Raw genomic sequence first — 202,059 nt, forward strand, 5'->3', positions numbered from 1 at the left:
TTATGCTTTTTATGTAATATTTATGCTTGTAATAAAGTGATCTGGATCTTTTTCTTACATTTATCTGAAATTGCTTATATTTATCTGATAAAATATGAATTGCTTACAACAATATGCCTCCCCTGTCAATATATACTTCTTTAGAGCGAGGGTAAACCAAAAGTAGAAAGAAACTCGAGGAAAGTGCTCCTTGAAAATTTGATAACAAAACTTTTGAGTCCTTATCATATAATTTGCTACATAATTAACCAACGATCACCAGCGACGAAAAAAAAATTAAAACCCATATGAACAGGAAGTGCTTGGCCGAACTTCCAAACTTTATGTTTCTGTTTGGTCGATCGGAACCCAAATCGTTCTTTGTTTGAAAATTAAAAAAATTAAAAAATTAAAAATAAATAAAAAATAAAAAAGGACAAAAAAAAGACAAAAAGTTGGTCTTTATCACATTAATTTGGGCATTGCTAGTGCTGCAGAGAATACAGATGCAGATCCTTGGGAGATTATGAAAATGATATATTGAGCCTCATGAATCATCATTTGCATACATTAATCTCATAACGATTTGATTGGTACCTTTTAAATTTATATTCCATACTATTATAATAAGAAGATTATGCTAAATATGGTGCACATGAATGGAAGAGGCACATGAATGGAAGAGGATCCTCTTCGGATTCACTTTGTGAGGAACTTAGGGATCCACATATCCTAGCCGTTCATCTTATATTGTGCGGTCAGTTTTCATCAGATACTATTTGTGTTTAATTTTAAATAAAAAAAATCAAATGATTTATGATCGCACAATATACGATGAATGGCTAAGATGTGTGGATTCCTAGGATCCCCACAAAGTAGATCCAAATGGGATCCAATTCCCACCTGAATTATCTAATCCATCCGTTTAAATTTTTTAATGTTTAATCTAAACTGTTTAAAACCGTAAAACGATGCATATTATATCATTTATACATGACATACTGGCTTGCAGATTAATACATGATAAAAAAATAAAAACTAAAAAATAAAAAATAAAAAGCGCGTTATTGGCGTAGGTTACGAGTCATGCATGACAATGTCTAAAATAAATCAAGATAAAGTTCCAAATCCAAGGAACGTGGTATATATCTTGTTTGTTTCAATTAATATATTCCAAATGATTTCTACTTGTACCGAAAATATATATAAAATTCCATCTGTCATATGTTGTATTTTGTATAGATTGAGCTGGATTTTGGTGTTTTGTTTGGTGAATTCTGAATTTGTGATGTTACTTTATCTAAAGGTTGGAGGTGAGGACTTTTGAAGAATTCATGTTTTAGGCTTTTAGCGAGTCAATCGTTTCTTTTATTCAAAGTTTAACAAAATGCAACGTAATCAAGCGCACACGCATTCAACTAGAATAGCTTTCCGGGTCCTGGGTAGGAGCAAATCATCGATATGACAACCTTACTGTTTACTAAAGAAGCTCTCACATTGAATCCACATTTGCGTGAATCGGATGAGATCAAAATATAGAAGATTTCATTTTTTTTTAGGGTAGGTTTGAGCAAGAAGCTTTCTCCATCAGTTGTGCCGGGGATCTTGTTAGCTTGGACCCATCCCGCCCTATATGCTACAGACATCATATTGAAAACCAACGATTCAAAGATTTGCATATAGGTGTTGATCTCTTATTGTATTTAATTAATTCATAAAAATAATTAATATTAATTTAGGCAGATAATAATTGATCTGAGATTTGTAATATCTTTATTAATTAATGAAACTCTCTTTGTTAACCAAAAGATAGTGAAAAGACTACTTAGTCTTCTATCACACAAAAAAACGATGGGCAAAAATGTAATTTCACAGGTCCAAATTTTATTGTTCTTTATTGAAGCCTCACCTACAGGTGATGCTAAAATACCTCAAATATTAATAAAAAAAATTAAAAAATAAACCAAAAACTAAAACCTCCCACTCCCCCCACCTTCTCTCTCTCTCTCCCCCTCTCTCGTACTCATTTTCTAAAAAAATATCTTCATACACATAAAGTATGTAGGCAAATGCTAGTGATAAAATAATAGAACCGGCCGGTGGAGCCAAAATAAGGGACGGTGAGGGGTACTGTTCTCAACTTTATGATGACGATGAAACCGCAACCACTCGAGATGAGACATTACAAATTTTGGATATGGAGGTTAGACCCCCACATCTTTTTCTTTTTTTTTATTTTTATTTTTTATAATTCAACCATGAAATCATAACGCAGATATTCCCTCTGAATTTCTAAATATTTTTAGGTAACTTTTCAAGTTAAACTTCACAAAAACTCTTCTTTTTTTTTTTTTTTAATACAACTACCGATTTACACTTAGGAGTAGAGAATTTTCGCTAAGCACATGATAAATTAGCTATAATAATTTGGTGTCGAACTCATTATCAATGAAAGTCGAATCTAGGACTTCCAACTTATAAATAGAGTAGCACTAAACTTTGGTGCTAAGTGTCAAACTTTGATGATAACAAGATGAACACTAAGTAAAATGTTACAGATAATACTTTATGCGATATTTTGTAGATCATAAGATGTAACGGTTGATAATTGAATATCATATTTAATAATTTAAACAAGAAATTTAATCATCAAGTCATGTGTTCTATGATCTTACTAATTGACTTAGCCCGCGGACTGTGTAAAAAACCCGAGTTTTGAGTCAACCCACTTCTAGGAGGAACCCTAATGTTTTACCGCAGGCGATTATATGGAGTCCAACAAACCCACAAGTGGACGATTCAAAAAGATTTCGAAGCTTTCGTAGGGTTATCGATCCAATTGCCCCACGTACCCAATTGTTATCTCTATAAATCTTGTGAAATGACATGTGGGTCTCCGGGTCCTCAGTCCTGGCATTCACCCTTCCAACAATATGCAGAGTGCATTCCTACTGTATGATGAAAAATCAATTAACATAAAATGAACGTGACAATAAATTTATTTTATGTTAATTTTTCTTTCACTCACAAATAAATCTTGTTAATCATCAATTGCTCAAAAGAATAAAAATATTATAACGTTCCGAAGTATTATATACTCAATAATTTTCAAAGTTAGCAGTTCTTTATATTTGACAAAGGATTTTGACAATTAGATATACCAAAATATAAAGGGAATTGTTATTAGCACTCCAAAAATCTCATTCTAGACTCTAAACTTTCTATATTAGGAAAGAAAAATACAATTATGGGAGTATAGAATGAAATTTTTAGAATACCAATAATACTTTCCAATATAAAATGCCCTGAAATACAACCTGAAGCAGGCAATGGTTTCTCTTTAACAACAAATGGTCTATTTATTATTTTATATTATAAATTTTGGTTGAAACGATGGGCTTGCTTGAGGCTCAAGTAGTTTTTATATCAATTAAAAAGATTTAGGTATCAATCTCTCTCTCCCTCCCTCTCAAAAGCCTTGGCCTCTGGATGATTAAGTAATTGAGGAAGTAGTATTAAATTTGAGTAACAATATTATCCCCCAAAATAAAATAAGAGTGATTTTATTGAGGATAACAGTGTGATTGTTGCGTTTGGTATGGGAGGACATAACACCTCCACGTCAAAGGTTTTTGATATGGACCATGATTTGTTTGGACCACATGTTTAACCTCTAGGCTTAACCAATAGCTATGCCTTCCAAATCAAAACTAATTGTATTCATCGACTGAAAAAAGTTTTAAATCTGTCAAATTTAGGGTACGCGGCTGCTACTTAAAGCATCTCCAATAGATGCGGTAAAATAACCAAAATTTTATTCTAATTAGAAAAAAAAAATACATCTCTAACAAACTCGGTAAAAGAGTTTCTATGACATTAAAATGAATAGTCACTTGTTAAATTTACAAGGCAACTGTTCATAAATTAAATATTAAAGAACAATAAAACTCAAGTGGACTCCTGAGTAAGGAGAAAATAAAGAGTATAAAAACTGTTTTAGAGAATGAATGAATTGAGTTTGAATTGTTAATAATAAAATATTCAAAGCTTGTTAGAATAGAAAGTGTTGTCGGATATGAAAAGTTAAATTGAGTAAATAAAATAGTTTTTTTAACTCTGTTTACTTACTAGTTTAACAAAAATTTAGAGCTTCTTTTAAAGATGCTCTTCTAAGTTACTACTATTATTTTTGGGAAAATTAAGTCATTTCAAATAAACATATTTGGTTTATTATTGTAAAAAGTAGAAGAAACGACAAAGAAAATAAGGTAAAAGGAGATGAACTTTCATATGCGTATGCTCTATAAGTTTGGTAAAGCATACATTGTTCAAACTTAATTTGACAAGTGAACCACACTCGTCTATTTTCAACGAGTGAATTTTTTATCACCACCATTTAGTGTGGTGTATGCTCACCACCCTATTTATCACCGTTAGATGAGTTTCAATTTTGAAATTTGTGCTTATCCACTACACGAATCTCGAAATGCAAACTCATCTAACGGTGATAAATAGGATGGTGAGCATACACCACACTAAATGGTGGTGAGTAAAAATGCTCCCATTTTCAACACATTTTGATATATGATTATTGGTTTTAATTTTAATTAAATAAGGTTCATGAAGATGATAGCAATACTTCATCACTCTAATCTAATCATTGTGTATCATTTACCCACGTAATGCATATCTATGCGTATAATTATGACGATTTAACTCTAGAAAAAAATTGTAGTCTGTGAGTTTTTTTTTAAGTGTAGTATGTGAGTTAATTACTGCATGAGAGTATGGAGAAATGAGGAGATAAAAAATTAGGGTGTGGGATAGAGGAAGTTGGTAAATCAAAATTGCTATCCCACCCTTAGTTTTCAAGTTATATTTTATCCTCCTTGTCAAATAGTTATTCTATCTTACTTGGAAAAAAAAAAAAAAAAAGTTGGTGGCTTCGTTACTAGTCTATTCTTTTAGAAGCTGAAAAGACTCACATAGAATCGAACCCAAGACGTTCTATATAGAATACGGGTTTGAAATTCGTCTTCACCTGCTAGACTACCAGTAGTGATTAGTTATTTTATCCTCTTTGATTAACAAAGAGTTACCTTGATATATATAGACTAATGTCGAAAAAAACTTGTTCTCTATAAACAAATATAGAATTAATTTCTTTAATTAACTTATAGTCATGCCTTTGTTTATTGAGCTTCATATTTTGCATGACAAACTTCATAATTTGTTAAATATATCAGAGAAAAAGCCACAAAGAAGAGAATAAACGAATCAATACTTAACCGTACCGTAGATGGATTTTATTTTATGTTATACGTACGTGTTAATGTTATCTCAATTATTGGTATGAATAGGTGATGTTACAACTCAAGCAACATAGTTATTAAGTAGAGCCATGAATGTTGCGTATTGGGGAATTGGATAACTCATTGCAACAGTCGTACATTATATATGTACATATATGTCTTCACCATCATGCATCCATATGCCATCAATCAACATCGTTAATTAAAAACACATATTGAAAAAGATAGGGTTTGGGATTCTACCAAACTTGAAAATAAAATGACGAAAATCCTTCACAACCACATGAAGGGCCACATGACGTGTCTTCAAAATATATAAGATTTTTAGCTAAAATAGTTCATGAAATTAGTATAACTTTTGCTTTGATTTTTGATATTGAAAAGTGATAGAAATGGTTCTTAAATTTGTCTACTGTCGATCATTTTAGTCTTTTCATGAAAAATCTTTGTTAAATGGAATGCAAGTGGAGGGGTTGATTAGATAAAAATACTCTCAATTTAACAGAGATTTTTCACAGAATGACCTAAATGATTGGCGATGAACAAATTTAGTAACCACTTCTATTGATTTTTAATCTCAATGATCAAAGTGAGAAGTTATGCCAATTTCAAACACTATTTTGAACTAGAAACCGTGTATATATATATATATATAGACATAAAGGGGTGGCATTCACATAGTACCATGCTACTATTCATCAATTAAGTTACTCCACATCCGACCCTTGCAATAATGTACATGATGCATTCCGTATCCAAATGACATAAATATAAAGAACAAAGGGAAGATATATTACTTGCTTGTATAAACCCATCCATCTCATTGTAATTAACATATTTTTATTGGCTAATGTCATAATCAAAATTATTTAATTTGTGAATAACTATTTCAAGTTCATGTGCCAAAAATCAACTGAACTAAAAAGTTTTTGGTCATTTATATGTACTAATAAGGATTGAAGTATCAAAACTGTCAAATTGTTCCATACATAAGGATGTTTAAATGATATTGTTATAGGAAAACTAACGAAAAGTTCAAAACAACTTCCCTTTTAATGAAAAGTCATTTTTAAAGGTACAGTGAATAGTACCAGGGAAATGTATAAATGTGGTTTTTTGTTAAAAGTGAACAATACCGAGAATGTTTTGTTAAACCACCCTATTTTTATTGGTTTTTTGCAAAAGATCATTTTTAAATGAACGCTTTTGGTTATAATATGTATAATATTATACTAATAACAATATAATATTTACAAATGAGTGGACAATGAGGTGCACTCAATAAGTAGACATGAGTTTTGTCTTCATTTATAGATACAAACAACATTAAGAGAAAAATTCTAACGAATGCAAGAATGAATACTCTTCAATACAAAACCATCGTTCTTTTTATGTAGACGGATGCGGTGCTAGTTGCCCCATTTTCTCCTAGCTTTGCTTAAATATGAGACTCCAGTACTATATTGGAGCCATTTTTTAAGTGTTCGAAACATAAGACGGTAAACCATATATTATTACACAAGAGGAGAAAAAATTTCCTCATGATTTAAGACGTTCCGGGCACATACTTGAAAGGTTGACGGCGACTTTTCTATCTTTTCTCTATTCTCCCCCCTTCCTTTCTTCTCCATTTGATTCCTTTTTTCTAATTCATTCCACCTCCCTCCCTCTCTCCATATATTGCAACTGTGCATGACGAGACTAAGCTTTGCAGCCCCCCTTCATAAAGTTCTAAAAGCAACGCGTCCTTTCCAACACTCACTCACCAAAACCCTAATTTTCTCTTCTCTCTCCCCTCCTCCTTCTAATTCATGCTCAATTCTCACGGACGATTCCAATCCACCACTCCACGGCGGATCGTCCTGATCGATTCTCATGGACGACAACAACGAAAAACGCGATCCACTAACCACGACCGAGTTCACGACTCAGTCCACCTGGCCTCCGGGCTCCGACAGCGTCTACTTCTTCAGTACCACCCACGACAGAGACAGCAACATACTCAGCAACTTCGGCTGGAACTTCAACCCGGACGCCTCCAAACCCGATGAAGTCTTCCCCTGCCTCGACCCCATCGCCGCCGCCGACGACATGTCCGATTTGGCGGGAAATACTAGCAGTAGTCCTCTTGTTTTGGAGAACAGCAGCAGCAGTAGCAGCCCCGCCTTTCGGAGCTCCGACCTGGCCCCGGTTCTCGGATCCGCTTCGACCAATCAGTCCGCGTCTACGAGCTCCAGCGAGGATCCTCCCGAGAGGTCTGCAGGCTCCGGCGGCAAACCACCGCCCGAAATACAGTGAGTTGGGTTTCCATGATTGAGTATTATTGATTAATAATGGCTTATTGCGTAATTAACTTGCTTTTCGTGGGCTACAACTGAGGCAGGGATCTTTTTACAAAATAAATAATTAAATGGATAAAAATGAAAAATATCAGAACGGGTTTGCAAAATCTGCAATTGGGGTCTCCGTCCGTACGCTTTAGAAAGTGAGAAACTATTAGAGCTGTACCCACACACACAGAGTTCATGCAAGTTGGGGTGGCATTTTCGTAATTCCACAGAGAATTAGGGCGTGGCAAAGCAAATTTAACGGCAGGAAATGGCGTGCCAAAATTCACACTTTTTGGTAAAGAGTGAGAACATGGTGGAAATAAGGCGAGTTTTATTATATATGCTTGTTTTTAAATGATTTAGGTTTAATTAGGAACAATAATGTAATTATATGCTAGCTCTTGCTATAGGGAATTTTTTTTTTTTTTTTTTACAAACAATAACAAGATTTTATCTTGTTAAGTGAGGTCAGCTGTATGAATTATCGAACGCTACTGCGAATATTGCAATAGCATTTGTGTGAGTAAGTGATGGATGATGCATGTGACATATTTGTCTCTAAGTAGCATTTGCATTACCATAATAAAGAGAGAGTTGGGCGATGATGATATTCCTGCCATGGGATTCTTCTTTAATTTGTGGTCCATATTTTTGGATTTCTTCCTAATAATGGTGGCTTATAATTACATGCACCACCTCACTTTTAGTTGCCGACTACCGACTATGTTGAACCCTTTGCTATTGTTTGGAATTGAGAGTTAATTTAGTTTGATACGAATTACAGGTTTATTCCCTAACAGTTTAAGTTTAAGGTAAAACATAATGCATGATATACCACATTAGTGTTGACATATGTCAATATCTTCTGAGCGATCATGTGGACTGATGTCAATAATTATATGCATTACGTTTTAGTCGGATCACATTAGAAACTAACCATGCATGAATATATATGTGGTACTTTTATATGGCATTTCCGTTTAATTTGCAATATATGACATAGAATTCACTTATCTTTTGGGTTTTTTTTCTCTTTGGATTTTTCAAGATATTGTTTTTGTTGTGATAATTGTAGGTAAAATATTTTGTAGGAGTAAGGTTAAAAAGAAGGGGCCGAAGAGAATCCGGCAGCAACGATTCGCATTCGTGACAAAGAGTGAAGTTGATCATCTGGAGGATGGCTACCGTTGGCGGAAATATGGTCAGAAGGCTGTTAAAAATAGTCCATTTCCAAGGTCTGCAACTATTTAATTACCATCTCCACTAAAATGTTGGTACTTGCTATATATTTTCATTTTGAGACTGTTATCCTTGTCATCTAAATATGGAAATATTTTTCTTAATTTCTTATAACTGATAGCTTTAATTTTTTTCTTACCCTAAATTTCCAAGCCTCGGAAATAGACCTAGAGATTGTACAGATTGCGAGTGTGCCACTATCTAGCTACACTAAAAAAACTAACTTTTAATCTAAAGATTGTGAACTGAGTAGAGGGACAGAGTTTACAAATTTGGGATTAAACAACTTCAAAGTGGTTATGAATTATTGGAACAAAAGAATATTCTAACAGTTAAATGTATATGCATCATCTTACACAATCTGACACTGAATTTTTAACTGTTTATTTTGCAAACCAACAATCATTAGTTTATTAGATATGCATGCAGATATTAATCACCAGAATACATGCATTATAATTTTTATATGCAGAATCTCACACTCAATCTTTTGTTGTTTAATTTGCAGGAGCTATTATCGCTGCACAAATACCAAATGCACTGTGAAGAAACGAGTTGAGCGTTCCTCTGAAGATCCCACAACTGTAATTACCACATATGAAGGCCAACACTGTCATCATACCGTTGCATTCCCTCGTGGGGGAGTCATTGGTCATGAATCTAGCTTTGCAGGCCACCAGTTGGCTCAGCTGTCTCCAGCCTCACAGTTTATGTATTATCCAACAATTCGACCCAGAGAAATAACTAGTCCTATTAATTTGACCCCAACGGCGTCGCACCAAGCAGTAGTCCCGCGTCATGACGATGATCAAGCTGCAGGAGGATCATCCCACTTCATTGATCCTCAGCCAACCCCACCTCTTCCTACCGATGAAGGGCTTCTTGGAGACATTGTACCTCTTGGAATGCGAAATCGATGACGACTGGAGTAAAAGGGTAATAATACACCAATATTTCACTTGAATTATTTAACTATTTAATGTATATAATGAAGATGGTACTTTCTAGTTATAGGATAATGTTATTCACACACTCATTTTTACCTCACACACACCCTTATTAATCTTTTGTCATTGATCTGCTTCAATTCATTCAATTCACTAGCCGGAAATTGAGAGTGGTGTGTAAGAAGTAAAAATAGATATGTGAATAGTACTATCCAATTTATAATGCCTAGGAGAATAACTTTCATAATATAAGACGTTATAATGGTAGTGTACTCGTGGAGGTTGCTCTCTTATTATAAAGGTTCATAACCTGACGTTTGTACTTACTTCTTAACAATCATCTAGCTAGCTTATTAGGTTGAACACACGCAGATATATATTAATCACCAGAATGTAGGCAATAGTACTGTTGGTTTGAAAACCCTAGAAGTTGAAAGGATGGTGAAGACTAAGAATTATAGCAACTTAATTATATAATAATTTCGATTTCTGGAGAAGTTACTTTAGGCGCATGATTGGAAGAATGTAGCTTTTTAATTCCGAAATCTTCTGAAATCTGTGGAATTAATTAAAGTAGAGGTGTTTTCCTTTTTAATTAAAAAACACAAGCGTGAAGTATAATTGAGTGGTTCTTATTCTATATGACTAGTATATACATATAATTTTGTGTATCTAATTGTTTCCTTGTGGCTTTTTATGCACCACTATCAACATCATGTACTTCTCATTGGCTACGAACTTATCTGCTACGCTTGGGATCTTTTGCTAGGTTGCTAGGTTGTTGACTATATTTTATCTTTTGATTATTGCATGCCAACTTTAATTTCTCTTTCAGCCAAAGCAAGTTAAAGGAAGCTCTAAGACGTGATAATTCATTTTACTTTTTTTTCCTTGTGGGGATTTGGATTGATTTCATCATCTGCATATTTGCAATCCATATCTGCTCATGCGAAAGTTATAACTGTTATTCTTGGAAACCTCTGACGTTATTACGATCTCTGACAGCAAAAATTCATTTCTCAAAACATTTTTTTAGAAAAAAATATTAAAGTGGATGTCAAATCATCAAGCATGTGAGTTGAAAAATTAACGAGACGTTTTTTACATTAATTTTGTTTTCAAGTTCAGTTTTCAAAACTTGACTTGATTTTGTGTGTTTAGTTATGTTTTCAATTTTTTTAAACGAAAAACTTGTTTAGTAATTATTTTTCAATTCAGAAAATTGAGGGAGGGGGAGCAGTGGGAATCGAACCAGCACTAGGGTGCGCACATGATTGTTTTCCGCCACTATGGTAAAGTCGCCATCTACATAAAAAGCTACTTCTTTCAGCTTTCAAAACTTAGCTTCATTTTGGTTTTTAGTTTTCAATTGGTTTAAAAACTAAAAAGAGTTTTCAATTGATCTAAAAACTAAAAAGAGTTAATTACCAAACGGTTTCCAGTATTTTGTTTTCACAAAAATATAAAAGTTAAAAACTGAAATGATTATCAAATAGTACAAGAGGTGGTATGCAATCTAAGATTAATTTATGCATTCATGATATATGCCTCAAGTAAAAATAAGGGGTAGAAACTGTGTATTTATATATTTTATATAGATCAAAATATGCGTCAACTGAGAATTTGGGATTGATCAAAATATTTTAGAAAGGAAAAGGGGAAAAAGCTTACAAAAGAAGAACGGCGTATAATTCTCATTCATAATGGCTGCAGTACAAACACGCAAAAGCCTGTATTGTCCATGAGATATGCAAATTGTATTTTCGTTGATTCTAATCATGGTTTAATTAGTAGATAGTACCTACTTAATTAACGCAAATCTTTGTTGTGTAGGTGGGATATATATGTAGCATTAATATTGTTAAAGCTTGGTTAACGTATCTGCAGGCCACGCATGCATGCGGATATATTGCAGGCTTGACTAGCAGGTGCACGTAGTATCTTCAGCTTCTTAACTAGTATATATTAAGCTCTGTATGTAATTAACAGAATGTACCTCTTGACTTAGACTTTTTCCTTTTGTACATCTAATTGAACATCCTAAGGAAATTCATTCACAACGTTAATTGCGATATTTGATTAAATAATTGCTGAGATCTGATAATATATTTTCATATTAACTTTCTGATAATGATATATATATATATATATATATGTGTGTGTGTGTGGGGCGTGAGACAAGCTTCGTAGGACCATCAAGTGGGGCAGGTCAATTCCCCAAGTAGAGATGATAGAAAACAGGAGAAACTCACTGAAGAAACAATATGCAGATGGAGTCGAGAGACCCAAGCGCATGCATTGGATCACCATTGCGCAGACGGAAACCATGGCTCCAGGAGAGAAACCTAAACAGAAATCCCTCAATCAAAAGCTTCTATATCTGTGTGTGTGTGTGTGTGTGTGTGTGATATCTGTACGTGTCTACCATGCATCGATCGTTTTGAATTTGTTTCGTAATCCTTTTCGATAGGTTTATAAATGAATTAGGAAATGTAGTTAGTCGATTTGAACCTTGAAACCTATTGGTTTTTTCAGGGACTTGTGAATTGCCCTAGTTGTATAGTTGTCCGCTGAGTTTGCGTACGTATTGCTTTAGCCGACATTGCTTTTTTCACTCTGCCACTTCACCTTTGTTTATCTTTCTTTCGTCTTTTTCGGGCAATTACGTAAAGCTTTCTTACCGGCCGACTGGCGTAAAGTGCCAATTACCTGTGCGACATGATTAACTTATGTTTGCCTACCTAGCTAGTATTTCCATGCATAAGCATCATATAAATTCGTTTTGAGATTCAGAGAGGAACGTACTAACTAGTTAATTAACTGCTAATCAAGTAACGCAGTGACCAGTGACCCTCTCTTTTCGTTGGTTGATGGGCCATGGCAGTTGCTTTCTGTTTGAACTTTGACATAAATGTCCCTTTAAAGCAAAAAAAAATAAATAATAAGGAAAAGAACTTAAAAACTTTAAGTTTAATGATAAGGACAAAATAAATAGTAAAGTAAATAGTACCATGATTAACTTTTTAGTGTAAAAATATAATTTTTCGTTAAAATAAACAGTACTGTAGGCTTTTCGTTAAAACTTCAAAAAAAAAAAAAAAAAAACCTAGAAAGCACCGGTGAATAAAGTTACCCTAACTTAAGAAGATCCCTAAATATTATATTACAAATATATTAACCACTCTATTGTTGATGCCGCCGATATTGAAAAGGTACAATGGTCAAAATAGTGTTGATATATCATATTATGGTGTCTACAAATAAGGTTAACTGCAACTTAATATGAGTAAAACATAAAATTCAATCGATCTCGAATTAGCTGATAGTAAGTTTCAGCCCACGTTTTAGAAATTAAATTATACATATGGGACGAATTTGTTGCACCACTATTTTATACATTTTTTGAAATTAAATTATACATAATTTTTTGTAGAACCGTATTCTTTTATTGTCTTCACTACAAATGATTGTTTTAATTTGTTTTGGATTTATTTAATTTTTGCAAAGATGATTTATAAAGATATTCTAAAAAATAGACGGTTCAGATTGTTAAAATATATTATGAAGTGAGCCTCACAAAAACTTGTATAAATAATTGTCACGAATCCTCCCCGTGTATATATGGTTTAATTTTCATAAGTTCACTTTGTGCATCAGTGCATGCATACATTACCGGTTCCATTCCAAAAGAGCGTGTGGAGTTGCATGATTTTTTATTTTTTATTTTTATTTTTTTATCAAGAAGAGAACTTCTATTATATTAAAAATTAGTACAAGGCTTAAAAAAAGTCAGGTAAACAACAACTGATAAAGTAAAAGTTTCAAGCAAAATTAGAGCCGCTACCCAAGATACAATGGGAGGTGCACATAAAATTAGGCCCGAATGCTGAAAAAACAAACAACAAAAAAACCCTAATCTCGAGCAGCATTAACCAGATTACTGTCGCCGCCACTTCCTCGGAGAAAGCCAAACTCCAAACCTAAAAAGTAGACGCCAAATCAAATCTCCTTCACGAATCCTTGCAAAAATATACAAATAAAGTATCTTATGGGTAGAAAAATGAGGCTAAAGAGTATGTAAAATATCGTTACTGTGGCAAAAGTCATAAAACAGTTGACCTCAATGAAAATGATTGGAGGAGGAGAAGTGAGGCAGGGAGTTTCATGATTAAAATGAAGGCTTTCACCATGCATGCATGAACAAGCTTAAGTGGCATGGTGTCATGTAGTCGGAGTCTTCAATGTCAATGTCAGAACAGCAGAGGAGAGAGAGAGAGAGGACGCATGCCGTATATATTGAGCAGCTCTCTTAGTCCCAGTCATGAGTATCAGCATAGAAATTAAGAAGGTGGTCCACGACATGTGCTAAAAGCGGCGTTTCACCTGCCGCTATGTGCGCGAGGAGATATGATCACGCGCCATGGAACTTCCAGTCTCCTTTCTTGTCGATCGTCGGTGGCATAGAATATCGATAACAACGATACAATGGTACATCTGTATATCTACTGTCTATAAAATAACCATGCAACTAATTATACATGAATTAATTAACATCACATGACGATACAATTGTTATATGAAAAAACTTTTTGTCCTTATTGTACGCATTAGCGTCCCATCGTATCTAGTAGTAGATTCAGAATTCGAATCTTGGGTGGTCCCACTATTAAATGTTCAGGTTTTATAGATAGAAATAAGGGAAGCGTGAACCGCACAAAATAAATTTCAGTTTATGCACTAAGGCATTTCATTGAGCACTTCATGAGTGATATCGAGAGAATTTGTTGATATTGTCCATGTAACCTGTCGAGATATGCCTAGCAGGTATTGTATCAAACACTTATTAGGTACAAAGGGACTACAAAACATTCGAAGGGTCATCTGAAGACCTTCACATGTATATTTATGAACTCCGGATGGTCTTGGAACCACCTAAATCCCAATATGCGTCCACCCTTGATCACATCCTCATTCTAACCCTAGCAGTTGTTTACAGTTAGAGTGGTGGAAGTCTCGAACTTGTGGCCTTTGAAAATGGAGAACTTGCCTACACTGGTCTGTACGCCTAAGCCTTCATGGCATCCTAAATCAATAACACAATTTCACGTATTTTAAAATTTTTATGCCCGACTAATAATTGATTGAAATATCATCATGGCATTCCAATTTCGTTTAAGTCATCCCGAAACTGGATAACAAGTGGCAGATCATATGTCCATATTGTTACTGAGATTTCAGTAGTATGTAACGTCCCTATCAATCGACAAATATCTCGTTAGCTAATCTCCGTTAAAAGAACTGATTGAGAGTGACACAACAAATCAATTCTTCTTCAATTATTTGAGCCACGGCGGCCTTTTTTGTGGATGGGCCTAGTCGGTTTGTATCCTACAATATTGACTGTGAACACAATTATGCAAGACCCAATCCTTACAGTCTACAGGCCCAAAGTGAGGCTCCGCCAGTTTTTTACTTCTCTCTTTTTCTTTTCTTTTTTTCACAAAGCAGTGTTCGAATCTAACATAAAGAAGATAATTCAAACTCGAGTGCAAAAATATTCGGTAAATTTAGAACATTGTTAAGATTGATGTGGTTCAACTTATAAATAAAATTACTACACTATAGGATCAAAAAAGGCATGATAAAGATGTCCACCCGAAAACAAATAAAAATCAGAAACCCTAAAAGAAACCCTAGCTACCCTCGATTGTTAATGTTAGGTAATACATTTCCAACTTCTATGCAGAGATAAAAATGGAAAAAATAGCATTGACCAACCCCACTCCTAATTCTTCCATTTCATATTAACATTTCTCCATCTGAATAAATGAGTCAGCTCCTCTATCGCAACAAACAATTTAGCTTATGGTATATTCTTACTCTGATTTACGGAGAGAGGATTCAAATTTGAGTGACAGTCTGGTAGATAGGCACACTATCATGACTATTTGACTTAATTCACGTCTGCATCACACACCCATTGTAGATTTTATAAAAATTATAAATTACTCAATTTGTATTGGCAGAAGATAAAATGAGTACCAAAATCGCTACTCAAAAGTGATAGAGGTTTGTGATATGATTAAGTGAGAAGCAAATCCAAGTTGCCTAAAGAGTTAGAGAGTGCAATAATGCATGTTTGGTTTTGAAAGATTTTGGTGTTTCCTTAAGTGGTGGTTGAATATATTTGAGGCACAGACCATATGAGTTCATAATTCTATTTAGGGGCTTTTGGATCTAGGTCCAAAAACATAGGTAGTTTTTGGGACTGAGTCTAGTTATTCAATTACATATTTTTATATCAATTTTGCCCCTTCAGATAAAAATATTTAAATTCTTTAATTTTTTTTATCATTTATTCAGTTTTTAAATTTTGAATATTTAAATACTCAAACTAAAATATTATCTAATAACTACCTACTATTTATGAAGAAAACAAAACCGATATAATTTAGTAACTACCTACCTATTGTATAGTAAGAAAAATGTTTATACCTACAAAGCAGATATAATCTACCTGCAAAACAAAATAAACTACCTATTGTATTGGAAGAAAAATGCTGGGAACCTACATGGCGGAACATTGAAATATAAATATGATATAATATACCTCCATTAAAGGAACGAATTTGGAGGGAAGAATACAAAAATATCACCCATGAAAAGAAAAGACAAAAAAGAGGAGGATTGATAGAGGGAATTGTTTGGAAGAAGGAAAAAAGGAGGGATGAAACGGACTGGGGGTTAAGGTGATTATATGGCTATAACTAATCCTACAATTAAGGGATTAGTTAAACGACAAATAATCCCATAATTAAGAAATTTTGTGTATTTACAACAATTCGTAAGCCTGAGGGGTAAATATGGTACAAACCACAAATAAGCATACGTGGAATTTCAATTATTGGACCTATTTACATAATGCAATTGATACTCCTCTCAAGTGCTTCTTGATTCGAGTTGATGCAATGCAAAGCTGACTCGAGCTTTTATTGCCCTAAAAAAAAGGTGGTCCTGAGGGCTGAGGTCGTCCACAGAACACACACTACACTCGGATGATGGAAATCATGGAATGAATATATTTAGTTGGAAAAAATGCACAATTTGTGACGAATAAAGGTAAATGAGTAGTACTGTGATTCTATCGAGTGGTATAACCAATTCATTTATATATTAGGCAGAAATAGCGATATGCAAATTTATAAAAATATCGATGAATATACTGATATTGGTTACCTTCAACATAAATTATGGAAATTTACAATGGGGTAGTTATATAATTCATTCAGATTTAGTCGAAATTATAAAAAAATTTCGCAAAAGAAAAATTCGAAAGTTAGAAATCTGTAATGAGTTCTGACAAATTTTCTATAGTGAATAAGTAAATATCATTGGTACTAATTGATTTTCCTATGTTTCGCTGATATAGGGTGGAGTTTCTATTTCACCCGTCTTTCCATATCGATCATTGATTTTTCGAATATTTTGATGGTAATACCGACAATTTCATGAATAGTTTAAACACTAATAACACGTGAATTGAGTACTAATACAATATTCAAAAGCATAAATCAATTGTTTGTTTATGTTAAAAAGGAAAATTAAATGTACCACATAATTGTATTTCAATACCAAACAATATTTTTTCCAAAATTTAGATTATTAATATACGTTTTCACATGTCACTAATTTAGATGATTTAAAACAAACTCAAATGCTTAGTGGTAGGTGCTATGTAACCACCTTGAACCAAAGTTTCTTCCCCATTGATGAAAAGTGCACAGTGGACTTTGATTCCTCATGATTCCACAAACTAATTATATTTCCTTAATCCAATATTTCAACCTTGATGTTTAAGATTTATCCTTATCTCCAACAACCCCAAATGCTCAATTCTATCTGCAGAAGCTTTTTCAATTTTCGGGATCCCCTAATGTACAAATCGTAATGGGAAACAATCATTCAAGGTCATTGTAGCATAGTAGTAAGTATTCTCGCCTATCACATGGGTGATCTAGATTTGATCCTTGGCAACATCAATAAAGCAGTGGCGTTTTAAAATTCATACAGCCGACTCCACTTAATATGATAAAGCTTAATGATTGTTTGTTGTATTAGATTGAAAAAAGACTAATTGTAAAGCAACCACAAGCAAGAGTGGCTAGGAGCTTTGTTATATGTAATCATAATTTTAGAGAGATGCAATTGCAAATGCAGATGTGAATGTGAATACACAGTGAGAGTGATTTAGGGTTGTAAATGATGGAGGAAACTTCTCTCCCAACATTTTAAGTGGCACCACTTTCTAATATTTCCCCATAAAGCAGGTGGTCCTTGCAACTTTTGGGATAAATCCATTTTCAACACTGATTCGGTGCTTAATTGGCAATCAGTCTGAAGTTCTGAACGGTCACAATTACAAGTGGAGCTAGTTATGTAAGGTGTGACGCAATTAGTCCTTGTTTCATTTTTTTAAGATTTACATCGAGAGAGACTTATATGCATTTTTTCGAAACTCTTATTATAGTGTCCTAAATCAATCCTAAAATATTTAAGTCGGAAAGTAAAAAGTCATATCATTATTTTGTTGACTGCAATGTTACTGTAGAGTCTGAAGAGGTAGATGTAAGTTCTTTCCGTTCAGTTAAACACAAAACTAAACCAGATAAATACTTACTACGGCTTATGAGTGTCCGAGAGAGTCTCGGACGATACCAAAAAAGATATAGCCCATGATAGCACGCCGCACCAAAAACTTAACCTAATAAGCTAAGACATGGGGTCCTACTCCTAGGTGATGGAAAGTGACACTTGATCAAATGTGGCCTTCATAAATGAGGTAATTTTCAAGAGCAAACCTTTCTCCCTTCTCTTTTACTTGTAACTTTAAATGGACAAGTTTAAAGAATTGAGATTCTCTCTGAATCTCAAAGTCTAGAGTCGATACATTAAGAAATCTGGACTGTACAAGAGAGAGATTCAAACCTTTAGTTTGTATAAGATGAGTCAGTAAGGTAGGACTAATGAGTGGTCTAGATCTCCAAGTCCGTCTCAAAACCTCTCCAACTTTTGGTTTTTATATCATCATACTCCTCTTAATTTTATAGTTGAAAATTTGTTGATAAACAATATTATAAGACATTCCAAAACAGTGTAGGAGAACATATAATAATTTAAAATTGTCAGAGAGAGAGAGAAACAATAAGTTCCTAATAACTATTTGTTTTGGGAAACAACAGATCAAAGTGCCCTACAAATGAGAAAGATGATGAAATAAATTATTTAGAAGAAAAGAAAAACTAAAAGAAGATGGAAAATTGCAAGAACAACTCAATTCTTCCACTCCCTTAAACTAAAAGTTGCAACCATTACCTCTGCAAGGCATCCTTTGAACTGATGGGACCCAAAGAGACAAAAAATTAACCACATTGCCTGTACTTTGCCTTCATTTGCATCATTACAGTTGCAGATAATGAGACCCACCAAAAAAGTTTCATGCTATTGTTGCTTCTTCTTGCACGAAAATTCTAAAATGGACCAATTGAATGAACGGTTGGATGTACAATTAAGAATTTAACGTCGAAAGATGCATACTATGTTTCGGTTCATGTTAAAAAACCCCATCTTCCGACCTACCATGCCATGTATTCAAAATGGTCATTTGCTTCATCCTCCATTGGAGCTGGAAGATTGAGATCAAATGGTGCTGTGATTTCAGCCTCATGAGGAGGGGATTGATCAGGTTCTTGCTGCCCAAGTACCACAGTTTTGACTTCACATCCCCCAACAAAATGTGACCTTTTGTGACCGCCCAAAGCCTGGCCTGACCTGAAAACCTTGAAGCAGAAGGGACACTCATGCCCCTTGCTTTTCTTGGACCCTGAACATCTCCTTGCACTGCCACTGAAGTCCTGATCATACATTGGTTTCTTCCCACTGCAATGCTGCTCAGCAAGCTTGCTGCTTTCGGGTGTCGGAATTGGAGAGGGATCGGTGTCCATGCTGTTTTCCCCACTCTCATAGATGGACTCAGAGTAAGCAGTGGTCTTGGTGTGACTTGCTCTGTGCGTCCCAAGAGCCCTGTGAGAATGGAACGTTTTGTTACATGTCAAGCACTTGTATTTTCCGCTCTTCCGTGTAATTCTGCAGGGTTTGACATTGGAAGAATCATCAGCAATTGGTCTGTGAAAAGTTCCATTCTTGGTTGTATTTCTCAATGCATACTTCAAAGTCCTTCTATCTCCATGCACTTGATCAGGATTACGATCTTCTGCATTTGACACATCCTTGCCCAATTCAGATTCGACACAAAAACCCTTCCTTAATTTCACATCATAGGACTCATATCCCTCGATTCTGGATCCAAATTCTGCTCTACCCTTGTGAAATTCACCATTCCTAAAAAACCCATCTTCTGAAACTTCCGAATCAACTTTCTTAGGTCGTTCATGTCTAAAATACCCGGAATCAGAATTGTCAGAAACATCCATCTCTTCACAGTAGAACTTTTTCTCTCTTGCTCTCTTCATCCCTATAACATCACTCACTTTATAGGCACGGTTCATACCTTTCTTAGTACTAATCCTCACATCGATAGACGATGATTTCGCCTCCAAAACCACAGAGTTGTTGTCTGAAGACTCAGCAAACGAATTCAAACCCCCTTTACTACCCGAATCGCGTGACAGCATCATCAAACAAATAGCAACTTCTTGCTGCTCTTGCTCGATTCCGGAACCACCAGATGACGAACCACCATTTGCCACAGAAGAGTAAACATCCAGATTCTGCTGCTTCAATCTTTTGGAAATCCTTCTCTGCCTCGGAGGAGCCGATGCCTCAGTATCCGACTGACTGTTCATTACATCAAGCAGCTTCTGCTTCTCATCGAACTCTGAGATTTCTTCAAGCTTGTTCATCAGCTTCTCCTTCTCCGAGTGACAAGCCATGTGACCACACAGAGCTTTCAGTGACTGAAACCCTTTGCCGCATACTTTACACGCCTCCTCCTGCTGCAACTGGAAACTGGGGCTCGCATCCGAAAACCTCCATGTTTTCTTGGGGTTTTCTCTGAGAGAATACCCAGAATGCCCACCATCTAAAGGTGAAAATTTTACAATCCTAGAAGCAGCGTTGGCTATAATTTCATCATCTTCTTCCTCTTCTTCTTTTTGAATAGCTGGTTTTTTGTTCAGAATCTTCAGATGGGTTCTTATGTGACCACCCAATGACTTCCCACAGGGGAACCTTTTGCTGCAAAACTTGCACACAAATTTCTTTTTCTGGTTCTGATTGTTCTGATCTTCTTTCTCCACGGTTGGATTTCTCTCCATCACTCAATAGTCAAAACCAAAAGATGGGGCAGCAGTAACAAAGTAAAATTAGCAAGACTCACCTCAAACGAAGTAGCTAGAATGCAGCATTATTCGGTTCCCTGGTTGCAGTAAAAAATACCCAAATGGCAGAGAGAAACAGAGCACAATCTCTCTCAGATCGAGCTAGCAGCTGGAGAAACAGATCACAAAGTTTGAAGCTTTATTACAGGTGATGAACAGATGGGAGAATTGAAGTGTTGAGATGTGACGGTTTTGTGAAGTACGAGATCCGACCCAACAAAACGGACCCTTTAAATTCCATATCAAAGTATAACCCACAATCCCTTTTTTCAATGTTGAAAACAAAATTTGGGATTAAATCGAAAAGATCAAATTTTGGGGCAATGGGTTTCTTCTCGCCAGTGATGGCGATGAAGAGGCCTGTAAACACAATCAAGGCTTAAGCCATGACTGATTCAGAGATTCTTCTCTCTCACTTTCTCTCTCTAGCTTGTGTTATAGTCGGAGGAGAATTCCATGCATGGAATGGAAGCAAAAGATAAAAAGTAAATAAAAGATTGGCAGCACGTGTTGTCAAGTGAGACGTCTTCGCTGCTCAACTGGACGGCCAGGATTGCTGGGTGTGTATTGAGGATCCCAAGGTTTGAGGAGTTACACGTCTAGCAAGTAAAATATATATGGTAACATTCTTCACGTACTTTGTTTTTACTTCCTACACATTCTTATTAATTTTATGTCATTGTTGTTTTTTAATTCATTCGTTCCTATGGTCGAAGACTGAAATGATTGTGTGAGAAATAAAAATAGCCGTGTGGATAGTACTAACCAATAAAATAGTGTAAAACTGAAACATCATCATCCAAACTATGCCTTAAACTTGTCTTTGCTTGTAATTGTAGAGAAGCACAATCCAAAGGTCAGGTCGTTATTGTCCTATAAGCTTCCTATGGTCATATAGTTCAAGGATTGCTGGGGACAGTCTTCAACACGTCCATAGGTGACTCTTAGCTGTTGATGCAATTGCGAGCTTTTATGCGTCAATAAGAGTAATTGCGTCTAGCAAAGTCCGAAAAGGAAATGTATTTGCATAAATGATAGGTATATGTCAACATATTAATGAGTTTTCTTTACTTTCTAATCCCTTTCCCACTACATTAGTATACGACTGGTCTTTTGTAAAACAATGTTTATATATGATTCAAGGGCTGAGATTGAAATCATCAAACTAATCTTGAAGTTAGATGCTGACTAAGATGACACATGTTGTTCCCAATTCATCAAAGACCAAAACAAAATGTGTAAGTTTCAATTCATAGAAAGTCACATTTGCTTAGTAATTACCAGTTTCTTTGATCAAGTCAACCGCCCATATTGTAGTCATCTTCTTGTCATATATCCATTGCAGATGTTTAATTATTAAAATTCCATGCTTACCATTTTCCAGATCATATTTTTTGTTTAAAACTCATATGAAAATTGGGTAAGGGAAAATTCTCCGCTCGGTTGTGTCTTCTAATCTTTATTATTTGTATCTATTAAAAAAAAATTAAAATATCAATAGACATGCACACTATTCTAACCAATAGATCAAACGTAACTTTTTTGGGCTAAGCTTAATGAGTTCTAAAGTTCATAGAGCTGTTTGACATCTTGTAATTGGAAATGGATCATCTTCAGATCCCTTCCACCTGAGCCTACTGAGCATAAAATTCGGACCATTGAAATTTGATTAAACGACTAAAGTTATTATAACGTTAATAAGATCTCTTATTTTTAGTCGTTAGATCAAATTTCAAGGACCCAAATTTTATGCTCAATTGGCTCAGGTGGAAAGGGGTCCTTGTAATTGACCAAAATTTTGCCAAATCAGCTGAAGAATTCCACGTGGCCAACACAAAAGAATTAAAGAATTCAACCACCCATTTTCGACAAAAACAAAAAAAAAACACCCATTTTTTAAAGCATTGACTTTCAAGATAAGAGAATCGCAATTGCAGCATGCATGTCAGTCCTTCCGCATTATAAAGTAACCGATTCCCTCCGAACCCAAAGAGTTGAGTTGAAGGATTAAATGATCCAGATCATTAAAATTTGATTCAACAATTACAATTATTATAACTTTTAGAAGGACTCTCTATTTGTAGCCGTTTGATCAAATTTCAATGATCGAGATCATTTGATCCTTAGGCTCAGTTTATTTGGATTCGAAAGGGATCCTATTCCCATTATAAATTATGAGCAGAGTACTTAAAGACCCAACAGGATACTCTCTAGATCCTTTTGGTGAAAATTCTGAGAATTCGTAAATTATGTTCGTTTATCGTATAATCAGTTTTTTTTTCAAGCACGGTTTGTGTTTAATTTTAAATATAAATATTTAAAATGATTTATGAGTACGATCAACGGACACGATTCACGAATCCTCGAGATTCTTATAAAGAGGATCCGGATTCCTTAAAGACGGCTGCAACCATACAAAGTGTGGCTGCCTGCTATGGGACAGTAAATAAAGAGGTAATGAAGCTGCACACAAAATTACAAATGACAGGAATATTCCAATGAGAAAACTTGACATATACAAGAATAATTGATTCCATGGGTTTTTGTACAAAAAGAAACACCGGATATCAAATCACCTGTGCTTCGGGCAAAAAATATTAATAAACAGAAGAAAAAAAATGGAGAAAAGCTCCCTTGCATAGAAACTTAGCTTCCAATCTCAAAACTTAGCCCCCACATGAGCTTTACAGTATTTACAGTAACGATTATTTGGGTTAAAAGAATTATTTCCTAAGCCACCGGCGACTAGCCACCAGTTGGAGCCTTGCGCTCATCCGTCATCCTGTAATCCTCCATGCCTTGATCGAATATGTCTTCAATCATACTCCACGTCGGCAGTAGATCATCGCCTTTCATGGTGTCCACCGTGAATCTGGCGTCCCAAACTTTAGCGTTGCAAGGCTCCAATAAATATGCATGACCAGCTACATCACCGGATGCATCCGGTTGGCTATCCAAGCATTTGCTGTGAGAGTCATGCGTATAGGACTGAAATTCGAAAGATACGCACGAGTCATCTTGGAAATCAAATTCCTCTCCAGTACACGCTGAATTCTTTTCCCAATCCCCAACTGTATCAAACTTTCCTTCGTTAACTGAGTTCAGCATGTATGATTGTGCTACATGATCTATCCCGCCATCTTCTTCGCTAGAATCTCCTCCAACATGCCCCACATCACCATCACCGTCACCGCCATCATCATCGCTACTATCTTCTTCTGAGTAATCCTCTTCATGGTCCAAATGATCATCTTGATAATAAGGAGACTCAATAACAGAGTCTTCATCATCTTCAGCAATTCTCCCGTCATTGGAACCCCCATCGTTTACATGCCACTCATCATCATCACTATCTATGTCTAGTATACTGGACCTGTTCTGAGCACCCCGCGTGCGAAGCATGAACACATTAAAATAATAGCTGATCAGTTCCCTTTTACTTCGAGAAGGGAACACTGCAGACAACTGCTTCCAAAACTTCCTCCCCAATGATGCAGGATTGGAGTAAACAACCTCAAGAAAGGTCTGCTCTTCTTCTTCACTCCATCGTTGTGCCACTTCCTCCCCCATGTCACAAAACCCCAACTTCACAAACTTTTCATTTCCAAGGGTTCTTCTAAGTTCTTCCCGTGCTTCCATGACATGCTGTCGCACACACCTGACTGAACCTGCGTCCAGGCAGCTACAATCTGTTCGACCAAGTCCAACCTTATCACACTCAAGTGCTGATAGGTCTGACACAGGCATTGGAATGACACATGTTCCTAAAAGCTTTTCCTCACTGTCATTATTAATCTCAACTTTCTGATCCGACAAATTCATGTGTCCACTCCAAGTGGGGATAATGGCCTGATGATCTGGTCCAACAGGAACTTGTTTTCTTGGAGAGCAGTCAAACAAAGAAGAATAAGCATCCTTGAAAGGAACAAATGTTCTCCTTGGGAAGTCAAATTTGAAATCCTCAGTAGGAGTTGAACAAGCATCTGGTCCAGACCGCACATCTTCTTCACCACAACTCCTAGTTACCAATGAGAAGGAAGCACAACCCTTGTTGACAGATGTTGAAACTTCAGCAACACTATATTTTTCAAGAACGTCACGCCACTGAGATTTGCAATCACCATTCCGATTCTCCCCTGAATTATGGAAAACAAGATTAGACTTCACCATGAATCTATCAAAGCAACCATGTTCAGTAATTAAAATAGCAGGCTTTATTAGCTACAAAAAGAAAACGAAGGTAATGTAATCCCAAAATAACATTTACCTGAAACACAAGTTTTTCGGGGAGCACCATTACAAGAAACAGCATCAGAAAATGGTGAGCGTCTATCACCGAATTCATGCTGTCTTGAGTGCTTATAAGGAAGCTCCTGGAACTCGACATCATCAAAGGGTCTTTTGAATCCCATATTAACCTGAAGCCCAAATAATTTTCTATGAAAATTTTGAAAATATGCATGACAACACCAACAACAATAATACTTAGGCGTTTAGCAGAAAAAAAAAACTACATTTTTCATAGAAAATTTTCCAAAGCCAAGACTGCAGCCATGTAACGTTGCTAATCCAAACCCGCCAAAACCCGCATAACTTGCTTTCAATTGCTCACCCACTTAATCAAAACACCAACATATCTTCACTTGAACACAGGCCACTTAAGCCTTTTTTATCATTTCACCAGACCACATATTCCAACTTAAGCTAACCATTAACTAACAAAATATTTTCAATAATATCAATATTCAATCTCAATACTGTTTCCATTTATCAGATTTATTTGTCAGCATAAGAATAATAATGATAACTGATAGGGCAAAAAACTCACAATAATTACAACAAAACCCATCACAAAATTAAAGTGACAACAACAAAATTGTACCTCTACTAATTCTTCGGAGGAACAGTAGACGGCTTAAGTAATACAATTGAACGCTGAATTATGAACAGAAACAGATTTATCGGCCTTAGGAACCGTAACCCTAATCCAATTTTACCAAATAAAGAAGGTGATTTTTTTTAGAAACCCTAACCCTAGAAATTGCAATTGACAAGTGAAATCGTGAAATTATTGACAAAAATATGCACGAAATAGCGACAGATAGGTGAGGCGAACAAAACCCCTAACAGAAATTACACAAAGAACAAACCCTAATGAGACGAACTCTACGAAACCCTAGAAATTCGACGCGGCCGAAAAAATATACAAAATTAGGAGCAAATTCGAGAGGGCAAAGCAAGAAGACAGAAAATAGATCCAATAAACAAGAGGGATTGGAATATTACGAGGCGAAAGGGGCCGATTCAGAGTCGAAACCCTAGAATTGTGCGAGGCCAACGGATTGGGTTGAATTTGGGATTAATCGATAGCGGAGGTTCGAATTCAAACAAACGGACAACCGATTCAACGATTATGATAAGAAATTTGGGGAAATCTGGAAACAAATTTAGGTCAACCTGCTTGGGATCGAATCGGAAGGGGATGACGATGAAAGATAAAGGGGCTACGGTTCGTGGATTTTATGTAAAAGAAGCGGTCCAGGTGGTAAAAAAACCGGTTTAATCTTGATACCGAGAGAGAGTATTGGTGTGGGCTGGAGCATATATAAGCCGAAAGGGCTGAAGCCGTCTTTTGTGGAATTGAATTTACGATAAGGTCCCTACTGTCTAATGTTATCGTTTGAAAAAAATAGAGAAAAATAAAGAGAGTTTAATAGGAGAAAGCTCCTCACAAACTCTTTTTTTATAAAAAAAATTCCTAGCCATTTGTTTTTACCTTTTTTTTTTTACCCAATTTGTTTTTACTTCTTTTTTGGTAAAATAAAAAAAATAAAACCAAATTAATTTTCTTTCTACTCAACTCTGATATCATATGAAGTGACGTCTTACTTTTAGTCATCGAGTCCAAAGATAAGGACAATCTTCCCAAATAATACATTCGTAAGTTCAAACTCGGATTGAAAAAAACAAAAAACTGTTAAACACTTATAATATTGAATAATATGTAGCATTTGATGCTAGTGATAGCGTGACAAATGATGAAATTTCCAATTCACCGAATCTTTATAAGAAAAGTCATATTGCGCTTGGGGATAGATCTAAAGGGGGACCCGAGTGGTTAGGGACCACCTGAAAGCCGGTAAATGATCCTTTGAAGGACCTTCGAGGACCTCTCGATTCTCTTGGAAGGTGGTGGTGGAAAGGTGGTCGGGACCTCTTCGGTTCCATAGATATGCGGCAGTTGATCGGCAGAGAAGCTGCAATGTTGGTGGTGACGCTTTGCAACTATGGTTGTTTGTTGGAAGAAAATTTGGTTGCCCACCTCTTCGGTTTTTAGTTCTATTTCCGTCTCAAAAATTCTTGGATTGTACATGCTAAGACCACTTAAAATTAGGTATTTGATTACGAATTTTAAAATGAAATTTGGTTGCTATATTATAGTGTAAGTTGCTCGGTGTTACAGTGTATATGCATTCATTTTATATTTTGTTTTGACTAGACAGAGATTTGCCAGACCAGCAACGGGATGCCGTGGTAATGGTGTAGGAAAAAAAAAAAGAAAAAAAAAAAAGGAAGATCAACAGAATTATAATTTCCTGGTTTCTGATTTTATTACATTAAACTAAGAAAATAACAAATTGAGATATATTCCACTAAGCCGAGGACAAAGCTCACGAACTGTATTAAGGATACTATTACAAGTAACATAAGACGCAACATAAACCCCCCAAGTTTAATGAATAGTGAAATAACAAAATCATACAAGAAGGTAAAAATTAAGGACAAATTATGCATCCACTATCAGTAACAAACTTCGGAACTAACAGAACTTTTGCCCACAAGCGGATCGATCTTCAAATTACTGTGCTTCTTCGCTCCTCCTCATCAAGTCTTTACGCCACGGCGGGCATGTCCTTGAGCCACTCGTCCAGGGGCTTTCCGATGGAGTAAACAATGAACCCAATTTGCCTCAGCTTCTCAGCATCCACCACGTTCCTTCCATCGAATACAAATGCAGGCTTCTGCATCTGATCATAAATCTTCTGGTAATCAAGACTCTTGAACTCGTCCCACTCGGTCAGGATGCAGATTCCATGAGCATCCTTTGTTGCCGCATACGCATCCCAGACTACACCAACTTGCTTCACAGTAGTCGGGCTCTGAGGTTGAAGATGAATCGGATGGTCCCAATCAAACTTCTTCATAGAAAGATCCCTCTGGATCTGATCCTCACTCACCTGAGGGTCGTATATGCTCAGCCGGGCCTTGTCACCCAACAGCCCTTTGCACACGTCAATGGCAGGTGTCTCCCTAGTGTCACCAGTGTCCTTCTTGAAGGCAAATCCCAGGATTGCTATCTTCTTACCCGAGACTGTGTTGAACATTGAGGAAACCACACGGTTCACAAACCGAGACTTCTGGTAGTCATTGATCTTAATGACTTGTTTCCAGTAATTTGCAACCTCAGGAAGGCCATTACACTCGCAGATATATACCAAGTTCAAAATATCCTTCTGGAAGCAAGACCCACCAAAACCAACGCTGGCATTTAAAAACTTAGGCCCAATTCTTGTGTCCTTGCCAACGGCATGTGCCACTTCTTGGACATTTGCACCAGTTGCCTCACAGAGTGCAGATATGGCATTAACAGAAGATATCCTCTGTGCCAAGAAGGCATTGGCAGCAAGCTTTGAAAGCTCAGCAGACCACAGATTAGAGCAGATGATTCTTTCTTCAGGGACCCAATGGGCATAAACTGACTTGAGTGCTTGAATTGCCTTTTGGCCTGCTGGGGTTTCCCGACCTCCAATGAGGACACGATCTGGGCTAAAAAGGTCCTCGATTGCAGTTCCCTCAGCAAGGAACTCAGGATTTGAAAGAATTTGGAAGTTGATGCCTTTGCTGTTGTGGGTCAGAATCTTTTCAATGGCCTCAGCTGTTTTGACTGGGACAGTTGACTTCTCAACCACAATTTTGTCAGACTTTGATACATCTGCAATCATACGAGCAGCACTCTCCCAGTAGGTAAGATCAGCAGCTTTGCCAGCTCCAAGACCCTGGGTTTTGGTGGGCGTGTTTACAGAAACAAAGACAATGTCTGCCTCCATAACGTGTTTTTCAACATCGGTGCTGAAGAAGAGGTTCTTTCCTCTGCGCTGCTTCACCACATCATCAAGGCCTGGCTCATATATGGGGAGCGTATCACTGTTCCAGGCATTGATCCTAGACACAGAAATGTCAACAACAGCTACTTCAATATCTGGGCACTTAAGGGCAATCACAGCCATAGTAGGCCCACCAACATATCCAGCTCCAATGCAGCAGATCTTCACCATCTTGTTCTGCTATTGACGGCCTAAAGACGAGCAGATCAAAACAATGAGATAAGCTACAGTCCAAGCACTGAAATACTAGATCTTTATGTTATTATAGAATTATCATAGCTTTAAAAGACTAATTGCTCCTGACCGACCTTTTACTTTTATTAAGAACAAAAGGACAAATAAACCAATATCCCTATAAAAAAAAACTAATAAAAATAGTTTGAAAACTTTGAGTTTTAAAAATAAAGGATAAAGTGAATAGTACAGTATTGACTTTTTAGTAGAAAAATGTGATTTTTCGTTAAAATAAACAGTATTGGAAGCTTTTCGTCAAAATTCTCTATATAAAATGATGACAAACAAGCTATATTGGTAATCGAGTGTCATATATTCCATTCAGAATGCAGTATAATATCCAAATCTAGGAGACAAATTGGTGATCCATGGTGAAGGAAAAACATAAATGAACGCAAAAGATTAACCACGGAAACAAGGGCCTAGCCATCAGTGTGTCTCCTACCGACAACCATATCGAAGAATAGGCTCAAAAGTCAAAACCTTTTCGATTTTAAAGTATAATACTGATTCGTGAAACTAAAACAGAGAATTGTAGCTAAGTGTGAGATAGGTGAACGCAAGATCTATAAGTTTAATCGACGAAAAACTCATTACAATTTTTGCAGATCCACAGTTTTTAAAGCAAATGAAAGATGGTTTCTTCAAAATTCAGCTAAACAATCCCATTTCTACAACCCAAAGAATGCAAATCTCAAATTATAAGATCCAAATTCGCAATTAGAAACCGATTCCAATCAGATCTACAGCAAACAGTGAGAAACTACAAAGATCTACACATTCCAGCACACCCAAACAGCATCACAAGTTCACACAAGTTCATAACACAAGTAAATGAGCAATCTTTCCGAATCAAACACCTCAACACACAGAACCCAAATCGAATTATGCAAAAACAATATCGAAAAATACCCATACACAAAAAATCGAAAACAACCCAATTGAGCAAAACCACGGAGCTCGACGAAATACCAAATGAGCAGAGCAGATGAATATTACCTCAGTCAATGTGAGGCGGGAGGTTGACGGCGGAGAGAGCGAGAGAGATCTTATGCGGAAGAAGAGCGAGAGAGAGAAGAGAGAGGACAGGAGGGAGCTCTGTTCTTCTTCTGATGGCAGTTAACGTAGGAGATCTGAGGGGTATATATACGCTCACAGCGCAGTGAGGAGTTCATAAGATCCAACAACCGAGATCTGTGTGACCCGGAAACAGTACCAGCCCGATCCACGTTGGTTCAACACGTTTTTGTTTCACTTTTCACGCATCGTCATCATTTCCTAACCCAAACGAATCAAAAAATTATTAATTGTGACGGAAATATAGATGGTATATTATAAGTTTTTATGTAAGTGATGAAATTTTTTAATGTTTAAGTTATTAATCTTTTAACACACATAATTCATCATTTATATAAAAACACATAATGTACCATTCGTATAACAGTCATACTAAAAAATCTCTCAAACGAAACAAATATCATGCAGTGAAAAGTGCATTGTAATTTATTTAATTTTTATTTAAAAAATTAGATATATTTTTTTAATAAATCATTTATGCTTTGGGGCTGGTAACTAGAAGCTTCCCACCGTTCAAAGTCAACATGCGGTTTTTCCCTTGTTTGTTTTCATGGAGGGATGTATTAGATATTTAAGCAGTATTTTTATTATAATAGAAAAAACAATATATTTTTTCGTGTTTATAGAGCTTTCATTCGCTTCCCTCCTCGCTAGAGCTTTCATTCGAGCAGTTTCGCTTCCATCTCCTTACTCACTTAGGGAATACTTGTACCGTGAGTTGTAGAACAAATGGCAAATAGCACCATAGTAGAAGTAGAATCATTACCTGGGATTAGATCTTTCTTCTTCGTTTCCTCCTTTGAGTTGCTGTAGAAATGGTTTCATTGGAGTCAGCCGATGGCGATGGTATTGTTGAACGCTTCGCTAAAGGTATACCTAAGAGACAAACAAGAGAAGAGAAAGACGTCTAAGGCAGCAGGTAATCGGCAGGCCACAAGCCTTTCTCCGCTACGACGCCCAAAGTAAAGTGTGACGAAGAAAGCAGTCAAGCGCGGAAGAGCTAACTTAATCGGAGATTCGTATCAAGATAAATAAGGGTTCCCATTCTGTTGATAGAAAGAAAGCGAAGCTGGAGTTATGCATCTATATCTATAATGACATAGTTTTATTTTTAGAAGGAGTGGTTTCCCTCTCTTCGGGAAGTGAGACAGACGACTATTTTCATAGAGAGAGAGCACATATTTGGAAATAAATTTAGTTTTTATTGTGCATTCCAAATTTTTTGTATTAACAAATGAAAGTAAATTTATAAGAAGTGCATAACGTGATTATTGGAGCGTCAATAATAATATTACTTTGGTAATATCTTATTTATTTCGTCAAAGAATTATTTAGATGATAAAATTAACATATTTGTCGATTCACTTTGTAATTTTTTTGTGATTTGAACTAAATCGTACTATGTATTAGTAACTAGTAATAATAAGTAAACATAACTCGTCATTTATGAAAACAAAATTAAAATAATCTCGTTATGATTTCAAATAAAGTAAGGCACATGTAATTTTATTTACTGCTACTTATAATTAGAATGTTATTTTTTACTACTAGTAATTTCATGCTAGTTTTGCATCATGCACACACAACACATTACAATATTGGGGTCCAAATAAAGACTTGTAACCTTAAAAAGAAGGGATTTTTAACGAAACACTTTCAGTACTGTTCACTTTTAACGAAAATGACATTTTTACTCTAAAAAAGTTACTCCTGATACTATTTACTTACAACACATTATTTTTCCTTTTGATTAAACTCAAAATTTTCAAACCATTTTCACCCACTCTTTTATTTTTCTTCCCCAATAGAACGTAGGGCCATAATATATATTGTATAAAAGAGTATGAAAAAAAATTGTATATATATATATATATATATCATGCCCAAAAATGTCCCATAACCAAATTAAAGTGTCAATTTTCATTAATTATTAAATCCACAAAAATAAATATAAAAACCAGAAAGTGAGGTTTTTTTTTTTTTTTTTTAGTACAGCGATATATTTTACGTTAACGGGAGGAATGGGTTCGATTAAGTTACACAATGAGCACCTAATTTGGTATTGAATTCACCATTTACGAGATTCGAACCTAAAATACCTCACTCATAAGTGAAGAGGAATATCACCAGACCATAATACTGAGTGACAGAAAGTGAAACTTCTATATATGATTAAATAAATAATTAGAACTTTTGGTAGGACCAAAAGAAGAAAATCATAGAGTACGATGCAAGGCATACATAATGGAAACATATGGGATGTAATATTGTTGTAACATGGCCTCACCCTCACCCTCACCCTCACTGGTAGGTACAGATCCGAACAGGAAGGAAAATTATGCGGTGAATAATTATCTATATAAAATGTGTGCTGTTGGACCAATATTAAAAAGGGTGGTGTTATTCATGCGGTCCAGAACTTATGCAGCGTTTTGGAGACTCAGGTCAAATCATTGAAGATTTTCGATGGTTTGCTTTCATTTTTCCATGTACAAGCATATTTAAAAAAAAAAAAAAAAAAAAAAAAATTCCTAACAGTTGTTATAGCAAATGTGGACTTTTTCATTCGAAATAAGTATATTTGGGGTAGGTTTCTTCACACATTCATTTTTATACTTTATACAGCTATCTAAATTTTTGATCGTCCAATTGATTGAATTGAACATGCTTCAATGATAGACAATAACAGAAGAAATGTAAAAAATAAATGAAATTTTAACAAAAAACTCACAATACTGTTCACTTTAACGAAAAATCATATTTTTACTCTTAAAAATCAATCCTGATTCTATTTACTAACAACATCTTTTTGTCATTTTTGTTAAAATTCAAAAATTTCAAATTATTTTCATTAGTTTTCATAAAAATAAAAAATTGTGTGAGCAACACCGCTTTATTATCAAATATTTATTTCACAAAAATATAAACTATCAAATATTTATATCAGAGGAGAATGACACACTGAATTGTGAGCGTCACAAATAAAGAGGAGGAATTGTTGTGTAAAATAATAGGGTCCACTCCTTTTGGTGTTGGTTTGGCCATATGACTGATTCCAAATAATCTGTGTTTTTTGTTTTGTTTGTTGAGATTTTGGAGTAATTACTACGACAACAAGTCATCGATTTATTTATTTTTTAAATTGAATTAGGCAACTAATCATTTTCTTCAGGCCTAACAATACCATCGCAGGCAAAACGCGTCAAGGACGTTTATACGGCCCAATTGTTAATATCGATGTTTACCAATGCGGTATGCTAGAAAATGAACATATTACTTGTTCAATTGCTTAATTCATAATTTTTGTAGTTGTGTTTTGTAATGCAAGACAGCGTTATTTTTTTTTTATTAGTAAATTACAATTTAACATGCACATGAATGAAATATTAAATTGTGATTAGTTGGATGAATGACAATAGTCCTAGTTTTTATTTTTTAAATGGAGAAAGATGAGGCAATATTAGCTCTCCGGCAAAGTAGTGAGGATAATTATACCCTAAATTTTTTGGTCGTCTCTCCTCCACCAAATTTATTAATAATAATAAAAGTAAACGAAAAAAATACCATAGTCATAGTCAATTCACCTAAGTTAGGATTGAATCATGTATTGCCGCCCTTGTTCATGGTTAGGCCAATTGGCATATTCAAGAGCTTAGATTTTGGCTCCGATATCCTTATCATGGAGGAGGATGTGAGTTCCATGAACAAGTAGTGAACTAATTAAACTTCTTCCTGGTCAACATAAAGAGTATGGGAAACATAATTGATCCATGTCTAAACTTCGGTAGGACTGCTTAATTATGATAACTCTCATATTGACTGGATCTAACATAAAGTTGGGCAGGATTAAAATACAAGTAATTTTATGTTTTTTTAGAGATGTCTTACGAATGACGTGGTCAGAGACTCTGAAAAGTTTTTCTCCGTCTTAGGACATAAGGTACTAGCTTACTGGTAATTGGGGTCAAATGTTTGAGAGCAAACAGTTTTTTATAGCTTGAACATTACAGCGGATCTATTCAACCACTCCATTATCTAGCTCCTGATCTTTGCTGCATCAAAACTATTCCCAAATCCCAAGTGCTGAAATTTGTATGCAGATCAGTGCCATCTGTTTCGCAACGTAAATTGTCTGCTCTAAACAAACCTTTGATTTTTCCAAGTGTTAACAATATTGATTGCAAACATAAACCAAAAGCTTGTGATTTCAAATCATGTTTCTCTTTTGATAGAATCATAATGTTATTAACTGCAGCAACCCTCGTGTACTCGATGAGTTCGGGTGCAAGTGCAGAAATTCAGATGATCATAGCCTTGTTTGAGTAGAATTCAAGAAATTCGTGAACCATTGAACGGAGTCCTTGGGGTATCTCTTGAGCTTGTCCTTATAATCCACGAAGTAGAGACCAAATCGAGAAGTGAATCCAGCCGTCCATTCCCAATTATCCAGTAGAGACCAAGCAAAATAGCCTTTCACATTGCAGCCGTCTTCCCTGCATTCACGAAAACAGAACGATATCAGCTTTTACACCACACAAGATGGACAAGAAAAAGTAGATTCATAGCTAGTGGATTAGTTAAAGGTGGTTGATACTTGATTGAAGCTAGCAAATTTGCAAGATAGTCATGGTGGTATTTAATCCTTTTTGTATCCTTTAAAGCGTCCTTGAGGGAAATGAACAGGCTATTCGGGTCATCCATGCCTGCGAAAAAAATGAAACCAAGAAGCTTAGCTCACTGAAATGTCTCATGAACACGAAGAACTTTTGGATTTCCGATCCCTTCTATTTTGTACTCGAAAATTACCATTTTCGGTGATAATCACTGGAGGATTGCCGTACTTTTGCTTAATGTAGTTCATTAATTTTCTCATCCCCTCTGGGACTATGTATAACCATATAGAATTCGCCTGCAGTTTCACACGAGACATTCATGTCGGATCAAGTAAAAAAATCAAATAATAATAACAGTGCAGCAACTTATGAAAGCTTAACTATAACAACATACCCTATCTCCAATGGGTTTCCCGTTTTTGAATGCTGAAAACAAGGAAGACGAAAAGATAGTTTCAGCTAACAACAAAAGTTGAATGATAACAAGTTACAGAACTCTAACAAGTTGGCCTTCGACTTCCTTATATCTGAATTGGTGATTCCGACAACTTATGAAATAACTGGAACATAGAACGGTTAAGTGGAATATGTAGCGCGTTCAATATGAGTACTTACGAAGGGTAATGGCACCAGAGTCTGAAAGGCTGCCGTTAAGTAGACCTCCGATTAAATCCCTGGTATCGTTTTTACCATAGAAGGTAGTGTAGTGATTAATGCCCACAAAATCCAAGGACCCTTCAATTAGAGTAGACTCGGATTTGGAAAAGGTTGGCAGCCGGCTCCCAACCCTACTTTTCATAGAGCTTGGATAATCCCCAAAAATAAATGGATCAAGAAACCTGCAGTCCCAACATAGTGATCACACAAATTATAAGGCTGTTATTAGTCAAATATAGCTAAGTAGTAAAATCAAACTTGTGGTTACCAGCCAAGCTGAAATTCTTGGGCTACGTTAGTTGCAATGACGTCTTCTGTTGAGTTTGTTTCTGGTTCGTACCAGATAACATCAAATGATGCCCCAACCGATCCCCGCTGTTTTGACTGCAAAGACACCAAGTAGCATCATCAATCAACTTCTGTTGTTAAAAGGTATGCGCATGAATATTTCTTCGTTCCAGCATTCTTACCTTATACTTTCTCTTGTAAATATCAGCCACAGTTCCATGAGACAGGATGACATTGTGAGCAACTATGTAAGGCTCAGTTGTAGAGTTTCCGGACCTGCATAAGAGTGGACGCAGGATAGAGCACCTTCCCGGTGCCTGGAGGCCCGAAGCATATCCATGTACAGAAAATGTATGTGGCTCGTTGAATGTGATCCAGTGCTTCACCCTGTCACCAAAATTTTGAAAGCATGTGTCCGCGTACGTTGCAAAGTCCTTTCTGCAATAGACAAAGGTCATATGAATCACTTGAATCGAAAAGTCATCGTTAATCAAACTTACGAAAATTAGAGGCACAAAATTGTCCGCGTTGATTACATGATTTGAGGGTTGAGCCACCCGTTGTATCTATCTTCCAAGGCTTGAGGGAGGTCCCAGTGATAGAGGGTCACATATGGTTCAATTCCTGTACACATACAGAGCTTAATGCAAAGTCGGAAGTACGTATAAAGTTCTTAGAACAATGAAAATGTAAGAGGCACCTTTGGCTAGTAATGCATCGATGAGACGATTGTAGTAATCAACACCCGCCTGATTAATTTGCCCGGTTCCATCTGATATACAAAAAGCTCACAGTTAAAATTTGTTGAACTAATCTTGTATGTGAAATAAACACTGATATAACTGATAGAGATTACTGGGAAAAATCCGAGTCCAGGATATCGAAAATCTGTAAGCATCCAGTCCCATGTCCTTCATAAGTTGCACAGTCTTCCTGCTTGCAAATGATTTAACATGTTGCTAATCAGGCATAATTAAAGACAAATAGTTCTATTTAACAAGCAAGAAAAAGCAAACGATAGTTTGGGTACTAGACTTGCCTTATAACGGTGATACTGATCCAAAGCAACATCTGCATTGCTGAAATCAGCTATCTTACCTGGAACGCAAGGCAAATGATCCGTACGCATTAAGCGTTGTACGTTTATGAATTGTACTCTAAAACATGGACGATTTGGGTGTTATCGAAGATGTCTCTATGTGATCGTCACACTTTTCATTTAACAATCACGTGATGAGTGAGACACTCACATAGCGTGAAATCGGTAATATGATAGAATCTCTTGTATGTTTCTTAATTGTTCCCTAAAACATGGACGACTTGGGTGTTGTCGGATATATGTCTCTTTGTGATCATCTCACTTTTCACTTAACGATCACGTGATGAGTGAGACACTTACATAGCATAAGCCAGTAATATGATATAATTTCTCCACATAGAGACCTACTCTAGAGTTGGTAAATGTTTCAAATTATGGCCAAAATAATATAAATGAAACAAAAAAAAAAAAAAAAAGGATCAAGCACAAATAACAAATTATTACCAAAAGTATGTGAAAAGGTGTCCCAGATCGAAGGCCCTCTTCCATCCTCTTTAACCGCACCTTCGTACTGACAAATATAAGAAGAAAAAAATGTAAATAATTTTGTTTTTATACCCATAGTCCTCAAATAATTTGTGCGACATATCCAAAAATAAAAATAATATTAATAACCTTAAATAATTATAAAACAAAAACAATATTTGGTTGATGAAAAGAATTATTAATCTTGTTTTTTAAAAAATTACAAATTCAAGGGTGTTCAATCAAGATTTTAAATGAATCTATGGAAGTTCCTAGGTATTCAACCAAAATTTAGGTCATAAAACTCCATAGAAATTTTGATGTATTTAATCAGGATTTTAAAGTAATCCATAAAATTTCATGTGTGTTTATTTAAGAATTTATTTTAAAGTATTTTTAAAAATTAACAATTTTAATGGATTTAGAATGATTTTATAGTGTATATTAGGCATAGAAAATCAGGTGTTTGACCTGAATTCACATGAGTCTACGAAACTCCACCACAACTCCACCAAACTTCACAAATTTATAACTCTTTTAAAAACCTTTAAAAATCTCAATTAAATATACTCCTCTTAATCTTTTCGTGGTCCCTATATATATATATATGAAAAAATAAAATAAATATCAAAGGCCGGTTTGCAAATGTTGCAAAGGGAGTGGTCCATTTTTTAGGCTAAAAACAGGAAGAGCCCGGAAAATGAAGGGGTATTTCGGTAATTGACACTCCTCGAGTGGGTTTGCCGAGCAAAAGAATTTAAAACCCGGAAAAGCCCCTATGTTCCCAGTTACATTGTATCTTCACGAGATTACTGTGAATCTGCATATGCAAGGGCCTTGCAAATTACAGTTTGCAATTTTGTTTTAAACAAGCTATATTATGAGGACGAATCAAACTCGAGACCTCGAGTGCTCGGACGTTGGTTTGAATGTTTTTAATCAAATAAATTACATGCACTCGCACCTAACTTACAATTACTAGTTAAGTTTTAAGAGGAACAGAACGAGAAAAACGTCAAACTCAAAGCATATCATGCAAATGCAAAGCCCAGAAATTAATCACGGATTACTGGGAACCCCAAACACTTAAAAAACAGAAAATTATAATCAAGAGAAATAATGATTGATTCGTTACCTTTTACCACCAAGTTAACAACAGGATAAAAGAGTCATTTAAAAAAATACGAACCTGGAAAGCAGAAGATGCGGTCCCGAAAACGAAATATTTGGGAAAGCTGCCCCTGTTGATATCTGAAGCTGACAAACATGTTGGAAACCCAACAGCCAATAGAAATGCTGTAACCACCAAAGCAACGCCTCCTCTTGCCGACCCCATCACTTCACAATGACGGCGACGCCGCGTCGGCGGCGATATTGAGAAAGAGATTAGCTAGCTTCTAACCCCTGCTTAATTTGAGAGAGAGAGAAACGAAAAAAATACAGGGCGAGGAATTTGCGGAAATGGGTGAGGGAGAGAGGTGGGGCTGGGAATAAGGTAACAGTATTTATAGTGGTTGAGTGAGTAGGTTATTTGTAGTGAGAGACAGACAATGTGAAAATGGGTGGTTGAGTTCGACAAGGCAGTAAAAAGGTTGTGCAGTGGTGGTGCCACCACCAAAAGTGGCGGCGCCCTCCAGAAGAGAGAGAGAGAGAGAGAGATGTGTTATTGGGTTGTGGGGGAATGAAAAACCAAAGTCCTGAGTTCACACGTTTTCATACCAGAATGAGAAACATGGTGGCATGGTGCATATATATATATATATATATGATATGATCATATATGTATTTGTGTATGGATTAATTGGATTCAGATTTCAGATTGCGAATAAATTAATTTTTAAACTGTTATATCCTCCTTTTTTTGCATTGCCCTTGCTTTTATCAATCATGCTGAGATGAATCTGATTGCTTTCCAGCCTCTCTTTTGTTTTGGAAGTATATATCCTGTGCGGTATAGGCACGCTTGGCATTGCCAACTTTGGTTCTAGGAAATGTATGTTAATATATTTCCAATATTATAATGGATTGATTACTGACGTTCCGAATTAGAATTAATTATTGAGAAATGTTTGGCAGATTAAATTTTTAGATCATTTTTTTATAAAGCATATAATGTGACGGTTGATATACACGCATATATTAGGATTATTCATACTTTACTTGATTCATCACCTTGTGTTTTCACGACAGTGTAATAAGTGATGTGCATATGTCATGTCAGTTAATGATATTCGAATATAGCAGAATACAAGATGTGATATGTCTGCACTATTAGGATACAAATGAAATAATAGCTTGACTAACCAGATTGGGTTAAACAAATGAAATAATAGCTTAACTAATCAGATTGGGTTAAGTATGGTATACAAGCAACAATCGACTTTTAGTTACTGTCATCTGATTCCGTACCAAAATATGGATGGTGGTATGTCCTTGATTCTTGGTCAGAAATGGTAAGTCCATTTTAACCGAATAATCAAACAAAATTGAAATACATTGTTGCGTGAGAATCGATAAAAATTTCAAAACGGACTTGCCTTTTTGTGATGTCATTTCGTACCGTTGGCTCCTATTCATAGCAGGCTCTTGAATTTTGATACGATTTCGTGATTTATAGAGAGATTTTTAGTATGTCAATAATTCAATTCTATAAATACAATTCGGTACATTAAGTATATTATCTTTTTAGTCTTAATAATATTCACCATCTAGCTATACAGATGCCAGCTTGACATGCATACTTGATTCCGCATATCAGATTGTACAATAGATTGGTTAGGAGTATATTTTTGCTCCCTAACCTAAAGTGGTATTAATGCTCACTTCCATGTTAATTAGCGTTATATTAATTTAAATTTCAAAATTTATGTAATATATAGATTGAACCAAATTCATCCAACAATGATCAATGAGATGATGACAATTAAACAAGTATTCGATACCAATTATCGAGTAGTGGCTATCAGGTAATTTTTTCTTAATTAGGAATTTTACTGATGGTCAAGAATGTTTGTCAACTTTGATTAGCAAAGGCAATTCGAACCTTGAAGCAAAGCAATCTGTTTTAACCATACGAGCAAGTCAATTAATTTAAGGCAATTTTACTTCGCGAAAGCAATTAACTTAAAATAGTAGTTTAATTTGTCTTCAAACTACAGGTTATACAATTTTATAATATAAACCACGTCGTCTCCTACTTTGTATTTGTTTTCCGTACAAGCATAGTCTTCTTCTATACAAGCATCGTCCTCGTCATCATTCTCCACACATCAAGTAGTTATCCCAGATGGAAGGGCATCGTATCCTTTTCTTTTAATTCATCGAATCAGTAAATCTGTATTATTAAAATTTGATTCAACGATAACAAACCGGAGACCATTTTAAAGGTTATAATAATTTCAGCCATTTGATTAAATTTCAATGACACAAATTCCTTAATTTAATGGATTAGGAGGAAGGGATCTGAATATGATATCTTTCCATCCCAAATAAAGACCATGCAGAATATAAAATATAATATTACATCATTTTCGCTGACGTGGGCATTGTCGTATTAACTAGACGTGCCCCTCCCAAGCTGACTTCGAATATTCCTCCTTCATAAATTGTTTTAAAGAATAATTTCAGAGAAAAGAGTCATAAATCATAAAGTTTATTCAACATATGATGGTATAGTGAAACTGTGTGTTTTTCCTTAATAACGATATTGGAGAATATTCGGACTACCACACGTTACGTCATTTGTTATCGAACTTACCAACTAGATATGTCGAATCTGATATATCGCACTTATAAATATGAAAGAATATCACTAGATTATAACTTTAGTGACTTTTTTATTTATAAATTTTTTAATTTTGAGAGCTGCATTTGCACCTATTTTTCATGTTTTTTTTATTTTGGTTAAGAGGTGGGCTGAAGCCCAACAAACAAAACCCATAGAAGATGGGAAAGCAGAATGTCTACTCCTGAAGGCCCAAACTAAGCCCACGACCCAGATAATGGCCCAGTGGGTCAACATAATTCAAGTTCAAACTGAGGTGGGATAACAAAACCCTAAACCTGTGAATTCTCGGGATTGGAAAAAAAAAATGGAAGACGATGAAGAAGCTCCACCTATCGCCGTTGAAATCGACCAACCGACGGAACCCTACTCTCGGCAGCAGCCCAATTCATCTAGTCGCATAGACGACGACGTTTCGGTCGGTGTCACCGTCATCACCGGCTATCTTGGCGCCGGAAAATCCACTGTAAGCTCACTTCTTTTTTGTTTTGCTATATTTTTTTCCATTTTTTGGAAAAGATAAGAGCTTTGAGTATGTTTTCTTGGTTTGCGAATTGGGATTGCTCAGCTGGTTAATCATATATTGAATTCCCAACACGGGAAGAGAATTGCTGTGATATTAAACGAGTTTGGTGAGGAAATTGGCGTGGAGAGAGCGATGATTAACGAAGGAGATGGCGGTGCGCTTGTCGAAGAGTGGGTGGAGTTAGCAAATGGGTGTATTTGTTGCACTGTTAAGCACAGTTTGGTGCAGGCATTGGAGCAACTTGTTCAGAGAAAAGAAAGGTTTTTGACAACTGTATTGAAATTTGTTTGCTTTTGTTGAAATTGTTTTCTTTTTATTGTGATTTTGATGAATTTGGGATGTGAGTTTTCGGTTTGATTTGGTTGTAGACTTGATCATATATTGCTTGAGACTACTGGGTTAGCGAACCCAGCTCCGCTTGCTTCGGTTCTGTGGTTGGATGATAATCTAGAATCGTCTGTCAAACTTGATTCAATTATCACTGTAAGTTCGGATTCGTTTATCTAGTTTGTTTCTGAAATTTGTGTTAATTTTGATATTGGATGGATTATGTGCCAGTGATGTATTAAAGTTTTACCAAATTGATTATGGCCATTTGAATTTTGGAACTTGCTTTGGTAAATGCTTACTGCTTAGTTAGCTGCACGACATGGTAGTAAATGTTATTTCTGTCGGTTCTGTCTTACGTATTTTAAATACTAACTGAGCTTGTTCTGTCCTTTTTTCTAGAGAAGTTATGCAATTTTTATTTTGTAAGTTAGTAGTAAAGGCTTATTCCTCAATATCTTTAACAGGTTGTAGATGCCAAGAACCTCCGTTTTCAGCTCAGTGAAAATCGAAGTTCATCTTCATTTCCTGAAGCATATCTTCAGATTGCGTTTGCGGTATGGTCTCTTTATGACTTACCTTATTTGTTCTTTATGACTTACTTTTATCTGTTGTCTATCTGTGTGTGTGTGTGTGTGTGTGTGTTGCACTTCTAGTCTTATGAGTTTGGTTGTTTGTTGTAGGATGTTATAATTCTTAACAAGGTTGATTTGGTTTCTCCAGAGGATTCTGCCAATTTTCTGGAGGAACTGGAGAAGGAAATACGTAGTATTAACTCACTTGCTAGTATCATTCGTTCTGTTCGTGGTCAAGTTGACTTGTCCAATATATTGGACTGTCGGGCCTATGATGCCACGGTGAGTCATGCATATCTCCATTTTTTTGGTTGTATTTGTTGTTCATACCGGTCTTTTAATAATATTCTGATTTTACTCTGAAAAATAATATTAACATTTTCCTTCTCAGCATGCTACCCATTTAGAATCATTATTGGAAGAAAGTCGTACTCTGTCTACAAGTGATCTTCATGATAGTGGTGTGCGAACTTTATGCATTTCCGAGCTACAGCAGGTTGATCTTGAAAAGGTATTCATGTGAAATAGTTATAACATGATTTCATTGAGTTGTTTGAAATCAATTACCATTAACTGTTTGGTGCTGTGTTAACAACTTTTCAGAAAGGTTGGCATTCATCACATTACATTTTTGTAATTTTGATTATTCATATGTGAACTATGACTATATAGTAGCCAGAGAAAATCAACTGTAATGACTTATTTACGATTTCCATGGCTAACATCAATTGTTTATGAACTAAGAGTATATGGTAGCCAGAGAAAATCAACAGTTATGACTTATTTACGATTTCTGCGGCTAACATCAATTGTTTATGAACTAAGACCATATAGTAGCCAGAGAATCAACAGTAAAAGACTTACTTACGGTTTCTGCGGCTAAAACTGTTGTCTTAGAGATAGTGGATGCTTATTTCCCATTGCTGCAATTTTTCGAAAATCAACAGTAATCATATCTATCTGTCATTAATGTCTGACGGTCTTGTTCAAAAGGTTCGTTTGTGGATTGAGGAGATTCTTTGGGAGAAGAAAGATGGCATGGATGTATACCGCTGCAAAGGGGTTTTGAGCATTCATAATTCAAATCAATTACATACTTTGCAGGTACTGTTCAATATCAAATTATGCGACTGCTTCTCTTGAAAAGTTTAGTCTTATGCTGCAATTACTTACTTTGCGGGTTGATCCTGTACTTATGTGGTAAATTGTTTTCATATTGTCTTCGGCAGATATTATGTGCTATCACTGAGTCTTGTTATTCACACACCTATTTTTTCATCGATAATGGCAGGGAGTGAAGGAGATATATGAGATTGTGCCAACTCGTGATTGGAAAACGGAAGAAACTCAGACGAACAAGATAGTGTTTATAGGTAAAGCCTCTACTCATGTCGTGTTTTCTCAAACAGTTCCATTTACTTTATTGATTTGTTTGTTCGTTTCTTTGTTTCACCTACAGGTCATAATCTAAATGAGAATGTTCTCGCCGAGTCTTTTAGGTCGTGCGTAGTTTGTTGATTTTGAACACTCTCAATTATATACGGATTCATTATGCTACGTTGAACTCTCATTGTTGTTTCGGTTGAATACATTAAATTAGAGTTGTAAACTCTCTCGATGTGTTATAACATGATGAGTGCGGATTGGTAATACCACGTGAGTTGTGACACCAAAAAAACTTCTCGATAACTAATTCGCCAAAAAACAAATCCCATATCAATTGAATTACTTTCCTACCATTTCCTAGGTAAAAATCGCTTGTGTCAAATCAAATACTGGGCCAAAAGTACTGGATGCTTAATGTTCTGCTATAAACATCAAAACGAAGGAGCTGCATTTGCTATTTCAATGAAGCACTAGACTGCTTCTGCCCCATCACTTTGGTAACTCCATCTTCAACGGTGCCGGCAGATGATTTTTGCAGTAGTTCGAGCAATCCCTGTCCATACTCGATTGCTGGTTGATTCGAAACCTCCTTGTTTATAATTTGGCATACCACGTACCTCTCGATCTGAAACAAAGAGAACAAAAACTTCACAACCTAAAACAAAAGCATATTACAAGAACTTTTGTACATAGTTTACGGCCGTACCTTATTCTTAATGCTTTCATTCAGCACATGAGCAGGTACTACACGAGGATTGAGCCTGTATTCGTTCATGACAAAGGGAGTTTTGGTCCCGTTTGGCGCCTGCCCCTTGTAGAACTTCATGACGGTTTCAAACCCGACGATTACATTGCTGTCCTCGAACAAAACCTCCTCTTCGTCATCGATCACCTTCCAGTAACCACCATTTGTAGCCGTCTTAATTATCTTGCCTTCACGAGCGTCAAAGGGTTCTCTATTGGCGAAGTAATAGGCAGCATTGAAATCGGCTGTATGTCTGAAGTCACCTGCGAGTCACAGAACAATAAAGCAATCAAATTTGAACCTAAAACATGGACTGAACTCACTAGCTGCATTAAAACACCAATCAAATTGAAACTCACCATTCGGCAGCTGATTTGGATCACACTCGTACACATCAACCTCTTTTATAAGATCGTAGGTAGGCATTGCGCGGTCCATAATCTTGTTAAACAGGTAGTACACAAGAATCTCATCTCCGGTGGGATCAAATCGATACCCTAACGGTAACCTGATCTCCGCATCTTTCTTGCCCTCTTGGACCGTCGAACACTTCAACAGATCAAACCCCTCGTTTTCGTCAGCAGATTGGGAAGCTGAGGATGCCATGGAGGAAGACATGGACAATGATGCAGTTGATGTTTTCTGTCACGGTTTGAGATTTGAGCTCTTGAGTTGTGGGATAAACCTTGTTTTTACGAACCTATACACATATATATAGTGAAGATAAAGCAATAAAAACGGGAATACGTATTGAATTCTAGCACGTGCAACCCTAATACATGTAGAACTCAGAGCTTTTACTGTTCTTACAGGTACGAATCACCTATCCCAATTTTTTCTGGATCATATAGATTTTGGTTTGAATTAAAGTTTTTGTAAAAGTTAGCTAAGCCAAAAAGGTCACAAGACTCGATTCATAATGCAAAGCCACAAACATAATAATCATAATAATCAAAACCGTATAGAATAGGAGAAATTTTTTAGCGCAGACGGACATGAAATCTCGGGTGGAGATCATACCAAATACTCAAATCTAGTGATTTGGTCCCACCCACCCTCTAGTCCTAGTCTCACATTTTTATGTCTGGTGTCCAGTGTCCTATATAGAATAGAAGAATCTTTCCTGAAACGACTAAAGCGAGACGAAGGTGAGGTCGGGTGAGACATACTCTAACTCAATACATGTATTTTGATCCTACCCTCCCTCCGGTCCCACTCTCCTCATGTGTGGTAGTGGTGCCCTTATAAGGAAATGGGATTCACTCTGGATTTTGTGTCTGGAGTTTCGATAAATCTAAACCATTCAAGAGAGTAAAAGATTCGGGCTGTTCAAGTTTTTGGGTCTTTGTGAAGTGGATTAAATAAACCGTAAAGTTGAAATTAAGTAATCCGGATCTCTCCTTGTGCGAACTCCGACACGGACGGACACAGAGATATGGAACGAATCTCAATCCCCCATACGGCCATTGCGACACAAGAATCTCTCCTTCACACTGCATAGGTAAGTTTTCTAACACAAATGGGAGAATTGTGAGGCCGGATGAGACGAAGACAAACACTTAAACCAAAGATTTACACAAGATTTACCATGACTCAAGTTCGAATCCGGTACTGTAATTTAAACTATCGCATTTGTGAAAAGATCATCCTCCATAACAGAACCAAAATCAAAGCTCCAAGGTTGACAGGGAAAGAGAGTGCGAATATTAAATTTACAAAAGAATTGCATAAGCAAACGGAGACGAAAAACTTACCGGGATTTCGTACTAGTCGGAGCCGAAAACCAGAGACGGAGAGAGGAGGAGAAATGCGATTGCGATTGGCGTGTGTAGGGTTTTTATAGCGCTAGAAGTTTGAAAGAAGACGACGACATTTATTTGCATTTATTTGCATTCATAACGTCTTTCACGGGATCCGTGCGATGAAATCAACTGTTACGATGAATTGTCCCATCGACCCACGCGAGTCTTGGTGTCCAAGTAACGGGGACTCGCAGCGAATCAAAAAATAAACCACCGCCGAATCCCGTTCCCAAATAATTCAGCTGTTCGGGCCGGGTCGGGTCTGAGTTGGCGAAATTACTAAATTAGGGCACAATCCGAATAGTTTGTTTAAAATGTTTAGTATCCCCCACCGACGTCGTTTTGCCTTTTCCCCGAAACCCTTCTTCCTCTTCTTTGCTGTAGGCTGTAGCAGAGCGGCTTTACTCTTTGTGTTCTGTATGAGTTTTGATTCCTCCTCCCGGTTCCAGCTGAAATCGTCTTCCTCTTCTCGTCGAACAGGTACTTCTCAAGCTCCGGTCTTCTCGTTTTCTTCGTTAATTAATCTCTTAATCTCGTTTTAATCATGTTAATTTTGTCGACTCTTTAGATTCTGGTGTTGTTACTCGTATCAATTTCCGTATAGAGTTCTTGTATGTTCGTTGTAATCATTAATTAATTAAGGTTCTCGGTCTGCATGGTGGGAGGCTTTGCTTGAATACCGGTTGAATTTGAAAATTTTCGTAGTTTTGGTTTTGAATTCATGTCATTTTCTGAATTGGTGTTCGTTACCAGCTCCGAGAGTGCCGAATGAATCGTAATTTCACTACAACGGAAATATTATAACGAAAATTTCCTCACATCTGAATTGAATCTGATATCTTTTCAGATATGGTTTATATCTTTGTTTGTTGGAATGGGATTATAGGAAGATGGTAATTGCGATTAACGAAGTATTTCTTTCGTGCTAATCGTTAACACTGTGTATGTGAAGTAGCTGCTATTGGAATTTGAAGAGTTGCTTCTGGATTTCGAGGAGTTGGGATTTATTTTGTGTCATTAGACGAAAGTATATTCTTCTGCAAATGGCATTGGTTGTGATTTGTGGACAACCATGCAGTGGGAAATCAAAGGCTGCGCTCTGCCTGGCCGAGGCTCTCAAAGAATCGGGATTGAACCAGATAGTTAGGGTTATTGATGAGACTTCCTTTCATCTTGACCGTAATGAAAGCTATGCCAATATGCCTGCAGAGAAGAATTTAAGAGGAGTGCTAAGATCTGAAGTCGATCGATCAGTGTCAAAAGACAGTGTTATAATTGTGGATTCTTTGAATAGCATCAAGGGTTACAGGTACGAATTGTGGTGTTTGGCTCGTGCAGCGGGAATCAGATACTGTGTTTTATTTTGCGATGCTGATGAAACACATTGTAGAAAATGGAATGAAGAGCGCAGGGGGAAGGGAGAAGCTGCTTATAGTGATAAGATATTTGAAGATTTGGTGAGAAGGTTTGAGACACCAGAGAGAAGAAATCGGTGGGATTCCCCGATGTTTGAGTTGTGGCCGCATAAAGAGGGAATAGAAAAAACTTCTGCTGCCATTCTAGATGCTATTTCGTATTTGACAAAGAAGGCAGACTCGAAGTCACGGGATGTTAAAACTTTGCAGCCAACTATAGCAACACAGAACACACGTTTTTCCGAGGCAAATTCTCTGTATGAATTGGACAGAGCAACGCAGGAGGTGATCAGTGCTATAGTGGAAGCACAATCGCAAGCACTTGGAGGGCCTCTAAATGGAGTTTCTGTTGCTCAGGGGTTGCCACCTATCAATATTTCAAGATCAGTTGGGCTTCCAGAGCTTCGTAGGTTGAGGCGAACTTTCATAAAATTGACAGGGCAAACGAGTTTAAGTGGGCGACCTCCACCTTCTGATGCAGACAGTGCAAAGCGGATGTTTGTTGATTACTTGAACAGGGAACTGGAAACTGCTTGAAGGAGGAAAGCAAGGATGATATCAAAGTTTTCGGGAGGTTTCCTTCAGTTGTCTTTGTTCCACCAGTCTAGTTTGCGCCAGCTTCCTGCTAGCAAACATCGACGAATCATTCCTGCTTCAACCGACGGGAACTGGTACTGTGTTTGCCTAGACTTGTACCAATGTCACTTATTCACCACACCGAACTACAAATCCAACAATGTACTATTCAGAAGCTGTTCTTTTTCGTACTTGCAATTGCATTCTTAGTATTCTCACGTTGTGTTTCGTAGTTAATAACTTGATGGAAATGGCATGGCTCCGAAATCTGAGATGGATTCTTAGTCTGCCTCGAATTCGAGCATATCGATTTTGTTAATTAGTAGTTGCTGATAAGATCTTTGAAGAAGATTAAGGATTGAAATTGTCTGAAATTCTGGATTAAATTGTTTATTTAGTTGTCTTTTTTCAAGTGCATTATTGTACAGACAGAGAATAAGCCTGAGAGCCACATGTTTAGAGGTTATGGAATTAAAAGCTGTCAATTTCTCCTTTGACCAAACAAAAATTTCACAGCTAATATTCTTCCACCACCACTCTGGATCTGCAGAGTTGGCAAACAAAAATTTCTTATTGACTCCATTTTGATCAAGTGCCCTTGGCGATGGAAGGTTATGAGCTTGGAGGTGATTTCAAAGTGACTAAAAAGTTTTAGTGAATATTGATTTAAAAAACATTTTCATTAAAAACGTTTTTAGTAGTTTTAAAAGCATTTGCAAATGAGTTTTATTATTGAGGACATAAGATTACTTACGCGATTTTTTTATATCTTGGACTTGTATCTTTCGAGAAGCGAATTTTTTTTGCTCATGTCATTGCTAGCGTTGAATACTCCATTCATGATTCTTATATTTGAGATAGGATTTTACCCATTATTGCTAGAAATACTTTTCTCTTCGATTATTTGAAACATGTTGAAATTTTTGTGAAGGGGTTTGGTGAAAGGGATCATCTTCAAATCCCTTCCACCTAATCCATCCTCTTCATCAAATAATCCAGACTCTTGAAATTTGATCAAACGACTAAAATTATCATAACTTTTAAAGTGGGCCCGTATTTTTAGCCATTAGATCAAATTTCAAAAATCCAGATTATTTGATGAGGATGATTAGGTAGAAATGATGCGGGGAGAATCCCTTCCTGGTTCCCAAAACGCAACCGTTTCCTTGTTTGCATTGCACCGAACGGTACATTTCTTTTTTCTTCCGGAAATGAAAAGAAAAAGTGAAAAGAAAAGGCAAAGGGAAGTCCGGAAACATTTTGACAGCGACGTGCTTGAAATAAATAGTTACAAACTTGAATTATTGGAGAGGATTATCTTCTGATGGACAGCAATTAACCACATGGATTATGATTAGCACTGAAAACAGTGATTAAAACTAATTAATCATCAATAGAAAACTAATTAATCCGGTTGCCAATGACGGCTAAATCACAGCCGTTGATTCTATTCTATTTATATGTCGACGCTTAGTTGTAGTGTTTGCATACGTTATGGCGTAAACATAATACAGCCAAGAACTAAAAATTAATTATAAATAATTTAATAAAAAGTGCAAGAAGCGGTAAATAACAATGATTCCCAATTAATTAATTTAATGATTTTTTCTGTCTAAATCAACGAGCCTCTGGATCTGATGATCGACAACACGAACACAAACAAAAATAATAATAAAACAAAAAAGCTCAAAAATAACTAGAATTCCTATAAATTTGGACTCACAATAAAAGCTGACTCTTTCTCCGGTTTGAGGCTTTGAATCTCCACTCTCCAACGAACCCAAAAACCGGTAAGCATTTCCCCAAAACCCTAGTAATTATCAGTTTTCGGAAATGGGTTTCTGTTTTTGTTATTAAATTCGATGTCTTTTTTGGATTTTATTGCTTTTTGTTCATGTGTTGGATGATTGGTTTGATTTTGCTTTTGATTGGATCGGATTGAAAGTTTTTGGATTTTCCATTTCGGGATCTGGAATTTGGTTAGTGATTTGTTAAAATGGAAAGTCATGGCATTTATTTTTGAGCTAATGCTATGTTTGGTTGCTGGGAAAAGGGTGGAAAATTGAGAAGTGAATTTGGAATCTTGTCAGTGGATTCTGTTGTGAGATTTAATGGTAGTTTTCTCAACATCCAAATGGAGATTTTTGATTTGGGACTTTATTGTTAGGAATTTAATTTTGTGGATCTTTGGATTTTGTTGCAGGTTGGTCTTTTGCTCAACACTTGTCATTGTCCATTTCTTTCCGAATTCGGCTTTACATTCGCTGTGGGAAGTTTTAGAATTTTACTGATTCGTAATTGAGTACTGAATTGTGTTGGGGTTGTGATCTTAACTTTGTGTCCAAGTAAGGATCACTATGGATTTACACACTGATTTATGAGTCTCTTGGCGCGATCAGAAAGCGAAGATTTGTGTATGTCGTTGTGGAAGAAGTGGAATTTATTGTTTCAATGCTTGTAGGAATTGTCCGGATTCACGGCAATATATATAGAAGCTTGTAGTTTATGATAGGTTATGGTTTTCGCTGTTCTTGGAGATTTAAGTGCTTGGTGATCTAGTGGGGGTTATTTTGGAATTCTTAAGTCAGGTTTTCACTACTTGGACATGAGAAGCTCCTGGTTCACTAAACTCTCCCTCATTTTTGGCCCTAGACCGCCACTCAGTTGGTTACTCTTGTGTGTTGTTAGTGTACTCGCACTAATTGCAGTGCTGGGATCATCTTCTTCTCATACATTTGACTCTTTAATTATCACTCCAGCACCCGACATATATACAAACTATAGGAGGCTAAAGGAGCAAGCGGCGGTTGATTATCTGGAGCTGAGGTCTCTTTCATTGGGGGCTAGTCGACAAAGAGAGCTTGGCCTTTGTAGCAAAGAAAGAGAAAATCACGTGCCTTGTTACAATGTTTCAGCAAACCTTTTAGCCGGGTTTAAAGATGGGGAGGAGTTTGATCGGCATTGTGAAGTATCAAGAAACAGAGAACGGTGTCTAGTTCGCCCTCCTAAGGATTATAAGATCCCCCTGAGGTGGCCAGCTGGTAGGGATGTGATATGGAGTGGAAACGTGAAGATAACCAAAGACCAATTTCTTTCATCTGGAAGCATGACCAAAAGGTTCTTCCCAGTTAAAGTTATATATTTGACCGCTTTTAAATAAGCGATGACTCAACCCCAGTGATTTAAAACATTTACGTTTTTCAACTGTAAAAATTGAATTAGTTTCTATGTTGTTTTTCGTTTTTCTCTGTGAGTGAATAGTTATTTCTGTACATAATTATTCTTTAACTTCTTGATAAAAATATTCAGGTTGATGCTACTAGAAGAAAATCAAATTGCCTTTCACTCTGACGATGGTCTGATTTTTGATGGTGTCAAGGATTATTCTCTTCAAATTGCAAAGATGATAGGTTTAAAAAGTGACTCTGACTTTCTTCAAGCCGGTGTAAGTTTTCTTTGGGAATTAAAGTCGTAATTATCAGTTTTTACTCTCTTCGGCAGCGTGACTGTTAGATTTCAAACAGGCCAGAATTTGTTAACACGTATCTCTCTGTTGTCTCATAGCGCAAAAATTAAGTTTATGTTGGAAGCAAAACAAACCAAGCTACTTTTGCTTGCTGTTGGTGACAATGTAAAGTCTGACTGGTGCGTGATTTATTTTAATACATCTACTTTAAACTACAGGTGCAAACTGTTCTGGATATTGGTTGCGGTTTTGGTAGTTTCGGAGCTCATTTAGTATCACTGAATGTAATGGCTATTTGTATTGCGGCATACGAGGCAACTGGCAGTCAAGTTCAGTTGACCCTTGAGAGAGGTCTTCCAGCAATGATTGGAAACTTCATTACAAGACAGCTTCCTTACCCAGCATTGTCATTTGAAATGGTTCATTGTGCTCAGTGCGGTATTGTTTGGGACAAAAAAGGTAATTGGGATTTCCATTGAGCATATTTCTTCCTTTGGAGTTGTCCTTTGCTTTTTTCCAAATATTCCTCTCATGGAACCTTTATTAATTCATGAATCAGATTCGATGTTGCTTTTAGAAGTTGACCGGGTACTCAAGCCCGGAGGCTACTTTGTTGTAACCTCATTGACAAGCCAACCATATGGAAGTTCATTGAGCATGAAGAATAGCATGTTCACAACGATGGAGGAATTGACCCCGAAAGTCTGTTGGACTCTAAAAGCTCAGCAATATGAAACTTTTATCTGGCAGAAAACTGTGGATTCTGATTGCTATGCATCTCGGTGAGGGTCTCTTGTGGATAATTTTCTAGTTTGACATGTGATAATCAGTACTGTTTGAGGCTTTAGTATTGACTTGCGCCATTGAGCTAGAGTATTTCAAGAGCTCCACTTATTTCTTTTCCACTGCAAAAGAACCTTACTGATGCTTTGCTTTTTATTATTTATTGTAGTAAGCAGGGTGCTCTACCAGTTTGTAATGAAGGGCACGACGTTCGATCATATTATAAGCCTCTCGTATCATGTATAAGTGGGACCACCAGCAAACGCTGGGCTCCAATCCGAAATAGGTCCTCTAGTCCCCATCGATTGAGCTCGGCCGAGCTTGAAGTTCATGGAAAGTTTTGTTGCATCATCATTCAGTTCTACACTTCACTTCACGGTGTTCTGCCAGCATATTGATACCCTTTTACCCTTGCAGGAGTTCAGCCTGAAGATTTCTTTGAAGACTTACAGGTTTGGAGATCAGCTCTGAAAAACTATTGGTCTTTGCTTACACCCTTGATTTTCTCTGACCACCCGAAGAGACCAGGCGATGAAGACCCATTACCTCCATTCAACATGCTACGCAATGTGATGGACATGAGTGCTCATTATGGGGGTTTAAATGCTGCTTTTCTGGAGGAAAGAAAATCAGTGTGGGTGATGAATGTTGTGCCTGTCAATGCTCCCTACACACTTCCTCTCATTCTAGATCAAGGTTTTGCTGGTGTTTTGCATGACTGGTAAGTCGGTTTCAATCTCTTCACCTAAGTTGATATTAGAAGATTTTTTCTGCGTAATTCAAATGCACTGTTTTTACGGGGAAAAAATAAAGTTAAGAATGGTTAACTCTTTAAGCACGGCTGACAAACTTTGAATGTAAAAAAACTAGGACTCATTTGTTCTCTTTATATCCTATTTTCTTCAGTAGAGTCAGTAGTTGTGATCCATTTAAGCTTTTGATACAGGTGTGAACCATTCCCGACATATCCTCGAACATATGATTTGCTGCATGCAGATGGGCTGCTCTCACATCTCTCTTCAGAGAGGTGCGGCATGATGGACTTATTCTTAGAGATGGACCGGATTCTGCGACCTGAGGTATTTTTATTTCCCTTTTTTGGTGTATGTTGCTAACTTTTAATATTTCCATGTTATGTGTGAAATTGATCATTTGGGGACATGAATTTATGACTGTTTGGCAGGGATGGGTTGTTCTCTGTGATAAAAAGGGAGCTATAGAGATGGCGCGCATGTTTGCTACACAAATACGTTGGGAAGCAAGGGTGATTGACCTTGAGAATGGGAGTGATCAACGACTACTTGTTTGCCAAAAACCGTTCGTAAAAAAATGATTATTTTACTTTAGGAGCCATCATCATTGCGGACGTGTACAATTGTTTTTCCTCCTTTAGCTCCGGTAATTTCTCTCATCTCTCGAGAATCAAGTTTTGATTATTCACCGGAGTCCAGTCTCCTGATTTAGTTGCAATAAGTTATCAGCCCTAGGACGTAGGAGGTTTACAAACGGTAGCAGGGTTTTTTTTTGGCCATGACATCGACTTGCAAGGAGCGAGGAGCGATGTGGAGTTTGGGTAAATCTTGAATTAACTGTCATTTTTGTGTTCATTTTCATTAGCAGATTATGATCTGGGAAGAAAATGTGACTCGTGATCAGAATCCGAAGAACCTCGAAGGCGATCACGAGTCATTACTGGAGTGAGCGTATGTGGAAGCTGTAGATTAGAATATTTCGCACCGAAGTAGCTGCAACTCGTGTATTTTTTGTCAAGGCGTCTGTAGCAATTCATTCGTCCATTTTTTTCTTAGGGCAGATTTTTTTTTTTTGGTTTTATTTGTTTATTCATTTTAATATTTGTAAGAACAAATCCTTGCTGTGTCCAAAATTAAGAGTCTGGACACGTACATTTTCGTGTGATCATAAAAGATGCTGAGTTGAACAATACAGGAATGAAAAATGCATGACATTTTCGTGTGATCATAAAAGATGCTGAGTTGAACAATACAGGAATGAAAAATGCATGACCGTTTGAATGGGATCAAGGCATTCCTTGGTAAACAGTATCATGTAATAGATGAATGTACCTCTTGATCAACCAGCATCTTAGGTTTTATACAAACGTTAGTATAGCCATGAGATATATTGAAGAATTAAAAACAGAGAAGAGTTTTTCTCTAAGGTCTTTTATTCTTTGTTAGTCAAATTCCAGATCGTGTTTTGAGAGTATGAAATATATGAAGTTCGTTAGAGCCCTCAATTGCGTAAGATGCCAAAATGTTTTCGTTTAATATACCATATGCTTCAATTTGGGTGCCCTAATACTAAATTTGAATATATCTAGGCCACGCCATGGTACTTTTAATAGTTGAAATCTGAATGGAGCCTCAACGAAAAGAGTTTCAAAGTCTCTGGGCTCACCCTAAAATGCCAATCAACATCTGGAAATTTGTATCATCCCTTCAAAAGCCAGCTCCTCAAGTATCGGTAGAAATTCTGCAGGGAAAATTTGTATCATCCCTTCAAAAAGCCAGCTTCTCAAGTACCTGCAGAATTTCTAGCCCACCTATCAGATCCATCCCTGCAGAATTTCTACCGGTACTTGAGGAGCTGGCTTTTGAAGGGATGATACAAATTTCCAGATGTTGATCGGTATTTCAGGGTGAGCCCAGAGACTTTGAAACTCTTTTCGTTGAGGCTCCATTCAGATTTCAACTATTAAAAGTACCATGGCGTGGCCTAGATATATTCAAATTTAGTATTAGGGCACCCAAATTGAAGCATATGGTATATTAAACGAAAACATTTTGGCATCTTACGCAATTGAGGGCTCTAACGAACTTCATATATTTCATACTCTCAAAACACGATCTGGAATTTGACTAACAAAGAATAAAATACCTTAGAGAAAAACTCTTCTCTGTTTTTAATTCTTCATGTCAGTTGTGTACACTTCACCTATTAGATCCATCCCTGCAGAATTTCTAGCCCACCTATCAGATCCATCCCTGCAAAATTTCTACCGGTACTTGAGGAGCTGGCTTTTGAAGGGATGATACAAATTTCCAGATGTTGATCGGCATTTCAGGGTGAGCTCAGAGACTTTGAAACTCTTTTCGTTGCGGCGAGGAGAGGGGTTTCCGCGGCGAGGAGAGGGGTTTCCGCCTTTTAGACTGGTTGGGGTTTTGTAGTTCAGTTTGTTGTACTATTGTACGTCCGAAGACTTTAAAGACAACCAAAGATGGTCCCACCAAGAGCAAGTAATTAAAGATGGTCCCACCAAGAGCAAGTAATTTCGGACTGCAGGCTTAACCAAAGATGGTCCCACCAAGAGCAAGTAATTTCGGACTGCAGGCTTTGGGGTTTGCAAGAGCAAGTAATTTCGGACTGCAGGCTTAACCAAAGATGGTCCCACCAAGAGCAAGTAATTTCGGACTGCAGGCTTTAGGGTTTGCAAGTGTGTGTTCAATTTCAACCACCAAGACGGAACGATTGCAGACTACGTTGAGGTAAAAAGCATCGGAGACGAGACTCTATTTGTGGGCGACAATCACTCACTCTCTATTTTGGCCTCCAACATACCTACATGCCGGCCGAACTCCATATACTTCACGGACGGATTTGGATCCTCTCCTGAGCTAATGGAGAGGATCTTCATGACCAATCATCGTGGACTGTTGTATTTTTATCTAACGGCTACAAACAGGAGGGTTCCTTTAAAGTTATAATGATTGTAATCGTTGGATAAAAATCTAATGGCCCACAATGATTGGTCAGGAGGATCCTCTCCATTAGCTTAGGAGAGGATCCAAATACCGATCTAGCACCATCATTTGGCAGGTTTAAAACATCTGATGGAACAAGACCAAGTGATAAGGGTATCTATAACTTGGAGGATGGAACCATCACACAACATTACTCTCTAGATTCAAGATTGCGAGGGTACATACCACCCGCGATTTGGATAGTGCCACCCTTTGATGGACTCTGCTAGTTTCTAAGTTTCGAAATATATTTTAATATGCTTGGAATACAAGTGGTACACTAATTTTCATGCCTCAATTCTTTGTAAAGCCAAAAGTTAATTACTCATCTTTCTTTTGCCCTTTACATCATTACTCTATCAATGTGTTCAACAAAGGATAGTAAATGTCTCGGTTTCATCTTGTCTCTCGGATCTAGACTACACTCGGATGTTTTAGTATTCAAGTTATTATGATAATTATATTTTTATAAAAGCAAACATTAGAGGGTGAACAACACATGGAAAACCTTGAACAACACTGTCAGAAATGACAAACAACATAGAAAAGTTGGTGGTGTTGGGAACACCCGATTCGGTTGAAGAACCGTAACTCTACACACCATCTCAACAGAAAGTATGGCTAAAAAACGAATCTCAGAAGAAGGAGATCGAAGCCCATATGAACAAGAGTAAGGAATGTTAGAAATATAAGAAGAGGATGGCAGATTGAGATGTAGAGGGGGAAAACACATCAGAAAATGGAACACAAAAAACAAAACAAGAAAGGAGAAATTGACAACCGACTCCAACCAAAACTAAAGTTGCCGACACCGATTTTGAACAGATTAGAAACTGTTACAAAAACAGGAGAAAAACTCTCACGGTAAAGAGAATGTCTCTCACGAAAGGAGAGAAGGGCCTAGAACCTAGTTACCATTTAATCTGGGCCAGGGCCATTGACGCGTTGATTAACGAACCCTTCGAAATTCTCAAGTGTGTTTTGGTGGGAGGTTTCATAATGCCTAGACTGGATTGGGACTCCCAAGTCAAACCAAATCCATGGACTCTGATAGCTTCTAGGCTTCTAGCAAATATTGGAGGTGAGGGAATTTGGTGTTGAGCTTTCGACCGTAAAAATACACGCTCTTTTTTAATTGATTGGGTCAAAAACCCTTTTTAAAATTCAACATTTGAGTATGAACAATTAATATGTTTTCATTACTCTTGTCAGTTGTCAATTACGATGTTCATGAGTATCCACAATGTCTTTGCAAAATGTAACATTTGAAATGCTTAAAGTTCGATTTTTATGAATAACAAATTTGATACTTAATTTTGATTAACACAATATGTGGCTTAGTTGAAAACTAGCTCTCGACCCATCATTGTATGAAAAAAAAAAGGAGCACCATGTGCCAATGAAAAAATTTTCAGGCTGCCCAGAACACGACTCGATACACCAAGTATCATATAAAGTGGTTAGAATTTTTATTTTTTTAAGTATCCAACCACTTATACTATGACACTTAGTGTACATGACTGTGTCCTGTCACATTGTAAAATTTCTGTATGCCAACATTACAACTATCTCGCTTATGTGACATCCCTTGTGATGACATACAATCCGATTGGGATCATTACATTTTGCTGGTAAGAACTAAGAAAGGTGTTCAATGGTGCAAGGTAAAATCCCGAAAAAGCCCCTCCGAGAAAAGGGCAAGTATTCAAAGGCCTCCCTTGCCGGTTCTCGCACACTCGCACAAAAATAACAAAAACTGCGCGCTTCCTACTCCCAGTGTCGTCCTCTCCTTCAAACATTCGAAACGGACGGTCGAGATCTGGTCAGGGGCACCCCGCAAGTTGCTCGATGTTTAACAGCAAAAGTCTCTCTCCTTATTTAAACCCGCCATTTCCAATTTCCTCGCATCTCTCCACCCTCCCCCTATTGTTCCACTCAGTTTTACCATTCATCATCGTCTTCCTCTTCGCTTTGATCAATCATCATCTCCCATTTCTCTCTCTGAAACGAAACGATGGCGTCACCCAAGAAGGAGAGAGAGACCCAGGTTTACTTGGCCAAGCTCGCCGAGCAGGCCGAGCGATACGAAGGTCACTCACTCACACCTCACTCTAATTTTCTCCATCTTTTAATCCGTCGCTGTTCTTATGTGTGTATATATATATATATATGCATATGCATATGTGTCAATACTTCTGAGCTCATAAAATATTTTCGTGAGAGGTAATATCTAGAAAAATATTAATATCCATCGCCCTTGATTAAACGAACCAATGATATAAAACCGGGAAGAAAACACATATTATCTAATTAATTAACGAAAAGGATTTTGTTTGAAGTTTATCTCATCGTAATCTCTCTCTTTATTCTTGTGGGATTATGAATCCTCTCGTAATTTTTTACAACAACGGGTTGCATTTGTAACAAAGTTGTTATTTAAAAGGGCCAACTAATACGCTAAACTCTCAAAAAAAATCAGTTTTTTAAGTTTAAAAAGGTTTTCTTATTCATTCATCTCGTACTAGAGATACAAATTAATTAACGAAAAGGATTCCTTATTCTCATGTGATTACGAAACCTCTTGTAATTCTTTATAATAAGGAATTGGATTTGTAACATAAATTGTTATTTAAAAGGGCCAATTAATCTGCTAAAACCTCAAAATTCAAGTTTTTGAAGCTTAAATAGGTTTTCTTGTTAATTCGTATCGTTCTAGAGAGAGACACGAATTGCATTAATTCCATGGACTCTAATAAGAAGCCATGCGTATGGGTTTCCGAATGGGCGAGTCTTCCTCTACCTGCCATCTTTCTGATACTGAACAAGCTCTTTGAGCAGATTGACCATGTTCGTTTCGCCGTTGTTTGCAAGGACTGGCGTTCTCTGTCAAAAGAATATAATCAAGCAACGCAGCGGTGGCGTAACATTCTTCCCATGCTCTTGATCCCCAGCGAATGCCATGACAAGAGCAGCCTCACCACCCGAAAACTAGTCTACAGCATCTCTCAAGGAAAAATCCTCGACGAGCATAAGCTGCGAGTGCTTTTTAGAAAGAGGTGTTGCGGCTCCAGCCACGGTTGGGTGGCCACAATAGAATACCAAACTGACGAAGGTCTCATTATTGCACTCCGCAACTCGTTCAGAAAAGCGTGGTCCATTTATCTCCCTCCCTTGGATGCCAAGGTACCCGAAGGCAACACTGGATATCATGAGTTTTACATTCCAAAGGTTGTCTTATCTTCTGATCCCGCCTTGGACCCCAAAAATTGTGTGGTTGCTGCAATCTGCGGTAGCAATTGCATCTTGGCTTTCACCAAGAGAGGCCAAACGCACTGGACTTATATCAAGCGAAAATTTTTCTTATTTGATGTTATTTTTCACAAAGGCCACGCTTGCACGGTTGGAACATTGAGAACTATCGTGTCGTGGGATGTGACTAGCCTCGATTGTAATCCTTTGGGTCCTCCAAAAGCAAAGATACTTTCGCATCGAAATCGATCCTACCAGGACCACAAGGCCTATCTTGTGGAGCTAACGAATGAAGATCTATTGTACGTCCGAAGACTTTATGAGGCAACCATAGATGGTCCCACCAAGAGCGTGTATTTTCGGACTACGGGCTTCAGGGTTTACAAGTGTGTGTTCAACCACCCAGACGGAACGATTGCAGACTACGTTGAGGTGAAAAGCATCGGAAACGAGACTCTATTTGTGGGCGACAATCACTCACTCTCTATTTTGGCCTCCAACATACCTACATGCCGGCCGAACTCCATATACTTCACGGACGATCTAGCACCATCATTTCGCGGGTTTGAAATATCTGATGGAACAAGACCAAGTGATGATATGGGTATCTTTAACTTGGAGGACGGAACTATCACACAACATTACTCTCTAGATTCAAGATTGCGAGGGTACATACCACCCGCGATTTGGGTAGTGCCGCCCTTTGATGGACTCTGCTAGTTTCTAAGTCTCGAGAGATTTTTTAGTATGTTAAAAATACAGTGGTACACTAATTTTCATGCCCCAATCCTTTGTAAAGCCAAAAGTTAATTGCTCATCTTTCTTTTGCCATTTACATCATTACTCTATCAATGTGTACAACAAAGGATATTACATGTTTCGGATTCATCTTGTCTCTCGGATCTAGACTACACTCGGATGTTTTAGTATTCAAGTTATTATTATAATTATATTTTTATAAAAGCAACCATTAGAGGGGAAGGATTCGATGTTGAGACTTCAGGTATAAAGATACATGCTATTTTTTAATTGATTGGGCTACAAATTCTTTGCAGAATTTAAAATTTTAATACGAAGAATTAATTTATTTTTTTCTCTTGTCAATTGTTAATTAAGATTTTCATGAGTATCTACAAACTCTTTGCAAAATTTTATATTTGAAATGCCTGAATTTTGATTCATATGAATAACGAGTTTAATAGCTAATTACACCTAACACATTATTTGACTTAGCCAAAACTTGCTCCTCTCGCTATCTTTGTCTGAAAAATAAAAAGAGCACCATATGCCAACATTACAACTCTCTTGCTTATATGACATCCCTTTTGATGACATACAATCCGATTGGGACCTTGCATTTTGTTGGTAAAGAAGGTGTTTAACGGTATAAGGGAAATTCCCGAAAACCCTAGAAAATGGATTCCAGTAGAGGTTAAAGGTCGAGCAATGGTGAGAACCAGGTCGTCTGTTTTTCTTTTTTTTTTTTTTTTGGTTCAAGGAAGATTTTATTAACTTATACAAATTACATACACAAGTCCTCACAAACAGAGCCATAAACAAGCAAAAAAAAAAAAAAGGGGGCCAACCAGACAAATCAATAAGAGCCCAGCTAAACAGCTAAGGCCTAACAACCAAGAAACACAAAACAGAGAAATCCGTTGTAGCCGCCTCCATCAAAACAATACATCTCGATCTGCAGAAATCCACGTCCATCACCGAACATTGTTTTACCAAACTCATCATCTGAACCTGAACAGTTTCTTCGAGCACAATCACAAAGTAGAGATAACCAACTGCAAGTAATCAGTTGACTATCAAGATAAAGAAGCCCATGGAAAACCTTGAACAACATTGCCAGAAATGACAGACAACATAGAGAAGTTGATGGTGTTGAGAACACCCGATTCGGTTGAAGAACCATAACTCTACACACCATCTCAACAGAAATTATGGCTAAAAAATGAATCTCAGAAGAAGGAGATCGAAGCCCATATGAACAAGAGGAAGGAATGTTAGAAATATAAGAAGAGGATGGCAGATTGAGATGTAGAGGGGGAAAACACATCAGAAAATGGAACAGAAAAAACAAAACAAGAAAGAGGAAATTGACAACCGACTCCAACCAAAGCTAAAGTCGCCGACACCGATTTTGAACATATTAGAAACTATTACAAAAACAGGAGAAAAACTCTCACAGTAAAGAGAATGTCTCTCATGAAAGGAGAGAAGGGCCTACAAGGCTAGAACCTAGTTACCATTTAATCTGGGCCAGGGCCATTGAGGCGTTGATTAACGAACGCTTCGAAATTCTCAAGTTTGTTTTGGTGGGAGGTTTCATAATCCCTAGACTGGATTGGGACTCCCTAGTCAAACCAAATCCATGGACTCTGATAGCTTCTAGGCTTCTAGCAAATATTGGAGGAAGGGGAATTTGGTGTTGAGCTTTCGACTAAAGATACACGCTCTTATTTAATTGATTGGGTCACAAACCTTTTTTAAAATTTAACATTTGAGTATGAACAATTAATATGTTTTCATTACTCTCGTCAGTAGTCAATTACGATGTTCATGAGTATCCACAATTTCTTTGCAAAATTGAACATTTGAAATGCCTAAAGTTCGATTTTTATGAATAACAAATTCGATACTTAATTTTGATTAACACAGTATGTGGCTTAGTTGAAAACTAGCTCTCTACCTATCATTGTATGAAAAAAAATAGAGCACCATGTGCCAATGAAATGTTTTTTTATCTGTCTAGAACACGACTTGATACACCAACTATCATACATAAGTGATTGAATTTTTTTTTTTAAGTATTCAACCACTTATACTATGACACTTAGTATACATGACTGTGTTCTATCACACTGTAAAATCTCTCTATGCCAACATTACAACTATCTCGCTTATGTGACATCCCTTGTGATGACATACAATCCGATTGGGATCATTACATTTTGTTGGTAAGAACTAAGAAAGGTGTTCAATGGTGCAAGGTAAAATCCCGAAAAAGCCCCTCCGAGAAAAGGGCAAGTATTCAAAGGCCTCCCTTGCCAGTTCTCGCACACTCGCACAAAAATAACAAAAACTGCGCGCTTCCTACTCCCAGTGTCGTCCTCTCCTTCAAACATTCGAAACGGACGGTCGAGATCTGGTCAGGGGCACCCGCAAGTTGCTCGATGTTTAACAGCAAAAGTCTCTCTCCTTATTTAAACCCGCCATTTCCAATTTCCTCGCATCTCTCCACCCTCCCCCTATTGTTCCACTCAGTTTTACCATTCATCATCGTCTTCCTCTTCGCTTTGATCAATCATCATCTCCCATTTCTCTCTCTGAAACGAAACGATGGCGTCGCCCAAGAAGGAGAGAGAGACCCAGGTTTACTTGGCCAAGCTCGCTGAGCAGGCCGAGCGATACGAAGGTCACTCACTCACACCTCACTCTAATTTTCTCCATCTTTTAATCCGTCGCTGTTCTTATGTGTGTGTGTGTGTGTGTGTGTATGTATATGTATATGCATATGTGTGTACGTATGTTTATATGTTTTTATATGTAAAACAGGCATTGATCGGATTGTGAGTGTTTCGGCATTGCATCGGATCTTACAGGATTTTGCATGAAATAACGAATACCTTTGTTTGTGTTTGATTTTTGTTGCATTGGAGGAATTCAAAGTTCTTATAATTCGATCGTTACGTTTATACGTCAAAGCTGGCGTTGATCAGATTGTGCACGTTTCAGCATTTGTATCGAATTTAAAAAAATTATTAAATTCCGAATGATTTTTATTATTCGTTAGAATTGATCAAATTTTTTTTTTTTTAAGTAGTATGGAATGTATTGTTTAGATTAATATTGAACAATGGAAATGAATCGAACACGTGTTTTTGGTGTTCTGAATTGACTGTGTTTTGCTGTGTGGGTGGGGTTGCTTGCTAGTTTGAATTGGTTTTAAATGAATGAAGGATATATACCCGGCGATGGCTAATTGGTCGTTGTTTCGGTTTAGAATTTGATCGTCCTTTTTTTTCGGAATAGAGGGAGAATCAAATGTATACACTTTTATGCATAATGTTGAAGTGAGTGGAAATGATTTGCTAGCCGTATGTCAAGATGAGTTTCTCTTTGAATTGTTATGCTTACTCGATGATGCAGAAATGGTTGAGTGTATGAAGAAAGTTGCGAAACTTGACCTTGAGCTGACTGTAGAGGAGAGGAATCTTCTTTCTGTGGGATACAAAAATGTCATAGGTGCTCGAAGGGCCTCTTGGCGCATCATGTCGTCCATTGAGCAAAAGGAAGAGTCTAAGGGAAATGAGCACAATGTCAAACTGATCAAGGGTTACCGGGTGAAGGTGGAGGAGGAACTCTCCAAGATTTGCGATGACATTCTGTCAATCATAGACAAGCACCTGATCCCCTCTTCCTCCTCTGGAGAGGCCACTGTTTTCTACTACAAGATGTGAGTCACGTTTTCCCCTCGTAGTTTACTCCAATGAATGCGTGGAATATATTGGAAAAGGGAAAAATTGCAAATATATATCGGTTCAGGAAATTTTCTCCGTTTCCTTGTTGGCCCTGCCTAAATGATAGGTTAAAGAGTACAAAGTCCTTTGGTTCTGTTATCCTATTTTTCTCCATCTTGTACTGACATTCTTCATACTGCATTTGGAATTTCTAATTTTTTTTTTGTGACCAACAATGGCGTGCATGTTTCAGGAAAGGTGACTATTATCGGTACCTTGCTGAGTTCAAGACCGATCAGGACAGAAAAGAGGCAGCTGAGCAGTCACTCAAGGGATACGAGGCATGTTTAATTTTACCAATTTTAACACAAATGCATGTTAATCAGTGCATATGTATGTTTCATTCTTTTACACTTCCTATTATTTGATGTGCTCTCCTGTTCCCACGTCCTTTCTCAGGCTGCATCAGCCACTGCAAACAAAGATCTCCCTTCAACCCACCCAATCCGTCTCGGTCTAGCCCTCAACTTCTCTGTCTTCTACTATGAGATTATGAATTCTCCCGAGAGGTATCAGTTTACGTCTGTTATCTTTTGATTATTTTCGTTGAAGTAACTCCTGAGATGGTCGTTGTCGTCGTAAACTTGTAGGGCTTGCCATTTGGCTAAACAGGCATTTGATGAGGCAATTGCAGAGTTGGACACCTTGAGTGAGGAGTCATACAAGGACAGCACCCTTATCATGCAATTGTTGAGAGACAACCTCACTCTCTGGACCTCTGATTTGCCTGAAGACGGAGGTACAGCATACCTCGATGCCTGATTAACATGCATTTACATTTTCGGTAAAACCGCATAAATAAAAATTGCCAAGTAACACACATTTACAATATCAATCCTTCCTAATTCCATACCATATAAAGTTCCATTCCTTTTGAAATCACTGTACAATTAGAAAGACTTCGAAAGACTTCTCTTTATCTTCAGCTCCTCCCATTCTGAATGTGAAACAACAACGGGCATGCTGTTGGTGAAGGGATACAGGAATCAAAAACTGTATGGACTTTTAGGGTAGTATGTGAACGAAAGTTTGCGTAGGTACACATTCGAAGGTGCCGGTATCTATGTGCAGGCACCAGCACGGTAGAAGTTTCTGTTCTGCATCACAATTCAGATGGAAAAAACCTAATGTGAAAGTGATTTTCCGCAGGTGATGACAACTTCAAAGGTGAAGAATCCAAGCCTGCCGCCGAACCCGCAACTGCTAAGGTAAGTGCTTGCTACTTTTTCTTTGGGGCTTAATCGGTATGGATTAAATCAATAACTAATTGTTACTTCGGATAAAACACAGTAAATCTTGCAGCATTCACGGGCTTACCTGAAACAGCCCAGAAAACGGCAAGTAAGACCTCTGCAAAAGGCGATCTTTTAGCTTTTCTCACTCAGTTTTCGCGAGGGGATTTGACTGAAGGACGTAGACATATTTTTTTTCGATATTAATCCTTCTAGGTTCCAAAGAAAATTAGGATTTGATCAATTATCTGTTCTTATTTTTGTTTCTGGACTGATTGTTTTGTCTACATGTTAAACTTCGTACGTTAAGAAATGGATTATTCTCTCTTACTTTTACTTTTGTAGTCCCCTTGCTTGCACGTTTGATATAAACTAGACTTTTCCCAATACAATGTATTTTGTTAACGATGGCGAGCATTGTGTCACTACGTTTTATGGATTGAATAAGTTTGATTTAATTTATCCCTTACTTGAATCTTTTAAACTCATTCAATTTTGAATCATTGCGATGGCGATGATCACTACCAATAACAAAAAGGAGCAATTCTCATTTCGCCAAAGCTGGTAAAGATAAAATAATCTAAAAAAGTAATGTTAGGAAGACTAAATTTGCAAACTAAATAATGTGGTTGTAGATGATTGAATTATTAATTAAGTGTCAATTAACGTGCTTGTTTCTTATTGATGACACATCATTTGGTTTTAAAAATTTGGTTTCCCTAGTATTACTCAATCTAAAAATTTAACATCCCTCGTAACAAAAGATGGCCAAAAAATTACGGTTTCTAGAACATTGATAATTTTTCTCTACGAATACTTGTTCTACAAAAAGAAAATACATCACATTGTGAGCCACAAAAAAGGCTGTTAAGATGGGAGATTTAACCATGTAACCATTTATTTATTTCCCTTACATGATGTGCAAGCGAGATCGAGAGAAAAAGACAAACAACTGGTTGCATGCAAGATTTTGCCCGTTGGGACCGAAGGGAACGTACGTGCGGACCTCAATGAATTGCAATACAGAATTGCCGCCAAGAGTTTCTATATAGAACAGTAGAAACAAAGGAATTGTCTGCACTTTAAGCCAAATTCTACGCTGATATAAATGACAGGAGGCATAAAATTCATATTTATATTTAAAAGGTGATGGCATATCATATCAGTAAGAATGAGCTGTCATTTGATTCCTTGAATTATTATTCTAGTTAAAATTGACTATCTGAACTATTTTTTAGGTAAATTAACTCTTGAACTATTTGAAATCACCCAATCAACCTCACCGTCAAATTCGATGAAATTTTATCTACTTTACCGTTGACACCAATTTACCTTAAGGGTGAATCACATGCCAGTATTTGAAGTGGATGAAATTTCATCACATCTGATGGTGAGGAGTTAATTGACTAATTTTAAATAGTTCAGAAGTTAATTTACCAAAAAAATAGTTCAGACAGTCAATTTCAAATAGGATAATATTCAGGCGTCAAACGGCATTTACTCTTTCAGTAAGGACCCTAAAACCCCTTTCAAAACTGTGAATCAACATCAACCTCCCCTGCTGAGGTTCAAGCCTCAAATGCAAATTAAGATTTTTCGAATTAAGTCTTACATATTTGCAAAAACCACCATAAAAATTGTATAGTCAAGGAAAAGGACTGGATGACCGGCATCCTATAACATTAGAGTCAACAAAATACGTTCGAACGAAATATTAATCTGTACAAAAATAATCAGTTATGGTTCTTCCTTGACGAAGAAATTTTGAGGCAGGCAAAACTCCTCCTCGCGATTCAGGAAATCCATCTCGTCGTCTGGTTTCTGAAATTCAAGAAAAAAATGGTAAAATATGTAGATTTCAGCAAGTCTAAAGAGGAGCAAGAGATAAACACACAAACAATCCCTTGGGACCATTTGAACGTTTCATTAGAAATAATTTCAGTAGTTGTTTATCTCAACTCTCGCACCAAACTTCCGTATACGTGACCTCATTTTCCAACATTTCCTCAAGCCTACCAAATAATGCAGCTGTCTAGTACCTATTCACCTATAACGCGGTGCAGAGATGCGCGTATATTTTGTATTTTGAGAGTCGTTCTACCTCAGTATGAAGCGTCTAGTTATTTTTAAATCCCGTATTCTGCAGTTGGCACTGTGAGTGTTCATTGTTGATTGAGTGTGCACAAAAAAGTTACCGATGAACGTGGATATTAAGTTCAACAGTACCATCATAAGATAAAGATCACTGAGATATGAAAAAACTGAGTGAATTAAGTAAATTAGATACCAGCATTTCCAAGTTATAGAACCTCTCTAGCAACTGCAGAACCTCGTCAGCAGAGAAGTGTCGATCAAAGCTGTGAAAACAACACAACAATGAGTAAGGCGATGCAAATGGCGATGTTAATGGCGATGTATTATAAACCCACAAACAGAAACGTTAAGTGAGACAAACCTTCTTCGAAGAAATTCCATTAAACCATAAAGCACGAAATGGCGATGTACGCCTGCGCCCAAACAAGTAGCGGATTGCTCATATATTTACTTTACTTGCTTGTCTATTTACGAATAACATGATAACGTAGGAACGAAAATGGAAGAATGCATGAGCGACTAATCCTAGCATTCCTCAAAATGGAAACGGTATTGTATTATTGCCTAATTAATCACCCGTCATGCATTAACTCATACACATAATTTTTTGTCCAATGTTGATTTACTATAACTCCCCTTATATTGACTTGAACCATCAGATTCCAAATTCAAGTTTGGTAAAAAGTGACAACAATACTCTTGAACTTTTCCTACCAATGACAGCCGAGCCTTATCTCACTAAGTAAGGTTAGCTGTATGAATCTTATAATGCTAATGTGCTCGGTTTTGCGTCAAGTCTTCTGTTAGTCAGAAGAAAAAAAGATGATAACTTTCCCTCCAAAAATTAACGAGAAATATTGACTTCTTAGCATTTTCTGGGTGAAAAATTCTCCATACGAAGATTGAAGATGTTAATTAACCACCCATTTTTACAATCTAAATTGATAATTTGCATAAAATTGTGACAAAAATCACCCATATAACTAACCAAAACCGGAACTCCAGAGATAATAAACTGAAATATGAGCATTAATTAGAGAAAACCTGCCTTTTAATTTTCCGGGAGGGTAAATTTCAATAGCTTCTAACAGTTTGAGCTCCAATTCAACCTGTGATTCCTCCTATTACATTGACCATAAAATTTAAAGCAAAAAAAATATAAAACCAACATATATATATATATATGTGTGTGTCTGTGTTTGTATAGAATCGAGAGAGAGAGAGAGAGGGGAGAAAGAGGGACCTTTGGGAGAGAAGAAGCAGAGAAGGGGGAGGTTTGCAAGGAGAGTGTACGGACATGCCGTCTTGTTCCTCTTCCTCTCTGCCGTTGCCACCACTCCTTTCCATTTTAATTCGATCGATTTTATGTGATAATATTTTTGAACGGGAAATTTCTAACAAAATTTTGAAATATTTATGAGGTAGTAGCAGTCATACCGAGTTTGTAAGCAAATCAAGCTCTGTTTTTTTATTTAGGTTTTCCATTTTCTTGATCCAAAACGATCGCTGGAAATTGAAGTGGCCTTGTTTTTGGGCTTTTGGAGCAAAGCCCAAGTTTGTCCTGGTCTTTTTGTTGGCTCAATTCGTTTGAGTTATTGGATTGGACTTGGCCCAAAATAAGTAAATTTTTTTGATAAACGACATAAACCGCCCTAAAGTTTTTTTTTTGGGAAAGGCGTCACGTCGTCGGACTTGTAGGGTCATTCAGTAGCAATTTTCTACATCACGAGTGGAGCCGACTTAATCAGAATGCATGTGTGTGTGTTTGTGAGAGAGAGAGTGGGGAAAGGAAAGAGGCTTGCTACTCTGTTGAAGTTTTTCCACTAGTTTATGATGAGAGAAATTTAAATTCATGTTTAAAAGAACGGGGGCATTGCCATAATCGATTGGTGCTAGTAAATCACATGATGGTAATAAAAAAGAAATTAAAATATTTCTGTGAGTTTTCCCAGACCTTGAGATTAACTGTTGTGGCAAAGTCACTCATTGATTTTTTATTTTTTTATTATTTAAAGAAGGAGCTTTTCTTGACCACAAAAGGAGAATAATTTGTCTTTTTTTTCGTTCATTGTAGCAATGAATGCAGGAACAAATATGCTCTAACAAATTTAAAGTAGGTGAGCTTCCAAGCTAACTAGTTTTTAATGCATTCAAAATTGGATAGCTTTGTATTAAAAAAAAAAAAAAAAAAAAACTTATTACTATCAAAATGTAAGACTCATGTGTCTGCTTATATATGCAGCTCGTTTTATGTACCGAATATTTCATATAAAATTATTATGATCACTTCATGACAATGGATTGCAGATTTAAATATGAGAAGTGTTAAAAGTTTAAGTTATGCCTAATAGAAACAGAGCTAAGCGTGCAAAAAAATTAATCTTAGATTCATCGACATCGGGGATTCATTTTGAAACCAAAGGTTGATCTTCCTCAATAGGAATTGAACGCTGGCATGTGGAAAGTTGAGGCATTTCGTCGAACACTTGATGAGTTTGTTGTCGTCAACCAAATTATATTGCACACATATCAATCAATATTGACATATTTCAAAACAATCTGATAAATGCTATCAAGTAAATTTATTAAGTATTTTCGACGTAACCTGTTAATATTGCACACAACAATTAAATTATTTTTTCAAATATGAGAGACCGTTTGCGATAACATTCTCTTCGAAATCGATGACAACATAAACATGGCAACGACCATGGTGCCGATAATGGCAGGCTGACAAAGACAAGGCCAATTTGTCACTATTTAATTTGTAACAACTTCCATTTGCATACGTCCGACACCATGCGCCCTTTATTTATTTATTTTTCTTTCTTCTTCTTATTTGCATTGTAGGAAATAAAAAAAGGCAAATAACATTTCTCTAGTTGGGGATATATTCGATCCAACAGGATCTTTTCCGGATTTCTTTTGTAAAAATCTTGAGAATTCGTGAATAGTGTTTGTTCGTTTTATATTGTGCGGTTAGTTTTTATTAAGTACTGTTTGTATTTAATTTTAAATAAAAATATTTAAAATAATTTATAACCACACGATATACGATTAACAGACAGGATTAACAGATCCCTGAGATCTTCACAATGAGGATCCGGATTCATATTCGATGACCTCATTATATATCTAATTAACTAATGAACGATTAGATTTAAACACTAAGATTTAATTGTTACAAAAAACTAGAACATACGACTATCAACTATGAGATATTCAATACCACAGTGCATTGTGCCCACTCAGTTACCTTTCTTGTAATTCATACGATCCAAGCAATTAAACTTAAGAACATGGTTTGGTGAAATATATGACATCAATCTAGCTCAATCGTAAGTTAAAACTCGAATCTACTTATCCAATCAACAATTTTAACAAAAAATTTATCAAACCTAATGAAATTCAAGCAAAACAGAACAAGAACATTGAGTTCAAAGAATTAAATGTTGCAAAATGAATTTCAAAAAGTAAATGTGATCGTATTTGAATAATTGAATGTAAGAGGCAAATCAATAATTAAACCCCCTCTATTATGCGCATAGCTAAACTTTTATAGAAACAAACAAAAAGAGTATTTGATTCGTTTGGATGTGCTTTTGAAATTATTGAAACTATTTTTGACGAAAATGTTTTTAGAATTAATCATTAGTAAAAGAGGTAAGTAAATCCTAGAAAAGCACTTAAAGTGCTTCCTGGAAGAAGGACATAACCGGTGCTTCTTGCAGAAAACACTTTAAGTGCTTTTGAAACCTAAAAATATTTCATCTATAAATATTTTCAATCATTTTAAAAACACTTTCAAACGAAAGTTAGATGAGAAGCTTAAGCTACAAGATAAAAAAGAACAAACCAAAAATTAAAACAAAAACAAAAACTAATCTCTCTCCTCTCTCCTCTTTCACCATCCAGTTTCTCAGTTAACAGTCTCTCTCTCCATTATTGTCTGCTCTATCTCTCTCTCTCTCTCTCTCTAAAAAGCTTTCAACTTTTTTAATCGCAGCTCTGCCCCTCACTTAGTCAAGCTCTTTGGGTATCTGGGTTTCCAGAAAGCGAAAACAAAAAAGAAATCATTTTCGCTGTTTCCTCCGCATCATATTTATATTATAATATAAAAAACCTCATCTCCTCGTTTCCAACGTTCGTATATGCTTTAATATCGTTCCATACTCTACCCCTTGGTTTTGCCCAACTTCTCAAAAAAATCCACCTTCAATTCGTCGACAATCTTTTTTTGGGGCTAATTTTTTCATCAGGATTTTTTGGGGTCTGAAAAATGGCTTCATTGATCAACCCAGTTCACTCTCCAATCCGAACTTCTCAGTTTACTTCAATGTATTTATCGTCCAATAAGATTTCGCCTTCTTTTGCCCTGCTCAAAGTTCGCTCGCTTTCTTCCAGAGCTTCAAGCTTGGCCTTTTCTCCGTTGCCGGAGGCTGTAAAGCCTTTACCGGCAGTTGGGTTTTCCGGCAAGGGGTTGAAGTTTTCAGGGTGGAGTCAGCAGCTGAGACGGCGGGGCTCTGTTGAGTTGCTGCCGGTTGCTAAGGCTGCAGCTGCCGATGCTGATGGCGCTGAGATTGAAATTGCTGATGGGTTGGATTTTGCTGAACCCTTTAATCTTTCTTCCTCTGTTTGTATTAAAGTTTAGAACTTTTTAATCATATGATTGGTTGCTGAGAAAATGATGTGGAAAAAAAAAGTAAAAATCTGAAAAGAAAAATATATAATTTCATGGTTTCTGTTGCTTTTTTCTTTGAGAAAGGTCAAAAAGTTGACTCAGATGAGTTTTTGTGGTCAATGTTTTCGGACAATGATGAATTTTTGAACGGTATTAACGATGGTTTATGTGATTGTGCAGGTATGGGAAACCTACAAAGAGCTTTTCTGAGAAATTTCCTTTTCTGATCACCGGCTTCTTTTTCTTCATGTGGTAATTTATTCATATTTAATTTTTTTTCACTAATTTATGATTATAAATATTTATTCCAAAAAATCAATGCAGATGGTCATAATTTTTTTTTTTTTGTCTTTTATTCAGGTACTTGTTAAATGTCATCTTCAACATACTCAACAAGAAGGTCTACAATTATTTCCCATATCCATAGTATGTTCATCCTTCATTCTCAAACTTGTTTCGATTTTCGTATAATTTTTATTTGTACTCATAATTTGTAGGATTTCCTTTCACCCCTTTGCAGTTTTGTTTCTGTTATACATCTCCTTGTTGGAGTGGTGTACTGTCTCGTTTCTTGGTCCGTTGGCTTGCCGAAGCGCGCAGTAAGTACCCGTTTCTGCAATTGTTTGTAATCTGTTTTCAATCCACAATGTGGCTTCTGCTAAATTCTGTAAATTTTTTGTTCCTCCAGCCGATTGACAAGGAGCAGTTGGCTCTGCTGACCCCGGTTGCATTCTGTCACGCCCTCGGACATGTCATGTCCAATGTGTCATTTGCAGCCGTGGCTGTGTCTTTCACACACACTATTAAAGGTACGATCTAAGGACCATTTGATAACCATTTTGGTTGTAAACATGAGAGTCAATCAAGTTTACAGCATTTTTTTGTTATGTTTTTCGACAGCCCTGGAGCCGTTCTTCAATGCATCCGCTTCTCAGTTTGTTTTGGGGCATCACATTCCCTTGTCCCTGTGGCTATCATTGGCCCCTGTCGTGATCGGTAACTCTTCAATCTTTGATCTTCTGTTTAATTCTTCATTTCTCTGATATTACTCTCACACACCAGTTATAGAGTGCACATAGATCCCGCCCTTGTGTATATTTACTGAACTGAACTGAACTGAACTTCCATTTTTAGGTGTGTCCATGGCATCATTGACTGAACTTTCTTTCAACTGGCTTGGCTTCGGCAGTGCGATGATTTCAAACATTGCATTCACCTATAGAAGTATCTATTCAAAAAAAGCAATGGTAAAGCATCATCTGATCGAGCTTTCTTTTGTTTTCTTCGCGCTGCAGACTAATTTAGACCACTTAAAATGTATTTTGACTTCAACAGACAGGAATGGACAGTACAAATGTGTATGCATACATTTCAATCATTGCTCTCCTGGTTTGCATCCCACCAGCAATACTCGTAAGTTCCATCTTTTCGCAGAAATTTCGATTTAAAGCAACGACTTTGCTCTTAATTCACCAAAGATATTCAGAATGCTTTCCTTTGACGTCAGATTGAAGGGCCCCAACTGATGCAGTATGGATTTAAGGATGCTATAGCCAAAGTAGGCCTCTACAAATTTGTCTCTGATTTATTCTGGATCGGAATGTTCTATCATCTCTACAATCAGGTAAACCATTGACATACTCTCCGAAAGCACATGTTTGATCCATACCTGCACCATTGCCCGTCTTGTAGTATTAACCGCTGCTGGGGGTTACAATTGCAGCTTGCTACTAACACTTTGGAACGGGTTGCACCACTAACGCACGCAGTCGGAAATGTGTTGAAGCGTGTTTTCGTGATCGGGTTCTCCATTGTTGTGTTTGGTAATTTGCTTTAACCTCATTCAAATCATATGCATCTCAGATGATATCTCAGTTTGTTAAACAGTTTGAACATGGGTGAGTCGGGTTTATCATACGTGTTCATATGTTTCTCGCTCCGTGTTTGACAGGCAACAAAATCTCTACACAAACTGGGATTGGAACTGCCATCGCAATTGCTGGTGTTGCCATCTACTCCTTAATCAAAGCAAACTTGGAAGAGCAAAAACGGGTAAAGATCCTTCGACACCTTAACTATTTTATTTCCATTCAAATTTTCGGTAATAAACTTCTTCGTTTGGGAGCAGCCATTTTCGCTTGAACTAACATACATATCCTGCATTTCAGAAGGCTGCTGCAGTTTCTGCATCATAAGTTTATAGCCATTAGAGGCTTTGTAGTGGATGCTTGAGAGAAAATAAAAGCTCTGAGAATAATAAGAAATAATAACATCGAATCGAGTCGAAAGCATCGGGAGATTACGAAATGGAAAAGCTCATTGAATTTGTTGTATTTCTCCCTTCTTGTATTACCAAAATTGTGTAAGTGATCTACAAAGAATTTTGATCACTGTTGTAATTGTAGCAGGCACTCGGCGCTTAAATTCTGATTAGGTGGCAAATTTTTTTTACGGAATTTTAAAAACCATATGGTAACCTTTAGTGTCGCATAGCTTTTTTGTTTCCTTTTAAAGCAAATATTGGGGAGGAGAGGGGATTCGAGCTCCGAACATCGGGACATAAAAGTGCAAGGGTAAATACTTTTAATCAATTGAGCTACAAACCACTTGGTTTTATCGAATGGAAATTTTAAATACGCTAAAGACGACAGGAGAAAGAAATGGTCGAGAGGCCCGAGACATGTAGAAAAGATTGAGACTAAACCATTGGGCACAAAACATGAAATATCTTTCCTACAATTATTGGCAACAATTTTAAGGTTATATTTTTCCTGTCTAACAATTTACTACTCTTTTCATTTTCGCTCAAAAAGCACAAAAACGTTACATATGGAGAAAAAAAAACAATAAGGAACTAGGAGGCTATTAACCTAGCAAAGATCCTGCCGAGACTCGAGGGAAAATCAGAGGTAATTTACATATTCGGATGAAAGTTACACCGGAAGATACGAGCGTTAGAGGTGGATCTCGTATCCAATCAGCTTCGTCAAACCATACTGCAGGCAATAAAGCAATCGTTAATCAGAAACACGGTTGAAGCAAGAGACCGTAAAGAAAAGTGATGCAAGTTATACGGAAACAGAATGAAAATCTTTCATCTCAGAAAGGAACATTTACTTACTATTTAGGCATATCCGGTGCTGTAGTTGAGATTAAACAGCCAGTCCCTGCGATTCTCTGAACCCATCACAATTTTGAACCTTCTGGCCAAGGTATCAACATGATCGTCACTCTCATAGTTGAGCTCTCGCCTACATCTTCTTCTGACCCTTTCAGCATTTCTTTCGTTGGTTCAAAACCAGCAATTACCTGTCCAAATATTTATTATATTCTTTACTGAGGCAGCAAATTAAGCACTATGGAAAAGGTTACACCATCAGTGAATAGAAGAATGCAGTTACCATGTCATCAATCACCAAGACCGCAGCTTTTGGATCTCTGTTGATGAGATGAGCGTCTACAAGTAATGAGTACGACTTTGCATTGGGTTTGACGCCCACACTAACCAAGTGTTCAAATACTCTTGAAGCTTCAAAAGTCTGCCAAAAAACCATACGACTAGATCAGCAAGGTGTTATTGTGTTTAATATGGGGGATGCATATGCGAATTTTGACTCTACATCAGGTATATATGCTGCTTATGGCTATGGGCATAAACATAGGCCCACGAGAAATAAATATTTTCTGTGCCAACTGCCAACTAACTCCACATGATAAGGAAAAACTAGTCCTAAGAGTATGGATCAACTACAATAACTTGTCACCCAAGTTCAACAGAAATACAAAATCCTTTCAATGAAACTAAGCATTAAGGGTAGATCGTAGCTAATCAATGCATATCACAAAAATATCAAAAAATAAAACTATGATAGACATTGAGCTAGGAAAGTCGCAGATAGAGAAAGCACAATTTACCTGCTTGTGCTTTCCAAAAGCATGCATGAGAGCATTGTAAGAATGTATATCAGGGGTCAATTCAAATGTGGAACTAATCGCCTCAAAGGTCTGGTAAGCACGCTCAATCTGCCAGGTATTTGCACAACCTAATATTATGCAATTCAATGCAGCAACAGATTTGTACGGAGGCTCTGCACGGCTCAAATTTTCTAATTGATAATATACCTGTGGAATATCAATACGTTTCAAGTTAAAAAGCTGCAAAAGAAAATTCACAAAGGCATATAGACAATGGAGTAATGGAGGGAAAACTGCAAAGCACTCTCCTTGGCCCCCTTTTCCTCGGACAGATAATTGCAAGATATATTTTCATTTACCAATTTCAGTTTGTTAAAACAGTGATCTACAGAAACTTGAAAGATTTACTTCATGGGGACTAGCAATTACACCACGGATGCATAATGAGAATTGAAAATTGGCAGTTGTGCCTATGCAAAATAAAAAAATGCACAAGAACATAAATTTGCATCTTTAAGATAAATAAAAGTTAAAATCTTATTAGCCTACAAATATCTCAGACAGAAATTGAGACAAGGTTGATTTTTCAATAGATTACATGTCTAAATCAAATAGGAATAAAGAAAGAACTACATACCGAGTCCAAAGTTCCAAAACCTCCCTTGGAGCAGGCAACAACCAGTGGATATAATGAAGTGAATGGGCAGAACAATTCCTCTTCTGCTTCTTTATCGGAATTACCATAAGCAGCCTCATATTCACGAAGAGTACTAAAAGCTCTTTGTAGATTTCCTAGCGATGCAAGGGCACATATCTTTGCACAGAAAGATTCTGCATTAGGAACCTTCTTTTGGCGCAACGAGCGTAGTAAGATCGCCCATGATGCATCCAGTAAAGTAGTATTGTGTGTCCTGCCGGCAGTTGCAAGTGCTGACACAAGCAGCCCTTCATCTGCAGAAAGAAAAACAATAGGTCTTGCTTGCTCACCCCTAGCAATCCATTTGGCCATAAACTCCAGGGCATGAAATGCTAATTTACTATTATCCTCTTGCAGTGCAGCTTCCGCAATGTAGTTGCACAAGTTCCACGGAGGGCAAAGAGCTTTGTTTTGATCCATTGACTGATAACACCCAAAAAAAAAAAAAAACTTACATAAGCGAACATTGTGCAAAAGTTTCCATTCCTCGATATAAATATCTATGGCATGAATCATGTACCTTGCACTTGTTGATAATTGAAACCAAAGTATCTAGCTTTCCTTTATTGACACAGCCTCGTACACATTCTCTAAACACCGGCATTGACAGCATGTAACCAGATTTTAAAGTCAAGTCTATATATTTCAAGGCAGCGTCAATCTGGTCCATTTGTAACAGCATGCCGACAACCAAGTCATACGACTCTTCATCAGGCGGAGATTCGTTCCCTGTCTGCAACATCCTGATACATTGAAGTGAATTGATTCATGAAATATGAATGCATATAATATATGTAATAACATGTGTTTCTAGGAGACCCTTCCGAAACACGAGTAAAGAAAACAAGAGCCCTTAATCGGCACTTCAACACGAAGAATTCATTCATTATTACCGATCATACAAACCACGGAGGCAACATTAATTGAATTGTACAAGTTCTAACTAAATGCAAATCATCATTTCATTAATGAAACAAACAAACATACAGTAAGCTTGCGAGAATCATAATCAAATCGACCAAAGAGCTAACCTTTCGAGCAATTTATCTGCGGCCTCAGTCTCATTGGCCTGGTGCATGGCCTTGAGGACGAGATTAAACGACGCCGTGTTGGGCGTGATGCCGTAGTCCTCCATATGCGCCACAAGATCCAGCATCGTCCCCGGCGAGGCTCCCATCATCAAATTGGCCCTCAAGTAATGGTTATACAAGCTCACATCGGGCTTATTCGGCTTCCCGTTCTTATCCAACGACCGAACCCAGAACTCGAACAGCTGCTTCATGTCCGGCCATCGCTGTGATGTCATCCAACCGGCGAACTCGTTCATTAGGCTCTGCGCGTCTAGGTTTTGCGACATGGCCTGGAATCGGGCGCTCGGGAACTGGTTGAGGAACCCGATGGGAAGCGGGGACTGACCCATTGGCGAGTTGGGTGCCGGATTCCGCCAGTTCTCGTTGTACATGGGGCTTCCGGAGGCGGGGTTCGGAGGGAGAGGGGTGGAGGCGATGGGGTGAGTCGGCTCGACGGCGAGTTGAGGCTCCTGGGAGAGAAATGTGAAGGTTGTGATGGACTTGAGTCCCGGGTTCGGGTTTAGGAATTTGGCCAGCGTTCGGGTCCGCGCGAGGATCGCCATTTGGGACGCCATTGATGGAGCTCAGTCACAGTGACAGAGCTGTACGGTAAGTTAGGGTTTTGAAGCTTCTCAGGGAGGGAGGGCTGTATGGTAATTTCGAAATTTGTAATGGCATTTCGGATATTATCTGGAAATGAAGTGGCATTGTGGCTGATAGGTTATGTCAGCAGCGTATTATTTGGGCTTGTAAAATTTAGACGTGCAAGAGTCCAAAATTTCTGGTGTTGGGTTTTAAAAGGCGGAAAGCGCAGTTTAGATGGATTGCCTGGTTTTAAGTTGTAAAAAGCCCAAATTATAGAAGAGGCTCCAACTTTTAGGCCCATTTTAAATATACAAGCCCAAAATGTTATTCTGAGTCCATACATCAGTTTTAGATCCCGTCGGGATCAATCCATCTTATACTCTCACCACAGATCCTATGGCCAGAAATTAAACACAATTCTTGGCCGCACGATTTGCATCAACAGAGCCGCAATAACATGGTCCGGAGGCTCCAGAGAGAATCTGGATCCCAAATGTTTATTTATTCGCTGCAGGAGTTTTGAAGCCAATCAGTACGACTTAAATTTGTCTTTTTTTCATGAGGGGAGAATATACATACATATTTAGTATTCGAAAGAATACATTTTGAATATGTGAGATCGTATAAAGAAAAACATAATATATTGAGGAAATTTTGCTCGTGAGAAACATAAATACTACACACGCACACACGTATGTATTCTTCCCAACACAAAATGATCGAAGGTGTAACTCACGGGCAAAATTTCCTCAGTATTTATATAAGTTCTTTGGCTTTTTTGGTTAAGTTTTAATTGGACAGTTGTATCTTGCATGTGGAATGGAATTATGCAAGTAAATTAATAACACTGTTTTCACAAAACAAGTAGTGGTAGGGCCAAACAGATCAAATCCGACAAGATTAACAAATAATTTGATGACAACATCATCACATGGTAAGAGATCAAATCATCACACATTTTTTTGTGGAGACGGATTCTCTCCGCATCATTTCACCAAATCTATTAATTTTACCTATTCAGACTTTTAAAATTGATCTAACGACTAAAGTTATTATAAATTTTAGAAAGGGCTCCTGTTTTTAGCCGTTTGATCAAATTTAAAGGGTCCGGATTGGTGAATTTGGTGGAAGGGATCCGGAGATGATCCCTTTCCTTTTTTCGTTTTTTCTTTTGTTTTCTTAATTTCATATAATGTTTTCTTTTGGTAAAGCATATATAATATTTGTTTGTATCATATTTCACCAATCTCGAAAACAACTGATTGCCTGTCAATTTTGTATCTTCGAAGACTTAGTGAAGGATTTATGATGAGGCACCCCTGCCAAAGCACACGAGTTCCTTGTCAATTAAGAGACCAATCACAATGTTACACATGTTAACACCAAAATAAAACTCCTAGAATCCCACATCAATTGTGGACGGAAACAAAGGACTCTCGTCAACTATAAAAGTAGATCATTTTCCAACAATTAGTCCCTAGTGTCATTATTTCCCTTAATTCATTATTAAAACTTACCAGTGATGATTATGCTTAAACTTTTGTCCAATGTAAACTTTACATTATTAATAAGAACTCATTTACCCTCTAAGACGTAGCCTAACTTAAAAAAAGTAATCATAAACCTTTTATTGGTGAAGGTTCTGTTCCATTTGAAAGAATGAAAAGCTGGAGCATTACCTTTGTTTTTTGTGTGGTCCAATTTAATCTCTTTAGGGATGGTAGGAATTTCAAGTCCCAAATCAACAACTGGCGGGACTCGTTCACTAAGTCATCTAAAAGCAACCACAGAATTTTAAAGAATCACTTTGCTAGTGTTTCTCCTTTATAATTTTGGATCCACCTAATACGTATGACTCAACTCACATGTATTTCTTTTTACATTGAATTTGCAATTAACACGTGTAACATTAACTTGATGAAATTGCAAAGGGAAAGTTTCATGCACATATATCAAGGTCCACATAAAATATCAAGGCTTTTTAGCTAAAACGGTCGTTGAAATTGACATACTTCTTCACTTTGGTTCATAGCTGATAATCGATAAAGGTAATTCCTTGTCACAGTAAATCATTTTGGTAACTCCGAGAAAAATATGTCAATATTCTTGTTAAGTGGAAGGGTTGGTTTGACAAAAATATCCTTCAAAAGACGGTTGCAGATTCATTCACATAACAATTCAACAAGAAAACTGATAGACATAATGACTATAATGACTAAAATGATTTGTGGACAAACTGAGGAATCACTTCTATCGATTTTCATTGTCAGGGACCAAACTGATGAGTTATGTTAATCTCAATAATCATTTTATCTAAAATGCCAAACAGAAATTAAACTCCGTTAGAGCTAATCTCTTGTTGTTCATCGGTTGCTTAATAATAAAGCGGTCGGTTATTAACTGAGTGATTTTAGGTTGAACATACAATAAAAAAAATTAATTTAATATGGTTGCTTGCACTTGCATGACCCCAATACACACCGAAACAAGCTATTTCATTGATGATTGAGTTCAAGTAATTCATTAACGTTTGCGTTCCACACTTTATCAAGGAATGTGTCACGAGTGCCGTGGCACCACCCCATTGGCTAGATTGATATTTGATTTGAAATCTTACTATGCTGACGTGTGGGATTTCTTGGGTTTGCGGTGGAGACCGTAAATGGGAGGTGCATGCCTTCAAGGGCAAGCTATAAACAGATTTGAGTATGTCCACCAAAAGCCTTTGTACGAGTGGTTGTCCAAGCTGGAGACTTTCAACGGCTGATAATATTTAAATTCTATGTGCATCAACGATTGAAAGTCATTTAAAATAAGAAATTGCACTTAACAAGTTTTCTAAGACTAAATGTTGAGAAAGTCTTGACTACGTGTGTGTGCCGCATGGGGTAACACACTCACAATGAATTGCAACCCTTGCTTTGAGTCTTAGCACGTCCCGACTATTATTACTGTGTTGCCATATGCGTTAGTCGTACTCAAAATTCCCTCTACATCTATCTATTCTATTAAGAGAAGAGGGCTCGTCAACTTTTTGCCCTATTTTCTTCCAATTTTTACTCTTATTTTTTAATGCACAATGTTGACATGAGGAGGGCATAATAATAATTTTGTATATTTTGAACTTTTTTCCCTTTTTTCTTATTTTGCTCTCACTTTTGATACACAATATTTACATAAGGAGGGTTAAATAGTAATTTTATATCGAAATATTTACATAAGATAAAAATATGTATTTATTAAGAAAAATTGTTTCACCATCATTTTTTCATACAGGTAAGTGAAATCATGATATTTTTTGGATAGTTTGAATGAATTGAAGCAGTTGCGCTTGAGGAGAACGTGGGAGGAGGTGGGTCGTGGATGGTTGTTCACACACACAAAGTATGTGCTCTCTGCTAGTAACATGTTATATTAACTCTAAAGAACAACCACTTAATACTACTGTTTAATGGTATTCCTCTTCATTTGTCTTCATTTGTAAGTGAAAGGTCTTAGATTCGGTTCTCGCCAATGAGAAATTTGAACCATATTATTGCTAGCTCATTATAAAATTTAATCCACTCATCAACCTTTTCAATATAGAATATCATTTGTTAAAAACAAAAAAAATAAACAAAAAATTTGAAAGAATGTGTATTTATCACACGATGAAAATTTCAACATGGCATGTGTATTTACCACAACTTGGACATGTATTGGTCACAACTTTTAACTTGTATGAGATGCTGATGCCTCGTGCCCCGAACGAACCATCTATCCCTCCATGGAACCACTAATGGTGGGCCCCAACAGGCCACTGCTAAGTACTAACCAAACCCTAGTCCACATTGGGTTCCGTGCCCCAAAAGAACCATCTATCCCTCCATGGGACCCCTATCGGTGGGCCCCCCACAGGCTAGTTCTAACTTCTAAGCAATAACCAAACCCTAGTCCAGGTTGGGTTCGGTTCTGATCACCCCGCGGCGGGTGAGTTTAAGACCGTTTACTCTTTACATGACAAAAGCTTCTGCTTGCTCAGCTCCCCAGAACCCTTAAACAAACATGTATAAATCTAAATGTAAATTATATTGCTTATTAAACAGCATTTCTGCCACTTAATGTAAAAAAAATCTTAATTAAAAAAAGGTTTAAAACCATATCACACACACACACACCCACCGTCCTATCATTGCTTTCCCCACTAGAAATCCCCACTCTCCACAGCTCTCTCTCTCTCTCTCTACAAGCCACCTCTCTCTCTAGTTCAGCAAAACTGTCATTTCTCTCCCTTATTTTTCCTCCAATCCTGCATCAATCATGGCTGCTTTAGTGTATATTGTGATGTTATTTGTCCTCACTGGCCATTCAAGTAAGCTCATTTATTATGTTCTGTTTTTTAATCTCTTTCCGGTTTTTTTTTCTTAATTTTTCTCAATCTAACATGTGGAAACTGCAAATCACTGTAACCCCTTTTTTCCAATCGAGGAAGAATTCCTCCCAAATCATAAAGTGTCAATCTTTCTCGTATTTTCCCACTCCATCAAATGAAATACCTCCCAAATCAAAAAGTTTTAATCTGTCTTTTTTTTTCTTTTTTTCTTTTTTTTTTATAAGGATTAGAAGATATTAGCTCCTCGGAGTACGACGATGTCATGTGTCCTCAAAAGGGCCATGATTTAAAGTGGTTTTAGTGTGAAGTAACTGGTTTTCTGGGTTTTTTTTTTTCTGGGATTTGTAGGTGCTATTTATTGCGTATGCAAAGATGGAGTTGGTGATTCAGCACTTCAGAAGGCATTGGACTATGCCTGTGGAGCTGGAGCTGACTGCAGTCCAATCCTCCAAAACGGTGCGTGTTACCAGCCCAACACCATCAAAGATCACTGCAGCTATGCAGTCAACAGTTATTTCCAGAGGAAGGGTCAAACTGCACAGAGCTGTGATTTTTCTGGTGCTGCTTCTCAGAGCCAAACTGCTCCTAGTAGTAAGTTTATTCCTCCCAAATCTTTATTCTTACCAATTTTTTTATATATATTTTTAATAAAAATCTCTAATTTTAATTTTCTGGTGATTTTCCAGCCGCAAGTTCGACTTGTGTTTATCCTGCAAGTACCAGGTAGGCGTCTGAGTTTTTATTTCTGATATCTTTTGCATTTTTCCCCAGAATTTTATCAATATATTTAAATGCAGTTTCCCCAGAATTTATTTTTTTTATTCTCTTGTATTTTTATGTGGGGTAGATGGTAGGTAGAACCTCTCCCTCTGGGAGCCCGGATCCCTTAGGTAGCTAAGCCTTCTAAACAAAGAATCTGGACCGTTAAAATTTGATTCAACGGTTGTAATTATCATAACTTTAGAGGAATTCTTGTTTGTAGCCGTTGAATCAAATTTCAACGATCCAGATTCTTTGCTCAGAAGGCTTAGCCTCGTAAGCGGGGATCCGGTTCCCTCTCTCTTAACTTAAAAGCTGTAATTTTTTATTTTTTTTTGTCAAACACTTCAATGCTGTAATTACTTGTAGTCAAATGGTGGGTTTCAAAAGTTCTTGAATAAGCAACAGCAGCTGCGATTTACAAAAGTGAATTTGGAGATTACGGTTCATAACTTAATGAGCTTATTAAGAAAGTGATTTAAGAAAAAATAGATCTGCCTCCGCCCTTAAATTAATACTGTATTAGCTTGATCTATTATATTAGTCATAACTGTGAGCTGTCATGATCTAAGCTTGACAGTTGTTTTACTGCATATCATCATGAAAATACGAAACTAGTTACAAACTTTTAATTAAAAACATAAGACAAGTGACTATTAAATATTGGTTTATTGTCTGTTTAACGTTCATGCAGTTCTATTTTCGATTGAAAGTTTGTTACGGGTTCGTTTGTATGTATTTTCCCATGAACTTCAAGATTGGAGTGCACTCTTTGCAATTAACATGATTTTGTTCTGTTTTGTTCAGCCAAGCAGGAACCGGCTCTACCACTACAAACTCAACCACAGGCACAACTCCAAGCACAGGCACAACTCCAAGCACCAGCACTGGCACCGGCATCACAACTCCAGGCACTCCGGCATCAGTGTTCGGACTAAGCCCCACCGGGAGTACCACAGGAATCAGCAATACCGACGGCGCGGCTACCTTGGGAGGTGCCAACCAGTTCTTTTTCTCTCTAGCCTCAGCTCTGTGCTTCACGGTGTTGTTACTGACCTGAAGAGCTTCGGGTGGTGGTGTAATTGGTGGTAGGCATGTAATTTGCGGCATTTGGGTGGGTGGTTGTGTAGGGAAACATCTTCAGAGGCCAAAAAAAAAAAGCCCACTAGGGCTTTTAATTTTTCTAGTTTCTGCGTTTTGTGTTTCCTTGCTCCAATGTGAAAACAGCTGGGGAATATTCGATTCCATTTTGAGTGGTGCCGCTGGTGCTTGTTTATTGGGGGTAGGAATCTGATCATCTCCTTTTTAGATTTTTCCTTTTGTATATGTACAAGAGACTAATTTTTTTTAATTTATTGTCTCTTAATTTCCGTCATGCGTGGGCGATTATTTACATTGATTTAAAATATCTCTTATCACATAACACATTATTAAGAATTTATGCGAATAGTGCATCGAGCTATCATAGAAGCTTTTGATAGTGAAGCAATGGCCGAAAGCAAAAGCAGACAGAGACACCTTCCAATAGGTCGCATCAACGCAACTAACCATATACTGTCTATTTTATGTTCATAAAAAGAAAAAAGGTCAATTTATATCACTACAAAATAACGTAAACGCAATCCAATATGTTAATTTTAATTTTTAACAACCCGCTTGATAGCATTTCTTTTTTAATTTTTAGATTACTTAAGTTGAAACAAACAGAGGTGTACGTAAGGAATAAATGGGTATGTGGAAATAATTTTTCTATAGTATTGCACAAGATTTGTTGGATATATGATTAGACGAAACTTTCTTGAGCACTTCGAATATTAAAAACACTCTAATTATCTAATATTCTAGAGCGTCCAAGAATTTTTTATGGCTAGAATCCACCAGCTTGTCAAAATTCACAAACCATTGGACAAGAATTATGGAATTTGACGTGCATGGGCGAAAAAGTTGAAAAGAATCTAAAATAAAATACAGGCACGTAACATGTTGAAGGCTACAGAAGTCGGACCTTTGATGAAGACTCGTGAACTACCCACAAACCATATATAAGCCACAAACTCTAATATTTACAAGCGTATTATGCAGATTTTAGTTTTAAGTTAAGTTGACAAAAATAATGTACTTCTCATCGATATTTAATTTTAAATTCCACTCTTTTTACGACGCTAAAATCTATCATGTTATTGCATCCCTCACCTTGCCAATCCTTCTCTAATATTGTTGATTTGTAGTTAATTTTTTATCATTAATTTTAAATTCAGCAATTATTAAAGCAGAAAAGAATGAATAATCAAAGATTAAAAGAAAAAAAAATATCAAATTACAAATTAAGAAAAACTTTATACAGATGGGCTGAAGGCTACTGAGGTCAGCAAATTCCACTCACCTACTTAAAAGAAGATTCTTAAGCAATAGACATACACACGCAATTACTTCTAAGTTGTATATATAGCAAATAGTAAATGAATACAAAGTCACAGTTACTGCCAGTAAATGGGTGCTTTTACACATTCGGAGTTCAAAAAATATACATGTGAAGGTCTTTTGAACATTTTTAGATGTTTGTTATGTGTCACTTTTGTGCTCACCAAATGTTTAATGTAATACCTGCTAAGCATATTGGCATCACTCGGCAAGTTGTGTCGAGAGCAATCGACAAATTTTCTCGATAACACTCATCAAATTAGCATCACTTGACATGTGTGCAATATAGTTCAACTGACGACAACATGCCCACCAAATGTTCGATGAAATGCCTCAGTGAATAAACTAAATTTTTATGCACACTTTGTGCTGTATTTCTACCCATAATGTTCAAATCCTGAATCCACCACCACCGATCATGAGATGTAATTCGAATTCTGGAACCTGAATGTAGCTCTTAAAAGATGTAAAACCGGCCGAATTCGTATAACATGTATGGCAGGATATGAAATTGTGAATATCATTTACGAGGACATGGAAAGTAAACCTTCAAACTCTGAGCAATACACTGAACCTCTTCATGCTGATCTTGGTTTTTCCACGCGAGGAAGGTGTACGCATTGTGACATTTGTTGTTAAACAGCGTTTGGCAATTCACAACGCAATCTCTGCAGCAAACGATATAACAAACCACACGATTACCAAGCTGTATAGAACTGTGGTATGATGGAAAGATGATACACACAAATGGGTCAAAAAACAAGGAAAAGGAACATTGTTGTTCTACCGACGTTTCTCTTCAAACACTTGAACGGATTGTTTCACCTTGGCCGACGATAACCTCTTTCCTATACGCATGACGCAGCACGAAGTAATCAAAAGGTTATCAACGTAATCCCTTGAATAACAAGTCTCGAATCCACCAGAAAGTGGAGAGAAATCCCAAAGGATTGAATCAATGAATGATTGAATGAATACAATTAATACATTCAGGTGACTTAAATAAAGATTACAATTGCTTGGAACAACTCAAAAGATTTCTAGAAATTTAAAAATATTAATTAAACATTAATTGGATAGAAACCGAAATGTCCGGTTTTTATTACGAAACTTTAAACATTGTTTTTGAGGCTGAAACAACCAGAATTAACCAAAATCCATTGGAGTTCGGACACCAAATCTGTAAATTCCACTACGTCTTTTTATCTTCTGACGGTCCATTTCAATCCATTCTCCCAGTCAATACATCACTGTTTTCCAAAAACTTCTCAAATCTAATGACAAAACAAATTTCAGACGTAACAATTCTATTTGGGCACTAACATTATAACCCCACTCATCACGAAACCCACAGCTGCATCCTTCTGGAAACAGACAATGCAAGCGGCCTATCTAAATAAGATACAAGAAACACCAGACTATGGTATCTCAGCCTTATAGCCTCCTTTCTCTAAGAGCACTCGATCTTGACAGAAACATGGTGAAAGTAACATGTAGACAACAAGGAATCTGAGAAATTAGTGACTAGAGTAAACACTCACTCCAGCATAGGCTAACATTTTAGGCATGGTTGCTAGATTTTCTGCGCCTTCTGTATATCCGCTTAGAGGCCACGTTATAGGAGGGAGAAATTTTTCAGTATGCTAGCAACACGACTTTGTACACCAAGTGTCATAATACAATTAGTTGATTTTTTTTTTTTCTTCTTCAAGCTTTCGATCAATTTTATTATAACACTTTGGTGCACTAGCCGTCTTCTCGGCATAGTAAAAAATCTCTTCGTCACCGTTATACATATAAGTGGTAAATTTAGAATTTTTGGAAAATATAAAGTCTAGATTGAAAAAAGTTTTCTATTAAAGACTAAAATCAAAGCTTTTTAGTTTTTTCCTGTTACCCGCGGCCGCAAGAATGCCGTTGCAACGGTGAAATATCGCCAATCTTACACGCGAAATTTCACGGAAGCAACTGTACCCACTTACGATGCTCCACGTGTAATTCACACTTCATCAGACGGTCATTGTCCACGAAGTGAATTTACTCTTTAAATACCCAAATCCGATTTGCCCGAAAAAAGGAAACAAAGAGAGAGAAAGAAAGCGTGAGAGCAGTAGAGCACACAGTGTGAGAGAGCGAGAGAAAAACCGCCATGGATCCACCCCAACTGAGACCAGGAGCTCCACAAAATCGCCCTCAGCCACCACCTCAAGGAGGCGGCGGCGATTCCTCTGCCATTTTCTTTGTCTTCTTCGCTTTCCTCGCCATTTTCGCCGTGGTAACGCCTCTCGCACTTCATACTTTGCTCTCCAACTTAGAACTCCGGCTAGGTCTTCTTCTTTCACTACTAATTTGCTTTATATTTCTTCGATATTCGTTTGTTTCATCGCGTTTTAGGGTTTTTCTTCGAGCTTAATCAATCACTTGATATACAGTACTACCTCAATTTTTCATCAATTTGTTTCACTTTTAGGTTTTATGATGGTTTAATTAATTCCTCTAGTTCGAGTATAATGTATCTGTTCTTGATTTCTACCTAATGCATAGATTTGTGTTGAAAGTATTAATTACGGATTACAGTTTCGTAATGCATTCTTTTGTCATTTCGTGTAATGATTATATGTTTGCTAAGCATGATTATGTGCATCAAAATTCATCTGGTGACTTCATTAATCCTCTATCTTATATTTGCATTAGTTGATTGAGATTTAGAACTATGCAATTTCCCAATAATGGATCGAATTGAAGGTTTTTCCCGGAATTTTTCATAGACCACCACACACAATTGTTTGAGCTACCTCAAACGATTGTGAATGTTAATTGTAGCATTTGGCTTACTACATGTGTTCATAACGACCTGTTCAGGTTAATGGATGAATCACAGGGAATCCTTCTGTGATGATAGTAGCAATAGACTTGGATTGTATTTTTGCTTAACTATATGATATGCTAGCTAGGGAACTTCAAGTAGTATGCTAAATTCTTAAACCTGGGATGTCTTGATGTTTATAGACGGTTCTTCCAACATCAACAACTCTATCCATTCTGCACCAAGTCCCAGAAGGTCATGTTGGGGTATATTGGAGAGGAGGCGCTCTTTTGAAGACAATTACAGATCCAGGTAATTTGCATTGAGAAGTTGCTTGCATAGGCCTTAACTTTGCCTGCTTCTCATTATTTTAAATTTCAGGTTTTCATCTCAAGCTGCCTCTGGTCACCCATTTTGAACCGGTTCAAGTGACCCTGCAGACTGATCAGGTAACTTTGGTAATCTGTGTTTGGAAGATTGAGGTGTCTTTCCATTCGTTAGAGTTTTGAAACCTTCTGTTAAAAAAATTGCAGGTGAGGGATATTCCATGTGGTACAAAAGGGGGTGTCATGATCAATTTTGAGAAGATTGAGGTAAGGCTATGCGATATTATTGTTCAATGTTGTGTGAAGTCAGATTTCTAATCTCCTCACTGTGCATGCACTAATTAGGATGCATTTTTCAGGTCGTAAACAGGCTTCGTAAGGATTTTGTGTACGAGACGCTTCTCAATTATGGTATCCATTATGACAATACCTGGATATATGATAAAATTCATCATGAGATCAATCAGTTCTGCACCTCACATTCTCTTCAAGAAGTTTATATTGATGTGTTCGATCAGGTAACGTGGAATGCAAATGAGTCTGTTACTTTTTTTTTATCTGTAGTATATGCGCATGTGTTTTGAAAAAATGCAAATGAGCCTGATACATACACGAGTAGCATATATTTTTTTCCTTCTCTTCTGTAATGTAAACTGAGGATTATCGTATGTGTTTTGAAGAATTGTTTTAATGAGCTAGTTTGTTGTATTATATTTGTGGGTTGAATTCTTTTTATCATTCAGTAATATCCAAAGCCTCATAATTGATTGTCAACAAAACATACCCTTTCAGATTGATGAAAAGATGAAAGAAGCTCTTCAGGGTGACTGTACCCGTTATGCTCCGGGTATTGAAATCATCAATGTCCGTGTTACAAAGCCTACCATCCCAGAAAGTATAAGACGTAACTTTGAGCAAATGGAAGAGGAGCGCACCAAGGTAAAGATAAAGATAAAGAGTTCATTTTATTCCATTTCTTCATCCATAATTCTGTTACAAACATTACGTAATTTGTAAACTATATATTTTGATTTCACTTCCCCTTTTTAGTTATTCTGTGGAATTTATAATTTCACGTCACTAATTTTCCCTGAATATTGATAGAGAAGTCTTGTTTATATCCAGTTTTACTCAAATTACTCTTCCAAGTACTTGATGCCCAAACATTGGACACGCTTTAGAACAAAAAGTTTGTCATAAGATTTTAGGCTACCCTTTCTTTAGGGTTACAGCATTCTTTGTTATATCATAACTGTTGGGTGTTACTTTGTAGGTCTTAATTGCTATAGAGAGACAGAGAGTAGTGGAGAAAGAGGCAGAAACCAAGAAGAAGATGGCTATCAGTGAGGCTGAGAAGAATGCCAATGTCAGTAAGATTCTTATGGAACAAAAGTTGACGGAGAAGGACAGTGCTAGGAGACAGGAGGAGATTGAAAACCAGATGTACACAGCTCGGGAAAGGAGCCTTGCAGATGCTGATTTCTACAAAGTTATGAAGGAAGCTGAAGCAAACAAGTTGAAGCTTACTCCACAGTTTCTTGAGCTTAAATTCATCGATGCCATCGCTGATAACACTAAAATTTTCTTCGGAGACAAGGTCTCTCTCTCTCTGTTTTTTTTGCACATTACTTGTATATGTGTGTCTTTGTACGAAACAGTACTCAGTGGTGACTTTGCTTTGCAGGTTCCTAATATGATTTTGGATCAGAGGTTGCTGGGGAACTTCTTACAGGTTCCGGCGGAGGTGCCAAAAGAAGTTTCCGGGGAAGCTAACTGAGAAGCTGGTGCTGCAATTTCCTTTCTTTTTTCTCTTCGGTTAATTGTCCGCATTTGATTCTTTTTTGTCTGTTAGGGCCCGTTTGGTGGGCTGGATGGGATTGGTTATGATCAATTAAAATAGGTTTGAATCCTGTACATTGTTTGCTGTGTCAAAATATGAGATGAACAGTACTAGATATGATGGGGTTATGAATCTACAGTAAAGTGAGTTATCTAACGTATCGTTATACATAGATTATAAGTCATGTCTTATATGTCATTGCCAGTCCAATTCTATTTCAAGGGCCTAATTCCATCCGGTCGACCTACCTATTTGGTGGGTTGACCAGAACATGGTTGGGATTAAGTCTAGTCTTGTCCCGTAGAGTCTGGCTGGAGGGACTTTTCGTTTCTCTATTATGTAGATGAGGCGATAATCTAATCCCATCATTATTAAGTTCACCAAACTGACGTATAAGAGTATAAAATTTGAGGCCAGTATGTCATCGTTAGATACGTTATTTTATTATGCACGTAACAAAGATAACGTATGAGTTGCAGTTAATGATTTGGAAGTGATAGTATTCAAATTTTTTTGGAAGTTTTAATGAAACACTTCTGTTATTGTTTACTTTTAATGAAAATGACATTTGTACTTTAAAAAATTATTCATGGTATTATTCACTTACAATATTTTTTTGTTCTTTTAATTAAAACCCAAAATTTTTAAATTTTTTTGTATTAGTTTTCTTAATTTTCTTTCGATGGTATGTTGATGTCATCGACCCTTTTGTTATCATTATGGATACTCTCTCTTTTTCTGACGTGTTAGTGTTCAGTTAAAAAAGACACGTGTACGTAGTCTTGTAAATGGAAAGTTCCAATTTGGATACGAATTTACGCATGAAGAGGATATTGATAGTAAGATGACGTAGCATGCCATTGACTACACATAGATGCTCGTATTTGTTCTATAAAAAGAGACCGGTTGTTGGTTTCGTCACGATAGTTTACTTCTTTTTTTTTATTTAAATGGTTACGATAAGTTACGTTAACATCTTGCTTTGAATTTTTTATAGAGAGAAAAAAACAAAAAAAAAAAGTGTGAGAGGATGGAAGGAGAGGGAAGGAGGGGATTAGAAGAAGATAAAATCTTCGTTGTTTTTAAATGTAATTATCGAAGTATAACCTTATTACCAAAGAATATTTGGCTAATTTCATTTAGCCCTATTGAAGTTGAACAACCTATCATCGATAACAACTAGAACATAATGGGCCAATATGCTTGACTATTCAATAATGAAGAGGGCATGTTTCTAAAAAAAATTATTATTTGAATCACAGAGCTTTGTGTTTATGATTATAACTGTTCAAATTCTAAATCACTGTAAACATCATTTCTATAAAAAAAACGATTAAAACTAAAGTCATTTAGTCAATCTATTATAACAAATACATAAACAGTTTGTAGTACATCTGACGTTAGTTTATTTTAGTTTTTGTAAAGATGATCTTGATAGCGTGATTTATAATATACCCGGTTCTTATCATAAAAACAAAATTCTATGAATTTACAACAAACAGTTTTGAGTAGCAACTCTTACTCATCATTTAGGGAGGTGTATTCAATTGGGAATTGAAGAGATTTTAATGGATTTATAATCCACGAATTTTTATGGAGTTTAATTGATTTGTAGAGATTCCATGTAAAATTTTGATTCAATTATCTCGAAATATCATAGGAAGATGAGAGATTTGTGGATGCTTAAAATACACTACAAAATCTCTCAAATTCCCTCTAATTCCTCAACTTTTTGAAATTTTTTAAAATCAAATTTTAATTGAATACACTTTGAATGTTATAAATTTTTTTAAAATCTTAATTGAATACACCCAGATTTCTAAAGATTAAATCATGATTAAATAGACATTGAATTTCAGATAATCACTTAAAATCTTGATTGAATACCCATAAATTCATTAAAAGAATTAAAATTCCTTAAAATCTCAATTAAATACACCTGTTAGCTAACCACATATCATTCGCCCAATATAGAAAACAAATAGGGGAAACTTTGTCGTAAGCCAGCCTCCATCGGTTCCATTTTTCATAAAAAAATATCGGCCACTTGCAACCTTGTAATTTGTATCAACAATACAACTGTATTATCTGCTTAATTGTTGTGGGGATTTTATATGGATACAAAAAAGATTCCGTTAAGATTCGGAAGGATGGTATCGTATAATTAGAAACTTTTAAAAAATAAAAGAGACGAAATTACGGTGTTATTCATAATTTTGTGGCTTGATAAAAATTTAGAAAAATTAATAAAAATAAATTAAAAATTTTGAGTTTTAACAAAAAGAACAAAAATGTGCTCTAAATGAATGGTACCAAGATTGATTTTTTAGAGTAAAAATGTAATTTTTTGTTAAAATAAACAGTACCAAAAGCTTTTTGTCAAAATTTTTTAAAAATTTAACACTAATTGGAGCTGTCAATTTTTAAATTTAGCGAAAAGTCAAAGATATTTGCTCGACTTTTCTTTAAACGGTGGGATTTAATTCACAAAAGTACGGCCATATGTTGACTAATTTGAGCAACGTGACATACAGACGTGGAAATTTCCACCGATGCAAAAGCCGTATCTGAGGAAACTCAGATTCAAAGATTCCACTTTACCATTTTTTTTTTAACTATTTCATAATTCTGCGCAAGCCATTTCAACGCCTTAAAACTCCGACTTCTCTGTTTTCATCTTATCTTCTTCACGGTCTTGCAGCTTCCTGCAAACGCTGCTTTTCTGCTGAGCACTTCTGCTTCATGTTCAAAGGGATACAGTGAAAGATCCCCAGCTCTTCTGAGCAGAATTATTTGCGGAGGTTTATTGATTGTTACATGGAATGACTTTTGCTTTCTGCTGACGCTGTTTTTTTGGAACATCCCAAGTTGTGGGGTTCTTCCCTTTGATTGGTAGGTGATCTTTCCCACCCCACTCCCTCCACTTACCCTTCATTTATTTTTATGGGTTTTTTTTCCCTTGTTTGCTTCAAAGTTTCAAACTGTCATGTGCTGAGTGGTGGGTGAAAAAAGCCATTTCTCAGGAACTTTTTTCTTTTATATTTGATATTTTTGGGTTTTTCTTGTTTGCCTCAAACTTGCTTCTGGTGGTTGGTGGATGTAAAAAAAGCCAATTCTGGTGATCCTCTGAAGTGGCTTTTGATCTGTCATGGTATGTAGTAATTAGTATGTGTTTGAAGTCTACTAGTTTCCTGCAACACTACTGATTTGATGCCTATGATTTTGAAGTCTACCAATAAAAGCGCTTTTAACAACAAAAAACGCTTCTAATTACGTTGTAAAAACTTGGAAGTGCTTAAAAAGTATCTGTCACAGAAGCACCTCACTTTTTTCAGGAAACAATTATATTTTTAATAGAATTTTGGATGTGTTCTTGTAAAAGCACTTTTAACAAAAGCGCTTACGAGTAGAAGTTAGAAGCATTCCCAAACGCAAACGCTAGTATTTTGGCTAATCAATGCTCTCTCTTTTGGGTTTGTTCCAGTTCAAATTGTTCCATACGAATGAAATTTTCTTAAATCGTAGCATACTTAAGGTACTGAAAACAACCAAGAGATGTTGAATCCTGTGTGTGCTGTAAACAGGATCTTTCAGGTGTTCCGCTGCTGATTTCCTTACCATCTGAGTCGAACTTTTCACCTGGTTTAAAAATGTATGTGGTGGAGAGCAAAGGAGGTGCCATAGCATGCATGCTGCTTTCCCTCTTCTTCTTGGGTACATGGCCTGCTATCCTCGCCATGCTAGAAAGACGCGGCCGCCTTCCTCAGCATACGTATCTCGATTACTCAATCACAAACTTCCTGGCTGCTGTACTTATCGCCTTAACATTTGGTCAGATTGGCAGCAGCACGCCTGAGCAGCCGAACTTTTTGACTCAACTTTCGCAGGTGAATCTTTCATGGTTGTTATGGGAGTGAATCATTCGTACTCCGTAAGCTTAGAATGATATACATACTAAGCATATCGGATAACATGCGCAGGATAATTGGCCCTGTGTTTTATTCGCGATGGCAGGCGGGGTGGTCCTTAGCATCGGAAATCTTGCCACACAGTATGCTTGGCCTTTTGTTGGTTTGGCAGTGGTGGAAGTGGTTACTTCAAGCATTACAGTTGTCATAGGTCTCCCTCACAAGCACTTCGATGTATTCATGTTCGGAAGTTTATATGATTGGCAATGTTCTGAACTTGCTGGTGACTCTCTTCCTTTTGAATGTAACAGGCACAACATTTAATTACTTCTTGGATGACAAAATTAACAAAGCTGAGATTCTTTTTCCCGGGGTTGCCTGCTTCTTGATTGCGGTTTGCCTTGGCTCCGCTGTTCACTCATCCAATGCAGCAGATAACAAAGCAAAACTTGAAAGCATGCCAACTGATCACGTAGATGGAGAAAAGTACGTTTCTTCTTCCTATAGATTTTGGAAATTAGTGTTCTTTTCGTGGTTTGCCATATTTCTTCCTTGATTCGAAATCAAATGTTAGAACACGGTGATTTCAATCTTGCGGCTTATAAATTTTTTTGTTATGACAGGCCTTCAAATGCTTCCGTAATTCCAAGTGAGGGTAAGACATTCTGTGAAGTTATAACATTCCATTATATACTTGTGTTGTTACTGTTTATGAGTTTCGTGTTTTCTTTCGATATGTGATATCCATAGCCGGGTTGATTGATGTGGAGGGTGGAAATGGTCCTGCTCATAGTGCCAAGGCTGGAACTGCAAAATATCTTGTGCAGCTGGAGAACAGAAGATCAATTAAAGTTTTCGGGAAGAACACTTTTATAGGACTTGGCATTACTTTCTTCGCCGGACTTTGCTTCTCTCTCTTCTCACCGGCATTCAACTTGGCCACAAATGATCAATGGCACACGTTGAAGAAGGGAGTTCCTCATTTGGTCGTTTACACTGCGTTTTTCTACTTCTCATTATCTGGTACCGTTGTTGCTGTCATCCTAAACATCATATTCATTTACCGCCCTGCGCTGGGTTCACAGAAGACATCATTCAGAGCTTATGTGATCGATTGGAATGGTAGGGGATGGGCGTTTTTGGCCGGTATCCTATGTGGATTTGGCAATGGTCTCCAATTTATGGGAGGTCAAGCTGCAGGATATGCAGCAGCTGATGCAGTTCAGGTTGGTTTCATTTCATGACATAAACACATAGAGATGCATTTGAAGTGATTGTCTTGGTGACATTTTAGCCATTTTATTTACTTGAATTCGGGTTTTATAACTGCAGGCACTTCCGCTCGTGAGCACTTTTTGGGGCATCCTTCTGATGGGAGAGTACCGAAAATCATCACGAAGAACATACTCGTTGCTCTTCAGTATGTTGTTTATGTTTATTTTAGCTGTTGCAATCCTCATGTCGTCATCGGGGCATCGGAAATGAGCATTCAACTCGAAGGTCCTAGCCCGACGGCGAAAGGAAAAAGAAAAAACGAAATGTAGCTGGTTGTGAAGATGCATTCGTCTGGTTTTTTCTTTTTGGTTTTACAAAAGATAGAAAATATGGGGGAAAATTAAAGATGTAAAGAAGTGAAATTTGTAAAATGTTGTGTCGCACTTCTGTTTGATTGATGTACGACGGTGAATAATTCCATATGGACATCATTGTTTCCAGTTTCCACGTTCATTATTTCTCTGTTATTTCAGTTCAAGAAGACGCATTGAAATGGATACATCGACATTTTCCTACTCCTGAGTGTAGATTGAGCGCTTGTTTGAGATTGTTTCTCCAGAAAATACTTATTCTCTTAAACGCTTCTTCTAGAAGTGCTTCTACTATAAACACTTGACAGATTTCAACTGAAAATCTAAGTGCGCATCATGTAAAAGCACACTTCCCGAAGAAGCATCTGACAAGTACATCTACAGAAAGCAAACACAGTCAAAGCGTTCTTAGCTGTCAGAAAACGCTTTTAGTCCTTCCAAAACTGAATCATTAACAAAAAGGGCACATTCTAAACCATTGTATAAGATGATGGGAGGCCCTTCTTCCAATCAGTAGTCAGAACTGAGGGTGAAATGATCAATATCAGCTGTAAACATCTGTGTTGTTGTATACGAAGATCTCATCAATGGTGACGTTCCTGTCAAAGCACTTTAAGTCAGTTTTATTTAAATCATCGGTTTCGCCTCTTTTTACATTTTAGAAAGTTACTAATGATTACCTAGTCAATCTTTCCATCTGAAGACCCACAGATCCAATTTGCCTTCCAAACGATTGTAGGCGATAAGAGACGTTCTGTTTTCCAACCCGATGTCTTTAACTGCAATATAGGATGTTCAGCGATCCAGTTACCCAAAAATGTAAAACTGATCAGATTAATCTCTAAAATGTAGTACCTTCTGAATAAAATCTTCATAGTGTTTATCCATCCATGCCTGGCTTTCAGAATGAAGGATTCGGCGTTTTGCTGTAAGATTTGCCATGGCATTTGCATGGAAAAATGACTGCAATACATCTGTCGCTGTAGAATCTTTATGCATGACAATGCAGATGTTTCCTTTCCTCTCCATTAGCAAGTACCTGGCTGTAAAGTTAAGCAGAGAAACAACAAAATAAGTAGCAAAGTTCACAGTTGAAATTCAATTGATAGAAGTACAAAGCAGAGATCAACCTTTCTTATAATGAGATCCCGCAGAATGCAACAGGTCCTTCCTGATTAAGAATATCATTCAAAATGTCAGTCACATGCACAAAAATAAAACTTATCAAGCCATAATCTTGAATGCCTAACATCTAATATTATGCACAGCACCGCTCTTCAGCATTTGATATGAGATGACAGAAGACAGATGATTCCTAAGGCCTACAGGAAAATGAAGTTTAAGGGGCAAGAAAAGAAACTCACAGTTCCAGATGATTTAGTGAGGATACCCTGACACCTAAAGATACGTCCACATGCATTGACTCTGTCTTCTTTGAGCTCCATGAAGATGCCCATACGGGTAAAACGTGCTCCATCTTAGAGACCTGTTGAGGAGAGAGAACTGGAAACAAATTCATATTTAAAATCTCATACAATACAGATGAAAGTGACAATCTTGCAACATTGAAGTTGGATTTTCACAGAAATTAACATTTCACGGGAACCAACATAACAACCAAGTTCCCAAAATTTTATAGCAGAATGCTAGGGCAGGTTAAACCCAATCTTTCATAGGAAAATATTTGTTGAACAATCATTTTGGCATATCTATTTAATACATGACCATTGTAAAGATGGAGAATGTTGTAGTTTTGATCATGTACATCAGCAGATATGCTGTTTTTAAGGACAATTTTTTAATGACCACTATAAACTGCAGTAGCGGAGAAAAAATAGTCAGCTGGCCTTAAGGAACAACAAGGAATAGTAGTTGCGTACCTTGGCCAGTCTTCATGAAATGCTGCAAAACAATTGAGCACCTCTCAGGGTTCAAAGAATTTAATGCAAGGCATCGAACAGCCTTGTAGTTTGCTGGTGCAGGAAAAACAAGTATCACATAACTGCTCTGAAAATTACATCTGTAATTAACCGCTCTGAAAATTACATCTGTAATTAACTTTTTGCATAGTTTGGTCACTATAGCTTCTGGAAGGTTGCATGTCAGCAACCATGGCAATGGTACTTACCATACATATGGAACATGGTGAGAGACAAAAAGGAAAACCAAATAGCTAGTGGGTGTCCCATGGTAACGCGAGCAAGAAGCATACCCAATGCCATACCAACCATTGTTGCCACTGTCTCTTGACTTCCTTCCTATCAACGTAAAAAGATGTTAAAGGACAATACTAGCGAACATATATCAGACGGTCCTCGTCTAAGGATCAGAATGATTGTGCTGGTACCTTAGCAGATATATCTGCTGCATTACTCTGAAGGGCAAAATGTTGTGTCAAAGCAGCTCTAGTAGCTCCACTTGCAACACCAGCTAAATGAGAAGAAAATTCTGATCAAGCTCTATACTTGGGCAACGGATACCATATCGCATTATACGGATTACTATATTTTCATTTTATGGGACGCAGGGACTTACTGAATGATCTCGATATGCTTCCTAAACAAACCACAAAAACAAAAGCTGATGGAAACAAAGGTGAAACAAGGTCCATCAACATTCCTGCAACCAAAAAACAGCCTGTCCAGTCAAATTAAGACAAAAGGTTACACTGAATAACCTCAAACTACAAATAATATAAGGTTTTCAAGAAGATCTCCAAACTTGTAACAAATAAATTAAAAATCGGTTACAGCATACCAAGATCATTCATAAGATCTGCAACTAAGCGCCACATTTTGGCATTGCTATCCAGATTCGAACCCTGAAGAATAAGAGTTGATGCAAGGCAAGAAATGGTAAACAGATGATGAACACAATAATGAGAATTCTTAGAAAATAGCAAATTTCAGTCACGGAGCCACCAGCCAAAAGGGTACATAAAAAGCATCCAATACCATGAATACATAAGAAGGCACAAAAGTTTCTACAGGTTGTAATGTAAATAGTACATGGCATGAGCCATAAAACAAGAGTATTGCACCTGATAGAACGTGAATAAGATACCTCCAAGCATTCCAGTTAAGTCTCTCAAAAACCACTGCAACATTCTCAACGTTGACAGAAAAACAAAATGGCCTCATTCACTACGTATTGCAAGCTCAAATACTCAGTGAAGCTTTCTCTTTCACCCCCAATTCCCAACATTGAAGCTAGAAGTAGAAAATTTGTACCTGAAAGGTGGCACCAATTACCGTAGCCGATTTCTCGCCCACCCCAATAGCACTCAGCAGAGCCTTGGAGTAAATAAAATGTAGAACTAATTAAATCTAGTAATCAGCAAGGGAACTTCACAAAACTCTACAAAAATATGATGCTTACTTGTGTAGAAAGCATGGTCCTTATGTAAGTAGAAAGACCCTTGAACAAAAATCAAATTAAGAAATTAATCATCATATACAATCAGCACTAATTATGCAGTAATTCAATTTACTAGAGCAATAAAAATTAGAAAGCATTTAGTTGGTTATAATTGTATATTAACCTGGAGTAAATCCCAGACTTGGAAAGGTACATAATCTGGAGTTACACTGCTGGGAAAGCCCTGCATAAACCCTAATACCAAAGTTAATAACCAAAAGAAAAAGGCTTTAAATTTGAAAAATGCAGAAATGAAAAAAAATGAAAATACAGGATTTATAAAAAATAATTAAAAAAAAAACTTGCCTCTGGTACAAATGCTTCCAGAATTCGCCTCCAAACATGGTGGAAAGGGCTACCGGATCTTCGAATTTGGAGAAAAAATCAAACTTTTATCAGAGATTAAACGAGCTGAAATTAAAAAAAGGAAAAGCGCCGGGAAAAGGAGAACCTTTGGATGGAGAGGGAAGGAGACGCAGTGATGGTGGCGGTTCTGGAGAGTTTGGTGGAAGAGGAGCCGTTCCATTCTTCCACTATGATCTCTGCTGATGCAACTTCCATGGCCGATTGCTTCAGTGCCTCCGTTGATTTAGAGAAGCAAGCAATTGACTATTATGTTCCCTTAAAATTGTCATTTAGTCCTATAGTTTGGCAGTTTTTACTAGTAAAAGATAAGTTTTAAGTTCGATTCTCATAAAAAATGAATTTAAAAAATATTATTATGGCTCGCTTATTATGAGATTTAGCCCATTTCTGTATCTCGCCAATTACAAAGGCTTAACTTACTCGCGCACCTCTTAGTGTATCGCTTATTTGAAAAAGTTACCTCAAAATTAAAATAAAATTAAAGAAGTTACTTTAAATTAAAATCTAAAAAAATTACTTTAAATTAAAATCTAAAAAAAAAAATTTAAAAACAAACAGCTACTTTAATATTAAAATAACTATATTATTATGGCTCGTCAATTATGAGGGTTTAGCTTACTCCCGCACCTTTTTAATGTATTGTTTATTTGAAAAAGTTACTTCAAAAATAAAATAAATTAAAGAAGTTACTTTAAAATTAAAATCTAAAAAAAAAACAATTAAAAAACAAAAAATTACTTTAAAATTAAAATAACTATATTAATATGGCTCGTTAATTATGAGAGTTTAGCTTACTTTATCACCTTTTTAGTATATCGTTTATTTGAAAAATTACTTCAAAATTAAAATATATTAAAGAAGTTACTTTGAAATTAAAATCTAAAAAATACAAAACGAAAACAGTTACTTTAGAATTAAAATAACCATATTATCATGGCTCGTCAATTATGAGAACTTAGTTTACTTCCGCACCCCCTTAGTGTATCACTTATTTGAAAAAGTTACTTCAAAATTAAAATAAATTAAAGAAGTTAAATCATCATATTATTATGGCTCACCAATTATGAGGACTTAACTTACTCGTGCACCCCTTAGTGTACCGCTTATTTGAAAAAATTACTTCAAAATTAAAATAAATTCACAATCCAAAATTAAAATAAATTTTTAAAAGTTACTTTAAAATTAAAATCTAAAAACAAAAAAACAAAAACTTCGCTTGTTTGAAAAAATTACTTCAAAATTAAAATAAATTCAAAATCCAAAATGAAAATAAATTTAAAAAAGTTACTTTAAAATTAAAATCTAAAAAAAAAAAACAAAAACTTTCAAAAAGGGCGCTAGAAAAAATTACTTCAAAATTAAAATAAATTCAAAGTCCAAAATGAAAATAAATTTAAAAAAGTTACTTTAAAATTAAAATCTAAAAAAAAAAAAACAAAAACTTTCAAAAAGGGCGCTAGAAGGAGGGTTCGAACCTCCGACCTTGTGGTTAACAGCCACACGCTCTAACCAGCTGAGCTATTCCAGCGTTTGAAGGTAGGTGTACTAAATAAATATATTTATTGTTTCCGGTAAGCAACACCAACATAGTAAGCAAATTTCTTCCAATGCACTATGATTGCTATCAAACCAATTCTGGCTCAAGTCCAGGTAATTTAAATGTTTCAAGCTCAACAGAGAAGCATTTATCTTACCTCCCAAGCAAGCATTTATCCACTTTTCATCCTCACCGTCATATGGATTTCGGAGGTCAATCTTCACGACATGGCTAGTGCTGTTGTTGCATGAAATACCTTCCCATTGGCAGCAATCATGACCCACCCAAGACGCAGGAAGAGAACAAATAGTGAGCAATACTGCGGTGACAATGGCTATCCATTATGACACACAATTTTTCATTGCTTTGTTGGTAAGATGTTTAGCTACTAAAATTAGTACGATATCAAAATTTATAGGAAAAGATTATCGATATAGGCAGGAGAGCTAAAGACGAAAGTTGTCGGATGAAGAAAAGAAAAAAGGGTAACTGAAATGAGTGGCGATTGTTCACAACCCCATTTACAAGTTTGCAGGTCCCTCGTCAACACAACTGGTACCTAATTGTGATGGGTTGTGAAAATCCATATGCAGCGAAGACTTTGAATTAAGGGTCTTCATGTTCCATCACAATTCACAACTTATCAACTTGCTTACAAAAACAAATTTAGATATGTTCTTACATTTTACACCACACATGTTGGTAGACTGGTATCTACATGTGGAAGTCTTTCCACACCGATTAGTCTTTTGGTGGAAAATCCATATGGCTAGGCGGTGGAAATTCATAAATATAATTGATAAAGGGGATTGCAGGAGAAAAGAGAGTGGCAATTGGCAAGGCAGGTGAGGACGACTTAACATTTGCGGTAATTTTTTTTTTTTTTTTAAATACTAGCTATTGTTCATTTGATCACATATAATGCAGATAACAAACTTGTAAAGTTATATACGTCAACAAAATGCTACATTCATAAAAAAAAAAAATAATAATAATAAAAAAAAAAAGGTTTTGAGTTATGAGAATTTTTAAGAGAAGAATTGAAACTTACGTCACGATCAAGCAGATTCATAGCTTACAAATATCGAACTGGGATCTCTTTTTTTTCCTTACTGAAACTGCTGTTCGCACTTTTTCACTTATCCATTGAGCCACATGTCGTAGTTACTTACTATAAATTATTTGTTATTTACCCGTAATAAATAGAGCGTTTCTTGTTAGATGTAAGAGTAAACTCAACCTTCTCATACAACCAATCACGCAATCGTTAGTGAACTGAACAATGACAAATACTAATTATCGGATGAACATTGGGAAAATTAGAAAATTTAGAGGAGCTGAAAACAAAATTCAAGTTCATAGGGCAAAAGTATAAACAAGTCTATAATTGAGGGGCACTTCCAAATTTTTCCAAAGATGATGAGTTCTGTAAATTACTAATCCAGATTGCAGAGCAAAGAGGAAGAAAGAAAAAAGTTTGAATCTTTGGATGAGAGAATGTGGAGAAAACTAGAAGCTCTCACTCATGTTCTTCCCCACAGAAGAGGAAGAGCCTTCTCCTCAACACCTGAAATCCCAACCCTCTACTCCTTCCTTCAACCTTCAATCTTTTCCCTCAAGAGGGACCCACCTCCCTCCTCCTCCCTCCAATCCCACGGCGACCTCCCAACCCCGCCGCCCAAAACCCTCTCCCCCGACCACATCGCCGCCCTCGAGACCGCCCTCCACAAGTCCCTCATAACCCACGACACCGATGAGGCCTGGAAGTCCTTCAAGACCTTCACCGGCACCTCCGCCTTCCCCAGTAAGTCCCTCACCAATTCTCTAATTACCCATTTGTCCTCGCTCGGGGACGTTCACAATCTCAAGAGGGCTTTTGCCACGACTGTTTATGTCGTGGAGAAAAACCCAGGATTTTTGGAGTTTAAAACTGTTGGGGTTGTGTTGGATGCTATGAAATGTGCCAATACTGCTGCCCCTGCTTTTGCTTTGGTTAAATGCATGTTCAAGAACCGGTTTTTCTTGCCGTTTAGTGTGTGGGGCAGTGTTCTGGTTGAGATCAGTAGGAAAAATGGTAACTTTGTAGCGTTTTTACGGGTTTTTGAAGAGAATTGTAGGATTGCTTTGGATGAGAAGTTGGAGTTTATGAAACCAGGTTTGGCTGCTTGTAATGCGGCGTTGGAGGGGTGCTGTCGTGAGCTTGAATCAGTGAGTGATGCCGAGAAAGTTGTTGAGACGATGGCGGTTTTGGGTGTTCGCCCTGATGAGTCGAGTTTTGGTTTTCTTGCTTATTTGTACGCATTGAAGGGTCTGGAGGAAAAAATAACCGAGTTAGAGGGATTGATGGGTGGGTTTGGTTTTTCGGATAAAAGGATGTTTCGGAGTAGTTTGATTAAAGGCTATGTTAAGTCCGGGAAATTAGAATCTGTTTCAGCATCTATTCTGCGTTGTCTGAGTGAAGGAGATGGCGAATGTTTGAATTTGGGTGAAGAAACTTATTGTGAAGTTGTTAAAGGGTATCTTGCAAATACAGGTGTGAAGGAGTTAGCGACATTGATCATCGAAGCTCAAAAGTTAGAGTCTTCAAGAGTTGATGTTGATAGATCAGTTGGGTATGGTATTGTTAATGCCTGTGTTAGTATTGGATTATCAGATAAGGCGCACAGCATTCTCGATGAAATGAATGCTCAGGGGGGTTCTTTGGGGCTTGGTGTGTATGTGCCAATTTTGAAAGCTTATTGCAAAGAGCATAGAACTGCTGAAGCCACTCAACTGGTCATGGACATTAGTAATTTGGGGCTCGAGTTGGATATGGGGACATATGATGCTCTAATCGAAGCATCCATGTCAAGTCAAGATTTTCAGTCGGCCTTTTCTTTGTTTAGGGACATGAGAGAAGCAAGAATATCTGACTTAAAGGGCAGTTACCTAACCATAATGACAGGTTTAATGGAGAATCATCGGCCAGAGCTAATGGCTGCCTTCTTAGATGAGGTTGTTGAGGACCCTCGAGTTGAAGTGGGTACCCATGACTGGAACTCAATTATTCACGCCTTTTGTAAAGCTGGGCGACTAGAAGATGCGAGGAGGACTTTTAGAAGGATGATTTTCTTGCAGCATAAGCCTAATGAACAGACATATTTATCATTAATTAGTGGGTATGTTTCTATGGAGAAATATTTCAGTGTGCTGATGCTATGGCATGAGGTGAAGAGAAATGTTTCGGTTGATGGAGAGAAGGGTATTAAATTTGACCACCATATGGTTGATGCATTCCTCTATGCTCTTGTTAAGGGAGGCTTTTTCGATGCAGTAATGCAAGTTGTCGAGAAATCTCAAGAGATGAAAGTCTTTGTGGATAAGTGGAGGTACAAGCAGGCATTCATGGAAACCCATAAGAAGCTTAAAGTGGCAAAGTTGAGAAAGCGAAATTTCAAAAAAATGGAAGCACTTGTTGCGTTCAAGAATTGGGCTGGTCTGAATGCATGAACTCAAGTCAGTGGCGGGAGCGGGTTTTGTCAATTTGAGCTTCTGCTCCCAGCTCAACTGCATTTCAGAAACTAAAAAGGGAAATGAGGAGAAGGAACACGGCACCCTCTGTGGATTTGAATTCTCCGGCTGAATGAACAACACAAGTGGTTAGTTCTTCGATACCTGACACCAATCATGGTTGATATGGTTTAGAGATTGTATTGAAACATTATGTCATTGGGCGTCGAAGGAGATGTATGACCAGTAAGAGCTCTGGCTTGCTTGTGTTAACAATCACATTGTTGGAGGATTCTTCTGTTGCAGAGGACTGTATGTGACAAGAAGTTCTTTGGGAGTACGAAAACTCTGATCGCTAGATAAGGATGAGGAGAATCCATGAGTTTGACGATCATATTTACTTGATGTATAATTGTCACAAACAAGAAGATTTCTATATCTGATGCAGTGGAACGAAGAACTGCCTCGGTTTTTCTCTTGAGTTGTTGAATAAAGAGCCAACTCAGCCTAGCAAACCTTATCATACTTGCAGGTCGTGACTGATGTAGTGGAACGAAGAACTGCTTGGGTATCCAGGTACATAAATGTCACCACCTTTTTTCCAAACCGTCTGAATTTCTGTAATTCTTTGACAAATAATGGCTGAATATTAATACAAGTAATCCGATTTTAAGCAATCAATGAGCAGTTATTTTCATTTACCATTACTCTCAGCTTCTTTGACTTATTTGCTTGATGTTTGTAACCTTTCCTCACACAAGTCTCTGTCTTTCGGCAAAGCATTTTTGACAGTGCTTTTCATTTACCGTTACTGTCAGCTTCTCTCGTTAATGTGCTTATACAGTGTTCTGCTCACAATAACCCGTCACAACTCACGGTCATGTAAGAGGCGACTACGAGAGAGTTGTATACAACCGTTGTATGTGACAACTTTCCCTTATTACGTCGTTTCAATTTTCGGTTGCAGGATTTTTGTTCTCGTCGGAGTTGCTACTTATAGCCAACGTAGCTACGCGCAGATCTACAATTTCAGAACCAATTTCAAGCCTTTGTTTTAATTGGTTAAATTTTGGTATCATTTTCGGATTTTTTTTCAGCAAAAATAAATAAAATAAAAATTACATACGAAGAAGCTGTCAATTTGTCATTAAACTGAAGGGAAGAAAGGAACAACAGCTTTCTTGTATACACGAGCACACGATCACTACTCTCAAACTTGAAAACTCAAAACAAATTCAAGATGCCAGAGTTGTACTCGGGCAACTATCAACAGAGCAGGCCAAGATGTCCTTGTACTCCCTTGATATTCTGAACGAATCGTAGACCTTTCCGTCCTTGCTCTTCTTGTACTCGAACAATAGGTTCGAGCGATCAAACGCTGTCAGTTTGACAAACCCGTAATCATAGTCCTTGAAGATACTCCATTCCGTTTGAACAGGAGCAAAGGTTGCAAGACTCGCTCCTCCGCCACCAGCAACCACATGTATCGTGCCATTCAAGTTACCCTTGTAATTGTGCTGCTCCTTACTGGTGCAGATATTCTGCCAAAGGGAAATAGAATGACGGTCCAATTTCGAATCAAAGATCAACATATATCAGTCACAGGCAAGTAATGTGTAGAATTTTTGGCGTACCTGATAAATGGGGCAACTCCTTTCGTAGTTGTGCACATGGCCGTATACAGCGAGGTCAACTTTGTACTTCTGCCATAATTTCTGAAGGCTTTCCCTTCCCATTGGTTCCTCAAATGATCCTTCGGCGACATAAAAGCTTGCAGAAGAATAACCTAGCACGCGATGAGCCAGAAAGATCAGCCATGGTTGCTTTTGTCTATCGACTGATGCTAGGCACTCCTCAATGAACTTGTATTGCTCTGTTCCCTCCCTCCAATCGTGTTCTGTGTCCGCAATGCAGAACCGGAACATGCCATAGTCAGTGGAATACCTGGAAAATTAACAATAAAATCGTTCAAGACTAGTTCTCGCCCTATGTAACAAGTTGGTTTCGAATTGTTCCGTACCAGAACTTAGCCCTGTTTTCAGCAGGGACATAAAACATGGTCTGGGCCAAGACACCGCATTCCCCGCCTGAATCCGTGGTCCCATAGAAGGATCCTGAGCCTGGCCAGTCACGCTCATGATTACCGCTGGACGAACAAATCTCAGATCAGCACATAAGATCAAGGGAAGAAAGTAAATTTTAAACAAACTGTGCAAGCGTATTGTAGCGACAGACCTTGCGATCATGTAAGGAACAGCAGATGCTATCGGCTCAACCTGTGCCGTGAATTGGTCCCACTGCGAAAGGTATCCATTTGCGTAACAGATATCCCCAATGTGGAAAACGATATCAATTTTCTCTAAGTCTTGGATTAGCTGCTTAGTAGTGTTGAGAGAGCCACGCTGGTATTGGTTATATTCATTGGATCCATCAGCTTCATCCTACAAGGTATACCATTAGGCAAAGGACTTAAGAAACTGCTAGTAAGTTTGTTGAGTTGATTATGTTAGAAATTAACAAAAACTACGACATTAAACCAAAACTTGAAGAGAGTCGAAACCTTTCCCATGTCACCGAAGATGACAATGCGTTGAACAGAATTATGACCAGGATATGGAGATGCTCTGAACTTGTATTCTTGACTCAAAATATGGGAACCATTTGGCAATCTGTGTCCAACCTTGTAGGTGTACCTGCAAATTATCAAGAATCATGTTCATGAACAGCGGACTCCTTAATCAATAGATCTAAAAAATGAATCTTAGAAGGCAGAAGACGTGCTAAAAATTTAAAATCGATATAAAATCAAGAGAGCAACAAAATATTTTAGAAGAAAATGTAGCATACACTGTGTTGGGCCACAATTCCTTCAGAAAAGCAGTGTGTATAAATCCAGGATCTCGCCACCCCACTGTCTTTGCCGGTGCACCTGTGTTTGTAGAACGTACATGGTTAAGGCATAGTCAGGTGATGCACTTTCATCCATCCCCCCGAAGAGAGAGAGAGAGAGAGAGAGAGAGAGAGAGAGAGAGAGAGAGAGCAAACACACCACACATGGTGTTGCGGTCGAAGTTCAATGTCCCAGCTGGGGATTTCACACGGTCTTCTCCTTTTATACCCCACTCAACAAAAGGGGTTGCTTCCACGATGTCATATCCACTTGTCCATGTTACAGTCATCTAAATATCAAGTCAGACGGATTGTTTCCTTGAGAAATTACGAACACAAGCTTGTTCACGAAGAAAAGCATTTCGATGGAAAAAATAGAAGTGAAAGTGTGGGGGAGACATCACTGCAACATAGTTTTCTGTACACCAAGAGAATATCTCCAAGAAGAAAGTGTACTTACTTCATTCCACAATTTTCCTTGCGCTAGGCGTGGATAAACTGGAGCTTTCGGATTTGCGAATGCAACTTTATTTGACACTGCCACCAGCTTCGGCTATTTTATAAAACAGGCAGGTAACAATTACAGAGATTGAAGCAAGGGACAATTACATAGCTGGGAAAAATAGCAGTTCGTAGAGAAACTATTATCTTACGAAATCTCCATAAACCAAGGGCCAAATGTTTATTTTATCCACTATTTAGAAAAATGAATGTAAGGCAAAGTACGAAGGCGACAGATAGCAGCAACCAGTGGTTCTCTAAAAAAAATAGCATACCTCTGATAAACCACCCGAGAATAGTGCAAAAGCGAAGTCTGATCTCTGGTTAATCAACTGCAGTTTCAAGGAGCCTTTCCCGGTATCTTTGTACCTTGGACTTGTGTAGTTCGCGTACTGATACTGCAAAAAAGCAAAAAATTATATGAGATCAAATCTCTATATCTGGATCCACTTCAACGAAAAGCATGCTTGGAGGCCATGGAAAAGCAGCAGCACTATGCTAACCTTTATAGGTGCTGAACACAAAAATGGAGCAGAAGAGCTTTTAGTTTCCGCAGGGCAGGTCGAAGCGCTGCAAATTCAAGTAAGTCCATCCAATGCTATCAATTCTATTCAATATACGATAAAGAAATAAAGAGAAGCAATTCGTCCGAGAAAAAAGCATGCTAGAGCTTCCAACAGTTGGCTTGAGACAAACAAAGTTCCATTTACTAACCTGAAATTGGCAGGAGAAAACACTCCAATCCAGTCATCATTTGAAGGGTGTGGAGAACTGAACTCCAATGTCAACCATTCCACATACTGCCCCTAAATTATTGAGTTGGGGAAAAAGTTGCATCAATACCAAACACATACAAAGTGCTCAAAAGTACGAGTTTGTGAACAAATAAGGACATCCTATTTCCAGTGCACGATTCATCGAAAAACAGGATGATTTAGAAGTTAACCTTGAGCCCAAGAACTGCAGTGGAGGCCTTCACATAAGCATGGGAATGAAGGGAAGACACTGCCTTGTGAACAGCAATCTTTGACAAAGGCTGATCTCCATGAGACTCCACATCTTGAACTTGAAGAGTTGCAAGAAGAACCAAATGAACTGCCAAGCAGAAATATTTCAACCTTCTCATCCTGACAACTACATTAGATAGAATCAATAAGATACCCAAATCAAAATTTAAAATTTACAGAAAACCCATGAACTAAATTCACCAAATCCAAAAGAAAAACCTAAACATTTCAAACTTCACCAATTAATAACCAAAAGGGTAGCTGGAAAGCATCAAAACAAGCAAATAGGTATTAATCCCATCAAAAATTACACAAACCCCGTCTTCTAAGTTCACCAAACCAAAACTTTACTAGTTGATAACTAAAAGGGGCAGCAGGAACACATCAAAACAAGCAAATGGGTATTAATCCCAGAAAAAGTTACAGAAAACCCATCATCTAAATCCACCAAACCAAATAAAAAAATTCCGAACTTTTCAACTTTACCAATCGAAAACCAAACGGGCGGCTGGAAAAAATCGAAACAAACAAATGGGTATTGAAATTCCAGCAAGAAAAACCAGATGAAGTAGAATTTTCAGAACCGACCTGCAGCGAAAGGTTGGTGAAACTCAATCCTGAAGCTAAAGAAATGCCGGTGAACTGTGTTTGAACTTTGACGTGTGGTGTGGTGAGGGTGGCTTTTTAAAGGTGGCAACTAAATTGGATTTCTCGAATATTTGGAGAGAAGATTCCGATTAATCCAGATTTAAATGGCAAGTCAACTTTCTTCCTTTTCAAAAAAAATCCTCTCGGGTTTTATATACGTTATGGGCGCTGCCACTGGAAAAGCGACTTCGAAACAAAGCGGGTTCCGGAATCCAGCCAGACAGGGACATTGCTGTCTACCTTATGCATGAAAGCCACGTGGGCAAGATGAAATCGTACGGCTCATATTTGCGGCTGCTTGAAACCGACGTCGTCTAGGAGGTAAATTACCTCCCGCGCTGAGATGGGCTTTCACAACTTAAAACACAAAACTGCATCTTGGGTCGTAGGATTAAATCTTAGCCACGTGTCATATGCTGTATTAGGAATTGGGCATGCTGAATCACCGCCTCTCATGTAATAATATAATTGGTTGCAAATTTTAAAAAGAAATTTGACCAATTAAATTATTACACTTTATGTACCTGATTGTGTTCTAAGTAGACTGCAAAATTTCTCTTATGAACAAGAAATTTTCTTTGTGGAGGAAAGCTTTATTTTTTAAATTGTTAATTTTCTAACACAAGTATCTCACCGCTTATATAGTGACACGTGGTGTACCACTCGATGTTCCGGGCACACTGAGAAATATCTTCCTATGAACGTGAAAAACCCTAATGCATATAAACATTTGTATTGACAATTTTCATGTCCTTGTAGGAAAGCGTATGGAATTATTTTTGTGGATTAAACATTTTTATCAGAGTCATGAATTGAACTCAAGACATGCCGTGTAGAATACGGGTCTTGAAATTCGTCCCCAATTCTTAAGTCATCCCATAGTGGTTAACTTTTGATCAAGATTCTAAAAAACATTAAGCACTAGTCGGGTAGTGGGATGGCGTTTAGCGCCTAGGCGGGTGGTGGGATGGCGCCTAGCGCTTAAGCGGCTAGGCAGGGTCTAGGCGGATTTAGGTAAATTTCTTATATATTATATGAATTAATTAAACTTACTATATCAGATGTAAATAATTATTGAATAATCTGTTATTTCTTATAGAAGAACATGAATGTTTTATGTACATATATTATTTATTTTATCTACATAATTTGATGGTCTAAAACATTATCCAAATAATTCATATAACATTTATATATATAATATAAATCCCTCAAACCCTATCTATATCTATATATATATATGTGTGTGTGTGTGTGTGTGTGTGTGTCTATATATATATTATGTATAAATCTCAAAACTTTTGACAGTTTTTGAAAAGACAAAAAGCAGTGGGTGGTTTCATAATTCAAAACCGTGTGCCTCTTCACCTCTTTCACATTTCCAAAGGTGGAGTCCCAGATCATCACACATTTTGACCCTTTGAAAATTGAATAACCCTTTCTATTACACCTTTTCGTTTATTCTTCTTCCTTAGCTCTTTCAGAGCCCTTGCAGAGCTTCAAACTGAATCAATGGATCTGCAGCTCACGCCACTTCAGATTAAATGTCAAATACCTTGTCTCTCCCCTCTCTCTCTCTCTCTCTCTCTCTCTCTCATTTATTCACAAACGGCAAGCTGCAGAAGATTGTCGAGGCGTTGCTGCTACGTACGACATCGAAACTTTCAGATTTGTTGCGAGAGTTGCAGCAAGTTTATGATTTGCAGCTGCCTAGATCGCCTAGCGAGCACCTAGGTGGCCGCCTAAATCCTCCCCGCCTTGAGTAACCGCTTTGGCCTAAATCGAGTCGGGGCTCATCCGCCCAGCGCCTAGGCGGCCGCCCGGGCCGATTTTTAGAACATTGCTTTTGACTCATTATATACGTATTTATGTCATTAAATCATGCGACCAATAATGTATTTAAACAGAGGAAACACTACCACATTAGTAAATTTAATAAAACTATGATCATGATTTAGGAATATTTAAGGCTTGTTTGGTATCCTATTTGAAATTTTTTATCATTTCTCAAAATATTTCTTAAGAACATTTCTTGAAAACAATTTTCTTTAAGACTCAAAAACTTGATTGGTTTGCGATTCAAAGTTTTTAAATCTTACGACTTAAACTAGACAAAAATATATAAAAAGAGGGGGTTGCAAGAGATGGAGAAAGAGGAGAGAGGAGGAAAAAAAGTAAGAGATGATTGAAGGAAAAAGAAAGAAGAGAGAGGATTTGACGAGATAGAGAGGAGAGACAAAAAATGTTTAAAAAAAGAAAAGGAGAGAGAACAAAGAAATGAGAGAGAAAGAAGAAAAGAGAGGGAGAGGGAAAGAAGAAGAGAGAGAGAGATTTGGAGTGAGAGGGGAGGAGGGAGAGAAAAGAAATGAATGAGTTTAAGTTTAAAAATTCTAAAAACTCATTTTTTATGTTTTTAAAGAATAGACTATATTTTTGTGTTAGTCTTGAGTTCAGTTTTTTTAAATAGTCCTACCAAATAAATTTTTAAGGTTTAAAACTTGAAAATTGTTTTTTACTTTAAAAAGTTAGATTCAAGTAGAATACCAAACATGCCCTTATTTGTTAATTGTTTTGTTACACCAACACATGAATAGGTTTGAGATGCTTATTCAAAAAGAGTGATGGACTTGTTGAGCACCCCATGGGTGGTAAAGAAGGTTATTGATATAGAGATGGAAAAAGGCGTCACGGTTGAGGTTACCATTGCCGATATGTGAATGGGCAACAAAGGCTTCTCTGCAAATTTTATTGTTGATTAAGGTCTTGTTTAGAAATGTTTTTAAAGTGACTGAAAGCGCTTTTGATGAAAATACTTTTGGAACCAATCATTAGTAAAATTGCAAGTAAATTCTGAAAAAATCACTTTATTGCTTCATGCAAAAAAACACATGACTAGAACTTCTTAAAAACAATTTTAAACAAGCCCTAATATTTTTTTTTCTTTATTTTTAAAAGTATTTTCAATCATTTTAAAATCAATTCTAAACAAACCTTAATATATTTTTTTTATTATTTCACTGGTGATCAATTAGTGTGATTTATGCAACTATTTGTTTTACTTAATCTTTAAAATGTACTCTTATCATTTGAATATTTGTAGTATTTAGTCTTGTGCTTCTTGCGTGTGTATGTTTATCAGCTCAATTATTATATATATGGATAAATTCTTTTAACTAATATAAAGTTTCAACACTAATAGTAATATTAAATCACATCACAAATTTGAACAATATTAATATAATTGAAATTGACAAAATAGAATGAAAGAAAAATATATGTACCAACAAACATTATCGATTGATGCTTGCAATAACTGCAATGTTTGAACGAAACAATTTCGCCTCTGCCTTTGTGCTCTTTGGTAGGGAAGACTGGAAGTCCAAAAATTAAACAAAGAAGTATAACTCTTGTACGCGTCAGTGGATGATTATATAGAGCCAAATATTATTTTACAAAAGATGCAACCCTTTGTCAAACAAAGTGTGCGTTGGACTCAACCAACATTTAGCATCCCCACCTGGACACAATAAAGAATAAATGGATGAATGTGATTCCGTTTTCTAGCGGTAGTAAATCACACAATCATGATTAAGAAAAGATAAAATGTTTTATGAGTCTTCTCGACTTTTAAGAAAGAAAACTGTTATAACTTCGCCATCAATTGATTATCTTTTTAAAAAAAAAAAAAATATCAATGTCATTCCACACTTACCACTTTTCAAATTTAGCGTGATGCAGTACTAAACTATTAAATTTTATTTGAAAATTAAAATATCAGATAAATATTATAACAACATTTCAAATCTATCACGTTAATCCATTTGTAATTCATTTTAAAATATAAAAATAATATGAAAAATATGATAAGTGTAACGTCATTTCTCAAACATATTCGTCAATCCAAAGCTAACATAACAACAAAAAAGAAAGAATTAAAAAACCCGGCAAAAAAACGACAACTTCAAAATGCACGGCAGCGCCTTACTGAACGCCCCTTAAAAAATGGTAGCAAAAGTCGAATCTTCCCTTAAGATTCCCAAAGTTGTTAACGATTTGCAATCATTGAAAACTCAGAAACCCTAAAAAAATCTTGAACTTCAGTTCGACTGCATCACTCAAAGTTTGCAGCTTTCTTCCTTTGTTCTCACAAAGATTCTTCATTTTTCATGCCGTGTGGGATATTGGGATGAAAGAAATGAAACCAGTGAGGCTGTTGGCAATTCTGTTGGTTGTTGTTGTTGCAACCCTTCAAGTTGAGAAGGCAAGCTCGCATGGAGATAACCCTCTTTCCAGAATTGCTATTCATAGAGCAACCTTTGCACTTGAAGAGCCTGCTTACATTCAAGCTTCTCCTTCTGTTCTTGGATTAAGGGTAAGCATTTCACTAATTACTATTTAGACTCTTAATTCAAAGCCTAATTTGGTTTTGGTGACCTCTTGTGGTCTAATCGCGGAGCGTTATTGACCTGTGATGCTGCCACAGTGTTCATCGTGTGGTTTGGGCTGATGGGTTGATTGTTGATGTTTTAGGGGCAAAACACAGAGTGGGTGAAGTTGGAATTTGGTACCGAAAACCCGAAAATCGATGATTGGATTGGAGTGTTTTCTCCTGCTAATTTCAGGTATATAAACCTGTTCTTGCATTGCCCTTGTGCTTAAATTTGAATTCGGTCAAACATTTAGACCTTTTTTTGAATGATGTCCTTCAAATGCTTTCCTTGCTTATTGTGTTCTGTGGTTAAATTTAATGCCTTTGGTCTGATTGGAAGTAATTCAAATTTATCCTTTTCAGTGCTTCCACCTGCCCTGAGGAGAATCCGAGAGTTTTTCCTCCGTTTTTGTGTTCTGCGCCGATTAAGGTTCATCCAGCATACGTGATGAGTTTTTCTACACTTTATAAAGAGCTGCGGATATGAACCTTAAAATGTTTCACTTTACAGTTTCAGTACGCGAATTACTCCACTCCCGACTACAAGGACACTGGAAAAGGGTTCTTGAAGCTTCAGCTCATCAACCAGAGATCGGAGTTCTCTTTCGCACTATTTTCTGGCGGTTTATTGAATGTATGTTGAAAACTGTCTTCGTTTTATATTCTGCATATTCATGGGATAACTAGATTGTTATATATTGGCTTTGTTATACTATCTTTTGATTTTTGTTTTCCTTTAAATTGAGCGTTTCGGTACTTTCACATACAAATTGTGTTTCTAATAGCATCTTGATGAATTATGCAAACTCCATTTGTCAATAGTCTACAAAACTGCCCTGTGTTTTCTTCAAGTACTAGCTAATCAATCCTGTTGCATACATTTAATCTAGCTGGAAAAGGTTTCTTTTGAAACTGTTTGACGAACTGAACTCATTGAATTAATTATGCTGCAATTTTTTGATTCTTTCTTTTCTGCTCAATAGCCAAAGGTGGTGGCGGTGTCCAATCATGTAGCTTTCGCCAATCCAGATGCACCAGTTTACCCGCGCATAGCACAAGGAAAAGATGGAATGAAGTAAGTTATAGTCCCCGACTCCCCGCCCCAGTTCAAATCCTCAAAGCACACAGCATGCATATTTAAAGAGGTGTTTTCAAAGAAATGTATATATTTAAGAAGATGGATAATGAAGGTAATCCATATGGTTCTGTACTAAACTCAGATGACCGTAACATGGACAAGTGGATATGGGATCAATGACGCAGAACCTTTTGTTGAATGGGGTTCGAGAGGAGAAACTACGCGTTCCCCAGCTGTGACGCTAACTTTTGATCGTCGTAGCTTGTGTGGTGTGTAACTCTCTTGCGCCTTGTTTCTATTTTGAATTCACCCATACAAAAAGGGAGAAGAAAAGAGAAAACACGATAATCTACACTCGTTTTTATTAATGATAGTATTGGAATGGCTAATTTATAAAGTGAAGATAAAACCAGTATTCGTAACAGCAAAACCAGTTGTTAGTCTATAACCTTTGCTGCCGAACGTGTAACAATATTCATAGAATGTAGGAGCCTACAAATACTCGAAGGTAAATTTTTGCATTGTTAAATCCTTCTTTAAACTTTTGTGGATTTACGGTTTATCTTGTCAATGTACGTATGCAGGTGCACCAGCAAGAACAGTGGGATGGCGTGACCCTGGATTCATACATAATAGTTTTCTGAAGGAGTTGTGGCCAAACAGACAGTATGTTAAATTCTGCATATACAATTTTCTTGAACGAGGAGTGAGTTTTATAGTAACATGTTAACTACACGAGTTTACGATACAACCATGAACTATTCAATGAGTACAATGTCATATTTCACCAACAGCTGTTGGATTTTATGGCAAAACACCGGTTAAAATGAAGATCACTTTTATGCAGGTACACGTACAAGCTGGGGCATAGATTGTTTAATGGTACATACATTTGGAGTCGAACGTATCAGTTTAGAGCATCCCCTTATCCTGGTCAAAATTCTTTACAGCGTGTAGTCATTTTCGGTGACATGGGAAAGGTTCAAACTCACTCCAAAAGTCTGTTCGTTTCAATGAAATTTTTGATCCCATAATGATTTTTGTTTCTTCTTATGGTACTACATCCTCATATTTTACCATGCAGGATGAAGCTGATGGTTCCAATGAATACAACAACTTCCAGCCAGGTTCACTTAACACTACTAAGCAACTTATTCGAGACTTGAAAAACATCGATATAGTCTTCCACATTGGGGATATATGTTATGCAAATGGTTATCTTTCACAATGGGACCAATTTACCGCACAGGTCGAACCAATAGCATCAACTGTTCCTTACATGATTGCAAGGTTTGCACCATTGTTTAATTTCCCGACTTGCTTTGAACAATCTGTCATCTTTATCTAATTTCGGTGATTTTTATTTTTTCTTTCAGTGGAAACCATGAACGAGACTGGCCAGGAACGGGTTCTTTCTATAAGAACATGGATTCAGGAGGTGAATGCGGTGTGTTGGCTGAAAATATGTTCTATGTTCCCACGGAGAATAGAGCTAAGTTTTGGTATGCCAATATCGTGTCAGAAATCTGTCAATTTTGATTAGATCTTCATTTCTGAGAATGTTATTTCTTAATTCAGGTACAAGACGGACTACGGCATGTTTCGCTTCTGCATAGCAGACACGGAACATGACTGGAGAGAGGGCACAGAGCAGTACAAGTTCATCGAGCACTGCTTAGCATCAGTTGATAGGCAGAAGCAACCCTGGCTAATATTTCTCGCACATCGAGTTCTAGGATACTCTTCGGATGCCTCTTATGCGGTAGAAGGATCATTTGCAGAACCAATGGGGAGGGAGAGCCTCCAAAAACTCTGGCAAAAGTATAAGGTCGACATTGGCATCTACGGCCATGTCCATAACTACGAAAGAACCTGTCCCATATACCAGGTACATTTTCCCATTGCGTAAATAGGAAGCAAGTAGAATATTTTCAAGTTACAATAAAAAATTTCTGTTGTTTCGGCGACAGAATATTTGCACCAATGAAGAGAGACACCATTACAAGGGCAGCTTGAATGGAACAATACATGTGGCTGCTGGTGGTGCAGGAGCAAGCCTGTCACCGTTTACTTCCCTCCAAACGAAATGGAGTATTTTCAAAGACTACGACCATGGATTCGTGAAGCTCACAGCATTCGATCACTCGAACCTTTTGTTTGAGTACAAGAAGAGCAGGGACGGGCAGGTTTACGACTCGTTCAGAATATCCAGAGATTATAGGGACATCTTGGCCTGCGCCGTTGATAGCTGCCCTAGCACCACACTTGCCTCATGATCTGGAAAGTAAATATTTGTTACTACAGAGTGAAATAAACGGATCATTACCAGCTGTCACAAAATAGTGATCTTTTTATGTATATAAAAGTAAGAGATTATGGTAGTTAATCAGGAATATTAGTGTCTAATTATGCTAATTAACCTTTTTAATTTCCTATCCAATTAGAACGTGCTGTGAACGTTTCTGTGGTAGTTCAATGCACCTGCTATGTATTACCTAATTTTTTCATGTTTTCTAGATTTCCTTCAATATTTAAAACCTACAAGCCATCAGGAATCAGGATGACCAACTTCCCAGTTTGACTCTCAGCCTAGAACACTGCTTGGCTCCTCACGTGTGAAGGAATTATTCTTCCTTAGTGTCAGTGTAACGTGTATAGAAAAATATCTCGTTAAAACCGGTTCAAGTTTTCATGCGTGAGTGAGGAAGAACAACTCCTTACATGTGACCAATTATTAATATAGCCGTTGTGGATTCGCTATCATTGGGTTTCCTTAGACGACGTTACCAACCAACCATTTTTGAAGGAAGAGTAAAAATTGAATGTCCTCCCTTTTCTTCTTCTTTTCGATCAAGACGGACAGATTTCACCAAAAACCCTTTCGTTTTTGGGTTTTGAAGATCGGAATTGACCAAAAAAAGAGGCTTTTATTTGGATTTATGGATTCTGGCAGCTGCAACTGGGGCTGGTAAGGTGGAGAAGCATAATTTGCACATATAGTTTTCCAGAGAAAGGAAAGGTGTAGCAGATCAATCAGTTCATGATGGTGAGCAGCTGACTGAGTCTTCTGCGGAATTGGTTTCTGATTATGTTGTGGCAGAAAAAGCTGGGTTTCTTTTCCATCAAAGACTAAAGAAAAGCAGATATCTTAGAGTTAAATCAAAAGGGCTTTCTCTAAATGCACTGAACTCTACAGAAAGCTGCTTATTGGCTCGGGTGGTGTTGTATTGGGAAAATGCCAGAGTGGAAGATGATGTGTATAGCTCATCATGTGCCGCACCTTGTATTTGGCAATGAGGCCATTTTTGGGAGCAATGGCAGCCAAGTCAATGACGTGTGTGGTTAGAGAGTGAGGAAAAGTGGCGGTGGCGTCGGGGAAGGATGAGGAAGAGGAGATGTAGCAGCTCAACTAATCTGGTGGTTGACGGCCCGTTTGATTCACAGGTTTTACGTTGTTCTTATTAGTAATCTGTTATCTGTACTTCAAAAAAATCATTATGCACTCTTCTGACGAAAAATAAGAAAAGAAATGAATCTTTAATGACTACTGGTGTAATATATACTCTTAGTGCAGGTAAAAGAGAAGTTGACAAGTTGAATGAGTTGTTGAAGCAGACTCAGAAGTTGGTCCAAAGTTTACATGAGGAGGAGGGGCGTTTTAAATTCCAGGGATTAACATCACTCCTCAAAATAATATAGTTATAGTATGAAAGTATGTTTAATGTTAAAATTGTGAGAATAAATGCCTCTAGTGGTATAATTGTTATTATATGATGTTTTCAAAAATGTTACAGTAGTGTAATTGTTATCTTGTGAATTTTTCAAAAGTTGCAATCATTTCATTTTTTTAGTTTGTCACGGATGTAACTCTATATAAAAAGCATTTTGTATGTGATTACAAAACAAGTGAAATCAATAATATCACTACCCCTCCCTTCCTCTTTTTTCTGCAATCTTTTTGTGTTATAATTACGAAATTAAATAATATAATATTTTACATCCACTTCTCTTATGTCTCTAATAAAAATTATCTCTCTAACTTTTAACCATTTATAACATTTAAGTGTAATATCACTCCTCAAATCATAATGTTGTTCGGTGCGAATCAAAAGCTCGGAGCACATGGTATTAAAAAACCCGGTTCAAAATGCACAGCACATGTTGACTGAAATGCCCTTTGAAAAAATGGGAGCAAAAGCCGAATCTTCCTTAAGATTCCCAGAGTTGTTAAGTATTTGCAATCATTGGGAACTCGGGAACTCAGAAACCCATAAAATCTTATACTTCAGTTCAACAGCACCAGCATCACTCAAAGTTGGCAACTTTCTTCCTTTGTTCCTAAAAGATTCTTCTTTTTTCATACTGTGGGGGAAGTTGGGATGAAAGAAATGAAACAAGTGAGGCTGTTGGCAATTCTGTTGGTAGTTGTTGTTGCAACCCCTCAAGTTGAGAAGGCAAGCTCGCATGGAGATCACCCTCTTTCCAGAATTGCTATTCATAGAGCAACCTTTGCACTTGATGAGCTTGCTTACATTCAAGCCTCTCCTTCTGTTCTTGGATTAAGGGTGAGCATTTCACTAATTGCTATTTACAAACTCTTAATTCAAAGCCTAATTTGGTTTTGGTGGCCTCTTCTGGTCTGATCACGGCGCTTTATTGACTTGCGATGCTGCCACAGTGTTCATCCTGTGGTTTGGACTGATGGGTTGGTTGTTGATGTTTTAGGGGCAAAACACAGAGTGGGTGAAGTTGGAATTTGGTACCGAAGACCCGAAAATCGATGATTGGATTGGAGTGTTTTCTCCTGCTAATTTCAGGTATATAAACCTGTTCTTGCATTGCCCTTGTGCTTATATTTGAATTCAATCAAACATTTAGACCTTTTTTTGAATGATGTCCTTCAAATGTTTTCCTTCTTATTGTATTCTGTGGTTAAATTTAAGGCCTTTGGTCTGATTGGAAGCAATTCAACTTTTCAGTGCTTCCACCTGCCCTGAGGAAAATCCGAGAGTTTATCCTCCGTTTTTGTGTTCTGCGCCGATTAAGGTTCATCCGGCATACCATGTGATGATTTTTTCTACATTGTTTACAAAGAGCTGCAGATATGAACCTTAAATTGTTTCACTTTACAGTATCAGTATGCGAATTACTCCACTCCCGACTACAAAGACACCGGAAAAGGGTTCTTGAAGCTTCAGCTCATCAACCAGAGATCGGACTTCTCTTTCGCACTATTTTCTGGCGGTTTATTGAATGTATGCTGAAAACCGTCTTTGCTTCTGCATATTCATGGGATAACTAGACTGTTATACATTGGCTTTTGTTGTACTGTCTTTTGATTTTTGTTTTCCTCTTAAATTGAGCGTTTTGGTACTTTCGCATACAAATTGTGTTTCTAATAGCAGCTTAGTGAATTATGCAAACTCCATTTGTCAATAATCTACAAAAACTGCCTTGTGTTTTCTTAAAGTACTAGCTGGTCAGTCCTGTTGCATACATATAATCTGGCTGGAAAAGGTTTCTTTCGCAACTGTTTGACGAATTCTCCTGTCTCTATGGTTGCTTTTTCATGTGTTTGTCTTTCACACATGGAAGACTAATCTGAGTACTGTGGTTTCTGAAACTGAACCCGTTAAATAAATGATGCAGCAATTTTCTGATTCTTTCTTTTCTGCTCAATAGCCAAAGGTGGTGGCGGTGTCAAATCATGTAGCTTTCGCTAATCCAGATGCACCAGTTTACCCTCGCATAGCACAAGGAAAAGAATGGAATGAAGTAAGTTATAGTCTCTGCCCTAGTTCAAATCCTCAGAGAACACAGCATGCATTTTCAAAGAGTATATATATTTAAGAAAACGGTTAATGATCCATATGGTTCTGTACTAAACTCAGATGACCGTAACATGGACAAGTGGATATGGGATCAATGATGCAGTACCTTTTGTTGAATGGGGTCCTAGAGGAGAAACTACGCGTTCCCCAGCTACGACGCTAACTTTTGATCGTCATAGCTTGTGTGGTATGTAACTCCCTTGCACCTTTTTTCTATTTTGAGTTCACTCATACAAACAGGGAGAAGAAAAGAGCAAGCACGATAATCTAAAGTCGTTTTTGATTTGTAGTTAATTAACGATAGATTCTTGACATTGCTAATTTATAAGGTGAAGATAATACCAGGATTTTGTGACAGTAAAACCAGTTGTTAGTCTGTCATCTTTGCTGTCGAACATGTATCAATATTCATAGAATGTAGGAGCCTACAAAGACTTGAAGGTAAATTTTTGCATTGTTAAATCCTTCTTAAAACTTTTGTGGCTTTACAGTTTATCTTGTCAATGTACGTGTGCAGGTGCACCAGCAAGAACAGTGGGATGGCGTGACCCTGGATTCATACATACTAGTTTTCTGAAGGAGTTGTGGCCAAACAGACAGTATGTTAAAATCTGTATATTCAATTTTCTTGAACGAGGAGTGAGTTTTATAGTAACCTGTTAACTACACGAGTTTACGATACAACCATGAACTATTCAATGAGTACAATGTCAAAAATTTCGCAATCAGCTGTTGGATTTTATGGCAAATCACCAGTTAAAATGAAGCTCACTTTTATGCAGGTACACGTACAAGCTGGGACATAGATTGTTTAATGGTACATACATTTGGAGTCGAACGTATCAGTTTAGAGCATCTCCTTATCCTGGTCAAAATTCTTTACAGCGCGTAGTCATTTTTGGTGACATGGGAAAGGTTCGAACTTGCTTCAAAAATCTGTTCATTTCACTGAATTATTCTACCCCAAAATGATTTTTTTTTTTTCTTCTTATGGTACTAAATCCTCATATCTTACCATGCAGGATGAAGCTGATGGTTCCAATGAATACAACAATTTCCAGCCAGGTTCGCTTAACACTACTAAGCAACTTATTCGTGACTTGAAAAACATCGATATAGTCTTCCACATTGGGGATATATGTTACGCGAATGGTTATCTTTCACAATGGGACCAGTTTACCGCACAGGTCGAACCAATAGCATCAACTGTTCCTTACATGATTGCAAGGTTTGCACCATTGTTTAATTTCCTTACTTGCTTTGAACAAGATATCTTTATCTAATTTTGGTGATTTTTATTTTTCCTTTCAGTGGAAACCATGAACGAGACTGGCCAGGAACAGGTTCTTTCTATCAGAACATGGATTCTGGAGGCGAATGTGGTGTGTTGGCTGAAAATATGTTCTATGTTCCCACAGAGAACAGAGCTAAGTTTTGGTACGCGAATATCGTGTCAGAAATCCTCAATTTTGATTGGTCTTCATTTCTGAGGATGTTATTTCTTAATTCAGGTACAAAACTGACTACGGCATGTTTCGCTTCTGCATAGCAGACACGGAACATGACTGGAGAGAGGGCACGGAGCAGTACAAGTTCATCGAGCACTGCTTAGCATCAGTCGATAGACAGAAGCAACCCTGGCTAATATTTCTCGCACATCGAGTTCTGGGATACTCTTCAGATTTCTATTACGCAGAAGAAGGATCGTTTGCAGAACCAATGGGGAGGGAGAGCCTCCAAAAACTCTGGCAAAAGTATAAGGTCGACATTGGCATTTACGGCCATGTCCATAACTACGAAAGAACCTGTCCCATATACCAGGTACATTTTCACATTGCATAATTAGGAAGCAAGTTAGAATCTTTTTAAGTTACAATAAAAAATTTCTTGCGTGTTTTCACAACAGAATATTTGCACCGATGAAGAGAAACGCCATTACAAGGGCAGCTTGAATGGAACAATACACGTGGTTGCTGGTGGTGCAGGAGCAAGCCTGTCAACGTTTACCGCTATCCAAACGAAATGGAGTATTTTCAAAGACTACGACCATGGATTTGTCAAGCTCACAGCATTCGATCACTCGAACCTTTTGTTTGAGTACAAGAAGAGCAGGGACGGGCAGGTTTACGACTCGTTCAGAATATCCAGAGATTATAGGGACATCTTAGCCTGCACTGCTGATAGCTGCCCTAGCACCACACTCGCCTCATGATCTGGAAAGTAAATTAATATTTGTTACTACAGAGTGAAATGAACGGATCATTACTCTTTCCATGTATATAAAATTGAGAGATTATGGTAATTAATCAGGAATATTAGTGCCGGCTAGTTAACATTTTATAATTTCCTATCCAATTAGGACGTGCTGTGAACATTTCTGTCGTAGTTCAATGAACCTGCTATATATTACCTAATTTTTTTTTTTTTCATATTTTCTGGATTTCCTTCAATATTTAATACCTACAAGCCATCAGGATGACCAACTTACCAGTTTGACTCTAAGCCTAGAACACTGCTCGGCTCCTCACGTGTGAAGGAATTATTCCTCCTTAATTGTCAATCTAACATGTATAGAAAAATATCTCGTTAAATCCGGTTCAAATTTTCATACGTGAGCAAGGAAGAACGACTCTTTGCGTGACTAACTATTAAATATAGCCGTTGTGGATACGCTATCATTGTTTTTCCTTAGACGACACCACCAACCATTTTTGAAGGAAGAGTAAAAATTGGATCTCCTCCCTTTTCTTTGTCTCTTCGATCAAGACAGACAGATTTCACCAAAAACCCTTTTCGTTTTCGGGTTTTGAAGATCAGAATTGACCAAAAAAAGAGGCTATGGATTTTTGGATTATAGCAGCAGCAGCAACAGCAGCCACTGGGGCCGGTTACGTGGCGAAGTGTTATTGGCACAAATGGTTTTCCAGAGAGAGGGAAGGTGTATCAGATCAATCAGTTCACGATGGTGAGGAGCTGACTGAGTTTTCTGGGAATTGGTTTCTGATTTTGTTGTGGCAGAAAAAGCTGGGTTTCTTTTCCATCAAAGACTAAAGAAAAGCAGATATCTTGGAGTTAAATCAAAAGGGCTTTCTCTAAAAGCACTTAATTCCACAGAAAACTGCTTATTGGCTCAGGTGGTGTTGTATGGGGAAAATGCCACAGTGGAAGAGGATGTGTATAGCCCATCATGTGCATCACCTTGTATTTTGGCAATGAGGCCATTTTTGGTTAACCATGGCAGCCAAGTCAATGACGTGTGGTTGGAGAGTGAGGAAAAGGCGCGGTGGCGGCAGCGAAGGAGGAGGAGGAGATGTAGCGGCTCAACTAAACCGGTGGCTGGCAGCCCATTTGATTCACTAGGTTTTGCCCTATTCTTATTAGGAATCTGTTATCAATACTTCAAAAAAGTCGTCATGTACTCTTTCCCGACGAAAAAAATAAGGAGGAGGAATGAGTCGTTAATGACTATTTTGGAGTCGTAATAACAATTCCCTTCTATTCGCATGACGTTTATGCTTAATTTTTACTTTTTCAGGTTCAAAAAATGGACTGCTGCTTTTCTTTGTTGGAATCACTATTGGAGCAATATATACTATTAGTGGACGTAATAGAGAAGTTGACAAGTTGAATGAGTTGTTGAAGCAGACTCAGAAGTTGGTCCAAAGTTTACATGAGGAGGAGGAGGGTTTTAAATTCCAGGGAACTGAGAAGCAGATCATTACCTCCTTCGATGTACGAGAATCTGAGAGATCGAACATATGTGTTGCGAAAAGGCTCGATGATCAGATGGAGGACGGTGTCGAAGCAATGAGAAAAATTGAGGCAGAGCTCCTAGCTGAACTAGAGATTTTGGAAGAGAACACTCACGAGGAAATTAACAATGGTGTGTCGCCTCAGGAGCTGAGTTTGCGCCTGTATGAAGTGGTCGAGTCGAGGCTCGAAGCACGAATCATGGAACTCGAGGCAGCTCTTGAAGCCAGTGAAAGGAAGGTGCGTTTAATGGATTTGGTATATGTACGCAATGAGGCTGATTGAACTAGAACGATGAACAGAGTGCTGCATATACGGTTGGAGAGCTGTTATTGGTATTCCACAAAAATCGTCAAACAATGTGCAGTATGATTATTTTTTCTAGTGTTGCTAACGATTCTTTGAGATTTTAAGTTAGCGAGAATTAGAAAAAGATGCAATGCATGTATAGTAGTCTAGGAATTTCACTAATTATTTCGTCGTTGACGCTCTTTTAGCGTGATAGAATTAGAACACTCAGTTTCACCACTAGAACGTGAGTCGTCAATTTCATTGAAGTATATACTTTTACTTTACAATGGGAAGATCCTTTTGTACCTAAAATACATCAGAAAAGAGAAGTACGTGAACCCACAGGCAACACCGCTAATAACCAGAACCCAATTGAATGTAGGTGGGTGATCGAAAACAGTGGCGGCAAAATTCATTCCAAACACTGCTGTAACAGCGGCAAAAATAGTAGCCAAGAAGGTAGCCGCTGTAAGAAGCAACTGATACTGTATCAGATGGTTCTGAACATTGCTCTGCCCATACAAAGCGCAATGTTAGAATTCATTTGTGCATATATTGTAGTAATTAAGAAAGCAGAAGCGTTTATCACTCCTTACCAGTTTAATGTTAATCAAGTCTTCGGTATCCTCTATGTATTCTTTCAGCTGCATCACCAAAACAAGACATATGCTGTTGTCAATCACTTATTGCCAGTTTAATATATAATCAAATCTTCATACCACCACTACGTTCTATCAGGCAGCATCACCAATAAATATATAAAGCATTCACTGAGTGTAAAACATCTCATACCGATAACAACTTGCTGAGAGTATGGTCGATGACAACAAAGTATGCTTCAAGCAGCATTTCCAGTTTATCAATGTTTTCTCCACAATTAGACGAACTCAATAAGCTTCCCTGCCTGCTTGAACTCACAATACTGGTAAAAGCCCTTTGCAATTTATGTGTTCCACTGCATGACCCCACTGGAGAAACAGGAGCAGATTTTGAAACAATTGTTTCCTCATGTGATGTGTTAGTTTGAAAACCAAGGTCACTAGAGGGATAACCCTCTGACCGTAGTTTCTTCTCAGTAAGGTACATCTCAGCCATATCACCGTCATCATCCATGAGATTTTCTATTTCATCACGGACCTAGATAAATTAGGGGCAATTATAATGAGGAGATGAAGAGCAGAGAACAAGTATATTATGAAAATTTTCTCTCTAAAACAGAAACGAATGAGAGTAAAATGAAGATGCTACTACTTCTTTTGAGGTTCTGAGAGCAAATTTTTGGTTGCCAATAGAATTACCCTACCTTCTGAACTCGTTTAGTCAATGCAAGGAGGTGACCTTTGAGTCTACGCACACGCTCCAGATTAACAGTGTTTATCGATGATGCTAGTTCATCCAGCAAAGGGTATATCTCCATTTGCAGTTCCTGTGCCTATCACATTGATGAACAACTTCATTAACATAATGGATTTGTGCTGATGATGATTCCTGCTTCATTTCCTGGTTTTTGTCAATTTTTACTTCATATGATATATGAATTCACAATAAAATTACGTATAGAGTTCTGATCGATGACAAATACATGACTAGGGACTCTACCAATCTGGGGATAGCTATACCGCCAGAACATAGTGAACAAAGAACTTCTTGGGGTTATCTAAAACATAAATGAAACATGTACCAAAATTGGTTGATAGGGTTGTGCTGCAAATAGATTGATACCTGAGCATCTAGAGACATGCAGGTTAGTTCCAAAGCCAGCTCCAATGCTCTAAACTCGAAAGGCAAGTCATCTGAATCAAATTAGACTCGTTAGAAATGCATTCAACATTGATTTTTTACTCACATACATCAGAAAACTATGAGTAAAACCCAAGGCAGTAAAAAATATGAGTTATTATGTAGAAGTAGTTTCCGTACCAGATTGATCTTTGTTTAACTCTAGGCGTTTGCACAATTCAGACTTGTACTGAACAACACTTTCATCCAGGGAATTCATCAGGATAACCTCGTCAGCAGTGATTATACACCTGATCTGTTCAAAACTAACAACAATGGCTTTCTCCCTTCCTAATATTGTAGAAGGGTAAATGAACAAAGGATCCAAAAGTCGGAGATCTCTGCCAGGCAACGAACAATGTCTCATTATAGTAGCCTTGTCAAGCTCCAAAATGCTTATATTCCCAAGCAGATCAATCTTTATCCAAGAACGACTTCCGTGACCTCTCTTCTTCAGTCCCTGAATACTTGACAGCCCACGAGCGCTTCCAGTATTATTAGAGGACGTGGATTCTGGAAGATCAGAAGGAAGTAAAGGGATTCGCGATCGTGATCCTTCCATTAGATTTTATTCACCCTTCTTTGGTTCCAATCCAAAATCAGGAAGAAGGAAACTTACACGTCGGTGCATATCAAACTGTACTAAAATGCAGCCCAAGCAACCACATTCATGTTTGAGCAACCTAGTTATCGGCGGATTTCTATATATGAAAGTGCAAACACCATATCTATGCGCATCATGTTCTTGGCGCATATCTAACAGAATCGGAAAATTGTAAATTCAACATCATAATTTCATCAAAAATACAAATAAAGAAAGCAACTTAGAATGCAGAAAGTATCAGCTGATGAACCCTACTCACTGCAAACAAGAAAAAGAACGAAACTTTAAATTCTTCTTGGTTTTCTGTGAAAATCATTTAGAAAAATTATTATAGTCCGACGTATTATCCGAAACACATATTAATCAGACAGCGCATCTCACACCCCCGACTAATTTGGTCAGTACCCAATAACTATTTATCATCCGACTGAAATAGTAGGTATAGTCAGAGCTGCCAAACGAAACCTAATACAACTCATTGAGCTGATCCAATTTCTATAAAATAAATAAATAAAAAATAAATAAATCGCTCAAATAGTCTCGCAGAAGAAGCTAAATTCAATCCAATCTAATCCAATCCATCATTAGTTCAAACTATATAGTTTACTAAACAATTAGAGAAACTCATCGAAGAAATCAGCAAGTGACAGAGAAACTCAAAAACCGAAGATTAACGAAAATTACATTTGAGCAAAGAGCTCGAGATTCCGACCCGGGATTGGAAATGGTGGGTAGCTCAAGATTGAGAGAAGCGGAGGATGTGCTTCCTCGTCTTAGTGATACAGGAGAGGCCGATGACAGTACTCCGGGAAAGCTGAGATAGCAACCCGCCTTCCGCCCCCGCCCCCGCCCCCGTCCCCGCCTCCGCCCCCATTTCCTTTTTATTTAAGAAACTAATGAAAAAAGATTTTGAAAGTATTGAAGGCTACCTGTAAACATAAAATAAATGACAGAGTGAATAGTATTAGATTTGATTTTTTAATGTAAAAATATGATTTTTCGTTAAATGAACAACATCGCGAGTTTTTCGTTGAAACTTCTTTTTATTTATTTATTTATCTAATATTATAATAATTAGAGAATTTTAATGGGATAATGCTAGTCCCCGTCCGCGGATTTATTTGTCACCTATCCAACAAATTCGTACCTAGAATCGAACAAACACTTATTTCAACACACACTTGACTAGATTGCTTAAACAAATTTATCATGTTAATGTTAAGACAAATACTCAGGAGAATCTATATGAATTTTTTGTTATCTTTTAACGTTAATTTTCGTACCAATATTATAAATATTTTATAAAAAACATAAAGTGACAGAGAATACATAAAGTGTTGTCACAACCTGAACCAGATCGGTAATAAAAACTCGAACCCGAATTCGAAACATGAATTAAAAACTAAATAATTAAAAGGAAATTGAAACAGATTGGAAAATAAATTCATTTTATAAAAATAATTCTAACAAATCAAGAATTTTTTACAACCTACAGTAAATAAATGAATAAACTTTATCTACTCTAATCTAATATAATCTCATCATGTCTACCCTCCTGAATGTCTAGTTTGTAATCCTACATAATAGAGGGATGAGCTTCAACAGCTCAGTAAGAACATGACCTCATCCTACCTACCATCCTCTTTTGATTGACAAATAAAATTTTATTAACATGTAATTTAGACGTAGTTTATATTTTCATAACCAACTATACAACTATAACGCCCTTGTCCTACTACGTGGCATCACGCTAGTGGATGAGTCCCGGCAACCGGAATAATAGGCGAGCATAAGATTGGCTTTCCAGCGCCCAAAGAAGGTAACAGAAAGTTAAACATGGCGCGAAAGGCTTACAGATACGGACTACGGAGGCAACCCAAAGAACCGCCGAAAGTTTCGCGGCGCCTTCCGTCGCCAGATTTTCCCACTCACAAACCCTAATTTTTTTTAACATCAATTATTATTTCCCAAATACCACAAATTCAGATATTCAACGGCCACAACTTTCACTCCTAATTTCATTTATTTATTTGTTTATATTTATCAAACTTAGGGTTTAGCAATCAAGGGGGTTTTCTCCTTTCTTACGTATTCAATTTGTTTTTGAAGATTTTTTTTAAATGCTTTTAATTTATTTGGGAATTTAGTAATTCAATTGAGGTGAGGGAAGGTTTAATTCTACCAAAAATATATATGAAATCGAGGCGAGGAGGAGGCAGAGGAATGCTGATCGCCGATAGGATCATATGGAATTGGGAATTTTAAGGGCTTATTTCTAATGATTCAGTTGAGCTTCTTTCCTTTGTTATCTATTTTATTTAATTTTTTTAATCAATTTGAATTTAGCTATCAAATTCATATTCTTTATCTGGAAATTAAATTTTAAAAATTTTAATGGGAAGGACCTTTTTTTCTCTGTTTATGATTTGATTTTTGTTTCCATGAAACGATAGCTAATGCAGGTACATTGGTAAATTGTTGACAACAGAATTCATGAAATTGTATATATTTTAGGTCTTAAGCTTTTGTTTTCATTACACATTCATGTCATTGGCTATTAGAAGATTTGACGCAAAACCGAGCATAGTGGCGTTCTACGATTCATACGGCCAAACCTACTTAGTGAGATAAGGCTTGGTTGTTGTTGTTGTACTCATTTATGTCATTGAAATGAAACACATTTACTTGCTCGGAATGAGAGAAGTCATGTCAGAAAAGTTATAAAATTGATAATGACGTATTATCTAGATAGGTGTGTTTCGCTAAGCATTTCCAAACTTGCAAATCATAGTTCGGTTTTATTCATGAAACTAATTTGGAAATCCATTTCATTTCACTCTGGATTAAGTACTTTAGAAGAGATAATATTGGCATTTGAAGGCAAAATGTACCAATTATTTATGTTATGAAATTTGTTTTGGGCATTGTTTCAGTAATGGACTTGGAACCTGGAAGCAAGAACAGCGAGAAGTCAGAACGAGTTGTTGATGGGAGTGAAGGCAGTAAGCACCCTGAAACACCAAAGGTCGTTGATGGGAGTGATAGCAGTAGCCATTTAACAATACTTCCAGAGGCTACTGCTAATGAAGGTGGTCCTGTCCCGACCAGAAGACTAATCTCGATATCCTCTTTGTCTTCATTGGCATCAGACTCGTCATTGGAAGATCTATTCCAAGTGGATACAAACAGAATTACAACTTCAACACATACTGCTTCCGTCCCTAAACATGATGACTATAACATTGTAGGTCCCGCATCAACATCCCAAGCTTCTGATGTCACCCATGGGTCCATGGTGCCTGGTTTGTCACCAACAGATTCCCCTTCAATCCAAACTATGGATCGGTGTGGTGGATATGATCCTTACAGGATCCCGACTTCTGTGTTTTCAACAAGTAAATCCAACAAAGAAATGGATTGGAGTGTTGCATCCAATGAGTCATTGTTTAGCATTCATTTAGGCAACAACAGCTTTTCCAGAGACCACACATTTTTTCTCGGTGATTTGGGCAAGTCTGGGGAACTGTACAAATCAGGCGAGTTGTTTTCGCTCAATCCAGCCCCTCCAGTTCCAGTGGTAGAAATTGAAAGTGACAGGATTGAAGAAGTGAGGAAATCTGGAGTTGGAGTGGCAGATGAGACCATCAAGGACATAGCAAGAGCAAATGCTGAAGATCATAGTGAGGGAAGGGTACCACCGCCAACTGTATTTGGAAAATCCCCTAGCCTCTCTCGCCGTTCTGATGGGAGTGGGACTAGCACACGCTCTTTTGCCTTCCCAATGTACGTCTATATACATTATCTAAGGTGAATTGTGCATGGATGTACCCTACTTTTCTATTGGATGTAATGCATTCTTATTTTAGGATGAGCCTACATGTAGTTTCATATGTGTAATACATGCTCACGCACACACAAAATTCCGACATATGCCTGCCTACAGAATTTTGTGCGTACAGGAGGGAGACATCATCTGTTTGTCTGTTCATGTATGCATATTAGTAACAAAGTTCGCAAACCTGAAACTTTCCTTTTATTGGCCAAGATCCAAGACCCCGAACGTGGTCCATGAAGAATGCACCCTTTGTTTATTGCAGAATAAAGAAGCGTGCATAGCCATTGTGCTACTGTTCTAATTGTAGCCGGGCGTTCTGCTATGTTACATGGCCAAGCTGCTATTGTTCGAACTGTAGCTGGGCGTTCTGCTATCATTGAAACTGTAGCCAAAAGAGAGTGTGTTGTGATTTTTCAACCATGTGTGCATGTCTCTTTAACTATGGTGGCCATTTGTCGGGCTTTAAGTGAAAACATAACTTTTCTTTAACAATCTTTCCATTTTGCTTGAAATCTATGGTCTGTGACTGGTATGTGCATTCTGTTATGCAGATTGACAAATGGGATGAAAAGTTCTGTGAAGGTTACAGAGCCGTGTCTGGAGCAGCCGCCGCCACAACCACCAGTCAGATTATCGCCTAAAAAAGTGACCAAATCAAAAGTCACCTATTGGTTTCGTTGCTTTTCTTGGTTCAAGTGGGGTTGTTCTTGTCACCGGCGTCATTGTTGTTCTTATTGTTGCTGTTGTTGAGAAATGTAAGCGCCGTGGATTCTGTAAGCCTCCTCCTTGTCCATATAATGAATGCCTAACCTTCCCTTCAGATACTTGTACTGAGGAAAGAATATGTAGAGTTTACACGAGATTGTCAGCGAATTCAATCGCTGATCGATAGTTAGCGATGTCTTCTGGATCAGAGAATTTAGTTGCAAGTTCTAGTTTCAGGTTCAGATCTTTCTTTCCGGTGTACCGTGTAATTTCCAGTAGGTTTAATACATCCCATAATACATGCATTAGCACACAACAGGGAAACTTGTTACTTGTGAGCTCCCTTTGGGGAATACCACCCGAAATCTGCAACGCTTCGCGTTTGAAAGGCATGCTGTGTATAAAGCTGTTCCAGAAAGTCCTCAAAACACTTCGTTGTCGAATTTGAAAATTTCGTACTCATGATCACGGCATATTATAAATCATTCAAAAAATCAATTTTCATAAACTATCCGCTTCTATTCAAGGTAGTTAGACAGTGTGCCCGTCCCCTTAGTCCTCGAACACTTGAATCCTTATCATATTTTTTGTTTTTTTCTCGTAAATTATTATATTATAAATTAGAGTAATTTAAAATATCATTGAGCTGAGCGTTATCAAATATGAGTTGGGCTTCGACTGAAAGGTCTCAGGCCCAAAAAACCAATCTTCCATTCCCTCCTCAGCTCCTCCGTTGCTGAATCCAGAGCTTCGGTCGTACTTTTGAACCTCAGAAATAAAAAAAAAAACGTTTTGCGATTGCAGTTGAATTTCTTTTAGTAATCTTGCATTTCCACCTTCATACATAATTGTTGAGAGCTGAAAATTCACAGAAGAATTTGAAGAAGGGAAACGAAAAAGAAAGTGACTTGAACAGCGCCGGAGCCGGTAACATATTCTCCGATGAGATTTCAAACATCGAATGCTAATTGCTAAACACTCGTTTTAAGCATTTCTTGTACATGGTTACGTCATTTTCCTGTCAGTTGATCGGGTTTTCATCTTTGTAGTATATTGCAGACAAGGTGTTTGTTGAAATGCTGCAAAGGGACCAATGTTTGTGTATATTGTATTGGGTCTTCGTTGCTGCCTACTGGATTACTGTTAGAAAGACAAAATATTTTTTCTGAGCATTCGGGTCGGTCTGTGGTCTGAGTGTTGGTTTTGATTCTGCAATGTTTTTGCACAATGCCTGCTTATTGTTTGCTTATGCATTTGATAAAATGGTATCATAATCCCATGAATTAGTACCTCTCTGAATTACGTTTTTCAGCATGCATTACCGACTGTCAAAGCATTTGTATCTGAAAATTGTCGAGTACATGTGTGGAGCAGAGTTACGAAGAAATCTTTGTTAAGTAACAATTGAATGGGATATAAAGCTGTATCTCAGTTTCTGATTGTAAGTGTTACATTTTCTTTGATATTGCTGAATTCATAGATGGAGGAGTTGTTAAAGAATCAGATATTTGCAATCCATGCACTTTCTGGTGTAGGGTCGGTGGCATTAGGCACAGCTCTTACTTACCCTCTTGATACAATCAAAACCCTTATTCAGGTTTGCTCCCCGACATCTTTGCCTAGATTTCTGATGCTTTACAATTTTTTTGCTTTGTGAAGAGCCGTGTCATAATCGGCTTCTAACCTGAATCCTCATTTGTTGTTATTGAGAGAACAGGTTGGTTCAGGTTCTAGTAAACAATTGACAACTACTCAGGTTTTAAAGAGATTACGATATTTTTCAGGAAATTCAGGTGCTTCCCCGATTTTCATTAGTTTTTTCAAGTCCTGTTGTTTTCTCTACTGCTTTCTGTTTATGCTTACGGGATTCGTCTCCTCCCCAGTGTTGTGCTTAATGCTAAGTTTGGTCTGTGATGCATGTTGTAGGTTTGTACAATGGTTTTCTATGGTTAGCAGCGGGAAGAACTTTGGGGTTGGGAGCTTGTTTTGGAACCTATGAAATTTTGACTGCCTTTTATAAAGGTAGTTCTCTTCATTTTTGAGTAACCAATAATAAACACGTGCATGGTACCAAAATTTATCTTTGTTAGATATTGACTTACAGCTTCGTGACATCTCTTGTGGTTGCAAATACATTCTTTGGCAGATGGTCGAGAAGATAACTACGTCTACGTCTCTGCGGCCCTCCTGGAGGGACTTGTCGCTGGTGTTGCAGAATCACTAAAAAGCTCTCCCTTTGAACTTATAAAACTTCGTGCCCAGGTGACCTCTGCTTCTTGCTTTCCAAACTCGGCTCCTCTCCTAGAAAAGGGAGCTGTCGCACCTGTGATTCAAAGATTGTTGCGTTGGGTGTAGTCTGGACATGAAGGCATTAAATTCTTCTGTTGCCCTTTTATCCACCCTAACAACCAGGCATCCCAATATGATGAGTGCTTTACAAGAGTACCCATGGATGATAACAGGTTCTGGGAAGCCACCCTCAGTGTTCAGTGTCAGGAAACCATCTGAAATCATCTCTTTGGTAGGATGGGGTGCATTATGGAGAGGTCTACGGCCAGGAGTTGTTCGAGATTCAGTTTTTGGTGGCATATTCTTTTCTACCTTGGCAATCTCTGCACCGTGCAATGCTTGACTGGAAGGCAGTGGGGATGGATCCTGAACCCAGGTATTAATGCAACATTCTATCAACTAATCTGTATCATAGTTCAATCACATCATAAAGTACCATTTTTTGTATTGCTAAAAGGAGCACCTGTTAAACAAAGTTGCATTGTTTTATGTTTCCCTTTTTCCTTCTTGTTGAAGTGAACTTGCTTTCTCATAGGTCGGATGATGAAATTGGTCCCCTCTCTCCTTTGGCTGTGAGTATTGCAGCTGGAATTTCTGGTTCTGTTGTTGCAGCTGTTTCTCATTGTTTTGACACTGCCAAATCTCGATCAGAATGTACTGTGCTGCCCAAGGTCTGTTACTTGTTTTTAGCAAAGTTTAGTCCGGTTTGAGCACGATGCACCTTTGATGCACGTATTGATTATGCTTAGACAACACTTGCCAGCATGTTGATCAATGAGTGTTATCTGTTATAAGGTTTGCTTTGATTGTGAATGTCGTATATTTGTGTTTTGTGGTGGGCAGTATGTCTCGACAGAGAGGAAGCTTCTGAAATGGGGAAGACCAGGGAACAGGTTTGAGAGAGTTACAGGGATCCACCCTTCAGACAGGAATCTCCTGTTCCGCAGCCTTGGGTTAGGGATGGCTCGCAGCGGGATCGCATCATTCGTCATGGTCGGAAGTTATTTCTTGGCTGCGGATCTTCTTGTTTGAAGGGCAAATTAACTTGTATAGAATGCTTAGTTGAACACATTGAAAAAAAAAAAGAGAAAGAACTGGATTTATAGGTGTATACGTTAGCTGCTTTGTTATCTCATTGAAACTGGACATCCAAAATAAGCCAAAGACATCGATGAAAGTTAACGTCGGTGGGTTGTACGATTCTTCCTCTTTTTACCAAAACAATGATAAAAAGTTACGTTAAATAACTATTTTGTTTTTAGTTTCTTCTCCTTTCACCAAAACAAAGCTAAAAAGTAATGCTTAATAACTATTTCATTTTTAGCTAACATGAGGTTATTTTTGTTCAATCAACTCATCAACTTACTTTTCTATTAACGGAGATTTTTTTTTACAAAATAACTAAAATAATTAATGATGGACGAACTCAAAAGTTAGGACCATTTTTATCAATTTTAATGTCAGAATCAAAATGAGAAGTTATACTTATCTCGAAAATTATCTTGGTTACAAAGCCTTTTCCCTACGAGAAAAAAAGAAGATAAAGATATTACGACGTGTCGTTTCCTTGATGAAGCAGTTTAAGCTAGGGTTTTAGTTGCAGAGATTTCCAAAACCTCCGCTGAATTCTCACCCAGTTCATGTCCGAGCAGACATGAATACCAGACGAAATCCTCCGACTTATTTTCCATAATCCAATCCTTCCTTTCTATTGCAATTTATAATTTCACAAAAAACCCAAAAAATAGAAATAAAAATGTTGCACGGCGGCGCTCTGCCAAGAACCTCGCCGCTCTTCTCCTTCTTCATCAAAATCCCACTCCCCCTAATTTCCCGAACCTCCCGCCGTTTCTTCCGTCCAATTCTCCGCTCCCCGAAACCTAAACCGACCCTAAATTCCACCGGCAGCTTCTCCATGGACAAAAGACTCAACCTTTGCACTCTGGCTCTCTCCGATAACTCGCCGTCGCCGTCGTCACCGGAGGTTTCCAACAAAGCCAAGAAGAAAGCGCGGCGGGAATCTCCAGAGGGGGTCCTTAGGCACAAGCTGGACATGTGCTCCAGGCACGGCCAGCTGGTCCAAGCTCTGAGCCTTTACGACGAGGCCAGGAGCAATGGGGTCCCGCTTAGCCTGCACCATTACAATGTTTTGCTCTACCTTTGCTCCTCCAATGGCGGCGGTGATGACGGTGATGTGGGTTTGAAGAGGGGGTTTGAGATTTTTCGCCAGATGGTTGAGGATAAGGTTGTCCCCAATGAGGCCACTTTTACCAGCGCGGCGAGGTTGGCAATCGCGGGGGAGGACCCGGAAATGGCGTTTCATTTGGTGAAGCAGATGAAGGGTTTAGGAATTCCGCCGAAATTGAGGTCGTACGGTCCGGCATTGTTTGAGTTCTGTAAGAAGGGGGAGGCTGATAGAGCTTATGAGGTTGATGCTCACATGGTTGAATCCGGGGTTGTGGCGGAGGAACCTGAGATCACTGCTTTGATAAAAGTTAGTTCTGATTCGAGCAGAGGTGACAAGGTTTATGAGATGTTGCACCGGTTGCGGACCACGGTGAGGCAGGTCTCGGAGTCAACTTATGGGGTGGTGGAGGAGTGGTTCAAGTCCGAGGAGGCGGCGAAAGTTGGGGTGGAGACTTGGGATGTGAATAAGGTGAGGGAAGGGGTTGTGAGAGGAGGTGGAGGGTGGCATGGGCAAGGGTGGCTTGGGAGTGGGAATTGGAGAGTGGAGAGGACTCAGATGGATGAAGCAGGGACATGCTCTTGTTGCGGCGAAAAGCTTGTCTCTATCGATATTGATCCGAAAGAGACCGAGAATTTCGCTACCTCTTTGAGCAAATTGGCTAGCCAAAGGGAGGTTCGGGGTGATTTCGTTCGATTCCAGGTGTGATTCTGCTTTCCTTGTTTGTTTGTCTTCAGTTTCTAAGATTTAAGAAAAATGGTTACCCTCGACGCAAGTTTAGCATATATGATTGCATTGACTTATCTGGTTTGCTCAAATGATTTAACTTGGTTGATATGCATCTTTATGTTCATATCTTTACATTGACGAGGAGAGCTCCGCTTGGAGGGCCTTGTGGAGTTATATGGATTGTGTGATACTGGTACTAGTGTAATACGATATCCCTATTCGGAAAATAAGTTCGTAACTAGGTCTGGCAAAAAATGGAACTTTATTAGGAGGCACAACTTTATTAGAAAAACACCAACCCCTTGTGTGGGAAGCAGTAAGGGAGAGGTTTCTTGTGTTTTCCTGTTATGTATTCATGATTTCGATAATTAGTCATTATTCGTCTATACATTTTACCTTGTTCGATTCAGGCAAATGATATATAATATGTTTGTCAGCTGTCCTGATTGATTAGAAGTTAAACTCATCCAGGAGTGGCTTCAAAGGCATGGTCCATTCGATGCTGTTGTAGATGGTGCCAATGTTGGTCTGGTCAATCAACATAATTTCAGCTTTTTCCAGGTGAGTGGTAGACTATGATTAGTTTCGTGACACTGTGTCTTTTGATTTCTTTGTATCAGATATATGAATGGGCTGCTTAATGACTCCATCTTTGTCGTAGCTCGATACTCTGGTGAACAGGTTACGCCAAATGAGCCCATCAAAGCGATTGCCACTTGTTATATTGCACCAGAATCGTGTAACTGGCGGTCCCGCTCAGAATCCTAATAACAAGAGATTGTTAGAGAGTTGGAAAAAGTCCAGTGTACTTTATGCTACTCCAGTTGGTTCAAATGATGATTGGTAAGTTTGCATCTCTTGACCGATCAAATGGTTGGACTGAGTTATTAGACATGAATAGTTGTAGTCGATATATACTGCAATTTGTTTCCATGGCTTAAATCTTCGAAAAATCACACTTGTCTCTACTTACCGAGTTTACCTGTGCCTAAAATGTAGTCCTATGCGATTTGTAGGTACTGGTTGTACGCTGCTGTTAATTGCAAGTGTTTGCTGGTGACGAACGATGAGATGAGAGACCACTTGTTCCAACTTCTAGGGACTAGCTTTTTCCCAAGATGGAAGGAAAAACACCAGGTATCATGCGTCTGCTGATTATTGTTTTCGTAGTTTAGAAGAATCTTCTGTATGTAGACGTTTATTGTACATACACAAAGAGCTTGAGGTTTTTTTCTTCGCTTGGATCCGTATTCAAAACCATCCCCCAGTTTCTCAAAGATAACAAGGGGGAGGAAAATTGAAACGGGATCTTAGCTGCTATTGGATTTCTTTCTTACATTAGCATGGCAATGCCGGTAACAAGAAATTCGAAAACAGAAGTGTGCAGTTACATTGGTTCGTTTACATTGCAGGTTCGATTGTCCGTATCAAGGCGGGGACTTAACCTTCATATGCCACCCCCGTATTCGATTGTAATCCAGGTGCGATAATCAGCTGATACTAATCTCATTTCTTTTCGTTAATCCGGTTTTCGAGCTTAATCATAACCCTTTGGTTTAGTATTTTTTTTAACAAATAAGCATCATTCTTTTTTATCATTGCGATAAAGCGTCATCTAATCCCTTTGGTTTAGTTAAATAGTGCATTGTTGATAAATACTTAAACAGGAAGCAGAGGATGGGGAGTGGCACGTGCCAACAACCACAGGTGACGACATTGAGACCCCAAGGCAGTGGCTGTGCGCCACCAGAGCCAGAAATACCAAATAGAGAGGGAGATTTTCGGGTTTTTATTTTTTATTTTTTATTTTTGAAGATAAAATATAATTCATTGGATGGACACCATGATAGCGTGATCAACCATTTACATTTTGTACGCTATAATTCATTTGTATGAGAATTTCTTGAATAATTTGTATCTGTTGATTTTTTATTGCGTTTGGACCAACAATGGGTAGTAGGAATAATAGACACTGGCGGATTCAATCAATGTTATTGGGGTCATTGAGAATAGAGCACGTAGCGTTTAAATTTTTTTGGACATAATAGCATGCAATGGCATTTCATAAAGTCTTGGTAGGTATGGGGTTGTTGTCTAAGTTTAACATAACACATTTGTCAACAGATGTCGACAACTTTCGAGCGAGCCTGTGAACTGTTGTCAATAATTTTTGAGCGAGCATGTTGACTAATGTGAATAGTTTTTGAACAAGCATGTTCACAGATGCCCATAGCAACGCAACAAAGGCATGAGTCTAGCAGCTATCCTGCTTAGTGATCATAAAGGTAATTCGTCGAGTAGTTCGAGAGTAAATGTTAAAGGTATCTCAGAATTTCAAAGAACAACACTTATTTTTTTTCGTATAAACATTGGGTTATTTTTTTATTATGGATGATCTTAAATGAAAATTAATATGAAATTTATACGATAAAAATATGTGATTCACATGTATGCATTTCTCCGTAGAGAAATGCAACTATTATTCTTACAATTATTTATGTAATGATGTATTTTTTGTGTCATTAAGACGTCTCCAGTTGTCTATTTTCCTCAATTAAAAAATAATTGTGTGTTTAACGGCAGGATGGCAGATACAGACCGCTACCCGGACAGACATGCAGGGCCCCACTATCCACATCTGTTGACTTTTGCTTTCATTGACCGACAATGGTCCCCACATCCTTATAGTCCTCCGGGGCCCACCCCCGGTCTTCCCCCGCTGGGCTTTGGGCGTTGAATTTTCCAACCCAAAAACCAATAAAATTAAAATTCAATTCAACAAAATTCACAGAAACAGACACCCCCGAAGACCCGAGTCTTCATCTTCTCCCAGAAGCAGAAGAAGCAAATTACAGAAGACGAAGAAACAAGAAGGCAAAAGCCAAAAGCCAAACGCGGTCTTACCCTTTGCTCCCGAGAAAATGAAATGCCATCTGCTTTTCAAAACCGCGCTTTTTCTCAAAGCCTTCTGCTTATTGAGTTGCGTTTCTGGGGAAGCGCTGGTTTCCGAGAAGTCGATTTTGCTCGAGATCAAGAGCTCGTTTTCCGACCCGCATGGGGTTCTCTCCGGCTGGATATCCAACAGCTTCGATCACCCCTGCTCCTGGGTCGGGGTCTCCTGCAACGACAAATCCAGGGTCGTTTCGCTCAGTCTCGGCGGCAGCAGTGGCAAAGGAGGTAATTTTCGAGCTCTCTCTTGCTCTCAGAGTTTGAAATTTCCATTTCCGTTTGATGAGTTCGCTGTTTGGAGGAAAAGTTTAGTTATTAGTGGAAAATTGGGTGGAAAGGTTTCGCCTTGGGTGGGAAAGCTCACTGAGCTTAGAGTTTTATCGCTGCCATTTAATGAACTTGGTGGCGAAATTCCGAAGGAAATTTGGGGGTTGGAGAATCTTGAAGTGCTTGATCTTGAGGGAAATTTGTTGAACGGAAGTTTGCCAACCCGGTTTTTGGGTTCGAGGAGGTTGAGGGTTTTGAACCTTGGGTTTAATAGAATTGGTGGGGAGATTCCTTTTTCGCTTTCGAGATGTGTGGATTTGGAGGTGTTGAATTTGGTAGGCAATGAAGTGAGTGGAACCATTCCTGGGTTTGTTGGTAGTTTTGCAAAGTTGCAGGGACTTTATTTGGCTCAAAATAGGTTAAATGGCTCTATACCAGCCACATTTGGAAGCTTTTGCCGAAATCTTGAACATCTTGATGTGTCGGGGAATTTCCTTGTTGGGAAGATTCCTGGTAGTTTGGGGAATTGTCGGAGTTTACGGACTCTTTTGTTGTTTTCAAATATATTGGATGGTGGCATTCCTCTAGAACTTGGTTGGATTCGAATGCTTGAAGTTCTAGATGTTTCAAGAAATAGCCTTAGCGGGCCAATTCCTGCTGAGCTTGGACAATGTGTCAATTTATCTGTTCTTGTCCTGTCGAATCTTTTTAATCCATTGACAACCAATCAGAATACAAAAGGAGATACATCAATTGATTTATCTAGTGGTTTGGACGATGATTACAATTATTACGAAGGCTCCGTTCCAGAGGAAATTACAACCCTTCCAAATTTGAAAATAGTTTGGGCTCCAAGGGCAACCCTTGAGGGAAAGCTTCCGAGCAATTGGGGTGGTTGTGAGAACTTGGAAATGTTGAACTTAGCTCAGAACCTTTTCAGCGGAGAAGTCACTGGAGTATTTGAAAGATGCAAGAAGCTGCATTATCTAAATTTGGGATCAAATAAGCTGAGTGGGAATATTGATGAGAAGTTTCCAGTTCCATGTATGACTGTTTTCAATGTCAGTGGAAACTTCATGTCTGGACCTGTGCCCGAGTTTCTGTACAGAGCGTGCCCCCAGGTGCTCCCAAATTCAGATCGTGTTCGAGTCAACAATCTATCATTTCCGTATCAAGTGCTCTTTACTTGCCAAACTCAGCTTGATAGCCATTTGCCTAGTTTCACTATGGTTCATGATTTTAGTGGTAACAACTTCACTGGTCCAATCCAACACCTCCCTCTTGCAACCGAGAGATTGCAGAAGCAGACTGTTTATGCATTTCTTGCTGGTGGCAACAAGCTTACTGGATCATTTCCTGAAAGCTTACTAGGAAAATGTGATGGATTAGATGGAATGATTATTGATGTCAGCGACAATAAGTTGTCAGGTCAAATTCCTTTGGGGATTGGTGTGATGTGCAGATCTCTTAGATTCTTGGATGCCTCTGGCAATGTTTTATATGGGTCAATACCTTCAGATATTGGGGGTTTGGAATCTCTTGTCTTTCTTGACTTGAGCAGGAACCAGCTACAAGGTCAAATTCCCGCCAGTATCAGTCAGTTGAAGTATCTCAAGTATGTGGCCCTGGCTAACAACAACCTCACTGGTGCAATTCCTGCTAGCTTTGGGTGGTTGCACTCCCTTGAGGTGCTAAAACTGTCTTCTAATTCTCTTTCTGGTGATATTCCTCAAGGTCTTGTGAACTTGAAAAATTTAACTGTTTTTTTGCTCGACAACAATAAACTCTCTGGGCACATCCCTTCAGGCTTGACTAATCTGAAATCCCTATCTACATTCAATGCCTCCTTCAATAACCTGTCTGGTTCATTTCCATTGAACAATAGTGCGATGAACTGCAGCAGTGTCCTTGGGAATCCTTTCATTATTCCATGCCATGTTCCGCTAACTGCTCCATCTTCAGATCAGCCAGATAGGAATGGGAGTTCACAACATAACCCTGATTCTATATCAGAAACTACTGGTGGTGATGATAATAGCGGATTAGGCTCAGTCGAGATCGCATCCATAGCATCTGCATCAGCTGTTGTTTTGGTTCTGCTCTCTCTCGTTATCCTTTTCTTTTATACGAGAAAATGGATACCAGATTCCAGGGTTCAGGGTTTTGAATATAAAGAAATGACTCTGTTTACAAACATTGGGGCTCCTTTGACATTTGAGATTATTGTTCAAGCAACAGGGAATTTTAATGGCAGCCACCATATTGGAAGTGGAGGATTTGGGGCCACGTACAAAGCCGAAATTGCTCCAGGAATCACTGTAGCTGTGAAAAGGCTAGCTGTTGGAAGGTTTCACGGTGTTCAACAGTTTCATGCTGAGATTAAAACCCTTGGCAGGGTGAGACACCCAAACCTGGTAACTTTAATAGGTTACCATGCCAGTGAAACTGAGATGTTGCTCATTTACAATTATTTACCGGGAGGGAATTTGGAAAAATTTATCAAGGAGAGATCTCGGAGGCCTTTTAATTGGCAAATTCTCCACAAGATTGCTTTGCATATAGCCCATGCACTTGCTTATCTGCATGGCGAGTGTATTCCGCGTGTCCTTCACCGTGATGTCAAGCCAAGTAACATACTGTTGGATAATGAGTTCAATGCTTATTTGTCTGACTTTGGATTATCTAGGCTTTTGGGAACTTCAGAAACACACGTAACAACTGGTGTGGCAGGGACTTTTGGGTACGTAGCACCAGAGTATGCTATGACTTGCCATGTGTCTGAAAAGTCTGATGTTTACAGTTACGGTGTTATGCTGCTTGAATTGATGTCGCACAAAGAAGCATTGGACCCTTCGTTTTCGTCACATGGCCATGGTTTCAACATTGTCTCTTGGGTGGACATGCTGTTAGAACAGGGTCGGGATGAGGAGGTCTTCATAGAAGGGCTATGGGATGCAGGACCCCAGAATGATCTAATCGAGATGTTGAATCTGGCTGTCTCATGCACGGTCAAGACCCTCACCTTTAGGCCAACAATGAAGCAAGTCGTCCAAAGATTAAAGCGGATCCAACCTACTTCAAGGAAGCCGGATAATGAGCAAAGTATAGAGCTATCGATCATAACCTAGAATTATAGAAGGTATGTCATGCTTGTAACTTATACATTTCTGCGTAGTCGAATTTTGGTTTCCAGTTTGTTGTTTTTCCTGCAACAAGCATATTCTGCTGAGCGGAGAAATTTTGTCAACCATGCAGTTATACTAGTATATGTCTTGAGTTCATTCGCAATTGACCATCTGTAATCTTAAGTGAAAAATTGGTAGTCGCTGACTGTCTAGTGGCATTCAGTCTCCACTTTATGGGAGGAAATCCTAAGTTCAAACCTTACGAACAACAATTCTTGTTTAAAAGAAACGGATTCAGGGTGTTCCATGTTGTAAAAGAGAAACCAGACGATTGTAAGAAGAGGACTCCATGTTCGTCTCTTCAAAGCTCATAAGAGAAATATATAGAGCTTTAATGAAAAGAAGGCAATATCTTTAGAGGTGGACAATCGCGAATACCATGAACACGCAACACATTACTGTCATGCGTGATCTTAAAATGATAAAAACAGGTGGCCGAGCGCCCATTCCATTAAAATAGTGGAGTTCCGTCCTTTCATGTGAGTTATTCTCTTTTGGAAGATATGTCATTTAAAACTCTGCGAAACCATGAATAGATAATAGATATTATTTTTATATAAACTCCATTTCTAGAACGCACCAAAAATAAAAATAAATCAATAAACCAAAAAAAAGCTATCAAATTTAAATTTCTCTCCTTTTTGTTTACAAAAAGGAAATGGCAGCTGGGTTTACAACAATATGCCTAAGCGGGTGAGTGACATCACTCCCTCCTGCATGCTTCACGAACTCTGCCGGAGACAGAAAGCTTCCATGGCATACACACATTATTCTCACTTCCTGTCCCTTCCCATATCTGTACAGAATTCCCTCAACTTTTCTACCATTTGGGCCATCTCCTATTGTGAAAACACACGGCATGTCCTCCATGGTGTTCCTCCTCGTTTCCCCTTCGCTGTTTTCTTGCGAACTAGGCTTCTTAGATGGGTTTTCTATGTCGGCTTTGGGAGTTTTGGATGCATCATCTGCTGTTCTTGTGCCTGAAGTGGCCATGGCGTTGTCCTGATTACTCTGTTCTTGCAGCAACTGGTTGCTAGAAGGTACAGGGCTTCTTCCTTCACCGCAACTGCTGGTTCCTGTGATGGTAAGGGAAAATAATGAGGGAGAAGAAGCAGCATTGTGTTTCCTCTTTTGTTCCATCCCCTTCACCTGTTTGTGGAATCTTATGATTTCAAATTCACATTAGCAAGTTTGGAAATTTAAAAACACAGCAGGTAAGAGCCTGTTGAACTACATATCAATCTATCGAAGTAAACCAAGTATTCACATCGACCAAGACAGACAGACAGAAGCCAGCCTCGGACAAGAAAGCTACTTCCATAGACTACCTGACTACATCATAAGCGTACCGTTCTTAGGATAAGCTAATCAATATGTTCCACTCTCGCATCCACGCTAGGTTTAGGCTGCGATGTCAAATGGAAAACAACCTCCATAGAACACTAGAAACTTTCATATTTACTTCTCCAGATTGCTCATACCATATCTCGGTTTGTCCACAATCCAGTTGAAGATGAGTCACCGGGGGTAATTGCACACTGTACTGCTTAGTTACAGAATTGTCGTCACTTGTGCGGCAAGGAAGAAAATACTTGGTACATCATAATCGTTCTCTAATGTATCCGTCGCCCTACCTTGGAACTACCCAGACTATTGGACAGGTTAGAGATCAGTGCAGCTGTTGCAGGCTTGCAGAATGTGCCGCAACATTCGTTCATCCCCCCTTGGGAAATACTCGGATAAAATCTGTCACGCAGAAGGGCAGAAGGGGAATGCTGATCAGCTGCATCTTGAATCTCACTTGGACGGGAAAGTGATCTGTACCGGCATCTTACAAAAATGCAGGCACAAGACACATCCCTTCTGGGATCTAAAGGGAACCAAACCTAACCGAAAACAACTGGATAGGTCCGTTAAGCTGAGGAACTCATGTCCTCTGTCGTGTTCCAAATTTTTCTCAGCAACCAACTTTGCATCGCACTCGATTAACTAAAGAGAGCGAGCACACGGATGATTAGAACACCCCAACATACAACAAAGAACAAAAGAGAGACCACATGGGAAAACAACCTAAGACTCCATCTTCTACTGTAGCAGACATGTCCTGCACTCCCATAATCCTATTCCTCAACAAAACAAAATAGAAAAACCCAGTAATCGAAGCAAAATCAACAACTTCAATCCCAAAATTCAGATTAAGAAACAGAATTCAGAAAAATTGAGATACCTTGAAGAGGTTTACTCTCCAATTCCGACATCCCCGACGAGCTTCCGCCTTGGGACTCCGACGAGCCCTGCGAATTGGGTCGCCTTCCAAATCCTTGCAAACCACTCAAACTCTCACCTTTTAATTTCACAAATGCATTTGCACCCACTCCGCCACCACTAGCAGCTTGCCTAGCAACTGCTGCCGCAACCCAGCTAGGCAACCCGAAAGGCGGGCCCGCCGTCCGATTACCCCTGACACCGCCCAAGCTGGGCCCAATTGAACCCTCAAGTTCGCGCTTTTCCTCCTCCACAGAACCCCCTTCTTTCTCGTTCTTTGAGTTCCTCTGCTTCTCCGACCTCCTCCTTTTCGCCTCCAACCGCCTCAGCGTCTGTAACTCCTTCCTCTTCCTCCACTCCTCCTCCGTCTCCGCCGGAAGCGAAGACGTCCTCATCAGCCCCGCCGTGTACGTCGGCGCCGTTGCGTCGTTGTCGTCCCTCACAAACGGCATCGTCCCGGCAATCGACGTAGATCGGATTAGCTTGTTCTTCGCGCTCTTGTCGACCCCGAACCGGCCACCTAACGAAAGCCCGAGATTCAACTCCAGCTCATCCGACTCCTCTTCCTCGTTAGCGTCCGTATATTGTAACGGCGTCGTCGCGTCGTTACTTCTGCACATTAACCTCTGCAGCAGATCTCTCGGGTACTTCTCCATTTCCAGAGACAGATTTTCCATAGCTCTCCTTCTCCCTTCATTAGCTTCACCCATGGAAAAAACAGATAAATATATATATGTATGTGTGTATATATATGCTTCAGAAGCTATATGTATGTATCTGCAGATTCGAAAGGTTGAAGCTTTGATCGGCAGAACCCATGAGCAGAAACTTGTTTTAGATGACAGTAGGAAAACGCTCGCAGCATTCGGTTCAAATCCGATTCAGGAACGACGCACCAAAGAAAGCCGTTTCCCTCTCTGCTACTTTATGAGTCGTCCGTTTTCAACTCGGCCGAGTTTCTTTCCCAACTCGAGAGATATCCGAGATTACGGATTTTGAAAGGAAAAACAGAAGCAGAGAGAACGAAAGCAGAAAGTTTCGATAAAAAAAAAATAAGAAAACGAAAGAAGAAAGTATTGCATAAAAAACGGAAAGGGAAAGAAAAGCAGAGACAAAGGGAGAGATTTTCGTTAAATTTTCGAAAATGCCCTTGGCGTTTTGAAAGGAAAACAACCTGGGGGAGGCAAGTGGCTGATTCGAGGAATGCCGTGCCGACACGTAGCCTGACCGGCATGGTCTTTTTGGCATCTCCACCAGCAACAGTAACCTGTCCTTGCCTAGACACGTGTCGTGAAGAGAATCAGGAGGGGATAGAACCACGTGTCGGTCATACATAGACAGCAGTTAGGAGACACGTGGTCCGACTGGTTCGGCCTGTCGTAAAATGCCTCGACGGTGGCTTTGGTTGTTGTAGTCTGCTGCTGCTAGATTTCTCTCTCCTCCAATTCTTTATCTCCTCATTTTTTTTGTAAGAAGACTCTTTTAAATAGGAAATTTCAATGAATTGTCGACACTATATCTTTTTGATACATTATTTATAATATTAGAGCTTGAATTGTTCTACAGAGATGAGGTAATACGGTAAGTCCACTTTAAAGAGAATCTTCTTAGCATATTTTCTTTACACTTTTTATTTTGTCTTTCTCTCTGTACAAAACTTAACGCAAAATGTTAACTTGACTTAATTATGATCGTAAATGCGAGGAGAGTGAAAAAAAAACAGATGAGAGATAAACCTACACCAGATAAAATTGCTCAATCGAAAATCCCTTATACTACTTGTCCACTCATGTTTATTTATTTTATTGTTGGTCGTGCTTAGGTTATTGTTGTCGTTTTAATTATTTGACTAGTACTACTTTCTCTGTCATCTTTTTAAATAACAGATTTAGATCTGATAATTTATTTTTGATGAGTTTTTATATTGTTAATTATGGTTGTAAATTGTAAGATATTATGTTTCAATATCCTAACATGTATAGTATGGAACTGGTTTTTATAGCCTTTTAGGTTAGATGACAATAAGTAGTGTTCTTAGGTGGATTTTCTACAAACTCTGCGGAGATAGGTTTGCGGCAACGAAATAATAAATCATGCTGGTTTCTTAACTCAAACTTTTGTAAGTATCATTACTTTAGTCTAACTTGTAAATGAAATATAAATTGAATAACAAGAAAGCTCATGTGATTGTGACAATGTATAATCGAATAGAAACATTACAATTATGAACTTCTCGTGTCTATTAATACATGAAAAGTCAAGAGTTAAAATATGTATTGCCAATTACCCGTCAAACCATACAAGATAGTTATAGCATGTTGATCCAAAATTGACCCAAATAAAAGTATTAAATTTTATACAAATTAAAATTGAGTGCACGAAATAACTGTTAAACCAAATATAAGACTGATTGCCCTCATGTTCGATAACGATATTAGATTCGGACTTTTATTTTCTAGTAAAAGAAATAGCACACACTCATAGAAAACATAAAGTTGCTATAATGTATTTTTTGTATTACGATAAAGCTAGGTTTTACATTATTACGTTACTATATAGTATGGAATCAGTTTTTTCTTATATTTAAGAATTAAAATGATACACGACAGCGTACAATGTAAGTTGCTCTCTATTACGATGATGTAGTCAAAATCTATTACCCATAAAGTCAACTAGGAAGAACATAGAGATCGGGCGAGTGGAGTGGGGTGCACGTGCTTCCAACCAAGAAACATGCCGTCATCATAATTTTTTATGGGTAAAAGAAGTGGGACCAGCAGTGGCAAGTTACAGTTTCCCACACCCTAGAAAATAGTACAACTAGCTACGTGTCGGGTATCCACGTGTCCAACATAGCAATCACCAACTTCTGAGAGCGACATGTCGTCTGGTATTTTTGGCCCACTTTTTCGCTTACTTTTTTGCCAAAAGAATTTCGATTTCATCAACCGAAAAATAAATGGAGTTATTTTTTTTGGAACAATAAAGGGGGTTATTTTGCACTTTATAAACGTAACCATGCACTTTTTTTATTAGTGAGAAATGTAGAAAATAGAGCACAAGTCTATTTTAAATGCTAGTAATTCATTTTAAAACAAAAATTTAAATTTTTATTCGAACGGTGTTTATTTTAAACTAATATAAAATGTATAAAAACGAATTCAAATACATGTGCATAAAAGATACCATATCTACTTTAGTTAATGTGATTGCGTATATTTGAAATAGCCATACATTTCAATACTTTTTTTTCTACTATGTTAAACGGCTCGTTAAAGCAGTGCAAGTGATTTCAAAGAATACTAAATAGAGAGGTTCGATCTTCTATCACATATACTAATATCTCCACAAATGCTTGCAACAGACTCTTAACTATCACAGACGCTACGCGTCGCTCATGATCTATTTTGTATGGGAATAGTATGGACGGGAAAGTAGCAGTTTTTCACTTGTCCGTTAAAAACGTGTTTCATATTTGGGAGAGCGTGAAAGTGTAGGCGGATACTTTTCTGCCTGCTAAACGGTCCCACGGTGCTAAACCAGATGAAAGATTCCCCGATTCTTCAGGTCGCCACGTGTTGGTTAAGGATTGCAATCCACAGACAAAAAACACGGTTGTGTTTTACGCCATCTTTGAAATGACTTAAAAACCCCTGCCTACATACACCTGTCTCATAAAGTATTGTATCCCCACATGCCATGTCAGTCTGTCACGAACCCGGATTTTCGCCGGAATCTTTGTGAAAATACCGAAAATCTATGAATCGTATACGTTATCTGGCACCAACAAAAGCCACATCCTCAAGGACAGAGCAAATTGTGATGACAACTTAGCTATGCACATATATGCTCAATTTGGTTTTCAACACCAATTATTCGATCAAGGATGTCAAACATATAACACAAAATAATCAACATAACTATGAAGATAAATGCTGGAGAAACCATATTTTTGTACCACATGTGTATATGTATAAATATATAACCTTCCTAACGTTACTCAATTATATGGTTTTCCTAGCATTACTCAAAACTTCCAATAATAATTTTTTGGGAGGGGGGGTGTGTGTGGGGGCAAGGTCAAAACCTCGTAATATGGCCGCTCTCTAACTTCTGCCTACCAAAAACGCCTAGTGTATGAAATATCTTAAGTAAATAAGCTTTCTTATATGTTTCAACCTGACAAGATCCTTAACCTAACTTAAGCTGCAGATTTTGATGTTTGACGAGGAGCTTTTCCTCCATTCTGGTAAGATCTCCGGTGCTGATAAGCTTCTCCATTGCGCCCGGCAGCTGGACCGGGGAATTCACAGTATTCACCCCTCTTCTCCTGATCGTCTCTTCCATAACCACGGCCTCCATTGTAGTTTCCGCGGCCTCCATTATAGTTCCCACGGCCTCCATTATAGTTTCCATGGCCCCTAAAGTTGTCATTTTGGTATCCACCCCTTCCTGATGAGAACCTTCCTTTGTCGCTGGCTGCAAGCATAAAATAAGTCGTAAGCAATCAAGCATGTCATCTCCCAAGCATATTTTGAGTGATAATACATTTGCATTTTTTACTACAGATATATAAGGTTATGGTCTTTCGGCAATGTTACATTATTTTATAACACATGGGTTCGTTTGATACTGTTTCTACGTTGGTGATGAGAAAGAAATGAGCGCAGCGAGGTTAAGATAGGAGAGCAGATAAAGAGTTTTTATTTTAAACATGTTGGACATAGGACATTTTCGTATGAGCAATTGTGACAAAGGCAATGGTGGAGGAAAGAAAGTAATTTCTACAAAAGCAATGCACATAATTCAGAAAGAATGATGAATAACATTTCAACTTGCCTCGTCTTTCTTCAATTTGTAGCTCATAATTGCCATATTTGATAGGAGATGCCTGAAGTGCACGTTGCAAGGAGTCAGCAGATTCAAATTCCACAAACCCAAAACAGTTTCCCTGATCCTGGATATACAAGTGTGATGCAGGACGAGTGAGAAACAATACACGAAAGGCTTAAATCAAGAAGAATACACAAAAGACGTAAAGCATACCCAATGGCTTCGAACTTGAATCCCATTGCGCTTGATGGGTCCATAAGGCTTGAATATCTTCTCCAGTTCTTCATGAGTTGCATCCATGGGCAACTTGGCAACAAAAATGGCATGAGACTTAACTGCAACGGCAAATAAGAAGGGTACAAAGTATGAATACTTATTCCAACAGTGAGAAAGTTATATAACACCTCATTAACTGGCACAAATAAAACAGGTAAAATGGTAGAATTTAATACCAACCTGCAGGAACATTATTCTTGTCCACAGCACGGTTGTTTCGGGGAGGTAAAGCTTCAGGCGTTACAGGTGCACGCGGCTGCTCAACAGGTTTGGGCGCAGGTTTGCCCACAGGTGTCCTCACAACAAATGGAGCTTTATTCTCACTCAAAGCACTCACCTGAACCGAGAAACAATCAGATGATAAACACAAGTCTAGTAATACCAAGTACCAACTACTAGACAACCTAAACATTAACTCACCACTGCTGCAAAAGACTTCTTTGGGGCATCCTTCTGGGCTTTAGGAGCTGCGTGCTCCGTTGCCTTCAGGGTAACGCTCTGTCTTGATTCAATGGGATTATCAGCACTCACACTGTATTTAGTAATAGGTTCCGGAACAGTCTCCATCACATTATTGGCTTTCTTTTCATTAGTGATCTTAACCTCCAAAGTGGTAGTTTGACTGACCACGGGCTGATCAGCGACAGCAGAGGGCTCTGTAACAACTGATAACATAATATCCATAAATAATTTGTTTTCCAAAAGCCAACCTCCCAAAAAAAAAAGGAAAATTATATTTGAAATCGCATACACCATATAACATACCATGGTTCGAGGGAACAGGAGCTTCTGGTGTACTTTCGACAACATTATCTGGCACAACATCCAAGTATTTAAAGATATCATTCAAGACAAAGTATCCGTGCTGTTGTGGGGCTAGAAAGAAAGTTTGAGTAAATTTTCTTCGCACTTTGTCATCTCCAGTTAAATATCCAGTCACTAAAACAATCACTCCACCATTGAGTGAAAACTGAGAATCGGTAGTCAATATTTCTAAGTCACGATATTTCTGGTAATCCGAGGACAGTAGCATGTTCTCAATGCCCTGTTTCAAAACAAACATCCAATTAAATCATCAGAATACGAGAACTCCAGTTAACACAAAACCGAATGCCATCATGAAAATTTACAATAACTAAGGCTGCCAAAGACCAATGCAGGCAAAAGAAGCACGAAAGAGCAGCAAAAGGCCACCATATTAACAATGCAATCTCCTCCAATACGTTCACAAATATTGTACTCAATCAAAAGGCTGTAACAACTAAGTAACGAACATCAGTAAAGAAACTATTAAAACTTTTTACAAGGCTTACTTCCATAGTTGTCACTGACTTCATGGAACCATCTTGTTCAGGACGAGATAGCACACTTGAATCCTGATAAAATTTATGGAGCACCTTCGAATCACCTCGAAAGATTTGACGGTATTGGTTTATAAAATTCTTGCCCACGTCCGTTGCTGTTGGTGTATTTTCTGATTGATTTGCCATCTCTGCAACCACAAAGGTGGTGTTAAATTTTATTTGATATTAACAGAATTAATCCAATACAAAACCCAATTTATAGCTTAATTTCACATTCTCTCGAAATCAACCAAAAGAAAAACATACAATATTAACTGAAATTTGAGGATCTAAAAAACGAAACCGAACGTACTGGTACGATCGCCACTCAAACTTGGGTACAAAACCCCAACCCTAAAACCCCAAATAAAACAGGAATACAATTCTCATCGGCATAATTTACATATAAAACATAAAAAAATAAAAAAAAACCCCAAATTTATAATTTTTTTTCTTCTCTTTTGTTTCTGGACCCAAATCTACAAAATTTAATCAGGAATCATAAACCTTACGAAAAAAAAAACTAGTTCCTGAATCGAATCGCAAAGAAAACAACATTGGGATATAAAAACAAAGAAAACAAAACGCAAGCAAACTCAAATTCATTCACGATACAATGCAATCAACCGAAAACTCAAACACACCAGATACAAATTAAAAAAAAAAAAAAAAAAACCCCAACACGGAGCGAAGAGAGAAATCAAGACGCACCAGACGACGGCAACAGGGAGACGAGAAGCGCCCTGCGGCGGCTCCAACTCCTGATAAAGGGGAGAGAAACTCAAAGAGGAGCGGCAGAGAAGAAGAAAGTAATAGGTGGTGTGGAGAATCTGATGTGAAGGTTGGAATTTATAGGCGATTTGTTTGTGTTTTTCTCCAAATCCTGGTCCGATTTATTCTCCTCTCTCGGCCCACCGCCTTTCTCAGGAGTCTGGAGTTGGAGGGAATTTTCATATTTACACAGTTCGGGAGGGTCCCACCAAAATTAAATGGATATTGTACGACAAGTGAGGATTCTTAAATCACATTCGTTCATTATACATCATGCGGTTATAAATTATTATAAATTTTTTTATTTAAAATTAAATATAAATAGTACTTGACAAAAATGATTATACGATTTATAATAAAAAGATATAATTGAAATATCTCTGAAATCCTCATAAAAAAAATTCGGCGAGGATTGTTATTGGTGTACAAGCATTTAGAATTGACGTCCTTGATTTGTTTTAAGATAATAAAAAAGTTCTTGATCTGACGGCTATGATTGGTGGATTTTATGCCATGTCGAATAAGGGAAATTAAGAGTTGTCAATTTCCTCCTTTTTTTGGTATTCGTTAAGGGATTTATTTATTTATTTTGTTGATTTTTGATGAGGAATTAAGATTGCCAATTTGTTCCTTTTGTTTTGTTTGCTAATAATTTGCTCAAACGAGGAAATTATATTGAAAAAAATATTGTGAGATGATTAGGGTAAGATTATGAGTCTTTAATGAATTTAGGGTGCGATTCTTTACTAATAATAATCGGGTCAAGATAATTACTATTTTTTGACATAATGTTAAATTATACTTGTCTCGTAAATGCATGCACAATATTTTCTTTTAAAAAATACAAGCTACACATAACTTACATAATCATGCGCAATCTAAAAGTTTTAGGAATGTATTCAATTGGGATTTTGATAAATTATAATTCTTTTAGTAAATTTAGGATATTCAATTAGGATTTTAAAATTTGCTAAAATTAAAAATGTATTCAATCAAGATTTTAAAATAGTTTATTAAAATTCTTATGCATCTAGATCTATTTAATTATGATTTGAAAAAAAACTCATAATATTCCAGGTGTATTTTAAAACTACAAATATTTTAATTATGCGTCTAGATCTATTTAATTATGATTTAGTAGTGTATTTTAAAGCTACAAATATTACATAAAATTATAAAATGTTGAGGCAATTGCAAGGGAATTAAATCAAAATTTTACATAAAATCTCTATAAATATATTAAACTCCATAAAATACAAGGATTTATAAATTCATTAAAATTTCTCAAAATCTTAATTGAATACATCATCCTTAATTTTATCCCTTATTTTCAAGAAATATTATTCAACTCTAAAAATTTGGAGGTGTATTTAATTGGGACTTTGAGGGATTAATTATCTTAATGAATCCAGGGTATTCAATCAGGATTTTAAGATAATTTATTAAAATACTTATAAATCCGAATGTATTCAATTAGAAATTAAAAAAAAAAAATTTATAACATTGCATGTGTATTCAATTTGAATTTGAATTTAAAGCATTTGGAAAAGTTGAGGAATTAGAAGGAATTAGAGAGATTTTGTAGTGTATTTTAAGTATCCACAAATATCACATCTCCCAATAAGATTTCGAAATAATTGAATCAAAATTTTACATAGAATCTCTACAAATCGATTAAACTTTATAAATATTCATGAATTTATAAATCCTTTAAAATATCTCAAATTCCCAATTTAACACGTCCCCTTAATTTAGCCCTATATTTTTCTTACTAAAGTTTGCACAGAGACGGGATTTTAGTTAAACCCTCAAAACTTCATCAATTAGGGTTTAGGGTGGGTGGCAAATTGGCAATCATACACAAGGGGAAATGTGCGGAATCGCTTTGATCATCTGTGGCATTCGTTTTGATCTGTCATCCCTGCTTCTCAATTCCACATCTGCACTCTCCAACTCTGACCAAGTCTGTCTCTTTCTTCTTCTTCTTTTGGGTAAAAAAATGGAAGCTTTTCGGCTTAACTATTTGATTAACAGACTTTGTTGTTGGGACTGAGCAGCTTCCGTTCGCCATTGACGACCTCAGAGAAGCTTTGCGGAGGAGGGGTCCCGATAGCTTAGGCAGCACGAAGCTTCTTCTCCGTTCAGCCGTTTCGAATCGTCTCCCGGTGCGAGAAATTGTGTCTTCCATTGAGGGGGAAGTAAAGGAGTCTGGTTGCGAAGGCGATGAAGGCAATTGTTTCTCTTTGGCAAATGGTCGAACACATCTGCATACACATTTCAGCACCGTTCCCTGTTCGTCTGCTGAGTTGCACTTCCTGGGTGCCACTTTGCAGCTCAGGGGAGTAAGCTCTGTGGTTCAGCCATTGATAGATTCGGATAAGAATATCCTTGTTTATAATGGTATACATTTTTTTTCGAGTTTTGGGTTTTTTTTCTAGCATTTCGTTTTGTTTAAGTTTGCTTGCTGTTGGATATTGAGTATGGATTATTTCCGAAAGGTGAAATCTTTGGGGGCATAGACATTCGTAGAGATGAGAACGATGGCGAAGTTCTTCTGCAGTTGCTGGGAGAGTGCTGTTCGATTTCTGTTCCAGATGTTCTTTCTAAGATCAAAGGGCCTTGGGCTATCATCTATTGGCAGGTAACTCCGAGTGGTAAGTTTGGTTTTATTTTATTGGCATTTGCTGCAGCATTTTTCTTGCTTGGGATATTGCTTCTGAATTGTTTATGTATTTCCATGGATAGGAAAGTTCAAAAACTCTGTGGTTTGCTCGAGATGCATTTGGTCGGCGGAGTCTTCTTGTTCACTGGCCAACACTGGAGGACTCTCAGTTTCTGCTGTCGTCTGTATCACCTTTTTCTTCAAATGAGCGTTCTTTTGGTATGTATAGCTCGGTAGAGCTTTATTTTTCTTGCCAATCTGATTCTTGATCTAAGACTGTAGTAGTAGTGAGCCGTATCTATTAATTGATAATGTCAATGGACTGTAGATTTTGAAGTTGAAAATGGAACTACGAAGCTGAATTTTTGGGAAGAGCTCCGATGTGGAATATACAGTATATCTATGAATGCTCCAGGTCTTGATGGGATTTTGGTTGGTGAAGTGCAAAAACATGAGTGGACAAATGGTGTACTAGAAGAACTGATAAAATGGGAGAGAACTTCTGTCGAACCTAAACCTGAAGACTTACATATTTCCCGTTCCAAGACTCTGACAGGGAAATGTGATATGCAGTCAGTTAATTCAGATACAGAACCATCTAAATCAGGTTAATATCATCTTCGCTGCAGAGAATCTAATCTTAAGTCAGTAAACTTTAAACTTTCAGTATTTTTTTAGTACATGCGTTGTTGTCTGAGGATGTCATTGTGCCTTTTGTTTTGACTGAGCAGGATCTATACAAGCTTCAATTTCTGTGCCAGCACAGGCCGGTACTGATTGCTTTAAGGGAATCTGTTAGGCGACGCTCTTCACTGCACACAATTTTTCAGGTTCAGAAATCTTATTTTATGCTTCTAGTTGTATCTGCAGTATTAATGTTAAATACTCAGTGATGTAGTACTTTTAAGTATTAACTTCTTGCTGTTTATTAGGCAGGTAGACATGATATGGAAAAGGAATTTGTACCTGTGGCAGTTCTTTTTTCTGGTGGATTGGATTCTATGATAATTGCAGCCTTGTTACATGAGTGCCTTGATCTGAGCTGTAAGTGTAGCTGGATAAGCTAGGTCAGCAGTTTATTTTTCCATAGTTCAATGTTCGCCTTGAGAAACTCAGTTTGCCTATCGCATTGTGGAATACCTGTGTAATATCGATAGCTGAGTTGATTTTATATTAATTTTTTGCTTGCAGATGATATTGATCTACTTAATGTGAGCTTTGATGGTCGGTCTGCTCCTGACAGAATCTCTGCCAGGGCAGGAGTATGCGAACTGAGAAGAATTGCACCTTCAAGAAAGTACTCACTAAACTTTTCTTGCGAGTCTATGTCTATGTCTATGTTTAATGCTTTGGCTCAGCATGTGTATAAAATAATATACTTTTGGATTATTTGTTCTACGCTAAAATGCAGTCTAACGTGCTTTTCAAAGAAGTGCTTATGGTCCACATTATCACGCAGCTTTGGGTTAAAGTCCTTGATGGTTTGACTCCATTCTTAATGCTTATGGTGTTCCTTACTCTATGCGATTGGAAATGCAGGTGGAAGCTTGTGGAGATCGATGCTGAATTGTCAACATTGACCTTTGAAACAAAGCATGTCATGTCGCTCATAAATCCTGCTAACACCTACATGGTACTCAATTTCATTCTATGGCCTAGTGTAGATTACATTTGTCCAGGGCATGTTTCCTGCTGATATTTATATTTATATGTTTTTTTGTTGACTGTTTGACTAAATTACGGTTTTAGATATCACAAGTATGCTAAGGTTTCGAGATAGGTGTTTTATGTTATTTATTGTTGCAGGACCTGAATATTGGAATAGCTTGTGGCTTGCTGCTGGTGGTGATGGATGGGTATATGAGGAAAATACCGATTATAATGATGAGGATTGTCAATGCATCAAGTACAAGTCCAAGGCTAGGATTCTTCTTGTTGGTTCAGGTGCAGATGAGCAATGCGCTGGCTATGGTAGGCACAGAACGAAATATAGAAATGGCAGGTATGTAATTAAATTACTGGGGTGTAGAGGATTATATGTTTTCAGGTACTCATTCTGGTGGTCTACTGTATCTCAGCTGGCGTGCACTAAACGATGAAATGAAATTGGACATGCAGAGAATTTGGAAAAGAAACCTTGGGAGAGATGATAGGGGCATTGCTGACAATGGCAAGGAGGTGCTGCTGACAACTTGGATAAATATCTTTCATTTTCTCCTTGGCTTGTGTTACGTGTTGATTTTAGTCTTAATTTATGCCAGGCAAGGTTTCCGTTCCTGGATGAAGATGTTATAAGAATTTTGCTTGGGTTTCCTCTCTGGGAGGTTGCCAACCTTGATCAACCGAGCGGGATAGGAGATAAGAAGATTCTGAGAGGGGTCAGTGCTAATTCCTTTGCTCAGCGTTTGAGTAATGTCTGATCTGCTTTTGCACTTGATGTGTACTGAATACAATGTTATCTCAATTCATGAATCTTGACCAACTGCTAAATTGTTTTCCTATTCTACGGTGGCTATGCAGGTCGCAGAATTGCTTGGTTTGTATGAAGCTGCTTCTCTGCCTAAAAGAGCTATACAGGTGGTGTTCTTTTCTGTTTCTCTCTCTTTCCTGTGTTCCCCCACTTTTTCGGGGGCTGATCATGCGTAGAACTCTGATAGTTTAGGTGATTAAATCATGGGTTTTTCTGTGTTTCTGTTTTAGTTTGGTTCAAGAATTGCAAGGGAATCAAACCGAAAGAATTACGGAAGTAACCGTGCAGCAAATCAAGCATCTGCAGGAAGTGCAGTGATTCACAAACGGTTGGACTGACATGGCTTAAGTGGGATTCTTTGATGCAGCGTAGATGCGTACATGTTTATGATTGAATTGGAAATGGAAGATCTTGGAAGAGTCGGGAACAACGTTGTTTTATGCACATTCGCATGCATGTCTCTCCGTTTCTTTGGCGCTTAATCGCTTATTAATTTGTATTAACTTGGCCTTGGGAATAATTTGACCTTCTTTTATTGATCTGGTGTCTCGTTATGTATCAGTTTTTGTGCGGAAAGAACCTGTTTGGAACCATGGAACTAATCAAACGGTAGCACTTGGTGTTTCGTTAGACATCTCGTGGTGGTATTTCATCATTTTTTTTGTTTTTGTTTTTTGTGTTGGTCAAAGCTGAATTTCGATATTTCGATAAGCTATAATACTCTAAAAAGTACTTTCAATTATTTTAAAAATTATTCTAAACGAGTTTTAAGTTAGTCATAATTAAGTATCAAACTAGCAATTTATATGAGTAAAGAATACCATCTTACCGTAACCTAAGATTAATATTGTGAATCTCTGTCAAAGGCCCAAGAAAGAAACATAACGTCTGTAACAGGCCCAAATCTTATAGGGTGTCATAAACGCTGTCCAGGCCCAGATACGATCGTCTAGTCTTAGCGCCGTTAAGTGGCGACGGTCACAGAATTTCTCTTTGTTTCTTTCTCGGATTTCCCTCTCTACTCTTTTCGCAGAGATGGAAAGCCATGGCAGCACCTCGCGTACCACCAGCAACAACACCAACAAGGAGCAATGGAGAGCTGAAGACGCCATAGCCGGCAACGCCGAAGCTCTCCGAGCTCTCAGAGAACTCATCATCTACCCTCTCCTCTTTTCCCGTCAAGCTCAAAAGCTCGGTCTCAAAGTAAACACCTCAAAACCGACACACACACACACTCCATATCTCTTACGCTTCCATTTCTCTTATGCTAATTAATTTTGGGTTTCTGAGTTTTCTTCAGTGGCCTCGGGGTTTGCTCCTCTACGGCCCTCCCGGCACCGGAAAGGTAAATATTGATTGAACCATCACTTTTCCAAGGTCTCTACTTGTTAAGTTCGCTTGATCATATTGTTAAAGTTGTAATTAGCATTGGTTTCCAATTGGGTTTTTACTAATTTTGTTTGCTTATTGGGTTTTTATGAAATTTTTTGTTTTTGTTTTTCTTCATGCTAGACAAGCTTGGTACGAGCTGTGGTTAGGGAATGTGGTGCACATTTAATTGTCATTAGGTACCCTTTTATTCCTTAATCTTTGAATTAATCTTAATCATCTGGGTACAGGTGAAATGATGTCAGTAGCAATGTTGCTCTTGACTCATGTTAAGTTAGGATTATGATATTATGTTGTCATGGTTTTAATTTCGTTCATTTTCCTATAGTCCACATTCTGTCCACAAAGCACATGCCGGAGAAAGTGAGAAATTTTTACGGGAGGCTTTTGCAGAGGCTTCCTCGCGTACATTGTCAGGCAAGCCATCTGTTATCTTTATAGATGAAATAGATGCAATCTGTCCTCGCCGTGATTCTAGGTAATAACCAGTGGTGCTAGAGTGAACCCTAATGAACTTTGGACATGCCCGGCTTAACATGGTTAAGTTATGTTTGAGTTGCAGAAGAGAGCAAGATGTTCGTATCGCCTCGCAACTCTTTACGCTGATGGACTCCAAGACATCCTCAGCATCAGTACCACAGGTTGTGGTTGTTGCATCCACCAACAGGTATATTCTTTCTTCTAGAGTTGAATAGTTGATAATGTTTAATCATGCCTACAAAATCTGATTGTTTCATGAGAGATATGATCTATTATTTCATCATGGTTTTGAAATTTTTGGTACTTTGTCGTCATAAATTTTCTATGCATTCTCATTATCACATTGCCAGTAAAGCCAATGTGCAGAAGAATTCATGGCTTTACATTGTGATTTATGTTCTAGTTAGTACTTCTGTAAGGGTTTTGTGTACTATTTCGTCTTATTTTCCAAATATATTAATATCTGGTTTCTACATACAAAGAGCTGAAGCAATTGATCCAGCACTCAGAAGGTCTGGGCGGTTTGATGTTGAAGTTGAAGTTACTACACCTACTGAAGAAGAACGCTTTCAAATTCTCAAGGTTAGAGTGATGCTTTAAAAATTTTGTAAGCGATAACATGGCTTACTTTTTCAATAATGTCAATCAACTAATCGAAATTCGACCTAGTGTTCACTAAATTCCAAGTATAACAATGCCAATGAATGTTCAGCTCTACACAAGAAAAGTTCCTTTGGATCCCAACGTTGATCTACAAGGCATAGCTGCATCTTGCAATGGATTTGTTGGGGCGGACCTGGAAGCTTTATGTCGTGAGGCTGCTATGTCTGCAATTAAAAGACATTCAGATGCAAATAAAGATGCTGGTGCGTTTAGCTTAACAATAGAAGACTGGAAGCATGCAAGGTCTGTGGTTAGTCCAAGTATAACAAGAGGTGTCACGGTGGAAGTTCCCAAGGTGACATGGGAAGACATAGGAGGGTTGAATGATTTAAAGGTGTGTAAGTTTTTGCTTGTTTGTTTTCATCTCAGGCTGAAGTCTCATGGTACTAATTATATTTTACCTTTCTTGTTGACAGAAAAAGCTCCAGCAAGCTGTTGAGTGGCCCATCAAATATGCTTCTGTGTTTTCAAGGCTGGGAATATCACCCATGCGTGGAATTCTTCTTTATGGTCCTCCGGGATGCTCGAAAACCACTCTTGCTAAAGCCGCTGCACATGCTGCCCAAGCTTCGTTTTTTTCTTTGAGGTTTGAACTTCTTCCATTGTTTGACAAATTTGTTCTACTTATTTAGTAAGAAGCTGCTCACCTGGAAGTGCATTGAAATTTTTACATTTACAATATGTTTATTTGACAAACTAGAAGAGTTGCATGCCTGAAATTCATAAAGTTTGAATCAGTGGTGCAGAATTGTTTTCAATGTACGTTGGAGAGGGTGAAGCTTTGCTGCGTAATACCTTTCGGAGAGCTCGCCTTGCAGCACCCAGCATAGTATTCTTTGATGAGGCGGATGTTGTTGCTGCCAAAAGGTTAGTAACTTAGTATGCTGCAATTGTCCAGTAGCCTTCTTTGTTGTGGGATTGACCATTAACATGATGATTTGTTATTTTGTATCAACTAGAACAAGTTTGCATAATCTAATGAAGAACAGCAGTACAAGTTTCATAACTTTCTTTGTTTTCCTTCAATGGGCAGAGGTGGGAGTTCAAGCAACAGCAGTACTGTTGGAGAAAGGCTTCTGTCTACTTTGCTGACCGAAATGGATGGTTTGGAAGAGGCTAAGGTTAGCACTATATCCCATTAAATTCTTTTACTTCTGCCGTAATTTCAAAATTGTATTCTCATTTGTTTTTAGGGAGTCTTTGTTTTGGCTGCTACAAACCGTCCTCATGCAATCGATGCCGCACTAGTTCGCCCAGGACGCTTTGATTTGGTAACGATTTTGTTTAATCACATGAATGGTTTCGGAGGTCTAGTGCAAATTTTCTACAAACCAAAACTCAGCAGTATGTCGAAGAGATGCGTTAACTCTTATTTTGATGAAATTCTAGGTGCTCTTTGTACAACCACCAGATTTAGAAGGTCGATATGAGATACTTCGGGTACATACTCGTAACATGAGATTAGGAGATGATGTTGATCTCAAACGCATAGCAAAAGATACTGAGCACTTCACAGGAGCGGAGCTGGAGGGTCTATGCAGGGAAGCAGGAATAGTAGCTCTGAGGGAAGACATATCAGCCACTGTTGTGTGTAATCGTCATTTCCGGACTGCAAAAGATTCGTTAAAGCCAGCATTAACGAAAGCAGATGTCGACTCATATTTGGCTTTTGGTGTTGCTTAGAATCGAGTGCCGAGGATTTCAAGCGCGAAGGGATTTCTCACACAACATAGGTAGTACCTGAAGTGTTATGTGTACTGTATTTTTTTACAGCATTTTCCGTTTGAAAGAGAGCCTTGTTTTGATGTGATTTTCTAGTTTTGTATCTGTAATTATGTGAAATATGAGAGGCTCCTCAATAGAGAAGCCCAATTTTTTACATACATTAATATTTTCTGGCTGAGACGAGCATCTCCACATGCATTTTCCTGTTCGTGACACGTTTTTTTTAAAGGAAAACTAACGAAAAGTTTAAAAAAAAAAAAAACTTTAGTTTTCATGAAAAATGATAAATAAAGGTGTAGTGAATAGTATTAGGAAAAGGTAAAAATGTAATTTTTCGTTAAAAAGTGAACAGTGCCGAAAGTGTTTCATTAAAACTCATTTTTTCTAATCACGTGCGTGGTAATCCCCTTTGAAAATATCTAATCACGGGCGCGGTGCACCCTTTCGGAAACCTAACTAAACTAAGCCGTTCGGGTTGGTTTGGCTTTTTAGTACTTTTGCAAGTCAAACTAACCCGCTTTGGATTGGTTTGGTTTTTTTTTTCTATTTTTCCAAAGCAAACTAGACGGTTTGGGTTTGTTCGGGCTTTTGGTATTTTTGTCAAATCGGTTTATGAAACGGAACCGTTAATGTCTCTTTTGCCCTTATAGATTACACAAAAGTAAGGGCATTATTGGCTTTACACGTTTCTTATAGGCATTCAACTCCGCTTTACTCCCTCACAAGTTCACAACCACAGTAAAACAAACACAACTCCCTTCCTACGTTCGCACGTGCGGCATTCGAAAACAAAATTTTGCACGTGCTTCAAACTGTGACTGCCTTTTGCGCCAGAGCCCTAAACCCACCGCCATGGCTCAAGGCCAAGGACGGCCGAACAACTCCATGAAAAGCCCTAACCGCCAATTCTCCGCCGGCAACGGCAACGTCGATGCCCTCGCCACGAAGTAAGCACCTTTAATATCCTTACTTTCTGTTTGGCTGCTCAGAAAACCAGAAGATGTTAAAAGGTCTTTGATTTTTTAATTCTAGGAGGAAAGCGCTCGCGCAGCACAGGAAGTCCCTCCCAATCGCTTCTGGTATTATCTGAGACTCTAATTTCTTTAATTAATCTTTTTTTGTTTCTGTTTAGTGATTGTCCTAGGAGTGTAATTACTGGTGTTGTTTGATTACTAGTTGAAAAACGGCTAATCGAGGAGGTTCGGAAGCACGATACTTTGATTATTGTTGGCGAAACTGGAAGCGGAAAAACAACACGTATGTAGTCTATATATATATATATATTTTTGTATAAATCTACGAATATGTATTTATGTGCAGTTCTGAGCTTTCAGCTTGATGTTGTTTTACCCGTAGTATAATCTCTTTTTTGTTTCTCTAGAATTACCTCAGTTTTTGTTCAATGCTGGGTTTTCCGGAGACGGAAAAGTCATTGGGGTAACTCAACCTAGGCGTGTGGCTGCAATGACTGTGGCGAAGCGGGTTGCTGAGGAATGCGGCGGTAGTTTGGGTCAGAAGGTTGGTTACTCCATTAGATTCGAGGATGTGACTTCTAGTTCAACACGGATCAAGTACATGACAGATGGATTGCTCCTGAGGTAAATCTATGAATAGCTTGGTCAGGCGATATATTCTCTCTCTGAGACTTCCATCTAGAATCTTCATTGACATGCTTTACAATCATTTTTGGTGCATGTGGAGAGAGTTCTCAGTAAGAAAGTCGCTTTTTCGGTTGGTGTAAAACCACGTTGGAGTCTGTCTAGATGTAGACTTTGGCTTAGTTATATGATTTTTATGAACTGATATAACGGTTGCAACACTTTCAGGGAAGCACTATTGGATCCATATCTCTCTAGGTATTCAGTTATAATTGTTGATGAAGCTCATGAGAGAACTGTCCAGACAGATGTGCTACTAGGCTTGCTGAAAAATGTACAAGATGCAAGGTCAAAATCCCTCAACAACCTCCAGAATACTAAAAACCAGAAAACAAATGATGACATGCATTCGAAAGAAAACGGTGCTCAGGGCTTCCGTTTTCTCAAGCAATACCAAGGAAGGACCCCTTTGAAGTTAATTATCATGTCTGCCAGCTTGGATGCAAAAATTTCTCTGAGTACTTCGGTGGTGCAAGAGCTGTTCACATCCAAGGGCGACAGTTTCCGGTGGATATATTTTATACACATCATTCTATACAAGATTATCTTGATGCTTCGTTAACCACAATATTGCAGGTATTTAGTGCCCTTCATCAGTATTTGGTGTTAGATTAATCTGGAGCAGGTCCTTATTATTCCTAAATAATGTACATGTTCTTATAATATAACTCTAATTATATATCTGTGGTGTTAGATTCACCTGGAGGAGGGCCCTGGTGATATACTTGTATTTTTGACGGGTCAAGAAGAAATTGAATCTGCAGAAAGACTTGTCAAAGAAAGACTTAAACAGTTACCAGAAAATAGTCAAAAACTAGTAGCTGTTCCTATATACTCATCTCTTTCGTCAGAACATCAAATGCGAGTTTTTGCACCAGCCCCTCCTGGATTTCGTAAGGTAACTTAATGATGTCCATTAGCTTTTGTATAGGAATAGGAAGCATCAAGAAGGTTTATGATGTATATTCATTTGGTGATCTCTAATAATTTACATTGTTCTGTTAGGTAATATTGGCAACAAATATTGCTGAGACATCATTGACAATATCTGGAATCAAGTATGTTGTAGATCCTGGGTTTGTAAAAGCACGTTACTATGATCCAAACAAAGGGTTGGAATCTTTGGTGGTTGTTCCAGTTTCAAAAGCACAGGCTCTTCAAAGGAGGTAAATAGTTGGTTTGGGGGGATCTAACAAGAATTCTTAAAAATAAAATATCAGTTTTGAGGACAATTGAAGTTATTAATTTATATTTATGTTTTTATCAAAAATGAAAAATAAAAAACTAAAATTATGTTATACAAATTTTTAGATTTCTTTGCCAGCTTATTTTGTAAACACTTTATACAGTGCAATATCATAAAATTAAAATTACCTGTGGATATTTGAAGTGTTGACTGATGCTTAAGACCATATAACTTTGTATGACAAATGCTTTCATTGTGCAGTGGGCGTGCAGGAAGAGAAGGGCCAGGGAAATGCTTCCGCCTCTACCCAGAAGATCAATTTGGCAAACTAGAGGATTCAACAAAGCCAGAGATCAAGCGATGCAACCTCTCTAATGTCATTTTGCAACTTAAGGCGCTGGGTGTTGATGATATCACTGGGTTTGACTTTATAGAAAAACCGTCGAGGTAAAATCTTTGATAGGTTTTGTTATTTGTTTGTTTCTTATGATGCCTTTTTGTGGCTTGATGGTAGAAAGCAAGTGGCAGCTTTATTTGTTTTTGTCAAGCAGTTAGTTCTTCTAATAAATATTGCTTTTTGATCTCCCAGAGAATTTTATCATACATGAATCTTATTTGAACAGGTCGGCTATTGTCAAATCACTGGAGCAATTGTTCGTACTGGGTGCTTTGACAGACAACTGCAAATTGTCAAATCCAGTTGGAATCCAAATGGCTCGCCTTCCCTTAGACCCTATTTATTCAAAGGCTCTAATCGTAGCAAGTGAATTCAATTGCCTGGAAGAGATGTTGATAAGTGTTGCAATGCTCTCGGTGGAATCAATATTTTTTAATCCCCGTGACAAAATAGAAGAGGTATTTGTGTATGAATCATTTACCTATCTGTCTCCTGTGAATTTCTCGTAGATTATATATAGTTTGAAAGTGGAGTAGAAGTATTCTTGAGATTTCATTCTCTCTTTCCAATTTCCATTATGCTCCCACACAATATAGTTAAATATAATCTTGTTGCTTCACTGATATGAATGAAGCTATATTAGTGTAGTTATGCTTCTCTTTTCATGATCTCACAATACGGTGAACTGTTGTCTTTTACAATACTACTCTTAACTTGTTATACAACCTTCCTGTTGTCAGGTGAGATCTGCGCAGAAATCCTTTGCAAGTCCAGAGGGAGACCACCTCACTTTGGTTAATGTATATCGAGCTTCCAATGAGTTCTTGGAGAAGAGATCAGGTCTTAGTAAAGAGAAGCGTGAAAAAGCTTTCCGGAAATGGTGCAAGGATAATTTCATTCATAGTCGCTCCTTGACAAATGCTCGTGACATTCACAGGTCGGCTATTTTTCTTACTTGTTGAGCTATAGACATGTTTCTGCTGGTCTCACACAATCAGACTAGATTTTTAGCCCCTGTTTTGGAAGATCAGTGTGTCTATTATGGTGTAGATTGAAGTAATTGGCTTCTCTAAGTGTAATAGATGTTTGTTTGCAGACAAATTCGAGGGCATGTTGAACAAATGGGTCTTCGTATCACCTCTTGTGGGGATGATGTGCTTCAGTTTTGCAGATGTCTTGCCGCTTCTTTCTTCCTCAATGCAGCTTTAAAGCAGCCTGATGGAACATACAGGTCTTGAACTTACCTTGACATGTTTTGAAATTCTTTTGGTTGGTTTCATTTACGTTTCGAAGCTTGTACCCTTGTATGTATATTATTTAATTCTCTCTTGGAGTCATGTACGATCTCTCACAGTTAACTAATCAAATGACAGGGCTTTAGCAAATGGTGAGGTGGTTTCTATCCACCCGTCTTCTGTGTTAAGAAATAGACCAGAGTGCCTAATTTACAATGAACTGGTCGAAACTAGTAGAAAATTCATCCGCAACACAACTAGAATCGACTTTATGTGGTTAACTGAGCTTGCTCCTCAATTCTATGCCATGCAGAATTGAAGGTAGTGCGAAGAGGTATGGTTATTGGATTATTCGGAGATGCCATTGTTGTCTGCACCATCTGCAGTGAATTTTTTCTTTGTTTTTACGAAGTTTTTATGAGTACCATATTACATGCAGGCATGGCTCAGATGATTCGTTTGAAAGCTCTACTGCCATTCGCTTTTTTTTTTTTTATGCCTGATCCTGACGTGCAACAAGATAAGGAGTGGTTGCAGAATCGGTGGCTTGGACATCTGATGCTGGCATAGCTAGATGTTGTTTAATGTTGAGATAAGTTGACTGGTTGATTAGATGCTCAGAACCTGGACCATGTGGTCCATCCGCCACCTACTCGTGAACTGGAGCATTCTTGAAGAGCTTAATCCTGTCCAGCCAAGCAGCTACCTGCAACGGCTTCACAATTGCAAAATGACGAGAAGTGCTGTTGTAGCGTTTGGTTGACATGCTGTCGATGCTAAGCATCTAAAGCTAAGCTAAATCCATGTTGGATGCCATCTACTTTCTTCGGGTTTTCAGCGAGAATGCAACTTAAAACTGTTGATACAGATGGTGGTGATAGGTTAACGACGACGAGAATTATGCCATAACGATGAACCTGAACTTGGAAACAAGAACAGGAATATGTACACTGATGAAGTCCAATCTGTTTGTTTTCTGTTATGTATCTCATACAACTGTAGAAATGAATCTATGTGGAAAATGTGTGCCTTCAAGTATCCAACATGAAAGTTTGACTTGCATACGGGGTTAGGCCGGTTAGCTAATTTTTGTGTTCCTTGATCCAAACCAGGATGTTGCACTGGCATCAGTCTCAATGAGGCCAGTCCCTTTTGCACCAGTAACAGAGAAGCTCTCTCTTGCCGACGAGAATTATGGCGGCGTCAGGCGGTTTTTCGTAGTAACACAAGAAGACCATGCAATAAGCATTTCCCTACAGGAAACCATGATCGAATCCACCCCGCCGGATCAGGTCTTGCTTAAGGGCTCCGATCATGCACCTTTTTTTTTTCTCAAAGGCCACAGGCTTTACATAGGGTATTAGTAGAGATATCACAAATGCCTCCAGTGTAGACATGAGCTGAGCTGCCAATGCACACTTTAGTACATAGTGGGACAGAGATCTCTCGAATGTGCCTAAAAAGCAGGAAATTCGGATCACTCAAATTGTAAAAATGAAATCTGAAAAATCTAAGAGTCCGGATCTCTCTCTTTTTTAAACGGTCTGAATTTCCTGATTCTAAGAATCAAAATTCCATCAAAAAGGAAGAGAATGCATAAAAAATATTTTATTCGACAACTCTTCGTGAGAATTTTTATTTTTATTTTTTATAACTTGAATGGTAATTTGGTAATTATGGTTTTACACTTGATGCATGGCCGACAAATGAAAAGTACAGAGCATGGGTCACATCAAATGCCAAACTGGCATAACGTTTTATCCATAATTACCGCCTAATTATTTATTTAAATGAAAATGAAATCTGTATGAGTTTTTTGTATTACATTAAAAAAATAAATAAATAAATAAATAAGAGAAAAAAAATTCTTGAAAGTAAAAAATATCTCTCATATTAGAGTTGCGGTGTAACAATCAACCAATGCAGCAAAAGATGGGTTTCCATTTGAATGCGTGAACAACCGTTCATATTTAGAATTCAATAATCATCTTTCACGTCATATTGTGTTTATTTAAAAAAGATAACAATAAATCTGAAAAAGTAAATAATCAAGTTCGAAAATGGTCAATCCAATTTTAGGAAAATTAATATAGCTAACTTCCACTAAATCTTGCCCAATTTACTTTTTCCTGGTAGGATTTAAATTTGTGAACTTTGAAATATTTATAAAATAAAATCCGAATTCCATAAAATAAAATAAAAATAATAATAAAATTGAAAAGCAGTGACAGTGTATCTACACTCACATATGTATATAACGCATAGAAGTGGCGTAAAGTTTTGCTCAGTAGCTCAACACCCTCTCTGATTCCACAGCTCTCCCTCCAGATCTGATCCCAACAAACAGGTACCCCACGCGCCGCTTTCTCTAACCCTAGATCTCTGCCTCCCTTGTCGGATTTTGATTTCCATGTTTCAATCGCTGCGTTTCGCTTTCAATTCCTCGCTTTTTTTACCCGATTGTACTGTGTGCTGTGTTTGATTTGATGCTTTTCCTAATGAATAATTTTGATATTTTGATCGCTGGATTTTTTGGGGTGAAATTGTTTGACGGAGTTAGTAGAACGATGAGGTGCATTTCTTTTGTTAGATCTATATATGTGTTATGATTTTTTTTTAGAATGTATATGTTTTTATTTGTGCTGGTGTTTGATGAGGCGTTTCTTAAATCTTTTGCTTCTGATTTTTTGAGATTTATAGGATGAACAGTTCATCGTGGATCTGTCTGTTCGATTTTCATACCGAAAAGCTTTTGCATACGAGGCTACATTATGTTGAATTGAGCTTCTGTTTGTGTAATTTAGCTGAAATGATCAATTGGGTTTTAAAATTTGTGAAGAAAAGATTAAAATTGAAGAGAAATGGAATTGTTCGGCCTGCCAACGTCGAAAGTTTGAGCCTTGAAGTTCATGGTGCAGATTCTAAGATTTTTGGTTTTTCCATTTCGTTCGGGTTTGTTGTGAATGGTATGTTTTATAAAACGGATCAATGGCTTACCATCATGTAGAGTTGTTTGATTTCAAAGAATTTTGTTCGGATTTATTGTAATTGTTCATGTTGGCACATAACTTTTGGTATATTTTCTTGAAATATTTGTTCTTTTTCCGGAATTCCATTCTAAACATTTGTTTCTAACACAAGAGTTCAGGGTATCTGTGAAGAAGTTGGAGAACATGGGTCGCGGAGTTAGCAGCGGTGGGGGTCAGAGTTCTTTGAACTATCTTTTTGGGAGTGGAGAGGCTCCAAAACCAGCTGCCAACAATGCTCAAGCTGCGCCGGTTCCAAATGAAGGGAGGGCTGTGAGCAATGAGCCTGCTTCCAAGCCTACTGCTCCTGCTCCTCCTCCTGAACCAGTTGATATCACCAAGGCTATTCCTGCTGGTATCCATAGCACCTCTACAAACAACTACATGCGTGCAGATGGCCAGAACACCGGAAACTTCATTACTGTATGGTTCTTCTCATTGTCTTCTACAAATAACGTTACGGTTGTTTCTGATGCTTATAGCCTTAGACAAAACCTAGTTTACTTACACGGTTACTGATATAGCCCCGTGAATCCCCAATTTTTTCGTTAATTTTGAATTTGTTATCCAAATAGTGTTGTGATTATGATGCAGTGAAGCTATTTTCTCTAGAAAGTAACTACTCTTGTGAAATCCGATCTCTAACGGTACAGTGACAACAGTTTATATTTATGCTGAAATTGGCATTTTCCTCTTCATTCCTCCGCCCGAAACTTGTCTCCCAACCCAAAACATTGTTTGTTGTAACGTTCTTGTTCTGTTTTATGCGCAATCTCTGTTTACCGATGTTCATATTGATTTTCCTTGTGTGCAGGACCGACCCTCGACCAAGGTCCATGCTGCCCCAGGTGGTGGATCTTCTCTGGGTTACCTCTTCGGTGGACCAGGTGGTAACTGAGACATACATGCCCTTCGTAACGTTGAATTTTGTGAAAACTCCATGGCGGACGAGGCAATGCCTTCATCCTTTTTATATAAACAATGGAAGTCTTTGTGGATTCTGTGATGTAATATAGATCTTGTGGTTGTTTTGGATCATTCAGTCAAGAATGATCTATTTTAGATGGGTAAACCATCCGATACAGGTTTCGTTTTCATTGACAAACCAAACATTTCCTAGTGCATATTTCGTGTTTCCCGTCATTTTCTCAGTGATTAATTTCTGTTTTCCATCTATACATGGTCATTTCTGTTGCTTTCTAAAGTTGGATTATGATCGGGAAGTGTTGCTCGTAATACACACACATTAGATCTGTGCAATGCATTCCAGCTCGGACGGCCCAAGGGAAGTAGTTTTGAAAGAATCATTTCCTTTGCTTCTCGTTGAATCTCGCCGATCCCCCTATGACGGACATCAGGCACATGGGAAGGTACATTTGATCAAACTCTATTACCTTCAGCGCTGACTCCCCCATCAAGTTCGTCGGAAGGCCAAAAAGCGTGTGCCAGAAGTCGTGCACCTCCCGAGCCCTCATGACCACATATGCAAGCTCATCTGTCTCCATGAACCGCACAGCCGGTCAATCATCTGGCGAGAAGTTCCTGGATCCCATGAACTTTGCATAGGCGGCGCCATTGTGTTTTCTGGTAGATCCCATGCATAACCCACATTTACAGATATTACACGGGGTTGCTCCAAAAGTATGGCCTGCAAAGAAAGGAACACATTCGTCCAAGGATAACAAGAAGTCTAGCATTCAACACTCAAGATTCAGCAACACAAAGAACAATATTGCAATTTCTACACGAACGGCTAAAATATGACCTTATGTTTAAGTAATTATCTAAATTAGTGCCATAGAGAAGAATGTTTACGTTACGCCACCCTACAAACAAGCAGAGTCACGAAGAACGTGTTACAATCAAAGAACAGAAAACTACAACACCTTCGTCGAAAAAAAATAAATCAGATGGCTAAGAAGAAGCAACGTGATTAGCTACGACCACATTTACGTGAACGACTTTCGTAAACATATGTAGAACATGTTATTTCATGAGATCATTTTCGATTGATTGACAACCATTCCGAAATGTAATTAATAACTAAGACGGATAAGAACAGAGAAGACGAGGTCTTACTCTGCCTTCAGGGCTCCTCCTCATTCTTTATAGAACTCTCTTTAATGCAGGCTTCCCAGTTGTCTCTCCAAGAGCTGCTACGAGATCAGCTCTTCTTGGGTCCAGCAATGGCCCGCAGCTGAACCGACTGCAACAGCCGCCTGCTGCTACTGGTTCAGCCGAACACGAGCACTTCCTAACATGGCAATTCTCTGCTTTTGTTGCAATCCTAATCCTTACATGCAAATTTCAGCAACCATTTAACCTTTACACGATCAAAACAAATACAAACATTGCCTGTGAAGCATTTTCACAAACAGTTTCTGGGCAAATTACTGAACATTGCATCCAATGAAACGTAATTCACATTAACGTTTTTAATCATCACAACAAAGAAATGAAGCACCCACTTTTGTGAATCATTACAATTTCAATCACATTAATATTGGGAAATTAAGAAAATCTTAGCTAACAAGTAAGAGAGAATGCTATGTGGGCAAGATCCCTGACGATTACTAGATTTTTTTTTTTTTTTTTTTTAAGAAAATTCAAGACACTCATTCTTTTTAATGTAACATTCTAGGATCAATTTGTACTAGAAAACTTAAATAATTGGATTACATTTTCTTATCTTGTTACAAAGATGAAATTTTAAACTACTTTAATTTATGATGATAAATTTTTTCATGGGATGGCCAAGGCAGAGATTAAAAAATGGGAGTATTTTTGCTCATCACCATAAATTATGGTGTATTTTCATCACTCTATTTATTACCCTTCGATGAATTTGAATTTCGAGATTTGTATAATAGATAGACACAAATCTTAAAATTCAAATTCATCTAATGATGGTAAATAGACTGATGAGCATTACCACCACTTGGATGGTGAGTAAAAATGCACTCCCTATAAACTATCATAAAAATTCAATTTCGAATTATAAAAATGAGCACACTATTTTAGTTAAGCGACTGTTCCTTTTACGTGATACAACAGTATTATAAATGAGAGTTTCGATCAATTTATGCATTGTTTTTATTTATTTTTTTTAACAAACGATATTATCTACACTAAGAGGAGGAATGTGAGCTTAGTCTCACAATTGATCAGCAATAATGTGATTCAAATTTATGTACTGTGTTAACCACAATTGAATATTGAACTCATCTTAAAGGGGTGTAGTCAAATTAAGATTTAATATGACTTGATAGTATTTTAATAGACTTTAAAATTAGGGAGTAGTCAATGAAATTTTAAAAGAGGATTTTAAAAGAATTTGAAATCATGGTGTAGTTAAGTTAGAATTTTAAATAATACATCCAAATTCATAGGTAGTCAATTAAGATTTTAAAAAGTCGACAATAGTCTAGGTGTGGTGAAAATATCAAACATTTGCAAAGATTTTGATGAATTTGAGAGTAAAAATATAAATAATAAAGGTCATAAACAATCCAACCTTCACCTCCAGAATTTCATTTCAAGAACAAAGAATTATATTTGTAGAAGAGGAATAGTCTTCCCCATTTTTGGCCCAGCCGGAGAACCCGATGAGCAGCTCACCATCTATACATAACAGGTTTCCAAATCCTCATTTCTCTAACTTGCTTTCACCATCCCTCATCCCTCCCCGTGACCCACACACTGCCATATTGGATGAACAATCCCACCCACCCACTGCCAAAATGGGTTTGATTTCGTGCTTTGCCTTTATTGGATGAACAAGCCAATGTCGTTTGCAGGTAAGGTTGCGATTAAAACTTGTGAGTGTTTGTTGTGGTTCGAATCCAATACAAATCATGGATGGCATTGAATAATGATGGACAAGTGAGTCACTCTTTGATTATTATGTATGCAAGGTGTGGTAGTGGGTTTTTGCATGGAAAGTGTTTGATGAAATTATTGAGAGGGATTTGGTATCGTGGAATTCCATGATTTCTGGGTATTGCAAGATGTGGTGTGCGGGAGATGTGGTGGGGTTGTTCCGGGAAATGAGAGGTGATGGATTTGAGCCTAATGAAACGACTTTGGCGACGGTTCTTGAGCGTGCAGGGACATGGAGGATTTGAGTTTGGATACGTGGGTGGAGTGTTTTGTAGTTGACAAGAAATTGGGGATGAATTCGTATGTAGGGTCTGCGAGTCCTAAGAAATTCATGAAAAAAATCCATATAAATCCATAAAAATCTATAAGTGAAATCCATATAAATCTGTCAAAATCTATACAAAAATGTAAAATTTATTAAAATTTTTAAAATTCGTCACTTAAAAAAATATATTAAAATCCTCCGAAATCCAAGTTAACTGTACCCTAAGGTGCTAACCTGGTCATGTATTAAATGACTTTGTTCTGTATGCGATTAGAAATTCATTGCGATATTTATGGGACATGGCGGGGGATGTAAAAGTATGTGCCAATGCCGTTTCGGTGCCCAGTTCAATGAAATTCAACCTTACCATAAAGAAGGTGGCTTTTATTGTCCGGCGGCAATGTCTATCACGGGGCGGGTTATGTTGTTCTTTGCTTCTCCCTAGCTTTTGTATCTCAACTCAACCTCTTGGAGTTTCTTTGTCTTTGATTTACGAATAAATCATGATTCGACACTATTGAATAAACTTGTTAAAGATAATCGTTGTTGATATCAATAAACATAAATTAAGAAGCAAATCACGATCAAAACTTTTGAACAATTGTATAAAATTAGCCTAAAATTATGTGTATAATGTGAAAAATCAAGTGATAAACAAAATAAACAAGTCTTATCTCGGCCCTTTGATAATAACTTTTAATTCCTTCAACACCTGAAACCCTAAATAAAAACGGTTCATTTCTTCTTTTTGAATGCAAATTGAAATACAAGACGGACCAAACCCTAACTCCGACGAGACCAAACCCTAACTCCAAACTCCAAACTCCAACTAAACCCTAACCCGTAAACCCTAATAAGGAGAGTTACAGCACCAAACCCCCTGGCACTTGCACTAGGTGCCTATTTATTTTCTTGGAATTAAGGAAATCAATGTCCCTATTTCCGAAACGGACCAAAAATGCAAAGGTCGTTGAGGTAGCTGTAAATAATACATTAATACAGAGAGAGAGAGAGAGAGAGAGAGAAGGCCGTTTACTGGGAACTGACAGAGCAGGACGGCACCGTAAAAACTGTCGTACATACTGCACTGTACTCCTTCTCACAGAAAAAGAAAACAGAGAGAGAAAATCTCAAGAGATCGTTTCTCATTGACTACTCATTCATCGTCCTTGCAATTAGACTTTGTTTAGTTTTTTTCGTGTATATTATTTATTTAAAAATAAAAAGTAAAGTGAATAATATTAGAATTAATTTTTTAATGTAAAAATATGATTTTGTTATTAAAATTCTCTTCATTTTAATGAATTATATTTTGATCTACAAAACAACATATTATCAGATTTTTTATGGTTACCCGATAAACTGTTTACATAATTACAAGTTTTTATCTTCAAACATGTGTCCCTCTAGCTAAAATTCTTTGCATTTTCTTAGTATAAATGAAAGTATCTCAAAAATAATATATTATTAAATTAAAATACAATATAGCGGTGACCGCAAACTGCATTTGTTTTCCTTTTCTCTCTTGAGTGTATAGTAGACACAGTGGTGTTGGTGTTGCAGGTACACAGCATGCGCCACTGCCTTACTTGTTGCTATTTGGTGCAGACTGCAATCTCTGCTGCAGCTATCTTTCTTTCTAGGCCACAGCTTTTTGCTTGTTCAACACATCAAAGAGTGCTTGGGGCTTTCTGTCCTTCACATACACGTCACCACTTGAAACCAAACTAGTATTTTGCATTCTGGTTTCTAACCAGAAATATTTTAAACCAACAAAACTAGTTGGGAAATGCAAATCCATAGGATGTATATTTGTTACTAGTTTGGTACTGAGTTGCTTTTATAAAAAATAGGTATCAAAAAAATCTGAACTCAAAAAAGTGTTTGGTAAACACTTAAAAACAGCTTATTTTCATAGTTTTGAGTGAAAAAAAGTTAAAAACGTAAAGCAGCATAAATGTTGGATTATATGTTTAAGATAAAGTTTATAAATATATATTTTTTTTAAATAAAGTATATTTAGTAATTCATCTTTATTTGTTAAGAAAATAAAATTAATGGCACATCTAGTATTATATCCTTTTTGGTCATTTCACACATTCACATCTATTTTACATAAAAGTTTATCAAACACTGTAATACTGCCTTTTTTTTCCCAAAACACTTTTACAAAAAAGTTTACCAAACACTCTGCTGCTTTATTTCACAGCTGATTATTCTCAGAGTACAGCAGAAACAGTTTTTTTTAAAGCACAGCAATACCAAACCAACCCTTATTCTCTATATTATAGATGAACCAAAACGCATCAACTTTGTCCTTTTGGGGTAATTTTGGTTTACAAATTCCACCAATTCAAATTAACGGTAATAGTTGCACCAACCTTAACAGTCAATAGTAGCTTATTATGACATTACGTTAGTTGATCAAAATGTTATGTGGCGAACGTGTTTTATGAATGTTTTCCTTGAAGACATAGTGTTATATCATGTTATCAGTTTGCTCAAAATGTGCATCATGTGCCTCGTTGGTTTTTAAGTCCATGGAAATGCAAGGGGGTGTATTCTTTGACATATAGGTGGTGTGGCACTTCCACTTCACACTTCAGAACACAATGTTCTTATGTATATATAGACAGGCGTTTACCATTTTCTTAACTGAAATCGGTTATTTCTGTATTGTATAATTTGGATTGGGTTTATCGTTGGATAAACTACATAGCTAATTTTGACCCCATAACATATCTAATGGATATGAGCTAAGGCATTCAACTTCAAGGATTCGTGCGCACAGTTACAAACCACAATGTTAGGGTTCGAATCCTCCTCACCCACAACCATCCCTCCCTACTCACAAAAGTATCACTCCCCTTGTCGCTACGAAAAAAAAAAAAAAAACTTGAATGAGACAGCCTATCGTATCAATAAGATCTATGTCATTCATTACATAAATATCCATCGACAAATATATTAAGGGAATTGTTATTAGCACTCCAAAAATCTTACTTTACATTCCAAACTTTCTATATTAAGAAATAAAAATACACTTGTGAGGAGTGTAAAATGAGATTTTTGAAGTGCCAATAACAATTCTCATATATCAATACAGTCTCAATAATTATATATAATCTTATTCTCCCTAGGATTAATAATGGATTAATCGATATTTGTTTAATATATTCACTATTTAACGAAGGAAACCAGAACGACGTTGTTTTCCTCTCCATCAGTTTCTAATATTTACACGTGTCCTTAATTTTGAACATAAATACTGTTCCAACCGTTACGCTTCTCTCTCTCGTTACTATAACTAGAACAAAAGTGCATTTCCAAAGACGTGGGACCTCTCCGTGGTGGGCTCCATCTTGAGAATCGTAATCGGATGGATAGGACACATCTACGATTTCGAAATTGATTCTTGGTCCACCAGAACCGTCCTTTTTAACCCCAGTCAAGTTATCTTTTTACCACGGTTAAACTCATCCCACCAACTTCATCTATTTAACTACCCCATTTCACGCTCTTCGTCCCCTGTGCTTGCTCTTCTGCCTTCCTCTCCCACTCTCAAAAAACCGCTCTCTCTAAAACCCTAATCAAAATGTCTGTCGAAAATCACCTCCTCTTCATACCCAGGTCGGTTCTTCACTCCTCCGTTCTCGGTTTCGAGGCATTTGCCTGTTTTCTTCTCCTCACGGCGGTCTGCGCCTTCTGCCTCTCTCCCGGCGGTTTCGCCTGGGCTCTCTGCAAGGTTCGAGCTTTCCGGGCCATTCCGGGTCCAACTGGCTACCCGTTCATTGGGTCGCTCACGGTTTTCACTGGGTTAACTCGTCACCGTGTGCTCGCCAAGATGGCTAAGAGCTTCAAGGCCGAATCTTTGATGTCTTTCTCCGTTGGTTTGACCCGGTTTGTGATCGCAAGCCACCCGGAGACGGCTAAAGAGATGCTGAACAGCACAGCTTTCGCTAACCGCCCCGTGAACGAGACGGCCTACGAGCTTCTTTTCCACAGAGCAATGGGGTTCGCGCCGTACGGAGATTACTGGAGGAATCTGAGGAGGATTGCGGCGACCCATTTGTTCAGTCCTAAGAGGGTGGTCGGCTCCGAGGTTTTCCGACGTGAAATAGGGATGAAAATGGTGGAGGAGCTAAAGCGTTTGATGACGGAGAACGGCGAGGTTCACGTGAAAAGGGTACTCCATTTTGGTTCTCTCAACAACGTTATGATGACAGTTTTTGGGCGATGCTACGAGTTCGACAAGGGCGGAGATGGGCTGGAGCTCGAGGGTCTGGTGACTGAAGGGTATGAGCTACTCGGAGTTTTTAACTGGAGCAACCATTTTCCTTTTTTGGGTTGGTTGGATTTGCAGGGTGTAAGGAAGAGGAGTAGAAATTTGGTTTTGAAAGTGAATGTTTTCGTTGGAAAGATCATCGAAGAGCATCGGCTGGAGAGGGTTAAAGGTGACAACTTTGAGAAGGAAAAAGTTGGAGATTTTGTTGATGTTCTGCTTGATTTGGAGGAAGATGACAAACTCAGCGATTCTGACATGATTGCTGTGCTTTGGGTACCAAATTTTTACCTTTCTACTCTAATTAAACTTGTACACAAACGAAGTTAAATATACTAACATAAACGGTTTTACAGGTGACGATGTTCTAAGTAACCCTTTTCACTAAAATGACATTAATCACTATTAAACAACAATAAAGTGGCTCAAATAACGTGTTTTATTGTGTATATAATGTGCCGGCAGTGAAAAATTGTGACCTAAACTGTTCTAATTGCAGGAGATGATATTTAGAGGAACAGACACAGTGGCAATTCTACTCGAATGGATCCTTGCAAGAATGGTGTTGCACCCAGAAATCCAGTCCAAAGCTCAGTCTGAAATCGACGCTGTGGTGGGCTCCACGAGAACCGTCCAGGGTTCGGATATTCCCAACCTGCCTTACCTCCAAGCCATTGTGAAGGAGTGCCTGAGGGTGCACCCACCAGGCCCTCTCCTATCCTGGGCTCGCATTGCCATCCATGATGTCTACGTGGGGGATAACTTTGTCCCGGCCGGAACATCTGCCATGGTGAACATGTGGGCAATCACACACGATGACAAGGTTTGGACTGAACCGGAGAAGTTCAGTCCGGAGCGATTCATGGCGGAGGATGTGAGCATCATGGGGACTGATCTGAGGCTGGCGCCTTTCGGTTCCGGGAGGAGGGTTTGTCCCGGGAAAGCATTGGGATTGGCCACCGTCCAGCTCTGGCTTGCTCAGCTGCTGCAGAACTTTACCTGGGTTGCTTCGGAGAATTGTGACGTGGACTTGTCGGAGTGTTTGAAGCTTTCGATGGAGATGAAGAGCCCGTTGGTCTGCAAGGTGGTTCCTAGGCTTGTTTGATGAAGCTTTGTTTAGTTGTTAAACCGACCCTTGCGTAATTTAAGTAGATTGGTTAACAAGTTAGGGTAGACTGTAGTTTAATTATAGTCAGTCGTGGTTAGGTGTGCAAGGTTTGGATATGTTAGCTGCCATAGCTTTTTGGGGGGGGGGGGTGTGCTACCATGCACAAGTTTGGGCTCATCTTTTGGGGTAAGTGCGGGTAGTTTTGGTTAATTAAGTAGGGTTAGCGTAATGCATGGGCAGCTTATTGACTGTATAATACAGTTTGGAATATATGGTAATCAAAGTTTATTAACCAAGTTTGCTTAAATCTATGTATAATTATGCTATTATGTTTTATGTCCGCTAATTCTAATTTCCAAGTTGATTGGGTTTGTGTTTGTGTTTATGCAACATCACCACAATTTTCTACTGTGAAACATATTTTAAGTACAAACAAACACTTATTTACATGAAATATAATAGATTTACTTAAATCTGTTTAGTCAACCAAGACGGCTGCCTAGCTGTTTAGGTGCTAGGCCCCAACTCACCATCAACTAGCGTCTAATGTCTTTTAAAACCTTAGTTAGGAAAGATCGTTAATTTGGCATTTGTGAAATTAAAGTTCAGACCAAGAGGGTACCAAGTTTTGAGGATGTGGGTTTTTGTTCATCTTGCTAGGTGGTTTTATAGCATAATTTCAATTTTTTTCATGGTATAGGTTGACCCACAATTGAAGTCTAACTGTTATACGTGCTCTATGTACTTAATTTGTGTTTTCTATGTGTTTGAGTCGAAAATTCGTCACACAAGAGAGGCCATGTGTGGATGTGAAGTTTAAAAGAGTCCCACGTCAGTAAAATGAGAAATTTTGCAAATGCATGCAAGTAAATTGAGTTACTCTCTATATGACAAAGACTTATGATTGAAAACGGACTCTCTTTGCTTGGTAAAAATTAACTTTAAACACGAATTAAAAAAAGAAGGAAGTACGAGACAGAGACATTTGAACATATTTGAGGGAGGGACCATGAAAAAACAAATATGCCAACTTTTAACTTGAGAACGAGAGTGTATGGGGGCAATTATTGCATAACAGACTGATTCACGATGTTGATGAGGAATGAGGTTCGTCTCTCGTTCAAGTGGTTTATAGTTTCTACATCTTATCGTATTTTAGGCATATATATGTCGTGACATCTCTGTTGTAGTAAATTTATGTCGATATATACGTGATTGTAATCGAGCAGCATGCATGCTGATTGATGATCAAAGAATAAGAACCAAGGGCTGGATTTGGTAGGATGGGTCGGGAGATTCATATTCCTTTTCCTTTTTGAAGGATAGAGAGAGAATATATATGTATAAATGGAGCAGCAACCAGCAGGGATATAAATAGACACAACTCCTTGTCATTTTGTAAAGGAGATGCAACACTATAGTGATTCCGATGATAATATTTTCCGACTATGTCGCCGGCAAGTTCATGGTTCATTTTGCTTACAATTATCGGAATTTTTAAAATTGATAGAAACGGTTTTTGAGATTGTCCAACGTTAACCATTTTGGTTTTTCTATGAAAGATCTCGGTTAAATTGAAGAAACCAATAGTTTAAGTGAAGGGTTGCTTTGACAAAAATACCTTCAATTTAATAGAGATTTTTCATAGAATGACTAAATTGATCATCAGTGGACAATTTCAATGACCATTTCTATCGATTTTTTGAATCTTGAAGACCAAAAATGTGAAGCGATGCTAATCACAGGACCCATTCTCCTTCAGCGAGGCCTTCACGCCTTGTGCCGGAAGCAAAAAGCTCATCCTTCCTCCGATATGTTCATATTGCAAAGCTGTGAAATCAAAGTTAAGGTCATGTCCGGAAAACTGACAATTTTGTTTTGAGAACAACATGCTACTTTTTTCCATGCATGTTTTAGAAATATAGCCAGTTGAGCCCCCTTAAAATTTCTTCAGCGACGCATCTATGTTAAAATTTTATTTGAGTTACTAAATTTGAGTAATAGTCTTTGACATGTTTACTTTTCAAAATTTCTCATCATGTGACATGTGGTGGTGAGAAATCTTATAATATCAAGCATATCATGGTGTCATTGATTAGGTTATCCAAATGTTGTAATATCAATTTCATTTTTCTATTCATCATTTGAAATATTATATCATTCATCATATGACGTTTTATCTAGTGGTAGAAAGTAATAATGCTTATCTACCCTAGTGCAAGTTGGACCCGCACATATCATCCTCTCTCTAAGGTTTAATAATTTAACCCACTAACGTAATCGTTTATAAAAAATAAAAATAAAAACTAAACGAGATTGTTTTAGTGCCATGGTGGTAGTGCCCATGGGGATGAGCAGCCAGGCGCGTTACCGAAACATGGGCTTTTTAAGTCCTTTGAAAACGAATCACGTTCGGCCCAAATCGGAAACACAAATGAGCCCAAGAGCCCGAAAACATCATCGTCCTCGACAGCTGGTTCCAACTGGTTCGCATCCACTCCGAGCTATGGCCATCTCCAACTAGCTAACATACTCTTTCTCTCTCTATCTCCATATCCCTCACTCCCAATCGGAAATGGATCCGATCCTCACCACTCGCCGGACCCGAAAAATCCCACCCAAACCCGATTACTCAACGGTAGTCATCCACGACGACGATGACTCCGAGTCCGATCGACAGAGCAAGCACAAGAGCTCCCACCTGGAACCCGACCTCTACGCCACCATGGTCTATAAGGGTAATGCCGACGAAGACGAAGACGACGACGCCTCTCTCCCTCCGCTCCTCAAACGCCTCCCCAAGGACTTCGGCGGCGGACCCTCAATCGATTACTTTGACGATGAAGAAGAAGACGACAACGGCGGCGATTTCGGCACAATGATCATCAAGCCCGATCGAAACTGGACCACGAGGAGGTCGCGCGACTTCAAGCGGGCGTCGTTCGACGATGACGGAGACGGCAGTGGGTTCTCGACATTTGTGGTGAGGCCGTCGAGTGAGAGAGAGTCGGTCAGCGGGACCGTGGTGAGGAGGACGAGCAGTGGCGCTGGTTCGACGATGAGTAGGGCAGTGGCGAGTATGCAGGCCTCGTCGGAGTTAGGAGTTGGGAAGCAGAGGAGGGGCAGTGGGTCGTCGCACGGAGAAGAGTATCGGCAAACCACTAAAATGTCGTCGAGTTCGATACCAGATAGCGTTACCAGAGAAGATCCAACTGTAAAGTACGAGCTGCTCAATGAGCTTGGTGGGTTTCTTGTACTTTCAACTTATATGCATCTCAGCTGCTCCTGCATTTACTTCTGTTCAATTTTTCTGTGAAATTTAACTGAGAGTGGATTGAATGGCAGGCAAGGGGTCTTATGGCGCGGTTTATAAAGCTAGGGATATTAAGACGTCGGAGCTGGTGGCCATCAAAGTCATTTCATTGTCTCAAGGGGTATGTCTCGGTCTTCTTTTCGGTTTTTTGTACATTTTGTTTGTAATTGGTTTGATTTTGAATTTTTGTTTTGATTTGGTTTTAGGAAGAGGGGTATGAAGAAATTTGTGGAGAAATCGAGATGCTGCAACAATGTAACCATCCGAATGTGGTTAGGTACCTGGGAAGCTACCAAGGAGAAGAGTATCTTTGGGTAAAATGGCATTTGCTTTTATTACTGGTGAAATTGCTAGATGATGAAGCTGTTATTGGTTTGTGTTTGTAAGTAGGGAAGTGCAAAATCTGAGACTATAGACTGCTCTTTTGTTGTGTCATGTTAGATTGTGATGGAGTACTGTGGTGGTGGTAGTGTTGCCGACTTGATCAATGCTACCGAGGATGCTCTGGAGGAGTATCAAATAGCCTACATTTGTAGGGAAGCGTTGAAGGTAAGATCAATTTTGATTGGATATTCGAGTTCGAAGTAAACAATTGCATCTCATTAAGGGCTTCTCCCCTGGTTTATTTATGCTTAAATTTTGTCATGAAGTGCCTATAGAATGCTTCATATACGTTCTCTCAATTTTATATGTGAAAGTAAATTGAGCTTGACAAAAAAATTTCAGTGATGATGCCGCCTTACATATGTTCTTTGTCTATTCAGTTTATATTTATCAATGTAAATTGTTTGCTGTATTTGGACAATATTTCTTTTGCACAGGGCCTCGCTTATCTGCACTCAATTTTCAAGGTCCACAGAGATATTAAGGGTGGTAATATTCTGTTAACTGAACAAGGAGATGTCAAGTTGGGTGAGTGCAATTATCTTTCACTGTATGCAGTACTATCTTGGTAAAATTGTGGATGTTCTTTACGTACATATTATGCAGTTCTTTCACTGCTGATGATGTTCTCTTTTGTAATCCTTCTAAACCTTAGTGGCATTATTGCATCATCAACGAAAATGCCAAGGGGCTTCTTCCCTTTAATTAATTTTTCAACATTCCAAGTTGACAATTGAAATGGAGTATAATAAACTGTTCTGTGCTATTCTTTTCTGTTATAATTTTTCTTGTACTTTTAACTACATTCTTACTCAACTTTGGTGTATGACAATATTGGCAGGTGATTTTGGTGTTGCAGCTCAGCTTACAAGAACCATGTCAAAGCGCAACACGGTATGTTAATGGTTTTGATAACATGTATGTGATAGCTGCTGCACAGTTGTGTTTAATTTGATTTAATTTGTTTTATTTCCCCAAAATTTTCCCTTAATGGTCCAGAAGTTGCTAGTAGTATGCTCTAAAGGTCAAAGATTATTATTTTCTTCTTCTTTTTTAATGGCGGGTTTCTTTCCGGCACTTGTAAAAGTAATCAAGGGAAACTGATGATTCCCTGGACTTGACAATGACTAACATATCATGGTTTGATAGGATGGACAGTTACAAACCTTGGCTTTTTGGTGATATTCTGTTTGTGCTTGATACATGAAAGTTCTTTTATTTTGTTCTCAGTTCATTGGCACTCCACATTGGATGGCTCCAGAAGTTATTCAGGAAAGTCGCTATGATGGAAAGGTATCATGTGATTCATTTCTACTCTACACAGTTTTATTTCCTTTGTCTTGCTTGTTTCTTCTCTATGTGCTGCCCTTATCTAGACTGACTTGTTGGTATAATTCCAGGTGGATGTATGGGCTCTTGGTGTTTCTGCAATTGAAATGGCAGAGGTAATATATGTTCAGCATGTTCTTTTCAAAACTGAATTGGGACTGATGACTATTGTGTCCTATGTAGAGAACACTGGTATTAACTCCCATGATGAAATAGTTTTATGTCTTAGCACCAATTGCTTACTCATTTCTTCACGAGATTACACCATTCATAGTAATGATTGTTGATTACTGTCATGTTCTCCTTGTAATAATTTGCAGGGGCTCCCTCCAAGATCTTCAGTGCATCCAATGAGGGTTAGTGTTTTAACCTTTTAGTTTCTAGTTACTCGAAAGTTAAATTACTTATTTTTCATCTCAGTTTCTACCAAGGTTGCATGTCCAATTGGAACACAGATGTCACCTTCTATGTTGCATAATCTTTCCTTCATTGCTTTTATTGACAGTAGGTTAATATATAGAAATAGTAAAAATTTTAATGTTTCTCAAGGGGCTTGTAGCTCAATGGTTAAGAGTATGCACCCCTGCACCCAAGTTACTGAGCTCGATTCCCCCCTCCCTATTATTGCTTGTAAGAAAAATTGGATGATTCAAAAGAACTGTGCCTTGTTGATGGCCCCTGATACATACAAGTAGCAAAATTATCATATCACTCATAAGTAGGGATCCTGTGATGTGATGTGTATTCCATGGCTCAAAAGTTGTGTGGTTGATAGCATAGTATAGGTATGAGAATGATTGGCTTGATGAAGCCTCCAAATTTATACAGCCTTCATCTCTCTTTTCCCTGGTTCCATTATTCTCTTTTGGTTTACAAATTTCAAAAAATTAGTTCAAAATTAGGAATGCTGTAAGTTATGAGGTTTGAAATCTCCCATGTGTACATTACTCTTGGAAATGTATATGATATTATAGAGGATTTTTTTGCCACTAGAAGTTATTGAGTTGACCACTTTGAGTTCACAATTAAAATCCTTTTTTAGTGTTTCTTTTTTTCCTTTTCTCATTCCTTCCACATTTTTTTATTTGTTTCCATGATTTCGGTTTTAATGGACAGAATAAAGGCTAGGGAATTAATTGCAGATTCTACTTAGAAAAAGAGGAAAGGAAAATTCTGCAGCATTCATCTTTCAATTGCTTTTTCGTCTTTCCCAAGTTGAATGTTAATTTGTTAAAAAAGTTCCCCCTTTTTCCCTTTCACGTTATTGCTTGTTGAAGGGATAAGTAACCAATTTATTGTCTATTATAGGTTTTATTCATGATATCCCTTGAGCCAGCCCCGATGCTTGAGGATAAAGAAAAATGGTCCGTTTTCATTCTTTTGTATATCTGATCTTTCTGTCGCATTATTGAGGACAGTAGCCTGTATGACAATGTTAAATTACTTTATGCTGTATCTTAAAGCAGTGTAGGTTTTTGTGATTTTATTGTTATGGGATTTGCGCTCAACTGAAAATTCTTTATGACAAAAGTATAACCACTGCCATGGTTCAAATTACTGAACACGAGTTCAACTTACTTCTTGGAATGTGATTCTTTGCCTGGGACTTGTCCGAGATACTGGATTTGAGTCTGTTTTTCTTTTGAGAGGAGTTGCGATAGAACTAAAGAAGTTCACATGAAACACGAAAGAGTTCTAATATAAACTCTTACTGGTGCAAATTATTATGTTCACAATGTTTCTAACTTTTTTTATGTATAAGCCCATTGTTTTTTGCTTTTTATTGTGCAGCATTGTGCTCAAATAGTACTGCGTTCTTTTGCAGGTCTCTTGTGTTTCATGATTTTGTGGCAAAGTGCCTAACTAAAGAACCTCGTCTACGCCCTACTGCATCTGAGATGCTGAAGGTAGTGCTAATAGCGAATGACAATACGTTCTATTGGCAAAATGGGATTATGAAGAACCTCTGTTTAAAAACTTTTATGTCTATTTTTCTTCAAAATCAAATTCTTTCGTGAAGGAATTGCTGGAAGCAAATTTATACATAATGTTGATGATACTCTTGCAAGAATATAATTCCTGGGTGGAATAATTATATTTACCTTGAAGCAGATTTGGTTAAAAGAAAACTAACATATCTTAATCTGGCCAAGAGCTCATAATCTTGGATATTTTGTATCTTTATTAATTTTTTTATTTAAATGCAGCACAAGTTCATTGAAAAATGCCAATGTGGTCCCTCTGTAATGTTGACAAAGATTGAAAAGGCAAGGCAAGCAAGGGCTTCAATGGCTTTGCAAGCACAACATATTGCTCCACCTGAACAGGATAGTGTACGAATTCTTATTTTGTCTTTCCTTGTGCAACTCGCGTCAAGTCATTGTCTTCTTACATGTTTTATAATTTGAAGCAGACAATTGAAGCTCCCAAAGTCAATGAGGATTATGGAGATACTGTTCCTTCAAGGCCACCTCAAGTGGAAAATGAAGTATCTTCAGGTAACACATTGAGGAAGCAGCACATATCTGGTGATGTGGGAATGGGTGGGGAAAGTATGCTTGTTATTTGATGACCATAGGTGCAAGATACTTATCTTTGGAATCTGACGTATGTGAAACCTATGTTTAACAGGTAACTTTGGCACCTTTATTATTCACGAGGGGGATGAAAAAGATGAGATCTCTAGCGAGACAAAGAGTTTTAGTGTCAAAGAACCTTCACCTGCTCCTGGACTTCCTGGAAGCGCCTCCAATACTGGTGCAGGAGGCAAATTACCCGAACCCAGGTGCTGCCCTCACTTTTTATTTGTGAATTCCATTTAGAAATCTTGTTTTTTGATTCTCCCCCAAGGTTGATAAGATTGCTTTATGTAATATCAATTGCCTAGTCAAAAGATAAACTTTAGTTCCACAAGAGTGCTCTAATTTACCATGATGTTCTATCAGGGAGGAAAATTCAAGTAGTATTACCAAAAACAGCATTCCAGTTACGCACACTCTGCAAGCATCTGAGCAGAGCATAAAGACAAAAGGCATATCTCAAGTCCAGGTTGGAGATCCAAGCGGTATAAGCAGTGGCACAGTGAAGAATGAAACTGTCAGCCGGAAAGCTTTTGCAATGCAAGATAAGGTAATATTCGTCCTGAGGTCTATGCTTGCCAGTTGATAGGTCCCTATCACAGTTGGACGAGCCTTCCTCATTTCTTCTCGTCAAGGGGCATCTCTAATTCCATCTGTTCTCACGAATCGAAAATTATCCCAACCCTTTGACTTAAAAACCAGCCCTTCCTAAAAAAATGGTGGGTTGTCAACAGACTCAACACTAGTATATAATTGCTTATGTTCATGTTCGTGGCAGCTATGGTCCATATATGCAGCTGGTAATACAGTGCCTATTCCATTTTTGAGGGCAACTGATATATCCCCCATTGCTCTTTTATCGGACACTGTTCTTGGAGGCATTCATCAGGATAATAGTGGAACTGTAGCCATGGAGGCACTACAAGAGCTTTTTACTGGTGATGGACAGTCTAAGAAGGGACGAAGAGCGCAAAACGAGGTCAAATCTCTCTCTCTTCTCTCTGCATTCCCTCCCTCCCTCTCTATCTCTAAGCATTTTCTGGTCTACTGATGTGCTGCAGATGCCCCTCCCTCCAAGTGTTTACAAAAGGCTCTTTACAAGTTCAACTCTAATGAATCTGGCACAAGCCTTAGCCTACCACAAGATGTACGTCAACCAAATTATATGTATCGAAATTTTACTTTGGCTTGGTAAAAAATTGGAAGAAAATTGTTTTTTGTGCGTAATATGCAAGCATGTCACATTATCTATGCTGCGGCAAGCATGTCCTGCATGCCGCCACCTTCCTTGCATTGCTTGTTATTTACTCAAGAGACTTCATTTGCTTTCAGGTGCTACGAAGATCTGCCGCTCCAAGAAATGCAAGCAACTCAGGAGCAACAGACTATTCAAAATCTTTGTGATACACTAAGAACCATTCTTCGATTGTAGGTAGGGGGGAAACGGAGCTTCTATAGTGTAATTTTGTTGATTTTCGATAATCTGTTAGACTGTTTCCATCGCAATGGCAATGGCATATGTGAAGGGCTGTAGATAAAGTTACTGAGGCTAAGTAAGGGCGAGGAACAGTGTGGGCAACGGTAGGTAGGTAGGTTATAGTTGTGGTGTACCTAGTACGGTTTGAATTCCGTCAAGTATATATCTAAACAGTTGGTAGTTTGTAATTGTGCTCTACCTTCACCTTGTAAATTACGCATTTCATTTCCCCCAACATGAAATCGTATGGACGTTTTAAAATTTTATGGGGGTCAATGTAAGAAAATAAGTCCATGGTAATCCTCTGATGATGTTGAGGAGGATAACCCAGATGAGCGTTTTCCAGGTGCTCCTTTATTTCAAGCTTTTTTTATGTCGAGTGAGACTGAGTTTCATATCTTTAGGGTTCCACTTTGCTTTCCGTATTTAGATTCTTTCTTTTTTGGGCCGTACAATGTGCAAATTTTGTTGAGTGGGCAAAGGGACCATTCCATCTCCTGCCAATCTGCCGTGCCGAATTCAGGGTACGCAAACTCTCGGTGGGAATTTCGTACGTGCCACTCAATTTTACGTTCTTAAGTTCTCAAGATCATGAAATAGCGATTTGCTAGATGTATAAGATGTAACTAATAAAACGGATCTTGTGTTCTGGAATTGGAATCAAAGAAAGATATTTAAAACGGCTTGTATGTTGTGATTTGGAATAAATGTTTTTTGGTAAAGGAAGGGAATATTAATTTATTCATTCCTAAGTTATTCCTATACAATATCTAGGAACAAGAAGATTAAATCGGATTTATTGACAGCTTCCCACGTAGTCCAAATAAAAAAAAGATCCAATTTAATCTCTATCGAATTTTAATATCAGAATAGTAGATATAATTATGATGCAATGGGTTAGGTCCACTTACTTTTTATTTTGTTGATTTCCAATCGAAGGCCTTTATCATACCCCGTAAGTTGATCTTGGGTTGTAGGAGACCTACGGTACACGTATTTACTAACCCAACTATTGGCACTTAAAAAATTTAATTGTGCACGTCTTGTCAGTGTATTTTTTTCTTTATAAATATAGAAAGTTTGAAATGTCAATAATTATTCCCTACTTAGCACATTCATCATCTAACAGTAAGACAGTGCATGCATTAAGTAAAAATACATGTATGGTAGCCAATCCCACATTCTATTTTAAGATTTCACGCTCTCAAGGCGCCCTAGGAAGTTCGTCTTTGTGTCAATTGATTACTTCACCAAATGGGTGGATACAAAATTGTTAGGTTCGTTTTGAAATGCTTTTAAAGTGATTAAAATTGCTTTTGATGAAAATATTTTTAAAATTAATCCTTAGTAAAAATCCAAGGGAATCCTGAAAAAAACACTTAAAGCACACATCTAGTGCTTCTTCCAAAAAGCAATCCTAGTGCTTTTAAAACCCAAAATTATTTTCCTCAAAAGCGTTTTCAGTCATTTTAAAAACATTTTCGAACGAGCCCTTAATCAAGAGCATCTCATACCATCTCAATTCATCTAAAAGAATTTGCATTCATAAGATAACGTCAATAATTTACGTTTTATAATATGAATAGGTGATATAATTCATGACTGTCCCACTAAAAAATTGCTTGTGTGGTAGCACTGAGAAAAGGGCTAAGGAGAATGTGATGTGAGCAACTGCACTCACATGAAGAGAATCCATGGGACTTTTTGGAGAGAGAAAAAAGGTCACTGTTTCCATAAAGCAGATGGAAGAAAGAAATGAGAGAATTGAACGGTTAAAATTGACAGCATGAATTGAATACAAGGCACTGTGACTTGTGGGAGAGTAATGAGAGTGGGGATAGGTTTGATAGATACTGTGGCAAGGAGGGAGGGAGTTGCTTCTTGTCGGTTTTTTGTTGCTATCCTCAATGGTTTTGGTTGGATTTTAATTTCATGTTCAATTCTTAGGACAAGAAAAAGTCTCCCAATGAAACACTCTGTTTACAATGAAGCATTCGATCAGGATATCATTGCAGCGGTATTTTAAACCAACCACAAATACAAACTGGAAGTGTGATTGATTCGTGTTTCATCTCTTAGGTACCACAAGAGTTTCTCCTTATTCTTTGCAACATAGATGTTATTGTGATGGTATTTGAAATAACCATGAGTTGTCATATTGAAAAGTTAAAACGCAATTTGAGCGACTTGGAAGATCGTCGTGAAAAACAAGCCAATTGAAAGTTAGAATCCCACAGTGAGTCTTGGCGATTGGAGATGGAAAGAGATGGGATATGCCTTCAAAATGATGAAGATTGAAATTGAGTGGGAAGCTTAGTGCAGCGGAGGATGATGAACTCATTTCATTAAATTAATAATATTTATAATAATAATAATTCATCACTAGATGATCAGTAGTTGAGACAAATTCTAGGTTCGTATTCTATACAGCACGTCTAAAATTCTATTTTTGGTATTAATGAATCACACGATGGTGGTTAAGAGATGGTTAAATGCCTATGTGAGTATTCTTAGTCTTTAGAAAGGTGAATTGTTGTAGCTAGTCACCAGCTAGTCTCTTCTAAATATACAAATAAAATAAAATAATAATATTAATAGTACAAAAAACTTATACGTCAATTGAAAAGAGTGCATGTGTCCATTTTGGGAGGACCCCAAAGCAAATAAGCGGGTTCACGTCCATTTATCGTATATCGTGCAGTCAGTTTTCGTCAAGTACTGTTTATATTTAATTTTAAATAAAAAACTTACAATAATTTCTGACTGCATGATGTACGATAAACAAATGTGATTGGAGGATTATCGAGATTCTCACAAAGAGGAGTTGGAAAGGATCTTCATTCATTTTCTCCCCCCATCCTTACATTATCTGATTTAGACCTCCCTTTAATTTCCTCATTGACAAATTCCTAGTTAGGTTACATGAGGAGGCTCTTCATTAAGGAGAAAATCCTTCGCTATCCCTGATTTATATTCCTTTCGTATCTATTTTTCTCATTACGTAAGTTTGTCACTGAGCAAAAAGACGAAGGACAATAACTTGACTATCCAAATCCAAACTCATACTTTTTCTCTCTCCTCGTGTAACTCATTAGTTCACATCTTTTATACTTCTTTCTCACGTAACTTAATTATTATGTGATTGAGAAAGAGATAAAGAGAATCAGAGAATATGAACTCGTGAGATGCAATTTTTTTCTCGAATTGATGGAGGGGTCGTTGTGATTGGATGCATTATATACGTACAAATATGAAAAAGTTCAAAGTTCGTTAACTCGACGTAGCATGTGGCACAATTTAACGTATTGAAACACCCAAAGAAGCATGGCCATTCAACCTGAAACCGGCTACTGATCCCCATCTACAAGTAACCATCCTCCAATCTGTGGGGAAATAAGTGATCCCGTGTGTATTATTTACCGAGAGTCTCAGTGTTGAAGATTTAAGTTTTATTTATCGAGGTATTTCGTCGAACATTTTGTGGGCTTGATGTCGTTTACCGAACCATGTTGCGCACATATCAACGTATGTTGAAGTAATCTCATAAGTGCTATTGAGAGAACTTGTCGAGTACACTCGACACAACATGCCGAGATATGCCTAACATGCATTACTTCAAACACTTGGTGGTACGAAAGAGACTCAGACCAAACATTCGAAGGATTCTTGAAAGACTTTCACATGTGTATTTTTCAAACTTCAAATAATTCTAAAACCACCTTAGTCCCAATTTACCGTCACTGTATATATGTATATGTGTGTATAGAGAGAGAGAGAGAGAGAGAGAGAGAGAGAGGGTAGATCTTAATCTCAGATTAGACAACACATGTACAAGGTAGGAGAAACCAAGCTATCCTTAATCACAAATTGCCCAAAAACACTGAAATAAATCAACCAAATGAAACAAAAGAATCCTCAAACGAAAAAGTCTGTCTAAATATAACAATAAACCAAATCCCTTTTTAGTTCACCACTGAGATTTGGCAAACTAACTATTTTCAGATTTATGGGCTTCTTTTCTTAGCTAAGACCAAACATGTGTCAAGCATAATCTAACAATTAATGTCATAAACATGCAAACACGGGCCTAATTATGTTCGTTATAGCAAATTTGTTCCCTTTATATGCCCGAGTTTGAATCTCGTCCTGATAGTTTTATTTGCGTGTATAGTTTGCTCAAGTTCGAGGCTGCTTTGGCTCAACACTAAATCTTGCCTAATTGTTTTAGCATTTTAACTACGTATTTGGTTGAAATTTGAACAACTCCAAGTTAGAATAATTTTGCACACAATGATTAATAAATAAATAATAATAACATATATACAACTTGTTAGACTACTATTTTTTTTTCTAATTAAATGGCTGTATTTTACTACTACTACAACAACAACCAAATCTTATCCCACCATATGAGGTCAGCTGTATGAATTCTATAACGTCTATGCACTAGGTTTTGCACCACTTCTTACGTTAGTTCCAAAAACCTTCATATCTTTTCTTAAAGTTTTTTTTTCAAGTCTTTCTAGGTCTTCCTCTACCCTTTTTTCCCTGAGCATTTGTCTCGTAGACGCATATTTCAACCGAAGCATCTATAAGTCTTTAGTTCATGTCTTCAAACCATTAGTGTAAAGGGTGTATCTTACTATTGGTGTATAATAATCAAGGATACCATTTGGCAATACGAAATATTACTTTCAAAGGTGGGAAAGCAAAATTTTGGTGAAGGCAATTACATCCCCACACGTTACTGCTTCATCTTAATTTTTCTCAGAAAAATATAGACTTCATAATTATCAACCATTTCAACGGCCAATTTAAAGTGTATTCTGTTGGCTTTTTGACAAATTGCAAAATTTTAAACTCACTTAAAATACTTTGTTTCTTCGAGTTTGTTCTGCACTCAAGTTTGAATATTTCAAATGATAAAATTTACAATTTTGGAAAGCTATATTTAGATTATCTTTCCGTTTATCTAAAAGGATCTCTCTTCTCCTGTATAGTTCCTTGTGAACTTGGAAACCCTTTGAAATATTTGAGGCAATTAATTTGTACAACATGCTATTTTAACCAAGGCATATGATACAAAAACATAGCATACGAAGAAACATAGAGAATTTTGAACTACATTAAAAAAAACTTGTGGGATCAATTTAGACCACTAATTATCTAAGGGGTTGAAAGAATGGGTTAAACCGCACAATGTTAGTTCGAATTTGCCTTTGATGAGAATTGAACTAAAGACCTCTCAGTTATAAGTAAATAAGAATATTATTAGATTATAGTACTAAGTGGCTTTTGAGAAACAATATTTACGCAAAAATAATGGTTTGGGGATACTAATTGCTCTTAATGTAGAGGATTTACTTCAGGACCACCAAATTATAATAATTTGTTTAGATCGATTGCAACATATGGATCGATGGTTTGTGATGAAATAATGGTTGTATGGTCAATTTTGTCATACACCTATTCAATGGTTCAATAATTGTCAAGGAGGAGTACAAAATGGAAGAAGTCTAATTAACTCTAATTAAGGATTATTAATTTTCCATTAAGGAATGAAACTTGATCAACTCGGAGGCATCATTAACAATTTAATAAAACATAAAAGTATTAATTTTTCAAAAATGCCTTCATTTTTCTAATAATTGAAAGGATACGTGCTAAGGTGAAGTATTAATTTATACAGATAGATATACCGTTACTGCAGTGTATCAGTTCAATAACAAAACATTATGCATTAGTTATGCTTTAGAAGACATTATATTAGAGAGAGGATCTCACCGGATCTTCCAATCACATCTGTTTATCGTATATCGTGCGATCATTTTTTGTCAAGTACTGTTTATATTTAATTTTAAATAAAAAAATTTATAATAATTTCAGACCGCACGATATACGATGAACTGATATAATTGGAATATCTCCTAAATCCGGCAAGAATCCTCTTGGATTATATTATTCAACCGAGATGCTGCCGTGATGTGTACCCCATCCGTCTGAGTCCCGTTGGGAAAAGTGGCTCAAATTGGGAATCAATGGAAGGAAGAGACTGAAGAGAGGGTGAATGGAATGATGTCACCCAAGCCATGAAGGCAATGGTTCATGGTTGCCTGCTTCTCCCCAAAAGGAGTAAACATTGTAAGGACCCCATCAGTGTGTCAGGCTTTGATAATGCTAAGATTCTCTGAAACTCTACTGTCTACTGGGGTATATATATACACATATAGGTATAGGAGAGTAATGAGGATTTTTTCCGGATTTTCTTTGTAAGAATAATTTTCAGATTCTTTTTATAAAAATTCTAAATATCTTTAAATCATGTCTGTTCAATCGTACATTAGGAGACTACGATTTGAGAATTCATATAATTCTCACAAAGAGGATCTATCTTTCGAAACGGAGGAAGGAAGTCTTTGATTTGTCATGATGTGGTGGGGCTTTGATTTTGATTTGTTGTTTTTTAGGACACACTTTTTACTTGGGGAACTTCTTTTCCCACTGTTTTTCTGTTTTTGATTGAGTGTGAGAGATTCCAAACCACTCTTTGGTCTGTATCATCATTTCCATTGTATGTTTTGTGTCACTAATTTATGTGGATGTGGTGGTGGAGGTTGGGAAAAAAAAAAAAAGTAGGATTTTCTTTGTTTCAAAATTCACTTTTTTTTAATCTATTTCTATTTGAATGGTCACGATTAAAGTGAGTTAATATCTTGTGTTGATTTTCTTTATAGAGAAAGAAAGAAAATGAAAAAAGTAAGAGAGGAGGGAGGGAGAGGAAATTTAAAGGGAAAAAATCCTACTCCGAGTAAAAATTGGAGTCAATGATGGCTAACATGATGATACTTAAAGTATAAACAACATGAAACATGACTTAAAGCTTTTATCTTTATATGATTACAGATTGTTTGATCAGGACATATTTTACATATGATAAAATTAGCGTGAGATTAAGTATAATCAAAATACAGTAGATTTTTATGTGTTTGTAAAAATGACTTAATCAGATACATGATTAGGCTGTCTTCTTTAATTTTTTTTTCAAGATAAAAATGCTTTCCACGAGCACTTTGAAGTGAAAGGAATTCAAGCTCTGAAAAGGAGCGGCAAGTTAAAGACAACCCCTCATTGATCTTGGTTGGGTTTCTCAAATTTCCAATAGTTGATCAACAACTGTGATTTGATTTGTTTTCTCACCATGGGTGCCCATAGAAATAGGACGTATATGTATTCTCACAATGCATTATTTAAGATCATGGAGGTGATGGGTACAAAAATTTTTTTAGTGTGTCGGAAATTCGACTCAATACATCAAATGTCATAATACAATTAATTGAATTTTTTTAATAAAGTTTTCAACCAGTTATATTATTAGTTAAGTGATAATCTAATAGTGTGATTTGATTGACATGCTCAATACTCTATAAAAAGTAAACAAATAGTTGCTTTTGGAGCGACAAACAAGAAGAAATTCAAAGTCATGCAGGCAAACAGAAAATGAATCAAGAAAAAAAATGATTCATGAAGGGGAAGATAGAAATAAAACCCTTTTCTTTGGGCCACAGTAGAAATAAAACTAGAGATATTACTAGTAAACAAACTAGTAAGAAATTAAATGTCACCAACCTTTCTAAAGATATTATTAAATTAATTCATATTAGAAATTTCAAATTTATGGCTCTTATTTCAAATAGTTTTAGAAATGGGTTTAAAGCCAAAAATAGTTTGGTAATTACATATTAAGGAAAAATGATGTGCTAGCATGGAGTAAATGGTGAGGTTGGTAATGTTGACATAGATAAAATCCCACCACCATAATTGGATATTTGGATACGATCGTGCTATCTACACACATGTTTTTTTTGTTAATTTTGTTGTTTGATTTTCTTCAATTATTCGGTTCAATGGGCAAAAAATTAAAAAAAATATGTAAAAAGTAAAGAGACATGAGGATAACATTACTCATTTAAATACAATGAGAAAATGTTATGTTTTGGCTATTAGCTTTTGAAGACAAAATTTCTATCAGTAAGTTTATCCTCGAGAAAATATTATGTAAAACTATCTGACTATCGTTTTTATTTTGAGAAAAATTACACGAGACTAAATGAGATTAAACTACCAAAAAAATTCTGTATCTTTGTTACAGATACCTTCTAAATAACGTGGTCGGATATCTATACTCAAGTTTTTAATGTTTCCTTCTTTTTTTTTTTGTTTTTTTTTTGTTTTGTCTCTTCCTTCCATTTAGCAGAGAATATAGGGTAGAGGATTTTCTGTTCATCTGTAGAGGGAGTTTATTTTTCACCTTTTATCTTCAGTCAGTGATTTTATCCGTTTACTTTGTTTGAAGAGAGAGAGAGTTGATATCGTGTATGTGTTTTGTCAAGATGATTGGATGCACGTGGAAAACCAGAAGGTAAATTCCTTATTCCTTCTCAACTTCTACTGCAGCTTTTTTTTTTTTTGTTTTTTAATTGTTTATAAATAATTAGTAAAATTAATTTTTGAGTAATGTGATGAAATACTATAAATATATTATATATAAACAAATTGGTATAGATTCCCATCTTCCACCTTCGTCAGTTTCTTGCTTCTCTGCCACCTCTCCCTCCTCCTTCCTTCTTCTTCCTCCCCTCTGTAAGCATCTGCTTCTTCTTTCTTTATTCTTTCTGCACTGCTATTTTCTGCAGTTTCGTTAATCTCAGATTGCATGGCATTCTGTATTTCTTGTGTTTTCTGAGTTGTTTGCTATGATGGGATTTGAGTTTTGATTGTTTTATGATCTGGGTTTGCTTGCTTTTACTGTAAAAATGATAAAATTAGTATCTTTATTTCTTGGGTTTTGATCTTTGGATTATGATCAGCATACCCCTTGGTTTTATCGCAGTATTGAACTCAATTAAGAGACTCCAACAGCACAGTGATTAATTTTTAATTAATAATCAGTAATTATGTTCGATGAGTCCGGATTTTGTATAAAATCCGCTGGAATTATGAATTTGTAGAATTTGAGTGATACAGATTTTTAATCCCCTATCCAAAGTTCATGAGCTGCAATTTTGCCTCGTCTTCCTATTTGACCAAAAAATAAATATTGTGTTTGTTCTATATTTTTTTTCCTTCTAAATTTGATCTCTTTTTTTGTGTGTGGAAATAGTGGTGTTGAACTTGTTGGAAGCATGGCACTTTCCGGGGTTCGAAAAGATAGAGAGTTGAGGATTCATGAAAGTTTGGATGAGCTTAGCACTGATTTGGCAGACTACATTGCTGAGCTATCAGAGGCATCCGTGAAGGAGCGCGGCGTCTTTGCAATTGCATTATCTGGTGGTTCTCTCATTGGCTTAATGGGGTATCATGCTTTCCTTTCCACATCCCCTTTTTCATGTGCTTTGACTTTTGTGTTAATGCGTAACTTGTGATGGTGGGAAAACAGAAAACTGTGTGAAGCTCCTTATAACAAGACTGTAGATTGGGCCAAATGGTATATATTTTGGGCAGACGAGCGTGTTGTGGCGAAAAGTCATGTCGATAGCAACTACAAGCTTGCGAAAGATCGCCTTTTGTCCAAGGTTTGTATGATATTCTTCCGTCTTTTTTACCCTCTCAGACTGTGCAGGCTGTATTTTGTTCTTGAAGTAATTGAGTCAAAGAAATGTAATAGAGATTGCTTGTCTTGCTTTGAGCATGATGCTTTCTTCTTCCGGTCTTTCTCTCTTTCGGAAAGCCAAATGACAGGATGAACTTCGAATAAAAGGATAGATATTAGCATTATTATTTTGATCCGTTCTGTGTTTTACCTCTTTACATGACGACGAGGTGACTGATTTAGTACGCGACAATTGTGTACTGGATCTAAACTGCTTATCATATTAAGGGGGGTGTATTCAATTGAGATTTTGAGGGATTTTAATTCTTTTAATGAATCTAGGGGTATTCAATTAGGATTTAAGTGATTCTCTGAAATTCAATGTGTATTCAATCAGGCATTTTAAGATAGTTTATTAAAATTCTTAGAAATTTGGGTGTATTCAATTAGAATTTTAAAGAAGTTTATAGTATTCTAGGTGTATTCAATTAGAATTAGTATTTAGAGAATTTGGAAAAATTGAGGGATTAGAAGGAATTAGAGAGATTTTGTAGTGTATTTTAAGCATCCACAAATCTCACCTCTTCCCATGAGATTTCGAGGGAATTGAATCAAAATTTTACATAGAATCTCTAAAACTCCGTAAAAATCCATTAAAATCTCTCAAATTCCCAATTCAATACACCCCCTAAATAGTCAAGTTTCTTGTATAAGAAATTTACTAGCTGTTGCTGATTTCTGTAGTTTCGCTAAGTTTCCGTGTCATCATCGGAACCACCTTATATATTGCAGCCATCTTCTGGTGCACATGTTCAACTTTAACAATTCTTGCGGATAAAGTTGGCTTTTAGTAAAAGGAGGATCACTGCTGCAGATTATGTTGGTTGTTTCTCCGTCATTTATTGCATCTTAAACACCATGAAGCTATCTCATAGCCACTTCAGTGAACTTTCCTTTTAAACAAAGTATTTACTGAGATGTATGTTTTTTTGTTCCTCTTTGAGTTATGATCTTCTATTTTTCATGATTTTCCATATTTTAATTACATGATGTGATGAGTTCCGCCATTGGCAGTAATGATTTTTTTCTATTTCAACTGGTATTGGACAAACTATCACTCACTTGTTGACTTCACATATGGCTATCTCTTGAACATCTCTTCACAACAGCATGAAGATCTTCTAATATGCAATCAGCAATTAGCTAATCAAGCTATAAGTTCCAACCTGATTTTTCGTTCATGGCTATCGGGACTCTTACTGAATGTAAAATATGCTAGTTTGTGCACGTAGTATCATTTTAGTATTAGAGAAGCACTCAAACTTATGACAATCTTGTTGCCGGTGAATGTGATTGAATGTCGTCATTCACTTTGTGTTCATGTATTTTCCCAAAGTTTCGGAAATACATTAATATCCATTTGTTAGTATATTGGAACTGAAAGCTTTTAGTTGAGAACGATGACTATACTATTGCAATATTTGTTCTAGTTCTGGTGAATAATAAATTTCATCGCCCATCTGTATTCGGTTTTCCCATGCTCATTTTTATTTCATGTTTGTAGGTACCTATAATTCCTAGTCATGTGCATTCTATCAATGATTCAGTGTCAGCAGAGGAGGCTGCTGATGACTATGAGTTTGTCATTCGCCAGTTAGTGAAATCTCGTGTGATCAGCGTGTCTGATATAAGTGACTGCCCCAAGTTTGACCTAATCCTTCTGGGAATGGGTCCTGATGGGCACGTCGCCTCACTATTCCCTAACCACTCGGTGCTGGAGAAGAAAGATGAATGGGTAACTTTTATAACTGACTCCCCCAAACCTCCACCCGAGAGAATCACATTCACTCTGCCAGTCATCAACTCGGCATCCAATGTGGCGATAGTCGCAACAGGTGACAGCAAAGCAGAGGCTGCGCACATGGCAGTCGACGACATGGGATCTGACCTCCCTCCAGTGCCGGCTGCAATTGTCCAGCCACTGAAAGGGAAGTTGGTGTGGTTTTTGGACAAGGCAGCTGCCTCAAAACTTGATGACGGTACTCAAGTCTCCGCATAGGGTCGAATCCCTTCGTGTCTAAGTGTATGTTTTGGCATTTACCGGAAGGATTCGATGCCTGTGATTCGATCACTTTCGCCATTAGTCACCTTTTGTTCAAGCTTTTAGGTTAATTTCCCCTGTTTTGCCTTGCCTTCCTCTCTCGTTTAGTGGGGTTTGGAGAAGTGTGATAATCCTTTTATAAGAACAGGTCAATAAATTTGGGGACTTTAATTCAAAAGTCATTTTTCTGGTTTTACTTTGCTAATAGGAAAGACTCAAACGTTGGATGATGTTTTTCTCATGGATGGTTTCCATTTAGTAGTTAAGAGCGTTTATCATTACATTTGAGGTTGTTTGTCCTCCCTCAATATCTTTTGTGTCAAAAGAAAATATGACATGTTTAGGGTCTGATGATAACCGTTTCAGTTTTTAGTTTTTTATTTTTTTGAAAACTGAAAACTTGTTTATTAGCTGTTTTTAAGTTAAAAAAAAAATGTTAAAACCAAGCCAAAGTTTGAAAAAAATATCAGCTTCTTGGTTTTCGGTTTTAAAAACAATGAAAACGAAGTGGTTATTGAACGATTCCTTACTTGAAATCGGAGTAAGAAGGTGAAGTGTGATTTTAACATGAAATTGGACCATAAGATGCATTTTATT

General features: G+C 37.5%; 35 protein-coding genes, 1 non-coding gene and 2 pseudogenes across 56 annotated transcripts; 25 read left to right on the plus strand and 13 right to left on the minus strand.

The window, feature by feature from the left end:
• The first annotated feature begins 6,717 nt into the window (after window positions 1–6,717).
• Window positions 6,718–11,881, plus strand: LOC125477660 (probable WRKY transcription factor 57). Of its 9 annotated transcripts, none has more exons than XR_007258695.1 (5): window positions 6,718–7,585; window positions 8,713–8,856; window positions 9,369–9,796; window positions 11,026–11,099; window positions 11,641–11,881. XR_007258695.1 is itself a non-coding variant. In XM_048585042.1 (4 exons), exons 1-3 carry the CDS (start codon window positions 7,167–7,169, stop codon window positions 9,778–9,780), a joined length of 975 nt encoding a protein of 324 aa, XP_048440999.1. In that variant the 5' UTR covers window positions 6,718–7,166; the 3' UTR covers window positions 9,781–9,796; window positions 11,026–11,881. The 9 variants fall into 9 exon arrangements, 5 of the variants coding, with proteins under 5 accessions (XP_048440999.1, XP_048441000.1, XP_048440997.1 ...); XR_007258696.1 differs by having other exon boundaries at window positions 11,695–11,881; XM_048585042.1 differs by having other exon boundaries at window positions 11,026–11,881.
• A 7,067-nt stretch (window positions 11,882–18,948) lies between these two features.
• On the minus strand, window positions 18,949–21,855 carry LOC125477574. The gene has a single exon (XM_048584808.1). It carries the CDS (start codon window positions 21,138–21,140, stop codon window positions 19,440–19,442), a length of 1,701 nt encoding a protein of 566 aa, XP_048440765.1. The 5' UTR covers window positions 21,141–21,855; the 3' UTR covers window positions 18,949–19,439.
• Window positions 21,856–23,948: 2,093 nt separating this feature from the next.
• On the minus strand, window positions 23,949–26,789 carry LOC125477736. The gene is made up of 3 exons (XM_048585150.1): window positions 26,086–26,789; window positions 25,471–25,621; window positions 23,949–25,339 (listed from the first exon to the last, which is right to left on the minus strand). Exons 2-3 carry the CDS (start codon window positions 25,613–25,615, stop codon window positions 23,949–23,951), a joined length of 1,536 nt encoding a protein of 511 aa, XP_048441107.1. The 5' UTR covers window positions 25,616–25,621; window positions 26,086–26,789.
• Window positions 26,790–27,786: 997 nt separating this feature from the next.
• LOC125477632 (UDP-glucose 6-dehydrogenase 1) lies at window positions 27,787–30,759 on the minus strand. The gene is made up of 2 exons (XM_048584979.1): window positions 30,602–30,759; window positions 27,787–29,559 (listed from the first exon to the last, which is right to left on the minus strand). Exon 2 carries the CDS (start codon window positions 29,537–29,539, stop codon window positions 28,097–28,099), a length of 1,443 nt encoding a protein of 480 aa, XP_048440936.1. The 5' UTR covers window positions 29,540–29,559; window positions 30,602–30,759; the 3' UTR covers window positions 27,787–28,096.
• A 4,098-nt stretch (window positions 30,760–34,857) lies between these two features.
• Window positions 34,858–39,530, minus strand: LOC125477775 (beta-glucosidase 40-like). 2 transcript variants are annotated; one of them, XM_048585226.1, is made up of 13 exons: window positions 38,991–39,530; window positions 37,781–37,847; window positions 37,268–37,335; window positions 37,094–37,166; window positions 36,938–37,009; window positions 36,774–36,861; window positions 36,420–36,675; window positions 36,218–36,333; window positions 35,908–36,131; window positions 35,687–35,718; window positions 35,486–35,588; window positions 35,274–35,382; window positions 34,858–35,172 (listed from the first exon to the last, which is right to left on the minus strand). In XM_048585226.1, exons 1-13 carry the CDS (start codon window positions 39,135–39,137, stop codon window positions 34,986–34,988), a joined length of 1,542 nt encoding a protein of 513 aa, XP_048441183.1. In that variant the 5' UTR covers window positions 39,138–39,530; the 3' UTR covers window positions 34,858–34,985. The 2 variants fall into 2 exon arrangements, with proteins under 2 accessions (XP_048441183.1, XP_048441182.1); XM_048585225.1 differs by having other exon boundaries at window positions 37,094–37,170; window positions 37,277–37,335; window positions 38,991–39,063.
• Window positions 39,531–41,856: 2,326 nt separating this feature from the next.
• LOC103947243 (COBW domain-containing protein 1) lies at window positions 41,857–44,665 on the plus strand. Its single transcript, XM_048585021.1, has 9 exons — window positions 41,857–42,051; window positions 42,154–42,371; window positions 42,480–42,594; window positions 42,906–42,995; window positions 43,122–43,295; window positions 43,405–43,524; window positions 44,007–44,117; window positions 44,305–44,386; window positions 44,473–44,665. The coding sequence occupies exons 1-9, from the start codon at window positions 41,893–41,895 to the stop codon at window positions 44,529–44,531; spliced, it is 1,128 nt and encodes a 375-aa protein (XP_048440978.1). The 5' UTR covers window positions 41,857–41,892; the 3' UTR covers window positions 44,532–44,665.
• A 64-nt stretch (window positions 44,666–44,729) lies between these two features.
• Window positions 44,730–47,130, minus strand: LOC125477652 (NAC transcription factor 29-like). The gene is made up of 3 exons (XM_048585025.1): window positions 45,504–47,130; window positions 45,106–45,407; window positions 44,730–45,024 (listed from the first exon to the last, which is right to left on the minus strand). The coding sequence occupies exons 1-3, from the start codon at window positions 45,760–45,762 to the stop codon at window positions 44,854–44,856; spliced, it is 732 nt and encodes a 243-aa protein (XP_048440982.1). The 5' UTR covers window positions 45,763–47,130; the 3' UTR covers window positions 44,730–44,853.
• Window positions 47,131–47,271: 141 nt separating this feature from the next.
• On the plus strand, window positions 47,272–49,349 carry LOC125477651 (protein KTI12 homolog). 3 transcript variants are annotated; one of them, XM_048585022.1, is made up of 2 exons: window positions 47,272–47,426; window positions 47,902–49,349. In XM_048585022.1, exon 2 carries the CDS (start codon window positions 47,990–47,992, stop codon window positions 48,896–48,898), a length of 909 nt encoding a protein of 302 aa, XP_048440979.1. In that variant the 5' UTR covers window positions 47,272–47,426; window positions 47,902–47,989; the 3' UTR covers window positions 48,899–49,349. The 3 variants fall into 3 exon arrangements, with proteins under 3 accessions (XP_048440979.1, XP_048440980.1, XP_048440981.1); XM_048585023.1 differs by having other exon boundaries at window positions 47,283–47,426; window positions 47,899–49,349; XM_048585024.1 differs by having other exon boundaries at window positions 47,291–47,426; window positions 47,794–49,349.
• Window positions 49,350–50,515: 1,166 nt separating this feature from the next.
• Window positions 50,516–55,128, plus strand: LOC103947250 (probable methyltransferase PMT5). 3 transcript variants are annotated; one of them, XR_007258700.1, is made up of 10 exons: window positions 50,516–50,727; window positions 51,141–52,054; window positions 52,247–52,382; window positions 52,622–52,862; window positions 52,963–53,185; window positions 53,356–53,519; window positions 53,604–53,907; window positions 54,133–54,265; window positions 54,370–54,584; window positions 54,804–55,128. XR_007258700.1 is itself a non-coding variant. In XM_009358125.3 (9 exons), exons 2-9 carry the CDS (start codon window positions 51,543–51,545, stop codon window positions 54,517–54,519), a joined length of 1,863 nt encoding a protein of 620 aa, XP_009356400.2. In that variant the 5' UTR covers window positions 50,516–50,727; window positions 51,141–51,542; the 3' UTR covers window positions 54,520–55,128. The 3 variants fall into 3 exon arrangements, 1 of the variants encoding a protein (XP_009356400.2); XR_667244.3 differs by having other exon boundaries at window positions 50,517–50,727; window positions 54,807–55,128; XM_009358125.3 differs by having other exon boundaries at window positions 54,370–55,128.
• Window positions 55,129–59,458: 4,330 nt separating this feature from the next.
• LOC125477737 (putative F-box protein At1g65770) lies at window positions 59,459–60,916 on the plus strand. The gene has a single exon (XM_048585151.1). It carries the CDS (start codon window positions 59,690–59,692, stop codon window positions 60,914–60,916), a length of 1,227 nt encoding a protein of 408 aa, XP_048441108.1. The 5' UTR covers window positions 59,459–59,689.
• A 2,533-nt stretch (window positions 60,917–63,449) lies between these two features.
• LOC125477825 (14-3-3-like protein GF14 iota) lies at window positions 63,450–66,249 on the plus strand. The gene is made up of 7 exons (XM_048585304.1): window positions 63,450–63,620; window positions 64,355–64,661; window positions 64,919–65,006; window positions 65,125–65,234; window positions 65,316–65,464; window positions 65,875–65,933; window positions 66,016–66,249. The coding sequence occupies exons 1-7, from the start codon at window positions 63,545–63,547 to the stop codon at window positions 66,016–66,018; spliced, it is 792 nt and encodes a 263-aa protein (XP_048441261.1). The 5' UTR covers window positions 63,450–63,544; the 3' UTR covers window positions 66,019–66,249.
• Window positions 66,250–67,499: 1,250 nt separating this feature from the next.
• LOC125477815 lies at window positions 67,500–69,540 on the minus strand (annotated as a pseudogene).
• A 2,408-nt stretch (window positions 69,541–71,948) lies between these two features.
• LOC125477616 (triose phosphate/phosphate translocator, chloroplastic-like) lies at window positions 71,949–75,222 on the plus strand. Its single transcript, XM_048584954.1, has 12 exons — window positions 71,949–72,647; window positions 72,913–72,984; window positions 73,093–73,158; window positions 73,253–73,331; window positions 73,421–73,541; window positions 73,633–73,728; window positions 73,867–73,979; window positions 74,068–74,145; window positions 74,240–74,356; window positions 74,456–74,555; window positions 74,684–74,784; window positions 74,901–75,222. Exons 1-12 carry the CDS (start codon window positions 72,331–72,333, stop codon window positions 74,925–74,927), a joined length of 1,287 nt encoding a protein of 428 aa, XP_048440911.1. The 5' UTR covers window positions 71,949–72,330; the 3' UTR covers window positions 74,928–75,222.
• Window positions 75,223–75,438: 216 nt separating this feature from the next.
• Window positions 75,439–79,026, minus strand: LOC125477615 (pentatricopeptide repeat-containing protein At1g26460, mitochondrial-like). Its single transcript, XM_048584953.1, is given in 8 exon segments — window positions 75,439–75,728; window positions 75,854–76,002; window positions 76,005–76,041; window positions 76,134–76,271; window positions 76,648–76,854; window positions 77,285–77,767; window positions 77,865–78,087; window positions 78,376–79,026. Coding segments are annotated over 7 exon segments (1,848 nt in total). The 5' UTR covers window positions 78,990–79,026; the 3' UTR covers window positions 75,439–75,728; window positions 75,854–75,856.
• Window positions 79,027–83,151: 4,125 nt separating this feature from the next.
• Window positions 83,152–85,505, plus strand: LOC125477844 (PLASMODESMATA CALLOSE-BINDING PROTEIN 4). Its single transcript, XM_048585346.1, has 4 exons — window positions 83,152–83,350; window positions 83,720–83,962; window positions 84,058–84,094; window positions 84,938–85,505. The coding sequence occupies exons 1-4, from the start codon at window positions 83,299–83,301 to the stop codon at window positions 85,188–85,190; spliced, it is 585 nt and encodes a 194-aa protein (XP_048441303.1). The 5' UTR covers window positions 83,152–83,298; the 3' UTR covers window positions 85,191–85,505.
• Window positions 85,506–88,617: 3,112 nt separating this feature from the next.
• LOC125477517 (erlin-1-like) lies at window positions 88,618–91,597 on the plus strand. The gene is made up of 8 exons (XM_048584669.1): window positions 88,618–88,826; window positions 89,561–89,669; window positions 89,739–89,806; window positions 89,891–89,950; window positions 90,043–90,201; window positions 90,476–90,622; window positions 90,957–91,280; window positions 91,368–91,597. Exons 1-8 carry the CDS (start codon window positions 88,701–88,703, stop codon window positions 91,458–91,460), a joined length of 1,086 nt encoding a protein of 361 aa, XP_048440626.1. The 5' UTR covers window positions 88,618–88,700; the 3' UTR covers window positions 91,461–91,597.
• Window positions 91,598–94,076: 2,479 nt separating this feature from the next.
• Window positions 94,077–97,159, plus strand: LOC125477614 (ureide permease 2-like). The gene is made up of 8 exons (XM_048584951.1): window positions 94,077–94,415; window positions 94,633–94,674; window positions 95,108–95,410; window positions 95,504–95,642; window positions 95,743–95,917; window positions 96,055–96,086; window positions 96,182–96,657; window positions 96,764–97,159. Exons 2-8 carry the CDS (start codon window positions 94,672–94,674, stop codon window positions 96,914–96,916), a joined length of 1,281 nt encoding a protein of 426 aa, XP_048440908.1. The 5' UTR covers window positions 94,077–94,415; window positions 94,633–94,671; the 3' UTR covers window positions 96,917–97,159.
• Window positions 97,160–97,253: 94 nt separating this feature from the next.
• Window positions 97,254–101,068, minus strand: LOC125477613 (protein root UVB sensitive 3). 2 transcript variants are annotated; one of them, XM_048584950.1, is made up of 16 exons: window positions 100,886–101,068; window positions 100,741–100,798; window positions 100,559–100,618; window positions 100,396–100,434; window positions 100,248–100,310; window positions 100,058–100,114; window positions 99,775–99,838; window positions 99,553–99,636; window positions 99,365–99,447; window positions 99,230–99,275; window positions 98,898–98,990; window positions 98,382–98,520; window positions 98,148–98,188; window positions 97,873–98,060; window positions 97,698–97,796; window positions 97,254–97,616 (listed from the first exon to the last, which is right to left on the minus strand). In XM_048584950.1, exons 1-15 carry the CDS (start codon window positions 100,993–100,995, stop codon window positions 97,698–97,700), a joined length of 1,224 nt encoding a protein of 407 aa, XP_048440907.1. In that variant the 5' UTR covers window positions 100,996–101,068; the 3' UTR covers window positions 97,254–97,616. The 2 variants fall into 2 exon arrangements, with proteins under 2 accessions (XP_048440907.1, XP_048440906.1); XM_048584949.1 differs by having other exon boundaries at window positions 99,146–99,275; window positions 100,886–101,066.
• A 1,186-nt stretch (window positions 101,069–102,254) lies between these two features.
• On the minus strand, window positions 102,255–102,328 carry TRNAN-GUU. The gene has a single exon. It is a non-coding gene; the product is annotated as a tRNA-Asn (tRNA).
• A 1,370-nt stretch (window positions 102,329–103,698) lies between these two features.
• Window positions 103,699–106,503, plus strand: LOC125477625 (pentatricopeptide repeat-containing protein At1g69290). The gene has a single exon (XM_048584967.1). It carries the CDS (start codon window positions 103,835–103,837, stop codon window positions 105,824–105,826), a length of 1,992 nt encoding a protein of 663 aa, XP_048440924.1. The 5' UTR covers window positions 103,699–103,834; the 3' UTR covers window positions 105,827–106,503.
• Window positions 106,504–106,949: 446 nt separating this feature from the next.
• On the minus strand, window positions 106,950–111,018 carry LOC125477626 (probable inactive purple acid phosphatase 1). The gene is made up of 13 exons (XM_048584968.1): window positions 110,812–111,018; window positions 110,163–110,350; window positions 109,931–110,022; window positions 109,720–109,786; window positions 109,492–109,614; window positions 109,176–109,268; window positions 108,876–109,005; window positions 108,674–108,755; window positions 108,387–108,519; window positions 108,062–108,267; window positions 107,847–107,972; window positions 107,461–107,770; window positions 106,950–107,367 (listed from the first exon to the last, which is right to left on the minus strand). The coding sequence occupies exons 2-13, from the start codon at window positions 110,340–110,342 to the stop codon at window positions 107,062–107,064; spliced, it is 1,848 nt and encodes a 615-aa protein (XP_048440925.1). The 5' UTR covers window positions 110,343–110,350; window positions 110,812–111,018; the 3' UTR covers window positions 106,950–107,061.
• Window positions 111,019–114,848: 3,830 nt separating this feature from the next.
• LOC125477811 lies at window positions 114,849–118,877 on the plus strand (annotated as a pseudogene).
• A 1,733-nt stretch (window positions 118,878–120,610) lies between these two features.
• On the plus strand, window positions 120,611–124,623 carry LOC125477812 (probable inactive purple acid phosphatase 1). Its single transcript, XM_048585288.1, has 12 exons — window positions 120,611–120,943; window positions 121,104–121,195; window positions 121,358–121,424; window positions 121,511–121,633; window positions 122,061–122,153; window positions 122,270–122,396; window positions 122,727–122,808; window positions 122,992–123,124; window positions 123,232–123,437; window positions 123,521–123,646; window positions 123,721–124,030; window positions 124,116–124,623. The coding sequence occupies exons 1-12, from the start codon at window positions 120,758–120,760 to the stop codon at window positions 124,419–124,421; spliced, it is 1,851 nt and encodes a 616-aa protein (XP_048441245.1). The 5' UTR covers window positions 120,611–120,757; the 3' UTR covers window positions 124,422–124,623.
• A 100-nt stretch (window positions 124,624–124,723) lies between these two features.
• Window positions 124,724–126,455, plus strand: LOC125477814. Its single transcript, XM_048585294.1, has 2 exons — window positions 124,724–125,569; window positions 125,745–126,455. Exons 1-2 carry the CDS (start codon window positions 125,422–125,424, stop codon window positions 126,242–126,244), a joined length of 648 nt encoding a protein of 215 aa, XP_048441251.1. The 5' UTR covers window positions 124,724–125,421; the 3' UTR covers window positions 126,245–126,455.
• A 28-nt stretch (window positions 126,456–126,483) lies between these two features.
• LOC125477813 (magnesium transporter MRS2-5-like) lies at window positions 126,484–129,490 on the minus strand. 5 transcript variants are annotated; one of them, XM_048585292.1, is made up of 8 exons: window positions 129,318–129,489; window positions 128,649–128,785; window positions 128,171–128,542; window positions 127,973–128,043; window positions 127,554–127,682; window positions 127,043–127,387; window positions 126,847–126,894; window positions 126,484–126,762 (listed from the first exon to the last, which is right to left on the minus strand). In XM_048585292.1, exons 3-8 carry the CDS (start codon window positions 128,394–128,396, stop codon window positions 126,532–126,534), a joined length of 1,050 nt encoding a protein of 349 aa, XP_048441249.1. In that variant the 5' UTR covers window positions 128,397–128,542; window positions 128,649–128,785; window positions 129,318–129,489; the 3' UTR covers window positions 126,484–126,531. The 5 variants fall into 5 exon arrangements, with proteins under 5 accessions (XP_048441249.1, XP_048441248.1, XP_048441246.1 ...); XM_048585291.1 differs by having other exon boundaries at window positions 128,171–128,666; window positions 129,318–129,490; XM_048585289.1 differs by having other exon boundaries at window positions 128,171–128,785; window positions 129,318–129,490.
• A 2,078-nt stretch (window positions 129,491–131,568) lies between these two features.
• LOC108867235 lies at window positions 131,569–133,638 on the plus strand. Its single transcript, XM_048585152.1, has 3 exons — window positions 131,569–132,416; window positions 133,020–133,092; window positions 133,483–133,638. Exons 1-3 carry the CDS (start codon window positions 131,569–131,571, stop codon window positions 133,636–133,638), a joined length of 1,077 nt encoding a protein of 358 aa, XP_048441109.1.
• LOC103947256 lies at window positions 133,504–136,709 on the plus strand. Its single transcript, XM_048584804.1, is given in 9 exon segments — window positions 133,504–134,100; window positions 134,654–134,770; window positions 134,891–134,966; window positions 135,100–135,195; window positions 135,320–135,519; window positions 135,521–135,775; window positions 135,777–135,838; window positions 135,998–136,133; window positions 136,306–136,709. Coding segments are annotated over 8 exon segments (1,131 nt in total). The 5' UTR covers window positions 133,504–134,100; the 3' UTR covers window positions 136,495–136,709.
• A 331-nt stretch (window positions 136,710–137,040) lies between these two features.
• On the plus strand, window positions 137,041–140,287 carry LOC125477686 (proteinaceous RNase P 1, chloroplastic/mitochondrial). The gene is made up of 6 exons (XM_048585090.1): window positions 137,041–138,349; window positions 138,848–138,937; window positions 139,038–139,219; window positions 139,393–139,513; window positions 139,789–139,857; window positions 140,044–140,287. The coding sequence occupies exons 1-6, from the start codon at window positions 137,219–137,221 to the stop codon at window positions 140,143–140,145; spliced, it is 1,695 nt and encodes a 564-aa protein (XP_048441047.1). The 5' UTR covers window positions 137,041–137,218; the 3' UTR covers window positions 140,146–140,287.
• Window positions 140,288–140,439: 152 nt separating this feature from the next.
• On the plus strand, window positions 140,440–144,880 carry LOC103947259 (LRR receptor-like serine/threonine-protein kinase RPK2). The gene is made up of 2 exons (XM_048585088.1): window positions 140,440–140,661; window positions 140,960–144,880. The coding sequence occupies exon 2, from the start codon at window positions 141,298–141,300 to the stop codon at window positions 144,718–144,720; it is 3,423 nt and encodes a 1,140-aa protein (XP_048441045.1). The 5' UTR covers window positions 140,440–140,661; window positions 140,960–141,297; the 3' UTR covers window positions 144,721–144,880.
• A 430-nt stretch (window positions 144,881–145,310) lies between these two features.
• LOC125477687 (ninja-family protein AFP3-like) lies at window positions 145,311–148,154 on the minus strand. Its single transcript, XM_048585091.1, has 2 exons — window positions 147,005–148,154; window positions 145,311–145,853 (listed from the first exon to the last, which is right to left on the minus strand). Exons 1-2 carry the CDS (start codon window positions 147,750–147,752, stop codon window positions 145,423–145,425), a joined length of 1,179 nt encoding a protein of 392 aa, XP_048441048.1. The 5' UTR covers window positions 147,753–148,154; the 3' UTR covers window positions 145,311–145,422.
• A 2,848-nt stretch (window positions 148,155–151,002) lies between these two features.
• Window positions 151,003–154,413, minus strand: LOC103947261 (nuclear transport factor 2-like). Its single transcript, XM_048584760.1, has 8 exons — window positions 154,206–154,413; window positions 153,465–153,643; window positions 152,917–153,196; window positions 152,572–152,816; window positions 152,332–152,488; window positions 152,089–152,210; window positions 151,882–151,999; window positions 151,003–151,521 (listed from the first exon to the last, which is right to left on the minus strand). Exons 2-8 carry the CDS (start codon window positions 153,639–153,641, stop codon window positions 151,244–151,246), a joined length of 1,377 nt encoding a protein of 458 aa, XP_048440717.1. The 5' UTR covers window positions 153,642–153,643; window positions 154,206–154,413; the 3' UTR covers window positions 151,003–151,243.
• A 1,633-nt stretch (window positions 154,414–156,046) lies between these two features.
• Window positions 156,047–160,029, plus strand: LOC125477635 (asparagine synthetase domain-containing protein 1). The gene is made up of 14 exons (XM_048584983.1): window positions 156,047–156,228; window positions 156,323–156,665; window positions 156,764–156,906; window positions 157,011–157,146; window positions 157,256–157,503; window positions 157,659–157,757; window positions 157,860–157,971; window positions 158,119–158,224; window positions 158,467–158,580; window positions 158,753–158,929; window positions 159,006–159,105; window positions 159,189–159,305; window positions 159,448–159,504; window positions 159,628–160,029. The coding sequence occupies exons 1-14, from the start codon at window positions 156,136–156,138 to the stop codon at window positions 159,733–159,735; spliced, it is 1,953 nt and encodes a 650-aa protein (XP_048440940.1). The 5' UTR covers window positions 156,047–156,135; the 3' UTR covers window positions 159,736–160,029.
• A 312-nt stretch (window positions 160,030–160,341) lies between these two features.
• Window positions 160,342–163,832, plus strand: LOC125477634 (cell division control protein 48 homolog B). The gene is made up of 12 exons (XM_048584982.1): window positions 160,342–160,600; window positions 160,698–160,742; window positions 160,910–160,965; window positions 161,115–161,264; window positions 161,349–161,453; window positions 161,749–161,848; window positions 161,979–162,263; window positions 162,346–162,515; window positions 162,668–162,796; window positions 162,963–163,050; window positions 163,123–163,200; window positions 163,319–163,832. The coding sequence occupies exons 1-12, from the start codon at window positions 160,433–160,435 to the stop codon at window positions 163,610–163,612; spliced, it is 1,668 nt and encodes a 555-aa protein (XP_048440939.1). The 5' UTR covers window positions 160,342–160,432; the 3' UTR covers window positions 163,613–163,832.
• Window positions 163,833–164,442: 610 nt separating this feature from the next.
• Window positions 164,443–169,192, plus strand: LOC103947359 (pre-mRNA-splicing factor ATP-dependent RNA helicase DEAH10). Its single transcript, XM_048585272.1, is given in 14 exon segments — window positions 164,443–164,601; window positions 164,687–164,733; window positions 164,831–164,911; window positions 165,036–165,252; window positions 165,481–165,758; window positions 165,761–165,888; window positions 166,007–166,210; window positions 166,318–166,478; window positions 166,760–166,945; window positions 167,122–167,353; window positions 167,636–167,832; window positions 167,992–168,126; window positions 168,269–168,464; window positions 168,570–169,192. Coding segments are annotated over 13 exon segments (2,142 nt in total). The 5' UTR covers window positions 164,443–164,506; the 3' UTR covers window positions 168,450–168,464; window positions 168,570–169,192.
• Window positions 169,193–170,325: 1,133 nt separating this feature from the next.
• Window positions 170,326–172,299, plus strand: LOC103947264 (protein SPIRAL1-like 1). 2 transcript variants are annotated; one of them, XM_048585353.1, is made up of 3 exons: window positions 170,326–170,477; window positions 171,279–171,579; window positions 171,971–172,299. In XM_048585353.1, exons 2-3 carry the CDS (start codon window positions 171,304–171,306, stop codon window positions 172,052–172,054), a joined length of 360 nt encoding a protein of 119 aa, XP_048441310.1. In that variant the 5' UTR covers window positions 170,326–170,477; window positions 171,279–171,303; the 3' UTR covers window positions 172,055–172,299. The 2 variants fall into 2 exon arrangements, with proteins under 2 accessions (XP_048441310.1, XP_048441311.1); XM_048585354.1 differs by having other exon boundaries at window positions 170,335–170,477; window positions 171,272–171,579.
• A 6,523-nt stretch (window positions 172,300–178,822) lies between these two features.
• LOC125477769 (cytochrome P450 78A5-like) lies at window positions 178,823–181,008 on the plus strand. Its single transcript, XM_048585211.1, has 2 exons — window positions 178,823–179,858; window positions 180,082–181,008. The coding sequence occupies exons 1-2, from the start codon at window positions 178,896–178,898 to the stop codon at window positions 180,685–180,687; spliced, it is 1,569 nt and encodes a 522-aa protein (XP_048441168.1). The 5' UTR covers window positions 178,823–178,895; the 3' UTR covers window positions 180,688–181,008.
• Window positions 181,009–183,196: 2,188 nt separating this feature from the next.
• On the plus strand, window positions 183,197–190,151 carry LOC125477640 (serine/threonine-protein kinase svkA-like). Of its 2 annotated transcripts, none has more exons than XM_048584999.1 (18): window positions 183,197–183,932; window positions 184,036–184,124; window positions 184,210–184,317; window positions 184,445–184,552; window positions 184,825–184,915; window positions 185,229–185,281; window positions 185,618–185,680; window positions 185,788–185,832; window positions 186,037–186,072; window positions 187,025–187,080; window positions 187,542–187,623; window positions 187,924–188,049; window positions 188,130–188,259; window positions 188,348–188,501; window positions 188,662–188,845; window positions 189,074–189,274; window positions 189,357–189,442; window positions 189,628–190,151. In XM_048584999.1, exons 1-18 carry the CDS (start codon window positions 183,266–183,268, stop codon window positions 189,725–189,727), a joined length of 2,379 nt encoding a protein of 792 aa, XP_048440956.1. In that variant the 5' UTR covers window positions 183,197–183,265; the 3' UTR covers window positions 189,728–190,151. The 2 variants fall into 2 exon arrangements, with proteins under 2 accessions (XP_048440956.1, XP_048440957.1); XM_048585000.1 differs by having other exon boundaries at window positions 183,198–183,932; window positions 188,130–188,214.
• Window positions 190,152–198,314: 8,163 nt separating this feature from the next.
• LOC103947271 (probable 6-phosphogluconolactonase 1) lies at window positions 198,315–201,745 on the plus strand. The gene is made up of 4 exons (XM_048585310.1): window positions 198,315–198,412; window positions 198,933–199,124; window positions 199,209–199,344; window positions 200,926–201,745. The coding sequence occupies exons 2-4, from the start codon at window positions 198,955–198,957 to the stop codon at window positions 201,418–201,420; spliced, it is 801 nt and encodes a 266-aa protein (XP_048441267.1). The 5' UTR covers window positions 198,315–198,412; window positions 198,933–198,954; the 3' UTR covers window positions 201,421–201,745.
• The last annotated feature ends 314 nt before the right edge of the window (window positions 201,746–202,059 follow it).

Source organism: the organism of the source record quoted next, unplaced genomic scaffold (genome assembly GCF_019419815.1).
Source record: "Pyrus x bretschneideri cultivar Hongxiangsu unplaced genomic scaffold, Pyrus_bretschneideri_v1 Contig22, whole genome shotgun sequence".
Classification (NCBI taxonomy): Eukaryota; Viridiplantae; Streptophyta; class Magnoliopsida; order Rosales; family Rosaceae; genus Pyrus; species Pyrus x bretschneideri.

Bases quoted from the DNA above. Each gene is read 5' to 3' on its own strand.
- LOC108867235 (XM_048585152.1), top strand. From the start codon at position 131,569: ATGGACTTGGAACCTGGAAGCAAGAACAGCGAGAAGTCAGAACGAGTT. The intron at 132,417-133,019 runs GTACGTCTATAT...TCTGTTATGCAG, and splicing joins CGCTCTTTTGCCTTCCCAAT to ATTGACAAATGGGATGAAAA. The intron at 133,093-133,482 runs GTCAGATTATCG...TACATGCATTAG, and splicing joins AGCCGCCGCCACAACCACCA to CACACAACAGGGAAACTTGT.
- LOC125477686 (XM_048585090.1), top strand. From the start codon at position 137,219: ATGTTGCACGGCGGCGCTCTGCCAAGAACCTCGCCGCTCTTCTCCTTC. The intron at 139,220-139,392 runs GTAAGTTTGCAT...TGCGATTTGTAG, and splicing joins GTTGGTTCAAATGATGATTG to GTACTGGTTGTACGCTGCTG. The intron at 139,514-139,788 runs GTATCATGCGTC...TTTACATTGCAG, and splicing joins GATGGAAGGAAAAACACCAG to GTTCGATTGTCCGTATCAAG.
- LOC125477844 (XM_048585346.1), top strand. From the start codon at position 83,299: ATGGCTGCTTTAGTGTATATTGTGATGTTATTTGTCCTCACTGGCCAT. The intron at 83,963-84,057 runs GTAAGTTTATTC...GTGATTTTCCAG, and splicing joins GAGCCAAACTGCTCCTAGTA to CCGCAAGTTCGACTTGTGTT. The intron at 84,095-84,937 runs GTAGGCGTCTGA...TGTTTTGTTCAG, and splicing joins GTTTATCCTGCAAGTACCAG to CCAAGCAGGAACCGGCTCTA.
- LOC125477814 (XM_048585294.1), top strand. From the start codon at position 125,422: ATGAGGCCATTTTTGGTTAACCATGGCAGCCAAGTCAATGACGTGTGG. The intron at 125,570-125,744 runs GTTTTGCCCTAT...TTACTTTTTCAG, and splicing joins CAGCCCATTTGATTCACTAG to GTTCAAAAAATGGACTGCTG.
- LOC125477613 (XM_048584949.1), bottom strand. From the start codon at position 100,995: ATGGAAGTTGCATCAGCAGAGATCATAGTGGAAGAATGGAACGGCTCC. The intron at 99,637-99,774 runs GTATGCTGTAAC...TTTTGGTTGCAG, and splicing joins AGATCTTATGAATGATCTTG to GAATGTTGATGGACCTTGTT. The intron at 97,797-97,872 runs GTACTACATTTT...CCTATATTGCAG, and splicing joins ATGAAGATTTTATTCAGAAG to TTAAAGACATCGGGTTGGAA.
- LOC125477813 (XM_048585291.1), bottom strand. From the start codon at position 128,591: ATGGAAGGATCACGATCGCGAATCCCTTTACTTCCTTCTGATCTTCCA. The intron at 127,388-127,553 runs GTAGGGTAATTC...TAATTTATCTAG, and splicing joins TGACTAAACGAGTTCAGAAG to GTCCGTGATGAAATAGAAAA. The intron at 126,763-126,846 runs GTAAGGAGTGAT...TTGTATGGGCAG, and splicing joins ACTTGATTAACATTAAACTG to AGCAATGTTCAGAACCATCT.
- LOC125477736 (XM_048585150.1), bottom strand. From the start codon at position 25,615: ATGGGATTCAAAAGACCCTTTGATGATGTCGAGTTCCAGGAGCTTCCT. The intron at 25,340-25,470 runs GTAAATGTTATT...TCCATAATTCAG, and splicing joins CCGAAAAACTTGTGTTTCAG to GGGAGAATCGGAATGGTGAT.
- LOC125477651 (XM_048585022.1), top strand. From the start codon at position 47,990: ATGGCATTGGTTGTGATTTGTGGACAACCATGCAGTGGGAAATCAAAG.
- LOC125477634 (XM_048584982.1), top strand. From the start codon at position 160,433: ATGGAAAGCCATGGCAGCACCTCGCGTACCACCAGCAACAACACCAAC. The intron at 160,601-160,697 runs GTAAACACCTCA...AGTTTTCTTCAG, and splicing joins CTCAAAAGCTCGGTCTCAAA to TGGCCTCGGGGTTTGCTCCT. The intron at 163,201-163,318 runs GTAACGATTTTG...ATGAAATTCTAG, and splicing joins GCCCAGGACGCTTTGATTTG to GTGCTCTTTGTACAACCACC.
- LOC125477632 (XM_048584979.1), bottom strand. From the start codon at position 29,539: ATGGTGAAGATCTGCTGCATTGGAGCTGGATATGTTGGTGGGCCTACT.
- LOC103947250 (XM_009358125.3), top strand. From the start codon at position 51,543: ATGAGAAGCTCCTGGTTCACTAAACTCTCCCTCATTTTTGGCCCTAGA. The intron at 53,908-54,132 runs GTAAGTCGGTTT...CTTTTGATACAG, and splicing joins GCTGGTGTTTTGCATGACTG to GTGTGAACCATTCCCGACAT. The intron at 54,266-54,369 runs GTATTTTTATTT...ACTGTTTGGCAG, and splicing joins ACCGGATTCTGCGACCTGAG to GGATGGGTTGTTCTCTGTGA.
- LOC125477660 (XM_048585042.1), top strand. From the start codon at position 7,167: ATGGACGACAACAACGAAAAACGCGATCCACTAACCACGACCGAGTTC. The intron at 7,586-8,712 runs GTGAGTTGGGTT...AATATTTTGTAG, and splicing joins AAACCACCGCCCGAAATACA to GAGTAAGGTTAAAAAGAAGG. The intron at 8,857-9,368 runs GTCTGCAACTAT...TTTAATTTGCAG, and splicing joins AAAAATAGTCCATTTCCAAG to GAGCTATTATCGCTGCACAA.
- LOC125477737 (XM_048585151.1), top strand. From the start codon at position 59,690: ATGGACTCTAATAAGAAGCCATGCGTATGGGTTTCCGAATGGGCGAGT.
- LOC125477687 (XM_048585091.1), bottom strand. From the start codon at position 147,752: ATGGGTGAAGCTAATGAAGGGAGAAGGAGAGCTATGGAAAATCTGTCT. The intron at 145,854-147,004 runs GTATCTCAATTT...TTACCATCACAG, and splicing joins GGAGAGTAAACCTCTTCAAG to GAACCAGCAGTTGCGGTGAA.
- LOC103947271 (XM_048585310.1), top strand. From the start codon at position 198,955: ATGGCACTTTCCGGGGTTCGAAAAGATAGAGAGTTGAGGATTCATGAA. The intron at 199,125-199,208 runs GTATCATGCTTT...GTGGGAAAACAG, and splicing joins TCTCTCATTGGCTTAATGGG to AAAACTGTGTGAAGCTCCTT. The intron at 199,345-200,925 runs GTTTGTATGATA...TCATGTTTGTAG, and splicing joins AAGATCGCCTTTTGTCCAAG to GTACCTATAATTCCTAGTCA.
- LOC125477775 (XM_048585226.1), bottom strand. From the start codon at position 39,137: ATGGGGTCGGCAAGAGGAGGCGTTGCTTTGGTGGTTACAGCATTTCTA. The intron at 37,010-37,093 runs GTAATCTCTATC...TTTGTATATCAG, and splicing joins CTGGACTCGGATTTTTCCCA to ATGGAACCGGGCAAATTAAT. The intron at 35,383-35,485 runs GTAATTTTCGAG...TTTTTTTCGCAG, and splicing joins AGTGATTATCACCGAAAATG to GCATGGATGACCCGAATAGC.
- LOC125477614 (XM_048584951.1), top strand. The intron at 95,411-95,503 runs GTGAATCTTTCA...TAACATGCGCAG, and splicing joins TTTTGACTCAACTTTCGCAG to GATAATTGGCCCTGTGTTTT. The intron at 95,918-96,054 runs GTACGTTTCTTC...TTGTTATGACAG, and splicing joins GATCACGTAGATGGAGAAAA to GCCTTCAAATGCTTCCGTAA.
- LOC103947243 (XM_048585021.1), top strand. From the start codon at position 41,893: ATGGAAGACGATGAAGAAGCTCCACCTATCGCCGTTGAAATCGACCAA. The intron at 42,996-43,121 runs GTATGGTCTCTT...TGTTTGTTGTAG, and splicing joins ATCTTCAGATTGCGTTTGCG to GATGTTATAATTCTTAACAA. The intron at 44,387-44,472 runs GTAAAGCCTCTA...TTTCACCTACAG, and splicing joins GAACAAGATAGTGTTTATAG to GTCATAATCTAAATGAGAAT.
- LOC125477825 (XM_048585304.1), top strand. From the start codon at position 63,545: ATGGCGTCGCCCAAGAAGGAGAGAGAGACCCAGGTTTACTTGGCCAAG. The intron at 65,007-65,124 runs GCATGTTTAATT...GTCCTTTCTCAG, and splicing joins AGTCACTCAAGGGATACGAG to GCTGCATCAGCCACTGCAAA. The intron at 65,235-65,315 runs GTATCAGTTTAC...GTAAACTTGTAG, and splicing joins ATTATGAATTCTCCCGAGAG to GGCTTGCCATTTGGCTAAAC.
- LOC125477652 (XM_048585025.1), bottom strand. From the start codon at position 45,762: ATGTCTTCCTCCATGGCATCCTCAGCTTCCCAATCTGCTGACGAAAAC. The intron at 45,408-45,503 runs GTGAGTTTCAAT...TGTGACTCGCAG, and splicing joins TCCAAATCAGCTGCCGAATG to GTGACTTCAGACATACAGCC. The intron at 45,025-45,105 runs GTACGGCCGTAA...TCTTTGTTTCAG, and splicing joins ATGAAAGCATTAAGAATAAG to ATCGAGAGGTACGTGGTATG.
- LOC125477574 (XM_048584808.1), bottom strand. From the start codon at position 21,140: ATGGAGAGAAATCCAACCGTGGAGAAAGAAGATCAGAACAATCAGAAC.
- LOC125477769 (XM_048585211.1), top strand. From the start codon at position 178,896: ATGTCTGTCGAAAATCACCTCCTCTTCATACCCAGGTCGGTTCTTCAC. The intron at 179,859-180,081 runs GTACCAAATTTT...TTCTAATTGCAG, and splicing joins ACATGATTGCTGTGCTTTGG to GAGATGATATTTAGAGGAAC.
- LOC103947259 (XM_048585088.1), top strand. From the start codon at position 141,298: ATGAAATGCCATCTGCTTTTCAAAACCGCGCTTTTTCTCAAAGCCTTC.
- LOC103947264 (XM_048585353.1), top strand. From the start codon at position 171,304: ATGGGTCGCGGAGTTAGCAGCGGTGGGGGTCAGAGTTCTTTGAACTAT. The intron at 171,580-171,970 runs GTATGGTTCTTC...CCTTGTGTGCAG, and splicing joins ACACCGGAAACTTCATTACT to GACCGACCCTCGACCAAGGT.
- LOC125477812 (XM_048585288.1), top strand. From the start codon at position 120,758: ATGAAAGAAATGAAACAAGTGAGGCTGTTGGCAATTCTGTTGGTAGTT. The intron at 120,944-121,103 runs GTGAGCATTTCA...TTGATGTTTTAG, and splicing joins CTTCTGTTCTTGGATTAAGG to GGGCAAAACACAGAGTGGGT. The intron at 123,125-123,231 runs GTTCGAACTTGC...CTTACCATGCAG, and splicing joins TTTTTGGTGACATGGGAAAG to GATGAAGCTGATGGTTCCAA.
- LOC125477616 (XM_048584954.1), top strand. From the start codon at position 72,331: ATGGCTTCATTGATCAACCCAGTTCACTCTCCAATCCGAACTTCTCAG. The intron at 74,146-74,239 runs GTAAGTTCCATC...CTTTGACGTCAG, and splicing joins GCATCCCACCAGCAATACTC to ATTGAAGGGCCCCAACTGAT. The intron at 74,785-74,900 runs GTAAAGATCCTT...CCTGCATTTCAG, and splicing joins ACTTGGAAGAGCAAAAACGG to AAGGCTGCTGCAGTTTCTGC.
- LOC125477640 (XM_048584999.1), top strand. From the start codon at position 183,266: ATGGATCCGATCCTCACCACTCGCCGGACCCGAAAAATCCCACCCAAA. The intron at 185,681-185,787 runs GTATCATGTGAT...GTATAATTCCAG, and splicing joins AAAGTCGCTATGATGGAAAG to GTGGATGTATGGGCTCTTGG. The intron at 188,846-189,073 runs GTAATATTCGTC...TGTTCGTGGCAG, and splicing joins CTTTTGCAATGCAAGATAAG to CTATGGTCCATATATGCAGC.
- LOC103947261 (XM_048584760.1), bottom strand. From the start codon at position 153,641: ATGGCAAATCAATCAGAAAATACACCAACAGCAACGGACGTGGGCAAG. The intron at 152,817-152,916 runs GTATGTTATATG...TTATGTTATCAG, and splicing joins TCCTGTTCCCTCGAACCATG to TTGTTACAGAGCCCTCTGCT. The intron at 152,489-152,571 runs GTGAGTTAATGT...TTCTCGGTTCAG, and splicing joins AGAAGTCTTTTGCAGCAGTG to GTGAGTGCTTTGAGTGAGAA.
- LOC125477635 (XM_048584983.1), top strand. From the start codon at position 156,136: ATGTGCGGAATCGCTTTGATCATCTGTGGCATTCGTTTTGATCTGTCA. The intron at 156,666-156,763 runs GTATACATTTTT...TATTTCCGAAAG, and splicing joins GAATATCCTTGTTTATAATG to GTGAAATCTTTGGGGGCATA. The intron at 157,147-157,255 runs GTATGTATAGCT...AATGGACTGTAG, and splicing joins TTCAAATGAGCGTTCTTTTG to ATTTTGAAGTTGAAAATGGA.
- LOC125477517 (XM_048584669.1), top strand. From the start codon at position 88,701: ATGGATCCACCCCAACTGAGACCAGGAGCTCCACAAAATCGCCCTCAG. The intron at 88,827-89,560 runs GTAACGCCTCTC...TGATGTTTATAG, and splicing joins TCCTCGCCATTTTCGCCGTG to ACGGTTCTTCCAACATCAAC. The intron at 89,670-89,738 runs GTAATTTGCATT...TTTAAATTTCAG, and splicing joins GAAGACAATTACAGATCCAG to GTTTTCATCTCAAGCTGCCT.
- LOC125477625 (XM_048584967.1), top strand. From the start codon at position 103,835: ATGTGGAGAAAACTAGAAGCTCTCACTCATGTTCTTCCCCACAGAAGA.
- LOC125477626 (XM_048584968.1), bottom strand. From the start codon at position 110,342: ATGAGAAGGTTGAAATATTTCTGCTTGGCAGTTCATTTGGTTCTTCTT. The intron at 109,615-109,719 runs GTTAGCATAGTG...GCTTTTTTGCAG, and splicing joins TGTGTTCAGCACCTATAAAG to TATCAGTACGCGAACTACAC. The intron at 108,268-108,386 runs GTTTCGACTCTC...TATACCTTGTAG, and splicing joins TCTTCGGTGACATGGGAAAG to GATGAAGCTGATGGATCCAA.